We start from the raw sequence: 288,358 nt of genomic DNA, 5'->3' as shown, positions 1-288,358 counted from the left end.
TGATGGTAAGTGTATTCAGTCTTTGCATCTGAAAAATAGACTTTTTTTTGATAATGACTGAGTTTCAGTTTGAGACTTTGAACCTTGCTGAATGGAGCATTCAGTATCCACAACAGTGGCTCCAAAGAGATTCTCAAAACTGGTGTTTTTGTATGCACAGTAAGTAAACAAGTGTTGCTTTTTTCCTCTATACATTTTCACTTAGTTTTTTTGTATAGATAGCTGAAATGGAAGTGCGGGGGATAAAACTTAGAGAAGAGACACAGTGTTTCTCAGCTACAATATCTCCATCGACATCATGCAACCACCTTAAGTTGTGATGTGATGGTGAAGGTACATGGCAGTATTTTTAATACAGAACTGTAACAGGCGAGTTGTAGGTAGAATGCAAGTACATGAGTTTAACATCTACTTTAATGAGGGGAGAGACCATTACTGTCATCATAAATGGTGTTCAAAACAAAGGCATGTAGCAACATCGAGGGCATGTATTCAAATCACAAACTTCCAAATCCAGGTTAGAGAAAAAACACATAGCGTGACTGGGATTAGCTGATAAAGTATAGAAATACAAAGGCAAACTGAAAACTTCACATCTAAATGACACACATCAGAATGTTGACACATTTAAGATTATATAACAGCATGTTATTGCATTGTTGGCATGTGTTATATTAACAGGGAGTTTAACATGACAACATTAACATGACAACATGAGTGTATGGCAGCTGATATAAACGTCTGTGTTTTCCAGAGTCTGGGGACAGGAGGTTTGGTACTTTATAAAACATATTCTTCTCTATAGGAATACTGGCTGTAGATTTTGGGCTTTTATAATATGTTCTATCTTGAGGTAACACATATCAACTGGGTACAGTGTGAATCCTGCAAAGAATGGCTACACACAGACGGTGCTGGCGTGAGTGGCCAGGCTACCTGGGGTCCTTTTATGTGTGGCTACAGAAAAAGTGCCACTGAATGTTGACGGGTATGTGGTTACTTTGGTTTGGGTTTCTCATGTTTCCAGTTAAAATGCCACTGAATGTTGACAGGTATGTGGTTACTTTGGTTTGGGTTTCTCATGTTTCCAGTTAAAATGCCACTGAATGTTGACGGGTATGTGGTTACTTTGGTTTGGGTTTCTCTTGTTTCCAGTTAAAATGCCTCTGCCTCCCATTTGAGGCTTTTATGAATGTATGACTCTTATTCTTGGTAGGACTCTTATGATTCTGCATAAAGATGGAATGGAGGGTCTCACTAACACTGAGGAAATAAAGGCAAGTCCAGCTCACTAAGCAAATATGGAAAATACAAAACAGTTTTGATGGTGTGTATGTCTAATACTCTGCATACAACCTCTCGGCAGAAAGTCCATCGAGCACTCCATTCTGATGAGCTAAAGTCAAGTCGGATGTATCTTTGGAAACATCCTGCAACATCTTTACGACTCAAGCAGCTTTTAAAGCCAAAGTTCTGTCAAGTTCAGTGAAGAGAATCTAAGTATGTTTACATACATTTAATTAAGATATACTGCCCACAAGCACCCTGAACGATTTCTGCTTATGTTCATTGCATTTCTGCATACAAAACATACATGCATGTCTATTTAATGTGCATCTTGTCAAAGATATGGCCAAATAATGAATGTGGGAAAACAGAATTGGTAATGTTATTTACTTTGGTGTGTCACACATGCAAATATGTGTGCAAAATAATTACTCTGCAAGATTCCCTGTATATGCACCATTAGACCATCAAACTGACTGAAAGAAACAAGGCTGTTGTGAATTTGGAAAATGAGTTTTCTTTAGCTGTCACATACACTTACAAACTCATATTAAAAAGAATGCGTAAAATTATGAAAATTTGTATCACTGTGGATCATTATGTACAGTTGCAAAGGCTTATGATAAGCCTTATAAGGCTTTATAAATGTGTCACAGAGCTTTATAAATGCAATTATAGAGCATTATAAATACAGGATTCATAGAAAGTGTCACCAAATTATCATTATAGACATCATTTTGAAGAATATAGCATATGATAAGAAAAGAAAGTGCAATTAGTGCTTCCCGAGTTTACTTATCTTATATATCTACCCAATACCCTCTGCAGGACCTTTGAATAAACCTATTACAAAGGCTACATGTACCCCAGGTTTTTAGTAGTATACTGAAGTTGTGGAGAACATGGAACATTCTTATGGAATTGTCGGTTACAGCTGTGTTTGACTCTTCTGTATGACTGACAGGATGGTTTTATTTTTGCACTATATTGTAGCGAATTATGGCATTGGATGCAAATGAGACTGCTCACATCTTCGTTTTTGTGGATGAAGCTGGCTTCAACCTCACCAAGGAACGTAGACATGGCCGTAATGTTATTGGCCAACGGCCCACAGTGGATGTCCCAGGCCAGCGAGGGGGCAATCTGACTATGTGCACTGCCATTTCTGAGAATGGTGTGGCTACCCACATCCCCAGTCTTGGCCCATACAATACAGAGAAGCTCCTCTTTTTCCTGGATCGCCTTTATATTGATTTGATCCCTGAAAATGAGAAAGGTCTCATAGGGCCTCACCTACCACACCACGTCATTGTATGGGACAATGTGAATTTCCACCATAGCCCACTCATCAGGGCTTGGTTTGCTACCCATCCAAGAACGCTGATGGTGTTCCTACCCCCTTACTCTGCTTTCCTCAATCCCATTGAATAAATGTAACAGTAGAGTAACAGAGTTTTTTTCCACTTGGAGATGGAGAGTGTATGACCATCATGCTCAAGACCACAGATCCCTGCTCCATGTAATGGATGCTGCATGTGAATCATTACAGTGAATCAGTGTAGGGGTGGATACCACATGCACGCTGTTTTTACCCTCACTGCATTGCAAAGGAGATTATACGTTGTGAGGTAGATGAAAATGTGTGTGTGTGTGTGTGTGTGTGTGTGTGTGTCCTCCAGATCCTGGTAAGCATCGAGCAGGTGCAGGACTTGCTCCCCAATATCTAGCGGAGTGCGTCGGAGCCGTCCCTGCATCGTGCCGTCCACGCAGAGGACCTCAACCCCCTGCTTCTCCACACCACGCGGACCTCATAGCCCTGGAATTCTCCAGGACATCTCATCACCTGGACGGACCCGTCAGCGGTGCCGGCCTTCCCTCATAGTAAAGGCAGAACTGTGAACTGTGTGTGTGGTTCATCCTCACAATGATCATTTTGCTAGCGCACTCAACGACTGCGGAATGCAAGAACATACTTTGTTCTTCAGTGATACAATCACACCATTTTCATGGTTACGCGTAAACCTTAAAGCTCGGCAGACGTCATCGGCTTCTCCTTCCACATCGCACCGTTGATCACACGCACACATGAGCAACCTCGGGCGCCTCCTGCGAACACTACAGAATTTTGGTCCGGCCCGCACCACATCGGGAACGGGCATATTAGGGCCGTCTGGCTTTGCAGCGTCCTGTCTGAACTTTCTTTTCTACCTGCCCCAAAAACAGATTGATCCCTCGTTTCCTTTATTATAATTCCTTGGAAATAGGCGAAAAAAATGTTCATGGTAATTCCTTGCTGTATCTTGATCAAACCTGGCCCTCCCTAGTGCCCCAGAACCATGGAGGTGTGGGTGATTTGGAGCATCCCTGTGGGTTGGCTGTCCTGTGCAGCGGTTTTTGTATGTTGGTGTCATCTTGTCCTGTACATCGCAACTGAGCACCGCTCCTTAGTGAAGCATGTAGCATTGTTTCTTGTCCATTGTTTTCCCCCCATTCTGGGGGTTTTCCGTTTAGATGTTGCGTTTCTTCAGGGGTAAACGTGGTGGAGAAGCACGTTGGCTTCATTCCTCGTAGATTGATTGTTGCCTTTGCTGTGAGACGTCTGTTCTTCCAGTGAAGGATAACGCCCTGTTCAGGACTGCTACCAGCTTTCGTAGCATAGCCGGCTGTCTGGGGTGGGGGCGGTGGATCAGGAGCCCAGACGGTTGTGCTGAATAATGCTTGGAGGCTGCTGTTTCTACGGTCTGGACTCTGCGGGTCTGTTGGTTGACTGTGATCTCTCTGGATACCGTAGATTACTGAGTCTGTTCTAGATCTGTAAATCTAAATTTTAGCACTGAGGTTCCTGATCTCTCAAAGGAGGCTTGCGAGGCTAGACTGTGGGTGTGTGTTTTGCTATTGCTTCAGAAACCAGAGTTCCCAAATAGGATCCACTGTGCCTGCTACAGCATGTCTGCAACATGCACATAGTCCGCGCGGCAGGAAAAAGCCCTGTGATTGGTCAGACCTGAGACACACAATCAAAACGCAGAGCCCATGGTCCGCGTGGCAGGAAAGAGCCCTGTGATTGGTCAGACCTGAGACACACAAGTGAGAGGCGCTGTGTCACTCTATAATAAATCCCCCTGTAGAACAGTCGCACTTTTGGCTGATTTTTCATTCCACCACAAGGTGGCGCCATATAAGCAGCAGGAGAAAGAACGCCAGAAAACTGCACGAGCTGTGTTGCGGGACGAGCACGTGTAGGTGTGTGTCGTCAGAGCTGTGTGAAGAATATCACGGAGCACAGATCTACAGACGCAGGGCAGCACAAGACCGTCGGAGTAAAGGAACGCTTCAGACTCCTGCAGCCCTCTGTGTCCTCCTGCAATATCACCCACTTTAGCATCAATAATTAAGGCCTTCAGACCTACAGATTCACTTTCCATTTAATGGATGTGTGTGTATATATTATATAAAATTATAAAGTACTTATAGCAACTGACAGCTTTTTCGAGCTAAACTTTGGTTGTCACTTAGCAGAGTCTTTTGTATTTCAAAGGGGCTGGTTACCCTTTACTCTGTAGTACTCCTTCCTGATTGAGTTGTCGTTTGAGTGGGTGGAATATGCTTAGCTTCAGAGTTATACGTGTTTAAATACTAGTTTCATTTTTCATCATCTGTAAAAAAAAAGCCGTTTCCTTCATTCTATAGTTGTGAATGTGAGTTATTGGGGCATGCATACAGGATGGAAATCAAAGGTGTCATGGTGCATCTGCTTCATATACAAGGTTGTTTCTACGTCCGATTGGAGGAGGTTTTTTTTTTTTCTCTTGTATAGTCAGTATGTTGAAATTGCATCACAATCCACATTTCTTTGCTTGCTCAGATGCTCAGTTGAGGGCACATGAACCTTCATGAATTTCCTGGAAGGGGCATCGTAAAAGCAACGGTTCAGTGACCCTAGAGTTCCTGCTGAAGGGCCCTGCTGGAGGGGGGGCTCCTTAGGTCCACTTTCTTTCTGGGGCAGAACACACGACGAATGATCACTTATGTTAAATTAGTTTTGCATATTTTAGGTGAACTGCAGTAAGTTTGTGTGTATAGTTGAGGTTTGAGGGGAGTTTGTTTGCAATAAAGGTATTCTGCTGTGTACAGTTCTTTTTTTTAAGATTTACTTTTAATTGTTCTTGTTTCTATTTTTGTGTGATGGCTTCAAAAAGAACAAAATTATTTTTTAAAATGTAAAAGAAATCTTAGTATTTTTTTAGGGTTTTTATTTTTATTTGGTCTTAAAATATGGAGGAGACAGGTCTTTTATTCTTAAAATAAAACAGTGGAATTATGACGAGTGTGAGGTTTTGTTGGTGTCAGACTGGTGTGTGGTTGACTGCAGACACGTGGCTCTCTGGGTTCGGTAATTGGGAGGACATGGTCTAGAATCTCCACTGCTGTATACATGCAGTTGTTGACAAGCTGCCAGGTGGAGCATAACGTGATCCAATAATGACTCGTCCCTTCTGGATCCTGTTACAATTACAAACCAAATAGTTTCAGGTGTCATTTTTCTTTTCATATTTACCAGACATTGTCTGAACACAGCTTTACTTGAAGCAATATGATATATAGTATATAATATACTGTATAAAATATATACACTATCTCATACAATGTATTTCTGCTAAAGAGTGCAGTGATTGTACCTGGACTTGCGTGGCATAAAGGAGACAGACTGAAGAGGCACAGGGCTTGACACATCCAGAGGGATGAGCTTCACGCTGTGTCCTCCTTCAAGTCTTTTAGGCACGCATTTGTCTCCTGGTCCCTTCAAGCCTGCCTTGCCAAACTGGCCTTTGCCCTGCCTGTGGGTGTTGGCATCAGCCTGGCAGTCCAGAGACGCACGGTCCTGGCTGAGCTGAGGCACCTGGGACGGACGAGGCGGAGACGAGCAGGCGGCTCTGCTCTCTGCCTTGTGTAACACCGCTCTCCTGGTGAGCAGCGACTTCTGACAGCCCAGATCACGGCAACGCTGGGATGCCTCCAGCTTTGTGCTGCGCAGGGACGCTGAGGCGAGGCCCTCCAGCCCTTTGTAGCAGACCTCACTCTTTTCAGGTGTGGAGTACAGTGAGGAGCTGGGGCATATCTCCTCATTCCACACCTCGCTGGCCTTATCCTCCACCTTTACAGGGACCTTCCTGACATGCTGGTGGGTTGTACCAGGATTGGGGCTGGAGGACACCTTAGTGTGGATGGCGGCTGGCCCTGAGATGGCTGGAGCTCCTAGAGTGTGAGCAATCTTCACACTCCTGTTACTGCTCTTGCAGCCTGGCTCTCCAACCAGGGAAGGGAACCTAGTCTGACTGCAACGCTGGCCTGCATCAAGGCATATGCCTGTCGACTTGCCACCACGTTGTCCAGCTATGGTAAAGAGTTTAGCACACCTGCTAAACTTTCTCAAGTTTTGAGAGACTTCAGGTTCCCTTTTCTTCCCCTGTGAGACTTCAGCAATAACAGGGAAGTGGTGGCTGTTTCCACCTCCCTGTTGAGGATGTGCCTTTTCTCCCAGATGGATGCTGGGTAGTGTTGTGGCATTCCTCACTTCACTGAAGTTCTTTGTAGTTTTGCCATTTCTCATTATGCTGATGGATGACATACTGGGAAATAGAACACAAATCTACAATAGTTTCAATAGTTTTCAAGAGTTTCAATAGTTTATAAATGCACACCAGTTTATCTCTCTAAACATGTCTTACCATTCTCTTAATCTTAACAACAAAGATGCAAGATAGACAGATTTTAAATATCACAAAAGTACATAATGTAATTTATAAGAATCAATATTCCACTAAATATCTTAATCTAAAAATTATATGTTAATCTAGGCTAGTAAAATAAATATATTTAAAAACATTTATTAATCTATTATGGATCCTTTCTTTAAATGAATAAACCAGCATAACGTATCAATTCCCTTGCTTTTTTTAACGTATATTTTTATTGAACTGAGCAGATACTTGAAAGACAAGTATCAGACAGCGTTTTTGCATTACAATTTTTCAAAACAAAAACAATAACACAAAAAACCAACAACCTCGTTGGTTCTCTGGTGCTCGGGGGTGGGGGGGGGGCACTTTGAAGGGCACTTTTTAGCGCAAATTAAAAAAAACAAGCACATGTTGAATGAAATTTGACTTTTATTTGTAACATTCTCTAAACGTGAGTTTTCAATGGAAAAAAGTCACGCAGCCAACTGATATAATTCATATCCAATATTAACTATATACAATCATGTCCTTCAGTTAACTTCTGTTTACCCTCCACTGTCTGCAGGCCTTGTTGCATATATTTTACAATTTAAATCAATATAGGCCTACAATTAAGACAGTAAAAAGACAAAAAAGTAGGAGAAGGAGTTTTAGGCTACTGAGTGTTTTCATTACATGAATGCAGATGGGCATTTTTCACAGGTAATGGGGAACTTCCCGTTTCTTCTTTCACAAATGAATGTGTTAATTTATGTTGCCTAACAAAACCTATACAACAGTACGTTCAGCTTAACACATAGATTTTCAAACTCTACCTTAATTATTTGTATGTGGTCGTCCTCACGTTATCTATCATTGATTTGGGCTAAAGCGACTAGTTTATCAGGTGACCAGTCGGCTAAAAATGCTTAGTAGTTTGGTGCTGTATGAGACATTTTACTGCACAAGAAAATGATTTCACGTTGGGCTTAGAGGGCAAACGGTACGATTTGACTTGATGTGTATGTAACCTGGCTGGTGGGGCACGGGAGAAGAAGTCTATCTGTTACCGTGCGTGCTGTGCTGAAAACGCTTCCATCCACTCGCTGAACTAAACTGCGCATCTGGTGTTAAAGGAAGAGAGAGGTCGGGCGTGTGCGAGGTGGTGGCTCATTTCAGGGCTTTGTTTTTAATGGTTCAGGTTTTCAAAAGATCATTTCAAACCGACCTCAGTAAAATGATAAAAAAAAAATAAATAAATAAAAACCCGGGCACTTTCGAGTTGATAAAGGGCAGTTTCGTTGATAAAGGGCAGAGTTGGTGGTGCTTTAGCACCACCTGGTGTCTATGTGTGCACGCCACTGATTCCTGGTATAAAATTTTAGGCTTACCTTTGATATCGGAGAACTGTAATTATCCAATGAAGAAATGAGAATTATCCCTTAGAGGTATGCAGTCTGTATTTGGAAGTGTACAGATTGTGTTGTTTGTCCGTAGTCTTTTTTATCCAATTTGCACAGGCACCGTTAACTGACTAGATCAATCACTGATTTTATCAATCAATGATAACGGCATAGGCAGCTGGGGCTTTTCATACGTGCGGTTCGGTGACTTCATATACACATACTGTGACGTAACATAGTCGACTATGGCATTTTAAAATATGCTTCAGGACTGTGTGGAACTCTGTTACTGTTAGAAGTATATTGCTTTCTCTCAAGGGCAGGGGTTAAATAATGTCGACATAAAACTCGTGTTCTGTCGAGTCCTTTTCCCTCTAAGGAGCAGGGATTCACCATTAGGTCGTGTTTTGCGTGTGCCGGCTGTACAGCTGGTAGTGCCGCGCGACGCTCGACCACTGTCTCGAGCTGCTGCCGCGCGCTGCTCGCCAAGTGCCACGCTACTGTCACGCGACATTCACAAACTGAATCCAGACACTTGCACATCGTCCTACAACATTCACAAAGTGTTATTCCTAATATTCGTAGCGGCTCAATTCCACTACGTAGAGACGCAGAACAAAACGCCGACACAACAGTGAATTTACATACACTGTGGCCATGGGATAACCTGTTACACGATCAGGCTGAACATACTTTAAACCTAAATTCTCTGCATAACGACAAAATATACATATTTTTGTCCTAGATAAAATGTGTTTATTTTTTATCAAATGAGGTCACCACCCTAGTCCGACACCAGAGGTCGCAATCACCCGAATACTAATCAGCTGTTTTCCATTAAAGTTGCTTTGGATATGGGACAAAAATATTCAATTACATGAGAAGTTCTAAAACAGCAAGAGTGATGTAATGTTTTTATTTGTGGTACAATATATTTTGCTATTCTCTGAATGTTCATAATAAATTGTCATGTAATTAATGGTACGTCATCTTGCAGCTCTTTGAAGATGAGAGTGAGGATGAAATCCTGGTTAGTCATCGACCAAAGACAGCCAGACTAGAAATTGATGATGAAGCCATAATTACATCTCTTCGTGGTAGGTTCTCATTGTGAATGGAAGTTGAAAAAATTGCTTAAATGTGGGAATGTTTAAAGGTTGTAGTAATCTATTCATGACAATGTTACTATAACCTTTCCCTCCTTAATATTAATAAAGAATTCCATATATTTTCAAATTCCCTCCATAATTGAGTGTTTGACATGTAAATATTCAGAATAGTTTGGTGTGAAATGGTTCATTGTAAAGACTCAGATATCTTTAGAGTGATGGTGATAGGAACCAGATGTCATAATGTCTACAACACAAATATACCCACCTAGATACATCTTGTGATATTTAAACATGTTGATGGTGGAGAAATACTGGGAAATATGCAAAAATAAGTGTTCACAACAGAAAAATAGCATTTTAAGAGGCCAGACCTTTGTACTGCAATGTCTTAGACATCAGGCTGTGTATTCATAGATTTCATGTAATAACATTCAGTGAGCTTTGAGAGGTGGACGTCTGAATACTGTCACCAACTCTGAACAGTTCTGACTCTTAAGTTCTTCTAGAGCAGAGGATTTCATACCAAACTACTCTGAATTACTTTGTTTACATTTTAACCATTAAAGCAGTTTTTGAACACTTGGTTGCATTTAATTGCATCTAGAACTGCCTGACTTGGTCAAGTCACTAAAGGAGAGCATTTATTAATGTTTTTTATTGTTCTATGTATTATTGTTCTGCTAACTGTCTTAATGTTAAAAGTCTTGATTGCATTAATACCACACATCTGAATAATGTAAAACAATCAGCCCTTCAGAATGTTCACAGTATTGTGATGACAGTCCATGGTACATCATATTATTGTTACTGATGAAGATTCTTATTTTGTCTGATCATTCTGCAGTCCTTGGCCAACACTAATGTCATGGTTCCAAAGAGGGCCTACCAGAGACTTAGCAGAACTAGGATGAGCATCTTTGCATAGGAGCTGTCTGTCTTGGTCTTTACCAAAGAAACTTTGCGAGAATCCACTTTTACAGGAAAATCTTCAAAGGGAGCATCACTAAAAAGACAGCTTGATGTGGAAAAGGTGCATGCCATTACAGGTAACCCCACATGTTTTTCTTCACAATGAAGGAGTGATATTTACCCTACTCAAAAAGTATGCTTGTAAATCCAGCATGGTTATAGGCATCAACAATTGTCTCAATGTTGGTACTGTTTAAGCTATTGCAATAACAAACTGTCAGTTAATTATGTTTGCATAATACTCATACTGTAACCTATTGACCAGGCGGAGAGGGATCCAACTGCAGAAATATACCGCTTTTATTTAAATGAATCACGTGTACAGAAAACAGCAGGTGAATCACTAGCATTAAGATCATTAGCAATAGCGTTCTCTTGGGGTGGTCGTGACGGTCCAGGGTCGTAACGGGAGAGCAGAATCCAGGAGGTACAGAAGGGCTAGGGAGGAGACGAGGTCTATGGAGCGAGCAAGGGTCAGAAAACGGGGAATCAAACAGGAAATAGAAACGCTCGGTACACGGCACAAGTCGGCAATACTTCACAGTTAGGAATTGGTAGGACTGAAAAGGGGGTGTGATGATGAGTGGCAGGTGAGGCTGGTTAGGGAAGATGAGGTGGCATTCCTACTTGAAAGAGTATATAGTATGTACAAAATAATACAATGTAAGTTCAATTACCAAATTAAGCTAAGCTTATTAAATGTTCTAAATGTTATCAGTTTGAGATGGAAAATGCTAAAAGACCAGCAGAGGTTTTCATGTGCAGTAGAAAACACAAAAGTGTTATATTAGTATGCTATATAAGCAGAAATATGTATTAATTTGTCTTCTTTGATAGATGCAGTTATGGCAGAGTTTCCAAATACATCTGCCTCAGATGTGCGGACTGCAATAAGGAGAAAATGCAACAATGAGCAGTTCACCAACAAAAAAAAATGCAAGACTGATTTACTTTTTCTTTTGTGCTAAGCACTTGCAAGCTCACTTTTATTTGATTGTTGTAACCAAAGAGGGATTACTTGTGTTAATTAGTATTATTATTGATTATTGGTGATTATTACTAAACATTGTTTCAACATTTACACATTGTTTTTGTAGCTTGGTTACTATGCAGTTTGAAACGGAACATTTCTTTTTCCAAATGCAATTTCTTTGTTAATATGCTTCACCAGTATCTTGATGTTGGTGTAACAGTTGATATTGCTGTAATAGGATGTTTCTACCTGTTATTAATTTTTCCTAGAACTGCCTGATGTTGTCACCTGTAATTGAGTGCAGAGAGTCACAAAAGAGCACAAAGTTGTGCATTCATCAACATATTTGCAATGTTTAAAGCATGGTAGTGCTCATTTAATACATATTAAAAATGTGGTATGCAGTATGCATGTTTGCTTTTTACATTCAGCAATAAGTTAAAGCATTTGAAAACAAAATGTATTATACTGTAATATAACAAAGTAAACTTAAAATATATGTATCTGTAATTGAACGCATAGTAAATTGAAAGTAGGAATACATTAGTGATGGCATTATGCTAATGGATATGAAGATACTAAGGATACTGTGCGTATATATAATATCAAAAAAGTTAAGTTGGGGGTTTATTTTTCTGTAAATTTAATATAACAAAAGTTTGGCTTGATGTAATATTTAATAATACTTTAGTTTATGTAAAACATTTAAATTGTCTACTAGGAACATACTAAAAGTAGTATACTATAATCAAACATTATAAGCACTACAAAGTATCCTTGCAAGTACTATACAGGAACTAGAAGTACATTTCTATTCCAAAGGGAATATATTTGGAGCTTATTTTGAGTGCACTGCTAATATAACCAGTGTTATTAAATATATTTTAAATTCACTGGAAGTATATGTGAAACATGGATTTAAATACATATGTATAAGTATGTTTAAAGTCCACCAAAGCACACTTAAAATAGTTCCATTGTCACGGTGAGGGGGCCGGGTCGCCACCAGAGGGCGCGCAACCCGGCCAGCAGCCGATCCCAGCACACACCCCCGCGCACGCAGCCACTCCCACAGTCGCAATCACCATCATACTGAGCACCTGTTTCTTGTTTACTTTGCACTTCTTAAGCCCGCAGGTCGTCTGGTCCAGTGCTGCACATTGCCGCTACACGAGCGTCTCTGGTAGACAGCACGTCCCTACCGTGTGTGTGTACGAGCGTCACCTTGCATCCACTGTGTATGCGCTACGAGCTTTACCTTGCATCTCCAGTGTATGCGTTACGAGCTTTACCTTGCGTCTACAGTGTATACGCTACGAGCTTTACCTTGCATCTACAGTGTATGCGCTACGAGCTTTACCTTGCATCTGCAGTGTATGCGCTACGAGCTTTACCGTGCATTACGTACTACGAGTGTTACTGGTTGCCATGGATAATAAACCACCTTCTGTCCAACCCACGTCTCCGGCTGCCTCTGTCCCGACGCCCCCGGCGTCACAACCATTTTAGTATGGTCAAGTACAATTAACACAATTAAAGTAATGCTTATGTATTACTTTTGTACAATTAAAGTATATTTAGCACAAAAATAGTTGTTCCAATTTAACACTCTTTAAGTGCATTGATCATTAGTGTGAATACAAGTACACTTTAGTACACCTTGGCATACTAAAGTTAAGTATTCTTGAGTATAGCCTACTTTATTTTGACCTGGGATGAGACTCTCATGTCTGTGTCTGTCATTGCCCTATTTATATATTTTTATATTTTTGTAATAAATTAATCATTTAACCACGTCTGAGTCCTCATCCATTTCCAGAAAATTTCCACGACAGAGAACAGGTACACTGTTGAGGTAGACGAAGCGGAAACAGTAGAACTAAATCACAGAAGAAAAGAAAATTAATGGCAACAAAATAAATCAGAGCTGAAAAAACAGATGGCAAACACATTCCACAACTATTTAAAATTATTTAAAACCTTCATGCTTTATCTGGTGTGACCCATCATTCTGAAGTTAGGGTTAGGGTTGATAGAATCCCTCAAACATGGCTTCTGGGTTATGAAGGATGTGCTGATGTATCATGTACATGAACTGTCTTGGCAAACAATCTCTGCACCTCACAACAGATGTGTTTTGCAAGCAGATGTCACAGATATAGCTGTCTGTGTGCTCTGCGATAAATATGTTTTTAACCATGCCTGATCTAGAAGCTGTAACGTTCTGCGCGTTGCAGAGCTAGGAGGTGGACACAAACGCTGAGGATAGCGAGATTTATTAAGGGAAATTCCAAACTTGGAGTCGAACAGAATAGTGCGGGTCAGATCATTCAAGGAGTGCGAACATTGAACACTAACGAACACTAGTACTCACAAAACCAGGCAGGGAAAACAGAGCAGAGCCAGAGAACTTGAACAAAGGTACATGAATTGCACAAAATACAATGGCCTAGTGTCATGGCCTAGTGGTTAGGGAACTGATCTTGTGACCGGAGGGTCGTGGGTTCGATTCCCAGACCTGAGGCCATGACTGAGGTGCCCCTGAGCAAGGCCCTTAACCCTCAACTGCTCACTTGTATAAAAAATGAGATAAAAATATAAGTCGCTCTGGATAAGGGCGTCTGCCAAATGCCATAAATGTAAATGTAAATGTAAAATACACGATACCGGACAGGGAAACACTGGGACTATAAATACACAGGACTAAACTAAACACAGGTGAAGACAATGACACGGGCGTGGCAGACGAGGGGAAACCATGAAGACAGACAACAAGGCGGGATCAACAGGCTGGGAACAACACAGACACGAGAAACAGGGAAACCGGAGTGACAGCTAGGAGAGGGGGGCGTAGCCCTACGTGACAGCTAGGAGAGGGGGGCGTGGCCCTACGTGACAGCTAGGAGAGGGGGGCGTAGCCCTACGTGACAGAAGCATTCCACTTCTCTGAGCTTTGAGCTTGCCGTTTAGCCCAGCTGAGTGGCACAGTGCCCTTCCCTTGTGGAGGAACGTCCCTGAGAAGGTCTTGCAGTGCATTAAGTTATTGAGCACTATCTGACAAAAAAATTACTAAATTATTAAATGTGTGACTAACAGTTATGTATGTATAATCTGTGTAACAGATTTCTACTGACCATAATGTGTTGACTCAGGCTGCTGAAATACTGGTTCAGCCACTTCAGAACTGCTCCTTTTACCTGAGTTTGGAACAAAAAGCAATGTGAGACCAATGTACATTTTCATTATTCAACTATCAGAAGACCTGTACCATTCAAATTTGGAGACCAAAAAGAACATTTATTACGTGTAGTCGAGTTATGAGTCTTTGGGGGAAATTTTGGAATAATTTGTCCTGAATTATCCCTCTGTCTCCACCAAACACAACCAGATACGGGTTTTGCTGACTTTCTTTTCTTTGCCTATGATTGTAAAATAAAAATTAGTACACATACCAGACAGATAGATAGATGGATGAATGGATAGATGGATAGATATACAGAGAGACAACAGATACACACAGACAATGAAGACAAACAGACAGATAAACAGCAAGACAGGCAGACAGATAGATGATGGATGGGTGGATGGATAGATAGACAGACAGACGAGTGGCTCTTAAAAGTGCCATTGAGTCGCTATAAAGGATAGTGAGATAGATGGATGTGAGGAGGGATCTGAAAGGTCTGTGAAAAGAAAAAAAAGATGTCAAAACATTTAATGTTAACATATAACTTTTTGGAGCATATTGCAGATACTGTTAGTAATAAAACACTTCCCAACTGCACCTTTGCTTAAAAAGAGAGTATAATTAGGCCACTCCAACTAGATTTGGTAGTGCACAGTGTGTGAAATGTTAAAAAAATATCATTGTGCTTTTATACTCTGATAATATTTATTAAATACTGCCACGTATCATGAAAAAATTCTTACTCATGTTTTCACAATTCCCATATCGATCAGCTCTACCTGAAATGTAATTTCTATATCATTCATTAATAGACATGCAGTTTGAGTAATGTTAGTCTAGACCTGTGTATTATTTAGGTATACATAATTAGAGGCACATAATTAGGCCAGCTCTAACGCAAGCTAGCAAAGAACATTTTCACCTGTTAAACACCGACACGCATTCTTAGCATGTCAAAAGTAAACTTCTACATGGTGCACTTATTTTGAGGGCAACATAACTTTATAGAAATTGTGATACTAATCAAATCTCAAGTTGATTAAAGGCATGCTAGCTAATCTAAGCTAGTTTACTAAGCAAGTTTAAGCACCGGACTGCTTAGACACTCACCGTGTGGAGGGAAAAGTGCGCTGTGATTCTGTGTCCAATGGCTTGGGCGGAAGTGCACAAAGTTCACTTTGGCTATATGAAATGTAGTGCCCTAACTTAGTTCCCTTAAACAATCTTTGCTTCAAAACCTTGATATCGATGGTCGCAATCGCGCTCAAATTGAACAGCAACCTTACCAATGTGTGCATAACTTCACAGTAAGAGTATTTGTCTGACCACATAAATACATACATATGTTGGGGTGTTTCCATTAGGGCTGTGAATCTTTGGGAATCCCACGATTCAATTCAGAATCGATTCTTGGGGTCACGATTCGATTTTTTCCCGATTCTTTCAGATCCCAACGATTCGATTAAAAAACGATTATCTTCCGATTCAAAAACGATTCTCAATTCAAAACGAGCTACTTCGATCTGCTGGCATGAAATCAGAGTACATTTATAAAGATATTATAATTGTAAAGGTTTTATCAACATATTGCAATAATGTAAACACACAAAGGTAAATCCAAGACAACATGTCTGTTTGAGGCTGACACTCAAAACACTACATTAAACTAATAAAACTGTAGTAAAGTAAATAAAATTGGTAGGCTTAGGCTAGCTGCCAGAACTGGCCACTACTCAAAAATTTTATTATACAAAAATACTGCTCTTTCTGTAAAAACAACAAATTGCTTCGTACAAGAATTAGGCTTGTAATAATTCCTTAACAAATCACAAAAATAAAAAATATATGAAAGTGCTTCCAAAAATAAAAGTGCTGTTACATTAATAAAATGGGTAGGCTTACGTTAGCTGCCAGAACTTTCACTTCACAGATGAAAAAAATATGTGATTCAATGTGATGCTTTATGAAACATCTTTCTGCTGAGATACGTTTGTAAAACAGACCTTGTTATTGAGTTAGTCATCAGGTGCAGAATTTAGGCACATGTTCAAGTTCTAATGCTGTTTTAAGCAGCAGAAACAACGTGGTTAACCGACAAAAGTTGACCAAAAAGTATTTTGATCTCAATGATCACACAGTATTGTGTGACTTGAGTGGAGTGTATCACATAATTAGCATTCATTTGCATTTAAATAATTCAAGGGGGCGGGTGCGCTGCTCCGTGCTGTGTGACGCAGCGCAGTGCTGCTCTTACAGACAGACAGAGAGGAGACTTTGATGAATCCGAGTACGCAGCAAGCAGTCGGTGCGTGAGGGAGAGAAAAAAAGCTTGAAAGCTTGATCTTTTTACACAAGTATTGCTCAATATTAATAGCAGCGTTAGTATAGATATTTGGATCGATCCGCCCATCTCTACCTACCATCACCATCGGGCATTGCAGACCACAGGTTTCCTTATTCTCAATATCAGCATCAGGTGTTCCCTTAGATCAGGGGTGGCCAACCCGTCATAGACCAAGAGCCAGCAAAGAGCTGGTTACAGCAAAGAGCCACATCATACATGGGCGAGTGTAGATTGTTGAGTGGGGGAGGTTGTCGAGTGTAAATTATTAGCTGTGATGACAGTCAAATGCGTGTTTTCCACTACGCCGGTTTTTAAATTATTAGCAGCTCGCTAGGCTTGTAAACAAACCGCGCACCATGAAAATGTAGCAGTGTGTCGCCCCGTTTGTGCAGGTGAGCCCGCGGACCGGCTGGGGAGCCGCATGAAACCAGGCAAAGAGCCACATTGGCCAGTCCTGCCTTAGATAATCCAGACTTGAAGCTGTTTGTGGACGGACCGGCATCGCGAGACACTGCAACAGGGAAAAATTGTGTAGGATGTGCAGTTGTGTTACAACACAACACAATCAAATCAGGAACATTGCCAGAGCATTATTCAGCACAGGCAGCTGAACTGGTTGCTCCAACTGGAGCATGAAAAATGGCACAAGGTAAGATGATCACACATCACAAGTTAATAGCTGAACTTCTCGATGCTCCTCCTCCTGAAACAAACATCAGTGTGTAAATGTGAAGTACAAACTAACAACAAGGATTCTGTCTCTCTAGGAAATGAGTGTGCAGACGAGGCAGCCAAAAAAACATCATGTGTATTAAATGTACTGACAATGATTCTCCCACAGCAGACCGGAAAGGGTTCCCTGCAGGAAATATTGACACATGGATGTGTCAAAGAAGGGATGATGAGTATTAATGTGTATGATGTGTCCAGACATTGACAAGGTAGAAATAAATGTTTTTTTTTTTTTTTTTTTTATAATTTTCTTCTTTAAACGTTGCTTTCGTCAAAGAATGCTCCCTTAGCAGCAATTACAGCATTGCAGACCTTTGGCATTCTAGCTGTTAATTTGCTGAGGTAATCTGAAGAAATTTCACCCTATGCTTCCAGAAGCTGCTCCCACAAGTTTGATTGGGTTGTACCATACTTTTTTTGTACCATACGGTCAAGCTGCTCCAACAACAGCTCAATGGGGTTGAGATCTGGTGACTGCGCTGGCCACTCCATTAGCCTACCGATAAAACACCAGCTGCCTGCTTCTTTTCTAAATAGTTTGTGCATAATTTGGAGGTGTGCTTTGGGTCATTGTCCTGTTGCAGGATGAAATTGACTCCAATCAAGCGCTGTCCACAGGGTATGGCATGGTGTTGCAAAATGGAGTGATAGCCTTCCTTATTCAAAATCCCTTTTACCTTGTACAAATCTTCCAATTTACCAGCACCAAAGCAACCCCAGACCATCACATTACCTCCACCATGTTTGACAGATGGTTTGTGTAGGCACTCGTCCAGCATCTTTTCAGTTGTTCTGCGTCTCACAAATGTTCTTCTGTGTGATCCAAACACTTCAGACTTTGATTCGTCTGTCCATAACACTTTTTTCCAATCTTCCTCTGTCCAATGTCTGTGTTCTTTTGCCCATATTAATCTTTTATTAGCTAGTCTCAGATATGGCTTTTTCTTTGCCACTCTGCCCTGAAGGCCAGCATCCCGGAGTCACCTCTTCACTGTAGACATTGACACTGGCGTTTTGCGGGTACTATTTAATGAAGCTGCCAGTTGAGGACCTGTGAGGCGTCGATTTCTCAAACTTGAGACTCTAATGTACTTGTCTTCTTGCTCAGGTGCAGCGGGGCCTTCCACTTCTCCTTCTACTCTGGTTAGAGCCTGTCTGTGCTCTCCTCTGAAGGGAGTAGTACACACCATTGTAGGAAATCTTCAGTTTCTTGGCAATGTCTCGCATGGAATAGCCTTCATTTCTCAGAACAAGAATAAATACGCACAGACTGTCGAGTTTCAATTGAAAGTTGTCTTTTTCTGGCCATTTTGTGAGTTTAATCGAACCAACAATTGTAATGCTCCAGATTCTCAACTACCTTAAAGGAAGGTTAGTTTTATAGCTTCTCTAATCAGCAAAACTGTTTTCAGCTGTGTTAACCTACTTGCACAAGGGTTTTCAAGGGTTTTCTAAATATCCAATAGCCTCCTTACACAGTTAGCAAACACAATGTACCATTAGAACACTGGAGTGATGGTTGTTGGAAATGGGTCTCCATACATCTATGTAGATATTGCATTAAAAACCAGACGTTTACAGCTAGAATAGTCATTTACCACATTAATAATGTATAGAGTGTATTTTTGATGCATTTAATGTTAGCTAAATTGAAAAAAAAAAACAGCTTTTCTTTCAAAAATAAGAACATTTCTAAGTGACCCCAAACTTTTGAACGGTAGTGTGTATATATATATATATATATATATATATATATATATATATATATATATATATATATATATATATATGATGACGTCAGTATGGCGGTCCCGCCCCCGATGACGTCGGCTTGGCGGCTCCGCCCCCCGAGGACGTTTCCTTGCCTCAGCGACCTGTTCCCGCTGCCAGTCGGCAGACCACGCCGGTTCCTGTTCCCGCGACCCAGGAGGGGTCGTCCACGCCGGTTCCTGTCCCCACGACCCAGGAGGGGTCGTCCACGCCGGTTCCTGTTCCCACGGCCCGCCAGCCGGCCACGCCTGTTCCCGCTGCCCGTCTGCCGGCCCTGCCTGTTTCCCCAGAGACTGTGCTGCCCTCTATTGGGCCTGGACTTAATGTGCTCCCTGCTCTGTCCTGTGCCCCTGTCTCATTGCCCATGTTCCCCTTGCTCCCATGTTCCGTCCCTGGTTTTGTGTTGGTCCCAGTTCCTGTGTGTGTGCCTGTTGGTGTCCTTGTGCTCGTCCCTGTGTCTGTGTCTGGTCGGTTCCTCCAGGTCCCTGTCCCCATGTCTGTTCCCCAAGTCATTACCCACTTTGTGCCCGTGCCTGTCTCTGTTGTCCATGGTGTCTTTGCCTCGGTGTTTGCCTCTGCCCTGTTCCCTGGCCCCACTCCTGTGTCTACTCCCGGTCCTGTCCCGTCCAGTCCTGCTCCCGTACCTCACCCCAGCCCTGCCTGTACTGCCATGCCCCGGCCCAGCTGCTGGCCAGTCTCTGGTTCCCCTGTCCCTGCCCCAGGTTCCATGTCCTGTCTTCCCCGGTCCTGTGCCTCTGGTCTGTCCTGTGGTGTCCTGTCCCGCGTCCTCTAGCTGTCACTCCAGTCTCCCTGTTCCTCATGTCTGAGTAGTTTCCTTGCCCGTTAGTCCTGCCCCTGTCATCATTGTTATCACCTGCTCCCAGTTAGTTCTGTGTATATTAGTCCCTGTGTCTCCCAGGTCTAGTTATTGGTTGTTTTGTTCATGCTGTTAATTTGTGCATTCTCTCGTGCTTTCATGTTCATCGTATTCCTGCTACAAGCTTCGTTGTTTCCCCGTGACTACTGTGTGTTGCTGCCTTGTCCATGAGTCCTCCTGGTTTTGTTTAAGTCATGTCTGTGCGTATTTCATGTCCGGATTGCCTGCCCGTTATGACCCCTGCCTGCTATCTCGACTCTTGGAATTTCTCTTGGACCTTTGGAATTTCCTTGAATAAATCTCGCTCTCCTCAACGTTTGTGTCCGCCTCCTTGTTCTGCCCCGCGCAGAATATTACAAACACCTCCATATTAGACAGAGAAGGAAGATATATTATAATCAACATAAACATCAGCAATACCCCCTTAACAATAGCTTCTTTCACGAATATTTCAACCATATAAACAATATCTCAGGCTCTACAGTTATTATTGGAGGTGACTTTAACTTAACCCTCGACCCACATATAGACAGATTAACCAGTTCATACAATGCACGTAACTGGCAGTCCACAGACATCATAAAACAATACATGACAGACTTAGGGCTCAGTGATGGTTGGCGCCTCAAAAACCTGAACGCTAAAGAATTTTCTTTTTATTCATCAGTATACTACTCGCCCTCTCACATTGACTATCTCTTAGCAATTCTATTATATCCAGTCTATCTGAAATAAAATATCACCCGATAACAATTAGCGACCATACTCCAGTATCACTTACATGGAACATAAATCCAATATATAAAACTTTCAACTGGCGACTAAATACCTCCTTACTCAGAGATCCAGAGTTTGACAGCTATATTAAAAAAGAGTGGGCATCTTTCCTAGAAACCAATGATTCTCCAGAAACACCACCAACACTACTTTGGGAAACTGGGAAACTGGAAAGGCAGTGTTAAGAGGCAAAATAATCTCTTACTCTTCTTATAAGAAGAAGAAAGATTTAGAAAATAAGACTAATCTACAACAAAAAATTGGGGAGCTATCGAATGAAATGATAAAAAATCCAACAGAAAAAATTTAAAAAGAGTTAAAAGAATGCAAATCACAATATAATGAATTAATAAATAAGAAGACTCAATTCTTAATACAATGACTAAGACAGGAACAATTCGAATACAATAATAAATCAGGTAAATTCCTAGCTAACCAATTAAAGTATAACAAAGAAAAAACTACAATTGCATTAATCAAAGATGAAAATGGACTAATCAGGCAAACACCAAATAAAATTAATGAAGTATTTTGGAAGGATTATAAAAATCTATACTCACTAGAACACGATCCAGACCCAATGGATATACATACTTTCCTCAATAATATAAACCTTCCAAAACTAACGGAAGAACAAAAAGCCACACTAGAAAAAACAATAACTGCAGAAGAACTCCATAAAGCCCTCAGAAAGATGCCTAATAACAATGCGCCAGGACCAGATTGACAAGCACTTCTGGACAATATTTACTCCAACATTTATTAGATTAACAGCCGAAATTAAACACAACAAGAGATTACCCACATAAATGAATACAGCTACAATATCTCTCCATCTTAAACCCAACAAAGATCCTACCTTACCAAACAATTACCGTCCACTGTCACTAATTAATGCAGACACAAAGATAATAAGTAAGACTTTAGCTGCCAGATTGGAAACGGTTATCCCATTCCTCATTCATCCGGACCAGACTGGCTTCATCAAAGGCAGACACTCCAACACCAACATGCGCAGACTACTCAACTTGATACATTACACGACAGTACATAAGTCCGAAACCGCAATTGTCACTCTAGATACTGAGAAGGCTTTCGATAAGGTCAACTGGAAATTCCTTTTCAGTACACTACATAAGCTAGGTTTTGGAGAATCATTTATTGACTGGATCAAAACGTTGTATACTGCACCCAAAGCCACAGTAAATACTAACGGTCTAATATCACAGAATTTCACACTACATAGAGGGACCAGGCAAGGATGCCCACTCTCTCCTTTATTGTTTTCAATTTTTATAGAACCATTAGCAGCAGCCATACGTCAATGCCCAAATATCAAAGGTATCCACACCCACGCCACAGAACATAAAATCAGCCTCTATGCAGATGATATTCTACTGTTTTTACAAAACCCACTTACCTCAATTCCTCAGACTACACAAATAATTGAAAAATTCTCTATAATTTCAGACTACTCCATTAACTGGTCCAAATCTATCGCCCTACCATTTAACATGAAGCTATCAGACACAGCAGTTCAATCTCTTCCAATTCCTATGTGCACTCAACACACATACTTGGGCATTAAAGTCTCCACCCAGCTGTCGGAGCTGCACACACTTAACTTTAACCCACTACTCACATCCATCAACAATGACACTCAACGATGGATGAACCTACCCCTATCCCTCATTGGCAGAATACCCACAATCAGAATGAAAATACTACCTAAATTAAACTCTTTTTTTCTCAATGATCCCGATCCAACCCCCACCTAACTGGTTCACAGCCTTAGATGCAATCATCTCCAAATTCTATTGGAAAAACAAACCACCTAGAATTAAATTAGCTACATTACAAAAACAAAAAACCCAGGGAGGCCTAGAAGCTCCAAATTTTCAGCAATATTATTCGGCAAATCAATTACAGTACATAATTAAATGGATCAAACCACATCAAGCAGATGAAATATGGAGAGACATAGAACACTTATTAATGACCAATTTCAGACTTACTAGTATAGATTTACTAGTTTAGCACTCAAACGTCACCCATGTTTCAAAAACCCAATGATACCATCAACTCTGACAGCCTGGTGGGAACTTCACAATAACACAAATACTATAACTGCGCCCACAAAAAACCAAAAACTACAAAAATGGAAAGAAAAAGGTATCACACATTTACACCATATCATACACAATAATAACCTGGCAACTATCTCACATCTATGCCTGAATTATAGCATAGAAAGAAGCCAATTTTTGGAATACCTCCAACTAAGATCCATGTTAAACTCAAAAATCAAAGATAAAGCAATACTCGAACCGAGTCCAGTAATATCAGAATTCCTTAACATCTCAGATTCCTTTCCAAAATAGATCAAACAGTCATCATCCCTAGTAAAAAAAATGGGAAGAAGATCTCTCAATTACCGCCAATGAGAATTTCTGGATAAACATTATGAAAAACATATTCACCATGACTAACAATACTAACCTCCACTTGATACAATATAAAGTAATTCATAGGGTACACTACACTTAGCAGAGATTACATAAAATGGGACTAGTAGATTCAGAAATCTGCACACATTGCTTACTAAACACCCCTGACAATTACATACACGCTTTATGGGACTGCCCACCGATCAAACACTTCTGGCAGCTTATCATAACTCGTCTAACTACAACCCTCAAATAGCACATCTTGCAATCACCATCACTCTGTCTTCTTGGCGACACTTCAACCACAAACCTTAACCAAGAGAAATGCAGAGCACTTTTAGTGGCGCTAAACATCACAGAAAAAACTATTCTCACTAACTGGAAATCAAGGAAAAAAATCACTATCAGTCAATGGGAAAACTCACTCATAGAACACATAGAAATGGAAAAAAATATCAGCATCTCTCAAAAACAGAACATATGAACACATTAAAACATGGTCAGCAATTAATAAACTTTTACAACAGTAACTCCACTAGTCTCTAGCAGATTATTCGCACACATTATACATCCATAACCATATTACTTTACTATTACTTTAATGTGCCATATTTTTGTCAATTGTGATTTTTTACACCGCAATCGAAATTTGTCCTTCGCTTTTAGTAAAAACCCAGCTGCACTCCCACAGGTAGAAATAATGGATGAAAAACGCAAACTTAAATTTTTGGTAGACAGTGGAGCAACACATTCTGTTATAATGGCTGACTAGATAAATTGTGGAATGAAGCATGATAAAACTGTCAGAATAATGGGTGTGGGAGGGGTAACTGTCTTAGAGAGAATGTCCGTGCCTCTCCAGTGTAGTGTAGATAATGATTTTGAACAAAGCTTACTGATCTCCGCTACGTGCCCAGCTAATGTAATGTTTTGAAATTTGATGTGTACATTGCAATGCACACTCCAACGTGGCCAGAATGGGCTATTTTTGTTTTTGGAAGAGCCCCAATTAATTCAATTGGCATCAGGACAACCAGGTTATGCCTATAAATGGCAGTACAGGGGCATCGAAGGGGGAATCAGAAAGCATTTCATGGCAGAGGTGACTTCTGTGTTACCAGCAGATTTTTACATTAAACCAAGTGACACACTCCATTGCACATACATATCTGACGGACCAGATACAGAGTATGAGACCAGGTTCTATGCAGAGCTGCATGACTTAATGACCATGACTGACTTGATCTGGAACGACACCTGGGCAGCAAGTCTAGTGAGATTGAATGAAGGACAAATTGATCTCTATTGTGTCCCATGGGCCACACCCCACATATCACTACCTAACACTGGAATTATTTGGCCAAAATGACAAAACACAAACAAGGGCCATACGCATGACTCTCCTCCCAGCGAAAGGCTAAGCCCTGTGGGCTAAGGGAAAGAACGATGTGGGCCTAATGAAAGGATGCGAGCCAGTGCGCATCGTTCCCAAATCTGATTACAGACCAAAACACCACCAATACCCGTTGAAACCTGAAGCCGTGGAAGGCATCAGGTCGGTTTTACAATCACTACGAGAGGCTGGCGTGATCGTGCCATGCAAAACCTCACCAGTAAGAACTCCAAATGTTCCCAGTTAAGAAGCCAGGGCGAGATGAATTGAGGATTGTTCAGGATTTGCAGGCTGTCAAGTGGCAGTACACCCTAGAGCCCCAGAAGTCCCAAATCCTTACACCATTCTCTCTCAGGTTCCCCCAGACAGCCAGTGGTTCAGTGTAGTGAATCTTGCCAATGCATTTTTTAGCATTCCAGTTAATCCAGATAGCCAATTTTGGTTTGCCTTTTCCTTCGAAGGAAAAACATACACATTCAGTAGATGATGTCAAGGTTACTGTGAATCACCCACCATTTACAATGCTGCACTACGTGCGAGTCTAAAAACATTAAAACTTCCAGAGGGAACAGCTTTACTCCAATATACAGATGATCTTTTGGTTTGTGCTCCAAACAGAGACCTTTGCAGACAGGCCACAGTGGCACTGCTAAACCATTTAGCAGAGGAAGTCCACAAGGCTTCCAAATCAAAGTTGCAATACTGCAGAGAGAAAGTAAACTTCTTAGGACATGCTATCTCACAACAGTCGCACTATCTGAGGAAAGAGTGAAGGCGATTGCAAAGCGTCCCAAACCGCGAACTAAGAAACAATTGTTATAATTTCTTGGCATGTGCTTATATTGTCACACCTTTATTCTCTCCTATGCAGAGATCGAGGCACCCCTCAGATAACTGATTCACCAAAGGATCCAGCACTTCAACATTTGAGTTGACTCCCAAGGGGGAGGCAGCTATTCAGCTCCGGCAGCTGAGCTAGTTAGTAGCCTTCACGAAGGTCAAATTGGCCAAAGGAAAAACAGTGAATATCTGGACAGACTCCAGATATGCTTGGGGAGTAGTGCATGATGTTGGTGCCATATGGAAAGACCGAGATTTCCTAACTAAGCAAAATTAAGAACAGCAAAAATTAAGAACCACAAACTAGTAGCGCAACTACTAGATGCTGTCCAGCTACCAGCGCAAGTAGCAATCATTAAATGTGCAGCGCACACCTCATCCCAAGATGAGGTAGCGAGAGGTAATGCTTTTACAGATGCCACTGCAAAAGCCACAGCGCATGCGACACCTGATTAACAAGCCACCCAACAAGAACATACATCCACCCCAATAACTACAATTGATATCCAACAAATGGCCTCCTCGGAGAAGACCCAGTGGAAACGGGCGGGCTGTGTTAAAACCAGAGTTGTATAGTAATGAAGTAGAACTACTTCACTACTGTACTTAAGTACTAAAATGCTGTATCTGTACTTTACTGGAGTATTATTTTTTTCTCCTACTTCCACTTCCACTCCTACTTCCACCAGATTCTAACCGATGGGCATAGTTTTAAAAGGGCATAGTTATTTGAACTGTACACTTAAAGTTTTAGATAAAACATTTTCAGTGTTGTGTTCAACACTTTGTTTAGATAATCTTCAAGATTTGTACATACAAAGTTCTCCACCTCGCATGTGATTTCTCCATGTCTTTATCCGCTGTTAATAACGGACAGTCTTCGCTAGGCTCAGACACGCCATTTAAAATTTTAGTTATTAAGCCAGTGCCATTACCCTTTGTTCTGAACACGTTGGAATAAACCAGCTGAGTACATTAACATACAGTCGCGCTGCTCTACTGTTTAAAGTCGGCGCCATTTTCGTTGCTTTGTTCTCCATAGGAGAGCTGAGATTACAACTCCGCCTCCTCAAACACACACACGCACATTTGCTCTCCTCCCCCTTCTACACATTCACACACTAGATGCAGAATCCTCACTGTAAATATACTGATCCTTGTTGATGCTGTTTGTTTTAGAATTTTTTTTTACAAGAAAATCATGTGTGATTCATGTTAATCATGTCCATGCAGACACTATAACAGTCTGTGTGAAAAGTACTGCTTGCACTGAATAGTAATCAACTGTAACCATATTGAAGATGTTTTTCTGTAAGACTGAAGTGTTCTGTGGAGCCGCAGAGTTAGAGATAATATTGATTATCCGTTTCTATGCACCCAAGGTTGAATCCCAGAGAAACTGCTCCTGGGAAGCAGCTTTCTTAGTTTTTTCCAAACACACACTTTGACTAGAAAGAATCTGGACTGAGGGAGACAGTTCAGAGTTACTGCATGAAGCGTAAGTTTCACATCTTACTTTTATATTTTGTAACTCTCTTGCTATCAAATAAATACTGCTTAATATAATTATAAGACCTCGACGTCTGTGCCATCAATTCCACCACAGCTTTCACTGCCTCTCTGGTGTAAACACACTGTTTCAGCAACATAGTGACACACATCTGGGTTTGTCAGATAAACATTTGGAAACAGTGGTGAAAATTTTTTAATTCTTCATGTCTGAGACTCAGTTGTGTTTTCTTTCATCTCTGTGATCTCCCATTACATTCTGTCTTCATATGGGACACCCAGCAAGACCCTGGAAGAGAGTGGACGTCCCTGTTCCTCTTTCCCCAACTGACTGATATTTGTGGAGGAAGTGTGAGTGTGTCAGATCTATTTGGTTATCTCAGTATTTTTTCCATCAGGTTTGCAGCATTATTCTCACTCAGAAAAGCAATACACCACATTCCAAATTATTATGCAAATTGAATAGAAGTATCATAAAAATAATTTTTTGTTTCTCAATTAAACTCATGGATGGTATTGTGTCTCAGGGCTATTTGGATCACTGAAATCAATCTCAGACACCTGTGATAACTAGGTTGCCAGGTGAGCCCAATTAAAGGAAAACCACTTAAGAACGATCTTCTTCTTCTTCTTTTGGCAATTCCCCTTTAGGGGTCGCCACAGCAGATCAAACTCCTCCATCTGGCCCTGTCCTGAGTGTCCTCCACTGACACACCAGCCACTCTGATATCTTCTACCACTGCATCCATAAACCTCCTCTTAGGTCTACCTCTCCTCCTCTTGCCTGAAAGTTCCATCCTCAAGACCCTCCTACCAATATACCTCTCATCCCTCCTCTGTACATTAGGGTGTTTCTTATTTTTGAAGATTCGATTTTTGCATGGGCCACCCTGCCGTTTGGTTCATTATCATAAAAAAGTAATACCCCCTTTTTTTTTTTTTTTTATAGAATGATTTTTAGGGGTCGCTGCCGACCCTACAGTATTGCGCAAATGTACCCTAAAAATGCTCATGTCGCATATGATGTTATGCAACAAAAGTGGTTGGTGCTTAGCGTACAAATCTCTTTTATTTAGTAATTCTTTTACTTTTAGTGTGCAGAATTGTGTCTATAATGCTTAATTGATCCTTTTGCAGGTTAAACTAGTGTAACTACTGTACAATGATGGCTTCATCAACCAGTGCAACGATAGCTACCAGAAAGAAAACGGAGATATGGCTTATTGGACAGATGTCCTCTTCTTTAGATAGTGTTATGCTTCCTTCAAAAAGGGAAGTGTTGGCCCTTTTCTTCCATTATAAGAAGATTGCCAAGCAAAGCATTAGGGAAGCATTACATTCCACAGCAAATGATGTTTTTGAAGTTTGGTCAAAGGCCCGAATACCAGTGCAATTAAAGAAGCACGTTGTCCCTAAAATCGAAAACATTTACAAGAAATGGGAAAAGTTGAAGAAAAATAAAGAGAATAAAGCTAAGCATTCAGATTATTTGAAACAAAAGGAAGACCAATGGAATGAAGGGTTAGAAGAACTATTCGATATTGCCCATGCCAACGCAACGTCTTTTAATAAATAAGTAGAAATGCAATGACAGAAAATGGATGTTTTTAATGCATGTAATAAGTAAATAAATGTGTACCAAGTAAATGAGTCATTATCACCAGTCTCCATCAGTTTTATGATTTTTTCCTATGTTAATGACTAAGAGCGCATAGTAAAATATGCCTTAAATTTCAATGACTGGTAGCGCCCAGTAAAAATGTTTTTTTCCCCTTGAAATTTTTACACATTTATTTTCTTACCAAAATGAATCATTTCAGTGGGTGGCCCACTGAAAAACAAAAAAAAAATTTTTTTACCCCAAAAAAGAAACACCCTACTGTACATGTCCAAACCATCTCAATCTCGCTTCTCTAACTTTATCTCCAAAACATGCTACATGTGCTGATCCTCTAAAAAACTAATTTCTGATCCTATCCTTCCTCATCACTCCAAATGAGAATCTCAACATCTTCATCTCAGTCACCTCCATCTCCCTCACCTGTCTCTTTGTCAGTGCCACTGTCTCCAGTCCATACAACATAGCAGGTCTCACTACTGTCCTATAGATCTTTCCTTTCATTCTTTCATTCTAGCCAACACCCTTCTATCACAGATCACCCCAGACATCACATCCACACCACCCTGCCTGCACTCTCTTCTTTACCTCTCTTTCACTTTCTCCATTACTCTGTACCCTCGACCCTAAGATCTCTCTGCTGCTTTCTGCCGACGCTGCCTTCTGGAGTGTTTTTGCCTTCTTTTTCCCTATCATTTTGCTTACATTTGATATATCTACAAATATATATAAAAATTGTGGATATATTTTTAACTCCGGCTACAACAACCTCCACAAGCCATTGAAAGACATTTTCGACTGAAAACATCTTCGACATTTCGACATCTTAACCGAAGCTAAGTATCTTCGTATTTCATCATGTCTGAGTCGCTTGTTGCTTGTGTTGAGTGTGGCATGTATAACTCCTCTTCTTCCATCAGTAGTGATAATAATTTTATTTGTGTGAAGTGTAGATTAATTATTAGTATGACGGAGAAGATTTCGCTTTTAGAGGAGCGCATCCGGGCTTTAGAAAGTCCTAGAGTTTGTAGCAGCTAGCGCAGCTAGCGCAGCTAGCGTAGGAGGCCCGGGTTGCACAGCCGTAGCTAGCGAGCCCTCAGCTCCGGCATTAGAGCCCTCGCAGCGAGGCGAATGGGTGACATCTTGGTGGCATAACCGTAGGGCTGAGCACCGTTCGTCTCAGGTTCCCATGTCAAACAGGTTTGCCCCACTCAGTAATACACCGACTGAGCGACCTGTTAAAAGAGCTCTGGTGATAGGAGATTCACAGCTCCAGGGTTGCCAACTCTCACGCATTGAGCGTGAGACACACGCATTTGACCGTTTTCACACGTTCTCACGCCACACTTCCGATATCTCACGCCGAAAAAAAATATCCAGTTTATTTACCTCAGATCCACATATATGATTCAATACGTTACTAGTTCGCTAGCTCTGGCGCCATCCACCGGCGATATAACACTGAATCTGTGTCCATTTTACGTTCGCCACCCCCCCCCGCTCAACAAAATACACTCGCCACCGGCTCCAGGTTAAAATCTCACTCCAAGCGAACGTCAAAAGTTGGTAACCCTGCAGCTCCGACACGTGAATGTAGCGACCAGTTTAGAGACACCAGCGGCCATAGTCAAATGTATCCCGGGGGCTAGAGCGCCTGACATCAGGGCTAATCTAAAGGTGCTGGCTAAACATAAATATTCAAAGATAGTTATACACATCGGCACCAATGATGTGGGATTGAGACAGTCTGAGATCACCAAGGATAATGTTAAAGAGGTGTGTGAGTTAGCGTGGACAATGTCAGACGCCGTAATATGCTCTGGTCCCACCAGCGAGACGGCATTCACCCCTCTTGGGAGAGTGCTGCTCTCATTTCCCGTAGCATATCTGCTAGGCCTAATAGTGGTAGTGTAGGAATAGTTAATGGGGATTGACAAACCAGAGCTGAGGCCAGGCAGCAGACACACAGGCTAAACCGACTGTCTGCCAGCTGCAAAGAGATGTCACCTAGGTCACACAAGATTGTGAAACTGTGTCTGTTCCTCGAGTACCAAAAAATAATTCTCGCAAAGTTAGTAGACAAAATTTTATCAATGTTAAATTCAACTATGCTCTCTCAGAGAGCGGTTTAAATCTGAAACTAGAACTACTAAATATTAGATCCCTGTCATCTAAAGCATTGCTTGTTAATGAAATGATTACCAATCATAATCTATGCATGCTTTGCTTGACGGAAACTTGGTCCCGACCAGATGACTATATGGCCCTAAATGAAGCTTCTCCCTCTGGCTATAGATATGTCCATAACCCCCATCCAAATGGTCAAGGAGGTGGGGTCGCCACAATATGTGACTGATATAGGCATTTCTCAAAAATTTGGCTAATTCTTTTGAACATCTCATCCTCACTGTATCAAATGTTTCAAATTTAACAACCAACAAAGCATTGCAGTCGTTTATGTTAATTACTATTTACTGCCCCCCTGGTTCATACTCTGAGTTCTTGCAGGAGTTTTCAGACTTCCTGTCTCATGTAGTGCTATCAGCCGATAAGGTGATTATAGTGGGTGATTTTAATATCCATTTTGAAAATCTGTGTGACTCTTAGCATACATTTTCAAGCAATTCTTGATTCAATGGGTATCACTCAGAATGTGGTGGGTCCTACGCATAACTGTAGTCATACTTTAGACTTGGTCTTGTCATTTGGTATTGACATATCCAGTTTAGCAATTCTTCCTCAGAATAAGGCCGTTTCTGACCACAGCCTCATAACGTACGAGCTGTGTTTAACTGACTGTATTCATCGGCCACCCCGCTACCAAATTAAACGAACTATAACACCCAGCACCATAGCCGCGCTCACTGATATTTTACCAGGTCTGTCAAACACTACTGATCCACCTGTAGCTCCTGAAGGACTAGAGTGTTTCACTGAGCACGTCGAGACTTCCCTTCGTACAGCTTTAGACAAGGTTGCGCCATTACAATACAAGAGAGCCACTGAGAGAAGAATAGCGCCATGGTACAATGAGCACACGCGTAGTCTCAAACGAGCCACGCAGATCATGGAGCGTAAATGGCGAAATTCTAAGTTAGAAGTGTATAGACTATCATGGAAAAGCAGCCTTATTGAATATAAGCATGCCCTCCATACGGCAAAGTCCTCATACTTATCGGCCTTAATAGAAAAACATAAAAACAATTCAGGACTCCTTTTTAAAACTGTTTCCAGCCTTATGAGGAGTCACGAACAAATCAATTCTCTAATTCCACTAGAGTGTAGCAGTAACAATTTTATGAAGTTCTTTAATGATAAGATTGATAAAATTAGGGAAAAAATTAGTAGTGCTATCTCAGAGCCTGTCAACATGCCAATGCACCTTGACAGCTGTCTGGTCAGCTCTGATGCCCTGTTATAGAGTCCTTCTCCCCAATTGGTCGTGAGGAGCTTATTTCACTGGTGAAATCTGCTAAACCCTCCACATGCATACTAGATGCCATACCAACCCATCTACTTAAAGAATTACTGCATAGCAATGTAGAACCGTTGCTTACCATAATAAACTATTCTCTGAGCCTGGGCTACGTGCCCAGTTCATTTAAACTTGCAGTCATCAAGCCGCTAATTTAAAAACCTGGTCTTAACCCCCAGGAACTGTCCAACGATAGGCCAATTTCTAATCTGTCATTCATATCCAAAATTTTAGAGAAAGTAGTTTCTTCTCAACTCTCTTCCTTCTTACAGACAGAACATGTCAGAGTTATTTCAGTCTGGATTTAGAGCTCATCACAGCAATGAAACGGCACTGACTAAAGTATTGAACGATCTCTTAATATCCTCTGATAAAGGACACATTTCTTTTCTCATACTGCTAGACCTCAGTGATGCTTTTGACACCATTGACCATAATATTCTACTTAATAGGCTGGAGACACTCATTGGCATAAGAGGTCAAGCACTCTGCTGGTTCAGGTCCTACCTGACAGATCGTTACCAATTTGTACTAGTAAATAACGAATGCTCAGAGCATTCTACAATAAAGTATGGTGTCCCACAAGGATCTGTACTGGGCCCCATATTATTCTCATTATATATGCTACCACTGGGCACCATCATTCGTAGGCATGGTATTAGCTTCCATTGCTACACAGATGATACTCAGTTGTATATATCTTCTAATCCAGATGATATCACTACAGCTCTCAAGATTGAGAACTGCATCCAGGACATTAAAAACTGGATGGCATCTAATTTTCTTCAACTAAATTCTGACAAGACTGAGGTGCCGATTCTTGGGCCTAAAGCTGCTAGAAGCAATTGGGCTGATATTCCCCTTACCCTAGATGGTTTTTCAGTAACACAAAAATCTACTGCAAAAAGTTTAGGTGTCACTATTGATTCTGATCTTTCATTTGACGGACATGTATGCAATGTCACTAAGGCTGCCTTTTTCCATTTACATAATATCGCCAAGCTGAGACACTTACTTTCATTAGCTGATGCAGAGAAACTGGTCCATGCTTTTGTCTTGTCGAGACTGGACTACTGTAATAGTCTTCTAATTGGATGCTCTAAACAGTCCATAAAGAAGCTACAATTTGTACAAAATGCTGCAGCTAGAGTCCTAGCTAAGGCTAGGAAATTCGATCATATTAGTCCCACTCTCGCCGCATTACACTGGCTTCTGATTAAATATCGCATTGAATTTAAAGTGTATAAAGCGTTAAATGGTCTTGCCCCACAATATCTGAGTGAACTCATTGCTTACTACAACCCATCTCGGCCTTTGCGCTCCCAAAATGCTGGATTTCTCCTAGTTCCAAAAATTTGTAAGACTACAGCCGGAGGCAGAGCTTTCTCCTTTAAAGCCCCCCTATTATGGAATAGCCTTCCAGCTCCAATCCGAGATTCTGACACAGTTCCAATCTTTAAATCTAGACTCAAGACTCACCTATTTGATCAAGCCTTCAGCTAATATTCCCCTTGTAAGGTGTAGGGGCTTGGGGGCCCCCAGACGTTGAGATCTCTGGTGATCTGAGATGTTGATGCTGTCATCCAGCTGTGTCATGGCATCACTCTATTTGTGACAATGACTTGACTGGAAAGCAATGTCTCAGTGAGCCCTCATGCCTGTGGTCACCTCTGAACCCCTCCCTTTAGTTATGCTGCTATAGATTAGTCTGCCGGAGCCACATGCTCATCACTGGCACGTGAGCTATGTACATTTAAATCAATGGTGGTTTAAATTCATGTCCACTCAGTCTGTATTGTCTATCTTCTTGCATGCCTCCACCCAAGACAATTGGATACAGGCACCTGCAGGCACCTGGGGGATGGTCTGGCTTGCCGGTGGATGTGCTGATACCGGGCTTGAATGAGCCGTTGCCATGAGGGGTTGTGCTGATGCTGGCCCGCCTGAGGCCCACCGCCTGCACCGAGGGGACTGAGGCTGCTTGGCCGGGGAACAGGAGCCTTGACTGTTGCTGTGGAACTTTGAAACCACCCTGCGACCACGGACTTGTGTTAACGGGCAGCCCAATGGAGGATGGGTTCCCTTTTCAGTCTTGGTCCTCCAGAGGTTTTTTCCTAATCCCCACCCTATAGGGAGTTTTTCCTCGCCACTGTTGCCTTTGGCTTGCTCATTAGGGATCTGGACCCAGACGATTGTAAAGCTGCTTTGTAACAACGTGTGTTGTGAAAAGCGCTATATAAATAAATTTGACTTTGCTGCCGAAAAGCGTCAAATAGTGCAATGCAAGGTATGAAAACATTAGATGTTTTATGAAAACTTAAGCGTGATCACTGCACTGTGATGAGATTTGTGGCTGATTCACAGATGGGTTTGTGCAGATAAAGGCAGAATGAGGAAGGTTTCTGTCAGGCAAGTTAATCGGATTAAGAGAGCAGCTGCTGAAATGCCATTACAAACCAGCACACAGGTATTTGAAGCTGCTGGTGCCTCTGGAGTCCTGTGAAACTCAAGGTGTAGGATCCTTCAAAGGCTTGTGGTGCGTAAACCTACTATTGGGCGTCCTAACAAGTGCTTACAAGCAGAAATGGTTGCAGTGGGCCAAGACATACATGAAGACTAATTTCTAAACAGTTTTGTTTACTGATGAGTGTCATGCAACCCTGGATGGTCCAGATGGATGGAGTAGTGGATGGTTGGTGGATGGCCACTGTGATGCCATGGGGAATATATTTAGAAAAGGGGGCTTTTATTTTGACACAGCAATTTCTCAGATTGTGGTATAATGTCACCAGATGAATGGAGTAGTGGATGGTTGGTGGATGGCCACCAGGTCCCAACAAGGCTGCAACATCAGCAAGGAGGTGATGGAGTCATATTTTGGGCCAGAATGATGGGAAGAGAGCTGGTAGGCTCCTTTAGGGTCCCTGAAAGTGTGAAATTGACCTCGGCAAAGTATATAGAGTTTCTGACTGACCACTTTCTTCCATGGTACAAAAAGTAGAACCATGCCTTCCAGAGCAAAATCATCTTCATGCATGACAATGCACCATCTCATGCTGCAAAGAATACCTCTGTGTCATTGGCTGCTATGGGCATAAAAGGAGAGAAACTCATGAGGTTTTTTTTTTAAAGAATATACTGTTATAATTGGGAAGTTTGTTCAATAAAATTTAATTTAAAGTGGTATTTATTGTGGTATTTACAAGTGCAAAGTGGTATTTATTTTCAGTGTATTAGTTGCTACCAAGTAATGTTTCGATTGTTATATGTTCAAGACATTCAAGCGTGACGCGAGTGCAACAAACTAAAGAAAAAACAAAACACTAAAAGGTCTGTTTGTGTAGTATTGCTTTTAATCTGTCTCTAGAGCATTTATAGACTTTCAGAAGAGTCAAAAACACCACCATGGTTTCCATGGAGTCCCAGTTAAAACATTTATGCACATTTCACATCAGCTTTAGGTCACATTAAAAACTAATAAAATTATTGAAACACATTGAAATTTAAGGCTTAATATTTTTACAGGAATCCAAAACACACAGTAACTTGTATGTTCACTTTACAAGTAAATATAGTCCATACTTTCTGTAGGTCACAGAATAGAGGTGATGCTGAGATTTTAAGGAGGTGTCATGTCTAGCCCCGCCTCCCTGTCAATCATGTATCACTTTTTAGTCTATTCAGTCACGCCCCATGTTACTTCCCCTTCAGCTGTGTCTCATTTCTAATTTAGTTTTGGTATTTAATAGTTGGTGTTCAGTCTTTGTGGGTTATTGTAATGTGATGGTGCATATTATAGTGAAACTTATTGTGAAAGTAAAAATTATGGTGATCATTTGTGGCCTTGTGCAGTCTGTTGTGTTTTGGAAGTCAGATTTGGGTTAATCTGTTGTGGGACTAATATGATCGAATTTCTGTTATATGTCAGGTTGCTGGTTGAGTCTGTTGTCTTGTCTTTATGTCTAATGATTAGTTGGTCATATCTGTGTTAGCATGTTAGTGTTATCATGCCTCATTGTGCTCGTGCTGTTCGTGTCTACTTTCAATTTGTGTGCAACCCCGTAGGTTGTGAAACCCATTTTTTTTTTATCCAATCCCCTCTGCGGACTGTGTCCGCTTCCTGAATGCGCAACACCCACCACATCACAGAATAATCCACCATTAAAGGACAGTGAGGGAGTCGTATGAGGTGAGGCATGATTAGGAACAGGATTACGGTTATCTTCCAATGTGCATCTTGTCTGAGGACTTGATTGAACAGGTTAAGGATGGTGAACCGTTTGAGCTACCCTCCTCGATTTGTCCCTCCCACGAGTTCAATGAGGAGGATAATTTGGAGGGGTTCATTCTCCAGAGCAGATCTTTTTTTTTTTTGGCCTTGTCTCAACCGAGAGAAGAAATTAACACCCTCGATGGGTTGTTTGAACTTCTTAGAGCACTATTTGGCAAGAGTGGATCCACGGTTGATTTTGAACTTGGTGCATTCTCTGCTCCCGAGGTAGTTCATTTTCCACCTAGAGCACACAGAGAGGAAGTCTCAGCACAGGCACCAGTATCCAAGAAGAGTACCACAGCCCTACTACTACCAAGAGACCTGCTACAAGGACAGAGCAGCAGTACGTTAATATGGCTGTTCAATACGAGCCTACATTTCACTGCTCCAAATCTGTAGCACTACAGTGTACATCAAAGACCAGAGGATGAGTATCTGTGTCTGTACAATGCAGCCCCGAGCTGGGGGTACGGGGCATATTTGTATATGTGGTCTTTCATATATTCACCTCTGTGTTGTTATCCAGTAATGTTTGTCATGTTCCAATTACCAACTACGATCTCATATGTGCCGACCCATATTAACACTAACAAACTGACATCATTCTTAACCAAGCAGGGACACTGATGCATGTGAATACTCCAGTTAGCCTGCTGGCCATGAAGAGTGAAAACATAAATAAACTAAAATCATTCATGACTGATGAGGAAACGTTCAAACGTCTGTGCTCAGAGTCTCCCACTACTGTTTACTGCAGATCACATGTAGTCTGTCCAACATGTTTCATTCTGTACTAATACAGTGCAGTATTGGTGCAAAGCAGAAAATGTACAGTAAGCTAGAACTGTAGCTAGAAGTTTCTGACTTACCACACTGAGCAGTGTTATGGCTTCATTCCTGTGTGAATGTGCTGGTGTTGCTGGAGATTACACTGTGTAGTAAAACTCTTCCCACACTCTGAGCAGTGATATGGCTTCTCTCCTGTGTGAATGCGCTGGTGTACTTTGAGATTACTCTGTTGAGTAAAACTCTTTCCACACTCTGAGCAGTGATATGGCTTCTCTCCTGTGTGAATGCGCTGGTGTACTTTGAGATTACTCTGTGTAGTAAAACTCTTCCCACATTCTGAGCAGTGATATGGCTTCTCTCCTGTGTGAATGTGCTGGTGTTCGTTGAGACTACTCTGTGTAGTAAAACTCTTCCAACACTCTGAGCAATGATAAGGCTTCTCTCCTGTGTGAATGCGCTGGTGACATTGAAGACTATTCTGTTCAGTAAAACTCTTCCCACACTCTGAGCAGTGATATGGCTTCTCTCCTGTGTGAATGCGCTGGTGTCTGTTGAGACTACTCTGTTGAGTAAAACTCTTCCCACACGCTGAGCAGTGATATGGCCTCTCTCCTGTGTGAATGCGCTGGTGACTTTGAAGACTACTCTGTTCAGAAAAACTCTTCCCACACTCTGAGCAGTGATATGGCTTCTCTTCTGTGTGAATGCGCTGGTGTTTCTGGAGATGACTGTGTTTAGTAAAACTCTTTCCACACTTTAAGCAGTTGTAGCTTTTCTCCTTTTCCATGTTTACTGATTTCAGCAGTCTGACACACTCCTCACAGATAAATGTGTTTATGTGTTTAGGAAAGTGGACAGCATTAATTCCTAGAGGAAAAGGACATTGCAAATTCATTGTGAGATGAAGATGAAAATCATGACAAAGAACCATTTGGGCTTTGCGTAATGCTAAAGACATTCATGCTAAAGACCATCAGGAGACATTGCTAGGCTTCATTACTTTACTAAATTGAAAAAATTTGTCTATGTTGTGATGTCTCTCTCTGTTTGGTTCAGTGTCACTATATGCCAGTCTCATCAACTTTATTTTCAAAGTTGTTATTTTCCTTCCTTTCTCTCTCATGGTGCTGCAGAGCTGCTTTGGTCTGTTGAAGCTCCTTATGACACTATTCCAGCAGTGTGATTTGATCATTTAAATTATTGTGCAGATAATGAATCTATGGGCAGCACCAACATGTCACAAATTCACCTGTGCACACGATTACTCAATGTGTCATGTTTCCAGGTTGATTAAAGGTAAAAATGATGTTGGCCTCTTTAGAAAGCGCTCCCGCTAAAAGTGTGCAAAGTCACATGATCCACAAAGGACATTTTTTGTACGTATGTATTTGTACATGTAGTGTGATGTATTAGAAAGTTGCTGTCCATTTGCTTTAAAGTGACATATGATTTTAGAAGTATTGCATCTTGTATTTGTAAGTCATGGTTTTCATTTGAAAATCACGTGATGTTTGCTTGCAAATAGTATATTTGCGGAATATGTTCTGTTTGTTTACAATGATTTGGCAGCATTATACTCCACAGCAGAGTTACTGTCCTGTTCAGAAGGGTCTATAACTCTGTCTATGTGAGTATAATGAGATTGGGAGATACTGTGTTAATACTGTGTTAAAGGATGTATAACCCAGCCTGTATGTATTGAGATTGGGAGTCTGTTCAAAGACCCAAAAACAACAAAGGCTGCATTATGTATCCAAATCCAAAAGGTACAATTGGGCCTACAGGCTACCTGTAGGCTGTGTGCGTGTGCTTTAAACGGTTGCTTTTTTATCTGGATTATACTGAGAAATATATCAGTCGCAGGTGTAAAATATAACTCACCTCCTCCGAAGATTTCAAATGTCTCACTGTTAAGACAACTTCTTCAGCATTTATGTTGGACTGAAAATGATTAGAATAAAATAATTTTAAATTACCACATTTGAAATTTCTTAAAAATTATTTAAAACGTTAAACATGCATACGTTTGCAAACTGTTCTTCAACATAGATCTCCGTGCCATTTCTTAAATACCATGTCATTTTTACAGTGTATCTGTAAAAAGTGTTTGAGATCTGCAGTATAGGCGAGATATACTGCCATCTTCTGGTGCAAGCTTATCCCAAATGTTATTGTGCTTAGGAAAAGTACACCCGTATATACTATATCTATCTATATGATTTCACCTAAACATAAAAATACTTCAATGTATAACCAAATTAAATCAAATGTATTTAATATTACAATACATCCACTATAACAGCATACAGTCAAAAGCTACTGTAATAAAACCGTACAATATAACTAGCATATATGCTTTTATCTTTGTAACAGGAACCACTGAGCTACTAAACAAAAGAACCAAACAGAATTATATTCGTATAGTAGCAAATAAGTAGCTACGTTATCTGGCTGGGTTAGTTAGCGCTAGAACATCCATTATAAAAACAGTTTAACACGTTGAATTTTCCATTAACTTAGTCAAGACACGAGATTCAACCGTGAGGTAAAGGGACGAACAAAATAGTCTGGTTAAGATTTGGTTAAAAGGTGTTAGTGGTACGTATTACTAAGTTAAGTACTTACAGGTCAACCAGTAGTCCAACACTTCCAAACAGGAGACAATAGGCGCAACTCCACTAAATGCCCGATGCTGATATTGAGAATAAGGAAACCTGTGGTCTGTAATGTCCCATGTTGATGGTAGGTAGAGGTGGGCGGATCGATCCAAATATCGATACCAACGCTGGTACTGATTTTGAGCAATACTCGTGTAAAAAGATTAATACTCAATCTTTTTAACTCTCCCGCACGCACCGACTGCTGCGTACGTGGATTCATCAAAGTCTCTTCTCTGTAAGAGCAGCGTTGCCGGCTCCTCAGTAAGGAAAGTCGCTATTGGCTGTCCTAAATGTCACAAAATGGCGTCATTGCCTAATTTGCATAATACCTGTTTTTGAATCAGTAAAAGAATAACGAATAACAGAATAACTGACTGCTGCGTACCTGGATTCATCAAAGTCTCTTCTCTGTCCAAGTATGTCTCGCTGCAGCCTGCAGGAAGGCGGAGTTGGACATCCAACCCCGCCCACATCCAACTCCACCCTCTAATGCGCTGTCGTGCGCCAACCCACTACTTCTTCATTCGAGAACAAGTGGTACTTGAAAATACGCATAACTCACAAGTGTTCAAGAGACACGTCGTTGCGCTTAATTTACACATACCTCGTTTACTTTGTGTATCGTTCCACGTATGTTATTCATTATTTTTATTTATTGGGTGGCGAACGTAAAATGTTGACGGGGGGATGTAAAATGGACACAAATAAAGTATTATATCGCGATAGATCGATCGCCGGTGGTTGGCGCCAGAGCGAACTAGTAACTCATTGAATCATAGATGTAGATCAGAGGTAAATAAACTAGATTTTTTTCGGCGTGAGAAATCGGATGTGTGGCGTGAGAGCGTGTGAAGACGGTCAAATGCGTGTGTCTCACGCTCAATGCGTGAGAGTTGGCAACTCTGCTACTATAAGTACACAATTAAAATGGTAATGTTTACTGTTTACTGATAATGTTGGTGATAGAGAAGGGGTATGTTGGTAATGTTGGTAATGGAGAAGGGGTGTAATCAGGACTTAATTTGAGCCGGATCCTGTTGGAACTCTTTCATTTTGAAGGGTACGTTCCGGGAACTGGCTGCCTCGATCCGGAAACTTTCAAGCCTACTAATTATAAGTTATGAAGAAATCTGTCTGCGTTGAACCAATTAATTGAACAAATAATTCTATAAAAGACATTTTTAAACACAAGATCCACATTCCTAAATCACATAAGAGCTCTCCTTTTTAGCGATGCCTTTCCGTGTCTCCCCTATAAAGCTAGTTATACTTTCGTGAGTGACCGTAGTGCGCGACTCCGCGCGACTCCGCACAACTCGCGCGCGTCACATTCTTTGCAGTGTCCTCCTGAAACGATATGTGGTAGTATAAAGAAACACCCCTCAAACACAGGGGAAGGAACATTTACCTGACCAATTTTAATGTTGTATTGTGTTTCAGATTTGAAAAGTGCTGGAATTTAGGCTAAAGTACTTGAAAATGCACTTAAAATGCACTTCTGCACTTAAAACACTTATAAAACACACGTAAATAGTTCTGGCAGTTCTGTTTACTGGGAGCAAAAACAGTCCGAGTTTCGAACGTAACATGGGCGTGGCTTCGGACTTGAGAAGAGGGTGGAGTTGGATGTGGGCGGGGTTGGATGTCCAACTCCGCCTTCCTGCAGGCTGCAGCGAGAGGCTTCTCTCTCTGTCTGCAGTGATGTGTCGGTCGCGAATGAACCGGTTCAAAGAGCCGGCTCTTTTAAGTGAACGACAAGAGCTGGTTCCCCTCTAAGACCGAGCCGGTTCCCCTCTAACTGTGCGTTCACAAAGAAAGCGACGAGAGCGACACGGCGACCGGAAGTCATTCATTTTCAATGAGAGTGACCGACACCCAGCGACGGGAACAAGTTGAGCTCGGCTCAACTTTATGCAAATGAGCAGTAACGCGCGGCAGGGCCACTACCAATCAGTGGCTGTGTTCGAAATAACCTACTACATACTACTGGCATACTGATCGAGCCCCAAATCAGTATGTCGTATGCAGTATGTGACCAAAATGAAAATTTCCAGTACGCGAAACATACCCCGATGACCTACTACTTCCGCAAAATATTCCAGTACGCGAACAGAGCTATCTTCGTAGTGTACTGCATCCCATCATGCAACGCTACGTTCACGTGACCCCGTAGTGTGCTTTGCTTTTGTCGCATACTGGAAACTGTACTGCATACTACTACGAGGACCAGTATGCAGTATCCAGTATATACTGAGTCCAGTATGCAGTATCCAGTAGGCTATGTAGTAGTCTATTTCGAACACAGCCAGTATGTTTGCACCCTCCTCCGAAACCGCACCTCTGACTTTGGTTCCTACTGATTATTTGTTCCGATTGCAAAATGGAGGAGAGATTGATAGTGGCTGTCTCTGGATGTCCCGCACTTTACGATGTGTACCTGTTATTGGTTATGATTTTTTAAATTCCTGTTTGATCTTCGAGTCTGGGGTAAAAAGTTTAAAATTTACATAAAACATTTTAGGTTGATATACTATATGTGTTTTATACACACACTATGTTTTATACACGCACTCCTTTATAATTGTGTGTCCTGTCATCAATATATTAAAATAAATAAATACTACGTCCTGCTTTAAAAAACGTGATTTGCATATCGCGACGCGATGCTGGCGACTCGGCGACGGAGAGCGATTTTATCGCTTTTGGTGTTCGTCACCCCCCTCCCCCGTCAACAAATTACGTTCACCACCTGGTTTATTCTTTCGCGAGTGACTGTAGCGTGTGACTCCGCTCACCTCGAACGGTGGAGGTGTTTATACTTTCGCGAGCGTCACTGCAGTGTTCTCCGAAACGATAGGTGTTTTGTCCGAAATGATATGTGGTAGAAACACCCCTCAGAACATTAGAATGAACATTTACCTCACCAATTTTAATGTTGTTTTGTGTTTCAGGTTTGAAAAGTGCTGGAATTTAGGCAAAAGTACTTTAAAATGCTTGAAATTGTAACTACTTCGTTTCACAAAAAATAGCTGTCTGACTGAATAGTTCTCTTACGTGAACAAATACGAGCCTCTTGTAATTCCAGGACAAAACATGAGAGAACGTGAAGACGTGAAGATTGGGCGTTTTTAAAATAAACAACCATTAAATAATTTGATAAAAAGCTAATTATTTCGAATCATTTCGAGTATTGTTGGAAAAAAGAAATTTAAAGGTAAACAACTTAATGTTTAAACTTAATGTTTTTCCTGAAAGACTATGGAAGAGCAGAAGTGAGAAGGCCTCAGTGGCCTTGAGGAGAATAGAATAGGCCTATTCAGTGTAAGCTGCAAAACAAGCAGTTTGAGATAAGGAGATGGAAGGCTAGAGAGGAGCGGGGGGGGGGGGGGTCTAAGGAAGAGTAGCAAAAGTGGGGGCAGATAGCGAACCTTAGAGAAGAATTGAAACTTAGAGATGAGGTATGAAAGGGAGGAAATTGCCCAGCACGAGGACTTTTTCTCGGACGCTGCTGAGATCCACTTGGGTTAGGTAGACTTCTAGGCAACTAGCACCAGTGCACTGGAGAGTTTGTACCACGTATACTTTGGCTATTTTGTACTCATTTATATTTCATATAAATTGATCTAAAATAACTTTTGGTGTTAAGACTTTGCTTGGGTAACTCTATCTGGGTCAAGAAAAAATATCCCAACAGTATAGGTATAAATATTTAACCTAATTAAGTTTAACATTCTGGGAAATATTGAAATGGACCTTGAAAGTGACATACAAGTGCTTGAATTCCACCTTATAAAGGTGTATGAACCCTGAAAACGTGACTTTGTTCATTGCTCTGTCGCGCGAAGTTACAAAATTCAAGAGGTGCACGACCTTGCAAACCGACAGCGCGCGAGGCTCTCGCACACAGGCGAAACCACAGCGATTACGTCATTTTCGCCGCGCGGACCCTCACTCCGCTCGCGTGTCAAGTATTCATGCTATTTTCCATGACAACGCTGGGCAGGGACATCTTGGTTGACTTTAGCCCCGTCCGAAATCGCGTACTACACTACTATATAGTTCGCGAGAAGCAGTACGCGAGCAACCTAGTACGTCCGAATACACAGTATGCATTAAACCAGTATGAAAACACAAAATAAAATATTAAAAAAATATGATGATGTGCAAACCAAGTGTAAATGAAGCAAATCAAATGTAAATCGCGAACAGACCATAAAGTAGAAAACTGTCAAATGGGGCTTTTAATTAACTTTTTATTTTTTTTTATTGCGGCCTTTTATTGTAGTAGCGTAACGTCATAGGTCATGTGACATAGGTAAGATGGCGGACGTAGTAGGTCCGAGGTTGGATGCATACTGACCAATCACGTACTTAAATAACGTACTGCTTTGACGGTTGGGAAGAACGTATTGCATCGAAATCTAGTATGTACTGCTTAAGTACGCGATTTCAGACGCAACTTTTGTGTTAGAACTTCCGGTGCTACGGATACGCTGATACTGATTACAAGCAAAACAACAACAAACACAAAATGACTAGCATAAAATGTTCAGTTAGAGCAGAGGTGGCCAACCCGTCAGACCAAGAGGGGTGGCGAGTGTAAATTATTACCGGGGAGGATGTAAAATGGACACAAATTAAGTATTGAGTAAAAAAAACAAGCACAAACTTCGATATAAACATATGGCGTGATATGCTTCAGGACTTTGTCACGTTTGGAGCACACTATGAGCTCTGTTATGTACACAACTATTGTTTTCTAGATAAAAAGTGGATAAACTCCGTTATCAACACTCTTACAACGCCACTGACCTGCGCTCACCTTTAGGAAGAAGAGAACAGACAGTGTCAGTAGTTTTGAAGCTCCCTCAGTCGTGTGCGGTGCCTTTGCTGCACCTCGTATGTGGTTTATTCCAAACGTGTGACAGAAGACCGTTTCTCACCAAAGAGACTCAAAGCACAATCACAATATCACAGTCACTTCATGCTGCTAGTCTCCCGTTTTCCACTACGCCAGTTTTAAAAGTATTAGCGGCTCACTAGGCTTGTAAACAAACCGCGCACCACGAAGATGTAGCAGTGTGTCGCCCTCAGAGCTGATGAGGTAACCGGGCCACGACACAGACCACTAGTGGAGGTGAGTGCGGACCGGCTGGGGAGCCACATGAAACCAGGCAAAGAGCCGCAGGCCACTCCTGAGTTAGAGGGTGTCACAATAATTGGAAGAAGAGGAAAACTTGGCTTGACCAACAGTGTTATGATCACAGCTCGAAAAGATCTGAGTGTTGTGGGGCACCTTATAACTTATATCCATTGCCTTCCAAAGAAGAGGACCTGCGTCTAAGGCTGAAGGCACTAAATTTAAAATATCCACGCAAATGTACATACGTCTGCTCTTATCATTTTGTGGAGGGGAAACCAACACCAGATCATCCTTATCCCGAGAAATGGCTCGGTTATGAAGCTCCGATTAAGCAAACATGTCGGGTGCTTGTGAGGCTATCAGATGACAAACTCAGTTTAGGAAAAATTGAGGCCTGTGTAAGAGATATTAAATGCTGGATGTCTCTAAACTTCCTCCAACTAAATGAGGACAAAACGGAAGTTCTCCTTGTGGGCCCTAAGGCCGCAAGACAAAAAATTCAAAATTTAATGCTTAATCTTGCAGACTATCCCATTACACCTGGCACAGTAGCCAAAAACCTAGGCGTCATACTCGACTCCGACCTATCATTTGATAAATACATAGATAATACTACTAGGATAGCATTTCTACATCTCCGCAACATTGCCAAATTAAGAAATGCATTATCACAGGATGATGCAGAAAAATTGGGGCACGCCTTTGTTAGCTCTAGATTAGACTACTGCAACTCACTACTGTCAGGATGTTCAAATAGGAATCTAAATAAACTTCAAATAGTTCAAAATGCCGCAGCCAGAGTTCTGACCAGAACTAGAAAATTTCAGCATATTAGACCAGTCCTATCAGCCCTGCATTGGCTCCCAGTCAAATTCCGTATTGATTTTAAAATTCTATTATTAACATATAAAGCACTACACGGGCTTGCTCCTGAATACCTCCAGGAACTTATTTCCTACTATGAACCCCCACGTCAACTAAGATCACAGGGTGCTGGTCTTTTATTAGTTCCACAAATTAATAAGGTAACAGCAGGGGGAAGAGCCTTTTCTTATAAGGCCCCCCAGCTTTGGAACAACCTCCCAAAATGCGTACGGGACTCTGACACAGTCACAATCTTTACGTCTAGGTTGAAAACCCACCTATTTGGTTTAGGGTTTGATAATTAACATCCCCCTTAGATAAAGGTACAGATCCAGGGGTTCATAGATGAAGGGTTTTATGGTAGACTGGGGCGCTGGTGCTGTCGTCCTGTCACTGCTCGTGGTCACTCAAGTTTGTTGACAGTGCAGTGGATGGATGCCATTGTCTCAGAATGCCCCCAAGCCTATGTTACCTTCTGGTTCTGCCTTTTTAGCTAGGCTAAAATAGTTTAACTTAATGCCGGAGTTGCTGCCACACTCCAGAAATGTGTTAAATTTAATCTGTCCTGTATATGTCCTCATACAGAGCTAATTTTCCCTGTTTTATTTTCTCCACATGGCTGCCCACCTGCTCGAGGAAAAATGAGATGAGGAGAGGCAAGCGAGTTATCCAGTGCCAGCCACCTACTGCCTGACCGGATAAGCCTACACCATGATGGACAATACTACATCTTTTCCTTTTCTTTATTTCTTTCTGTCTAAATTGTTGTTGTTGTCATGGTGACCGGTGTCGGCCAGAGGAGGATGGGTTCCCCCCCTGAGTCTTGGTTCCTCTCAAGGTTTCTTCCTCATGCAAAAAAGTAGGGAGTTTTTCCTTGCCACTGTCGCCCTTGGCTTGCTCACTAGGGGCTAGGACTCGGCACTTGTAAAGCTGCTTTGTGACAACAACTGTTGTAAAAAGCGCTATATAAATAAAATTTGATTGATTGATTGATTGATTGATAAGCAACATTTTATAATATTTTATAATCAGTAGCCACATCTTTTCCTTGCATTCATTTTGTAATTTTAAGTAATTAAGTAAAGAAGTAAACAGACAAGAATGCCTATTTTATGAAAAAAATTATTAAAATGTAGTAGTGTACACTAATGCAAAAATAGCTGACCGGAAGTTCTAACACAAAGGCGGAAAAAACACATACTTGAAAGTGGGCATGGCGAAATACGGTGAATAAACCAGGCTTAAGTTGTCGACGAGGGGGGGGGGGCAGTGTAAAATTGTAAAATGGAGAAAAAATAAGTATTATATCGCTATCGATACTTTGTGTTGCCTTGGAACTCCCGCGGTGGCCCAACTCAAAAGTAGCCCAAAAAAACGCACCCAGCGACCCCAGAATTTTTAGCAATGGCTGGATTTTCAAACAAGCCCAATTTGGCATGAAAACCGAGAACCTGGCAACTATGTCTGTCTGTAAGAGCAGCGTTGCCAACTCCTCAGTAAGGAAAGTCGCTATTGGCTGTCCTAAAAGTCGCTGAATGGCGTCATCGCCTAATTTGCATAATATAAGCTGTAAAAGAATAACGTTGTGGGAGAGAAAAATGAGTAAAAATACCATAAATTATAAAATTTATTTTATAATTTATTTATTTATTACCCGGCCTGTTTTGTAAGTACTCTCAGTGTCAGTATGTCGTTGCTTGTTCAGTGTTCGGACTCCCTCAATGATCTGACCCACGCTATCCTTTTCTACCCTGATTTTGGAATTTCCCTTAATAAATCTCACTCTCCTCAGTGTTTGTGTCTGCCTCCATGCTCTGCGTTACAGTTTTTTTAATGGACAAAGTTATGACTCATACGCCCAAGACTGTTGAGGAGATGGTGCTTCTCCAGGCTGGGCTGGGCCGAAAGACCATTGATGTTCCTGAAGATGCTGACCATTCTGAAGCAAGTATAAAATTTTAATTTTGGAGATTATTCATGTTATTCTGGATATGCTTGTCATCTCTTATTCCAACAATTGACACAATTTTTATTTCCCTAATTAAGTAATTTCTACTAAGATATTTGTTCCACTCCCAAATAGTGTGGATGTATGTTGGAATATTTAGATTATTGTTAGCAGAAGTATGGGAGGCATCGTGGTGTGGTGGTTAGCATTGTCGCCTCACAGCAAGGCAGTCTGGGTCTTGGCCGTTCTGTGTGGAGTTTGTATGTTCTCCCTGTGCCTGTGTGGGTTTTCTCTTCGTACTCCGGTTTCCTCCCACAGTCCAAAGATGTGTGTTAGGTTTATCAGTCATTAAATTGCCCATAGATGTAAGTGCGTGTGGGTGTGTTGGCCATGTGGTGGACTGGCATCCTGTCCATGGTGTACCTGCCTTCGCCCGTTGATGCTGGGATTGGCTCCAGCCCCTGCGTGACCCTGATTAGCGGGATTAAACGATAAAGATAATGGATAACAGAAGTACAAAATTCACTCTTTATATGAAACTTTTCACATTCAATCTCAGATTTCAGCACTCCTCACAGAATCCTTCCCCAAAATGGTTGCTTTTGGGGCATGGTTGCTGTACAAAGCAGCTGGTAAGAAATTTTATTTGTTTGAAAGTTCAGTGACTATCTTGACTTAGCAGGTTGCTTTACAAGCAATTTATTTGGTGCTTCTTATCCATAGTGACTTTTATTTCAATTAAACAGGAGGCTCAGGGAAAGCTTAACGTTGTGTCACCTGAGGCAGAGGGCTATTCTGGTGCCCAACTGGCAACTGGCTATACGGGAAAGAGCTGCTATTATATTATGCCCATCCAGGGCAGCTTGGACACCAGCCCTTTGCCCTTCACAGCTGAAGAGTTCTCCAGGATGCCTAAGGCAAAGTGCAAAAACTGTCAGATCCCTGTACCTGTGCAGCTGCTGTCACTTCATGTTAAAGACTGTCAGCAAACTGTCAACGTATGTACTACATGCAGTAGCTTTGCTCCTGTCAATATGCACCTATTCCTTTCTGATGGTTTTATAGGCATTAGTAATTGTGGCATTGACTTTTTATCTTGCCAGGTCTGTGACTCGGATTGTGAAGTTGCCAATGATCAAACTGAGGTAACATAAAGTAGTTTTAATATTAAAAACACAGTTCCAGTCTGGGATTTCACCTTACTGGAAAGGCCATTACAATTTATCTATACCGTTTCTGTGTTTTGCAGCTTTGCCCATCTGTGAGGTGCCATACCCTGTGAATAGCCTGCGTTTACATGCAAGCTCATGTGGTGAAGGGTAAGAGTGGTAGATATCGATCTATTGACATGAACCAGTTCATGTAGAGCAGGGGGGCCCAATACGTCGATTGCGATCTACTGGTTGATCGCGAAGGAAGTGTGGGTAGATCGCATGACATTAAAAAGTAGTGAATGAATGACAGGCTATCGTCCATCTGCACTGACAGTTGTATTTTGATTGACATACATCGTAGCCAATCTGACGTCTGAACTTCTGACAACCTACGCATGCGCGTTAAACCGTGCTAACTTGTTCAGTTACCTTGCAGCGTAGCTAGCCTTTAATTTATTTAAACTAAATACAACAAAGGGTATAAAAATGAGTGCTGTAGCTTGTCCGAGTAAGAAACCTAAAACCTACCACTTCATAGAGAATGGGAGGAGGATTTGTTTCACTGTGTCATATTCACTACTCCTGCACTAGACACAGAACTATGGGTTTAGAACAGAACTCTAATGGGTTTAGAAATGTAAAGATGTCTTGGGGATAATTTCAGAGAACTTTGACAATGAAACTAATGTGTTAAAGCTGCTGAAGGAAGAGTGGACTGAGGAAGAATCCTCAAGAATAACCAGCCTCTGCTTGGACTGGTATTGCACAGTCCCTACAAAGCACACCAACAAGCTGCTAATATTTCAACAGCTCCTCTCCCATGCTGTACGTATAATTATTTAGTATTTTGAGGTACATTTGTCATGCCATAATGTAATTTACTCCTAATATACATAATGCATAACAGTGCTTGGCAGTTCATTATATCAACATTAATTGCTGTGACCTAAACAGCCATAAACAGTAATTGAGCAAGAAATATGTAGTTGGATCTGTCACCACCTGACATTTACGGCATTTGGCAGACGCCCTTATCCAGAGCGACTTACATTTTTCTACAAGTGAGCAATTGAGGGTTAAGGGCCTTGCTCAGGGGCACCTCAGTCATGGCCTCAGGTCTGGGAATCGAAACCACGACCCTCCAGTCACAAGACCAGTTCCCTAACCACCAGGCCATGACTGCCCCACTGACTGCTACTTACGTTTGCTGTTGTCCTAAATAAGCATTAATCTAAAACGTGTGCACCAAAACGCATTTGAAACTACCTTGTCTATGCTCTGCATTTCATTTTTACAGGTGCTTGGTAGAGTGACTGCTCAGATTAAACAGCTCAGGAAAGGGATAAAAGACACGGGCATCTGGCCAATTATCAAATAAAGACCTGATGTTGTACCCCTGCTGTTCCCTACAGACAAAGATGTTCAGTTAACCCCACAGGTAGCCATTTTTTAAAATATGTTTTAAGAACAGTTTGATGGCATGGGGTATGGTTTTACATGATAAATGTGAACTTTTCTATTAAATCATTCAATACACAACACTGAAGCTTGTCCTGCAGGCCATTATGTGGCCCCAGCCAGGATCCGATAGCGAAGATGATGACATGCCTCAAGAGACGCTTACTTTTGTCTCTGAATTTTTCAGAATATTTGTTCAACGGGGTACTCATTCTTTTTTTAAATTAATGTTACATATCAGTATGTGAAATGTGAGCAAATTACTTACTATGTTGTTTGGCTTAGCATCCCCTAAAAGCTTAAAGATGCTTATGAGGTTCTGGACTGGCTGGGAAGTGCCACCTCGATGCCTGAAGCTGGAAGTTGTTCAGTCCAGAGGACCCAGACACATTCCAACCTCAGCAACATGTTCAGAACGTCTACGGATACCAAACCACTACAGGGGATTTAAGGAGCTTGAGGATCTTGCTGTCTGTCTTCAATCTGTGGAGACTGGCTTTGGCCTCATTAAAGAGTCAAGTTTTCTAACAACCACATTTGTCTGTAATCATCATTTCTAGTATTACTAAAAAACTCATATTAATACAGTTGACTTCATTGCTTTTGTTGGTCCTTTTTGTTTAAGTCTATTAAAGTGGATAAAACTATTACTTTCAATAAGGTTGAGTTGGTGTGAATGTACACATTCCATATGCATTTATGAATAACCATATTTTACTTGTTTGTCTTACTGTAGATCACTGCTGAGGAACTGTCAAGTTGTTGAACTAATTCGCCTGTCCCCAGTTCACAATAAACAAACTCATACATTTACAGTTGTCTTTATTTAAGAGACTTTAAAACAAACCATCAGCCAGTGGCAAAAATATATTCATGACATGTTAAATACAGGTCTCTTGTTGACATGTCTGGGTCACTCTGTTCAATGAGCGACTGAACTCCTTGTCTTTGTTGTTCACTCAAAGGAGGCTCAATCTGAGGAACCACGATCTCACCATCCATCTCACCACTGTGGGTTGTTGCAATGTCCCAGTCAATGTCTGGCTCCTCTATATCCTAGTGCAGAAAAACAGAACAGAGGACTGAGCCTAAACTTTAGTCTTTCTTGAACACACTACATTGGACAATAAATGTAACAATAAATGTTACAACGGTCCAACACAACAGAATGAACAATTTTAAATGTATGATACTACTGCAGAATTAGGAACTGTCACTGTCTATATTGGTTGCTGGAGCAAGTTTATAACTGCTGTTCTTTTATCGTCCAAGTTTGACAAATTAAAATCACTAATTGTGTCTACCCAAGTTTACGGGAAATATTCCACCAAACTGCAAAAACTAAATATACTATAGTCACAGACTATTGCTAGTACCAAACAATTATAGAAGCTTAAACAGCAGCAGCAGGATTCTTAAAAGGGGGGGATAACTCAGCATCCTCTGGCTGGTTAATATTGGTATTTCTCATCCCCATGATCCATAATTGCTCATGAGTCATGTTGTTTTCTGTCTGGATTGGATGATTGTTCCAACCTTCTACAAAACCCTCAAGGTATTTCTTCAGTTTTGGCAGGAACACAGTGTGGACAGTGAAAAGGTCTTCTGTTAAGTGTAAGGTAGGAGTTAAACATAAGTAATGCTTACCAATAAATGGTGTTTTAGAGCAAATTAAGTTACTGCTCAAATTTTAGCCATTGTTGGTAGTCAAAATATTTAACAAATTTCCAATTAAAGCAAAAAAACAAAGTTTTTGATACTCGTGCAAAAATGGAATGAGGGGAACAATGAAAATTTGGTAATGCTTAAGCTCCAATTACCTTTTATGCATGTTCAAGTTTATTAAAAGGCTACTGTAACTATCCAATTATCCATGTTTTTCTGATACATTAAGAGTGACTGTGGTTCCCAATCTGTGGAGCAAACATCAAGAAGCTGAACCTTCTCCAAACTCTGAAGCATGTTGTAGTACTTTGAGGTGACACAGGTCCTGACATCACGCCACAGACGTTCAATCCTAGGAACGTAAACATTTTAATCAGTTTAATGCAGACACAAGAAAGAAATTTGGTTCCAGCTAGCAAATGAACAAGCAAGAGAGACTTGTTGGCTGAAACCTTTTGAATTGTAGCCTCTCAATCACTCTGACCTTCATTAATGAATTCTAATGACAATTTACACATTGCTGTCAAATATTTATATGCGATGATTCAACTTTTTAAAAACAACACAAATGGAAGAAAAATGTGTAATGTTACAATATAGTTTAGATTAAATTAGATTTGTACTTTACTGATTCCTTAATTAAGGATAATCCTGTCAAGGAAATGAAGGACCTCAGGGAAATATATGCCTCAAATGTGTGGTGAAACATGATGAACCTTTGATTATGAACACTTTTGCCAGACATAAAGCTTCCCCTGTCTGTCCCGTGAACACTGAACATAAATCTGGCAATTTCAACATTTTCGACCCCTCTGACCCTGTAACACACACAGTTGACCAGTCACACATCAAAAGACATCAAAATATATATCCTGGTACTACGATGAACTACTAACTATGAATTGTCCAGTTTGTTCAGCATGGTATTTCACAACATTTAGTTAGAAAAACATTGAAAGACTGTAGCTAATTTGAACTATCTGAGCTTGTAATAATGCAACAAAAATCCTCTTGTGTATGTAGCAATGTTTCAAATCTATTTAAACTGCAAAAATTTTAACTTGATGGTATGCAATGTCTTTCTGTCGCCTCCTTGAAAGCGCCAAATGCAGTGGATGCAAAGTTGTTGGTAGAAGCAGTCAGACACATCAGCTGTATTATTAAATGAAGACAACTGGTCTTTTTAACAAAACAATTATTCTGATGTTTGTAGTACATAAATTATGGCATGAAGCCGTTTCTGTGAGAAGTACATTAGCAAACCAAGTGAAATTAATTAACACTAGAAGCGCCGCGCCTCATTTACATACTTATACCTAGAAGCGCGGAGGGCCGGTCATCTGACCGCTTTCACCACCTCCTACTAGCGCCGTGTTGTTTTCACCTACGGGCGGTCAAAAGACCGCTGAGTCTTTACACAGGGGAGCTGGTACTGACACATAATTAACGCTAGATGGCGTTTTGCACAAAAGGAAGAATGAGCCGCCCAAACAAAATATTCGTAATGGTGACATTTGCACGTAACGTCAATATGTTAACAAATTAATGTGACTAAACCTTTTAGAATCAGTGCCTTGTGACCTTGTTCTCAGTAGCTTTCCCATTGTCAGTTTTGTTTAGTTTCATATTGCATTTCCTGGTTTGTGCGAAAACGTAAATGCAAAATATAGTTTCAGTTTTGTTTCTTGGTTAGTGTAATAGTTTGCTTGGTTAGTGTAATAGTTTGCTTATTTGTCTGTGTGTTATTCTGTTGGCATATATGTCACTATATTATCATGTACGTTCGCCACACCACTAACCCACTGGCCCGCACCCCCACTGTGAAGCGTTCACGTCTTTTGTCTTGCTAATGAAACAGACTGCGCTGCAGCCTTCCACCCCCACATCCACAAAAAGCTTGTTCGATACTCAGAGTAGCAAAGTGAAGCCCGTAGACCGAGCTAAAGCAAGTTTGTTTGTATACTCAATGTTACGCCATTTCAAGTTTTAATGTCTAAAAGTTGTGTATGTTAGTGAATTGTAGGCTATGGTGAACATAACAAATCTACAAATAAATGTCTATAATGTTTTGTGTTAGACAAAGAACAAAAAGCATAAATAGGCAAAATAATTACAAAAATATCATTATAAAAGGTAGGCTATGTACCTTTGCGTAACAAAACGCAAAATTATTAAAATGATACGGATGGCTTCACGAATAGCTATAGTTGCCTCTGTCCTCTCTAATGTTCACTTTTTTATCTCGCCGTATTGTGTTGCCGTTTCAAATGAGGTGTTTGATCGGTGAATAGCCGATGTGTGATCCCACGTCCTAACGACCGTGTTATCACCAAGCGTTATCACCATTCGGTGATTTACATGTAGCGTATATTGCATAAGTTTCGTTCCCCACCTCAAATTAAGTTCCATTTATGTAGTGAATTGTGAACTTGAGAATAAACCTCCGCCGCTGTGGTTAATGTTCATGCACTGTTTGAACAATATTTATTAATTACAGCCAGGTTTTGGAGGTTGTAGAACACAGCTACAGGCCAACAACGGGTGCATCCCGTCTCTCTTTAGCGTATATTGCATAAGTTTCGTTCACCACCTCAAATTAAGTTACATTTATGTAGTGAATTGTGAACTTGAGAATAAACCTCCACCGCTGTGGTTAATGTTCATGCACTGTTTGAACAATATTTATTAATTACAGCCAAGTTTTGGAGGTTGTAGAACACAGCTACAGGCCAACAACGGGTGCATCCCATCTCTCTTTAGCGTATATTGAATAAGTTTCGTTCCCCACCTCAAATTAAGTTACATTTATGTAGTGAATTGTGAACTTGAGAATAAACCTCCACCGCTGTGGTTAATGTTCATGCACTGTTTGAACAATATTTATTAATTACAGCCAGGTTTTGGAGGTTGTAGAACACAGCTACAGGCCAACAACGGGTGCATCCCGTCTCTCTTTAGCGTATATTGCATAAGTTTCGTTCACCACCTCAAATTAAGTTCCCTTTGTTTTGATTTGTGTCAGCTTCACACAACTCAACATTCAAAACACAGCTTAGGTGCAGTCTTTGCACATTTGCCACAGACCAGTCGCTTACATGTCTGGCAGATGTCATACGTTTTGTTCCCTGAACATCTGCCGACTTGGCATTGTTTTCTTTTTGAGGGCGGGCAAGGAGCTTCAGGTAAAATTCGCTTTTGTGCCACTGCCCTAGCCGCTTTCGCCATTTTCTGCTGTGCACACAGCTCCTTTACCAACTCGAGAATAAACCTTCGTCTGCTCAGGTTAACATTCATGCACTGTTTGAACAATATATGTGCATTTATTGCAGCCAGGTCTAGGAGGTTGTAGAAAACCGCGACAGGCCAATGACGGGTGCCTCCCTTCACCGAATACAGTCGTGCCATTTGATCCATAACATCAACGCCACATTTAGTCGTGTTGTAATATGAAACAGTTTCAGGCAGTTTCTTTGCGCCATTATCAATTGAAACTGTCTGATGCATTGAGCTCAGGATGCATACATTTTTTTTAAGTTTTGCCTGGTAAATCGTTAGAGTTCTTTTTCCAGCCCGCAACACCTTGGTGGAAAATCTTTCAGACTGTGCCTGTGTACACGGGGGCATCTCACGTCTGATTTTATTCATCGTACCAACAATAGTGGTTTTGTTCGCCAAAAGGGTGTTTGCAAGTGCCAATGAAGTGAAGAAATTGTCAGTCGTTACATTTCTTCCTTTACCCGTGAAAGGCTCCATCAAACGCAACACAATATTTTCAGACAACCGTTGACCAGCCGGCCTGCTTTCATCTTTTCCTAGATAGGGAATGGCGTTCAACATATATTTTGTTTCAACATCAGCGGCCACCCAGAACTTAATCCCAAATTTATCGGGTTTATTGGCCATGTACTGAGTGAAACGACAGCGAGCTTTAGTTGGGAACAGTTGCTCATCAACAGTTATGTTCTCACCGGGCGTGTAAGAAGCAATACTGTTTTTCACAAATTTATCAAATATCTCCGAGATCATAGCAAATTTATCAGTCGCAAGGCGGGCAGCCCTTGTGCTCTTGTCATCAAAGCGCAGATAGCGCATGATATCTCTGAATGTCTGTCTAGACATTGTCTCTTTGAAAATGGGATTTCCTAAGTCAGCAGACCAGTATTCATCAAGTTTCATGCTTTTACCGGCTGTTATACCTCTCAAATAAACGAGACCCACAAATGCTTTCAATTCGTCAGCTGTTAGTTTGAACTGAGCATTATTTCGTTCAGCCTCTGCCTCTGTGTATTTCAGAATTGCGCCCCACATTTCTGTGTCAATCAAACACAGTAAGCTGGTCAGTGGACTTTTAATTTTGTCTTTGGCATAACACGTAGGCCCTGGGGTTTCTCTCACAATATTGCACTCTTGTGCTCTACCCCGAGGTTTGCCAGCAGTTTCAAACCACACCGTACCGTCTTTGGCCTGAAATGAGTCACCACCACACTCAGTTTCAGAGTCCGATTCTGAATCAGATTCAAGATTCAGATCCATTTCACTTTCGCCCTCTCCATCCGACACCTCACATTGTTCGCCCTCCGATTCCATCTCATCAATATTGCACAGCATGTCCAGCACTTGCTTTGGGGTGTACATGATTCTCTGTGCCATTTTTATAATGCACTATGCAACCTTTCAAACGCCCAAACCGAGGAGTCACGCAAACTGTATTGCTGTTCGATCACACAAACCGAGCTTTCAAGCAAACTGTGTTGCTGTTCGATCACCCAAACCGAGCTTTCAAGCAAACTGTGTTGCTGTTCGATCACCCAAACCGAGCTTTCAAGCAAACTGTGTTGCTGTTCAAACGCCCAAACCGAGGAGTCACGCAAACTATGTTGCTGTTCAAACGCCAAAACCGAGCTTTCAAGCAAACTGTGTTGCTGTTCGATCGCCCAAGCAGTTTTCACTCAAACTGTGTAGCCGCGTCCCGACGAATGTATAGCTCACGTTGCCTCATGAATGCTGTGAATAAAGTGTTCATAACAGCACCGCCCATGCCATCATCTCAGTTTCGCTCGCAAAGGTATGCATTTACATACGTAACTTGCATTCTGCTTAATTCTTTTGTAATGCCAGTGTGTCAAAAGCAGCCATACATAATGTATGTATCTAACAGCTAGCCCTGGCGAAGAGGGATTATACCCGAGAGATCATTTCTTTGAGATATTGACTTGATAGGTAGGCTAATTACCATTCGCAGAATTCCTGCAAACTACTAAAGCATTTATTAGGCAAAGCAAGACGCTCTCACGGTTTGAAAACCATTGATGTAAACTTATATATAGTATATATTAAATAATATATACCGTCACCTGCTGACGCTGCTTCCTACTGACGCTATTGCGGAGCGAATTTTGATTGTTTCTCTAAAGGGTGATAATCTGTTTACGTACTAATCTTTACTTTTTTCCTCCCTAGACAACTATTACAGGTAGTGCTTCCACTATCAAGACAGTTGACTACTCTCTTCGACTGGAAACATCTTCGACATTTCGACATCTTAACCGAAGCTAAGTATTTCATCATGTCTGAGTCTCTTGTTGCTTGTGTTGAGTGTGGCATGTATAGCTACTCTTCTTCCGTCAGTAGTGATAATAATAATTATATTTGTGTGAAGTGTAGGTTAGTTATTAGTATGACGGAGAAGATTTCGCTTTTAGAGGAACGCATCCGGGCTTTAGAAAGTCCTAGAAAGTTTGTAGCAGCTAGCGCAGCTAGCGTAGCGGCTAGCGCAGCTAGCGTAGCAGGCCCGGGTTGCACAGCTGTAGCTAGCGAGCCCTCAGCTCCGGCATTAGAGCCCTCGCAGCGGGGCGAATGGGTGACGTCTCGGCGGCATAACCGTAGGGCTGAGCACCGTCCTTCTCAGGTTCCCGTGTCAAACAGGTTTGCCCCACTCAGTAATACACCGACTGAGCGACCTGTTAAAAGAGCTCTGGTGATAGGAGATTCACATTCACAGACACGTGAACGTAGCGACTAGTTTAGAGACACCAGCGGCCATAGTCAAGTGTATCCCGGGGGCTAGAGCGCCTGACATCAGGGCTAATTTAAAGGTGCTGGCTAAACGTAAATATTCTAAGATAGTTATACACGTCGGCACCAATGATGTGGGATTGAGACAGTCTGAGATCACCAAGGATAATGTTAAAGAGGTGTGCGAGTTAGCGGGGACGATGTCAGATGCCGTTATATGCTCTGGTCCCATTCCAGTTCGGCGTGGCGCTGAAACCTACAGCAGGTTATGGGCATTACACCGCTGGATGTCTAAATGGTGCTCAGATAACAAAGTGGGCTATATAGATAATTGGACACGTTTTGAGGGCAGGCCTGGCCTTTTGAAGCGAGACGGCATTCACCCCTCTTGGGAGGGTGCTGCTCTCATTTCTCATAGCATATCTGCTAGGCTTAATAGTGGTAGTGTAGGTGTAGTTAATGGGGATTGACAAACCAGAGCCGAGGCCAGGCAGCAGACAAACAGGCTAATCCGACTGTCTGCGAGCTGCAAAGAGACGTCACCTAGGTCACACCAGATTGAAACTGTGTCTGTTCCTCGAGTACCAAAAAATAATTCTCGTAAAGTTAGTAGACAAAATTTAATCAATGTTAAATTCAACTATGCTCCCTCAGAGAGCAGTTTAAATCTGAAACTAGGACTACTAAATATTAGATCCCTGTCATCTAAAGCATTGCTTGTTAATGAAATGATTACCGATCATGATCTATGCATGCTTTGCTTGACGGAAACCTGGACCCGACCAGACGACTATATGGCCCTAAATGAAGCTTCTCCCTCTGGCTATAGATATGTCCATAACCCCCGTCCAAATGGTCGAGGAGGTGGGGTCGCTACAATATATGACTCTGATATAGGCATTTCTCAAAAATTTGGCTTCAAGTTTAATTCTTTTGAACACCTCATCCTCACTGTATCAAATGTTTCAAATTTAACAAGCAACAAAGTGTCACAGTCGTTTATGTTAATTACTATTTACCGCCCCCCTGGTTCATACTCTGAGTTCTTGCAGGAGTTTTCAGTCTTCCTGTCTCATGTAGTGCTATCAGCCGATAAGGTGATTATAGTGGGTGATTTTAATATCCATTTTGAAAATCGGTGTGACTCTTTTAGCATTCATTTTCAAGCAATTCTTGATTCAATGGGTATCACTCAGAATGTGGTGGGTCCTACGCATAACTGTAGTCATACTTTAGACTTGGTCTTGTCATTTGGTATTGACATATCCAGTTTAGCAATTCTTCCTCAGAGTGAGGCTGTTTCTGACCACAGCCTCATAACATACGAGTTGTGTTTAACTGACTGTGTTCATCGGCCACCCCGCTATTAAATTAAACGAGCTATAACACCCAGCACCATAGCCGCGCTCACTGATATTTTACCGGGTCTGACAAACACTGATCCACTTGTAGCTCCGGAAGGACTAGAGCGTTTCACCGAGCACGTCGAGACTTCCCTTCGTACAGCTTTAGACAAAGTTGCACCACTACGATATAAGAGAGCCACGGAGAGAAGAATAGCGCCATGGTACAATGAGCACACGCGTAGCCTCAAACGAGCCGCGCGGATCCTGGAACGTAAATGGCGAAATATGAAGTTAGAAGTGTATAGACTATCATGGAAAAGCAGCCTTATTGAATATAAGTATGCCCTCCATATGGCAAAGTCCTTATACTTATCGGCCTTAATAGAAAAACATAAAAACAATTCAGGACTCCTTTTTAAAACTGTTTCCAGCCTTACGAGGAGTCATGAACAAAACAATTCTCTTATTCCACTAGAGTGTAGCAGTAACAATTTTATGAAATTCTTTAATGATAAGATTGATAAAATTAGGGAAAACATTAGTAGTGCTATCTCAGAGCCTGTCAACATGCCAATGCACCTTGACAGCTGTCTGGTCAGCTCTGATGCCCTGTTAGAGTCCTTCTCCCCAATTGGTCGTGAGGAGCTTATTTCACTGGTGAAATCTGCTAAACCCTCCACATGCATACTAGATGCTGTACCAACCCATCTACTTAAAGAATTACTGCACAGCAATGTAGAACCGTTGCTTACTATAATAAATTATTCTCTGAGCCTGGGCTACGTTCCCAGTTCATTTAAACTTGCAGTCATCAAGCCGCCAATTAAAAAACCTGGTCTTAACCCCCAAGAACTGTCCAACTATAGGCCAATATCTAATCTGTCATTCATATCCAAAATTTTAGAGAAAGTAGTTTCTTCACAACTCTCTTCCTTCTTACAGACAGAACATGTCTTAGAGTTATTTCAGTCTGGATTTAGAGCTCATCACAGCACTGAAACAGCACTAACTAAAGTACTGAATGATCTCTTAATATCCTCTGATAAAGGACACATTTCGTTTCTCATACTGCTAGACCTCAGTGCTGCTTTTGACACCATTGATCATAATATTCTACTTAATAGACTGGAGACACTCATTGGCATAAGAGGTCAAGCACTCTCCTGGTTCAGGTCCTACCTGACAGATCGTTACCAATTTGTGCTAGTAAATAACGAATGCTCTGAGCATTCTAAAGTAAAGTATGGTGTCCCACAAGGATCTGTACTGGGCCCCATATTATTCTCATTATATATGCTACCACTGGGCACTATCACTCGTAGGCATGGTATTAGCTTCCATTGCTACGCAGATGATACTCAGTTGTATATATCTTCTAATCCAGATGATACCACCACAACTCTCAAGATTGAGAACTGCGTCCAGGATATTAAAAACTGGATGGCGTCTAATTTTCTTAAACTAAATTCTGACAAGACTGAGGTACTGATTATTGGGCCTAAAGCTGTTAGAAGCAATTGGGCTGATATTCCCCTTACCCTAGATGGTTTTTCAGTAACACCAAAATCTACTGCAAAAAGTTTAGGTGTCACTATTGATTCTGATCTTTCATTTGACACACATGTATGCAATGTCACTAAGGCTGCCTTTTTCCATTTACGTAATATTGCCAAGCTGAGACACTTACTTTCTTTAGCTGATGCAGAGAAGCTAGTTCATGCTTTTGTCTCGTCGAGATTGGACTACTGTAATAGTCTTCTAATTGGATGCTCTAAACAGTCCATAAAGAAGCTACAACTTGTACAAAATGCCGCAGCTAGAGTCCTAACCAAGGCTAGGAAATTCGATCATATTAGTCCCACTCTCGCTGCACTACACTGGCTGCCGATTAAATATCGCATTGAATTTAAAGTTCTCCTGTTAACCTATAAGGCGTTAAATGGTCTTGCCCCACAATATCTGAGTGAACTCATTGATTACTACAACCCATCTCGCCCTTTGCGCTCCCAAAATGCTGGATTTCTCGTAGTTCCAAAAATTAGTAAAACTACAGCCGGAGGCAGAGCTTTCTCTTTTAAAGCCCCTCAATTATGGAATAGCCTTCCAGCTCCAATCCGAGACTCTGACACAGTTCCAATCTTTAAATCTAGACTTAAGACTCACCTGTTTAGTCAAGCCTTCAGCTAAAATTCCCCTTGTAAGGTGTAGGGGCTTGGGGGCCCCCAGACGTTGAGATTTCTGGTGATCTGAGATGTTGATGCTGTCATCCAGCTGTGTCTTGGCATCACTCTATTTGTGACTATGACTTGACTGGAAAGCAATGTCTCAGTGAGCCCTCATGCCTGTGGTCACCTCTGAACCTCTCCCTTTAGTTATGCTGCTATAGATTAGTCTGCCGGAGCCACATGCTGATCACTGGCACGTGAGCTATGTACATTTATTATCTATCTTCTTGCATGGCTCTACCCAAGACGATTGGATACAGGCACCTGCAGGCACCTGGGGGATGGTCTGGCTGCCGGTGGATGTGCTGATACCGGGGTTCACCTGGGGAGTAACACTGCAGTCGGAGCCTACAATACCAGCATCACTGCTCCGACACGGAATGAAAGCCTGGCATTCATCAACAGACATTTACAGTGACAATATCAAAACCCAGAACTTTCAATTCTACCTTTTACCTAGTCTGATTGTGTGAATTATGTGTGACTTGTGTATTTGTGTGTTAACGGGCCGCCCAATGGAGGATGGGTTCCCTTTTGAGTCTTGGTTCTCCCGAGGTTTCTTCCTATTCCTCACCATCATAGGGAGTTTTTCCTCGCCACTGTCGCCTTTGGCTTGCTCATTAGGGTTCTGGACCCATAGTATTGTTAACCTTGTAAACCCTGTAAAGCTGCTTTGCGACAACTTGAGTTGTTAAAAGCGCTATACAAATAAACTTTGATTGATTGATTGATAATATTAATAAATAAAGTATATATTTTAAGACTTTGGAAAGTGAAACACTTTCACTTTCGTTCAACGGACGAATTCCGTTTTGTCTTTACACAATAATCAGTTTGAACTTTGTGAATAATTTAGTTTTGAAAACTATTTATCTTTATTTAGTTATACAAAATATTAAATGACATACGAATCTTTGCGACACCCGCTGGCAGAAAAGAGAATCACAGTCTTGAAGTGTAGGCGACGACGACAATATTACAGAGATACGAGCGAAATCGATTGAAACTAGCATGTGCAGGGTTTCTTTTAACAATGTAAAAATACTAGTTTATTAAAAGGACAATTCTGGGAAAAGTCATGAAAGGAGGGTTCTGAAATTGGATCCAGTGCAAAGATATTTTTTTTTTTTTGTGCTGCTGCGGTCAAGTGACCGGTGCTCGGCGCTTCTAGGTATAATTAGGTCGACCAGAGGCGGCGCTTCTAGTAGACGTCACAGCGGTCAAATGACCGGAGCTTTGGCGCTTCTAGTGTTAAGAAATGACCTTCCTCGAATATCCATCCACTGCACCAAACAATACAATGTTGTACCTAGAAAACATTTTTGGAACCCAATGAACAAATCTAATTACTTACTATATAAGTAAAATGACAGTCTACTTACATTTAGCCTTTTACTAACAATTAAAAGCACCAACCTGATAAATTTGTGGTTTGTATCCACATGCCAAAGTGAAAGAGGTCCATTCACAAAATATGTCCTACGCATGACGCATCCTAAGCCAGTGAGTCTTGTCAGGATGCCCAACGAGTCCACACGGTGCATGGATGCAGCCACCCTCCTCCACTGGACATGGATACCCATGGACAGCAGCCTCCCCTTCACCATGCGGTAGCCAGCAGTTGACATTTCTTTTTTAATGTTCTGCATAACACTGTCAAGCTCCTCATCACTCGTGCTGCTGTGCCTTTTCCGACAAAGACCAAACTCCTGCATTCATCTAAATACTGTTCTTTTTGACACTCCCAGCATCTTAGAGATGCAGGGAAAGGCAGGTCAGTTTCCAAGAGCTCCTGCAAACTCTCTCTCTCAATGTCTAACCTAGGACGCCCTGTCTCTCTAGGTACTGTCAATTGGCATATTTCTTCCACTATTCCATTCTATCTGGTCTTTCACAAGCATCAATAGTTCCTGCAAGGCATGTAATATGTCTGCAGGCACATCAATGTGTCTGGAAAGGGCATTACAAAGATACAATTCCTGCCTACATGTAAACTCCATATAATCTAAATCCATAGGTTCTCTTGTAAATGCCCGTTCCAATTTACACTGTAAAAAATGTCTGTTGATTTTACGGTAATAAACTATAAAATAGCAACAGTAAAAGATCGTAAAGTAGAAAACAGTATATTACTGTAACAGATGCAATAGTTTACTTTAAAAAAATAAACAGTATAAAAATTAATTTTTACAGTCATAATATGTAGAAAACACACATTTTAAATGTTAATTTCAATATTTTAGGTAAAATATATTGGAAAATTCCGTAATGTAGTAAACAAGGAATTACCCTAAAAATAAAAAAAAAATTCAGTCTAAATTACAGATTTTGCTGATGAGTAATTTTACAGTGAAAACCATTCATCAATCAGCAAAATCGCACGTTGATTTCTACAGAAAGAAAATGCTAAAAACATGGCCAGTGCTGAAAGGTAAAGCATGTTGAAATATAGGACAATGTACTGCCATTTTAGAAATTGTCTTTGTAAATATGGGTCAAATATTTATACATATAAGGAATACCGTATTTTCTGGACCATAAGCTGCACTTAAAAGTTTTCGATATTCAAGTCTTGCGCTATCATTGCTGCCTTCAGTCGAATGGTGACTGTAGAGACGTTTCTCCCGCTGTTCTTTACTCAATTATGTTTTACGTAATGTTCTCTGGTTAGTTTATCGCTGCCAGCGTACACATTACGTATCTGTGTCAGGGACAGATTTTTAAATTCAGTGCACATACAAGGCGCACTGCTGATTTTTGAGAAAATGTAAGGCTTTTCTGCTTAAAGTCTGGAAAAGTGTGTAGCGTCGGTCCACTGGGGGCGGCGCTACTTCCCATGAGCCCCCGCGGCTCCGTTATTGATACGCGTTATGTGTAAGTGTTATGACATGCTGTTGTTGATTATGTATTTGATTATATGTTTTGTTAGTTTAAGTCTCCCTGTATTAGTTTATGTAGTTGTACAGTGTCTGAGTCTACCTACCGTGTTTGTGTAATGTTACAGTGCTAATGACCTGCCCTCATGTTTCACGTATTGTTTTTAATACGTGTGATCACGGCTTCATGCATGATTACGCTGCCAAGGCAAAATAAAAGTTCCTTGTTGTCTTAAAATGTGGCAACAACTGGGCAGCCCGAGTGATGGCGGCCTGCCAGTAATTTACTGTGAAGTTGGACTTCACAATCAAATACTGTAAAATAATAATGGTTGTAATGTGTTCATCATAGAGATAGACATTTTTTACGGTAAAGTTCTGGCAACCACAGCTGCCAGTCTTTTACCGTAAATTTAACAGATTTTTTTTTTACAATGTAGGTTGTTTTCATGTTAATTTTAGGGAAAAACATTGTTTTTTTATTCAGTTAAAACATTATCTTTTACAGTAAAATATTGACTCCAGCACCAGTTTTAACCGTAAAAACAACAATGACTTTGCCTTCCAACCGTTAAAGAAAAAAATGTTATACCCGTAATTTTATGGTGGTGTTCTGGCAACCTCAGCTGCCAGCGTTTTACCGTAAAATCTACGTTTTTTTTTTACAGTGTAGAGAGCAACCTAGTGAGAACTTGCCTGCTTAAAATGTCCTGCAAAGACAGAGGAAAACTACATTAGGAAAATTTATACTCAATTAGCATAATAAAAAGCTTAAAAACATACTAAGCCACTACCAACTGTTAGTTTAAAGATTACTATTGTTAGAGCAGATTAGCTGTAGCTATGGTATGATTAAGTTAGTGGAATTCAATGAATGCCGATTCAAAAAGCACACAAAGGCCTACCAAAACTGTTTGCAATAAGACCACTGGTTAAAAATGTCAATGTTCTTTAAGCACTTTCAACAGCTGCTGTGTATGAAACATACTAAACAAACAGCCTTGGCTCGCCTTGCAACAGTAACAGGTATTTGGTTTCTAATCCACTTAATATGTGCTCTCTAGCGCAATCGATCAAAAAGTTAATGTTAATGTTACCAACATGACATTAAGGTTGTATCTTGAACTCCATGTTATAGCTAACTAACCAAGCTCGCTTTTTCAAACAACGACTTATGGTAACGCTTCAGTACAAAAATCTACTTTTAGTAAAAATTATCATAGGTACTACATACATCAGTGAATGCAAGCATTAGAAAATTTTAAGATTGTCTATTAAATTGTATTTATAAGTTTAATCAACCCCGTCGTTCTCCGCCATCTTCTGAAAAGACTTTATGTACTGTGCTGTCACTCACAAAAACAGGAGCCATCAGCCAATAGCATTGACTAAAAGAAACTCCCATGAGCACGCCCTCAAAGTGCTAAAACCACCCATGACTCCGCCCCCAAAGTCCCAAAAACACCCCTTGTCAAAACTCACGCAAAAAACATCCAAAGTGAATGTGCTTGTTGTGCAAGCACCGCTGTAAAATCGAGAAGGAAAAAAACACTTGAGCGTGAAAAACGACAGGGTGAGCACGCGCACTAACACAAACACGCACACAATTCGACTTTTTGTGCTCGCGACTGTCACATTTACGCTCGCAAGTTGAATATTTACGCTCCCAAAATGTGTTTTTGCACACCCTAGTTTTGGCACGGAAATGACGTCATATGATAGAGACACACTAAGGCCATATGACATAACTCTGTACTCATAATGCCCCCTAGTGGTGACAAAGGCGGTTTTCCATTCGTCTCCTTCCTTAATGCGAATTAAATTAAAAGCGCTACAGAGGTCAAGCTTAGTGAAGTACCTGGCCTCTTTAAGCTGTTTGAGTGCTGAGGGGATGAATGGAAGAGGGTAAGGATATTTCTTAGATATCTGATTGAGATTCCTATAGTCGATACATGGACGAAGACCTCCATCCTTTTTTTTCACAAAAAAGAAGCCAGAGGCGAGGTGGAGGGCTCAATAAATCCTTGCTTGAGCGACTCCTCTATATATTGCTCCATAGCTGATTCCTCCTCTTGTGTGAGCAGGTAAACCCGTGCATTAGGAAATGTTGCCCCTTCATTCAAGTCGATGGCGCAGTCATATGGACAATGAGGAGGTAACTGTGTGGCTTTCTCTTTACTAAACACAGCAGAGAGATTGCGATATTCCTCTGGAATATTAATGTCAGGATAATCGCTAGGGCTTTCAATACTAGTGGAATATGCACATATAGACGAAAGGCTTAGGCAGTGTGAAAAACAGTAAGGCGACCAACTGGTGATATCTCGCGTTCTCACGATATATTAGGATTATGTTTTTCTAGCCAGGGTAAACCAAGAATGATTGGATAAGATACCGATTCAAGCACGAGAAATGACACCGTTTCAGAATGCAGACTACTAGTGTGGAGTTTATTAGGTTGCGTACAAAGCGAAACAACTCCCTGACCAACCAGATCCCCATCCAAGGCAGCTACTTTGAGGAGTCGTGACAGGGGTCGGGTAGGGATTCCCATCTCCATGACCAGCCTCACCTGTACGAAATTTCCCTCCGCACCGGAATCTATAAGGGCTGTAAGATAATGAGGGGACTCAGTGTGAATAACGACAGTTATAGTCAAAGACTTGGACACTAGCTGACTTTCAGTAGAACTCACCACCGTCATACGCAACAAGGATCTGGTCTCGTCACTAGGAGCATGGTAACGCAGAGGGCGTACAGGGCATGTACATATGGCGTGCCCCCCTTGACCGCAATACAAGCACAAACCCTCTCTTAAGTGCCTTCCTCTCTCCTCGGCTGTGAGACGAGCAGAATCGCACTGCATGGGCTCTGGTGAATTCTCCAGACACAGAATGGATTTGACATCAGTAATGGAATGTGCAGTTTGAACATAAGGACGTAGACCAGCTCTTTTGACTCAACGTTCTCTGATGAATTGGTCTAGACCAGGGGTCTCCAACCTTTTTGGAACTGGGAGCTACTTCTTGGATACCAGTTATTGCGGAGGGCTACCAGATTAGTACGCATCAATCGAACGAAAAGTTGTTGGGGGGGGGGGGGGGTGATTGGCGTCGAACGGAAGTTGTTGAGCTTGGCGAACGAAAGTTGCGTGTGCGAGTGTCAATTGCTAAGCGGGAAGACCGCTAGCAACCGCGGACAATCTATAATAGTAGCAAAAACATAAACGATGCAGCGCTTTGGTGCATGGCACTATAGTGAGCTATTTTTAAAACAAGCCCGCGGGCGACTCATAACGTGGGTGACCCCTGGTTTATTCAATATTGACGGCAGCCTAACTTTTTGATTGGCAGCTAATTGAGCAATAGAACACGAGAGGGAGTGTGTTATCGTGAATATATGTACATGCCGTTACTTGACAACGCGTCCGCGGAGTGATACAGAGAATGAGAATACCGTGCTGTTATCACACATATCTGCAGGGTTAGAACACTTCTCAACCAGTCGGGTTGTGAACTAACTGTTGTATAATTGGCGAATAATCATTTAGTGTTAGAAGGGGAGGGACAACTGTGAATTTTGATTGGACATAAATTTAAGCAGATTTCTCGATGGGACCAATTAGGTTTACAAATTTATATGTAATTCATTGGCCCTTTGGCGAGCTACTCGGAAAGGGGTGGTGAGCTACTGGTAGCTCGCGAGCGACGTGTTGGAGACCCCTGGTCTAGACAAATGGCTAGCGCAATGAGTCCATCCAACGTAAGGTCATCATCTCGGCAGGCTAGTTCATGTAAAAGCTCTGTGTTAAGATCATTATGAAACGGCACGATAAGAGCAGGGTTGTTCCAGCCACTACCTGCCGCAATAGTGCGGAATTCCCTGGCATATTCAGCTACAGAGCGATTAGCCTGTCTCAATTTATGGAGCCTCTCTCCACATGCTCTACCCTCGTAGAGATGATCAAATACAGCCTTAAATTGTGACAAAAATTCACTATATGCCATTAGCTGAACTGTAACCCAAACAGCTGTAGCCCAATCCAGAGCCTTACCGGTAAGCCGAGAGATGAAGAACTTGATTCGTTCCTGGTCAGAGCTGGAGTTGCCGGAGAAATACAGAGAGCACTGCAGTAAAAAACTTCAACATTGCTCAGGGACGGTTCAGATGACGCCTCTCTCTGCACAAAGAGCGACAGGGATTGGAGCCGAGACGTGATCTCTTGCATGGTCCGTCCTAAATTAGCCATTTGAGCCCGGTGCTCGGTCTGTTGTTCCACCACCACATTCATGGACTGACTGACTTCCTCGAGCAGTTGTTGGTGCTGTCCAAGCATACGTCCCTGCAAGGAGACGACCAGTTTCAGGGCCTCTTGATCTGCCATCTGCTTGGAGGCGAAGTATTCTGTAACGATACAAAGTCGGAGAGACGCGTGCAGATCAAAGGTCTTTAATTGGAACACAGAAATGTAGAGAAGGGCTGATCTCCAGGAACAGGCAGGAGTAAAGGCAGTGGTAATCAGGCAACCAAATCCGTGGGAGCAGGCTAGGAACGAAAAACCAGGACAGAAGCAGAAGTCGGAACCAGAACTGTAGCCGTGGAAACGCTTGGTACGCACACATAATAATGAGGCAATACTTCGCAACTAATGAAAAGGGAAATGAGCTTAAATAAAAGAGGGACAGAAATGCAGGTGAAATCAATAATCTGGTGATGATGATCTTATTATGGCTGTTCAGGCTGGGGAGAGTGAGGAATTCTGGGTATTGGAGTCAGGTTGGTTGTGTGATGTTCCTCATGAAGAACTGAATACACAGCTGAGGTGCTGAATTTGATGTTGCAGCACATGGTCACCACTAGATGGCGGATCAAGGCAAAAAAAATTGTGTATTTCTGCATTAAAGCTTTGTTTGCTATGTACAAGATGCACATACTAGATACAGGGGGTCAGGTTGTAGTTAATAGTAACAGCTCTGACACCAGCTGTAGAGGGTCGTAATAACAGCTCTAACCCCAGCTGTAGAGAGTCAAGTTGTAGTTATAGTAACCAGCCCCGTCGACAGGGGGGGACAACCGGGTCTGTTGTCCCGGGGCCCAGGGCCAGGGGGGCCCATCAAAGAGCCCAGCAATTTATTTTTTATTTAAAGTCTATCATTTTTAAATAATCTTAAAATCTTTCATTAATATAAAATTCTGTACTCAAAATAAGCGCAATGGCTAAAATATATATATTTTTTACCTATGTGCTTAGTTTCCATTAAGTGCATACACCCCCACCTCCCACTGGAAAATGGTTTGATCCAGCACCGACCGTAACCGGCTGGTACCCGCCCAACAGCGGGAAATACAGTGGTGGATAGTTAAAGTAAACAGAAATCTGGAGCGCAGAAAAGAAAGGAAAAACATTTACCTGACGAATTTTAAAGTTGCATTGTGTTCCAGGTTTGAAAAGTGCTAGAATTTAGGCTAAATCCCCCCGCTCAACAAGTTACGTTCGCCGCCACCCCCCCTCTCAACACATTAAATTACGTTCGCCAAGTCGGAGCTATCTGCCATATTTGGCGCGCGGAGAAATATAGTTGATTACCCCTGATCTACAAGCATAAACGTATATACTGTACAGCTTGGTCCCCCTCACTTCAGAATTTCCATCTGCGCCCCTGACTCTGTGCATCGCGCTGAAGCGGCGCGCGCGAAGTTACAAAATTCGAGAGGTGCACGACCTCGCGAATCGACAGCGCGTGAGGCCCTCGCGCACGGGCGGTGCCACTGCGATTACGTCATTTTCGCCGCGCGAACCCTCGCGCCGCTCGCGACACGTCAAGTATAAACCAGTCAGCTGTCAGAAACAGCTTTGATGTGTGGCTGTATTATATACTATATGACCTAACACAAGGATTATCTGCTACAGAGGAAATTCAAATGACGTAAGCCGGGGGGGGGGGGGGGGGGGGGGGGGGGTGGGGGCACATGAAACTTTCTTGTCCCGGGCCCCAGCAAGACTGTCAACGGGCCTGATAGTAACAGTTCTATCCCCAGCTGTAGAGGGCCAGGTTGTAGTTATAGTAACACCTCTAACCCTAGCTGTAGAGTGTCAGGTTGTAGTTATAGTAGCAGCTCTAACCCCAGCTGTAGAGGGTCAGGTTGTAGTTACAGGGGGTCAGGTTGTAGTTAATAGTAACAGCTCTGACACCAGCTGTAGAGGGTCGTAATAACAGCTCTAACCCCAGCTGTAGAGGGTCAGGTTGTAGTTATAGTAGCAGCTCTAACCCAAGCTGTAGAGTGTCAGGTTGTAAATGTCACAGAGACAAACCTGAAGGAAGAGGAAGTGTGTTGAACCCTGAAAGTGGAGTATGGTGCTGAATGGTGACCAGATTAATGGTGTGAAGTTAAGATTAAATGTTTTATCTATGTACTCCTTTTAATTCTTTGTGTTCCTTTAAGTTTGTTTCTGCTGTTTCTTTCAGCCAATCATCGTTTAAGATGATCATCCTGATGTCTTTGTGAATAAAGACTCTCTCCAGCTCCTTGGATGTGTGAGCACGTTAATAATTATGACACTCATGGATGATGGTCATACTTGCACCATCTAGCTGATGTAGATGAAGGCCAATTTACTGTAAATACATCTGCAGTCCTAAATGAAACAATCAAACAGATTATTGTGTTCATACTTAAGCAAAAATGTATTAAAAACAACTTTTACTCTTTTTCCAAAACTTGTCCAGTTGTTTGTAACTAGCATATATTTTGTATACAATATTTCAAGTAAATACACTGTCATGGATAAAATAGAACCATTCTTTCACATCTATCTAATTAAATTCAATGATTGTTTCACGTTTATCTGAATAAAGACCCACAAGGGTCTTAGTAGAAGCACAGTGACTGTGTGTGATCTTTGGAATATATGAGATTTTTTTTTAAATCACAAAGCTGTTTAATCTTTAAAACAAACACACTATGCTGGACAAATGTTTATTTAATTTTACATTAGCTTTACTACTTCTACAGTTGTACCTCTAAAGTTTTTATTACTATTGCTACTATTAGTGTTTCACTCATTCCCCTCGTTGTTTCCAGGTCTTCTCTTCTTGCTGGGACTCTCCATTTCGGGGGTGGGTGAGGGGCTCGTGGAGGTGCTCTCTCTTCTCCTCTTCCTGGAGCTGCTCTGTTCAGCATCACTGCTCTGTCTCATAGCAGAAGCAGAGCTAGAACTGTGAGCTTGGCCTTCTTCATGAGTCTGCTTCTAGGCCTGGTGCTGCGCTGAGCCCCCCTGATCTGCCACGTTGCAGAACCATGCCAGGAGGCATCTGTAGATGGTGGTGTATCATAAATCGGATACCATCCAGGCGTGCACGTGTCTCCTGCTATCCCAAAGCTGACACCCCACCTGTAGGTCTTCCAAGTGGTCATGCCAATCAGAGGGTGGTCCCTGCCATGTTCTGGCACCATGGAGTCAAGGGGCTGGGGAGACCTTGGCCGTCGCATGGGATGTGTAGCCTGGGCGTTGTGAATGTCAGCTAAGAGTGTCACTTGTTCCTCCTCATCAGGAGAGTTTGTGATACTGGAGCTGCTGTCTGGGTAGGTGGTGTTGGCTGGTTGCCGCTCTTCTGGGACTCCAGCAGCAGATGGACTGACCTGCGTCTTAGTTCTTGTGTTTTGCCTTCGTAGATGCAAGTACACGGGGTCAGTGAGTTTGCTCAGGCTTTCCTGAGCTGAATTTGTGACAAATTGTAATTGTCCCACAGTAGAAGTTGCTGGAAGGTGAATTGAAAAATTGCTCCCTTGGGCAAAGTGTTGCAATATTGTGCCCTGAGGAATCCAGTCACTCTCATCCTCGGAGTCTTCACTCTATTCCTCCACATCTTCACTCCACTCAACTGGAAACATTTCAAAGCTGCTCGTTTACTCCTAGTATTTAACTGAACTAATATGAACTGTCTAACTTCACATTAGTAGTAACAGTAATATTGCTTATGACACATCAGAAAATTCCATTAGGATTTAGGGACCCACAGTGTTCTAGAATGTGAACAAATGAAATCATTTTAAAAAAGGGGCTTTATGACATCATACTGTACTTCTGTACTTGATTTCCAGCTATGAAAAAAATTGAAGCAAAATTCATAAATATAAATTCATTACTATTTAAAAGTAAAGCACAAACAACAATCTTTGGTGGGGTTAAACATTATGTCTACTGTGAAAAATATAAATCCCATTAATCATATCTATCATATCATTGCAGGGGCGGACTGGGGAGAAAAAGTGGCCCGGGAGTTCCTGACAGACTGGCCCACTATATTATATATGTGACGTTCGGTGTGGCTAGAAGGACGAGGCACGAGTCCACTCCGGCTTGCACTGACGATACTTTATTTTATACAGAAAAGTGCAGATAGCGCACAGAGAAACACATAAACCTATATAACGTGCAGACTCAAACAACAACGACCACAGGACACTGCGCGAACTCACATTAAATAAACAAACCACATAAGTCCCGAGTGATGACAAGACAAGCCACAGGTGAGACGGATTAACACAAGACGTAACCGCACCCACGGAGATCCGCAGACGACTAGACGTAGACAACGTAAACACACGCCCAAAAAGGGAGGGATCGGGGCCCGTAACGTGACATATATATATACACACACAAATGGGTCAAGTTAAAAAATCAAAATCAAGTTCTGCTCCAAATCCGTTTATTTATTTTGTTATTTTTGTTTGGATTATCAAATAAAAACAGAAAAATACAAGCCTGATTTGTTTTTTGTTTTTATATTCAAAACGAAAAACAAAATAATCAATTGTTTTTTTGATTTTCCGATTTTAATTTTCAGTTGAACATCAACAGTCCCAGACAAATTCTCCCTGAGTGTGTGTCTGTGTCTCTCTCTGTTCAATAAAAACAAGTTGTTGTCTGAGTGTGTGTGCATGAATGTGTGTGTGCTTGTGTGCCCAGTGGTGGATGGTGCTCTGCTACTAGGGTCTGTCCTCTCTCCCTTTCCTGCACCCCATTCAGTCCCCCAGGGGGCTGTGGACCCCGGTAGAGAGTACGCTGTGCGCAATTGGCTGCCGCTTTTCGCCGGTGTGATTGGTTGTCTGTAACGTAGCTGTGTTAACAATTGTAAAGCGCCTTGGTATCTAGATAAGGCGCTATATAAATTGAAACATTCATTCACTGCTACTCTGAAAGGGTTTGCTAATGAGCAGATTAGTTGAATCAGGTGTGCTGGGAGCAGGGTGCACATTAAAATGTGCAGGGCAGGTTTCAAGACAATAACAGAATCCAATGGTAGTAAATGTTTCCACATTTTATTTTATCTTTAGAGTGTCTGACTTTTACTCAGACATCAGTAATGCAGACCTTGACCACACTGTACACTGTAAAAGATAACACCATTGCTTAATCAAAAAACATTAGTAACCTTTACTTAATTCATAATAACCTAGTGATTTAACTCATATAATTTTAGTAAAGTCCCATTTTTTTATGAAACACCTCAGAAACGAAATACAGGTGAGTATACTCAACGCAAACCTTCAAGTTGCAGGATCCACGCATGCGCAGTGACGTCAGCAAGTCAAACGTTTTTCAGCGGAGCGCAGCGGAGATTTAACATACCGTTTAACGTGCATGTTTCACTTTTTAAGTAAACGTTATGTTAAAATGTGAGATGAGACTGCTATGTTAATGAACCAACCGATTAGCTTAACTGAGGCAATAATTTCCAGTTCTGGTTATTAACCTGCCTGGCAGAAGTATTAGCAAAGTAACTTATGCTAACTGGGATTAGCAATTTACGTTCAGAAATACGGATGGTCACCATTAAAATAGTGTAGATATAATAATTTGAATGCACTTTAGATTCAAGTGTGTTTTTGGAAAGGCTTCGCCGTGTTAACATCTTAGTTATGTAGTTTAGCTGCTGAAGTTATTGTTGTTTAGTAGGGGGCGGGGCATTCATTTACCCAGAATGCCACTTGAGTTAATCTAAGGCACCATTACCGTGTCTAGTAGCTAGAATTTAGAGGTGAGTGAGGTTGTGCCTTATATAGGTGTTCGTAAGAGTTAATAGTTTTTATCTCGTGTGATACTGATGCACTGCTTGTTTGAGCTGGTGTTATTATTGCTGCAAAAAAAGAAGCAATTTTTCTTGCTTCTTCACAAAATCTTGCACAATGCTTTGATAAAACCAGTATGTAACATTTTAATGCTGGTTTTATATCAGAAATTAATAAAAGAAATACTGTGGTCTAACAGTTCTTAATTGTGCTTACTTTATTTTTCTAAAGCAATCGGTTTCCTAAATTTCCTAAACAGGACTTTTTTTTATAAAGTTACATAAACTTTGGTAATATAAGTAGCACCACTTATAAATGACAAGTTAGCGTTACTATGCTATTTAGTCTGTACAACTCAACTAAACTGAGTAAATACAACTGCTTGGTACATTTAAGTAGTAGTAGACATTAAGTAAACATAACTTGAAGAGTTATATTTACTTAACTTTTTAAGTGCAACCGGTTTCCTCAATTTTTTTTAAGTAAGATCAACTTATCACATTTTACAGTGTAGAAGAAATCCAGAGATTGCACCCTAACTCAGGATACAGAATGCTTCATGGCCATCTAAAGTCAAGAGGGCTTCGAGTCCAGAGTAAATATTAAAAGAACAGCTCAAACATAATTGTACATAAGATGCATATGTAATTAAATCATTTAAATTGAGCACTGTGCATTGTATACATGGTAGTTTTACTCCTGACTTGGAAAAAACTAATCCATTGATCAATCAAAATGTATTTGTATATCTCTTTTTACAACTGTTGTAGTTGCAAAGCAGCTTCACAGAAATCCAATAAAACAAAAATGTCAAAAAACACAATAAATAATAGAATATTCATTACAACCTAACCTAATTAAGAGCATATGCATCAACTACTCTTGTGTTTCAGCCTCAAGAGTACGATGCTCTCTTCGAAGAGTGGACCCTGAAGGGGTCCCTGAAATTCCCACATCACAGGGAGAAGTGTACACAATCAGAGGTATGTTTACAACTTATAACTAGTGTACACTTAAATACCCCTATGTCTAATCACATCTTATCTGTTTAACATAAAACAGCACATGAATATTGTTAGTATTCAGTAGCAGGTGTTGAGCAGTAAGAAAAAAAATTATTGAGCATTGGGTCCCCTAAGGAGATCTTAAGCGTAATGTGGAAAACCTCTAAGTTCTTGTCCAAATGTATAGGCTTGGCTTTAACCATAAAGCCCCTGGGAACAGATTTTGAAATATTGACTTTGTACAATAATTCTTGGGTGTGGTTCTGGGAAGTTTAAACAGAAAGCTCAATGCAAAATATGAAGGACACTCCTCAAATCTCTCTGTAAGAATGGTGTGGTCTAATATTCTAATGAGTGTGTGACTGACCCAGGGGCTTTAAGTTATCCGGCTAAGAAGAGAAACCCTGCTTTGTGAAATTCCCTCAGGACTGGCACTGTGAACCATTGGTCCAGGATGTCAAACTAAGTTTTGAGTGGGATGCACACAGCCCTGCAGATTTATTTGCCCTCTTATAACATTTTTGTTAAACACTAAGACCATGCAAATTGGCTTTCTAGTTTTATGTTGCGTGATAAATTAGGTAAACTGTTAAAACTATGCATGGATGTGTCCTCCAGTTTGTCAGCTGGTTATTTAAGAGGCATTACTTGTTTTTGTTTCAGAATTGAAAGGCTCTGGAGAGAAGTACACTGCTCAAAAAAAATAAAGGGAACACTTAAACAACACAATATAACTCCAAGTCAACCACACTTCTGTAAAACCAACCTGTTCAGTTAGGAAGCAACACTGATTGTGAATCAATTTCACCTGCTGTTGTGCAAATGGAATAGACAACAGGTAGAAACGAGAGGCAATTAGCAAGACCCCCCCTATAAAGGAGTGGTTCTGCAGGTGGGGACCACAGACCGCTTCTCAGTACCTATGCTTTCTGGCTGATGTTTTGGTCACTTTTGAATGTTTGTGGTCCTTTCACACTCATGGTAGCATGAGACGGACTCTACAACCCACACAAGTGGCTCAGGTAGTGCAGCTCATCCAGGATGGCACATCAATACGAGCTGTGGCAAGAAGGTTTGCTGTGTCTGTCAGCGTAGTGTCCAGAGGCTGGAGGCGCTACCAGGAGAGAGACCAGTACACCAGGAGACGTGGAGGAGGCCGTAGGAGGGCAACAACCCAGCAGCAGGACCGCTACCTCCGCCTTTGTGCAAGAAGGAACAGGAGGAGCAGTGCCAGAGTCCTGCAAAATGACCTCCAGCAGGCCACAAATGTGCATGTGTCTACACAAACAGTTAGAAACCGACTCCATGAGGATGGTATGAGGGCCGACGTCCACAGATGGGGGTTGTGCTCACAGCCCAACACCGTGCAGGACGCTTGGCATTTGCCAGAGAACACCAGGATTGGCAAATTCGCCACTGGCACCTTGTGCTCTTCACAGATGAAAGCAGGTTCACACTGAGCACATGTGACAGACGTGACAGAGTCTGGAGACGCCGTGGAGAGCGATCTGCTGCCTGCAACATCCTTCAGCATGACCTGTTTGGCAGTGGGTCAGTAATGGTGTGGGGTGGCATTTCTTTGGAGGGCCGCACAGCCCTCCATGTGCTCACCAGAGGTAGCCTGACTGCCATTAGGGACCGAGATGAGCTCCTCAGACCCCTTGTGAGACAATATGCTGATGCGGTTGGCCCTGGGTTCCTCCTAATGCAGGACAATGCTAGACCTCATGTGGCTGGAGTGTGTCAGCAGTTCCTGCAAGATGAAGGCATTGAAGCTATGGACTTGCCCGCCCGTTCCCCGGACCTGAATCCGATTGAGCACATCTGGGACATCATGTCTCGCTCCATCCACCAACGTCATGTTGCACCACAGACTGTCCAGGAGTTGGCGGATGCTTTAGTCCAGGTCTGGGAGGAGATCCCTCAGGAGACCATCCGCCACCTCATCAGGAGCATGCCCAGGCGTTGTAGGGAGGTCATACAGGCACGTAGAGGCCACACACAATACTGAGCCTCATTTTGACTTGTTTTAAGGACATTAAATCAAAGTTGGATCAGGCTGTAGTGTGTTTTTCCACTTTAATTTTGTGTGTGGCTCCAAATCCAGGCCTCCATTGGTTAATAAATTTGATTTTCATTGATGATTTTTGTGTGATTTTGTTGTCAGCACATTCAGCTTTGTACAGAACAAAGTATTCAATGAGAATATTTCATTCATTCAGATCTAGGATGTGTTATTTGAGTGTTCCCTTTATTTTTTTGAGCAGTGTATATGATCACATCTTTACAATCCAGAGGGAGAGGAACAATTCAAGCCTGACTCTGACATCCACATCTTTGCCCTCCACTGGATTTTCCTTCCTCACCTGCAAAGGCACCTAGCCTTCTTCAAGAATGCGTGGAACCACCACAGGCTCAGAACAGAAGGCAATCAGTCTCCTATGCAGCTTTGTATGGGACACAAAACACAAACTAATGAACATATTGATGCAAATGAGAAATCTTTCAATCAGGGGTGGGGAACCAACACAGTTTGGTGAATTCCACGCTGTAACACACTAAACCTGCGCAAATCCAGCACCGAGTTCCCCACTGCTACTTTAAATATGAGTACAAAAAATAGGCAATGGACTAGTGATACAAGCCCAGCTTGGTAGGATGTGAACAGACTTGTATAGTAACGAAGTAGAACTACTTCACTACTCTACTTAAGTACTAAAATGCTGTATCTGTACTTTACTGGAGTATTATTTTTTCTCCTACTTCCACTTTTACTTCACTACATATTTTCCATCAGTTTAATACTTTTACTCCAATACATTTTTTACGTGCTGTATAGTTATTCGTTACAATTATAAACATGTTAGCTGGCGCTGTCACCGGGTCAAGCGATCAGGCTGTCTATGAGAAAACTGCGCATGCTCCGGTCGCGTCTCGTTTACTCTGCTGCTGCCTTCACTGAACACTTGAACTTCGTAATCTAGGTTCACTTGACACATCGTGACTGACGCCATCGCGGAGGCTCCGCCATACCTGTTGGCCACGCGCGCGGTCGCGAGGTCGTGCACCTCTCGATTTTTGTGCGTGCGAAGTTACAAGGTGGAATTCATGCACTTGTTCGGCACTTTGAAGGTCCATTTTCAATATTTTCCAGCACCTTCAGCTTAATTTACTTATTTATACAAATACACATACACTCAAAATTATTCCAAATAATTCGCTTCTTATCTAATTAAAAGAGATGGCCCCGTGTTTGGTAACAGCAGAAGAGCAGCATAATAAGCTTATTGGCTTTTTAATGTACATATATCGACACCTTCCACACCTTCAACATCGAGTGATCGTGGCGGTGAGGGTGAGGAAGGAGACCACCCTGGCCCTACCTAGATACAGTGTTTGCGTTTGCTGGAGTGAAAGTAAAGTCCTATAGGATGATGTGCCATCTCTGCCTTCCTAAAGAGGGTGAAATATTGGCCTTCAAAAATTCACCTTCGAACTTGAAGAAACACATCAATGTAAGTTATAAATATAACGCACAGAAGACACACCAGCTTTAGCTGTCAGCAAGCGCTAGTTAGGTTAGATATCTTAGCTAACTAACCTAATTATGTTTATGACGTGCTGCAGTATTCACTTAACATTAGCAGGCAATCATAAAGGCGATGTCACGCTGAGTTGTGTTTTTAGCAACAGTAAGCTGTGTCTCTTTTCATGCTCACTAATCATGTGCCCATGTTTATAGTGTAGTGTTTTTATAGGGCAGTAGGCTCACCCTTAGAATCCGACGGATGGATTTTACGTCCAAAATACACCTCGTTTTCTCAGCTAAATTAAGGCGAACTTGTACGTCTGCATCAAACCTATGACGTAGCGGGACATAGGTTATCTGTTTTTTGTGTATGAAGTGATAAGCCCAGTTATTTAAGTTGCTACTTGTTTGTACATACAGAACACTTGTGTTTTTGGTCTTTGACATCTTTGATTTGTAAGTGATATATAAAAACAATTGATAATCAAACTTTGACTGCTTTCTTTAATTAATTCAAAATGCAATACTTGTACTTTTTACTTTCAGTACTTGAATAATACATTTTAGAATAAACTACTTGCAATACTTAAGTACAAAAATGCTGAATACTTCTGTACTTCTACTTAAGTAAAGTTTTAAAAGAACACTTCAACTTCTACTCAAGTCAATTTTTTGATGGAGTACTTGTACTTTTACTCAAGTATGGGTCTCTAATACTTTATACAACACTGGATGTGAATAATAGTGAATAATATATTTTTATAAGTGAATAATATAATCAATAACATGGTGAGCAATTAGAGTTATAAATGTAGAAGTGTCTCCTGTGTGCCTTATCAAGATACATTCTGAGGGTGTTATATGTTAATTCAAAATATATTACAGTGTAATGTCTTTTAATATATTACATTAAATTATCCAGACATCAAAGTATCCTGCCATTTGTTTCATCAGTTGTTTTTTATTTAAACCTCAAATGTCATGTTAATGTACTGGAACAGTTTTAAGAGCTGTAATTCTTTTTTTATAAAGCCCCTCGTCCACTAAATACACAAAGCACGTTCAGGTTTTGGCCACCAGATTCCGCTAATGTCCACTGTGTTATGAAGCTCAGAGTAAGGAATCTTTTTTCGATACAGTTAGGAAAAAGGCTTCAGTGCTTCAGAAAGCCTCGGTTTGCCATCACTACCATCAGATTTGCAGCATTATTCTCACTCAGAAAAACAATACACCATGTTCCAATGCACCATGTTTTTGTTTCTCAATTAAACTCACGGATGGTATTGTGTCTCAGGGCTATTTGGATCACTGAAATCAATCTCTGTGATAATTAGTTTGCCAGGTGAGCCCAATTAAAGGAAAACCACTTAAGAATGATGTTTCACATTATTAAGCAGGCCACAGGTTTCAAGCAGCACGGGAAAGAAAAAGGATCTCTCTGCTGCCGAAAAGCGTTAAATAGGGCAATGCAAGGTATGAAAACATTAGATATTTCACTTAAGATTGATCACCGCACTGTAAAGAGATTTGTGGCTGATTCAGAGTACAGACGGGTTTGTGCAGATAAAGGCAAAATGAGGAAGGTTTCTGCCAAAACAGTTAATCGGATTAGGAGAGCAGCTGCTGAAATGCAATTACAAACCAGCAAACAGGTATTTGAAGCTGCTGATGCCTCTGGAGTGCGGCGAACCTCAAGGGTTAGGATCCTTCAAAGGCTTGTGGTGTGTAAACCTACTATTTTCTATATATTTTCTATATAATTTTCTGATGACACAGTTTTACTTAGTTTAGGGTTGTCCCGATCCGATATTTGGATCGGATCGCCCGCCGATATTAGCAAAAAATGCGTATCGGTATCGGATCGGCAGGCATGAGAAAATGCCGATCCAGACTCCCGATCCAGTTTTTTTTAAGTCCGATCTGGGTTTTCCAGCGCACCCATTTAGATAATCCATTCCAGTTTTTGCTGTGGTTTTGCCAGTGAGAGTAAAACCCGGTCCGCATTTTCCAGCACACCTTCAGCACACGAGCATAGCGTCTGCCCCAATTTAGCTCTGTGGCATCTCGGACCACCGTGTAAATTTGAAGTTATCGGTAAAAATGTCAGTTGTGTGGGATTATTTTACCTTAAAGGATGACAAAGACGAAGAGGTAGAGTGCAACATATGCCACAGTAAAGTCAAGCGTGGTGGTAAAGCTGTAAGAACTTTTAATACCACCAATCTAATCAAGCATTTAGCGAAATACCACCATAAACAACATGACGAGTTTCTAAAGAAAACCGAAGACAAAAAGAAAGGTCCTACACAACTAACACTGGCAGAAACGTTTGAATTGAAGGGAGTGTATAGATGGGGATGGAGCAACAAAGTGTGGAGTAGAAGGCATTTTGCTTTTAATTAGATTACGATATGTGCACGGATTTTTTTTTAAGCTTTGGTTTACACTTGTTCAAGAGCACTGATGGATGTTAATGTTAATGGACTATTTGTTAATAGACTATTTTCCACTCAGGTTGTGTGTTTTGCTTTTTTAATATAATTTACAATATTATTTGCACTTGTGGCTTTTTAAACCTTGGTTTACTGATGCTATTTCTGTTTGTTATTTAATATTTTGTCTATTTTGAGTTTATTAATTGCTAAATAAACAGGTCAGTTTCTCCTTACCAACCATTGTGTATTATTCAAACACACCTAATTCAGCTGGCTACTTGTTATCAAGAGTAAAACGCTTTTCAACATGAGTTTGACAACAAAGTAAGTTGGCTAAATAACTTTAAACTTTAATACATGCTCGGATAGGCCGGTATCGGTATCGCCCGATATCGGTATCGGATCGGAAGTGCAAATAAATATCGGTATCGGATCGGAAGTTCAAAAAGCTGGATCGGGACATCCCTAACTTAGTTTGTTAACAAAAACCTCTAATCCAAACACTTATCGTATAGCGGTAGAAAATCTGGTGGCCTGGCGTGAGGTACATAAACTCAAGATTAACACGAACAAGACTGTGGAAATGCTGGTGGACCCTCGAACAGTTGGAAATTCTGACCCGGTGTCTATTCATGGTCAAACCATTGAGCAAGTGAGCTCATTTAAATATCTTGGAGTTTATGTAGACTGTGATCTGAGTTGGAAGACACAGGTGACTAAGGTGTGCTCTAGGATCCATCAGCGCCTTCGTGTTTGTAAAAACATTATGTTAATATTCTACAGAGCTGCTATTGAATCAATTTTAAGATATGGTATTACAAGTTGGTTTGGCAATTTAACAGTTAAATCGAAGTCACAATTAAATAGCCTAGTTAAGACAGCAGGGAAAATAATGGGCATTCCTGCCCCTCTTGGCCCTCAGGAGCTGTGGCAGCAGTCTATAGTTAGGCAGGCTAGGAATATTGTATCTGATAGTACACATGCGCTCTATTAGGAGTTCCAGCTCATGAAGTCAGGCAGGAGATACAGGGTTCCTTTGTGCAGGTACAATAGGTTTAAACATTCTTTTGTACCAATGTCAATTAAAATCTTAAATAATAATAATAATGACATCTGACTGTTTGTGGTTGTATAGGGGCTGTGGGGTTGGGTAGAAGTATAAAATGTAATGCACTTTAAATCTTTAATGTATTGTAATGACATGGTTTTTGGTTATATGACATGTGTATGTCTGTCTGATCTTTGTTGTAGTGCAGTATGTCCTCATTCCAAGAAAAATTTCTCCTTTGGGAGACAAATAAAGGAACTATGACTATGACTATTGCCCCCCTAACCAGTGAACCTCAAGGTGTAGGATCCTTCAAAGGCTTGTGGTGCGTAAACCTACTAATCAGGGCCCCCTAATCAGTGCTCACAAGCAGAAATGATTGCAGTGTGTCCAGACATACATGAAGACTAATTTCCAAACAGTTTTGTTTACTGATGAGTGTCATGCAACCCTGGATGGTCCAGATGGATGGAGTAGTGGATGGTTGGTGGCCACCAGGTCCAAACAAGGCTGCGATGTCAGCAAGGAGGTGGTGGAGTCATGTTTTGGGCCGGAATGATGGGGAGAGAGCTGGTAGGCTCCTTTAGGGTCCCTGAAGGTGTGAAAATGACCTCGGCAAAGTACATAGTTTCTGACTGACCACTTTCTACCATGGTACAAAAAGAAGAACCATGCCTTCTGGAGCAAAATCATCTTCATGCATGACAATGCACCATCTCATGCTGCAAAGAATACCTCTGTGTCATTGGCTGCTATGGGCATAAAAGGAGAGAAACTCATGAGGTGTGACCACCATCTTCCCCTTTTGAGCTTTTTTAAATTTTGAATAATATACTGTTATACTTGGGAGATTTGTTCAATAAAATTCAACTTGTACTCTAATGGGTGATGACTTATTATACTGGCTCATTTGCATCGACCATTTAGAAAAATCAGGGGAAATATAATTTGCATAATAATTTGGAAGGTGGTGTGAAGTACATCGTCCTGGTGTGCTGATCTGTACTCCAACATTTGACCAGTTCCTTTGAATGGATCAAAGTCAATGTAGGCTATTGGAGATATAGCCAGGGGAAGTATCATGATGCAATCACAATACAGTGTAATTCATACTGTATAAATGCAAAGTGGTATTTATTTTCAGTGAATTAGTTGCTACCAAGTAATGTTTCGGTTGTTATATGTTCAAGACATTCAAGCGTGATGTGAGTGTAACAAACTAAAGACAATAAACACTAAAAAGTCTGTTTGTGTAGTATTGTTTTTAATCTGTCTCTAGAGCATTTACAGACTTTCAGAAGAGTCAAAAACACCACCATGGTTTCCATGGAGTCCAGTTAAAACATTTATGCACATTTCACATCAGCTTTAGTCACATATTAAAAACTAATAAAATGGTTGAAACACAATGAAATTTCAGGCTTTTTAATATTTTTACAGGAATCCAAAACACACAGTAACATTTATGTTCACCTCACGGAATAGAGGTGATGCTGAGATTTTAAGGAGGGTGTCATGTCTAGACCCGCCTCCGTCCATCATGTATCACTTTTTAGTCTGTTCAGTCATGCCCCATGTTACTTCCCCTTCAGTTGTGTCTCATTTGTAATGTAATTATGATATTTAATCTTTGGTGTTCAGTCTTTGTGGGTTATTGTAAGGTGATGGTGCATATTATAGTGAAACTTATTGTGAAAGTTAAAATTATGGTGATCGTTTGTGGTCTTGTGCAGTCTGTTGTGCTTTGGAAGTCAGATTTGGTTAATCTTTCTATATTTCTGTTTTGTTCATGGCTTCTCGTTTCTGTAGATGTCCGTTTGTGTTGTTTGCTATCTAAGTTTTAGTGTTGTGTTATGTGTCAGGTTGCTGGTCGAGTCTGTTGTCTTTATGTCTAATGATTAGTTGGTCATATCTGTGATAGCCTGTTAGTTCCGTTAGTGTTATCATGCCTCATTGTGTTCGTGCTGTTCGTGTGTCTACTGTCAATTTGTGTGCAACCCCGTAGGTTCAAAGTAAAACCCATTTGTTAAAAATCCAATCCCCTCAGAGAATGTGTCCGCTTCCTGATTTCGCAACACCCGCCACGTCACAGAATAATCCACCATTAAAGGACAGCAAGGGAGCCTTACGAGGTGATGCATTATCAGGAAGAGGGTTACGGTTATCTTCCAATGCTTATCTTGTCTGAGGACTTGATTAAACAGGTTAAGGATGGTGAACCGTTTGAGCTACCCTCCTCTGTGTCAGTCCTGAATCAGTGACCAATGAAGATTGCACAGGAACGCCTTCATCTAAGACCCTCCCACACGTGAAATGTGCTTCAAAACTCAGAAGCAAAAAACAAAGCAGAAGCAAAGAGAGATTCCAGAAGCAAAAGACCTTACTGTTAAAATCCAAAAAAACTAAAACTATGGAACCAAAAACTGTCAAAATGCAAACAAAAATAAGTTTCAAGTAACCAATTATATTTTTAAAATATACATTTGATATATATTTTTCTGTTTTGCATTCACAACATATACTTTCTGCTCTTGATGCTAAGAATTTTGCCTGCAGATTTACTTTTGCTTCAGTCCCAAAAGTATACAGCTCTTGCTATGCTAGTAGGGAAGAGAGTACAAGATCTGTGTGAGGAGTAAAAGGAAGTATAGCAGTTAGGAGGTAACGCCGGGTACACTCCCCTTAGTAAAGAACCTACTGCATTGAAAATGCAGAAATGTGGGCAGAGGTGATGCCAGGAACATCTCCCTTTTAAAAGGTCAGAGGTCTGGAAAAATAGCTACATGCTTACAGGCTGAAGGGTTACATGTAACTTCATATAATGTCAGTTCTGCCTTCCCCCTGGCTCTTATCTATGGCTGTCCCCCCTTCCACTGGTTCTGCCTCTTTCCACCTCTTGGCTCTGTCCCTGTGAAGAGAGTAGTGATAGGTACCTGCAGAAAGAACAGTGTCTGAATTTACAGGGAAAGCATAGGGAGGATCTTGGAGCTCTTTGGAGTCTCCTTCAAGCATACTGAACTGCACAACAGTCTCCCAAACTGTCTGTGTGGTCTTTCAGATCACACGCAGACAGGTCACCTTGGCGTGCTAAAAGTGTGACATGGATTCTCACACAAGGGTGGAGATTGTGCAAAAATAGGGATTTGAAGGTCCTGTCTTCTGTGAGACCTGGTCCATTTATTCCCTGGAAAAACATTTGTTTCAAGCGGTTAATCAGTGGATTACCCAGGTGGATCAGTGGAATGATGCTCAGCATTCATACAAGGCTTCCTATCTGCTGTACCTAATGAGAGGTCCCTGGTCTGGACATCACACAGAGGATAATGGTCACCAGCATGCTTTCTACCTTCCTGGTCTCTGTCCATAGGGGGCAACAGTGAGCCTTTGCACATCTCAAGTTGAGAAAAATCTGCATTTCTGCTTGAGGAAAAAGCTGGAGCATGTACATCACTCTCCTAGCCTGTGCATGGGTCAGTGGAATGATGCTCAGCATTTAAGTAAGGCTTCCTAGCTGCTGTACCTGACGCGTTGTCCCTGGTCTGGACATCATGCAGAGAATAAGGAGGGCCGGAAATTGCAGGATTAGTTTTACTCTGTTTGTTACTCAAGAGTAAGGGGGCAGAAGCTAGGGATGAGAAAGAGGGCTCTGCTGACATGTAGCAAATTGATAGACGGGGCATCTGCTCTAGGAAGGTGATCCTCCACAGAAGCTTCACTTTGAGCTTCACAAGTGGAACAGTCAGTAGTATCACATGGATACTCTGAGAAAGAGCTAGTTACATCTAACCTAAGATTATTCATGGAGATTGGAGCCGGGGCCTTAGGATGTACAACAGGTGTATCAACACAGTAACTAATGTAGAAGGTCTAGAGGTCTAGTTGCAAGAAAATCTTGCGCTCTTGCACGGGCAAGCTCACTCTTTCTTTGGAGGCGGGCAGTTTCTGATAAGCCCGTGTGACGTTCACTTTCAGTGAGCACATCATTCAGCGCATGAGTGGTCAGTTGAAGGTAGTGGCAAAAGCAGTCAACCTCAGAACTGAGCTTAGCAGTGTCCTGATTAAGAAGTCTATTTTTCCTTACGCACTTCTAGGCTAGCCTGGTGCTGACATAGAAGGAACATTTTAAAAACTAGACCTGGAACGGTAAGGGTCTCTTCAAAGGAGTCCTTTAGAGGTTTGTCAACATTCTTTCAACCTGGTTGAAGCATCTGAAGGAGCTGAACAACCAAAGATGGACAAGTATTCTGCTTTAGGAAAGCCATGGTTAGTCTAAGCGTACCTATACACTAGTTCAAAAAGGGAAAAAAACAAGTCAGCTTCAGTACAATCTGGCTTAGGTAATGTGCCAGGACATTGTGTCTGGCAAGTGTGGGCAGGTAAAATGGTAATAACTAGGTATACAAGTCAAATTGAAACTTGGGGTAAAAAGAGTTGTGCAAAAGGTGATTATGGTACCTGGAACTAAACACTAGCACACTGGATAAAAGACTGCAACAGTGAAGTCTGATAACTGTGCTAAATAAGTATCTCAATACTTCTGCAGTACAGGGGAAATCAGTGGGATGCCACACAAGTTAAAGCAACCGAGTTACTGTTGAAGTAATCAGAGATTAAAAGTTGGTTTAGCATGGTACCTATAGCAGGATAATTTGGAGGGGTTCATTCTCCAGAGCACACTCCTGTGTGAATGGGCTGGTGCCGTTGAAGATGACTCTGTTGAGTAAAACTCTTTCTACACTCTGAGCAGTGATATGGCTTCTCCCCGTGTGAATGTGCTGGTGCAGCTGAAGGTTACTCTGATTAGTAAAACTCTTCCCACACTCTGAGCAGTGATATGGCTTCTCTCCTGTGTGAATGCGCTGGTGTTTTTTGAGACTACTGTGTTGATTAAAACTCTTCCCACACTCTGAGCAGTGATATGGCTTCTCTCCAGTGTGAATGCGCTGGTGCAGTTGAAGATTACTCTGTTGAGTAAAACTCTTCCCACACTCCAAGCAGTGATATGGCTTCTCTCCTGTGTGAATGCGCTGGTGATTTTTGAGACTACTCTGTTGATTAAAACTCTTCCCACACTCTGAGCAGTGATATGGCTTCTCTCCTGTGTGAATGCGCTGGTGCAGTTGAAGATTACTCTGTTGAATAAAACTCTTCCCACACTCTGAGCAGTGATATGGCTTCTCTCCTGTGTGTATGTGCTGGTGTTCGTTGAGATGACTCTGTTGAGTAAAATTCTTCCCACACTCCGAGCAGTGATATGGCTTCTCTCCTGTGTGAATGCGCTGGTGCAGTTGAAGATTACTCTGTTGAGTAAAACTCTTCCCACACTCTGAGCAGTGATATGGCTTCTCTCCTGTGTGAATGCGCTGGTGATTTTTGAGACTACTCTGTTGATTAAAACTCTTCCCACACTCCGAGCAGTGATATGGCTTCTCTCCTGTGTGAATGCGCTGGTGTTTTTTGAGACTACTCTGTTGATGAAAACTCTTCCCACACTCTGAGCAGTGATATGGCTTCTCTCCTGTGTGAATGCGCTGGTGCAGTTGAAGAATACTCTGTTGATTAAAACTCTTCCCACACTCTGAGCAGTGATATGGCTTCTCTCCTGTGTGAATGCGCTGGTGCAGTTGAAGAATACTCTGTTGAGTAAAACTCTTCCCACACTCCGAGCAGTGATATGGCTTTTCTCCAGTGTGAATGCGCTGGTGTTTTTTGAGACTACTCTGTTCAGTAAAACTCTTCCCACACTCTGAGCAGTGATATGGCTTCTGTTCTGTGTGAATGCGATGGTGTTTTTTGAGATTACTCTGTTCAGTAAAACTCTTCCCACACTCTGAGCAGCGATATGGCTTCTCTCCTGTGTGAATGCGATGGTGTTTTTTGAGATTACTGTGTTTAGTAAAACTCTTTCCACAATCTAAGCAGTGGTACCTTTTCTCCTTTTCCATGTTTACTGCTTTCAGCAGTCTGACATACTCCTCATAGATCAACGTGTATATGTAGTTTATGTGTTTAGGAAAGTGGACAGCATTAATTCCTAGAGGAAAAAGACATTGCAAATTCATTGTGAGATGAAGATGAAACAATCATGACAAAGAACAGTTTGGGCTCTGCATAATGCTAAAGACATTCATTCTAAAGCATGGGTTAAAGCAAGAAATGTTCATTTGACTGAAAGTTTTTCCTGGCAAAAGACAATGCCAGCAATTACTGAAAATGTGGTGTAGTTGGGAAACAGCCTCTTTTGCCTAGTTCTACACAATACACACATTTATAAAGTATATTAATTTAAACAGCCTGTGTAAGGATCGAAGAGAGAATCTATGAAGTGACAAAATGCAACACCTGAGCAATAAATGTACATAAATATTTATATAATGGAGTTATCTGGGGGTCATCCTCCAGAAAATTATTTAAAGATCAAGTCAAATTTTGGTATGAAAAGGTATGAAGCTCTCTTGGTTTTATCAGATTCACTATTGCAAAAACATAAGCAGTTAGATTACCTGCTTTAAGTAGGTATGTTACAAAAAAATTTAAAGTCCAAAAATGGCAATTTAAATCACACCACTGGATAGAGCCTTTAAATACAAACAGAACACCACCATCCATGTTAAAATTGGTTATAAATAAGAAAGTTAAGACATTTTAAATGGAAGAAAAATGCGCCTTTTTTCTCCAACTGTATTAAAGCTAAATGAAGAAAAGTCTGTGATCGGTGGAGAGATTCTTCAATATAAATAACCATAACTTCTATATTTCACTACAAATTCAAATAAAATTCGAAATGTAGTCAATTTATAGTATGGACATGACATTTTAATATTCAAAATGAATGAATGAATATTTAATGATTCATCTTTACATTAATTATTGTAATCATGTAATCACAGGGGTGATAGTGGGAAAATTCCTGAGCCTGGAGGGGGGGGTGGGTTGGGGTGGAAGTGTACCATATTTTGAATATTTAATAATTAATCTTTAAATAAGTTAATTAATAATAAGTATCATTATGGTTAAATAAAAAAAACTAATTTTTATTAATATTCTGAGAAAATGCTGTAACCTAAAGATTCTCTTAACACAATATGTTAAAAACAGGCATGATTAATTATTTATTCATTACTGTTAGTAAATTATAGGATACCAGACAACTCAAATAAATTATGCAAATAAAGTTTAAAAGAATTACAAGTATTATGATTATAGTTAGTTTTAATATACAAAATATTTAATAAATATTTTGTGTTGGATTATTAGGACATACATTTTGTGCTTTTCTTCATGTATTACACCTTACGCCGTAAGGCGGCCATGATGAACCAGATCGTCTGACCACTTGTACCGGCTCAAAAAAAAAAAAACACTTTCTTCTATTTTTGATAAAAAATAAACTTAATCAGAATAAAGATAAAATACTGAATTTATCTTGTATCTACCTCTGAAGCTCTTCCGATGTCTGAAATACAGTCAATCCCCGGGTTACGACATCGATACGTCGTAAATCGATTTTCGGTGTAAATCGGAACATACACACATACTGTACATAAATAACGTACTATACACAGTTATCCTATCCTAAAGCTAGCCTTTTGGCAAATACCTTTATCCATAGCTGCGTTTAACTAAGGCTAAAGGCCTATCCTGATGCCACGCACACTAAACACCAAATTCCGTTTACGACGCAGAACCACTTAGGTCCAAACAAGGCTTAATACAGTAAATGGGAGATGTGTTGAACCACGAAAAATCGTAACTCGGGAACATCGTAACCCGGGGACCGCCTGTATGATGTTTATGTCAATTGAATCAGAGTATTAATGTCTTCGGCACGACCAATCAAGTTGAAAACATTAACTGACCAAAACAAACTGGACTTAAGGCAGGAGGGAGGTAGCTTTTTTACGTAATGTCTGAAACCGCAAGTCAATCAAGTGACACCGCCGTCATCCATCCAGCGCTGATGATCCAGTGAGAGGATCATATTTAAGCCTCAAAACAGATAGCACGCGTGGTGTGGTTTATTATAATGCTTTGACGGATTTTTCCCCCAAAAAATTCAAATGACGGAAATCCGTCGTGCTGACAGAGAACTTTAAACTTTAACCCATGCATTAGGCGAACTTTTTTTTCCCCTCACAGACATGGCGCCTGAAAACTATCAGGCCTGTAATCATTATGGTGAAAATAAAAAAAAACTAAATTTCGCTGTAACCTAAAGATTTTGTTAACAAAGACACAAAATGTTAAAAACAGGCATTTGGGCATGATTCATTCAATAATTATTTATTAATTACTGTTATTAAAATTAATGGATACAGGACCACTCCAAGATTATTAATTATGCAAATAAAGTTTAAAAGAATTACAAGTAATATGATTATAGTTAGTTTTAATATATAAAACATGATGAATATTTCATGGTGATTTATTAGGACATAAATTATGTGCTTTTGTTCCTGGGGAACCGCCTGTATGATGTTTATGTTGATTGAATCGGAGCAATGTCTTCGGCACGACAAGACAAGTTGAAAACATAAACTGGACTTAAGGCAGGAGGAAGGTAACTTTTCTACGTAATGTCAGAAAATCAGAAGGCGGGATGACCCGCAAGTCAATCAAATGACACCGCCGTCATCCATCTAGCGCTGATGAGCGCCAGTGAGAGGATCATATTTCGGCCTCAAAACAGATAGCAATCTAGTGTGTGGATAGTGTGTGGTTTATTATGATTTGATGGATTTTTCACCCAAAAAATTTAAATGATGGAAATTCGTCGTGGTGTCGGAGAATTTTAACCCATGTTCTAAAGACAGTCATGCTAATGACCATCAGGAGACAGTGCTAGGCTTCATTACTTCACTAAAATGAAAACACTTGTCTATGTTGTGATTACGTGTCTCTCTCTGGTTCAGTGCCACTCTATGTGCCAGTCTATAGGGACTTTTATTTTGTAGGGCTCATCAACTTTATTTTCAAAGTTGTTTTTTTCCTTCCTTTCTCTCTCATGGTGCTGCAGAGCTGCTTTGGTCTGTTGAAGCTCCTTATGAGTTCCAGCAGTGTGATTTGATCTTTTAAATTATTGTGCATCAGAGAATTAATCTATGGGCAGCACCAACATGTCACAGAAAATTCACCTGTGCACACGATTACTCAATGTGCCATGCTTCCAGGTAGATTGAAGCCTCTTTAGAAAGCGCTCCTGCTAAAAGTATGCAAAAAGTCACATGATCCACAAAGGACATTTATTGTACGTACGTATTTGTACGCAGTGGCGTGCACAGACATTTTGGGGGGTAAGGGCACTTTTTAGTGCAAATAAAAAAATACTACAAGCACATGTTGAATGAGATTTGACTTTTATTTGTAACATTCTCTAAACGTGAGTTTTCAATGGAAAAAAGTCACGCAGCCAACTGATATAATTCATATCCAATATTAACTATATACAGTCATGTCCTTCAGTTAACTTCTGTTTACCCTCCACTGTCTGCAGGCCTTGTTGCATATATTTTGCAATTTAAATCAATATAGGCCTACAATTAAGACAGTAAAAAGACCAAAAAGTAGGAGGAGGAGTTATAGGCTACTGAGTGTTGTCATTAGGGCTGCACCTAACGATTATTTTCTTGCCGATTAATCTAACGATTATTTTTTCGATGAATCGATTAATTGAATAGTTGTGATTTACCTACAATTATAAAAAAGAGAAATCCTCAAGACGAAACCGTGTCTGCATTGACAGGCTATAATGTTAGTTTAATCTATTCTCTTACCGCTACCCGGCCATTAAAGTAGACCGAATAACAATCTTGCATAACTATAGTATGTTACCATAACAGCAACAGTGCAGAAATTACGTTTTAACACGTGCCGATATAGAGAGTTAGCAAAACAACTTGTAGTGAATACTACAATGTATGAATGTGAATGTGCTAATTTACGATTACCTAAAAACAGAACGTACGGTGGTGTTTCGCTGCTATCTTGATGAAGTGCTCCGGGATGCTTGCGCTTCAGGTGTTCGTGCATAGCAGTCGTGCTGCTGTGATAAGCCATCTCAATTTTGCAAAGCTTACATAGCACCACGTTGTTCGGTCTCTGTCCAAAATAGTCCCAAACTTTAGATGCTCGTGTGCGAGTTTTTGTAGCCGCTGCATGCTCCCCAGAGAAAGCCATGGTTTTAGTGGGCGTGGCCATCTTTGTGGCGTCGACGCACGTTTTTGCAAATCGACATGTTTTTGTAGTTGATTACGTCGATAACGTCGACGCGTCACCCCACCACTAGTTGTCATTACATGAATGCAGATGGGCATTTTTCACAGGTAATGGGGAACTTCCCGTTTCTTCTTTCACAAATGAATGTGTTAATTAATGTTGCCTAACAAATCCTATACAACAGAAGATGTTCAGCTTAACACATAGATTTGCAAACTCTAACTTAATTATTTGTATGTGGTCATCCTCACGTTATCTATCATTCATTTGGGCTAAAGCAACTAGTTTATCAGGTGACCAGTTGGCTAAAAATGTTTACTAGTTTGGTGCTGTATGAGACATTTTACTGCACAAGAAAATGATTTCACGTTGGGCTTAGAGGGCAAACGGTAGATTTTACTTGATGTATATGTGACCTGGCTGGTGGGGCACGGGAGAAGAAGTCTATCTGTGACCGTGCGTGCTGTGCTGAAGACGCTTCCTTCCACTCGCTGAACTGAACTGCTGCGCATCTGGTGTGACAAAGGGAGAGAGTGGTCGAGTGTTTGCAAGGTGGTGGCGCATTTTAGGGCATTGTTTTTAATCGCTCAGGTTTTCAAAAGATCATTTTAAACCGACCTCAGTAAAATGATTAATAAAAAAATTTAAAAACCGAAGTCTCAAAAGGGCAATTTCGTTGATAAAGGGCAGAGTTGGTGGTGCTTTAGCACCACCTGATGTCTATTGGCGCATTTTCACACGGGCCTGCTTGGTGCGGTACGGTTCGATACAGATCGATTCGCAAAAGAGCGGTACGGTCGCGTTGTATTTCCATTACAATGGTGGACCACCACAATGTGGGTGGAGTCGCTGTTGGCGCGTGGGTTGTAGTGTCGTGACATCATTTGTATGCGACCAAAAATGGCAGAGGAGTCGATAGCGGTGGAGTCGCTCTCCTGTGACGCATCCTGTGACGACACTTCCTGGCCAATCAGTGTCATGCCGTTCTTCCACGTCACAGAAGTTTTCCACTTTGGAACGGTTAGAACCTCGAGTGAGTAGGTACGAAAAAAGTACCTGAAGGTATCGGCAAACTTGTACCTGGTACCAATGGAAACACTCACAAACCGTCATGAATCGAACTGTACCGCGCCAAGCAGGCTCGTGTGGAAATGCGCCATATGTGTGCACGCCACTGTTTGTTCGTGTAGTGTGATGTATTAGAAAGTCGCTGTCCATTTGCTTGAAAGTCACATATGAATTTACAACTATCGCATTTTGTATTTTTAAGTCGTGGTTTTCATTTGATAATTACGTTGTGTTTGTATGCAACTAAAGCGTTTTGAATTTGTAAGTTGCGTTTTTCATTCGAAAATTACGTAGTGTTTGCTGGCAACTAGTATATTTTTGCGGAATATGTTCTGTTTGTTTACAATGTTTTGGCAGCATTATAACTCCATAGCAGAGTTACTGTCCTGTTCAGAAGGGTCTGTAACCCAGCCGGTGTGCGTAATGAGATTAGGAGTCTGTTCAAAAACCCAAAAACAAACAAGGCTGCATTATGTATTCAAATCCAAAAGGTACAATTGGGCCTACTGGCTACCTGTAGGTTGTGTGTGTGCTTTAAACTGTTGCTTATTTATATGGATTTTATTGAGAAATTCATCAGTCGCATGTCTAAAATATAACTCACCACTTCAGAAGATCTCAAATGTCTCACTGTTAAGACAACTTCTTCAACATTTCTGTTGGACTGAAAATGATTAGAATAAAATAATTTTTAAATTCACACACTTCACAATCATTCAAATTGACATAAAAAGTAAAATATGCACATAAAAACAGGTAAAGAAAAACACGCACATGTGGTGTAAATCTAACACATCTACTTTATTCAAACTGTTCCTCAACATAGATCTCCGTGCCATTTCTTATTAAATGCCATGTCAGTTTTAACAGCGTATCTGTTGTTCCACAGAATGAGTCAACACCTGTGCAAGTTCAAAGAATATGTTTTAAGTTGAAAACAGGTCGTCAGCATCTGTGAGACGAAGGCAGAGTACAAGTGCAAAACAGTAGAAAGGTCAGATCAAGTTCACGGGGGCAGAGTGACTGACATGTAATCTATTTTGAGAAACACGCAGACAAGTTTTCAGACATTGGGAGATTCAATCACACATCAGAAAGGGTGGGGGCGATACTCCCCCTTCTACTATAAAGAAGAGGTGAAAACAGTCTGTTTTCAGACCTACACACAAAACCATACGAATACCACAGAGTAGAGTAGTTTAGGCATTTGTAGTGTACTCTCCAGAGATCTCTGTATTTTAACGTGGTTGTAATAAAAGGTTAAAAGACTGGTGATTTTTACTTTTGCATCAACGAACATGCTGCGCTAGGGAGGAGACCAAAGCGCAACATAAGCTTTTATATTTGTAACAAAAACCACTGAGTTACTAAACAAAATAACCAAATATAATTATATTCGTAGAGTATCAAATAAGTAGCTACGTTATCTGGCTGGGTTAGTTAGCGCTACAACATCCATTATAAAAACAGTTTAACACATTGAATTTTCCACCAACTTAGTCAAGACACGAGATTCAACCGTGAGGTAACGGAACGAACAAAATAGTGTGGTTAAGATGTGGTTAAAAGGTGTTAGTGGTACGTATTACTAAGTTAAGTACTTACAGGTCAACCAGTAGTCCAACACTTCCAAACAGGAGACAATAGGCGCAACTCCACTAAACGCCCGATGTTGATATTGAGAATAAGGAAACTGTGGTCTGTAATGTCCGATGGTGGGTAGAGGTGGGCGGATTGATCCAAATATCGATACCAACGCTGGTATTGATTTTGAGCAATGCTCGTGTAAAATAATTAATACTCAATCTTTTTAACTATCCCGCACGCACCGACTGCTGCGTACGTGGATTCATCAAAGTCTATTCTCTCTGTCTGTAAGAGCAGCGTTGCCAACTCCTCAGTAAGGAAAGTCGCTATTGGCTGTCCTAAAAGTCACAAAATGGCGTCATCGCCTAATTTGCATAATATAAGATGTAAAAGAATAACGTTGTGGGAGAGAAAAATGAGTAAAATACCCTAAATATGTTTGAGTGACTGACTGAGACTGTGTGAGTTAAATTCAGTGATTTATTTTGTATTACACTGAAGACGCATTTATATTTACATCCGGCTCTGTAAATACGGGGCGGGGTCAATCAGTGGCGACTTTGGGCATGCGCAGTTCATTTGCAGCGTGGACGTGGAGCGGTGCGGGTCTGCTCTGACTGTCAGACTGCATTGTGAGTGTTGTGGGACGGGGCTCACGGCAGGACCGGCTGCTCGCTGAGGACAGTAACTGAAGACCACGTGTGTTCATCTCAGAGTCTACAAAAGTCTCCAATAACACCACAAAAAGTCGGTAGATTTGTCGCTAATCTACTGTGGCCCTGAAAGCCCATCGCGTTGCAAAAGCAAAACTCACTGCAAGTACGAAAAGTAAATGCATCAAAATGACGACGCGTGCGCTACATTTCGGAAACGCGCTGCAAATTCTGAATTGCTTCAAAACCAGCCACAACAACACAACGGAAATGTTTCTGGGGGAACTATTAAAAAGCAGCGACGTGAAAAGTAAGTGTTAACTCCGATATCATCACGGGTAATCTATAGCTATATGACACAGAATGAATAACTAGTTTATTCGTGCTCTCCATTCTTACTTGTGTATTTTTGCTTTGCTGTACGTAGCGCAACATTTAAAAGCCTGATAAAAATCCTATTTTTTTTTATTTTTGTCTACCTAGGTCATGTTTTGTCCATTTTGTGGAATCCTTTTGAGATGTATTGCCTCATTTTGTGCTTCTTGTGGTGGAAATATTCAGATTTTAAGAACCTTTCAAGAAACTGGTAGGTTTTCTCCTGAATACTACTTATTAATATTGCATGTTTTGTTTTGACATTTTAAAAAAATATCATAGCAGTCTTATCTGAAAATTATATTAGAATTTACATTTTTGGTGATAGAATATTCAACCTATTTCCAAGATTATAATTAAAAAGTACAAATAAGAACTAACAACAGGTCATGCTTATACCAAATTAGAACATGTTCTTTGTCCATTTGACATGTAAAATAGTACAAAGTGTAGCATTACATTTTGCAATGTTATGCTGCTGTGATAACTGCCTGGTGTATTAATTGAATCCAATGATGTATAAAATTTACAATAGTTAGATTCAATTAATGACTAATTAATAATGTTGATATTGTATCAACGTATACTGTATCAATGGTATTTCAAGGAAAGTTATGTGGCTCAAGTGTGGAAGCTCTAACAATGATCATTGCTCAAAATTCTATGTAGTTTGGAGTACTTCCAATGCGCCTCCACACAGATTGTGGAACAGAGAATGGAGTCATGGCTGCCATTCACTGTACATTAAGATCCAGCCATGTGGATGAATTTGCAGGAGCTCAAAGTCATATGTATGGATCCTCAGTTTCAAATCAACGTTGGTGGTCACACGTAAGAAAACACAGGTAAGCTAAAATGGTATAATATTCAGTTCAACAGACTGTACTTGACATTGTTGACGTTTGCTGCTAATTGTGTGCACCTGAACTTTGCATTATTATAACTAAAAACTATGCAAATTAATCATGTTATTTGTAAGTGCTCTTTTATGGCATTTTATTCACTCGATTACTTAAATATTTTTGCTAGACATGGATTAAAAACATATGGGTCCAATCTTTTTCATAAAATATTCACCTCAATGTGCCCATGTCATGATGAGTTATAAATGTCTTGCTTAAGATGTTATCTGAACACATTTCCAATTCTATTGTACAAAATCTAATGGAATTTCATCATTTTTATCTCTAGGACTCAATTTTGGATGGATCTTTTCAGTGATTTAAAAGAGAGTCATCTATTCAATGGCAGCTATGAACACATGTGTTCGCTACGATACACTTTTTTGGATTTCCTGCAAAAAGAACTCAATGAATACAAACAGTTCTGGAACACACAATCGATTAGACCTGTTCATGAGTCCCACTGCCCGTCTGGTAAACCAGAAGCCATGTACCACCTGCCTAAGCTGTGAGTGTTGCATTACCTCATTGATATTGAAAATGAGCTTTTTCATTTGAATTGTATATTTATTTATAAAGACACTACCTTATTTTTTTTACTGACTCAGGTTCAATGGGCGGAATTATGAATTTCCCCTGTCTGTGCCATCCATAAATCAGTTCAACACCCTTGTGATGGTTCCTTGCAGTTCTTGTAGAGATGATGAACTTCAACATCATTTTGAGGATTTACAGAGACAGAGTGGAATAGCTCTACCTGTCAACTGGACTATGGCAGTAAAGAATTACATTACACTCAAAAGTCTGTCTGGCCTTTAATGTAAATAGGAACTAACAAGGTTTAGATTTAAAAATATGTCTTAGCTTTGCAGTTTTCTCCAACACAAATCAACATATTTACAAGTGCATTTAGCAATTCCATAAAAAAGATTAACGAATATGATCAAAAATGAAAATAAATAAAAGTTTATATACTATATGCACCTATACATTTCTCAATTTTTATCTTTATAAAGAAAAAAAACAGACGCTTTAATATTAATTGTATATACAATTTTCAAAAATGAAAAGCATCCTAGTGTCGAACACAGTCAAAACAAATGGAGGCATGTATTCACGTATAGATACTGAGAACAATAAGATATATTTTTAAAATGTGAACAATTAAAGCTTAAAGTGATCCTTGGTTTTCCTTAGAGTTTGCCTTTACGGAAGGCAAAATCCAGGGGACTTCTGTATTCCATTGTCCATGGCTTCTTGAAAATCCTCATAGCTTTGTGAGATTGGGATTTTGATGGTATTTGCACAGGTACTTGCCAAAGGAAAATGTGAGCACCAATCAAATGTTAGCTGTGGCTGTATTGCTGCAGGTGGAATTTCCTTTAACCCTGTTCCAAACATCAGCACATCCTGAAGGGAAAGGCCCACCCTGTTTTCTGAAAGTAAATGAAAAAAGCTCGGTATGAAACTAACATAGATGCACACAGTTCTTAATCATTATTCTGTGCTTTTAATTCAGATACGCCACTTCAACCTTCAAAATCACTCATTTATGGTGGGTGTCTTGCTGAGTGTTCTCTGGCAGATATTTCCACCTTAGACCATGTCACTTATTCACTCCAAGCAAGGAACAAAACTGCCAGACAGTTCCTCAAAGTTCCTCAAAATTGGCTGCTGCTTCTCGCCGGTGTATGTGTGATTGATTGTCTGTGACTTGTACTTGTGTTAAATTGTAAAGCGCCTTGGAAATTCGGAAAAGGCGCTATATAAATCGAACATTCATTCATTCATTCAAAGAATAAAATTATGGATCTCTGTCCATTTCTTTATTTCTTTCTGTCTAAATTGTTGTTGTTGTCATGGTGACCGGTGTCGGCCAGAGGAGGATGGGTTCCCCCCCTGAGTCTTGGTTCCTCTCAAGGTTTCTTCCTCATGCAAAAAACTAGGGAGTTTTTCCTTGCCACTGTCGCCCTTGGCTTGCTCACTGGGGGCTAGGACTCGGCACTTGTAAAGCTCCTTTGTGACAACAACTGTTGTAAAAAGCACTATATAAATAAAATTTGATTGATTAATTGATTCTTTGGAGACCTTTCATATGCAACAGTCTAATATTCAATACCTTCTGCATATAGCAGGTAATCTCTCCAGTAGCCAAGGACTCTTGTCTCCTCTAGTCACTTGGTGCTTCCAGGAACACTGAGCTTCACCAGTGAGTTTTCTACAGCATCTGCAGTCAGCTTGGTCCCAGAATAACACATGAAAGGCTTGAAGAGTGATGGATGCTGTTCTAGGGCATTGATTACATCAAGTGTTGCTAGTCCCTCCTTAAATCTAGAAAAAAAGATTACTTATGTTAGTATAATTTGGTTTATAGATAGACAATTGACACTATGGTTTTTATATTTACTAATTTCATCAGCATTCTTTTGACAACCGGACCTGAATGTTGGATAAATGTTTTGAAGTGTCTTTTGAAAGTGTTTTTTAAGTTTTTTAGTGCTTTGAAGTTACTGTACAATAAACACCTCTTACTTATACACAGGTGTGTACTTGGCATATACAGAATTTAGAGAAAATAAAACACTTCCAGCTTCACTGTAAAGCTGTACATACCACAAGGAAAACTCAGCTACGCACATCAAAGTTGTACTTATCATACCTATGTCACACATTGTATATACACATAACTCAAAATACACATACCTCTGAATGGAGAAATGGTTGTGGTAGATGAAACACCACTGAATGTAATCATGGATGACTTTCTCCTTGTGTTCCAGTGTCTTCATGAAGTGGAAGCATCCTGCTGTCTGTAGCAGGCTGGAGTGTTTATCTATGCATCACTGTAGCTCACTCACAGATGAAGCACTGGATATCTAATTCATGAAGATCATGCACAGAAATGATATTTGCTATAAATTTTTAAAATTTCATTGTCAAAACAGAACTTTTAAAATATACTTTCATTAACCCATATGTGTAGTGAGAACACACACACACACTCACTAGTGAACACTAGGGGGCTGTGAGCACACACTAGCCCAGAGCAGTGGGCAGCCCTAGTCCTGTCAGCTGGGGAGCTGTTGGGGTTAAGTACCTTGCACAACAGCACTTCAGTCATGGCCTAGCTGGGAATCGAACTTAAAAAAAAGTCAACCAATTACTTAATTCATTTTTTAAATTCATGGTAATATGAAAACATGCATGAACTCATGCCTTGACTGTATGTCTGATTAATTTACAGCAAGCCTCTGATGTGGTGTAAAATCTATCACTAAACATAGATACAACATCATGCAGCAGATTCAACATTAACAGAACAAATGTGTGGGAGGGAGCCATTCAAGGGTTTAAGAGATCCACATATAATCCATCTCATGACATGACGGTAAAATTCTCTGATGACACTGGGCAGACAGAAGAGGGTATGGGCACAGGGGGACCTAAACATGAATTTCTGACACTTAATGGATTCCATAAGGACACGTAGAGTCTTTGAAGACAGAGGCTCTACAAAATATCTTGAATTCAATAGTCAAGGTAAAATGTAGCCAATTACATACACATAGTAGTCATGTTAAAAAATATAAATGTATCATATTGCTGAAATATTGTCATCTTTAGCAGCAGAAGAAGATGAATACTTCCATGTAGGAGTAATGATTGCAGTGTCCATAGTCCATGGTGGTCCAGGATGTTGACTTCTTATATAGGCTACTGGCGAAGATAAATGAATCACAGCACATGGATTAAATGTTGAATGAAGAATGTCTCTCTCTCTCCTTCCTTTTATTTGCACACAAAAACTTATCTGCATACATAGCAACGGCTCTCCCTCTAACAAAAACGAACAAACTTAACTAACAATAGAGCATGCGCAACTCTGATAGTCACATGACTAATACCAGCTAATCCATGGGTTAAAGTTCTCCGTCACTATGACGGATTTCCGTCATTTGATTTTTTTGGGGAAAAAATCCGTCAAATCATAATAAACAACACACGCACGTGCTATCTGTTTTGTGGCCGAAATATGATTCTCACTGGCGCTCATCAGCTCTGGATAGATGACGGCGGTGTCATTTGATTGACTTGCGGTTCATTCCGCCTTCAGATTTGCGGATGTTACGTAGAAAAGTTTTTACCCCCCTCCTGCCTGGTGTGACCGTAGCGCGCGACTCTGTACACCTGCGCGAACGGCGGAGGCTACTTGCTGCGTCACATTCTTTTTGCAGTGTGGTCCTCTCAAAAACAGGGGAATGAACATTTACCTGACCAATTGTAATGTTGCATTAGTGCTGGAATTTAGGCTAAAGTACTTTAAAATGCTTGAAAATGTAACTACTTCGTTTCACAACAAATATCTGTCTGACTGAACAGTTATTACGCTAACAAATACGAGCCTCTTGTAATTCCAGGATGAAACATGAGAGAACGTGAAGTCGTTAAGATTGGGCATTTTGAAAATAAACCACCATTAAATAATGTGATAAAAAGAGAATAATTTCGAATCATTTCGAGTATATGTATAAATATTTAACTTAATTAAATTTAACGTTGAGAACGCGTTGAAATGGACCTTGAAAGTGACGTACAGGTGCTTTAATTCCACCTTATAAAGGTGTATGAACCCGGCAAACATGACTTGGTTCACTGCGCTGAAGCGCTGTGCGCGCGAAGTTACAAAATTCGAGAGGTGCACGACTGCGAGGCTCTCGCGCACGGGTGGAGCCACCGCGATTACGTCATTTTCGGCGTGCGGACCCTCGCGCTGCTCACGCCACTCGTGCTGCGTCAAGTGTAAAGGCTTAAACCAGGCTTAACATGGATGGTGTTGTATGGAAGTTTTTCTGTCTCAATATTAAAATGAAAATGTAATGCGCATTTGCATTTACATGTTCTACTCATACAAGCAACTTTGAGCTCAAAATTCAAATTCAAATGCAATAACTCCATTTTCATTTGCAATTGTTCCACTCATACAAGCAACTTTGAGCTCAAAATTCTAATTCAAATGCAATAACTCCATTTACATTTGCAATGTGATGGACATCCATTCACATTTCATTTACACATACATTTTGATGCTTTATATGTGTCTTTATTGAAATGAAAATGTATTTCCCGATTTGAATTATCAAGTTCATGTGATCATGCAAAGGTTGTATCAAAATTATAATTAAAATGCTATTCGCTTAATATGCTTTGCATTTCGTGATAACACGTTTGAAACGTAATTTTCAACCTCACCACCACGCTAAAAAGATGTCAATATTCAAACCTTAATGGAGAAATAGCGCCACCCCCTGTTTGCAATAACATTACGATACCAACAGCGCTAAAACTGTGTCAAAATGCATCTTGAAAATGCAATCCGAGCAGATTGCATTTTCATTTCCATGGTCTTCCACTATAGTCAAATTATAGTCAAATTAGATCCCATCAGCCTTCCAATCAGATTCCACCTCCCTCCACTTTATTCAGCCAATCGGGTTCCCCTTTCCACCTCAGGGAGCCAATCAGGACGGGACTAAAGCACGCTCAGCACAGAGCCATATAGTTTCTGGCTCTGCAGTACAGGCGAGTTTTTGGTCTTGATTTATGATCCCTAATGCCTGGTTCACACTGCACGACTTTTCAGTCGTCAGGTTTTTGTGCCGTTCGCACTACACTGGTTGTGCTGTAATCGCGAGTCTTTCAGTTGTTGTGGCTTTCACACTACATGACTGATCGGTGACGCGGGCTCACGAATTACACGACTGGGGAATCGCCGACTCATCTGGCTGCCGTCCAAAAACACGAGAACACGAAAACGAAACTCTCGTGAAAACCAGCAACACCACATAAAGAATAAAACAATGTACATGTACTCCACATTTTCGTTATTATTATTATTTTAGTCCCATAGTCCCAAGTTGCCAGAATTATTTCATCTCTCCGTTGCAGTGAAAATAGTTATAATCAATCGCACTATTTCTCCAGTGCTGTCACAATAACTTAAACAGTGTTGTAGTAAAGTTGTAAGAAAGGTGAGGATTTTGTGTGTTTGCTGGGTTACTGTTTTGAAAGCATTCTTGAAAGTTTTTTACATTCTCAGAGATATCTTCAGCGGTGCCGCGGTTCTCTCTCCGCGTTCACATTGGCTGTAGTTAGACGCTGCTGCCGACTCTCAGTCGCCGACTGGGCTAGATATTAAACACGCTAGATATTAAACATGCTAGATATCTGCCGGTCGTCTGCGATGAGTCGGCGACCACTCGGCGAGCGTCTTTCAGCAGTTCACACTACACTGAGCGAGCGACGAGTGATCGCCGATTTGCCTCCGACCACAGTTTCTGTCGGCGATCTACAAAAAACAGTCGGCGACTGAAAAACCAGCCTAAAATCGTGTAGTGTGAACCGGGCATAAGGTGCAAACTATAACGTAGAGGAAAAGAACTCGTACGAAAGACAGACCAAAGAATAAAAACGTACACTGAACACTCGATTAAACAAACACAATCTATGAACCCCAAAGGTATAGTCTGAGACTAGGGAAAGGCATGAAACGTAGACAACGGAAGCTTATACTAAGGACTTACCAAGGCATGAAAACATAAGGACCACTCGACTCAAACAAGGGCAATCTATGAACCCACAATGTGTAGTATGGTGTGAGATTGCGGTCTTTAATATGAGAGCGCAAAGATAAGATTCAATCAAGCAAGTCAGACACACTGAGCACGCAAAATCAAGAAAACCGAGCGCTGTTAGGTGCGCTCACTTCCCTGTTTTCAGTGCGCGTTTCAGTTTTTTGCTCGCTTCTAAAATTTCTGCTCGCGTCATGATTACAAGTACGTTAAAGATCAAAGCTTGGTAGAGGATTACCTGCGGGTTCAGGTAATTATGCCGCGTCTGTGGCATTAACCACACTAAACAGGGACGCTGGGGGATTCTAGATAACATCACTCATCGAGGCATTACCGCTTTATAACTTTAAAAATACGACAGCACAAATGTTTATTTAAATAAACCAGCATTAACGAGCAGAAATGGTTTTCTGTTTCTGATCACACGAGACGCTTCACGGAGGTCGGCCGTTGTACCGCCGTAGTTTGAGGCACACAGTTGCTCTGCCACAGCGCTCAATTTGGCAATAACAGTCACATCAGCGCCAGATAAGGCTGATATGTCTGCCACTTGATCGATTAAACTTTCACACTAATGTAGTGTAAATTCACCATAAGGACTCGTCTGCTACCCTTTGAATTAATCTAATGAGCGCTTCTGTGACCATGTCTAAAAAAACTCGCCTGTACTGCTGCGCTGTAGTCCCGTCCTGATTGGCTGCCCGCTGTGGAAAGCTGTGGAACCTGATTGGCTGAATAAAGTGAAACCGTGGAATCTAATTTGACTATAATTTGACTATAGTGGAAGACCATGGAAATGAAAATGCAATCTGCTCGGATTGCATTTTCAAGATGCATTTTGACACAGTTTTAGCGCTGTTGGTATCGTAATGTTATTGCAAACAGGGGGTGGCGCTATTTCTCCATTAAGGTTTGAATATTGACATCTTTTTAGCGTGGTGGTGAGGTTGAAAATTACGTTTCAAACGTGTTATCACGAAATGCAAAGCATATTAAGCGAATAGCATTTTAATTATAATTTTGATACAACCTTTGCATGATCACATGAACTTGATAATTCAAATCGGGAAATACATTTTCATTTCAATAAAGACACATATAAAGCATCAAAATGTATGTGTAAATGAAATGTGAATGGATGTCCATCACATTGCAAATGTAAATGGAATTATTGCATTTGAATTTGAATTTTGAGCTCAAAGTTGCTTGTATGAGTGGAACATGTAAATGCAAATACGTATTACATTTTCATTTGAATATTGACACAGAATAACTTCCATAGTGTTGTTCTGTTTGTATTTAAAAGCTCTATCCAGTGGTGTTAATTTTTTTGTAACATACCTACTTAAAGCAGGTAATCTTACGGCTTATGTTTTTGCGATGGTGAATCTGATAAAAACAAGAGAGCTTCATACCTTTTAAACCAGGATTCACTAAATTTGACTTGATCTTTAAATAATTTTCTGGAAGAGGACCCCCAGATAACTCCCATTAAATACACATTTATGTACATTTACTGCTCAGGTGTTCATTCTCTCTTCTCTCCTTACACAGGCTGTTTAGATAAATATACTTTATAAATGTGTTTATTGTGTAGAATTAGACAAAAGAGGCCGTGTCCCAACTACACCACATTTTCAGTAATTGCTGGCATTGTCTTTTGCCAAGAAAAAAATTTCAGTCAAATGAAAATTTCTTGCTTTAACCCATGAGCTAATCATATAATGGAGAGCACACTATATACATTCATGTTAACACCCCCACTTGCTCTCACATTGTAAACATCCCTTAAATTTTTTAATTTTTTGCAGCTTCATTTTTGGTGCAGGTTTTGTCATCATGTCAGCCACCATTTCTTCGGTTGAACAAAACGTCAAAGAAATACTCCCATCCCTCAACATATTTCTGATAAAATTATACTTTATATCAATGTGTTTGCACCTCTGTCTACTTACAGGATCTTTCGCTAGAGCTAGATGAAATAGGGTGTTTGATCGATGCGGTTACAGTAACACCTATTTCTGATCATCGCTGCTGTTTGCACTGCATATACCCATAACTCTTTAGGTAAGTGGCTCTCAATTAACATGCACCTAGCCATGTCAAATAGGGTTCTCCACTGTCGTTCTGCCGTGCCATTCTGGTGTGGAGAGTATGGTGCTGATGTTTCATGTCTGATCCCACTTCTGTTAAGCAGTGACTCAAAATCCTTACACGTAAACTCGGTGCCATTATCTGACCTCAGACACCTGATCTTTCCATAGGGAGCTGTATCAGCCATAAACCTCTCTAAGGCTGTTACAGTGTCACTCTTATTTCTCAGAAAATATACAAATATTGCACCTGAGAAATCATCAGTGAATATCATCGCGTATCTATGCCCCTCTTTCTAAGCTGGATCAATTGGGCCTGCTAGGTCTGTATGTACTAGTTCCAGTACCTCCCTAGCTCTCCTATCTGGGTTTCGGTTTCTGCTTTGGGTGAATTTTCCTTCTATGCATATCTCAACAATACCTGTCACCCTCATCAATTATAGTGTTCAAGAAATATAGTCTGTTATATTCCTTGATGATGAACTTGTTACCGTCCTTGAGTTGTATTTCGTCTCCACCCTGCTGGAAGACCACCTTGGCTCCGTTGGTCGTTGCCGCCTTTACAGAGAAGATGTCCTGCGGATATGAAGGAATGTACAGTGCATCTCTGAGAATCGCTGTACACCTTCGTCCCTCGCCGTCAGTCAGCTGGACTTCCGCATCTCCTCTCCGTTGCGCAACTCCTGTAGTTCTTGTCCCATCAGCTAACTCCATGGTGTGATTTTTTGGTTGGAACTTGGAGTCGAACACTTTAAATTTTCCAATGTCGGTTATGAGACGTCGCCCCTGTATCGACCATTAAACCATTCAGTTTTATCTTCGTTCGGTTCAAGTCATCTCTAGCCTTAAAAGCGTATGTATGTTCTATTTCGTCCGCAACTGTCTGCCTAGCGTCGTCCCTCTCGCGCTGCCTTCTTCGACATGTCGCCTCTCTATGTGTTCTGCTTCTGCAGTATCCGCACCACTGGTTCTGTTCCGGATACTTGTCAGGACATGCTCTGGCCTTATGCCCTTTCTTGCCACAACTATAGCATATAAAGTTTGCCTGTGTGTGAACTGTGGTGTTTAACCTTTCTTGCGCCTCCGTTTTCATGACGTTGTCATCAGTCGTGCATATGGCATACCTTTCTGTATCCTCATAATTTTGTAGCTTTGTCTTGAATTCAGCAAAACTTACGGTTCTATCACTTTGTGTTATATACGTGGAGAATGGCTTAAACGTCTCTGGAAATCCCTTCAGGATCATCACTACCAAAAGTCCATCACTTAAAGTTTCCTCTGCACCTCTCAAGAGCTGTAATGGCGGTCTCTGCCCTAATCATATGGTCAGTCACACTTTCTTCATGAGCCTTCACCAACGAGGTTAACTCGGTATACAGGCTAATTATGCGGGGTTTCCCTTTACCTGCTTAGTGATCTCTGAGGATTTTTAGGGCCTTCCTGCCATTGTCTGCAGCTTCTCGCATAACGAGAGAAAGACTTGTATCATCTAGAAACTGTATTAGCTCTGCGTAGGCTTCGCCATTTTTCTCAGAGTCTTCTTCGTCCTCGTCGCTAGCTGGCGTGTGTAGTATCATCTCTTTTAGTCCTTGTAAGCGTAGATGACCTAAGAATTTAGTTTCCCACAATTCGTAATTCTTCTCATCTCCGTCGAACACTAACCTGCTCCATCGTGTGCTTTGTTCTTTCGTTTTGCGTCTTGCAACTTCTATGCCCGCCATGTTGTCCGCGTCGTCTCTTCAACTTTTGCACCGGTATTAACTAATTAGTCAGCACAAACGTATCCTGGGCCCATAACCTGTTGACTTCTTATATACTGGCGAAGATAAATGAATCACAGCACACGGATTAAATGTTGAATGAAGAATGTCTCTCTCTCTCCTTCCTTTTATTCGCACACAAAAACTTATCTGCATACATAGCAACAGCTCTCTCTCTAACATCAACGAACGAACTTAACTAACAATAGAGCATGCGCAACTCTGATAGTCACATGACTAATACCAGCTAATCATATAATGGAGAACACAATATATACATTCATGTTAACACAGGACCTCAGTGTCTTTCCCCAGATCTTTTCCAATACCTCATTGGTAAAGTGAAGTGCATTGAAGCTCCTATAGAAGACATACCAGATGAAGAAGTTAGAAGTTCTCTTCTTGAGGTAATGTATTGTAATTTTAAGTATTATTATAATGAAGCAGTTTTCAAGTACTCCAAAGCTGTTTAAAGCTTTATTCTTAAAGCTTCTCAGAAACTGAAGTTTATATTAGTCTTATTTACAAAAATGATAGTAACAATTCCTACTGAGCTGAGTATGCACCTTGATTAAATAATCCATTAGAAATTGTAAGTCTTCTTGTAATATTATTAAATGCGGAGGACAAATTCCACTTTGTGAAAATCACAAATGGTTAATTGGCTCACTTTCACTAAAATAAGAAAGGGCAAAAAAATGGCTGATCATGGATAGCAATTGCCACAGACTAATTGTCACGAATATAACACGGTTTGGTCCTGAACCATAATCATAAACTAATGGTGAAAGCAGCAAAGAAAAACTCCCTGGGTGGAATAAGGAAGTAACCTTTCAAGGACCAAGACTCAAGAGGGAGCCCAACTTTTTGGATGGTCCAACTTATAACCTGTCCAAGCTTCATCAAATTATATAGTATTTTGCATAATAGTAATATGCCAAACTTTGAAATTATGGTTAAATTATCACACATTTCATGTACATTTTGAATCATTTTAAAATCAATGAATGCAATCTGACATAGTAAAAAATTAAGCCAGTAGTGCACATACGTTAGTTCCTTGTTAGTACATGTACTGTATATATGTTAAGTATTTTTCTTCAAAGATATAATTAAAATGCATAGTCATTAAAAGTGTTCAACACCAGTTACCTGTCTTCTGATTCCACAACTGCCTCAGACTCCGAACTGCTATCAATGTTGTATTACAACAAACTATATAAATTAAAAAGGCTGAGAAGTTATCTGTGATGGGGCATCTATGAAAGAATATTACATACTTCTTGGCCTGAAGACTGAGACGTTGTAGCTGACCTGAAAATAAAAAGTTTATTTTGGAAAAAAAAGTATCAAGACGTTATGGTACAAAATAATGAACAAATCATTTGGACATTCACGACCCATGAATATGCCAAATACTTCACTAAAGTGATATTGTTTGTTGTTTACTGTACCCATCTCCACTCTTTGGGGTACTACCTTCAGGATCTGTCCAAAGCTGTAAAGTAAAAACCACCAGAATACAGAAAAATGTGTATATGTTCATTATACTGGTGTAGGGGTTTCACCTACTAATCCATAATGTGTTTTACCTTAATTATTAATCAGTCTCATTAATTTAGAATCAGTCTAATATTCTAATTATACCAGAACCACAACTTTAGTTATCAACTAAAGGTAATTAATGGTTTGGTATCTGAAGGATTTAACTGTTTTGGCAACAACCACTTTTGAATGAGATCAACACAAACAATTTGGTGAAATTAAATGATACATTTATTTAAAACCAACTATTCTAAAACACAAACAGCATCAACAAGGATCAGTATATTTACAGTGAAGACCGGGTATCTAGATTAGCACAATTTGAAGACAAAGGGGAATTCCCTATTCCTAAATAAATTTACTTACATACTCTGCCTAAATAAGTATTAATTTGGTTCTATTAGTCTACACATTGAGCCATTCTTAATTTCCACTTTTGGACAATAAATGACACATAGTGCACAGACAGGCATGAATGTGAGGTCACATACGTACACATGAGGATGATTACATTTGAGGAGTAACATACAAACTAATACATAGATATGCATATGCCTAATATAGCACATTACATGTTGATACTTGGTTATCTATGAATCTAAATTAATATTACATCGGAATACAAGTGTATTGATATGTCTAAAATAAGACAGCATAGGAATATGTGAGTACACAAGCCTCTATGACTAACACATAGAATTAATGAGCATGCATATCTAAACAGCAGAACACACAGTAATTATATATATATATATCCGTTAACACGAAGTCGCCAAGTTTGCTTCATGGAAAATTCATTTTAGGAACGTAAAATGTTACCGGAGTGGAGCACCGGAGCGGAGCACCGGAGTTAACGTTTTCTGCATGGTCCTAGCGCTAGATTCGTCGCTATTTAAATATTTATTTTTAACCGTTAAAACTGCAGAAGACCAAAACCGGCTTTTGAAAACAAAAGGCATATGAGCCATTTTAATATAGTTTAATATAGATTAATTTCAAGATTTCAGTGAGATTAATCTAGATAGAGTCCAAGAAGTATTTGATCCCTTGCTGATTTTCTTCGTTGGCCCACTAATAAAGACATGATCATTCTATACTTTTAATGGTAGATGTAGTCTTACATGGAGAGACAGAATATCAAGACAAAAATCCAGAATATAATTTTAAAGAATATATTTTAATTAATTTGTATTTCAATGAGGAAAATAAGTATTTGATCCCTCTTGCCAAACACACTCAATACTTAGTGGCAAAGCCTTTGTTTGCAAGCACAGCGGTGAGACGTTTGTTGTAGTTAACCACAAGTTTAGCACACACACCAGGGGGAATTTTGGCCCACTCTTCTTTGCAGATCCTCTCTAAATCATGAAGGTTGGTGGGCTGTCGCTTGGCAACTCTGACCTTCAGCTCCCTCCATAGATTTTCGATCGGATTGAGGTCTGGTGACTGGCTGGGCCACTCCATGACCTTAATGTGATGTTTCTTGAGCCTATCCTTTGTTGCCTTTGCTGTATGTTTAGGGTCGTTATCATGTTGGAAGACACAACCACGGCCCATTTTCAGATCCCTGGCAGAGGGGAGGAGGTTGTCCCTCAGGATTGTGCGGTACATGGCTCCATCCATCTTCCCAGTGATGCGGTGTAGTAGCCCTGTACCCTTGGCAGAGAAACACCCCCAAAACATTATGCTTCCACCTCCATGCTTGACGGTGGGCACAGTGTTCTTGGGGTCATAGGCAGCATTTTTCTTCCTCCACACATGGCGGGTGGAGTTGAGGCCAAAAAGTTCAATTTTGGTCTCGTCTGACCACAAAACCTTCTCCCAATAACTTGGTTCATCTTTCAAATGATCATTGGCATACTTGAGGCGCGCCTCCACATGTGCTCTCTTCAGCAGGGGTACCTTTCGGGCACTGCAGGATGTGAATCCATTGTTGCGCAAAGTGTTGCCAATTGTTTCATTGCAAACTGTGGTCCCAGCTGCCTTCAGGTCATTTGCTAACTCCTGCCGAGTGGTTGCAGGACGATTTCTGACCGTTCTCAGCATCATTGCCACCCCACGAGGCGAAATCTTCTTTGAAGCACCGGGCCGAGGTCTGTTGATTGTCATGTTATACTCTTTAAACTTTCTGATAATTGCACCAATAGTTGTTACTTTCACATCCAACACCTTACTAATCTTTTTGTAGCCCATTCCAGCTTTGTGAGGGTCAACAATTCTGACTCTGAGGTCCTGTGACAGCTCTTTGGTTTTACCCATGTTGGAGACTTGAAATCTGTGTGATCTGTCTGATTCTGTGGACAGGTGTTTTTCACACAAGTGATTAGTGAGAACAGGTGGCTTCAGGTCAGGTAACAAGTTGATTGGGAGTGTCTAACTGGTCTTTAAAAGCCAGAACTGCTAATGAATACTAAGGGATCAAATACTTATTTCACTCCATGAAATACAAATCAATTAATATATATTCCTTAGATTTATTTTCTGGATTTTCTTTTTAATATTCTGTCTCTCCATGTAAGAATACATCTACCATTAAAAGTATAGAATGATCATGTCTTTATTAGTGGGCCAACGAAGAAAATCAGCAAGGGGATCAAATATTTCTTGGACTCACTGTATATATATGTATATATATATATATATATATATATATATATATATATATATATATATATATATATATATATACACACACATACATGATAATACATGGTTATGCATCAATGTGGTGTGTTTACACAGTAACACGTATTCTAATAAGATGAATACATGAAAGATCATAAGTTGTGTCTTTATATCAACCACATATCACAGTGTTCACATTTAGAGGCACATGGCCCTTAGGGCTGGACCCGAATATTTGGATATTTGGACATTCGGTCATTGAGTAGGTATTCGGTTTTTAATTTTGGTATTCGGATATTCCTGTTTTTTTTTTTTCTTAGCTCCGCCTCACTCTAACATTACAGTTCCGTTCAGGTTAATGGCGGTATATGAGAGGCAAAATGCCAAGAAGCTCAGCTGTTTGGAAGCATTTTAAATTGAATGCAGACAAGACAAAGGCAGTGTGCCAAATATGTGATATTCAGATGGCATATCATGGTGGCACATCAAGCTTGAGGAATCATCTAAATGCGATAAGTATTATTTCTTGACGGTGTAAAAAAAACAAGATTATTCCTGCTAACAAACTTAGCTTAAATAGTGTCTGCCATGTTTTGCCATGACAAAGCTGCTTATGTCTGACATTAACAGTAATGTTATACATGCAGGCACTTCGAAACTGATTTATATAATAAAATGTAAGGGGTAATGTGGCAACACTAGGTGCTAAATCACAAAAAAAAATGCCCAGCCTATTAACAGCTCCCATCTGTATAGGTGCATACCGTCCGTATGGCTTCATGCATGCTGTCCGTATGGCTTCGTCCCTATGGCTTTTAATAGTAAAATAAAATTACTATTCTTTGTTTCTACATAAGGTCATGCTTTTCTTTTTCTTTAAATTTTGTCAATACCTTTTATTCTCAACATTTTTTCGTACTTTAATCCGTTTTTAATTAAAAAATTTTTTTATCCGTCTTATTTAAAAATGAAGCTTTGAATATTCGCTTCGAATCAGTGCGAATCAGTGAATACCCGGAGCTCAAAAAACGCTATTCGGGCCAGCCCTAATGGTCCTGTGGTCCTTTGTCCTTAAAGGCTGGAAAGGTGAATACTGGTTTCAAGAATAATTAATCTTTCCTTGTATGGAAGGTAGTCAAGTTCGGTGTCTCTAGACTGCATTCGCTGAGCTGATTCCTGTAGGCTGAATCCCAATTCCGTGTACAGTACAGAGATCTCTGAAATATCTGTATCTTCAGCTCTGGATTTTAACACAGGACTTATAATGGGTTTAAACTGTGGGCAATCAGATAAGGTTGGAATTTAGAGTTTTATGGTCCTTCCTGACTGCGCTCTAAGTGTCCTCTGAAGAAGGTTGATTTTGACCAGCCTCTCTCCGAGCCCAGGAGGTCAGATAAAGTCAGAGTTCTAAGCTAGGGGAGATAAGCACCATTGTGAATGGGGGTCCTTGGGAACCTGTTGCTGGGTAAAGAATCAGTGTTTATCTTTACATGCAATCAGAGAGATGCGAGTCTGTTTCTCAGTTCAGTGGGGAAGGAATCCCTTCGGGTGTCATAGAAAATACAAAAAAGTTGGGGTGTCTCCACTACATCTGTTTCCTGCAATGCGCACACACTAATGTTAATTTTGCTGTTAAATACAATAGCTAAACCTCCACCACAACCACTCTGTCTGGGGGCAGAGAGATGTTTGAAGACAGGTGGAGTAGCTGCATTTAGCTGGTAGTAATCATCAGGTGTTTGCCAGGTTTCAGTTAGAAGAAAAATGTCCAGTTGATGTTGTCCGATCAGATCATTAATAAATGCAGCTTTATCAGTCATGGAATGGCAGTTGAACACAGCCAGGTTTAGGGAACGAGGTTGAACAAATGAACAGTGGACAGCAGTAACCAGAGGTTTGGACCGGGTGATTTCTTTTAGAGTGCCGAGATCCACGCTGTATTGGGACCCTGATGAACTGATTTTGGAACGCCGGACCGAACTGAAGATAACCGGAATACTGGATGCAGATGATTGTTGGTGGTGATGTCTGGGACCACGATGGATATACCGGGATTGACGAGCAATACCAGCAGAGAAACATTTGCTGTAGGTGGTGGAGTCCAGCCGAGATGGAGAGCGCAGGTTATAAAGGTCTACCTTAGAATAAACTCACTGGAAGGACTCAATAATACTGGTGACCAACATAGCAACCACTATATCATTAGCCGGTAAGCCAATGCTACACCACAATAGCCCAATGCACCGCATTAGCCTGATGCACCGACCAGAATCACAGACTAACAAGCAGCAATGGACTTTACCGATTGCAGTCTGATCGTAGACAACCGACCAAGAGAGAGGAAACTCACTCACCCAGTTAAGTCGCGAGGAACTGGCCAGCGCAGACAGAGCCCACAGGTAAACACAGAGCTTGTGTTTAAGTGGAAAATGAGTTGAGCTACACAGCGGAGATCAACATCAACAAAGCCCGCTATATCCAGTTGGTAAACATATGCGGTAAACAGAACAAACAAAAAATAACAAAATAAAATAAACAAATTGCAAATGAACAAATGCCGGTACAGGAGCGGCAAACACAGGCACTGCGTACCCTACACCGGAAACTGCAGTTTAGTGTGTGTGTGTGTGTGTTTAATGCGGATCACATGTAGTCTGTCCAGCCTGCTTCATTCTGTACTAACACAGTGCAGTATTAGTGCAATGCAGAGCAGCAGTATGGTTTCATACCAGCTAAGTGCACCACAGATGCTATGTTTGCTTTGAGAGTGTTAATGGAGAAGTATAGGGAAGGACAGGAGTTACATTGTGTATTTGTTGACTTAGAGAAAGCTTACAATAGAGTACCAAGACAGGAGCTGTGGTATTGTATGAGGAAGTCAGGAGTAGCAGAAAAAAATGTGAGGGTAGTGCAGGATATGTATGAGAACAGTGTGACAGCAGTGAGATGTGCGGTAGGAATGACAGATGGGTTTAAAGTGGGGGTAGGACTACATCAGGGATCAGCCCTGAGTCCCTTCCTGTTCGCAATTGTCATGGACAGACTGACGGACAAGGTTAGGCAGGAGTCCCTTTGGACTATGATGTTTGCTGATGACATTGTGATCTGTAGTGAGAGTAGGGAGCAGGTGGAGGTAAGCTTGGAAAGATGGAGATATGCTTTGGAGAGCAGGGGAATGAAAGTGAGCAGGAGTAAAACAGAGTACATGTGTGTGAATGAGAGGGCAGACGGTGGACAGGTCCAGTTACAACAGTGGTTCCCAAACTTTTTCTGCCGTGTCCCCCTTTAGTGGATGAGAATATTTTTGCGCCCCCCCCTACACCCCCCCCCCCCTATTGACTATAAACATGAAAAAAATAAACTGCAAGAAACCTTTTAAATGGTTCAAGAATTCTAAATATAATTTAAAATAAATAAAGAGATGAAATAAGAGAAACAGCAATACATATGCGACTAGTTTGCAAGCGCAGACATCACGCAGAGCACAAAGCATGTAACAGCCAGAAATATGTGTACTGTCTCTTTAAGGGAGCGAGTTGAGCGCGCGTATGGAATATTGTTTTTTTTTAGCTTTCTGCCGTAGACCGACTCAGACCACTGCTCTTTATTTTATTTCTGTAAGTAACGCATTAAATGAGCTTTGGACAACTCACCAGTTCATGTATGAACAGTGAAGTAATGCTGGAGCCCAGGTTTATTTTGGTCAACCAGCAACTAAACGGACTAAGTGGAATACCACCAGCGCGAGTATTAAGGTTGAACTAATTCCGAATAGCAAGCAATACAAGCATAAAATTAGACTGAATAGATCTGTTTTTATGGATCGTTCACATTGTCCCATATACCCGATCTAGAATTTTTTCAGATATTAATATTGGAATCGGTGCATCCCTAATATTGACACATGTGCACGTTTTACTTTCAAGCTCCGCACCCCACCTAGGGGGCGCGCCCCCCACTTTGGGAACCACTGAGTTACAAGGAGTTGATTTGGTTGATTTGGTTGAAGGTTGACGAGTTTACCTACTTAGGGTTGAGGGTACAGAGTAATGGAGGAAGTGAAAGAGAGGTAAAGAAGAGAGTGCAGGCAGGGTGGTGTGGATGGCATAAAGTGTCTGGGGTGATCTGTGATAGAAGGGTGTCGGCTAGAATGAAAGAAAAGATCTATAGGACAGTAGTGAGACCTGCTATGTTGTATAGACTGGAGACAGTGGCACTGACAAAGAGACAGGTGAGGGAGATGGAGGTGTCTGAGATGAAGATGTTGAGATACTCATTTGGAGTGACGAGGTTAGGATCAGAACTGAGTTTATTAGAGGATCAGCACATGTAGCATGTTTTGGAGATAAAGTTAGAGAAGCGAGATTGAGATGGTTTGGACATGTACAGAGGAGGGAGGAGAGGTATATTGGTAGGAGGGTCTTGAGGATAGAACTTCCAGGCAAGAGGAGGAGAGGTAGAACTATGAGGAGGTTTATGCATGCAGTGTTAGAGGATATGAGAGTGGCTGGTGTGTCAGTGGAGGACACTCAGGACAGGGCCAGATGGAGGAGTTTGATCCGCTGTGGCGACCCCTAAACGGGAATTGCCGAAAGAAGAAGATTAGTGCAATGCAGAAAATGTACAGTAAGCTAGAACTGAAGAAAGAAGTTTCTGACTTACCACACTGAGCAGTGTTATGGCTTCTTTCCTGTGTGAATGAGCTTGTGCCGTTGAAGATGACTCTGTGTAGTAAAACTCTTCCCACACTCTGAGCAGTGATATGGCTTCTCTCCTGTGTGAACGCGCTGGTGTTCGTTGAGACTATTCTGTCGAGTAAAACTCTTCCCACACTCTGAGCAGTGATATGGCTTCTCTCCTGTGTGAATGCGCTGGTGTTCGTTGAGACTTCTCTGTCGAGTAAAACTCTTCCCACACTCTGAGCAGTGATATGGTTTCTCTCCTGTGTGAATGCACTGGTGCAGTTGAAGACTTCTCCGTTCAGAAAAACTCTTCCCACACTCTGAGCAGTGATGTGGCTTCTCTCCTGTGTGAATGCGCTGGTGTTGCTGGAGATTTCTCTGTGTAGTAAAACTCTTCCCACACTCTGAGCAGTGATGTGGCTTCTCTCCTGTGTGAATGCGCTGGTGTTGTTGAAGACTACTCTGTGTAGTAAAACTCTTCCCACACTCTGAGCAGTGATATGGCTTCTCTCCTGTGTGACTGCGCTGGTGTTGCTGAAGATTTCTCTGTGTAGTAAAACTCTTCCCACACTCTGAGCAGTGATATGGCTTCTCTCCTGTGTGAATGCGCTGGTGCCGATGAAAAGTACTCTGTTCAGTAAAACTCTTCCCACACTCTGAGCAGTGATATGGCTTCTCTCCTGTGTGAATGCGCTGGTGCAATTGAAGATTACTCTGTGCAGTAAAAAGCTTCCCACACTCGGAGCAATGATATAGCTTCTCTCCTGTGTGAATGCGCTGGTGCCGATGAAGACTACTCTGTTGAGTAAAACTCTTCCCACACTCTGAGCAGTGATATGGCTTCTCTCCTGTGTGAATGCGCTGGTGTTTCTGGAGATTACTGTGTTTAGTAAAACTTTTTCCACACTCTAAGCAGTTGTAGCTTTTCTCCTTTTCCATGTTTACTGATTTCAGCAGTCTGACATACTCCTCACAGATAAATGTGTTTATGTAGGTAAAGTTTACGTGTTTAGGAAAGTGGACAGCATTAATTCCTAGAGGAAAAAGACATTGCAAATTCATTGAGAGATGAGGATGAATCAATCATGACAAAGAACCATTTGGGCTATGCATAATGCTAAAGAAATTAATTAAATTAATTCTAAAGACATTCATGCTAAAGACCATCAGGAGACAGTGCTAGGCTTCATTACTTCACTAAAAAGAAAACATTTGTCTATGTTGTGATACGTGTCTCTTTCTGTTTGGTTCAGTGCCACTCTATGTGCCAGTCTATAGGAACTTTTATTTTGTAGGGCTTTATTTTCAAAGTTGTTCTTTTCCTTCCTTTCTTTCTCATGGTGTTGCAGACCCAAAAACAAACAAGGCTGCATCATGTATGCAAATCCAAAAGGTACAGGGCTACCTGTAGGCTGTGTGTGTGCTTTAAACTGTTGCTTATTTATCTGGATTATACTGAGAAATGTATCAGTCGCAGATTTAAAATATAACTCGCCTCTTCAGAAGATCTCAAATCTCTCACTATTAAGACAACTTCATCAACATTTTTGTTGGACTGAAGATAAAATGAAATAATTTTAAATTTCCACACTTCACATTTCTTAAAAATGACATAAACAGTAAAACATGCACGTGATGTAGATCTAACACATCTACTTAATTCGAACTGTTTCTCAACATAGATCTCCGTGCCATTTCTTGCCGTCAGTTTTACAGCATATCTGTAAAAGCTGTATAAAGTGTTTGAGATCTACAGTACAGGCGAGATATACTGCCATCTTCTGGTGAAATATAAAATAGCTATATAAAAATCTAAAAATGTTATACTGTGCTGGCAGTAGTGTTGTCACGATACTAAGAATTACAACTTCGATACGATACTTTAAAAAGTATTGAAATTCGATACGATTTTCGATACCAAAGTCAGATACTGTGCTTCCGTTTTAAAGGCTTTTTATTTATTTTTTATAAACAAACAAATGAATATTGTATTTTGTTTCACAAATGTCAAATAAATAAAAGGTGTAGTCCCTACCACATTAAAACAGAAAAATAAATAATTGCACATTAATATAAATTAACATAAATAATAGTAGTGCACTCTGGAATTCACATTTAGAAGTTAAAAAAGGCTAGTGCAAAAAGTGTATTTTAAGTACACTTTAAACAACTTTAACTCTTTAAGTAACTAAAACTTCAGTATTAGAGTTCAGTATTCAGATGATTGATCCATTGTAGTACGATCACTCTTTTTTTCTCCCTGTATGCTGTCGCACTTACGGCTCTTAAACCAAGAATATGACATTTGCTAGGATACCATAATCGGACACATAATTTTGTATGCTATAATACTAGAAATGGGAATAATCACCAACCTCTTGGAATGTTTTGTACAAATATGCGTGCCTTCAGGTGTTTGGCCAGATTCGTTGTGTTAAGCTAGGTTTAAACTTTCGCGAGTGACCGTAGCGCGCGAGTCCGCACACCTTGTCCGCGTGCTTGAAAATGCTTGAAACAAATAGCTGTCTGAGTGAACCGTTCTCTTGTATTACGTTAACAAATACGAACCTCTTGTAATTCCAGGACGAAACATGAGAGAACGTGAAGACGTTAAAATTGGGCGTTTTGAAAATAAACAACCATTAAATAATGTGATAAAAAAGCGAATAATTTCGAGTATATGTATAAATATTTAACTAAAGTTTAACGTGCTGACAAATATTGAAATGGACCTTGAAAGTGAAGTACAAGTGCTTTAATTCCACCTTGTTGGTGTATGAACCCTACAAACATGACTGTTCATTGCGCTGCGGCGCACGACCTCGCGAATTGACAGCGCGCGAGGCTACCGCGATTACATCATTTTCACCGCGCGGACCCTCGCGCTGCTCGTGGCGCGTCAAGTATAAACCAGGCTTTAGCGCCCTTCGTTAAAATATTCCGAAAGCACCGCCTGCAAACTGGCTTGTTCATGTCCTTCGGTTTTCCATCTGTATCTGCTTCGAATCCAAAGTATTTCCACACAGCACTTCTGCTGCTTTCCTTGTTTAATTAAGATGAGCTGCGAACACACTGCGTTTGTTTTAGCTGCCATTTCAGCATTACCAACTGTTCTGTGCATTACGGCACCTTGGGTGGGTCAAACGAAAGCGCATTTTATGTAAAAAGAATCGATTAGCTCCTTTGGTTGGTACAGCTTTAAAGCACCGTTTGTAGACCGGTTTTGATGTGTCCACGGGGTTGCCATGACTGTCTGAAATGTATGCAAATAATTCCATATTTTGCTTCGTGCGTGTAGTTTTTCAACAAGCTGAGGACGGCCTGCAATATTGCTTGTATTATCAGCCATTGTACACGGTTTCTTCTTATTCTGCAGAGAGGAGGCAAGCGCTGCACTGCTGTACGCGCACACTGCCCCCGTGTGGCACTCTTTGGAAATACTGCTCTTAAAAAAAAAACGCACTTAGTCCTATAGCACAGATACTAAGCAAACTGGGTATAGTACCGTTTTTAATGACGAAGTATCGCGATACTACTCTAGTATCGGTATACCGTGCAACACTAGCTGGCAGACCGCATATTGTCCCCCGGTCCGGATTTTGAACATGCCTGCACTAAAGCATAGCTTCCTATAAACACCAACATAATGTTTTTGTAAAATGTATATTTGATCTCATATTGGCTATCACTGATAACTAACAATGTATAAACAACTGGAGAAAATGACAGATGGGTTGAAAGCGTCAAAGCTGCTCCCAAATGTTGTTAATGTGCTTAGGAAAAGTACACCCGTATATATCTATCTATATGATTTCACCTAAACGTAAAAATACTTCAATGAATAACCAAACTAAATCAAATGTATGTAACATTACAATACATCCACTATAACAGCATAAAAGCTATTAAATCATACATAAAGCTACTGTAATAAAACCGGACAATATAACCAGCATATATGCTTTTAGTTTTGTAACAGGAACCACTGAGCTACTAAACAAAAAAACCCAAATATAATTATATTCGTATAGTATCAAATAAGTAGCTACGTTATCTGGCTGGGTTAGTTAGCGCTAGAACATCCATTATAAAAACAGTTTAACACGTTGAATTTTCCATTAACTTAGTCAAGACACGAGATTCAACCGTGCGGTAACGGAACGAACAAAATAGTCTGGTTAAGATTTGGTTAAAATGTGTTAGTGGTACGTATTACTAAGTTAAGTACTTACAGGTCAACCAGTAGTCCAACACTTCCAAACAGGAGACAATAGGCGCAAGTCCACTAAACGCCCAATGCTGATATTGAGAATAAGGAAACCTGTGGTCTGTAATGTCCGATGGTGATGTTAGGTAGAGGTGGGCGGATTGATCCAAATATCAATACCAAAGCTGGTATTGATTTTGAGCAACACTCGTGTAAAAAGATTAATACTTAAACTTTTTAACTCTCTCGCACGCACCGACTGCTGAGTACGTGGATTCATCAAAGTCTCCTCTCTGCAGGGTTGTCAGGTCCTACAAAACTATCCCGCACAAAGTCAGTTTAAAACCCGCCCCTCAGAAGTCTAAACTAGCCCAAAGCGCAAAGTTGTCGACGGGGGGTGGGTGGGGCTGGCGAGTGTAAAATTGAGACAAATTAAGTATTATATCGCGATCGAGTATTATATCGCTTAGTGTAGACTTGTAAACTCCCGCGGTAGACCAACTCAAAAGTAGCCCAAAAAAACGCACCCCGCGCCCCCTGAATTGACTTTCAAAACAAGCCCAATTTGGCGTGAAAACCGCGAACCTGGCAACTATGTCTGTCTGTAAGAGCAGCGTTGCCAACTCCTCAGTAAGGAAAGTCGCTATTGGCTGTCCTAAAAGTCACAAAATGGCATCATTGCCTAATTTGCATAATATAAAAGTAAAAAGAATACCGTTGTGGGAGAGAAAAATGAGTAAAATACCCTAAATATGTTTGAGTGACTGACTGAGACGGTGTGAGTTAAATTAAGTGATTTATTTTGTGTAGGACCCTTAAAAATGTCCTGTGTATTTGTATTATCTTCTTTGTTTTTATTGTAAGTATAAAATAACTGCTTTTCCCAAAGGCCTTTTCTGTTTTCGCGGCATTTTTTCTCTCTCCCGGGGTTCTGGGACGGATTGGAGAGGTTAGAGAAGGACTACGAGCTGGTGTCACTGCGTTTCCTCGTGTCTGTCTGGAGCGGCAAGGCCGGGCATCGTGTGCGAGTTAAACGTGGACGGTGCTTTGAACTTACTGTCACGCACGGACTACGTTGTCGGCCGGCATGAGTGCTGAGGACTGCTGCGTTACGCCTGGGATCTCCGTGAACTGTGATCTCGAGGTGAACTGTGAGTAACGAGCCAACTGACTGGGTTGACCCATTCAATTCACTTTCATTTCCGCCGTTCGAAGTGGAGTAATAAGTGCACCAACATACTGGGCCCCAACGAAAAGCGCTTGAACTGTGTTATGGGTGTTTTTTTAATCTCTCATTCGTTTTCCTGTTTACTAAGCTCAGGGTTTAATACGTACGGTTTAAATCTACAGTGGTTCTGTTTGTGCATTCTATTTTATGTCATGTTCCCACGTTTGGGGAACACATAAGCCCTATATATATATGTAATATATATATTGAAGTGGGAGTGTTTTATTTAAAACTTGATTTTGGATTTGAATTTATTCTTTTGTTTTATTCATATATCAGAAAATAAAAAGACAGGAAATCGCTCCATCTTTTATTTTCTACAAACCCCTTTGTGTGGGCTATTTCTTATAAATGTCGGCATTTACACTGTAGGGTTTAATGAAGTGTTGAAACGGTTATGGAGGCACCCTTGTGTCATCTGTGAAACGTTAAGTTATTTATCTAAAGGGTATTTAAAACTTCAATTCATTGTATTTTAAGATGTACGCCCCCTAAATTTATATTGGGCGCCTTTAGGGAGGGGTTACATTTGTATTACACTGAAGACGCATTTATATTTACATCCGGCTCTGTAAATACGGGGCGGGGTCAGCGGCGACTTTGGGCATGCGCAGTTCATTTGCAGCGTGGACGTGGAGCGGTGCGGGTCTGCTCTGACTGTCAGACTGCATTGTGAGTGTTGTGGGACGGGGCTCAAGGCAGCACCCGCTGCTCGCTGAGGACAGTAACTGAAGACCACGTGTGTTCGTCTCAGAGTCTACAAAAGTCTCCAATAACACCACAAAAAGTCGGTAGATTTGTTGCTAATCGCTTAAAAAAGTCACACAGCACGTAGCAGCGCACCTGGAGTATTGAAATGTCTGAGAGGAAGAGATGCGCCGTTTGGCTTTATTTTACTGCAGAAAATGAAACTACAGCAAGCTGTATAGTTTGCAACAGAGCTGTTAAATACAGTGGAAAACACAACAACTGTGTTAGTTGTAATTAATAGGGAAAATTATGGAGTTAATATGAGATAAATCAGTTTCACCAGAACCTCTACCCGAAACTATGATTTCTTGAAAAAATCGGTGACATCCAAAAAATTCAGGTTGAAATTCAGGTCGGGAAAATATCCGGGGTACTTAGAAAGAGCAAACAGACTTAGAACTAATTGAACTCGCATCTGGTCAATCATAAAACATATCTGAGGTCACTGGGAAGTGTGTCTTTCCATATATGTAATGCTGCAGACCGGAGCCCTGGGTGGGTAAAGGGCGGAGCATGTGTCAATCATTGTCGACTGCAGCCAATCAGATACTAGACTTTCGTTGTCAATCAATTTTTATTAAGCCAATTATCAGCCAGAGTTAGCTGTCAATCATTTTTTACTGCAGCCAATCATCTTAACAGATCTGCCAAAAGAAGGCGGAAACTGCACGGAGAAGCTCTTTAAACAGAAGTATATGCCGCTCTTGCACAAAAGTAGCTGAATAAAAACATTAGAAGAGCCATGACTTTAGACATTTTTAAATCAAAGTTTAAAATACTTCTCACTTGTTATTCTGGAATGGCACTTTAATGTTTTTTTTCCCCTTTATTGCACGTATTGCATCATATCTATATATGTGGCGAGTGTAAATTGTTAGTGGAGGGGGGTTGTAAATGGACACAAATTAAGTATTATATCGTGATCAATCGCCAAGTATAAACTCTTTTTGAAATATGTCATTTTTATTTTTACTTGAGTACATTTTGACCCAAGTAGTTTTACTTCACTACAATTGAACGCCCTCACATAAAAAATATTGATGGTGAAAAATTAAATGCGGGCAGAAATTTAAACTTCGAGCCCCAGAACTGAAGGCCAATACTTCTGTTTAAAGAGCTTCTCCATGCAGTTTCCGCCTTCTTTTGGCAGATCTGTTAAGATGATTGGCTGCAGTAAAAAATGATTGACAGCTAACTCTGGCTGATAATTGATTGACAACGAAAGTCTAGTATCTGATTGGCTGCAGTCGAAAATGATTTACACATGCTCCGCCCACCAGGGCTCCGGCCTGCAGCATTACATATATGGATTCAGTGGGCTACGTCATCGTTTCATTTTGAGTGTCACAACCACATAAAGGGGGGTTGAGTCTTGCGGCCCTTTGTGGGTTTTGAGTTGGTGTTGTGAGAGGTGTGCATTGGTTAGTTAGAGTTAGTGGTTAAAGTTCTGTTATAAAATAGATTAGATCAGCTATTATTTATTATTCGTATTATTATAGACCCTAAGCTAGTTGTAAGCTAGGTAGGCTTCTAAGGTGTCTAAGAAAAGGAATCGACTCAACCCCAACACTGTTAAAAAGCTTCATTTAAAAAAATAAAAATCAGTAATTTATATTTGTTCCATCTGTTGCAGTTTCCTGTCTTTCAGTTCCATAAGCACTCTTGTACTCCCAGTTCCACAAGCATTTATTTGAAGTATTTATTTTACGTGTTCAACATCACATCACTCAAATAATAATATTTCCATGTAAAACACACTTTTATATTCATTGGGATGTGGCAAAAATGTTTTATTTTATACACAGACATTCCAGTTTTCTCTGACTCAGAATGAATTGAGTCTGTCATATATCCTTTTGCACAGCAGGTGTCACTAGTGAGAACGAGTCAACGAAGCTTCGGGTAATAAACCTTTTGGTGAACCTTTGAGCTGGAAAGCCCCATTGGTTCATGAAGCCTCGTTTTGCCATCACTAGATAGGGTGCAGAAATGTGCAAGGAAAGTCTCAAAACCCAAAATACGCGAGAGGAAATGAACAAAAAAACAACGTGATCCACAAATGCAGATGCACCATTTAAGCTTTTAAAAAATATGCAAGTAAATATAAATGAAACATATTCAGTTTCACATACAAATTATGATGTATTTATAAAATTTGAACAGTGTTTGTACAAATTTCTGGTTGTGAGACACAAAATGAAATGTATTTATTTGTGAACAGTGAAATGTATTTGCAGTGGTGGACGAAGTACACCAATTATGTACTTGAGTAAAAGTACAGTTACCTTGCATTGAATATTACTCAAGTAAAAGTAAAAGTATTCACCTCAATTTTTTACTTGAGTAGAAGTACAAAAGTATCTGCCTTCAAAAATACTTAAGTATTAAAAGTAAAAGTAAAAACCTTTTTTTTCTTAGCGTCACATCAAAACCCCTAGGCCTACTCGATCAAAAGGTGAACAGGAAACAGTGCCTTACATTTGCCTAGCAAACACAAAATACACAAAACTAGCCTATATTATCCTCACAACATTCATCTCCAAACTTTATCCATATTAATAATTCACACTAGAAAGGTAGACAAGTGGACAAACAGTTTTATATAAAAACATAATTCACCACCAAACAGAACAATAATTTCGAACTGGCCACTTCAGTCCTAGCTTGGGGGACTTTTTCTGAGGTTCTATGTTGTCCACCACATGGCGGGACAGGGAAGCTAGAAGCTCTAGCACCTAGAACTAGAACTGTGTGCAGCCCTACCAACTGAACTCATAATATTAAACTTGGCCGAATAATTAATATAATAATAATCAGAGTTGCCAACTCTCACGCAATGAGCGTGAGACACACGCATTGACTGTCTTTACCAGAGACCGTTTTCACTCGCACTACACTTCACATACATCCGATTTCTCACACTGAAAAAAAATCTAGTTTATTTACCTCTGATCTACATCTATGATTCAATGAGTTACTAGTTCGCTGTGGCGCCAACCACTGGCGATCGATCGCGACATAATACTTAATTTGTGTCCAACAATTTACACTCGCCGCCACCCCGCCAACATTTTACACACATGCCGCCGCCCCGCCCCCCAAACCTGATAATAATAATTTTAATAATAATTTTAATAATTTTGCTTCGCTCATATTTACTTGCCTTCGCCTCCCTCATATGAATAAATTGCGAAGTTCGCTTCGCTTGGCCAAATTCGCGTGTATGTGTCCCCGGCTTTAACGTTTGATGTGGGAGTCTCCTGTGTTAAACTGGCGCTTAGCATATCCACAGATTGCAATTCGGGTACTAGCACATTGCTTTGGATAAAAGCATCTGTTAAATGTAGTGTACTTCAATGTGATATAATTAACCGGGGTATATAAACCTACTAATCTAATGGTGAACTTACTTCGATGTGTTTTTTCAAGTTTGACAGCGAGTTCATAAATGATGACAGCGATGTGTTCTTCGGAATGCAGAGGAGGAATACGAATAATTCTTCTTTTCGAGGAATACAAACACTTCGGCTAAATAAGGCCAGGGGTGTTGGCGGAAGACATCTGTTGCAGCCATGTCAGATCCTCAGCCATTTTGCGTACAAATCTTAATCTCTTACTGAGCGCTGATTGGTTATAGTCTGTGACATGGTACACTTTTACCTTTCGGTATTTTATTAAACGTTGATTTAAAAATGAAAAAGGAACGAGATGTTTCTGTAAATGTAACGAAGTGAAAAGTACAAATTTTCGCTTTGAAATGTAGTGAAGTAAAAGTATAAAGTCTTACCAAATAAAAGTACTTGAGTAAAGTACAGATACATGGAAATGTTACTTAAGTACAGTAACGAATTACATTTACTTAGTTACTGTCCACCACTGTGTATTTGTGATATATGTGTAATTTGTGGATTATCATTAACACATTTGTAAGGAGTTTTGAGACTAATTTCTTTCCATAGATTTTTGTCTTTTCAAACAATTATATAATCTTAAGAGACTCCATACTGGCTTAGGTAGGTTGTTTACTTTAAAAGGTTATTTCATGAAGGGTCTCCCTAATCTAGCATATTTAGAGTTGTTTCACAGCAAACTAAATTTAATCCACGAAGGTGATTTTAAGTGTTTGCATTCCCTTCAATGTTTACTTTTACAAGACAACCAAATAAAAAATCTAGAGCCAGGAGTTTTAGCCAGGGCAATGAAGTTTGTGGATTAGAAGAAATTCAATAAGTGTTATTAACGAGACTGTGATTGAATCCCTTCCAAAGTTATCCTATTTGGATATACAAGTAAATGATTTTTCGTGTGAATGTGACAATACCTGATTCATTATCTGGACAATCACCAACAATGATACGCAAGTTGTAAATGTTGATCAGTTCACATGCAGCTACCCATCCAATCTCAGAGGTAGTCGACTCATAGATCTTGATATAAACTCCTGTAGCCTACTGTTGATGTGGAGATTTATCTTGGTTCTTCTGACCCTGATCCTCTATCACTTCCTGAGATGGCAGGTTGTTTAGGGAGAGCAGGGCTGGAGGTTATGTCTGCACCACAGGGACTTCCAGCCAGGAAAACCCATCATAGACAACATCGTGGACGGCATCTACGGCAGCCGCAAGACCATCTGTGTGATCAGTGGCCACTACCTGGAGAGCGAGTGATGTTCCAGAGAGATCCCGGTGGCAAGTTTCCGCCTGTTTGATGAGAAAAATGACATCCTCATCCTGGTGTTCCTGGAGGATATTCCACCACATCAGTTATCTCCACACTACAGGATGAGAAGTCTAGTTAAGAAACACACATACCTCAGTTGGCCCAGATCACAGCAGGAAACCCAGGACTTCTGGCAGAAACTGAGCGCAGCTCTGGAACCCAATCTGGAAAACACTACGTAATTTAGTGAAGAGATGTGAGTAGTGAAGACATCTAAGGTTTTCACTAAAGTTTTAACTTTCATAAAACTTCAAAAATCTAATTCTGAATTATTTGTATGGTGCTTTTAACAACATGATTCATCATAAATCTTCACAGAAATTTTATGAATCCGAGTGAGCTGCTAATGACCAACACACAAGCCAAGGTGACCATGTCAACTGATTCTTTATTGAGATCAAGAGAAAGAAACCTTGATAATGTAAGCGGGCGCAGGGCGAAGGACGAGGCACGAGTCCAGCAATTATGCACAAACGTCACTTTAATTGTAACACAGATGGCGCAGACAGCACACGTAAAACACGTAAACATTAAGTGTTGGAGACTCAAACAAAGACGAGCACGGGACACTGCGCGAATGCACATTAAATAGACAGACCACATAATCCCCGAGTGATGACGAGACGAGCCACAGGTGAGACTGATGAACACACTTGGACACAACCACACCCAGCTACACAGATGCAGACGTCTAGACGTAGATGACATAAACACACGCCCAAATGGGAGGGGTCAGGGGCTGTACCGTGACAGATAATAACTCAGGAAGGAAACCAATCCTCCTTTGTTCAGCGCTGAATGACAAACGAACACATAACGAATAAAGTTACGTTTTACTTTTAATTAAGGTGTTAAATTAGCAATTGTAGTTTGTAAGACTTATGAAATGACTAACCTAACATTTAGCAGAGGTGCTCAGATTATTCAGTGAGATCCATTTGGTAGTTCTAGTAAACAGAGGAAACATCTAAATACAGTTGTGCAGGAGAGATTAATGAGGTGCTGATGCACTCTTCACTAAAGTCTCTATGGCAACCAGGAATCTTATCTGGAGAGTAGGTGGCACATGCAGATGAGTGATCGTGTCAGCTGAAGAGTCCATGATGTTCATGTTCATAATACCATAGATGTCACAGCTCAGGTGAGATCTGTGCTCTGTTCATAGTACCATAGACGTTACAGCTCACTGTTTAAGAGCTCACTGTGTGGCTCAGTGTTTCCTCCACACCGTGGATTAATGTTCAGTCAATTAGAGGGAAATGCCCACTGTTGACCCAATGACCCTTTACTCTTGAACCCCACTGAACCACAAATGTCCACTTTTTAGTTTTATTTTGTTTTGAGGGAAAGATGTTTATTTTTTAAAGTATAATTAAAAAATATATTTTTAAATGTTTTAAATATGCTAATGTGATGGGCGAGGAATGCAAATAAAAAAGTGAGAAATTATACCAGTCTCAGGGAAAATAGATAATTTAATTAATAAATTGCACAAATTCAAAACCCATGAACTAATAAGTTAGGGATACAATAACAAGCAGTCAACAGTTACATAGAGAGACAAACAACCCTAAGATTCTATCATGGGCCATGCAAACCTGAGGGATGAACACAATGCTACAACGACAGGACAACATGAAATAATTCCACTGCTGACGGAGGAACAATGCTGTTAATCAATCAATCAATCAAATTTTATTTATATAGCGCTTTTTACAACAGTTGTTGTCACAAAGCAGCTTTACAAGTGCCGAGTCCTAGCCCCCAGTGAGCAAGCCAAGGGCGACAGTGGCAAGGAAAAACTCCCTAGTTTTTGCATGAGGAAGAAACCTTGAGAGGAACCAAGACTCAGGGGGGGAACCCATCCTCCTCTGGCCGACACCGGTCACCATGACAACAACAACAACAATTTAGACAGAAAGAAGAGAAAGAAAATGAAAAATATGTAATAATGTCCATCATGATGTATGCATCCGGTTAGGCAGGAGGTGGCTGGCTCAGGATGGATCGCTGGTCTCCTCATCTCATTATTCCTCAAACAGGCGGGCAGCCATGTGGAGAAATGAAACAGGGAAAATTAGCTCTGTATGAGGACATATACAGGACAGGTAAAATTATAAACATTTCCGGAGTGTGGCAGCAACTCCGGCATTTAGTTAAATTATTACAGCCTAGCTAAAAAGGCAGAACCAGAAGGTAACATAGGCTTGGGGGCATTCTGAGACAATGGCATCCGTCCACTGCACTGTCAACAAACTTGAGTGACCACGAGCAGTGACAGGACGACAGCACCAGCGCCCCAGTCTACCATAAAACCCTTTGTCTATGAACCCCTGGATCTGTACTTTTATCTAAGGGGGATATTAATTATCAAACGCTAAACTAAATAAGTGGGTTTTCAACCTAGACTTAAAGATTGTGACTGTGTCGGAGTCCCGGACGCATTTAGGAAGATTATTCCAAAGCTGGGGGGCCTTACAAGAAAAGGCTCTTCCCCCTGCTGTTACCTTATTAATTTTTGGAACTAATAAAAGACCAGCACCCTGTGATCTTAGTGGGCGTGGGGGTTCGTAATAGGAAATAAGTTCCTGAAGGTACTCAGGAGCAAGCCCGTGCAATGCTTTATAAGTTAATAAAAGAATTTTAAAGTCAATACGGAATTTAACTGGGAGCCAATGCAGGGCTGATAGGACTGGACTGATATGCTGAAATTTTCTAGTTCTGGTCAGAACCCTGGCTGCGGCATTTTGAACTATTTGAAGTTTATTTAGATTCCTATTTGAACATCCTGACAGTAGTGCATTGCAGTAGTCTAATCTAGAGCTAACAAAGGCGTGCACCAATTTTTCCGCATCATCCTGTGATAATGCATTTCTTAATTTAGCAATGTTACGGAGATGTAGAAAAGCTATCCTAGTAGTATTATCTATGTATTTATCAAATGATAGGTCAGAGTCGAGTATGACGCCTAGGTTTTTGGCTACTGTGCCAGGTGTAATGGGGTAGCCTGCGAGATTAAGCATTAGATCTGGAATTTTCTGTTTTGAGGCCTTAGGGCCCAGAAGAAGAACTTCTGTTTTGTCCTCATTAAGTTGGAGGAAGTTTAGAGACATCCAGCATTTAATATCTTTTACACAGGCCTCAATTTTTCTTAAACTGAGTTTGTCATCAGGTTTGGCTGATATGTAAAGTTGAGTGTCATCTGCATAGCAGTGAAAATTGACACCATGTTTGTTTATAACTGTGCCCAATGGTAGCATATATAGTGTAAATAATAGTGGTCCTAGAATGGAGCCTTGCGGGATCCCATATTTAACTGTTGTACGTTTGGATGGAATATTATTGAGCTCTACAAACTGATAGCGATTTGTTAAGTAAGAATGAAACCATGAAAGGGCTGTGACAGAGACTCCAACCCAGCGTTCTAACCTTTCTAGCAAGATCCTATGATCAATTGTGTCGAAAGCTGCACTAAGATCAAGAAGCACTAACAGCGATACATAACCTTGATCTGAAGCAAGGAGGAGGTCATTTGTTACTTTAACTAATGCTGTTTCAGTACTGTGATGGGGCCTAAAACCAGATTGGAACTTTTCAAATATGTGATGCCTATGCAGATATAGGCATAATTGCTGGGCAACAGCTTTTTCTATTTAATCAATATTACCTTTACATGACCGTTTCAAGCTTCTGCCTTCACTTCACATGTCTGGATCTCTTTCTAGAGCTGTTTAAAGCTCACAACACCTACATTCATATTTTTTCATTTCCTAAGGCTGTCATGGTCTGGTGGTTATGGAACTGGTGAATGGAGTGTGGTGTGTTCGGTTCCCAGGCCTGAGACCATGACTGAAGTGCCCTTGAGGAAGGCACCTAACCTCTCTTTGTGTCATAAACAAGAAAAAAAACATATATTGTGCATTTCAATCAGACATCTAATATGGTGGCATGCACAGGAATTATAAAAACGCGTCACACAATCTGCATTGCACATGCTATGAATTTGATTGTAAAGAAAGGCATGGATAAAACGCCTGTATTGGAGGAAATCACATCAAAGGCCAGAAAGATCGCTAGATATTTCAGATCCAGCACAACTGCCAAAGAAACACAAATACAAATACAAGGGCAAATGGGTAGGCCTACACTTAAGATTATTCAGGAAGTAGAGACCTGCTGGAAAAGCACTTTTGCCATGCTGCAGAGATTGTACCAGCAAAGAGAACCAGTTGGTGCTGCTTATAGTCACACTGAAGACACATGTGACACCTTTGACTTAAGAAGAATACCACACCATTAATGAGTGTCTGGGTGTGTTATCTACCTTCAAAGAAGCAACCACAGAGTTATCAGAGGAACGGAGAGTGTCAGGATTCAAAGTCATTCCCCTCATTCGAATGCTGAGACATGCCTTAAATACAAAGCAGTTACAAGCACAGAATGATAAGGCAGTAAAATTGTTCAGCAACCTGTTGAGACTGCTAAATGAAACAATGAGCATCATGACATAAATCCATTAAAAAATCCAGTAAATCCATTTTCGCTCGCCGCTGTCTTTACGTGGATCTCCGTGAAAACGCGCGCCCAACGTGTAACTACGGTGCGTGGCAGTGGACATATAGCTGTTTTATATGGTGTGATTTTTGTTTCAATAGTTCCACAAAAGCAAAAGTAAATCCAAGAGCAGAAAGTATATGTTATGAATGCAAAACAGAAAAAATATATCAAAAGTATATATTTTTTATATAATTGGTTATTTGAAACTTATTTTCGTTTGCATTTTGACAAGTTTTTGGTTCCATCGTTTTTGTTTTTTTGGATTTTCCCAGTAAGGTCTTTTGCTTCTGGAATCTCTCTTTGCTTCTGCTTCGTTTTTTGCTTCTGACTTTTGGAACACATTTCACGTGTGGGAGGGTCTTAGATGAAGGCGTTCCTCTGCAATCTCCATTGGTCACTGATTCCGGACTGACACAGAGCTCTGAGACCGCCTCTGGGACCAAGCCACGCCCACCCCACCAGCCTCACCGCGTTTAGCGGTGGTTCTGTTTCACAGCAGCATGTAAACTGAGTTTTACCATTAAAGTTTATACGAAGTTTATAATTAATTGCTAAATGGTCTGTAGATATTGCAAATGTACACTGTATAATAACTACATTAAGCATGCTCACCAGCACGAGCTTTTTAAAATTTTAGTGAACTGGATGGAGAGAACATTGATGTGTGGAAGAAATATGAGTATTTGCAATATCTGGTATGGCGACGGACGGGGGGTGGGGGGCAGCTGGTGTACGAGAGGTGATGCCAAATATAGTAAAATTCATAATAGTAAAAAATACCAAAATTAAAGCCAAATACCAAAATTAAAGCAATACTGAAAAGTGGCCACCCTATATACAACCAGCTTTGTTCACTCACAGTTTTTCAGTGTTCTGCAGGTACCACACACAAACACACATCACATGCATCTTGTGCTGTCCATATTTTATTAAGAAGTGAACAATATTCATTGAACCATTGAACATAGAGATACTAAACATAAAACATGTCAGACATGACATTCAGACACTGTCCGACTCAGAGATAAAAACAAAAATATTTTAACTTGGAGGGGTGGGAGTAAGAACAGTAGTCCATTGAAACGCAGAGTGCGGATTAGTTTCCTTCTCACTTTAGACCCGCGGGGACGCTAGCGAATGATCCAGGAGGAGCGAGTAAGTCGCTACTATTGTGAATGTAGCAAAACGGTGACAGAAGCTACAGCAGCGATTAAATTAAAAATAATTTAAAGGCTAGCTTTAAACACGCTCTTCCCTGTTGACTTCTCTCACGGTAATGTCGCGCTGAAAAATATTGACCTGTCTTGTCAATATATGGAGCCAGATCCGTAAACGCGAGCCGCTTTCGCCATTCCAGATGGCTCAGTCAAAACCATTACATCTTAATGAACCAATAAATACATCAGCAGCGAAAATGAGTGTAAAAAATACCAGGGTTCATCATTTAGAACTACAAAAAAATTTTGTTTCTTATTTTACTATCTACCTATTTTTCATAAGAGTTTGTTTTACCGCAAAATATGAAAACTTCAAAACGGCGAATTTCGCCGCAAGGTGACAGATTTTCATGCCTGCATCCAGTTCACTAAAATTTTTAAAAGCTCGCGCTGGTGAAGTGTGCTAAATATTAACTGCCATGCTTAATGTAGTTATTATACAGTGTACATTTGCAATATCTACAGACCATTTACCAATTAATTATAACCTTTGTATAAACTTTTATGGTAAAACTTAGTTTACATGCTACTGTGAAACAGAACCACCGCGTTCCGCCATGTTTGAAAACGCTGGGAAGCTGGTGGGGTGGGCGTGGCTTGGTCCCAGAGCTCTGTGTCAGTCCGGAATCAGTGACCAATGGAGATTGCAGAGGAACGCCTTCATCTAAGACCCTCCCACACGTGAAATGTGTTCCAAAAGTCAGAAGCAAAAAACGAAGCAGAAGCAAAGAGAGATTCCAGAAGCAAAAGACCTTACTGGGAAAATCCAAAAAAACAAAAACAATGGAACCAAAAACTTGTCAAAATGCAAACGAAAATAAGTTTCAAATAACCAATTATATAAAAAATATATACTTTTTTTTTTTTTGCATTCATAACATATATTTTCTGCTCTTGGATTTACTTTTGCTTTTGTGGAACTATTGAAACAAAAATCACTCCATAGTTTTATTAAACGCGAGGTGATGTCTGCATGTATAAACTCAGACATGTGGATCCGGACGGGACCAAAATCACAGAGGACCCCCCGTAAAAGAGAAAATTACCCCAGGACCCCCTGAGAAACTAATCCCTCTGTGATTTTAATCCCGTCCGGAACGAGCATGTCCGTGTTTTTCTCAGACGTCCTCAGAGAAAATTACAGGCGGAATTACCTACTGTTTTTCGCTGTACTCCGTGGTCGTCTGGTAATTTTAGTCCCGTCCGGATCCACATGTCTGAGTTTATACATGCAGACATCACCTCGCGTTTAATAAAACAGCTATATGTCCACTGCCACGCACCGTAGTTACACGTTGGGCGCGCGTTTTCACGGAGATCCACGTAAAGACAGCGGCGAGCGAAAATGGATTTACTGGATTTTTTAATGGATTTATTTTATTTTATTTAACGGATTTATTTTGCTATTTACATTCATTAGCGATTTTTTATAATGTGTTTTCTGTATTGGTTTAACAAAATAGCTTAACTTAAACGGAGATCTTAAATGCTGAACTGAACAGTAGTAAAGTTAAAAGTTAAAAAGGAATCATCAGAGTTGGCAGTGTGACATTATTAAACATGCTATCACGTGACAAGGCGATGTCATGTGACCGAGAAAGCCAAAAACTCACGGGTCCTCCTGTTTTTTCAATTGCTGTCCGGATGCAAGAGTTTTATCACTGAGTACAAGGGTGAAATATTTTTCACAGACGTCCCCCTGAAAAACTAATCCCGTCCGGATAGGGCTTAAGATGGGCACAGTTAACGTGCAGGTGTGGTGTGATGGAGAGATGGAGGCACTTGTCTCATGTGGTGAAGTGAATGGAGGTTCTTAAAGGTTTCTCCTTTAATGTGAATGTAGCTTAGCATAAGGTACTGTTCTGTTATATTGTTCTGTAATATTGTTTCTGTTCTGTAAGATGGTTTTTTTTTTTACATTGTTTTGTGATTTTGTTTTGTATTCTGTAATATTGTTTGTTTTTCTCATTGAAGGCCTGTTATTACAATCTGGGATTAAAGTCTCCATGATTGTATTTTTACTTGTATGTTTGGAGATTTTTAATAGTAGTATTACCAATAAGATCTAGAGGAGTACTGCTCCCTCACCCAGTGCAACACACCTCATTCTGCTCATAAAGAACTGAATACACAGCTGAGGTGCTGAATTTGATGTTGCAGCACATGGTCACCACTAGATGGCGGAACGAGGCAAAAAAAAAGTGTGTATTTCTGCATTAAAGCTTTGTTTGCTATGTACAAGATGCTCATACTAGGTACAGGGGGTCAGGTTGTAGTTATAGTAACAGCTCTAACCCCAGCTGTAGAGGGTCAGGTTGTAGTTATAGTAAAAGCTCTAACCCCAGCTGTAGAGGGTCAGGTTGTAGTTATAGTAACAGCTCTAACCCCAGCTGTAGAGGGTCAGGTTGTAGTTATAGTAACACCTCTAACCCCAGCTATAGAGGGTCAGGTTGTAGTTATAGTAGCAGCTCTAACCCAAGCTGTAGAGTGTCAGGTTGTAAATGTCACAGAGACAAACCTGAAGGAAGAGGAAGTGTGTTGAACCCTGAAAGTGGAGTATGGTGGTGAATGGTGACCAGATTAATGGTGTGAAGTTAAGATTAAACGTTTTATCTCTGTACTGCTGTTAATTCTTAGTGTTCCTTTAAGTCAAGTCAAGAGGTTTTTATTGTCATTTCAACTACATTCAGAGTACAGAGTGAAATGAAACAATGTTCCTCCAGGACCATGGTGCAACATAAAACACAGTGCAGACAGGACATAAGTGGAACAGACAGACAGTACAACACAATACAGACAGTACAATATACAGTGTGCAAAAAATAAAAGAGACACTTCACTAGAGAGAGAAGTGTAAGAGGTAGGTTTGGTTAGTGCAAATTGTGCCGTGTGCAATACGCAGTATATATACAAGGGAGTCCCTGTCGCAGTGAAGTAGTGTGTGTAGTGCAAGTGCCTTCACATTGTCAGGGAAAAGTGGTTGGGTGTGTGTGGGTGAGAGTGTGTGTATGTATGGAGGAGAAGTCCAGTTTAGTGTCTGGCGTGGAGGAGTCTGATGGTTCGTGGGAGGAAGCTGTTGCAGAGTCTGGCCGTGTTGGACCGGATGCTGTGGTACCTTCTTCCCGATGGGAGGAGGGAGAACAGTTTGTGGGAGGGGTGGGTGGGGTCATCCACAATGCTGGTTGTTTTGCAGATGCAGCGGGTGGTGTAAATGTCCGTGACAGAGGGGAGAGAGACACCAATAATCCTCTCAGCTGTCCTCACTATACACTTGTGTCGGAGACATTGCAGTTCCCAAACCAGGCAGTGATGCAGCTGCCCAGGATGCTCTCTATGGTGCCTCTGTAGAAGATGGTGAGGGTGGGTGGAGGGAGGCGGACCTTTCTCAGCTTCAGGAGGAAGTAGAGACGCTGCTGGGCTTTCTTGGCTGTAGAACTGGTGTTCAGGGTCCTGGTGAGGTTCTCCACTAAGTGGACACCAAGGAACTTGGTGCTCTTAACGATCTCCACAGAGAACCCATTGATGTTGAGTGGAGAGTGAGTGTGACGCGCTCTCCTGAAGTCAACAACCATTTCCTTGGTCTTGTCCACGTTCAGGTGAAGGTTGTCGTCTTTACACCAGTCTGTCAGCCGCTGCACCTCCTCTCTGTACGCCGACTCGTCGCCTTTGCTGATGAGACCCAGCACTGTTGTATCATCTGCGAACTTAATGATGTGGTTTGAACTGTGTTTTGCTACACAGTCATGAGTCAGCAGGGTAAACAGCAGAGGACTCAGAACACTGCCCTGGGGGACCCCAGTGTTCAGTGTGATGGTGCTGGAGGTGCTGTTCCCAATCCGGACTGACTGGGGCCTCCCAGTCAGGAAGTCCAGGATACAGTTACAGAGGGATGTGTTTAAGCCCAGCAGGCTTAGTTTCCCAAAGAATTTCTGTGGGACGATGGTGTTGAATGCTGAACTGAAGTCTATGAACAGCATTCTGGCGTAGGTGTCCTTCTTCTCCAGGTGGGTGAGGGAGAGATGAAGGGTGGTGGTGATGGAGCGGTTGGGACGAATTGCAGGGGGTCTAGTGAAGGGGCAGCTGGGTCTTGATGTTCCTCATGACTAGCCTCTCGAAGCACTTCATGATGATGGGGGTGCGTGCAACGGGATGGTAGTCATTGAGGCAGGATGATGGTGGTGGTCTTGAGCATACCTGTCAAGTGTCCCGTTTTGGCCGGGACAGTCCCGTATTTTACCGCTCTGTCCCGGCGTCGTCCCGTATTTTTATTTTCCCGTATTTGTCCCGTATTTTCAGTTTTCAATTTTTATTTTTTTAAAGCATTCATGTGCCGCTCCAAACAGAATTCTGTCACTAGCCTCGCGAGAACTGCCACCCAGACTACTGCAGATGACAGTTCTCGCGAGGCTAGTGACAGAATTCTGTTTGGAGCGACACATGAATGCTTTAAAAAAAAAAAAATTTAAACTCGTGGGTTTAGTGTCGACAGTGGGAGCAAACCTGGAACAACAAATCAGAGATGGATTTAACGAGAGAAGGCAGTCCTGCCTAAAAAGCTAAGCGTACGTGTGAGTACCTTGACGAATGGGACAGGGAATTTACTTTCCTAAAGTGGAGCATGAAGGGGCATAGCTACTCATTCTGTAAGATATGTAGCTGTGATTTTAGTGTCTCTCATGGGGGAAGGAACGATGTCCGTCAGCACGAACAATCTGCCAAGCACAAACGCGAGATGTCCCCATTTGTAGCTAGAAATACAACTAGAAAATTTATTTTTTTATTCATTTGTAGTTCAAAACGTATTTGGGGTGTTTTTTCTTCACTTTTTGCCACTCCAAAGATGTTTTCGTTTCTCCTACAGCCACGATTGCAGCTATATGCAAATAACTGATTATGCAAATTAGGCGATGACGTCATATACGAGAAATGTCCCGTATTTTTAAATACAAAACTTGACAGGTATGGTCTTGAGACACGTTGGGACAGTGGAGCTGCTCTGGGACATGTTGAAGATGTCCGTGAGAACATCCGTCAGTTGTTCTGCACATTCCCCGGGCACTCTGCCGAGGATGGGGTCTGGTCTTGCAGCTTTGCGTGGGTTAACTCTGCGCAGAGTTCTCCTCACATCCACAACACCTGCTCGTCTGGCTTGGGCGTGGTCTTCCTTGCCCACGTGTCGTTTTGTGCCTCGAACCGTGCATAGAAGTCATTCAGGGCATCAGGGAGGGAGGCATTGTTCTGCTGGATGTGTTCACTGACTCAGATAGAGAAGAAAAAAGCTCTGGCCTCCCCTTGGGGAGATTGTCTGTGTGGGTACATATATGAGTAAATTTATGTTGGGATGAAGGTTTGTGGGTGTATGTGTGTGAGTGTGTATATGTGTGTGTGTGGGTGTATATGTGTTTGGGTGAATATAGATGTCCAATGTAGCAGCAGTTGGTAAACCATTGCAGTGGTCATTTGAGCTGTGTTTTCTGCCCTTCCCTTTTTATAATAAATAATAATAGTCTTTATTTGTATAGCACCTTTCATACATACATGCTAAAAACTACTGAAAATAAGGTTTAAAAATTACTTTTCTCTCCCCCTCATTTCTATCCTGTCCTGTATGGTAGAGACTAGGGACACGCAGAAAAAAAAGCCAAACACAATCACCGACGGGGGTTGGCTGAACAGGCTACTCTCTGCAGTGGGGGTTGTGGGGCACCACATTTTAGGCTGTTATAGTCGGTGATTGTGTAAGGCACCTATTCTTGTACTCTTTACTGTATTTTAGACATTGAGGGCTTTTGAGGGGACGGTGTGGATGAACACTGACCAGTGGCTGACCATGAACACTGAACACTGACCCTCTTTTCTCTCCTCCTTTTTTCTCTGTATGGCCCACCTAACCCCAATTATTTTTATTACTATTGTACTGTATTTTACAGAATTGTTTTCTTTTGATAAAGTTGTCCTCCAAAGATGGGGGGAGTAGTGACTCTGAAATCTCTTCTGGTAAGTTTGTTGTTGTGTTTTTGGAAGAGACACACTGTAAAAAGTACCATCTTGATAAGTTAAAACTGCCCAAGATTATTATTCTATTTCAAGTAGCTGAGGGTTTTTTGTATAAATTTATGTAAAAATATATTTACCTATTGGCAGTTTTTCAAAAGACAAAAACTACTGAAAGTAAGGTAAAAAAAATCTGTGCCATTTTGAATAATCAATATGCCACTTATATGTCACTATAATTCAAATATTATGTTTGTGACGTCTGACTTCTTCTGACTTTGTGACTTCTTGCAAGAGAGTTTGCAGTCTCTTGTGGCAGGCAACCAAAGGTGTGTATTGAAGCAGCAACCACCCAAACCTGAGACACACCTCATTGACATAACACTGGAGGTAAGAAGGGCTTATCACACCTGCCAACCTCTACCTTTTGGAAGTCCTGTGGTACATGGCAGGGATGACTGCCTTTTGGCAAAGGTTGGGCCACTCTAGTGTTAATTGATTAATTAAGTAAATTTTAAACGCTACAACCGTCCCTGGCATGTGTTACAACCATCCCTGTACACTGGGACGGTTGTAACATTGGAGTGACTGTATTTAAATAAATTTTGCAACCTGTACATATTTCATAAACCCACTTATATACATTGTTTCAGTAGTTGAAACATTGAAGTTCATAATACAGCAAATTGGCTATTCCACTGTAAATGGTTTTTGATTTATTGGAAAAATCACAAAAAGTGTTACAACTGTCCCTGGTCTCCACCACTAATTGTACAAAATACACACATGTAACATATCCCTATATTTTTTTCAGGGCCAATACAATAAATGATTGACAGTGCATTGGTGAATATGACTGTTAAGGTTTCACAGCCCTTCACAATAGTGGATGATGTTGGATTGGAGTAGTGGATGGTTGGTGGCTACCAGGTCCCAACAAGGCTGTGACGTCAGCAAGGAGGTGGCGGAGTCATGTTTTGGGCCGAAATGATGGGGAGAGAGCTGGTAGGCTCCTTTAGGGTCCCTGAAAGTGTGAAAATGACTTCGGCAAAGTATATGTATAGTTTCTGACTGACCACTTTCTACCATGGTACAAAAAGAACCATGCCTTCCAGAGCAAAATCATCTTCATGCATGACAATGCACCATCTCATGCTGCAAAGAATACCTCTGTGTCATTGGCTGTTATGGGCATAAAAGGAGAGAAACTCATGAGGTGTGACCACCATCTTCCCCTTTTGAGCTTTTTTTATTTTTGAAGAATATACTGTTATAATTGGGAGATTTGTTCAATAAAATTCAATTTATACTCTTACGGGTGATGACTTATTATACTGGCTCATTTGCATCGACCATTTAGAAAAATCAGGGAAAATATTATTTGCATAATAATTTGGAATGCAGTGTAAAGTACATCGTCCCGGTGTGCTGATCTGTACTCCAACATTTGACCACTTTCTTTGAATGGATTAAAGTCAATGTACGCTATTGGAGATATAGCCAGGGGAATAATGCAATCACAATACAGTGTAATTCATACTGTATAAATGCAAAGTGGTATTTATTTTAAGTGTATTAGTTGCTACCAAGTAATGTTTCGATTGTTATATGTTCAAGACATTCAAGCGTGATGTGAGTGTAACAAACTAAAGACAAAAAACACTAAAAGGTCTGTTTGTGTAGTATTGCTTTTAATCTGTCTCTAGAGCAGATTTATAGACTTTCAGAAGAGTAAAAAACACCACCATGGTTTCCATAGAGTCCCAGTTAAAACATTTATGCACATTTCACATCAGCTTTAGGTCACATATTAAAAACTAATAAAATTATTGAAACATATTGAAATTTCAGGCTTAATATTTTTACAGGAATCCAAAACACAAAGTAACTTGTATATTCACTTTGCAAGCAAGTCTAGTCCATGCTTTCTGTAGGTCACGGAATAGAGGTGATGCTGAGATTTTAAGGAGGTGTCATGTCTAGCCCCGCCTCCCTGTCAATCATGTATCACTTTTTAGTCTGTTCAGTCACACCCCGTGTTACTTCCCCTTCAGCTGTGTCTCATTTGTAATTTAGTTCTGGTATTTAATAGTTGGTGTTCAGTCTTTGTGGGTTATTGTAATGTGATGGTGCATATTATAGCAAACTTATTGTGAAAGTAAAAATTATGGTGATAGTTTGTGGTCTTATGCAGTCTGTTGTGTTTTGGAAGTCAGATTTGGGTTAATCTTTCTATATTTCTGTTTTATTCATGGCTTCTCGTGTCTGTAGATGTCCGTTTGTGTAGTTTGTTATCTAAGTTTTAGTGTTCTGTTATATGTCAGGTTGCTGGTTGAGTCTGTTGTCTTGTCTTTATGTCTAATGATTAGTTGGTCATATGTGTGTTAGCCTGTTAGTTCCGTTAGTGTTATCATGCCTCATTGTGCTTGTGCTGTTCGTGTGTCTACTGTCAATTTGTGTGCAACCCTGTAGGTTCAAAGTAAAACCCGTTTGTTAAAAAACCAATCACCTCAGAGACCGTGTCTGCTCTCTGATTGCGTAACACCCACCACGTCACAGAATAATCCACTATTACAGGACAGTGAGGGAGCCTTACGAGGTGAGGGATTATCAGGAAGAGGGTTACAGTTATCTTCCAATGCATATCTTGTCTGAGGACTTGATTAATCAGGTTAAGGGTGGTGAACCATTTGAGCTACCCTCCTCGATTTGTCCCTCCCACGACTTCAATGAGGAGGATAATTTGGAGGGGTTCATTCTCCAGAGCAGACAATTTTTTTGAATTTGTCCTTGTCTCAGCCGAGAGAGGAAATGAACACCCTTGATGGGTTGTTTGAACTTCTTAGAGCACGATTTGGCAAGAGTGGATCCACTGTTGATTTTGAATTTGGTGCATTCTCTGCTCCCGAGGTAGTTCATTTTCCACCTAGAGCACACAGAGAGGAAGTCTCAGCACAGACACCAGTACCCAAGAAGGTTACCACAGCCCTACTACTACCAAGAGACCTGCTACAAGGACAGAGCAGCGGTACGTTAATATGGCTGTTCAGTACGAGCCTACAGTTCACTGCTCCAAATCTGTAGTGGTACAGTGTACATCAGAGGCCAGCGGACGAGTGTCTGTGTCTGTACAATGCAGCCCTGAGCCTGCTAACAAGTGTCTACATCAATACTGTGATAGGACCTTTTCTGGCTCATGTGCCCCTGGTGGCACCCCTAGAATCCCCCAAGGTACCAAAACATTTTTTGGGGGTACGGGGCACATTTGTATATGTGGTTTTTCATATATTCACCTCTGTGTTGCTATCCGGTAAAGTTTGTCATGTTCCAATTATCAACTACGATCTCTTATGTGCCAATACATATTTACACTAACAAACTGACATCATTCTTAGCCAAGCAGGGACACTGATGCATGTCAATACTCCACTTAGCCTGCTGGCCATGAAGAGTGAAAACATAAATAAAATAAAATCATTCATGACTGATGAGGAAACGTTCAAACATCTGTGCTCATAGTCTCCCACTACTGTTTACTGCAGATCACATATAGTCTGTCCAACATGTTTCATTCTGTACTAACACAATGCAGTGTTAGTGCAAAGCAGAAAATGTACAGTAAGCTAGAACTGTAGATAGAAGTTTCTGACTTACCACACTGAGCAGTGTTATGGCTTCATTCCTGTGTGAATGTGCTGGTGTTGCTGGAGATTACTCTGTGTAGTAAAACTCTTCCCACACTCTGAGCAGTGATATGGCTTCTCTCCTGTGTGAATGCGCTGGTGTGTTTTGAGACTACTCTGTCTAGTAAAACTCTTCCCACACTCTGAGCAGTGATATGGCTTCTCTCCTGTGTGAATGCGCTGGTGCTGATGAAGAGTACTCTGTTGAGTAAAACTCTTCCCACACTCTGAACAGTGATATAGCTTATCTCCTGTGTGAATGCGCTGGTGACGTTGAAGAGGACTCTGTTCAGAAAAACTTTTCCCACACTCTGAGCAGTGATATGGCTTCACTACTGTGTGAATGTGCTGGTCTACTTTGAGATTACTCTGATGAATAAAACTCTTCCCACACTCTGAGCAGTGATACGGCTTCTCTCCTGTGTGGATGCGCTGGTGCAGTTGAAGACTACTCTGTCTAGTAAAACTCTTCCCACACTCTGAGCAGTGATATGGCTTCTCTCCTGTGTGAATGCGCTGGTGCTGATGAAGAGTACTCTGTTGAGTAAAACTCTTCCCACACTCTGAGCAGTGATATGGCTTCTCTCCTGTGTGAATGCGCTGGTGTTCGTTGAGACTACTCTGTTGAGTAAAAGTCTTCCCACACTCTGAGCAGTGATATAGCTTATGTCCTGTGTGAATGCGCTGGTGACGTAGAAGAGGACTCCGTTCAGTAAAACTCTTTCCACACTCTGAGCAGTGATAAGGCTTCACTCCTGTGTGAATGCGCTGGTGTACGTTGAGATTACTCTTATGAATAAAATTCTTCCCACACTCTGAACAGTGATATGGCTTCTCTCCTGTGTGGATGCGCTGGTGCAGTTGAAGATGATTCTGTCTAGTAAAACTCTTCCCACACTCTGAGCAGTGATATGGTTTCTCTCCTGTGTGAATGCGCTGGTGTGCGTTGAGATTACTCAGTTGAGTAAAACTCTTCCCACACTCTGAGCAGTGATATGGCTTCTCTCCTGTGTGAATGCGCTGGTGCTGATGAAGAGTACTCTGTTGAGTAAAACTCTTCCCACACTCTGAGCAGTGATATGGCTTCTCTCCTGTGTGAATGCGCTGGTGTTCGTTGAGACTACTCTGTTCATTAAAACTCTTCCCACACTCTGAGCAGTGATATGGCTTCTCTCCTGTGTGAATGCGCTGGTGCTTATGAAGAGTACTCTGTTGAGTAAAACTCTTCCCACACTCTGAGCAGTGATATGGCTTCTCTCCTGTGTGAATGTAGTGGTGTTGCTGGAGATGACTGTGTTTAGTAAAACTCTTTCCACACTTTAAGCAGTTGTAGCTTTTCTCCTTTTCCATGTTTACTGATTTCAGCAGTCTGTCATACTCCTCACAGATAAATATGTTTATGTGTTTAGGAAAGTGGACAGCATTAATTCCTAGAGGAAAAGGACATTGCAAAGTCATTGTGAGATGAAGATGAAACAGTCATGACAAGGAACCATTTGGGCTCTGCGTAATGCTAAAGACATTCATGCTGAAGACCATCAGGAGACATTGCTAGGCTTCATCACTTCACAAATGAAAACATTTGTCTATGTTGTGATTATGTGTCTCTCTCTGTTTGGTTCAGTGCCACTCTATGTGCCAGTCTATAGGGACTTTTATTTTGTAGGGCTCATTAACTTTATTTTCAAAGTTGATCTTTTACTTCCTTTCTCTCTCATGGGGCTGCAGAGCTACTTTGTTCTGTTGAAGCTCTTTATGAGTTCCAGCAGTGTGATTTGACCTTCTAAATTATTGTGCATCAGAGAATTTATCTATGGGCAGCACCAACATGTCACAGAAAATTTACCTGTGCACACCATTACTCAATGTGCCATGTTTCCAGGTAGATTGAAGGTAAAAATATTGTTGGCCTCTTTAGAAAGCACTCCTGCTAAAAGTGTGCAAAGTCACCTTTTTTGTACGTACGTATATGTATTTGAAAGTTGCTGTGCATTTGCTTGAAAGTAACATATGAATTTAGAAGTATTGCATTTTGTATTTGTAAGTCGTGGTTTTCATTTGAAAATCACGTGATGTTTGCTTGCAAATAGTATATTTGTGGAATATGTTCTGTTTGTTTACAATGATTTGGCAGCATTATACTCCATAGCAGAGTTAATGTCCTGTTCAGAAGGGTCTATAACTCTGTCTATGTGGGTATAATGAGATTGGAAGATACTGTGTTAATACTGTGTTAAAGGATGTATAACCCAGCTTGTGTGTATATTGAGATTGGGAGTCTGTTCAAAGACCAAAAAACAACAAATGCTGCATTATGTATCCAAATCCAAAAAGTAGAATTGGGCCTACAGGCTACCTGTAGGCTGGGTGTGTGCTTTAAACTGTTGCTTATTTATCTGGATTATACTGAGAAATTTATCAGTAGCAGGTTTAAAATATAACTCACCTCTTCAGAAGATCTCAAATGTCTCGCTGTTAAGACAGCTTCATCAACATTTATGTTGAACTGAAAATGATTAGAATAAAATAATTTTAAATTTCCACACTCAACATTTCTTTAAAATGACATAAAAAGTAAAATGTGTACATGTTGTGTAGATCTAACACATCTACTTTATTCAAACTGTTCCTCAACATAGATCTCTGTGCTATTTCTTAAATGCCATGTCATTTTTACAGTGTATCTGTAAATGCTGTAAAAAGTGTTTGAAATCTGCAGTATAGGCGAGATATACTGCCATCTTCTGGTGAAATATAAAATAGCTTTTTTTTGGACAAGGGCATTTTATACTGTGCTGGCAGGCCGCATTTTGTCCCTCAGTCCGAATTTTGGACATGTCAGCACTAAAGCTTAGTTTCCTATAAACACCAACATAACGCTTTAGTAAAATGTATATTTGATCTCATATTGGCTATCACTGATAAATAACTATGTATAAACAACTGGAGAAAATGACAGATGGGTTGAAAACTCAAATGCCGATCTCACATATCACTACGACCTTTACCAAGACTACATGCACTCAGGGTGACAACATTAACATGCTTAACATGCAAGCTTCAAATAATACATGTTATTCCTGTCATTTATTTTGTTTGCTCTGAAATATAGATACTGATTTGAAAAAGACAAAGGATCTTGCAGGGTGTCTATTACAAGACTAGATTCCTTTAGACATCATTTTCTATCGTGCAATTGATATTTACAAAAACAGAAACCAATTAACAATAGGAAAATAATCAGAAATCAAGGGCGTAAATTACATTTCAATACGGGGGTGGGGAGACAATACACAGTAAACATTTTCTAAAGGAGTTCTTGAGGGGGCGTCAAAGCTTCTCCCAAATGTTGTTATTGTGCTTAGGAAAAGTACACCCGTATATATCTATCTATATGATTTCACCTAAACATAAAAATACTTCAATGTATAACCAAATTAAATAAAATGTATTTAATATTACAATACATCCACTATAACAGCATACAACTTAAAAGCTACTGTAATAAAACCGTACAATATAACTAGCATATATGCTTTTATCTTTGTAACAGGAACCACTGAGCTACTAAACAAAAGAACCAAATATAATTATATTCGTATAGTATCAAATAAGTAGCTACGTTATCTGGCTGGGTTAGTTAGCGCTACAACATCCATTATAAAAACACTTTAACACGTTGAATTTTCCACCAACTTGGTCAAGACACGAGATTCAACCGTGAGGTAGCGGAACGAACAAAATAGTGTGGTTAAGATTTGGTTAAAATGTGTTAGTAGTACGTATTACTAAGTTAAGTACTTACAGGTCAACCAGTAGCCCAACACTTCCAAACAGGAGACAATAGGCGCAACTCCACTAAACGCCCGATGTTGATATTGAGAATAAGGAAACCTGTGGTCTGTAATGTCCGACGGTGATGGTAGGTAGAGGTGGGCGGATCGATCCAAATATCGATACCAACGCTGGTATTAATTTGGAGCAACACTCGTGTAAAAAGATTGATACTCAATCTTTTTAACTCTCCCGCACGCACCGACTGCTGCGTACGTGGATTCATCAAAGTCTCTTCTGTCTGTAAGAGCAGCGTTGCCAACGCCTCAGTAAGGAAAGTCGCTATTGGCTGTCCTAAAAGTCACAAAATGGCGTCATCGCCTAATTTGCATAATATAAAAGTAAAAAGAATAACGTTGTGGGAGAGAAAAAACCCTAAATATGTTTGAGTGACTGACTGTGTGAGTTAAATTCAGTGATTTCTTTTGTATTACACTGAAGAAGCATTTATATTTACATCCGGTTCTGTAAATACGAGGCGGGGTCAGCGGCGGCTTTGGGCATGCGCAGTTCATTTGCAGCGTGGACGTGGAGCGGTGCGGGTCTGCTCTGACTGTCAGACTGCATAGGCCTTTCTCTCGCTTCCGGGGTCTACGTTTCCGGTCTAGACAGTTCTGTGTAAAATCATTTCCGTTTGGAGCGTTCGTACTTCTGCCATGGCGCAAGTGACTAGCAAGTGTTTTTGCAGCGTACCGTTGTGCTCTAATTCCAAAAACAGCCTTATTTGAGTTTCCACTCGTTCCCAGCTGACGAGGAACTCAGAAAGAAGTGGTTGATAGCCATTAGAAGGAGTGAGGGGCCGAATTTCCAGGTTATTAGGAACAGCACGCACGTGTGTAGCGCACATTTTGAGCCGCAAGACATCTACGTTACGGCAAAGGGCAAAACGTGGCTGAAGAAAGGTGCTATACCGCGTCGTTTCAGCTGGACTCGGCCAGTGAGGCAGTCTGTGTACAGCAGAGTGAAATCCCGCCTAGAGGCTTTCCGTGCACATCCTAAGTACAAGTCTGTCTGGGCTTTGGTTCTAGAGCACACACACACACTATGCTAGGATACCATAATCGGACACAATTTTGTATGCTATAATACTAGAAATGGGAATAATCACCAACCTCTTGGAATGTTTTGTACAAATATGCGTGCCTTCAGGTGTTTGGTCAGATTCGTTGTGTTAAGCTAGGTTTATACTTTCCCGAGTGACCGTAGCGCACGCGTCTGCACACCTCGCGCGACCCTGCTCGAACCGCTTGTCCGTAACGATATGTGGTAGTTATAAAGAAACACCCCTCAACAACAGGGGAAGAAACAATTACCTGACCAGTTTTAATGTTGCTTTGTTTCAGGTTTGAAAAGTGCTGGAATTTAGATTAAAGTGCTTGATAATGCTTGAAACAAATAAAAAACCGTGAGCTTTGACCTCTAGCTTGTGTGGTGCCTCGCTTTTTTCTAAGGACCAGTAGCACCGAGCCCTTACACGGATCTCCTTATCTACAACATTGGACACTGAACACACAAAATCATAAGACACAATAATGCAGGCACTTATAATAGTACAATAAAACACATGCTTTATTTAAAAATAAGATAAACAGTTTGATGAAGGCATAAATGATAGAATGTTGAGTGAGCACGGAGCTAAGACGCTAGCTAGGCATGCTAGCTAGTTAACTTGGCTAAACTAAACTACAGAACTGGATCCATTTACCTTCATAATCAAAAATAAACTGCTCGAAAAAAAACTTGTATCCTTTATCGAGTTTCGCTCGTTTGGTCCTCGATAGCTCCTCGACGGTTCTGGCAACATCGTCCTGCCTAAAGCGCGGAAGGTCAGCCAAAGATGCAGAGTAATAAAACGCATCCATTCTCGTAGCGGTGCTGCTAACCGGAAATAGGTTTACACATCACCTCGCCCGGAACTTGACCCCTCCTCCTTGCGTGAAAAAGGCTTATTGTGAGTGTTGTGGGTGGGGCTTACGGCAGGACCCGCTGCTCGCTGAGGACAGTAACTGAAGACCATGTGTGTTCATCTCAAGAGTCTACAAAAGTCTCCAATAACACCACAAAAAGTCGGTAGATTTGTTGCTAATCTACTGTGGCCCTGAAAGCCCATCGCGTTGCAAAAGCAAAACTCGCTGCAAGTACGAAAAGCAAATGCATCAAAATGACGACGCGTGCACTACATTTTGGAAACGCGATGCAGAATTCAGAAATGCTTCAAAACCAGCCACAACAACACAACGGAAATGTTTCTGGGGGAACTATTAAAACGCAGCGACGTGAAAAGTAAGTGATTACTCTGATATCATCACGGGTAATCTAGCTATATGCAGGCCCGTTGACAGTCTTGCTGGGGCCCGGGACAAGAAAGTTTCATGTACGTCATTTGAATTTTCTCTGTAGCAGACAATCCTTGAGTTAGGTCATATAGTATATAATATAGCCACACATCAAAGCTGTTTCTGACAGCTGACAGGTTTATACTTGTCACGTATGGCTACGCCCCCTCTCCTAGCTGTCACTCCGGGTTCCCTTGTGTCTGTGTCCCGTGCCTGTTTATCCCGCCCTGCTCGTTGTCTCCGTGTTTCCTCGGTTGCTACCACGCCCCGTGTCATTGTTATCACCTGTTCCTTGTTTCAGTTCTATGTATTTAAGTCCCGTCATTCCCCCAGTCGAGTCATCCGTGGTTTTGTTCTATCAGTCGGTTTGTGCTTTCACGTTCGTTGTTTTTCTAGCCCTGTATTTCCCGTCATCTGTTTGTTCCTGCCTGGTCCGTGAGTCTTCCCTGTTCTCGTCTCGTCATGCCTGTTTCTTGTTCTTGTTCGGACTGCTTGCACGTTATGACCCCTGCCTGTTCTATCGACTCTGGTTTTGGTATTCCCTGTATTAAATCTCGCTCATCTCAGCGTTTGTGTCCGTCTCCTCGCTCCGTGGCGCGAGCCTCGTTACATAACCACGGATCTATCCAGGACACAGCGAGGACGTCGGCTTGGCGTACACGCCCCCCGAGGACGTCGGCTTGGCGTACACGCCCCCCGAGGACGTCGGCTTGGCGTACACGCCCCCCGAGGACGTCAGTATGGCGGCTCCGCCCCCCGAGTGCATCTCCTCACCGCCGGTTCCTGTCCCCGCTGCCTGTAGGCAGTCCGCGCCGGTTCCTGTCCCCGCTGCCCGTAGGCAGTCCGCGCCGGTTCCTGTCCCTGCGACCCAGGAGAGGTCGTCCACGCCGGTTCCTGTCCCTGCTGCCCGTCGGCAGTCCGTGCCTGTTCCTGTCCCCACTGCCCGTAGGCAGTCCGTGCCGGTTCCTGTCCCCGCGACCCAGGAGAGGTCGTTCACGCCGGTTCCTGTCCCCGCGACCCAGGAGGGGTCGTCCACGCCGGTTCCTGTCCCCGCGACCCAGGAGGGGTCGTCCACGCCGGTTCCTGTCCCCGCGACCCAGGAGGGGTCGTCCACGCCGGTTCCTGTCCCCGCTGCCCGCCAGCGGACCCTGCCTGTTCCCGCTGCCCGCCAGCGGACCCTGCCTGTTCCCGCTGCCCGCCAGCGGACCCTGCCTGTTCCCGCTGCCCGCCAGCGGACCCTGCCTGTTCCCGCTGCCCGCCGCCCGGCTCCGCCTGTGCCCGCTGCCCGCCGCCCGGCTCCGCCTGTGCCCGCTGCCCGCCGCCCGGCTCCGCCTGTGCCCGCTGCCCGCCGCCCGGCCGCGCCTGTGCCCGTTGCCCGCCGCCCGGCTCCGCCTGTGCCCGCTGCCCGCCGCCCGGCCGCGCCTGTGCCTGTTGCCCGCCGCCCGGCTCCGCCTGTGCCCGCTGCCCGCCGCCCGGCTCCGCCTGTGCCCGCTGCCCGCCGCCCGGCCGCGCCTGTGCCCGTTGCCCGCCGCCCAGCCGCGCCTGTGCCCGCTGCCCGCCGCCCGGCCGCGCCTGTGTCCCCAGAGACTGTGCTGCCCTCTATTGGGCCCGGACATTATGTGCCCTCTGCTCTGCCCTGTACACCTGCCTCTGTACCCGTGTTCCCCTTGCTCCCGTGTTCTGTCCCTGGATTTGTGTTGGTCCCAGTTCCTGTGTGTGTGCCTGTTCGTGTCCTTGTACCCGTCCCTGTGTTTGCGTCTGGTCAGTTCCTCCAGGTCCCTGTCCCCGTGTCTGTTCCCCAAGTCACGACCCGCTTTGTGCCCGTGCCTGTCTCTGTGGTCCATGCTGTCTTCTCCTCAGTGTTTACCTCTGCCCTGTCCCCTGGCCCCGCTCCAGTGTCTGTCCCCGGTCCTGTCCTGTCCAGCCCTGCTCCTGTGCCTCGCCCTGGCCCTGTCCAGTCTCCCTGTATCCCATGTCATGCCGTGTCCCTGTCCGACTCTAGGCCAGTCTCCGCGTCTCCTGTCTTTGTCCCTGCCATGCCCCAGGTCCCGTGTCCTGTCCCTCTGGTCCGTCCCGTGTCTGCTGTCCCTGTCCCTTGCCATGGACCGTGGTTCCCTGTCCGGTCCTAGTCTGTTTCCCTGTCCTGTCTGCCCTTGCGTGCCCCGGTGTGGCACGCTTTGAGGGGGGGTACTGTCACGTATGGCTACGCCCCCTCTCCTAGCTGTCACTCCGGGTTCCCTTGTGTCTGTGTCCCGTGCCTGTTTATCCCGCCCTGCTCGTTGTCTCCGTGTTTCCTCGGTTGCTACCACGCCCCGTGTCATTGTTATCACCTGTTCCTTGTTTCAGTTCTATGTATTTAAGTCCCGTCATTCCCCCAGTCGAGTCATCCGTGGTTTTGTTCTATCAGTCGGTTTGTGCTTTCACGTTCGTTGTTTTTCTAGCCCTGTATTTCCCGTCATCTGTTTGTTCCTGCCTGGTCCGTGAGTCTTCCCTGTTCTCGTCTCGTCATGCCTGTTTCTTGTTCTTGTTCGGACTGCTTGCACGTTATGACCCCTGCCTGTTCTATCGACTCTGGTTTTGGTATTCCCTGTATTAAATCTCGCTCATCTCAGCGTTTGTGTCCGTCTCCTCGCTCCGTGGCGCGAGCCTCGTTACAATACTTGACGCGTCGAGAAGGGTAATGCTGCAGGCTGGAGCCTCGGTGGGCGTGGGTAAAGGGGCGGAGCATGTGTCAATCATTTTCGACTGCAGCCAATCAGATACTAGACTTTCGTTGTCAATCAATTTTTATTAAGCCAATTATCAGCCAGAGTTAGCTGTCAATCATTAGCTGTCAAAGCATTATTGTGCCATTCAACGTAATGAGATACTGTATAACAACTTCTGGCTAAAAACCTACAATTAGTGATATTCCCTTTGTCTCTTACCAGGTCATGTTTTGTCTATTTTGTGGAATCCTTTTGAGTTGTATTGCCTCATTTTGTGCTTCTTGTGGTGGAAATATTCAGGTTTTAAGAACCTTTCAAGAAACTGGTAGGTTTTCTCCCGAATACTACTTATTATTATTCCATGTTTTGTTTTGACATTAAAAAAATATCATAGCAGTCTTATCTGAAAATTATATTAGAATTTACATTTTTGGTGATAGAATATTCAACCTATTTTCAAGATTATAATTAAAAAGTACAAATAAGAACTAACAACAGGTCATGCTTATACCAAATTAGAACATGTTCTTTGTCCATTTGACATGTAAAATAGTACAAAGTGTAGCATTACATTTTGCAATGTTATGCTGCTGTGATAACTGCCTGGTGTATTAATTGAATCCAATGATGTATAAAATTTACAATAGTTAGATTCAATTAATGACTAATTAATAATGTTATTGTTCTCACCAATTGTTCCATATGGTGTGGCTAGCAGTGGTTGTATCAATGGTATTTTAAGGAAAGTTATGTGGCTCAAGTGTGGAAGCTCTAACAATGATCATTGCTCAAAATTCTATGTAGTGTTTATCAGAGTTTGGAGTACTTCCAATGCGCCTCCACACAGATTGTGGAACAGAGAATGGAGTCTTGGCTGCCATTCACTGTACATTAAGATCCAGCCATGTGGATGAATTTGCAGGAGCTCAAAGTCATATGTATGGATCCTCAGTTTCAAATCAACGCATTGAAAGCTGGTGGTCACACGTAAGAAAACACAGGTAAGCTAAAATGGTATAATATTCAGTTCAACAGACTGTACTTGATATTGTTGACGTTTGCTGCTAATCGTGTGCACCTGAACTTTGCATTATTATAACTAAAAACTATGCAAATTAATCATGTTATTTGTAAGTGCTCTTTTATGGCATTTTATTCACTCGATTACTTAAATATTTTTGCTAGACATGGATTAAAAACATATGGGTCCAATCTTTTTCATAAAATATTCACCTCAATGTGCCCATGTCATGATGAGTTATAAATGTCTTGCTTAAGATGTTAACTGAACACATTTCCAATTCTATTGTACAAAATCTAATGGAATTTCATCATTTTTATCTCTAGGACTCAATTTTGGATGGAACTTTTCAGTGATTTAAAAGAGAGTCATCTATTCAATGGCAGCTATGAACACGTGTTTGCTACAATACACTTTTTTGGATGTCCTGCAAAAAGAACTCAATGCATACAAACAGTTCTGGAACACTCAATCGATTAGACCTGTTCATGAGTCCCACTGCCCGTCTGGTAAACCAGAAGCCGTGTACCACCTGCCTAAGCTGTGAGTGTTGCATTACCTCATTGATATTGAGAATGAACTTTTTCATTTGAATTGTATATTTATTTATAAATACGCTACCTTATTTTTTTTTTACTGACTCAGGTTCAATGGGCGGAATTATGGATTTCCCCTGTCTGTGCCATCCATAAATCAGTTCAATACCCTTGTGATGGCTCCTTGCAGTCCTTGTAGAGATGATGAACTTCAACATCATTTTGAGGATTTACAGAGACAGAGTGGAATAGCTCTACCTGTCAACTGGACTATGGCAGTAAAGAATTACATCACACTCAAAAGTTTGTCTGGCCTTTAATGTAAATAGGAACTAACAAGGTTCAGTTTACACTAGACATTTCTAAAAGTTGAACACTGCTCTTAAATCTTGTATTTTCTAGATTTAAAAATATGTAGCTTTAAACGGTCTTTGCTTTGCAGTTTTCTCCAACACAAATCAACATATTTACAAGTGCATTTAGCAATTCCATAAAAAAGATTAACGAATACACCTCTACATTTCTAAATTTTTATCTTTATAAAGATAAAAAACCAGACGCTTTAATATTAATTGTATACACAATTTTCAAAAATGAAAAGCATCCTAGTGTCGAACACAGTCAAAACAAATGGAGGCATGTATTCACGTATAGATACTGAGAACAATAAAATATATTTTTAAAATGTGAACAATTAAAGCTTAAAGTGAACCTTGGTTTTCCTTAGAGTTTGCCTTTATGGAAGGCAAAATCCAGGGGACTTCTGTATTCCATTGTCCATGGCTTCTTGAAAATCCTCATAGCTTTGTGAGATTGGGATTTTGATGGTATTTGCACAGGTACTTGCCAAAGGAAAATGTGAGCTCCAATCAAATGTTAGCTGTGGCTTTATTCCTGCAGGTGGAATTTCCTTTAACCCTGTTCCAAACATCAGCACATCCTGAAGGGAAAGGCCCACCCTGTTTTCTGAAAGTAAATGAGAAAAGCTCGGTATGAAACTAACATGCTTGTATAACATAGATGCACACAGTTCTTAATCATTATTCTGTGCTTTTAATTCAGATACGCCACTTCAACCTTCAAAATCACTCATTTATGGTGGGTGTCTTGCTGAGTGTTCTTTGGCAGATATTTCCACCTTAGACAATGTCACTTATTCACTCCAAGCAAGGAACAAAACTGCCAGACAGTTCCTCAAAGTTCCTCAAAATTGGCTGCCGCTTCTCGCCGGTGTGTGTGTGATTGGTTGTCTGTGACTTGTACTTGTGTTAAATTGTAAAGCGCCTTGGGAATTCGGAAAAGGCGCTATATAAATCGAACATTCATTCTTTCATTCATTCAAAGAATAAAATTATAGATCTCTGTCCATTTCTTTGGAGACCTTTCATATGCAACAGTCTAATATTCAATACCTTCTGCATATAGCAGGTAATCTCTCCAGTAGCCAAGGACTCGTCTCCTCTAGTCACTTGGTGCTTCCAGGAACACTGAGCTTCACCAGTGAGTTTTCTACAGCATCTGCAGTCAGCTTGGTCCCAGAATAACACATGAAAGGCTTGAATAGTGATGTGATATGTGATATGGTAGTATCATTTGGTTTATAGATAGACAATTGGCACTATGGTTTTTATATTTACTAATTTCATCAGCATTCTTTTGACAACCGGGCCTGAATGTTGAATAAATGTTTTGAAGTGTCTTTTGAAAGTGTTTTTTAAGTTTTTTAGTGCTTTGAATTTACTGTACAATAAACACCTCTTATACACAGGTGTGTACTTGGCATATACAGAATTTAGAGAAAATAAAATACTTCCAGCTTGACTGTAATGCTGTACATACTGTGCTGTCCTGTCTCGACGCCTTGTCAAAGTAGACAGCCAGATATCTCCTCTCCCAAATAAAACACAAACACAATTCTCAGTTGACCTCTTATGAAATTGGGAATAGGGTAAAACGAGGGTGACTTCAAAGGAAACCTTGAATCTCAGGAAAGAAATCCACACCACGCTATGCTTTTTTCTTAGTCTAGCTCCCGTCTCTCACTTTTCACGTCATCCGCTAACCCCCACACAGAGAACATCAACATCTGCCGGTAGATGGCAACACATTAAACAGAACACTCCCCGTCTGATACCCAGAGGGTTTCACTAACCATTTTCTTTCTCCTTAATTTCCTATACCTATAATATATATATATATATATATATATATATATATATATATATATATATATATATATATATATATATATATATATATATATATATTGCCTTCTCTGAGTGGTAAGATAACTCAGCTATGCAATCAACCCAACTTAAACTTCTTAACAAGCATCACATACTTATTAATCTGGGGGTAAGAGCAAAATCAGTTCGTTCACTGGTCTTAGAAAGGATGCAGTTCCACTCTTCCTAGCGACTCTCAACTGGACCTTGCGTACTCATCCATCTTTGCTGGGATACACTTCGGTGACAATACCAAGGGGCCAGTCGTTCCTTTTGCATTGCATGTCCTTGAGAAGCACCACAGTGCCGACCTTGAGATTTGGTTGGTTAAGTGGCCACTTCCTGCGGGGTTGCAGTGTAACCAAGTACTGCTTGCGCCACCTGTCCCAGAATGTGTTTGACAGACTTTGAACTCTGCGCCACTGTTGCTTGTACAGGTCCTTGTGGTCGAATTCTCCAGCCGGAGGAGGGCAAGGGACGTGCGACACCAATCATTCTCTCCCATGTGAGAGGAGTGTGGGACGTTGAAAGACCATGTGCATCCCTGCTCAGAGAGGAATCTCTCTACTGTCTTCTCAATGACATTGGAAGGGATTCCTAGCTCTCTAGAAGCTCCGACAAAATTTGTGCCCCTGTTAGAGCGCAGGAGCTTCACTGGTCCTCGAATCGCCAGGAACCTTCTGAGTGCGTTGATAAAGCTGGAAGAGTCCATAGATTCCATGACCTCGATATGAATAGCTCTGACAGATAGGCAAGTAAAAAGAACTGCCCACCTCTTGCTCTCGGCATGTTCACCCCTTGTGCGTCGTGCAGCAACGGCCCAGGGTCCGAACACATCCAATCCAACATTGGTAAAGGGTGGCTCGGTGCTGAGTCTGTCCGGTGGCAGGTCAGCCATTTTTTGCACTTCACCTTTTCCTCTGAGTTTGCGGCAGACAACGCATTCAAAAAATCAACCTATTGACACATCTCTTTCCACCCAGTATCCAGCAGCCGGCAGATCAGATGGCACCCTCTGTGAAGTGCCGCCCTTGGTGTTGTGTCTGTTCATGAAAGTGTTGCGCGATGAGTGTGGCTACATGGTGTCGTCCAGGCAAGATAAGTGGCCTCTTTTCGTTGGGTCCCACGTCAGCGGCCGTGAGACGTCCCCCCACTCTCAGCAGACCTGCTTGATCGAGAAAAGGATCTAAGGCCCAGAGAGGACTGCTCTTTGGGATGTGTACGTTGGATGACAGGCACTCTAATTCCTTCTCAAAGGCTTCACGCTGGACCGTGCTAATGATGGCTGTTGTGCTCTGGGTAAGAACATCTACCTTTAGCAGCTCATGATGGGACTGCAATTTTTGACGCTGTTCCCCATCATTGCTCCTTTTGAAGCGTTGAATAGTGTGAATCAGCACACCGATGGCCCTCGAAAGAGAACTCCAACGTGAGAAGCGATTGAAGCGCTGCGCACCAAGATGTTTAAGCACTGTCGTGGACAGAGTGGTCACTTGTGGCCGGATTTCAGGATCTTGGTCTGGCTGCAGGAGTTCAAAGGTCTGCTCGTCAGGCAGCATGTCGATAGGCTGAGTTAAAAAGGCTGGTCCAGTAAACCATATCGTGTCTTTCAAGCGGTTTGCTGGGATTCCTCGGGTCACAATGTCTGCAGGGTTGTGCTGCGTGTGTACGTATTTCCACTGTTGAGGCAGTGTGCTTCGTTGGACCCGGTTGCTCACATATGTGTGGAACCTTCTTTTCTCATTGAAAATGTACCCTAGTACAATTCTGCTGTCTGTGTAAAATGTGACCTTGTCAAGACGAATGTCAATTTCAGACATAATGGTCTCAGCTAAGTTCACTGCCATGACTGCTCCACACAGCTCCAAACGGGGTATGGTGTGTTCTGGCCATGGCGCAAGTCTGGCTTTGCTTGAAATAAGTCCTGTATGGCAATGTCCATCTGTGTCTATGGCTCTTAGATAGAGCCGGCAGCAACTGCCATTTCCGATGCATCTGAAAAACGCAAAAGTTCCGTTCGCTTAGCAGGCATGGACCTGTGGGTGTAGGGTCTGGGGATCTTTAGTTTTTCCAAAATCTCTCCAGCGGTCCCATGATTTGCCATTTTCTGCAGGCAGTGGAGCATCCCAGTCAGAAGAGTCAGTGACGAGTTCCCGAAGGATTGCTTTTCCTTGCACTGTCACTGGAGTTACAAACCCGAGGGGGTCATACAGGCTGTTCACTGTGGAGAGGACTCCTCGTCGGGTAAAAGGCTTCCTCTCGTTCTCCATGCGGTAAGTGAAGCAATCTGACTCCAGGTCCCAGTGCAGTCCGAGGCTCCTTTGCATTAGTAGACTGCCAGCGGCCAGGTCCAAGTCGAGGTCCTTTAGTTCTGTGGCGCGATCTTCACTGGGAAAGGCTTCCATTACCTCTTTATTGTTCGAGGCCAGCTTGTGTAGCCTGAGGTTGGAGCGGGCCAGCATAGCTTGGGTCCTTTTAAGCAGACTTATTGCCTGTTCGGGTGTAGAAAGTGATTTCAGCCCATCATCCACATAAAAATCTCTGTCCACAAACTTCCGCACATCATCTCCATACTCACTCTGCCCTTCCAAAGCTGCACGTCTGAGACAGTAGATGGCCACAGCAGGAGAGGAGCTATTTCCGAAAGCGTGGACGTTCATGCGGTAATCTATGACTCTTTTTTCTAAATCATTACCTTTAAACCAAAGGAACCTGAGGAAGTTGCGGTCCTCAGGTTTGACCTTGAAGCAGTGAAACATTTGCTGTATGTCCACTGAGAAGGCGACTTGTTCCTTTCTGAAACGGAGGAGGACGCCGACAAGGCTGTTATTGAGATCTGGTCCAGTTAAGAGCACTTGATTCAGTGACAGACCTCTGTGCTGTGCGCTGGAGTCAAACACGAATCTTATCTGGGAGGGCTTTTTGGGATGATAAACCCTGAAGCATGGTAGGTACTAGTGATCGACCGATATGGGTTTTTCGATGGCCGATGCCGATGCCGATATTTGGATAGCAGTAATGGCCGATGGCCGATATGTAAAGCCGATATTTGCATTTTTTAAATTTGAAAACTAATAAAATACTATAATAAAAAAAAACAAAGCTAGGGCATTTCAGCCCTCCTGGACGGAAGACTAGGTGTTGTGTATGTCAAAGATCATGCTGTGTGTACACTGTGCTATCACGAGGCAGTTTTTGAGACAAAACACGACAAGACGTATTAAGATCCTGCCGAAAGAGCCGAAGCCATTAAACGTGCCATGGCTAGGTATGGTTATTCTGATTACATAACAATAAAATGACAATAATAATAATACTAATTTTATTTGTAAACAGTGTTCTTGTTATGTCTGACTCGGCCCTCCTCCTGTGTCTGCTGTCATTTACTTTTTGTGTAATCGTTCATTGTCACGCCCTGTTTTATTCCCTGCCCAGTATTAGTCTCAGCAGATGTTTTGGATTTGTTCGTATAATGAGTTGGGGTTTTATTCCTTCGTTGGAGGTCTTTGTTTGTGTAACTGTCAGGTTCTCTCCTGTTAGGTTGACACTCTCTGCTCCAAATTTAGTATCTGTTTTCTCACAGTCCTGTTATCCGAGAGTCTTCATGGTCGAGGTTCAGTCATTTAAGTCTAGACGTTTGCTGTATCGTTTGTTCATGTCCCGTTTTCTGATTGTTTAAAACTCCTTGGTATTTGTGTCGGAACAGTTAGCTGTTCCTCGGTTAGTGTTATTGTGTCTTTCCAGTCTTAGTTTCTCGTTTGTTTAATTCTTTCCTACTCTTGTTATTTCTTTAGTCGATTGTTTCTCCAGTATTGGTTGTCTGTGTTTTTTACGTTTAGTTAATATTCCGTGTCAAGGTGTTTGAAGTTTCTAGTTCGTGTTTCTCGTGTTATTGTTTTCATTTGGTTATTTATGTTATCGTTGTGTGCAAACGATGTGAGTTATGTCTCGCCGGTCTAGCACCGTCCGCGTTGACGCAGTTAGACTGTGAGCTGTTACCAATAATAAATCGATTGCTGTATGATTTATGTTATCGTTGTGTGTTCAAACGATGTGAGTTGTTATGCCTCGCCGGTCTCGCACCGTCCGCGTTAGCGCAGTTAGGCTGCGAGCTGTTACCAACAATAAATCAACCTCTCTCCAGCAGTTGTGTCCGTGTCCTAATCCAAAAATGTTAGTTCTCAAGTCTCACGCTTTGAGCAAGTTAGACAAAATCTCCCGGTTTTGTAGAATGTGTGGATATATGTCGCATATTTGTTTTTATGCCAGTCGTATCATATTTCGTCGTAGTTGAAATATGCACAGCGGCTGCTGCGGTACGCACAGATTTATCTCCTTATTTGCGCTGCTGTTTCACTGAACGATGGCGAATAAAAGGGAGCGTTCACAAAAAAAGTAACGTTTGTTTCCTAACTTGTTGGCAAGTTAATCATTTTACGCTAGCTTTTGGACCTGCAATGTAAGCTATGCTAACTAATTAGCCTTAGCAAGCGCAGCCGACTGAAAATACTAAATAACTCTTGGTATCTGGGCTATAACTATCAGCTCAGTCATTTATGATCACAGATTACTGGGTGTATCTTACCAAGAGCAGCCATTAACAATAGTGAGTGCTGAAGGAGAGAAAATAATTCTTACAATTTTCTCTGATGAGACGGCATTCAGATGCAGGTTGAAGGCTTGTACTCCTGTACCTGTGCTTTCACAGATGTATTCTTGTAAGTGGCAAAATGGACGCGAGGGGGCGCTCTACCAGTCAGAATGACAGAGCTGCCCACAGCATTGCCTGTGTGCATTGTGTAAATATCGGCCTGTTGGTCTCATATATCGGCCGATGCCGATAATCTAAAAATGCCAAAAATCGGCCCGATATATCGGCCGGCCGATATATCGGTCGATCACTAGTAGGTACCAGCATTCCTCTCCATGTTTCAGTGGGGGAGCTTCTTCAGCATGCCCCTTTTGAAATATCCTTTCCATGAAGGCGACGAACTGTTCCTTCATTTCAGGCTTTCTCTTGAAGGAGCGCTGCAGCGAGTTGAAGCGTTCTAGTGCTTGTGTGCGATTGTCAGGCAGCTGTGCCCGGTGGGCTCGGAAAGGCAGAGGAGCCACCCAACTGTTCCCTTCATCTTTGTAGACGCCATGGTCCATGATACTCAGAAACCGCAGATCCTCTATGGATGGAGCTTCTGTGTTGTCATCCTTGGTCGTTTCAAACACGTCGTTGTCTGGAATGTTTGGCATTTCCTTTGTGTGACTTTTCCTGTGCGGATGAGGGTAGGAGAGGTCTTTAGTGTTACAATACATTTCTTTCACTAAATAACTGTTTGGGCACGCCTGAAAGAGGGAGGGGCGACCATTTCTCAGCACATTGGTGTAGTATGAATGGACAAGGGGTGGTTTGTGCGTGTCTCCGATGCACACGTCTCCCACGATCACCCACCCAAGGTCCAGCCTTTGGGCATAGGGTGCATTGTGTGGGCCGTTCACCTGGCGTCGCACTTTGTGAGCTATGATTATGTCTCGGCCTAACAGGAGTAAGATGGGGGCTTGTGCGTCGAGCTCTGGGATGTGTTTTGCCAGATGTTTCAAGTGGGCATGACTGGAAGCGACCTCCGGTGTAGGAATTTCTGATCGATTGTTCGGTATTTCGTTACATTCGATCAGTGGTGGCAGTGGGAGCGCGATGCCGCCGTCAACAGGTTCTACCATGAAGTCACGTGCTTGTCTGCCTTGAGCTTCTATCGTTCCTGCACATGTCTTTAGAGAGTATGGTGAGGGGCATCCTGAAATGTTGAAAATGCTGAAGAACTCGGACCGTGCGAGTGATCGGTTACTTTGGTCGTCTAATATAGCATACATGCAAAGTGCAGCATTGGACTTGGTGGCTGGGTACACTCTTACAAGGCATATTTTCGAACAGGAGCGCCCCGACATGCCCTTTCCACAAACCTCAGTGCATGAGGCTGATACAGCAGTCTCCCCGCCATTCTCTGAGATGGAGTCTTCTGAGCTGTTGGCTTTTGTCATTGAGTCGGGGTGTAGTGCTGCGACATGTCTGTTGCTTCCACACTCTGTGCAGCTTACCTCATCGTTACAGTAGCACACTCCATGTTTCTTTAAGAGTGCCTTTCTCTCCTCTATAGGCTTATCTCTAAACCCACGGCACTTGTGTAAGGGGTGGGGCTTGTTATGCAGGAGACAATGTTTTGCCGGGTCCTCTCTACTGGTGTACTTACTTGTGGAAGCGTGAGTGGCGCAAGGCGTGGGCGGAGCATCAAAGGACACCCCAGTCTTGAGAACAGCTACTGCTCTCTGACTCTCTAACTTTGACACCGGCTTGATATGACCAGGCTGCTCGGTATTGAGTGCTGCCTGCGTAAAGCCTGGGTCATTGCGCATCCTAGCTTGTTGGCACACAAAATTCACAAAGAAGTTAAATGGAGGATAGGGAGCCCTGTATTGCTCCTTGTAGTTGAAACCTTGCGTGAGCCACTTTTCCTGCAGGTAGAACGGCAGTTTCTGTACGATGGGGTTAACCCCGCGGGGTGTGTCTAAGTAGCTAAGTCCAGTCAGGTCCCCATCCATTTTAGCAGCTTGAATTTCTAGTAATAAGTCCCCCAGTTCTCTTAGTTTGCGGCCGTCCTTGTTCTGCACTCTAGGGAAACTGTCAAGCCCAAATAAAACACGAACACAATTCTCAGTTGACCTTTTATGAAATTGGGAATAGGGTAAAACGAGGGTGACTTCAAAGGAAACCTTGAAACTCAGGAAAGAAATCCACACCACGCTATGCTTTTTTCTTAGTCTAGCTCCCGTCTCTCACTTTTTACGTCATCCGCTAACCCCCACACAGAGAACATCAACATCTGCCGGTAGATGGCAACACATTAAACAGAACACATACCACAAGGAAAACTCAGCTATGCACATCAAAGTTGTACTTATCATACCTATGTCACACATTGTATATACACATAACTCAAAATACACATACCTCTGAATGGAGAAATGGTTGTGGTAGATGAAACACCACTGAATGTAATCATGGATGACTCTCTCCTTGTGTTCCAGTGTCTTCATGAAGTGGAAGCGTCCTGCTGTCTGTAGCAGGCTGGAGTGTTTATCTATGCATCTCTTTAGCTCACTCACAGATGAAGCACTGGATATCTAATGAAGATCATGCACAGAAATGATAGTTGCTATACATTTTTAAAATTTCATTGTCAAACAGAACTTTTAAAATATACTTTCATTAACCCATCTGTGTAGTGAGAACACACACACACACACACTCACTAGTGAACACTAGGGGGCTGTGAGCACACACTAGCCCAGAGCAGTGGGCAGCCCTAGTCCTGTCAGCTGGGGAGCTGTTGGGGTTAAGTACCTTGCACAACAGCACTTCAGTCATGGCCTAGCTGGGAATCTAACTTAAAAAAAGTGAACCAATTACTTAATTCATTTTTTAAATTCATGGTAATATGAAAACATGCATGAACTCATGCCTTGACTGTATGTCTGATTAATTTACAGCAAGCCTCTGATGTGGTGTAAAATCTATCACTAAACATAGATACAACATCATGCAGCAGATTCAACATTAACAGAACAAATGTGTGGGATGGAGCCATTCAAGGGTTTAAGAGATCCACATATAATCCATCTCATGACATGATGGTAAAATTCTCTGATGACACTGGGCAGACAGAAGAGGGTATGGGCACAGGGGGACCTAAACGTGAATTTCTGACACTGTTAATGGATTCCATAAGGACACGTAGAGTCTTTGAAGACAGAGGCTCTACAAAATATCTTAAATTCAATAGTCAAGGTAAAATGTAGCCAATTACATACACATAGTAGTCATATTAAAAATTATAAATGTATCATATTGCTGAAATATTGTCATCTTTAGCTGCAGAAAAAGATGAATACTTCCATGTAGGAGTAATGATTGCAGTGTCCATAGTGGTCCAGAACCTCAGTGTCTTTCCCCAGACCTTTTCCAATACTTCATTGGTAAAGTGAAGTGCATTGAAGCTCCTATTGAAGACATACCAGATGAAGAATTTAGAAATTCTCTTCTTGAAGTAATGTATTGTCATTTCAAGTATTATTATAATGAGGGAGTTTTCAAGTACTCCAAAGCTGTTTAAAGCTTTATTTTTAAAGCTTCTCAGAAACTGAAGTTTATATTAGTCTTATTTATAGGGGTGGACATAGATTAATTTTTAAAATTTAGATTAATCTCACTGAAATCTTGAAATTAATCTAGATTAATCTATATTAAAATGGCTCATATGTGTGCTACCCAAGTAATGACTAAAAGTCAAAGTTTGAGATGGGGTTTCTTAATACAGAGGGTGCATTAGACCAGGGGCTCATCTCCTGTTTCCAAAATGCATCAATGACTACTTGAGAAAGCTGTTCTACTCATGGACGTAATTTTGTAATAAAAAGTGGGGGGGACATGGATCGTCGCTATTTAAATATTTGGTTTTAACCGTAAAAACTGGGGGGGACTTTTGAAAAAGTGGGGGGGGGGGGGGGGGCATGTCCCCCCCCCGTCCCCCCCAATTACGTCTGTGGTTCTACTTGAAGAAAAAAAACATGCTCAATAAAATGTAGGCTACTTGTGTTCAACAGTTTATTCAGTTAAACATGAATTTGTAAGCCTACATACTGTACATTAAAAGGGGTTGATAACATGTTTATTCAGCTAAACATGATATTTGAAATTGTGGCGAGCAGGACTAACAAAAACCCAAAAAAAGGAAAAATGCACGACTACGCCACCTAGGGGAATTTCACCCCAAGGAATTACACTGGGGCAAATGAAAGCCTCAGCACAAAATAAGACCATTAAAGAAAAAGGACACACAAGTTCAAGACCACTGGACCAGAGAAGTAGGTCCAATTATTTCTTTAATATAAAAATATAATTTGATCAACTCTTTATAAAAAAACATATAATTTCCACAGACTCACAATGACAAGTAAAACAAGAAGGAACAGGGCTGCTGCCTTGGTAATTAAGAGGGGAGCTAGGGTATCACCTCTATACAGGGGCGGACTGGCATACATTGCTATCGGGGATTTCCCCGGTGGGCCGATGGGTTAGTGGGCCGGTGGGCCGCCGGTGGTTTAACTCAGCCTGTGAAGGAGCCACTGCCGCGCACTGCGGCCCCGGCCCATAGTCACGCTGCTGTTTAACGGTGTCTATTACCTCCCCCGCTCCACTCAGGCAAACCTGCTCAGCTCTGCTCAAACCTGCCACGGACTGAGCCTGTAAACACATGAGCGGACTGGGCCAGCTGATGCAGGCTGACGGTATGCAGCGGAGATCAGAATAAAACCAACTTGTCCCAGAAAATCTGGGCCGGACTACAAAAACATACAGCAGTTAAAATTGTAGATAACGTGTTATTTTAAATGTACTGCTGTCGCCTCTGCAACGTCTAAGGCAAATTACCTTAACACGGTTAACACGGACGCAAGTGGTGGTCTTAAAGGTTTCAGAGCACTGTGCACTGTTTTTTTTAAAGCTATTGAAATTCTTAGATTAAAACTAACCACCACAAATAGGTAAGAGGAAGAAATACCCACATTAGAGTTGTAGGTTGGTCTTTAGGATGCACTTTGCGTAAAACAACTTGTTTGGTGGTCTTATGGTGGACTATTTAACAACTTGTTTGGTGGTCTTATGGTGGACTATTTAAAAGCCACTATGTGGCTTTGTAATCATATTATTGCTGGAATTAATATTGTCCATATGACAATAAACGCCATGTATAGATTCATATACAGTATACACACACACACACACACGCACACACATATATATATATATATATATTAGGGGTGGGACGCGATCAAAAAAATTAATCGAATTAATTACAAGCGTTGTAATTAATTAATCGAAATTAATCGCATTTTAATCGCATTTCAATATTTAACATGAGAAATATTAATTTAAGTTTGAATGATGAATGAATCAATGAACATAAGCATAAACTTCAACATCTTGTTTATTTTTCCACCAGTCTACTACACAGACCAATAGATGAGTGCAGAAAACAAAGCAAACAGTTTTCAGAACACTGGAAATTCTGACCAAAAATGTTTAATTTTGGGAGCTTTGCTCATGATATTGGAAGAATAAGAAGAAGTGAAGTAAATCAGATGAGACTTTCTTTAATTTCCCAGGCCTCTTACACAGGCATCTCCATAGTGCCTAGTGATCTTCTGCATGCTCAAAGCAAATGACTGGATCTTTCATTCATCATCTATAATATGAGCTGTCACACCAAGATAATTCTTGTTGCTAACAGAGGTCCAATGATCCCCAGTCAGAGCCACATTTAGGGCACTCTTCACAATAACCAAATAATGTGATGCATAAAGTATTGTAATGATCCTTAGGGGATTATTGGGTTACTGTTTCTTTAAGTTAAGTTGTGCGTGCGAGTGGAAAAGTGCGCGAGGAGCGAGAGTGAGAGAGAGAGAGGATTCGGTTATTTTTCTTGAGTGAGTTCGCTTGTATTAATGTTTAAATAAAAGAGACGAGTTGTCAACAGTAAACTGTCCTGGTATTTAACCAACGTTACAGTATAAACGCCTCCGCCGCTCGTGCGAGGTGTGCGGAGTCGCGCGCGTCACTAGCGAAAGTTTAATCCAGTCTTGATTAGGTTTAATCAGTCTTAATGGTCCAATGAAGGTAATTTAAAAACCAGGACATTTCCTCACTTAAAAAAACCCCGGGACAGGATGTGAAATACGGACGTTTGTTCACCCTATCGTACTAGGAATACATTTATCAGCTAAGTGATCATTACTGACCTGCGCATTAATACCAACATGTTTTGCGTTGAGGCGGTAACGAAGGGTGGAAGTGCTCGTGTGATAAGCGAACTCCTTCCTACATAAAATGCAAATAACACTATATTTATTTTTACTTCCATCTGGACGTTTCTTATATTTAAATTTCCCATCCACCAGCGTAGCGTCTTCACTCATCTCCATCATGATCTTATCGTGCGTCCATATAATCTGTATGTCTGGAACTCGTGCACTGAGAAACATTCACGGTGCAAAAGTGTCTCATGCGTTAAATGCGTTAATTTTTTTAGTGCGTTAATTTTCCTGTAATTAATTAATCGAAATTAACGCGTTAAAGTCCCACCACTAATATATATATATATATATATTACATATACATATATATACATATAGGAACTAGTTATGTATGATGCATTTGAGTTTTGCCTGGCCCAAGACCTTACAGGCATACAGCAGGCCTCTGAAATTGCCCCTCTGAACCATTTTATTTCAGGCTAAAATCAGGTTCCTCTCTTAGGGAGTGACCTGTTCTTCATGATGCATTTGTTATTTCTCTGGCCCATTAAGGTTCAAATTTCCACGACAGCATCCTGCAATGAAATGTTCAATTGTTCCATGTGATGGCAGTATCTGTATGAAAGAGAAGATCAGTGGCATTGGGAATGGTGCTGTTAATAATATCGGATCAATTGTTGATTCTTTGGACAAACATGTTGAGCCTCTGCATTCAGAAATGACAAATGCAAAAAGCAGTTCTAATATTCAGCTAAGAACAGCTCAGTCTGCAGCAAGCATCTCAGTACTCAGGTCTCCTACTTCAGCCGAGGACATCCAGACCTTTACATCTGATGATCTTAAGCCTGTGGATGTGAAAAGGCATGTTAGGTTCCGTTTTCTTACTCAGATGAAAGCTCCTACAATCTGTCTTCACTGGAAGGTAGAGATAATATTTTACACAAATCATTTGATGCCGTGCCCTGTTCTGTAAATCAGTGAAACAGTTGATTATTCTATAGAGTTTTTCTTTCTACTTTTGTGAATCCTCATTTGTCAGTTTGCTTTGTTTAATGTTTATTCTTTAAGAAATCAAATAACAGGAACCCTTCTGGTCTGGTACCTGATGACCAGAATCCTAAGGACACAGTTATTCCAGTATTCTAAAAGCATTTAATTAGCATGTTTACAGTAATTCTAATTAAACTTATCTTTTACACCTTCAGACGTTGAAACAAATTCTTCTACATCCTCAAGAAAAAAATGTTGCAAACGTTTGTCCTGGATGTGCTCAGCCGTTTCCAAAGCCCTGCCTTTGCCTTTCAAATGCATGCGTAGAGCATCCTAAGAACTGCTTCATTATTGACCAAAAAGGCATTTTGCAGCTCAGTGTGTTTATTTATTTTTATTAATTACCTGGAGTCTGACTAGTGTAGGTACCATGCTAAACCAGCAGGTGGCAGTACCACTGGCAACACTTTGAACAAGCTTGCTTTGACGGAAGAAAGGGTGTGTCTAAAGTACGTGGTATCCAGGTATTTAAATACCCTGATCAGCCATCCATCTCTCTCTCTGGTTTGACCTGCACCTAGGTTAGACCTATTTAAGAGAGGCTCTACTATCTCCCTCTCTCTGGTTTTCTTTATTAAGAACATGCGAACTTTGGTACGACTAACAGCAAACAGCTGAAGGTTGTATTACTTCTTTATCAAGCCCGAATTACAGTGCAATCTACCAACCGATCAACATTACTGCACGGCAACAGATTCACCGAATTACTTCCATCACGCTTGCTAACGTGACCTCAAGGACTGAAACAAAGGCGATCAATTCCCTGTCGTTAAATCGTGAACGAGATTCACATTCCTGGACTTCATAAACAGAATGACAGAAGGACAACAAAACCACCCAAAACCCTCAACACGTGAGAGTCTAACTGCTGGGCATAGTTTAAAAAAGGGCAGTTATTTGAACTGTAGACTTACCTAAGTTTTAGATAAAACTTTCAGTGTTGTGTTCAACTTTGTTTAGATAATCTTCAGGATTTGTACATACAAAGTTCTCCACCTCGCATGCAATTTCTCCATGTCTTTGTCCTGTTAATAACTGACATAGTCTTCGCTAGGCTCACCCTTAGCAAAAAGAAGTTTATTCAAGTGTACTATGAGTATACTTATTTTTACTAAATCTGAGGAAGTATATTGAAGGTGACTTTTTATAAACTATATTTTAAATACTTAAGAATAGTATAGTGAAGTATACTTGGCTTATACTGAAAAGTATAAACAGAAGACTAAGACTAAGTACATTAATACTTATACTTTAGTATACTTTTTACATCTTTCTGCCACAAAGTACTAATACTTACTATATCTTGCTCCAAGTGCATAATAAGGTCGTCATTGACTCATACTTAACTTTTAATTTATTTATTAATAGTAATAAATAAATTATAAATAATAAATTAAATAAATAACATTTTAAACTCCAATGCTGGAGTTTAAAATGTTACGTTTATGTTAACATTTTTACAAGCATATGCACAAGTTTTGCTTTACCTGTCACGCTACAACCCCTTACCTCTCCCCTTTGGACATGTGTTTATGTTGTCTACGTCTAGTCATCTGTGGATCTTCGTGGATGTGGTTGTGTCTGAGTGTGTTAATTGGTCTCACCTGTGACTCGTCTCATCATCACTCGGGGCTTATGTGGTTTGTCTACTTATGCAGTGTGTCCTCTTTGTCAGAGTCGATCATGTTTACATGTATAAGTGTTTAACGTGTGCTGTCTGCGCTTTTCATTTGTTAAATAAACTGTCTTTTGTACCGCAAGATAGGACTCCGTGCCTCGTCCTTATCTCACACCCCAGCGTCACTTTACCACGTTTTACAAACAAGGACTTGATCTTGGAGAGACCATTATGTTTATATTTTTTACATGCAAATGTGCACTTTTTCCTTTCATTTTCTCTAGTAAGGAAGGACTTTATTTCATATGTATTTGTTTTTTAAATGTGTGAAATATTTTCAACATTCTGTCTTGTGATTTTGTAAATGCATCACACTCTTTTGTATATACAGTAAACTAAGAATACTTTAAAGAGTATATTTCAAGTACATAAATAGTAAGCTACAAGTAATATGCCAAGCAAACTTAAAGTAAACTAGTGAAATAACAGTATACTTAAATATACAATAAAATAGACTCGAAGTATAACTAGTACAATGGCAGTATATTGATAAGTGTACTTGTGGTATACTTTAAGCAAACAAGAAGGATATACCAAGTACATTGATAGCATATAGATGAGTATACTATTTTTATACTATAGAGCAGGCGTACTCAACTAAATTTGTCCGCGGTCCAATTTTGGCAGATAGCTGTGACCTGAGGTCCGGGGGGGGGGGGGGGGGGGGGGGGGTGTTTTGTCCGAAACGATATGTGGTAGAAACACCCCTCAAAACAGGGGAATAAACATTTACCTGACCAATTTTAATGTTGCTATGTGTTTCAGGTTTGAAAAGTGCTGGAATTTAGGTTAAAGTACTTTAAAATGCTTGAAATTGTAACTACTTGGTTTCACAACAAATCTGTCTGACTGAATAGTTCTCTTGTATTAGGTTAACAAATACGAGCCTCTTGTAATTCCAGGACGAAACATGAGAACGTGAAGACGTGAAGATTGGGCGTTTTTAAAATAAACAACCATTAAATAATGTGATAAAAAGCGAATTATTTCGAGTATATGTATAAATATTTAACTTAATTATGTTTAACATGCTGGGAAATATTGAAATGGACCTTGAAAGTGACGTACAAGTGCTTGAACTCCACCTTATAAAGGTGTAGGATTATGTAGTGATTACGTTATTTTCGCCGCGCTGACCCTCGCACCGCTCGCGAAGCGTCAACCAGGCTTGTAGCCCGGGGGGGGGGGGGTGGCGAACGTAAGTTGTTGAGCGGGGTGGCAAACGTACACTCGTGACGGAGTGTTTTTTCAATAGCCCTGAAATAAATGTTACGGTTTTGTTTTGGTCCGTATCCAGTTAATCAGGAATGAGATTGGGTCCGGACAGGACTGCATTCGGGTCCGGATCCGGACCGCGGTCCGCCAGTTGAGTAGAGTACCCCTGCTATAGAGTGTACTTTTGAAAACTTTGAAAATGAAAAGTATACTTTTATAAACTAGAAATGTTCCAATTTAGTCCGAAAAAGTATTAAATTGGTATACTTTCTAGTACACTTAAAGTATATGGTCTGTAGTATACTTGCTATACTTATACTTAAGTATACTTAATAAAATAACTTTAAATATACCACTTTTTGCTAAGGGCAGACACGCCATTTTAATTTTTAGTTATTAAGCCAGCGCCATTTCCCTTTGTTCTGACCATGTTGGAATAAGCCAGCTGAGTACATTAACATACAGTCGCGCTGCTCTACTGTTTAAAGTCGGCGCCATTTTCGTTGCTTTGTTCTCCATAGGAGAGCTGAGATTACAACTCCGCCTCCTCAAACACGCACGCCCGCACATTTACTCTCCTCCCCCTCCCTTCTACACATTCACACACTAGATGCAGAGTCCTCACTGTAAATATACAGATCCTTGTTGATGCTGTTTGTTTTAGAATAGTTGGTTGTAAATAAATGTATCATTTTCACCAAATTGTCGGTGTTGATATTCAAAAGTGGTTGTTGCCAAAACCTGCAAAGAATTCAGTTAAATCCTTCAGATACCTAACCATTGATTACCCTTAGTTGATGACTAAATGTTTTGGTTCTGGTCTAATTAGGATACGAGACTGATTCTAAATTTGCTGGTTGCTCAAGCACTCCTAAAAATGAGGGTGAAGTTTTTTTAATGGACATTTGTCTCTAGTAAGCTGAATAAATGTTTAAACCATAGAAAATATATGATTAAATATAGAGTTTAATCAAACACCCCCACACTCCTTACTAAGAAACATGTGCAGTATGTTTTAGAAATAGTGACGTGTTTGGCAGGTTGCTCCAACTTCACCATATACAATTCTGATGCCCTCTGCACTATAGGAATAAATATTCCCAAATTTTCCACAGAGAAAGTAATTATATGCATCCCTATTGCAGTAAGCTTTCACTGGCTCTCTGGTGTAAACACACTGTTTCAGCAACATAGTGATACACATCTGGGTTTGTCACTTCAGATAAACATTTGGAAACAGTGGGGAAAATGCCTTAAATTCTTCATGTATGAGACTGAGTTTTGTTTTCTTTCATCTCTGTGATCTCCCATCACATTCTAGATAGATAGATAGATATGTAGTCTTTATTGTCCACAGGGAAAATTTGTTTTCACCATCAGTACAAAGCCTCATCAACATAGATACATAGGTATACTTAACACAATACCATCCCCTCCCCTCTCCCCACCAACCTCCACACCAAACATAAATACATAAACACATACACGTCAAACAGAGCAGATCACATAGGCAGTCCAACAGATGTCTCAGAGGACAAGGGGAAGCATTCCATAGACTGTCAATTGGACAATCCCCGCCGTGTGCTTACATTCTGGGCAGCTATCGCGGAGGGCATGAAACTTTTCCCAATCCATGTCCGTTTCCAAAGCCCTGTATCTATGCCCTGATGGGAGCAGATGGGAGCAGAATGAAGTGGCGGTTGAGGGGATGGCTGGGGTCATGTGCAATTATATGTGCTCTGTTTCTGGGGGATTTAGGGTGGATGGGGTAGGCCTATTATCTTGGATGCATTGTGAATGATGCATATAACTTTGTTCCTATTGGTAACAGTTAACATTTTGAAAAAGCAGGGCAGACTGTATAAGAGGATGGGCTGGACTATGCTCTTGACAAGGGGCAACATAGAGCTTTAAGCTCGCGAATAGCTGTAAGTCTTTGTTGGCTGCGTTTATGGATCTCCGTGGTATGTTGTTCAAAACTGAGTTTATTGTCCAGGGTGAGTCCAAGGTATTTTAAACAGTCTACCATTTCTACAGTTTCACCGTCTATACAGATGGGATTATGAATTGTGTGTGCATGTGATCTAGGGTTGGAAATTACCAATCCTTTGGTTTTACTGAAGTTGAGCGGGAGATAGTTGTTTGTGCACCAGTGTGTGAGATGAGAAATGGAGTCTTGGTATGCTGAGATAGAGTTATTGTCATTGTCATATTGTCAAGTAAAGAATTCGAGACAGAGTTTTCGTGGTAACAATGCGAGGTGGCCACAGTTAGAAGACAAACTTGAGTAATGGATCTGTGAACAAAGAGCGGCTGGGAGAAGCGTCTCGACAGTCACTATTCGACTAAAGGCAACAACGATAGCCCAAGACATGAAGCTAGACGATTTTCAAAGAGGGCCTTCTTGGTGTTTTCGTTTTATGAAACGGCATCATCTTTCTATCCGCGCAAGGACTACTGTGGCACAGCGACTGCCAGCAGATTACGAAGAACAGCTGGCCATTTTCCGTACATACTGTCGTAAAAGGATTACGGAGAAAAAGATCGAACCCAGCCACATCACCAACATGGACAAGGTCCCCCTCACTTTCGACATCCCCGTGAACCATACTGTGGAGAAAAAGGGGACTAGCACGGTATCGATACACACCACGGGGCATGAGAAGTCGGCGTTCACCATTGTTCTTGGCTGTCAAGGTAATGGACAGAAACTACCGCCTATGGTAATTTTCAAAAGGAAGACGCTGCCGAAAGAAAAGTTTCCAGCCGGAATAATAGTTAAGGCTAACCAAAAGGGCTGGATGGACAAAGAGAAAATGGGAGAGTGGCTGAGAGAGGTGTATATAAAGAGACAGGGTGGTTTTTTCCACACATCACCATCCCTGCTGATCTGTGACTCCATGCACGCTCATCTCACAGACAACGTTAAAAGCCATGTAAAAAAAATTAATTTGGAGCTTGCCGTCATTCCGGGAGGATTAACTAAAGAACTCCAACCGCTGGACATTGGCGTTAACAGGGCGTCTAAAGTGAAGTTGCGAGCGGCCTGGGAGCAATGGATGATAGACGGCGAACACACATTTACTAAAACTGGGAGGCAGCGGCGGGCGAGTTACGCCACCGTTTGTGAATGGATTGTGGATGCCTGGGCTAAGATTTCTGATGTGACTGTTGTCCGAGCTTTCGCGAAAGCCGGCATCATTGCTGAACAGTCGCTTGGCGATGAGACTGACTCGGACATTGATGAGCGGGAACCCGGACTGCTCGTTAGAGAAATTGCGCAGCTTTTTATTTCAGGACTTTGATGGATTTGTGGGAGAAGAGTGAGTAAATGAGGACGAGGATGAGGACGTGGATGAGGACTTTGATGGATTTGTGGGAGAAGAGTGAGTAAAATAATGTGTTTGTGTGTTTTGTCAAGTAGTAAAGTAAACTTCAATTAAAAATCACCGTTTCGCGTCCTTTACTTTTCTTGTAGACTGTGTTTTAGCATGTGCCTTATAATACCGCACCGTACAGAATAATACGGTGCCGTACAGAAATAGAGACCGTAATTGAGCCTGCGCCTTATAGTATGGTGCGCCTTATACGTGTATCAAATACAGAAATAGAGCCCGTAATTCAGACTGCGCCTTATAATACAGTGCGCCGTATAGTCCGCAAAATACGGTATTCTGACGGATTGCGGTTGGTCACTGAGGAAATTGTGAATCCAGTGAATGAGGGATGGAGATATGTGCAGCTGGTGGAGTTTGTTAATAATCAGGTGACGATGAATGGTATTAAAGGCAGAACTGAAATCAATGACGAGAAGTCTGGTATAGTTCTTTCATTAGCTGATGCAGAGAAGTTGGTCCATGCTTTTGTCTCGTCGAGATTGGATTACTGTAATAGTCTTCTAATTGGATGCACTAAACAGTCCATAAAGAAGCTACAACTTGTACAAAATGCTGCAGCTAGAGTCCTAACTAAGGCTAGGAAATTCGATCATATTAGTCCAGCATTACACTGGCTTCCGATTAAATATCGCATTGAATTTAAAGTTCTTCTGTTAACCTATAAGGCGTTAAATGGTCTTGCCCCACAATATCTGAGTGAACTCATTGCTTACTACAACCCATCTCACCCTTTGCGCTCCCAAAATGCTGGATTTCTCGCCGGAGGCAGAGCTTTCTCTTTTAAAGCCCCTCAATTATGGAATAGCCTTCCAGCTTCAATCCAAGGTTCTGACACAGTTCCAATCTTTAAATCTAGACTTAAGACTCACCTATTTAATCAAGCCTTCAGCTAATATTTCACTTGTAAGGTGTAGGGGCTCGGGAGCCCCCAGACATTGAGATTTCTAGTGATCTGAGATGTTGATGCTGTCATCCAGCTGTGTCATGGCATCACTCTAGTTGTGACAATGATTTGACTGGAAAGCAATGTCTCAGTGAGCCCTCATGCCTGTGGTCACCTCTGAACCCCTCCCTTTAGTTATGCTGCTATAGATTAGCCTGCCGGAGCCACATGCTCATCACTGGCACGTGAGCTATGTACATTTAAATCAATGGTGGTTTAAATTCATGTCCACTCAGTCTGTATTGTCTATCTTTTTGCATGCCTCTACCCAAGACGATTGGATACAGGCACCTGCAGGCACCTGGGGGATGGTATGTCTTGCCGGTGGATGTGCTGATGCCAGGGTTGGATGAGCCGTTGCCATGAGGGGTCGTGCTGATGCTGGCCCGCCTGAGGCCCACCACCTGCACCGCGGGGACTGAGGCTGCTTGGCCGGGGAACAGGAGCCTTGACTGTTGCTGTGGAACTTTGGAACCACCCTGCGACCATGGACTTGTGTTAACAGGCCGCCCAATGGAGGATGGGTTCCCTTTTGAGTCTTGGTCCTCCCGAGGTTTCTTCCTAATCCCCACCCTATAGGGCAGGGGTGGCCAACCCGTCCAAGACCAAGAGCCACTTTTTTTATTGTGTAGATTGTTGAGCTGGGGGGCGAGTGTAATCTGTTGAGCGGGGGGGTGTTGGCGAGTGTAAATTATTAGCTGTGAAGACAGTCAAATGCGTGTTTTCCACTATGCCAGTTTTAAAAGTATTAGTGGCTCGCTAGGCTTGTAGACAAACCGCGCACCACGAAAATGTAGCAGTGTGTCGCCCCGTTTGTGCATGTGAGCCCGCGGACCGGCTGGGGAGCCACATGAAACCAGGCAAAAGCCGCGGGTTGGCCACCCCTGCTATAGGGAGTTTTTTCTCGCCACTGTCGCCTTTGGCTTGCTTATTAGGGATCTGGACCCATACGATTGTAAAGCTGTTTTGTGACAATGTGTGTTGTGAAAAGCGCTATATAGATAAATTTGACTTTGACTATAGTTGCCGGGTGTTTCTAGGTGTTGCAGGAGGGAGTGGAGGAGACATGCCACAACATCCTCCGTCCCCCTCTTAACCTTGTAGGCAAACTGATATTGGTCCAGATGTGGGCTGACAACTGGAAGAAGAGTTCTAAGAATCAGTTTTTCCAAACATTTTATGATTATTGAGGTAAGTGCGACTGGCCGGTAATGATTGAATTCGGAAGGGCGGGGTTTCTTGGGTATTGGGATGATGGTAAATGTTTTCCACAGAACCGGTACCGTAGCAGTGCTGTATGATTCGGAGAAGAGTGAGTGGATGATGGGGGAAAGCTCAGCTGCACAGTCTTTAAGCACCTGGGCACTGATGCCATCTGGCCCCAGAGCCTTACCAGGCTTACATCTCCTCAGCTGCTGGCACACATCCTCAGCTGTGAAAGGCACCTGCTCGGCTGGCTCCTGGGTAGGAATAGCCTCCAGTAGATTTGTGCATGTGTCTGAGTGGTCTACTGTGTCGAACCTGGAGTAATAATAATAATAATAATACATTTTATTTATATAGCGCTTTCCACAATGCTCAAAGACGCTTTACAAAACACATTAAAACAGAAAGCATAAAGATAATGTAAGGAACAGGCAGCAAGTGTACCCTATCCCAAAAAACACTCAATATATAAAATACGCAAAAGATAAAAAATAAAATACATATATAGAGCATATATATATCTACATATACACACAAGCATGTACATATACATACATACACACACACACATACATATACACACACCATACACACACACACACACACTTGCATATGTAGATTATAAATTAAAAGCCAATTTAAAAAGGTGGGTTTTAAGCAATTTTTTTTGAAGGCAGATAATTCAGAGCAGCTCCGTATTGGATTGGGTAGAGAATTCCACAAGGAGGGCACAGCTACCGAGAAGGCTCTGTCACCCCAAGTCCGGTGCTTAGTCCTAGTGGGTACAGCCAATAGGTTGGCATAAGAGGAATGAAGGCAACAAGAAGGAGTGTACTGATGAAGCAAATCAGAGATGTAGGATGGTGCCTGGTTATGGAGAGCTTTGTAGGTGAGTAGAAGAATTTTAAACTGAATACGCTGTGCAACAGGAAGCCAATGGAGTTTCTGAAGGACAGGTGTAATGTGATCACGTGATGAAGTTTGGGTGAGGAGATGTGCAGCTGAGTTCTGTATATACTGAAGTTTATTTAGAATTTTGTTGGATGTACCATCAAGAACACTATTGCAATAATCGATTCTGGATGTAACAAAAGCATGGATCAATATTTCGGCAGCAGAAAAAGACAGTGACGAGCGTAATCGCGCGATGTTCTTTAGATGAAAGAAAGCAGTTTTAGTGAGCTGATTCACATGGTTATTAAAGGTGAGATTATTGTCAAAAATCACTCCCAGATTACGAATAACCGAAGATGAATGCAAACTGTCGTTGCCAATGGCGAGATGAAGGTTTCCTGTTGTTTTTGTCAGAGCTCTGGGACCAATGACGATCATGTCAGATTTCTCAGTTTAGTTTGAGAAAATTCGTTTCCATCCATGATTTCAACTCAATTACACAGTTTGTAATAGTAGAGTGAAGAGCAGGGCTAGTAGATTTGGAAGAAATATAAAGCTGCATATCATCAGCACAACAGTGAAAATTGAGGCCATTCCTACGTATGATGTCACCTAGAGGAAGCATGTAGAGAATGAACAGAAGCTGACCAAGTACTGAACCCTGGGGGACGCCATGAGACAGTGGGGCGATGCTAGAGCTGTAATTGTTAATATGCACAAACTGCTCTCGGTTTGTAAGATAAGATCTTAACCATGCTAGAGCAGTGCCAGTAATGTTAAAGGAGGTTTCAAGGCGAGAAAGTAGAATGGAGTGGTTGATGGTATCGAGTAGAAGGTGTTAAGGTCCCTGGCAAATGCCTTGGGGTCTGAAATTGCGTCCAATTTGTGCTTGTTCTTCTGTCCTGTGAGTATCTTCATTTTTTCAAAGGCCTGTTTTGTATTCAAGATGCTGAATTCCTGTTCCAATTTATCTTCATATTTACGTTTAGCCTTAGTAATGTCATTTTTTATTTCCTGGCTAATGTCTTTGAGTGTGGTCCAGTCTTGCCTCAGAAAAGCCATCCGTTTTTCTCTCATTCTAAGTTTGATGTGTTTGGTGATCCAGGATTTGGAGTTTGGAAATCTCCTGATGGTCTTTGTTGGTATAATCATATCAACACAGAATTTTATATAATCCGTGATGACAGAGACCTTTTCCTCCAGATCACCCTTAAAGATGCAAAGCTAAGCATCATTGCAGTTCTGCAATGGCGTCCTCTGGCCACTGTTTGGCGTTGTGGATCTCAAGCTTTTCCCGTTTCAGAGTCTGTCAGTATAGCGGTAGTAGAGTGATACCGTTATGATCACCTAGACCGGGGGTCGGCAACCCGCGGCTCTAGAGCCGCATGCGGCTCTTTGGCGCTGCCCTAGCGGCTCCCTGGAACTTTTTCAAAAATGTTTGAAAATGTAAAAAGATGGGGGAGAGAAATATATTTTTTGTTTTAATATAGTTTTTGTGGGAGACAAACATGACACCAACATTCTTAACGTTTTCCAATGCTGTAAGAATGTGTAGAATAACAAATTAAATTTCAACATTTATGTCAATGAAGATTTGCGTCATAGCCTGCGACACACGTTTCTATTAGCATGGCGAGATGAGGCAGGTGGCTGTTGTAAACAAACCGGCGCGTGACTTCGCGCACGCCACGCTTCAGCGCAATGAACCAAGTCATGTTTGCTGGGCTCATACACCTTTACAAGGTGGAATTAAAGCACTTGTACGTCCACTTTCAAGGTCCATTTCAATAATTCCCAGCACGTTAAACTTAATTAAGTTAAATAATTATTAGTGGTGGGCCGTTATCGGCGTTAGCGGCGTTCGTTAATTTGATACTCTTATCGGGCGATATAAAAATTATCGCCGTTAATCTATTCTTAAAATTGGGTTGGGAACTGAGTTAAAATATGTAAGCAAACTATGATGACTTTCACCTTGATAGTTTAGCTCGGGTGTATTCCTAACCAAATTGCACAGTAGGGGCGAGAACGTGTTTTCAAACCTGTGAATTACAAATCACACATGTGCTTACATGGACGCAGCCACGAAGTCGCCAGGTTTGCTTAATGGAAAATTCATTTTTAGGAAGCTTCCTAATGGAGACATTGACAAGAGTAAAGTTGTTTGCATCTTATGCAATGCGAAATTAGTTTATTGTAGGAGTTCTACCAGTCTGAAGTACCATTTAAACGCAAAGCACCCGTTTGCTAATGCTGCTGACGCTGGGTCAAGCACTGATGCAGCCCAGGGCAGGGCCGGCGCCAGAACATATACAGTGAGGGGGCGTCAGAAAATTTAGGGGTGGCGAACGTAAGTTGTTGAGCGGGGGGTGGCGTGTAACGATTCTTGAGCGGCCGAGGGGGCGCCATGTAGCGATTGTTGTAAAATAAATGGGTCTTATTATTTACATTGAGGGGGCGGGACACCTCGCCTGAGGGGGCGACGCCCCCTTTCGCCCCCCCCGTGGCCCAGGGGAAGAGTCGCCGCTGCCGAAAACAGGTTAAATGTACTAAATGTGGGCTTACATTTCAAATCTCATTATCAACCCCTTTTAATGTACAGTATGTAGGCTTACAAATTCATGTTTAACTGAAGTTTAAATGCCTCTGCCTTTCGCGCAGGTTCACGCGAGGTGTGCGGAGTTGTGCGCTATGGTCACTTGCGAAAGTATCTTAATCTTAAAACTAAAATGTTGCCCTCCATGTATGAAGACACTAAAGAAATAGTTTTTAAAGAAATTTTATAGGATAGAGTTTAGTTTGTTAAGACTCCATTTGTTCTATTATTTTGTAAATTTAGAGAATCGTGACACCTACTACAGAATACACTGCAGGGAGAATAAACATTTAATCATGAACAGAGGTGGGTAGAGTATTCAATAATTTTACTCAAGTAAAAGTATTGTTACTTGAACCAAATGTTACTCAAGTAAAAGTAAAAGTATGCATCCAAAAATTTACTTGAGTAAAAGTAAAAAAGTACTTTGATAAAAAGCTACTCAAGTAGTGAGTAAATGCATGAGTACTGTCTTGTGTCAAATTACATCATGGGAAATTGAATTACTGGAAACAATGACTTTAAATGATAACAAAAATACTTTATTATAAATAAATATAATATATCAAATTTATTTATTATAAATAATTTGTATTTTTGTTTGTTCCTAATTATTAGGCCTGTGTAACTTTAATGTGTTCCACAAAGGCACTAACTGATGAGACTGTCAGCCAATACATGTAGCTACAACTTGACGCTAACTGAATCAATTTGTAGCAAACTTTGGTTCAACTAAAGCATCATATATTCATTGCTAATGTGTACACTCAGAGTGTGAATTGGTTTTTAGTATTGCACTGCGTTACATTTAATAATACGGCATACTTATCGCATCGTTTTGCCTCAAATTTGATGTTGAGTTCTTGTAGGCTGAAATGTCCACACGTTTTGGTCCTTTTTTGGTCCTTTAACTGTCCTTTTTACACGTTTGTAATGTAAACATTGGCTGTATGAGGTCAGGGGTGCTCGATAGGTTTTTCTGTCACTTTCTTGCTACCTACCGGTGGAGAAAGTTTGCTTATGTGATCACGTGACTGACCGGCTTCATTTGATTGGTCACTCATACTCGGGTGACGAGACGTTGGTCAGTGTTCTCTCACTGAAAAGACGAATTATTAACAAAACGAAAGTAACGGTAGCGTGTGGCGCAAATCTGATTGTAACAGAGTAAAAGTCGCGTTTTTCTCAGCACATATTTACTCAAGTCGATCATATTAAAACTACTCTTACAAGTACATTTTTGTCCAAAAAGCTACTTGAGTAAATGTAACGGAGTAAATGTAACGCGTTCCTACCCACCTCTGATCATGAATGCTCATTATGTATTTGTAGCTAACTTAGTCATTTTGATAGTAGGCTAATATAGATACATACAGCATGTGTTGCCTTCATTATAAGGCTTATATAAGGATTTAAATTTTTTGCGGCTCCAGACATATTCGTTTTTTTGGTCCAATATGGCTCTTTCAACATTTTGGGTTGCCGACCCCTGGCCTAGACCAAGTGGCGGGTAAGCTCGGGAGACATATGCGTTGTTCATATTCCCATAACACAGGTCCAGTGTGTTCCTCCTCCTTGTTGGAATATTTACATATTGTTGGAAGGAAGTTAGTAAACTGTTGAGCCTGCAGCTGTTGAAGTCACCCATGAAAAACACTGGCGCATCTGGCTATTTCTCCTGCATATTGCTAGCGGTGTGAAGGACTGTAGTGGGGCAGATATTACCAACATTACGGTAAGGATTAGGTGAAGGACTGTAGTGGGGCAGATATTACCACCATTACGGTAAGGGTTAGGTGAAGGACTTCATATGGGACACTCAGCAAGACCCTGGAAGAGAGTGGACGTCCCTGTTCCTCTTTCCCCAACTGACTGATATTTTTGGAGGAAGTGTGATTGTGTCAGATCTGTTTGGTTATCTCAGCATTTTTTCCATCAGGTTTGCAGCATTATTCTCACTCAGAAAAACAATTCACCACGTTCCAAATTATTATGTAAATTGGATAGAAGTGTCAAAGATATATTTTTTGTTTCTCAATTTAAATCATGTATCTCAGGGCTATTTGGATCACTGAAATCAATCACCTGTGACACCTGTGATAATTAGTTTGCCAGGTGAGCCCAATTACAGGAAAACCACTTAATGATGTTCCACATTATTAAGCAGGCCACAGGTTTCAAGCAGCATGGGAAAGAACATGGGAAAGATCTCTCTGCTGCCAAAAAGCGTCAAATAGTGCAATGCAAAGTATGAAAACATTAGATGTTTCATGAAAACTTGAGCATGATCACTGCACTGTGAAAAGATTTGTGGCTGATTCAGAGCACAGATGGGTTGGTGCAGATAAAGGCAGAATGAGGAAGGTTTCTGCCAGGCAAGTTCATCGGATTAAGAGAGCAGTTGCTGAAATGCCATTACAAACCAGCAAACAGGTATTTGAAGCTGCTGGTGCCTCTGGAGTCCTGTGAAACTCAAGGTGTAGGATCCTTCAAAGGCTTGTGGAGCGTGTTGTGATTTTGGGTTTTTTGCTTAGCAATTAACATGCTTTGTTTATTCTTTTAACATAATACATAAGCGAAATGTAACCACTGTTTAAAAGAAGTGAAGTATAATCATTGTTTAATGTAGAAGTAAAATGTAACCACTGTCTAAGATGTGTCCGAGCTGTGAACCCCAGGGAGAGGATGTGAGCACACCACACTGTAGAGTGAGATCTAAAAAGCAGAAGGCGTAGGCCTGATTGTGCCGACCATAGACAGGAACCATATGTCCATGTTGGGATTGCAGAGAAGAAAGAGAAGTATTGTATGCTTGAAGAACAACACCATGTAAGGTATAGAAGATCTAAGCGTTTGGGGGCGGAGAAATCATATATAAAGACGGCATGCTCAAACACTTGTTGGGTCTCTGACGTAAATGTTAGAATGTGAGATTCCCAGAGATATCTCTGTTTTAATAAAGGCCTTTTTGTTATTGCTATAATTTTGGTATGGTGGTTCCTGCTATCTCCTTCCCATCAAACGAACACGCTGGGCTAAGGTGGTAGGTAGAAGTTTAAAGCCCTCAACAAGCGTAAGCCTACTATTGTGCCCCCTAACCAGTAAACCTCAAGGTGTAGGATCTTTCAAAGGCTTATGATGCGTAATCCTACTATTGGGCCCCCTAACTAGTGCTTACAAGCAGAAACGATTGCAAAGGCCCAGACATACATGAAGACTAATTTCCAAACAGTCTTGTTTACTAATGAGTGTCGTGCAACCCTGGATGGTGTAGTGCAGGGGTCACCAACATGAGTCGCCCGCAGGCATGTTCTAAAAATAGCTCACTACAGTGTTATTTTTTTTGCTACTATTAGAGATTGTCCGCGGTTGCTAGCGGTCTTCCTGCTTAGCAATCGACACTTGCCGACTTTTGTTCGCACGCACCCCCCACAATACAGTGTAATTCATACTGTATAAATGCAAAGTGGTATTTATTTTCAGTGAATTAGTTGCTACCAAGTAATGTTTTGATTGTTATATGTTCAAGACATTCAAGTCTGATGTGAGTGTAACAAACTAAAGAAAAAACAAAACACAAAGGTCTGTTTGTGTAGTATTGCTTTTAATCTGTCTCTATAGCATTTACAGACTTTCAGAAGAGTAAAAAACACCACCATGGTTTGCATGGAGTCCCAGTTAAAACATTTATGCACATTTCACATCAGCATTAGTCACATATTAAAAACTAATAAAATTATTGAAACACGTTGAAATTTCAGGCTTAATATTTTTACAGGAATCCAAAAAACACAGTAACTTGTATGTTCACTTTGCAAGCAAGTATAGTCCATGCTTTCTGTAGGTGACAGAATAGAGGTGATGCTGAAATTTTAAGGAGGCGTAATATCTAGCCCCGCCTCCCTGTCAATTATGTATCGCTTTTTAGTCTGTTCAGTCACGCCCCATGTTACTTCCCCTTCAGCCGTGTCTCATTTGTAATTTAGTTCTGGTATTTAATAGTTGGTGTTCAGTCTGTGGGTAATTGTAAGGTGATGATGCATATTATAGTGAAACTTATTGTGAAAGTAAAAATTATGTTGATTGTGGTCTTGTGCAGTCTGTTGTGTATTGGAAGTCAGATTAGGTTAATCTTTCAATATTTCTGTTTTGTTCATGGCTTCTCGTGTCTGTAGATGTCCATTTGTGTAGTTTGTTATCTAAGTCTTAGTGTTCTGTTATATGTCAGGTTGCTGGTCGAGTCTGTTGTGTTTATGTCTAATGATTAGTTGGTCATATCTGTGTTAGCCTGTTAGTTCCGTTAGTGTTATCATGCCTCATTGTGTTTGTGCTGTTCGTGCGTCTACTGTCAATTTGTGTGCAATCCCGTAGGTTCAAAGTGAAACCCATTTTTTAAAGCCAATCCCCTCAGAGATTGTGTTTGCTTCATGATTGCTTAATACCTACCACGTCACAGAATAATCCACCATTAAAGGACACAGCGAGTGAGCCTTACGAGGTGAGGCATTATCAGGAACAGGATTACGGTTATCTTCCAATGCGCATCTTGTCTGAGGACTTGATTAAACAGGTTAAGGATGGTGAACCGTTTGAGCTACCCTCCTCGATTTGTCCCTCCCACGAGTTCAATGAGGAGGATCATTTGGGGGTTCGTTCTCCAGAGCAGACAATTTTTTTGAATTTGTCCTTGTCTCAGCCGAGAGAGGAAATGAACACCCTTGATGGGTTTTTTGAACTTCTTGGAGCACGATTTGGCAAGAGTGGATCCACTGTTGATTTTGAATTTGGTGTATTCTCTGCTCCCGAGGTAGTTCATTTTCCACCTAGAGCACACAGAGAGGAAGTCTCAGCACAGGCACCAGTACCCAAGAAAGTTACCACAGCCCTACTACTACATATGGTGCATTTCCACACGGGCCTGCTTGGCGCGGTACGGTTCGATTCGCAATGGTTTGTGAGTGTTTCCATTAGTACCAGGTACAAGTTTGCCGATACCTTCAGGTACTTTTTTCGTACCTACTCGCTCGAGGTTCTAACCGTTCCAAAGCGGAAAACTTCTGTGACATGGAAGAACAGCATGACACTGATTGGCCAGGGACTGTCGTCACAGGTTGCCTCACAGGATGCGTCACAGGAGAGCAACTCCTCCGCTATACTGCTGTATGGTCTCAAGGAGTCTCCGCTCCTTTTCTTGTGTCATGCGTCTCGCAAACTGCAACCTTCTCTTGCTCTCTTCATTTGCACGTTTCTGGAAAAAAAGCCAAGATTCGAGCACAAGGTACATGAGTCCTTCCATCGGCATCTCGTCCATTGTTGTATGGTGTTGTGGTCGCATACAAATGATGTCACGACACTACAACCCGCGCGCCAACAGCGACTCCACCCACATTGTGGTGGTCCACCATTGTAATGGAAATACAACATGACCGTACTGCTCTGTTGCGAATCGATCCGTATCGAACGGTACCGCGCCAAGCAGGCCTGTGTGGAAATGCGCCATAAGAGACCTGCTTCAAGGACAGATGAGCAGTACATTAATATGGCTGTTCAGTATGAACCAACAGTTCACTGCTCCAAATCTTTAGCGGTACAATGTACATGAAAGGCCAGGCGACAAGTGTCTGTGGCTGTACAATGCAGCCTCTAGCCTGCTAACAAGAGTCTACAGCAATACAGTGGTAGGACCTGTTCTGGCTCATGTGCCCCTGGTGGCACCCCTAGAATCCCCAAAGGTACCAAAACATTTTTTGGGGGTATGGTCATATTTGTATATTTGAGTTTTTCATATATTCACCTTTGTGTTATCCAGTAACATTTCTCATGCTCCAATTACCAACTACTATCTCTTATGTGCCGATCCATATTTACACTAACAAACTGACATCATTCTTAACCAAGCAGGGACACCGATGCATGTGAATACTCCTGCTGGCAATGAAGAGTGAAAACATAAATAACCTAAAATCATTCATGACTGAGCACAGACGTTTGAACGTTTCCTCATCAGAGTCTCCCACTACTGTTTACTGCAGATCACATATAGTCTGTCCAACATGATTCATTCGGTACTAATACAGTGCAGTATTAGTGCAAAGCAGAAAATTTACAGTAAGCTAGAACTGTAGCTAGAAGTTTCTGACTTACCACACTGAGCAGTGTTATGGCTTCATTCCTGTGTGAATGTGCTGGTGTTGCTGGAGACTTCTCTGTTTAGAAAAACTGTTCCCACACTCTGAGCAGTGATATGGCTTCTCTCCTGTGTGAATGCGCTGGTGTCTTTTGAGACTACTCTGCAGAGAAAAACTCTTCCCACATTCTGAGCAGTAATATGGCTTCTCTCCTGTGTGAACGCGCTGGTGTTTTTTGAGACTACTCTGCAGAGAAAAACTCTTCCCACACTCTGAGCAGTGATATGGCTTCTCTCCTGTGTGAATGCGCTGGTGCAGTTGAAGACTTCTCTGTTCAGAAAAACTCTTCCCACACTCTGAGCAGTGATATGGCTTCTCTCCTGTGTGAATGCGCTGGTGCCGTTGAAGATTACTCCGTTCAGTAAAACTGTTCCCACACTCTGAGCAGTGATATGGCTTCTCTCCTGTGTGAATGCGCTGGTGTTTTTTGAGACTACTTCTCAGAGAAAAACTCTTCCCACACTCTGAGCAGTGATATGGCTTCACTCCTGTGTGAATTCGCTGGTGCAGTTGAAGACTACTCTGTTGAGTAAAACTCCTCCCACACTCTGAGCAGTGATATGGCTTCTCTCCTGTGTGAATGCGCTGGTGTATGTTGAGATGAGTCTGTGTAGTAAAACTCTTCCCACACTCTGAGCAATGATATGGCTTCTCTCCTGTGTGAATGCGATGGTGTTTTTTGAGATGACTGTGTTTAGTAAAATTCTTTCCACAATCTAAGCAGTGGTACCTTTTCTCCTTTTCCATGTTTACTGCTTTCAGCAGTCTGACATACTCCTCATAGATCAATGTGTTTATGTAGTTTATGTGTTTAGGAAAGTGGACAGCATTAATTCCTAGAGGAAAAAGACATTGCAAATTCATTGTGAGATGAATATGAAACAATCATGACAAAGAACCGTTTGGGCTCTGCATAATGCTAAAGACATTCATTCTAAAGCATGGGTTAAAGCAAGAAATTTTCATTTGACTGAATTTCTCCTGACAAAAGACAATGCCAGCAATTACTGAAAATGTGGTGTAGTTGGGACACAGCCTCTTTTGCCTAATTCTATACAATGAACACATTTATAAAGTATATTAATCTAAACAGCCTGTGTAAAGAAGAAAAGCGACAAAATGTAACACCTGAGCAATAAATGTACATAAATATTTATATAATGGGAGTTATCTGGGGGTCCTGCTCCAGAAAATTATTTAAAGATCAAGTCAAATTTAGTGAATCCTGGTGAGTTTTAAAAGGTATGAAGCTCCCTTGTTTTTATCAGATTCAGTACCGCAAAAACATAAGCAGTTAGATTACCTGTTTCAAGTAGGTATGTTACAAAAAAGTCCAAAAATGGCAATTTAAATCACACCACTGGATAGAGTGTTTAAATACAAACAGAACAACACCATCCATGTTAAAATAGGTTAGAAATAAAAGTTATGACATTTTAACAGGAAGAAAAATGCGCCTTTGTGATCGGTGGAGAGATTCTTCATTATAAATAACCTCTATATTTCACTACAAATGCAAATAAAATTCGATATGCAGTCAATTTATAGTATGGACATGACATTATAATATTCAAAATGAATGAACGAATGAATAATGATTAATCTTTATATTAATTAATAAATAAGTTTTAATTAAAAAAAAAAACTAAATTTCTATTAATGTTATGAGAAAATGTTGTAACCTAAAGATTCTGTTAAAACAATTAGACACAGTATGTTTAAAACAGGCATGTATACATGATTATTTATTTATTTATTACTGTTATTAAATGATCAGATACAAGACAACTCAAAGAAATTATGCAAATAAAGTTTAAAAGAATTAAGTTTAGTTTTAATATATAAAATATTTAATGAATATTACGTATTGGTTTATAAGGACATAAAATTATGTGCTTTTGTTCATGAATTATGCCTTACGCAGTGATGAACCAGATTGTCTGACTACCTGTACCGGCTCAAAAAAAAAAAAAAGAAAACCACTTTGTGATGTTGATGCTACCTCTTTTGTTGAGGTTTTCGGTTTTACGCGTGTCTGAGCGGTTGGCCTAAGAGTGTGGGTTGGCGAACCTCAGGAAGGACTCCAATGTATATATTCCCAGAAGGTGATTTATTGTGCGACGTGAAAAAGGTAAACAAAACACTGTACAACACAAAATTAAACGAAGGTATAAATGTGTACACTATTCACATTTGTTGGTTTTCACTATACTCAAAACCGAAGAATGAAGTCAGCCGCAAGGCTATAACTTCTACGACCCAGTCTGCTAGTCGTTATATCCCGCCCGTCCGGGCCCTGAATCTACTCTCCCATGACTTATACCCTAGGCCCCGCCCAGGCCAAACCATTGTACCGTCCTAGGGGTGTACATCCCCAGCAACACTTTAATACATCCATTTCTTACAGGACCTGCAACACACAAAGCATGAACCCCCCTTCCCTCTCGAACCAGTGGATCCTCCTGGCCCAGAGAAAAGGGACCCCTGCTCCAGCCGGCACTCTTCCACTACCCGTCGACCCCACCAGATCTCCGGTCCGTATATTCATTTGTACATTTTAAATTGCACATTAATGTCTCTCTATAGTCCCTTAGGACCACCTTACAAGTTGGTGATGGGGTACGCTGGTCACCACATCACACACTTTCTTATATTTCTGATAAAAATGTAACCATCAGAAGAAAGATATAATACTGAATTTATCTTACATCTACCTCTGATGCTCTGCTGATGTCTGAAATACACAGGTGCTCCTCGGGTTACGACGTCGATCCGTTGCTACGGATAAACCGATTTTCGGTGTAAGTTGGAACATACGTACATACTGTATGCAAATAACGTACTGTACGCAGTTATCCTATCCTAACCTATCCTGACGTCATCCTCCTTGGTCCCGAGATGCATAACCGTGTATTCTTCCACCGTGCACACCAAACACCAAGTTCCGTAGCGACGCAAAACCACGTAAGTCCAAACAAGGCTTTATACAGTAAATGGGAGATGTGTCGTAACCACAAAAAATTGTAACTCCGGAACCTCATAACCCGGGAACCAGCTGTATGATGTTTGTGTTGATTGAATTGGAGCAATGTCTTTGGCACAACCAAACAAGTTGAAAACATAAACTGACCAAAACAAACTGGACTTAAGGCAGGAGGGAGGTAACTTTTCTACGTGATGTCCAAAAATCAGAAGGCGGGATGACTCGCAAGTCAATCAACTGACACCGCCATCATCCACACTGAAAAAATGGGAAAAAGGGGGTTGTTCATTTTGTAAAACAAATTTAAGTTAAAATATAATGTTTTTATTGTGTTCCCCTAAACATGATTCAATCATGAAACATCCTCATAAATAGTCTTGTTGTTAGATGGACACGTTTCAATCATGACCACATTACATGAAATAGTTGCAATGTATGGAAAAGCTCCTCCTACTTTTTAAATTACCCCACCACACGTTTAGTCGTTAGTATTAGCATGTAAGCTAGGCTATGGCTAGACTCTATATTAGCTTTACTTGGCGCCTCACAATTAATTTCAAGAATGCCTAATTCACTTTTATCATTCTGCCCTGCTTTGACCCACCTTGTGTGTTAATCGGTTGTATTTGAATTTAAGCAGTGCTTTAAGTTGGTTGGTAATCACCATTACCCAATAACAGCACTTTAAATATGCTATACTGGGACTTTTTTTCCCACCGTAGTGCGCTGAAAAAACGGGAAATATCAGGGCCCGTATTTATCAAACTTCTTAGAATTACTCCTAAGAATGCTGCTAAGAATTGACTTATGTCTAAAATAATTCTTAGTTAAAAGAACTAAAAGTTAGTTATCAAGCCTCTCAGTCTCACTTTAAGCGAAGTGTAGGAGCAATTCGTAAATGTCAGTCTCAGAGCTGATTTACGACACCTGGCTGTACCACAAAGCTGATCCTGGATGACGTCGTTTCAAAACTCCCTGCAAGAACCAATCACTGGATCGGATTTCATGTTCAAGAATATTTCCTGAGAAATGTCAAGATAAAATTCAGAAAATGTTGAAATACCTTCACATTTAACTTAATAATGTTGCAGTCATGATTTTTGTAACATAACACAGCGTATTTACATAGTTAATAAATAATCTTTATAAAAAATTTGTTTCCTTCTTTCTTTTGTTATTCATATGTTTTCTCTGATTTATTTTGGATACTGCATACATTCTAACTGAATCACATTCAGGCGGAGGACCACCGGGCAAGCCTCTTAGCGCAGTTTGTGAGGTGGTGCAGCGTATCATGGGGGAAGACACTGTGGTGATATGTGGAATGGATCCTGCATTAATGAAATTCTAAAGTATATCTCAAAGACAATGTTTTTAAAATTTATTTAGATTTGCACACAAACACTGTGATGCTAATAAAATAATTGCATCTGTCAGTATTAAAGCTCGTGCTCCCGACCCTGCTGGCTTGAGCGCAGATTCTCCATCTGCCCCTCCCTCTCTGACAGCGCTTCCAAACACCACCAGTCATGAATGGCCGGAGGAAAAGTGAGCGTCTGAAGGAAGTCTGGCAGAGGACTCACTCCCAAATGACATACAATAACTGACAAGGCAGAAGTCAAAGCTTAAAATTAAAGTATGAAAATCGCAGCATGAATATTACACTCTTGCACGAAAAAAAGAAAAAAAATTTAACCCATGCTTATCTTAATGCCTAATTATTGTGCATATTTGTGCATTGTGCATATTATTTGTGTGCATATTTATATATCTATAAAATTGAAATGTGTACCTAAAATGAAGGTTTGCACGCGTCTCTGTCTTCTCAGTGCCATCTCAGCCCCCTAGTGGCAACTCTTAACGACTTATGAGTCCTCTGGAGCAGTCTTAACTTTTCGGGAGAGTAAGAGTGATTCTTATACTTGAGAGTTTTGATAACTGGCACTTACACTTAACTCTGTGAGTAGGAGCAAATCTAAGAATTTTTCAGCACTTAAGTCCAAAATTCCACTCTAAGAAGTTTGATAAATACGGGCCCAGGTCTTTGGATTTACCCATATAAAATAAATAGATCCAAAACAATTAAATAACATTCCTTGAGTAAACGTGATTTAATCAAATAAGGATAATTTGATCATGAGGGTGGTTGAATGTGCACGTTTCCAACGCCTTGAAGGAACATGATTAATTTGTGTTTGCGGTGGTCTCCAGTCCTGAAGTGGCGCTACTGCTCAACTCAGGTTAAAAAGAGAAGAAGAAGCCGTAGCTAGTCGCTTGCGTCAGATCCATTCCAGCCAATCAGCGTTTCTCTCCTCTCCACTCAGTCGATCGCCTGAAATACCCGTAATCTCGCATTGTGAGAAGACTAACAACATCGGGTAAGTCATTCAAGTACTTTATTTATTGTAGCATTATCGCACTGTTCGTCAGTCTTTTATGTGTGGAAGCTGTTCCAAAGATGGAAGTTAAGCACTTTACTGTTATATTTAATCGCGCACTGTATTTAGCCATGCATTGACGTTATGCTAGCAAATTTCAGGCGCGTGTTATCGCATGGCCCATAGGTAGGGCGAGGTTAGCCTTGTTCATTTCGATAAGACAGAAAACGATGTACATGTAAGGTAGATAAAGGATGACTACATTAAAAACAACAATAGCTAGCCATCTAGCAACACCTGACATCTAGTTAGCCATGGAACAACACCAGCATTTATTGATTTGGTGCGATTATTCTCTCAGTCGTGTAAGTAAGTATTCTCTTGTGCTCTGGGCGAATTCCATGCTAACTGTTATACATTGTTCAATATATTATTATATATCATCATACATGTATATTAATATTAAGAAGCTACTTGTATACATGACGAATGTTTCGAGCAGTTAGTTCTATTTTTTTGCACTGGGAAAGTGGATTGAGGTAGCAGGCTACTAGCATAGCCGCTAAGGCGTTAGCAAGATTTGTCTCTTGGTTTTCTTTGTTCTTAACATACTAAAATTTGTTGTGATTTTGGGTTTTTGCTTAGCACTAGCATTAGCAACAATATATTTTGCTTACCATTAACATAATATAGTAATTAAATATAACTACTGCATTAGATGTGTTTAAGCTGTGAACCCTAAGAAGGGCCTTGGGAAATAATGATGTGTAAGGAGTTTCAAAGGGAAGATGACCCGGTCAACGGGAAGTTGAGGACCGCAGTGTTAGACTGATAAAGGAGAAGTACAACATACCGGTGTAGGACAGCATCCCTTTGATCAGATATTCTAATATGTTGAAACAAATGGAAAAGTCATGTCTGCTTGAACAGCAAAATCATGTTTACTCGAACAACAACACCATGTAAGGTATAGAAGAAGATCTGAGCGTTTTAGGGGTGGGGAAATAGTATATAAAGACTGCTTGCACACACACTTGTTGGGTCTCTCTGATGTTAGAATGTGAGATCCCCAGAGATATCTCTGTTTTAATAAAGGTGTTTTTGCTATTGCTATAATTTTGGTATGTGGTTCCTGCTATATCTTTCCCATCAAACGAACGCGCTGGGCTAAATTGGTTGGTAGAAGTTTAAAGCCCACAACAAAGTATTTTATAATTTTTTTCTTTGTCAGGGTTTTTTAAATAGTATTCTTGTTCTGCTATCTTTAATTTGAAAAAGGAAGGTGGGTTTTATGGTTATGTTGTAATTTTTTCTTGGTTCTGTTGCGTTTGATGACTGTTATATTGAGATGGGGAGCTATGCTGATGAGTGGGGGAGGGGCGGCTGTAGCAGCCATAAGTGTCCCAATATTTCGGCGGGAATTGGCAAAAGGCTTATATTATATAATATATATATGTATTGTATATTGTATTATAGTAATTACATGCCTGAATTGTATTACCTATGTGCTAATTAATTTTAAAAAATTCAGCTTAATCGAGCACAACCCAATTATATTTGTCTGAATATGTGTTCAGTGTTTTCAGAAGCTGGGAATGTCTGTCTGCATATCAGGCATGAAAATGGGTCAGGGGTTTAAAAGGTGAGAAGACCGGGGGGCAGGGCATGTGACGTCATGGGGATACGGCGACGGGGGTGTGGCTGCTGGTGTACGGGGATACAGCGACAAGTGATGCCAAATATTTTTTTAATGGATTTTACTATATTTTACGGAGCCCGTAAGGTGGAAGAGCCTTTTCTTTTAAAGCTCCACAACTGTGGAATAATTTTCCTGCCTTTATTCGGGACTCAGACACAGTTTCAATGTTTAAAACTCAACTAAAGACTTATCTGTTTAGTATGGCCTTTGAATAATCTGTTACATATTTACCACATCACATATCTTTCTTCTCCGAGGTTCACTTGGGGAGTAACACTGCAGTTGGAGCCTACAATACCAGTATCATCGCTCTGACACGGAATGAAAACCTGGCGTTCATCATGAGACATTTACATTGACAATATCAACCCAGAACTTTCATTCTAGTTACCTTATACTTAGCCTGATTGTGTGATTTGTTTGTAACTTGTGTATTCGTCTGTATAATTTGTTTTTGTGTAATTTGTGTGTTAACGGGCCGCCCAATGGAGTATGGGTTCCCTTTTGAGTCTTGGTCCTCCCAAGGTTTATTCCTATTCCCCACCATCTAGGGAGTTTTTCCTTGCCACTGTCGCCTTTGGCTTGCTCATTAGGGATTTGGACCCATGTATACCCATAGGACCCATTGTTAACCTTGTAAATCCTGTAAAGCGCTTTGTGACAACATATGTTGTGAAAAGCGCTATACAAATATATTTGATTTGATTTGATATGCAAGTGTTGTTACTGCAGCATTTTGGAATAAAAGGCTGGCAAAAACCTGATACATGACAATTTGGTTGCTTTTATTCACTATTTGGGACTATAAAATACACAATTCACATTGTTACCAAATTACTCCACTATATTCTTGAAGAACACTTCCTAATGTATCACTGCTGTGATTTGCAAGTGTTTTTACTGTAGCATTTTGAAATAACATGATGGCAAAATCATGTTAAATGGCGATTTGGTTGCTTAATTTCACTATTTAGAGCTCTATAAAATACACAAATCAAATTGTTACAAAACGAGTCCATCATATTCTTGAAGTACACTTGTTTATGTATCATTCCTGCCATTTGCAAGAGTTTTTACTTTGTGTTTTTATGATTTGGTTGCTTTTTTTACTATTTGGAGCTCTATAAAATTCCTTTTGTATGACTTGCAAGTGTTTTGACTGTAGCATTTAAGAATAGCAGCTGGCAAAATCATTATAAATGGAGAGTTCCAAACTGTTAAAAAACATCTTTAGTTTTGGAGATTTAGTATATGTTTCTACTATCTTACAATTTAAAGATTCAGATGCTTTTCACTAAATAAAACATTTATATATTGCATGTGCTGTCTGTGGGTATTTTGTGAACAGTAGAAGCTTGTTGTTTGTAGTTTAACATTTTAGCTTTACTCAACCCAAGTGTTCTACAGGTCAGCAGTGTTCCTGTCAGGTCATATAGGTCAGGCTGCTAGGGCAACCATGGTCGTTACCACCTCTTTGTGTGTTCAAGGAGATGGTCTCTATCTCAACCCTGTCCCATACCTGTATTATTTTTGTAAACCTGCATGCTCCAACCCCAACTCGTGTGCTAAGAGTATCATCCGCATGTTCACTTCAAATGCCACATCTTCCCTAGCTACACCTTGAAGATGCATAGATGTATATACAGTTTTGCGGTATCCATCTCTTTCACACAGACTGCAGTCTAAATTCAAACTGCTGCAAAATCCATGGTTTGATATTAATTTTAAGCCCTGTACCTACACAATTAGGACAAATTGATCCACTAATTAGTTCAAATGCGCTTCACTGTGCGGCGCATCGGTCCGCCCTGCTGTCTAAAGTCTACTTATTTCTGAAGAACAGCTTACGCACCGATGCACTGCGTGAAAGCATTTCATTATCTAATAGATTTTTGCAAGTTTCACCTTGCATCTTCTCGCAAGTGACAGTTGTTGTCTTTTCTGAGATGCTGTTAAAAGTACTACTTTCGGCATTTTTATATTATAAAGATGTTGAAAAGCTAAACCAGGAAGTGTAAGCGCATGTGACCACGTGACTCATCTGAACGAATCACGTTCTCAGAAATCGACACCAGCCAATGAGATATCAAGCTTGCCTTTAGATCACCCTCTTTTCTTTCACGATTGGTTGCTGATAGAAAGGAAATGACCATATTTGGATCAGATACGCTTGTTCTGGAGAAAGAGAGCTTTACAACGATACCCATGATGACAGGGTACTGATAACGGGAGCGGCGATTCATGCTCCGTAAGAATGCTAACTTTTCATGAATTTAGGAAAAATCTACAGGTGCATCCAGACAAAGTGTAGATAAATAAACACCTAAATGTTTAATTTGGACAGAATCAAAATAGCCTAAATCCTCAAAATTGACCAGTGCATGATAAAACGATGTTTTTGCCTGTCGTGTCTCGCCTTAATTAATTACAAAGCTTCTAATTAATTCGAATATATATATATATATATTAGGGGTGGGCATAGATACATTTTTTAAATCTAGATTATTCTCACTGAAATCTTGAAATTAATCTAGATTAATCTATATCAGGGGTGGGCAATTAATTTTTTAAGGGGCCACATGAGAAACCTGAATTGTGTCAGAGGGCCACACAAACAATAATGACGTAATCACAGTGGCTCCGCCCACCTCACGCAAACTTCCGCGAACGGAGGAGGCACTTATACTTGCCGCGTCACATTCTGTGCAGTGTTCTCCGAAACGATGTGTGTTGGTATAAAGAAACACCCCTCAAAAACAGGGGAAGGAACATTTACCTGACCAATTTTATTGTTGCTTTTTGTTTCAGATTTGAAAAGTCATCTGAATGAACAGTAATTCTAGGACGAAACATGAGAGAACGTGAAGACGTTAGGATTGGGCGTTTTGAAAATAAACAATTAAATAATGTGATAAAAAAGCGAATTATTTCGAATATATGTATAAATATTTAACTTAATTAAGTTTAACGTGCTGGGAAATATTGAAATGGACCTTGAAAGTGACGTATATAATAAAAATAATAATAGAATTTTATTTATAAGCACCTTTCAAGACACACAAGGACACTTTACAAGGGAATAAGCAACAAGAGTTTATAAAAAACTAAAAATGATTAGAATAAATCACCAACAATTTAAAATAAATTATTAAATAACTAAAAACATTAGAAAGAAGCAGCAGATGAGAAAAGAGACACACACATATACATAAACACATACACATGTATAAATGCTTTAATTCCACCTTGTAAAGGTGTATGAACCCTGCAAACATGACTTTGTTCATTGCGCTGAAGTTACAAAATTCGAGAGGTGCACGACCTTGCGAATCAACAGCGCGTGAGACCCTCCGCCACCGCGCTTACATAATTTTCGCTGCGCGGACCGTCGCGCCGTGTCAAGTATAAACCTGGCTTAAACCTAGCTTTAAAGCACATCTACGGCACTTTCAAGGTCCATTTCAATATTTCACAGCTGACTCAGGTTCTCTCTAAGCTCGGTTTCTGGAACAGAAAACCTGAGCTTTCGTTAACTCTGAGTTTACTTACCCGCTTTCTGGAATACCCCCCTGTTCAGTCAGCTATTTGTTGTGAATCGAAATACAGTTACAATTTCAAGCATTTTCACTTTAGTACTTTAGCCTAAATTCCAGCACTTTTCAAACCTGGAACACAATGCACAATAAAAATTCGTCACGTAAATTTTCCGCCGTTTGCAGAGGTTCGCGCGAGGTACAACGTACACTCCCAAAAGCCTTAACTTGTCGCTGATCACCTACAGTGTTTCTCGCACAGCTCACACACACACGCAGGTACGTCCACACGGAATTAATACAAACATAGCACTTTCAAAATAAAAGCGTCACAGTTGTATTGCACGCACGACATAGATATTTGTTTCATTTATGATTGGCCTCTCGCAGGCCGGACAGGGACGCGCAACGGGCCGGATGTGGCCCGCGGGCCGTAGTTTGCCCAGGTCTGATCTATATTAAAATGGCTCATATGCGTGCTACCCAATTAATGACTAAAAGTCAGTTTTTGAGATAGGATTTCTTAATACAGAGGGTGCATTAGACCAGGGGCTCATCTCCTGTTTCCAAAATGCATCAATGACTGATTGAGGAAGCTGTTCTACTTTGATACTTGAAGAAAAAAAAAACATGCTCAATAAAATGTAGGCTACTCGTGTTCAACGGTTTATTCAGTTAAACATGAATTTGTAAGCGTACATACTGTACATTAAATAACATGTTTATTCAGCTAAACATGATATTTGAAATGTAAGCCAACATTTAGTACATTTAACCTCAAGGACGTAATTTTCAAAAGTCAGTTTTGGTCCTCTGTAGTTTTAACGGTTAAAAAGAAATATTTAAAAAGCGACGAATCTAGCGCTAGGACCATGCAGAAAACGACCGCTCCGAGCTCTGCTGCGGTAACACTTTACGTTCCTAAAAATGAATTTTCCATGAAGCAAACTTGGCGACTTCGTGGCCGCATCCATGTAAAAACACTTACGATTTGTAATTCACAGGTTTAAAAACTCGTTCTCGCCCCTACTGTGCAATTTGGTTAGGAATACAGCCGAGCTAAACTATCAAGTTGAAAGTCATCCTAGTTTGCTTATCCATTTTGACCCAGTTCCCAACCCAACTTTAAGAATAGATTAACGGCGATAATTTTTATATCGCCCAATAAGAGTATCAAATTAACGACCGCCGTTAACGGCCCACCACTAATATTATATATATATTATACACACACACACACACGGCATATAACCTTTTTGTGTCACATTTTGTCTCACAGAAAAGAACAGGAATGAAAATAGGAGGAAAAACAGAAAACCTTGGGCCAATCTGAGGAGTTCATTCCCCAAAAGAAATAATTCCACCAGCCAGATTCTCACGTCCAGTATCCATTCACCATGATCAGCTGATTAGCATTCTGGATCCCCGCACATGGCTAAGCAGTGATGAGATGGATTTAGTTTGCTTCTACATGATGCAGCAGTACTGTGATACTGATGGTTTTCAGTCATGTCTGCTGTTTTCAGCACTTCTTCATGGAGGGATTGTTGGGACGACAGAAAAGCCATTTGTACAAGTACTGAACATTAATGACAATCACTGGATTACAGCAAGCAACATTTTCTGTGAGCCAAACGAGGTGTGCATTTATGACAGTTTGAATGCATCAATTAATAAGACCACCCATCAAATGCTGTCTTTGATGCTTCATACAGAAGCACCCTATTTCCTCCTCAAGAGACCTGCTGTGCAAATTCAACAGTCGGGTAGCAATTGTGGACTTTTTGCACTGGCCTTTGCTACAGTTTTATGTGAAGGAGTGAGACCAGACAAGTGCCATTTTGAGGAGAAAAAAACTAAGGCAAAGACTCTACAGAGCAATGATGGAGAAAAGAGCTCCTGTCATTCCCTTCATAAAAACACATCCAGAACCTCCCATAATAAAGAGGTCATGGTCCAGTCCAGCAGATGTACCTCCTGGTACCACCCAAACTGTGTGCCTGTGCCAAGCAGTGCCTTATGGCGCATTTCCACTAGGGCCTGCTTGGCGCGGTACGGTTCGATTCGCGATGGTTTGTGAGTGTTTCCATTAGTACCAGGCCCCAGTGAGCCGGCCCCTTCGGGTACTATTTTCGTACCGACTCGCTCGAGGTTCTAACCATTCCGAAGCGGTACAGTTCTGTGACGTGGAGGAACAGCATGACACTGATTGGCCAGGGAGTGTCGTCACAGGTTGTGTCAGGAGAGCGACTCCTCCGCTATGCTATGGACTCCTCAGCCATTTTTAAAACCCAAGGAACGAAGTCTGTTCCCTGGTCAAACGCCGAGGTACAAACCTTTCTGTTAATAATCAGCGATCAAAAAATCCAGGGCGAACTGGACAGGGCCACTAGAAATGTAAAGGTTTTTAGCGAGGTTTCCGCGCTAATGGCCACTCATGGCTACCAGTGGTCTCTTCAGCAGTGCCGGTCGGTCCAAGCTAAAAAAATCTTAACGCGATTACCGAGCGGTGAAGGACCATAACAGACGCAGCGGAGCAAACCGCAAAGACTGGAAATGGTTCCAGCAAATGGATGTCATATACGGTCACCGGCCAGCCAGTAACGGAAGAGAAAACGTGCTGGACACGACGATGTCGGTGCTGGAGGCTACGGAGAATGGTGAGTGTATTGTGATTTCAGTTTTACTACTAGGCTCGTAAAAGATGTAACATGAACGTAATATGAACGCATCTATTGTAAACGTGGGAATTTAGAGCTGTGTTTGTAGTTAATGTTACCACCACAGTCACTACTGTACAATAGCTAACTCTTAGCCTTGCTAGTTGCTAGTTAGCTGTAGCCATAAACACAGCATGAGCATGAAAATACGGACGTTTGGTACGTACGAGTGCCACATATCGCTTGTGTTTTTCAGATTTCATACAGAATCCAGCGCTTTACAGCCCATTGTACCAAGTTTGAATGTTTTTCGGCAAGTTCATATCGCGCCTCATACAAATTACTGGAAGGTTTCAGCCAGCCACAATATTTTACATCCTCCAGCCACTTCACTGAATGGACATTTACCCATGTCTGCATCGGAGCCTTGTATTGTTGTTCCCGCCGCAGCCCTCAAATAAGAAAAGCAGCGTGTTAGGCAGTTAAAGCATCGTCTGCTGTTCCCACCTGTTAGGTGACGTACTACTGCCATCTAACATGTGGAGTATACGGCCATTGCGGAAATGATAATTATTGTGTATACATCGGTAAAATAATACAGAAAAACTGAGCAACACACTTATTTAATGCCTCCCCTCCTAAAATTCCAGACATTTTAAGACATTTTTAGACCTTGAATATGTAAAACTAAATTTAAGACATTTTAAGACTTTTTAAGGACCCGCTGAATAAGCAACCAAATCGTCATGTATCAGGTTTTTGCCATCATGTTATTTCAAAATGCTACAGTAAAATTACTTGCAAATCACAGGAATGATACAATAGGAAGTGTACTTCAAGAATATGGTGGAGTAAATTGATAACAATTTGATATGTGTATTTAATAGAGCCCCAAACATTGAAAATCAGCAACCAAATCATCATGTATCAGGAATTTGCCATCTTTTTATTTGAGTACCATGACTTTAAATGCCCAACAGTTAAAATAACTGAAAAGCAAATTATGAGCATTTTTAGATATATTTAATTAAGGTTCAGAACAGGGGTGCACAATATGACGATATAAAATCGTGAATGGCGATAACGAGTGGAGAATCGCAGGCGATCTACCAAATTAGAGAAATCGTATAGATCGCCTTTGCCAATCAGCGCAATGACTTTTTTATGCTGGTTCCCACCGATGCGGCAGACGTAGGGCGTATGACTGACCAATCACAGCGAACTGTGCATCTTCCACGCCTCCATGTTGTGTTTGTAAAAACTAAAAACTGCGTGGACAACGACGGCTGAAGGCCAAACCGAGGAGCTGGTAAAGAAGAGGAAATCCACCTCTATAATCTGAAATTGATTCGGATTTTCTTCCACTGACCAAGACCGAACTACAGTGATATGTAAAGTGTGCAAAGAACACGTGAAAACGTACGATGCCAGTACAACACAACTGATTTATTCAATTAGTTGAGACGTAGACATCCCAAGTAATATGCCGAAAGTGAAACAATGCGGGCAGCCGCCTCACAAGTGACCCCGTGACTCCGCCACACCTCGTGCGAACGATATGTGGTAGTACAAAGAAACACCCCTCAAAAATGGGGGAAGGAACAATTACTTGAAGTTTAAAGTTGCTTTGTGTTTCAGGTTTGAAAAGTGCTGGAATTTAGGCTAAGTAGCCTACTTGAAAATGCTTGAAATTGTAACTACTTCGTTTCACAACCAATATCTGTCTGACTGAACTGTAATTCCAGGACGAAACATGAGAGAACGTGAAGATGTTAAGATTGGGCGTTTTGAAAATAAACCACCATTAAATAATGTGATAAAAAAGCGAATTATATCGAATCATTTCGACTATATGTATAAACATTTAACTTTAAGTTTAAAGTGCTGGGAAATATTTAGTGCAATAGTGCACTTTAACAGTGTAAGGAACTGCGTGACGGCAGGGAGGCGGACACAAACGCTGAGGAGAGTGAGATTTATTGAATGGACAGAGTCGTAATACCGGGCAGGGGTCATAACAGGTAGGCAGTCCGAACATGAAATATAAACGGGCATGGTGGCACAAAGAACAAAACAAGGCAGGGGAAACAAAGACTAGGCTGAACGGCACTTACAATGAAAACGAAACAGAAACAGTTAAATCCACTAGAGCAGGGGTGGCCAACCCGCAGCTCGCGAGCCGCATGCGGCTCTTTGCCTGGTTTCATGCAGCTCCCCAGCCGGTCCGCGGGCTCACCTGCACAAACGGGGCGACACACTGCTACATTTTCGTGGTGCGCGGTTAGTTTACAAGCCTAGCGAGCCGCTAATACTTTACAAACCGGCGTAGTGGAAAACACGCATTTGACGTTCTTCACAGCTAATAATTTACACTCGCCACCCCCACCCCCCCCGCTCAACAGATTACACTCGCCCATGTACGATGTGGCTCTTTGCCGTAACACAGTAAGAAAAGTGGCTCTTGGTCTATGACGGGTTGGCCACCCCTGCACTAGAGCATGAACGAGGCAATAGAATAAACAGGTAAGTAGCACAAAATAACATACCGATATGGGAGACACAGGGACTATAAATACATTGAACTAGACCTGAAACAGGCAGGGTTGCCAGGTCCTACAAAAATATCCTGCATAAAGTCAGTGTAAAACCCGCCCTTCAGCAGCCTAAACTAGCCCAAAGCAGTTGACGGGGGGGGCGAGTGTTTAAAATGGAGACAAATTAAGTATTATAACACGATCGATTCTTTGTGTTGACTTGTAACCACCGTGGTGGCCCAACTCAAAGAACCGCACCCCGCGACCCCAGAATTTTTACCCGCGGCTGGATTTTCAAACAAGCCCAATTTGGCATGAAAACCGCAAACCTGGCAACTATGTAAACAGGTGAAGACAATAACGACATGGGCGTGGCAGACGTGGGGAAACCATAGAAACACACAACAAGGCGGGCTCAAGGAGCAGGGAACAACAGACACGAGGAACAGGGAAACCGGAGTGACAGCTAGGAGGGGGGGGTGTAGCCCTACGTGACACAGTGTCACGTGTGTTGTTTACATTTTTTGTTTACAATGTTTGCACATGGAAAATTGCAATATCATTCATTTAAATCTGCTTAAAAAGAAAGCTTTGTAGCCCCAATTTTTTTTGTTTTTTTTTGGATGGAAGATCGTGATAAAAAATCGAAATCGTGATTTTATGAAAAAAATCGTGATACTATTTTTTTCCCATATCGTCCACCCCTAGTTCAGAACATTAATTCATGGGTTTTCAATATCTGCACTTAGATTTCCTCCTGCATCGTTTCCCAAAGCGCTACCATGTAGATAGCGCGACCGAGCTTTTGCAAAGTGCAGATACCGTGACCGCAGTCTCTGCTAGAATAATGAAATTAATGGCAAGCTTGCCTGTTTCAAAGGCTCTGTAGTATATGGTAGATATGAGTAGTTGGTTTTAAAAAAGTCAAACAATCATTTTCTTTAATGAATAGGAAAACAAATGGATTTATACTGGTTTGTGACTCAATTAACTACCATTAACACATTTTAACCAGTTTTGTTCTGTTTATTAAACAAGAAAGGGTAAACACCACCTTAGATTAAACTTTAGTTTAGACGCTTTTTGAGAACAACGTTAATTTGTAACAACAAATGTGCTTTTAGCCACAAGGCAAAGGCTCTGCTTTTGCCATTAAAAAGCCAAGGCGCTCTGAAGTGAACTATTCCCCTCCCCATCCCACAGGAGAGACTGAGGAAACTTTAGAAACACTTCGAGTGGAACTTAAAAGAAAAATGGACAAGACGTTCTCATACAGAAGATTAAAGGTAGTTCGTGAAACACCCATGGTACAAGATTTCCAGGAACGGTGGCCTGCGCTCTTTGATGTGTTTGTAAAATGGTGATGAAAAATGTACTGAATTGAATTGAGTTGGTTCAGCCAAAAAAATGTTGTTGTCTATTTTTTCAGATAAATGCTGAATTCAAGAGAATCACCACTCTACCACTGCAGTCCTGGTTCCTCTCGCAGCTAGACATTCTGTCTTCCAAACTTATTGCTCTCTATAAGAAAGAGGTGGACTAATAGGCAAACGACTGAAGTAAGATGAAAAAAAAAATCATTCATTTTTGATTAGGAAATGTAGTAATTTCAAATCTGTTCACACATCCTCTAGGAAGATGATGACCATGGGCGTGAAAGTGTTCTGAAGGGCTTTTTTGTGTACCTCAATGAAGACCCCGAACATCTGATACGGCAGCATGTAGTGAGTATTTTGAAACTGCTAGAATTTTTAACATTTCTAATAGTTGCATGACCTTTTTAATTATTTATTATACATATGATAATCATATCTGGCAACACTGATTACTGCTTCCTATAGACTGCATATATTGCCGAAAGTAAGTTTATCTGATGTCAAAACGTAAATCTGTCAATATGTGTTTGATACCTGTGACGGTCGTGGAAGGACCGCACATTTCCTCCATCTTTTCCCTTTTTATTTCACACACACACACACACACACGTATACGCACATGCTCATACGTTTGCTCACATGCTGACGTTGGCGTTCAGTTCCCCAAAGGCGCTGGATGGAAGTGCTGCTCAGAAACGCTATGAGCTAATCGGCAACCGAGAGACTTTTGTCCCGCTATGGACTGCGGCGGAACGAACGAAATATTTAAAATGAAAAGAGGACGCTAGACAAATTGTTTCCAATGCTTGTCTTTTATTGTGCTTACAAAGTTATTGGTGTTTCTTTTAAGTACAGAAAGAGAAAATAAACGAGAGTTCATACCACTGTTTGTTCTTCAGGGGCGACGGACTTGCGGGCGGCAAAAAGGGGTCGGCGAGGAACAAAGGCCTGTTTATTTGTTCCGGCCGGAAACGGTCCAGTTCAGCTTGCTGAAATGTCAGGGGGTTGACTGAGATGGGTTGTGGCTGAATGGTCGTTTCTTAAATGTTGGCTGCAATGTTAGATTTGGATTTTCATTCATGTAAATTGTGTTGTAAATTGTGTGTAATGTTTTACTGATGCATCAGAGTATGTCTAATGTATGTTTGGTCAGGTGAATGTTAAGTGTTCCCCTATTGTGTAGGAATGGTGCTGGCCACCTTCTTTATATGTGTAGTCTGAGTCCTATGTAGAAGGAAAGCATTTGATCTTGTATAGGGAGCGCCCCTCTTTTTGAATTCTGCTGCCATAGTGGTTTCTGACTCTTGGAGAGAGACTCAGCAAGTTGAGATTTTTGAATAGTGTGTTTCTTTTGAGATGTTGATGCTTGATTATTGTTATTGTTATTTTTGAGTAATTATTTGCACAAATATTCACTTTCTAAAGAAAAATAATAAAAAGAAGAGAAAAGAGAATTTTTGCTTGGACTTTGTGCTCCCTCTGCTATCTTGGCCTGATCCACTTTGCATTTTTTGCAAGTGCTCGTCCAATCCTTCACAGCTGGTGTCAGAAGTGGGATCAAGGCTATAGAGGGTAGCAGTTTTTTTTTTTGTTAGTTCATTTTGTCTTTTTCACTACCCTGGATTGCTGTGGCTTCTCAAAGTGCATGAGATGGGTCCCAAGAAATGCAGCGCTAATCAATCTAGCCGAGCCAACCAATTAGAAGGTGCCACCGGTGGGGAGGATGATAGTGGTGCTGACCCAGAATTAGCTGCGGTGGCTGAAGACTTGTCAATGCAGGAGCTTCGTGATATGTTTCGAGCACTGATGGCAAGGCAGGAGGCACGTGAGGACCAGCTTGAGCAAGAAGCGGTACGACAGGAGGGTCGATGGAAGTCCATACAACACCAGTTCAATATGCTGCAAAGAGAGGTCCATACCCGAACAACTCCTGAGCCAGACCCTGTCATCACTATACCCATAAGTGGCGCTAGTGCCGATCCGGCGGCTCCCTCACTGTCTGCGGTGCCATCTCGTCCAGCTTCAGTTGCGCCACCCCGTCCGAACAACCAGGGGCGGACAGTTTTAGAGAGAGAACCTAAGTTGCAGTGCTTAGGTGAGCATGATGACATCGAACATTTTTTAGTTACCTTTGAAAGAGTAGCGGTGGCGTGTCAGTGGCCGACCGTGGACTGGGCAGTCAGGTTAGCGCCCCTCCTGACGGGCAAAGCTAGGGCAGCGTACGTTGCCATGGACAGCGCTGAAGCCCTGGATTATGAGAAAATGAAGGACGCCATAATGGCCAAGTTCAACATTAATAGAGAGACTTATCGGCTTAGCTTCAGGAACACCGAGGTAAAAGGAGAAGAATCACCTAGGGAGTTGTATGTCCGCCTGCGGGACCTTTATCAGAGGTGGGTCCAGCCGCAGAAGAGAACCAAGGAGGAGATCGGGGAAATGATCGTCATGGAACAGTTCTTTCGCTTGCTGTCACCAGACCTCCAGGTGTGGATTAAGGAACGCGACCCCAAGTCAGCGTTAGAGGCTGCGTCCTTGGCAGATGTCTTTGTAGCAGCCCGACGAAAGAATGAGCCATGGACCTATGCCCAATGGAGAGTAAGCAAAGACCCTGGCAGACCCCGCCATCAGTTCCCGCCACCAAAGAACAGCGCGCTGCTAAAAGCCGGCATTAGCAACAGCACGTCGGTAGGTGGTAAGAATGGCCCCCCTAAGTTTACCTCTGCTTTTAGGGCTAGCCCTACACCTAGACCTAGTAGCCCTAGAGTACCAGTGTGCTTTCATTGTGGGGAGGAAGGGCATATTAAACCTAAATGTCCCAATAATCCTGCCAATCAGTCCAATATATGTACAGTATCAAGGGATAGCGCTCCTTTAAAATCAGAAGCTCTTAGTTTGCATACTGTAATATTAAATGGGCGGGAGGTTGAGGCATTGGCAGACACGGGCAGTATGCAGTCTTTAGTCAGGGCAGATGTTGTTCCGGTACATCTCTATGATTATTCGGTAATGACAAATCTTAAGTGTGTGCATGGAGATGAGAAGGCGTACCCCACTGCCAGTGTGCATGTGAAGGTGTCAGGTCAGGTTTTTTCGCTGGAGGTTGGGATAGTGGATAACTTACCATACCCCATGATTTTGGGTCAAGATTTTCCGCTTTTGTGCCAGCTTGTTGCTGGTGTTAACGAGTGTAACGTGGCTGTCACTCGAGCTATGGCTAAGAGTAGAGAGGAAGAAGCTCCACTTTCGGCCTTGCCGTTTTTCAATGCAGACATTGAGGCTCGGCCGGGTAAGTCCAGAAAGTCAAAGAAACAGAGGAGGCGAGAGAAGTTGCAATTTGGAGGTGTTGGGGAGCAGGAGGATTCTTGTCTTGCTTTGGAAGGTGTACCGGTAGACATTCCCCAAGGTATGGTGTTAATGCAGCAGCAAGACCTTGATATCGGCCTTTTGTATCGGCAGGCCCAGGGCAACGTTGATGCGGGTGAGGTGTCAGGGCAGGATTTTGTTATTAAGGATGGAGTATTGTACAAAAGTGAAGGAGCTAGTTCTAGGATGGTGGTCCCCTTAAAGGCTCGAAAGATAGTTCTTGAGTTGGGCCATTCCATACCTTGGGCAGGCCATTTGGGCAAACATAAGACTGTGGGCAGGATCATACGGTACTTTTACTGGCCAAACATGGCAAAAGACATCGCTGAGTTTTGTAAGACGTGCCCAGAATGTCAGAAGACTGCTAACAGGTCCCCTCCTAAGGTCCCCTTAGAACCGCTTCCGGTTGTGGGTACTCCCTTTGAGCAGTTGGGTATGGATGTTGTAGGCCCCCTTGAGCGTAGCAAGTCTGGAAATAGGTTTATGCTTGTGATTACGGATTATGCTACAAGATATCCTGAGGTGTTTGCTCTTAAAGCCGTCAAGGCTAGGACTGTTGCCATGTGTTTGATCCAGTTGTTCTCGCGCGTCGGGTTCCCCAAAGCTATAATAACGGATCAGGGGTCAAATTTTATGTCAAAACTCCTCAAGCAGGTGTATGGGTTGTTAGGTATTAAGAGGTTACGCACCACGCCTTATCATCCGCAGACGGATGGCCTGACTGAACGTTTCAATCAAACTCTCAAGCAGATGCTGCGCAAGTTTGTGGATGAGTCAGGCGCGGATTGGGACAGTTGGCTTCCTTACCTCCTCTTTGCCTATCGCGAGGTGCCACAGGCCTCAACGGGATTTTCACCGTTCGAGCTGCTTTATGGACGTGAGGTGCGGGGCCCTCTGGCACTGTTGAAGGAGACTTGGATGAGTGAGGAGGACCCACCTGTGCAGAACACCCTCACGTATGTGTTACAGATGCGCGAGCGGCTGAAGAACATGGCCGAATTGGCGCGGCAGAATCTGGAGCAAGCCCAGCAGCGACAGAAGTTCTACTACGACCACAAGGCTCATGCTCGCAGTTTCAAGGTCGGGGACAAAGTGCTGGTGATGTTGCCAAGTGACACCAGTAAGCTGTTAGCCAAATGGCAAGGCCCTTTTGAGGTGACCCGGAAACTGGGGTCGACTACTTATGAAGTCAGTGGGCCGGGTTCGAAGCGCTCCAGACGAGTGCTGCACATCAATCATCTGAAGGAGTGGAGGGAACGGCCAGGTACGAGTGTGGAGGCGCTGCTGATCCGGCGGGTGCAGGAAGAGGATGAGGTTGAGGAGCAGTACCTACCTTCACCAACAGAGGGCACCCTTGACCTTAACCATCTCTTCCCTGAACAGCAGGCGGCCATCAGGCACCTATGTACACCCACCCTGTTCAAGGAGCAGCCCGGACACACTCAGCTCGTCAGTCATCACGTTACCCTGTGTGAGGGGGCGGCTCCTCGCCGCATGAGTTACAGGATACCGGAACGACTTCTGGTCGGGCTGCGGAAGGAAACTGACCAGATGCTGGCCCTGGGGATCATAGAACCATCACATAGTGAGTGGTGTAGTCCGATAGTCCTAGTTCCGAAGAAGGATGGTAGTCTTCGGTTCTGTGTTGATTTTAGATATTTAAATTCAGTGTCAAAGTTTGATTCCTATCCTACTCCTAGAATTGATGATATCATTGATTCCCTTGGTTCAGCAAGTTGGGTGACAACATTGGATTTGGCAAAGGGATACTGGCAAGTCCCATTGAGTGACTCGACCAGAGAACTCACTGCGTTCCGTACCCCTTGGGGCTTGTTCCAGTTTTCAGTTATGCCGTTTGGGCTCCATGGCGCCGCTGCAACCTTTCAAAGACTGATGAATCAGGTGCTGGAGGGTACGCAGGGGTACGCGGCCGCTTATCTTGATGATGTAATCGTGTACAGTACGTCTTGGGCGGACCATCTGCAACACTTGAGTGAAGTCTTCAAGAGGATTGAGAGGGCAGGCCTTACTATCAACCCGGCTAAGTGTACCATCGCTGAGAAGGAGGCGGAGTACCTGGGGTATGTTATTGGGGGTGGAGTGGTCAGGCCGCAGGTTCAGAAGTTGGAGGCTATCCAGCAGTGTCCTTTACCCCAGACTAAGACCCAGGTACGGTCTTTTCTAGGCATGGCTGGCTGGTACAGGAGGTTTGTGCCAAACTTCGCTGATAGGGCAGCCACCCTTATAGACTTGACCCGGAAAAGTTCCCCAGTGCATGTTCAGTGGACTGAGCCAGCTAAGAAGGCTTTTGAGGACATTCGGAGCGCCCTTTGTAATGAACCTGTTTTGTATTGTCCTAACTTTGGAAAGACATTTGTTTTGCAGACAGATGCTTCCGATACAGGTTTGGGGGCGGTGCTCCTGCAAGGTGACCCAGGCGAGAGACATCCAGTGGCATACATCAGCCGGAAGCTCTACCCGAGGGAGGTGCGGTACTCAACCATCGAAAAGGAGTGCCTGGCGGTGAAGTGGGCCCTCGACGCCTTCAGGTACTACCTCCTCGGCCGTGAGTTCCGGTTGGAGACGGACCACCGGCCCTTGCAGTGGATGGACCGCATGCGTGACTCCAATGCGAGAATTACCAGGTGGTACTTGGCCATGCAGCCGTTCCGATTCACCGTCCACCATATTCCTGGGAGGGATAACGCCATTGCTGATTTCCTCTCCCGCCTGCCGACGTGAGACAAGAGGTGGGGGGGTGTGTGACGGTCGTGGAAGGACCGCACATTTCCTCCATCTTTTCCCTTTTTATTTCACACACACACACACACACGTATACGCACATGCTCATACGTTTGCTCACATGCTGACGTTGGCGTTCAGTTCCCCAAAGGCGCTGGATGGAAGTGCTGCTCAGAAACGCTATGAGCTAATCGGCAACCGAGAGACTTTTGTCCCGCTATGGACTGCGGCGGAACGAACGAAATATTTAAAATGAAAAGAGGACGCTAGACAAATTGTTTCCAATGCTTGTCTTTTATTGTGCTTACAAAGTTATTGGTGTTTCTTTTAAGTACAGAAAGAGAAAATAAACGAGAGTTCATACCACTGTTTGTTCTTCAGGGGCGACGGACTTGCGGGCGGCAAAAAGGGGTCGGCGAGGAACAAAGGCCTGTTTATTTGTTCCGGCCGGAAACGGTCCAGTTCAGCTTGCTGAAATGTCAGGGGGTTGACTGAGATGGGTTGTGGCTGAATGGTCGTTTCTTAAATGTTGGCTGCAATGTTAGATTTGGATTTTCATTCATGTAAATTGTGTTGTAAATTGTGTGTAATGTTTTACTGATGCATCAGAGTATGTCTAATGTATGTTTGGTCAGGTGAATGTTAAGTGTTCCCCTATTGTGTAGGAATGGTGCTGGCCACCTTCTTTATATGTGTAGTCTGAGTCCTATGTAGAAGGAAAGCATTTGATCTTGTATAGGGAGCGCCCCTCTTTTTGAATTCTGCTGCCATAGTGGTTTCTGACTCTTGGAGAGAGACTCAGCAAGTTGAGATTTTTGAATAGTGTGTTTCTTTTGAGATGTTGATGCTTGATTATTGTTATTGTTATTTTTGAGTAATTATTTGCACAAATATTCACTTTCTAAAGAAAAATAATAAAAAGAAGAGAAAAGAGAATTTTTGCTTGGACTTTGTGCTCCCTCTGCTATCTTGGCCTGATCCACTTTGCATTTTTTGCAAGTGCTCGTCCAATCCTTCACAATACCTCTGGCTTTCTCAAGAACCCAGATGTGTGGCACAAAAATCTCAATTTTATTGAACTGAAAGTGATCCATTAAATTGTTAAATTCGGTTTCAAACCAATGCATTCAATTTCAAATTATGCACATGCAGATTTAATCTGAGGAATTCAAATTCAGTTTCTGCCAACACAAGTTTTTGTGATTCATCATCTAGATCAATTTTAAGCAGTTTACATACTTTTAGCTTTTCTTAAAATGTGACTAATTATTGGATAAAATAATTTATCAATGCCAACTAAATCTGAAAAAGTTAAATATTGCCTTCTAAGCTACCAATGTTTATGTTAATGAGTGAATTTTGCATTTAGCTCATATGGTCTGGTTGCTTTAGATTTATTTAAATCTTTTTTTTTGTCAGGGAGTAAGTGATACAACCTTTGAAGAATCAGTTAAGGAAACTACAGTGGGGATCTTCATGGTGAAATAACAGGAGGTGCAGCCTACTCCAGACCATGTAGGAATTCTCCTGGAAGACCAAACTGTTATCCAGGATTTAGACAACGTTCCTCTGACTGTTGCACTACTGTTTGGCCTCCTGTATGCTCTGAATATGGATTATCCTCGTCAACTCGGGTATACCTTTGAAGTGATCCAGAAACTGATCATGGAGCTAGATGGTGACACTATCAAAACAAGTCCGGGTCCTGAAGAATAGACTCAATGAGTAATGCTGGCCAGTGAACATGACCAGCTTATTTGAGGACTTGTCCATTTAAGTTGCTTTTCATTGTTCTAATGATGTTGTAAACAAACTTAAATATGCTTAGTTACTTAAAAAAGGCATTCTATAGAAAGAGGGATTTTCATTGTTTAAGATGTGTTTAGCTACACTCTATATAATTTTCACATTTTACCAACTGAAAACATTTGTAAGAAATTGTGCAGTAAGGGGTATGGTGTTCCATAGAACACCCCAGAAAGTTGGCCCTTTATAAAAGATAGACATAACTTTGACTTGCGGGTCAATCGGTTGTGGAAGTCCATTTGAAATTTTTATTTATTTATTTTTGTCAGACTTTTTCAGCCTCAAAACAGATAGCAGTGGATTTTTCCCCAAAAAAATTCAAATGACAGAAATCCGTTGTGCTGATGGAGAAATTTAACCCATGTTCTAAAGACATTCATGCTAAAGACATTCATGCTAAAGACCATGAGGAGACATTGCTAGGCTTCATTACTTAACTAAAATGTGATAAACACTTTTCTATTTTGTGATACGTGTCTCTCCCTGTTTGGTTCAGTGCCACTCTATGTGCCTATATATGGACTTTTATTTTGTAGGGCTCATCAACTTTATTTTCAAAGTTGTTCTTTTCCTTCCTTTCTGTCTCATGGTGCTACAGTGCTGCTTTGGTCTGTTGAAGCTCCTTATGAGTTCCAGCAGTGTGATTTGATCTTTTAAATTATTGTGCATCAGAGAATTAATCTATGGGCAGCAACAACATATAACAGAAAATTCACCTGTGCACGCGATTACTCAATGTGCCATGTTTCCAGGTAGATTGAAGGTAAAAATGATGTTGGCCTCTTTAGAAAGCACTCCTGCTAAAAGTGTCCAAAAAGTCTTATGATCCACAAAGGACATTTTTTGTACGTATGTATTTGTACGTGTAGTGTGATGTATTAGAAAGTTGCTGTCCATTTGCTTGAAAGTGACATATGAATTTAGAAGCATTGCATTTTGTATTTGTAAGTCATGGTTTTAATTTGAAAATCACGTGATGTTTGCTTGCAAATAGTATATTTGCGGAATATGTTCTGATTGTTTACAATGATTTGGCAGCATTATACTCCATAGCAGAGTTACTGTCCTGTTCAGAAGGGTCTATAACTCTGTCTATGTGGGTATAATGAGATTGGGAGATACTGTGTTAATACTGTGTTAAAGGATGCATAACCCAGTCTGTGTGTGTAATGAGATTGGGAGTCGGTTCAAAGACCCAAATACAAACAAGGCTGCATTATGTATCCAAATCCAAAAGGTACAATTGGGCCTACAGGCTACCTGTAGGCTGTGTGTGTGCTTTAAACTGTTGCTTATGTATCTGGATTATACTGAGAAATTTATCAGTCGCAGGTTTAAAATATAATTCACCTCTTCAGAAGATCTCAAATGTCTCACTGTTAAGACAGCTTCAACATTTATGTTGAACTGAAAATGATTGTTTAGAAATTCATCAGAAATACCTAGATATCTCAAATTCATTTGAGATGCAGTCTATTAATGTAATTAGTCCATCCGTAAATAAAAGTGCATTTTCCCTAACAAATGTGTAGGACCTACACATTATCGAAATCATACACTAGATTAAATTTTAATGCTGGGTATCGACACAGATAACATAAATATACTTCTGCAAACCGTAGCAATCTCTGATCACTATTTAGTCCAATTCGAGATTCAACTTAACATAAATACCCGCTCGTCTCCTCGGCAGTGTATAAAGCGCTCGATAAATTCATCAACAGCAACACAGTTTATTGAAACCCTCCCTTATTTAACTGCTTTAGCTCATTCACCATCCAATCCAGGAGAGTTAGATAGTGTAACCGACTGCTTAGAGAATACCTGCAGATTAGCTCTAGATATAGTAGCTCCACTGAAATACAAAAAGGCTAGATCCAAAAAGATCGCCCCGTGGTACACTGACCAAACTAGAAACTTAAAACAAATAGCACATAAATTAGAGCGAAAATTTCAATCTACTAAGTTGGAAGTATTCCACTGTGCCTGGAAGGATAGCATTATTGAATACAAACGGGCACTCACTAAAGCACGCTCAGCATACTTAGCCTCACTGATAGAGAAAAATTAAAAACAATCCTAGATTTCTTTTTAATACTATTTCTAAACTTACAAAAAATCAAGCAGGCGCAGAACCTCAGATTCCAGTAAACCTCACTAGTAATGTATTTATAGATTTCTTTGATAAAATAGAAAATATTAGACAAAATATAAAACCTTTTATTAGCAATACAACTGGTATGTCATCTGGTTTGGTTGATATTGATTTAAATTAGATACCGGGAGAAAAACTTGATGCTTTTCATCCACTCCCACAATTAGAATTAGAGAAAATAATTTCTTCCTTAAATTGTACTACCTGCAGACTAGACTCAGTTCCCTCAAAGTTACTAAGAGGTATTACCAGCTGTAACTGAACCTCTTCTAACTATAGTTAACTCATCCATTACAATAGGTCACATGCCCAAATCATGTAAATTAGCAGTTATTAAACCTCTGATCAAGAAACCAAATCTTGATCCGACTGTGCTATCTAATTATAGACCCATTTCGAACACATCATTTATATCCAAGATCATAGAAAAAGTGGTTGCCCAGCAATTATGCCTATAACCTCATAGGAATCACATATTTGAAAAGTTCCAATCTGGCTTTAGGCCCCATCACAGTACTGAAACAGCATTAGTCAAAGTAACAAATGATCTCCTCCTTGCTTCAGATCAAGGCTATGTATCACTGTTAGTGCTTCTTGATCTTAGTGCAGCTTTTGACACAATAGATCATAGGATCTTGCTAAAGCAGTTAGAACGCTGGGTTGGAGTCTCAGGCACAGCCCTTTCATGGTTTAACTCTTACTTAACAAATCGCCATCAGTTTGTAGAGCTCAATAATATTCCATCCAAACTAGGGCTGACTGCAAATAATCGATTAATCGTTGGTCGACCAAAAAAATTACTAGTCGACCAAATTCCATTGGTCGATTGGTTGAAGGGAAAAAAGCTGCGTCTCATCAAAGGGCTTCTGGGACTTTTAAGTTCAACGGCGTGACAAAGGAAGACGTGACACGAATTTACCGTTGGTGATTTGTTTGACAAGGACAGCGCTGGACATGTGACCTGTGAATATCGGCAGTGGTGAGGGATTTAAAAATCTAATTGAATGCCTCGAGCCCGGATATAGCCTGGTTAGACGTGAAACAGTGATGCACGCGGTTAAGAGCAAATACAGCAAAACAAAACAAACACTTCAGGGCAAGATCGAAAACTGTAAAGCACTCAGTTTCACAACGGATATATGGACTAAGCAGATGGAAAGTTACATGACGGTCACAGCGCATTTTATTTCTGATAACTGCCGAATGCATTCATTCATGCTGGGAGCTAGAGTTGGGAGTGAGCCACACAGCTGCTAACATAGGAGAGCGACTCAGCGAAGTAATGGCAGAGTTTAGAATCCCCGCGGAAAAAAGGGTCGCTCTTGTACACGACAATGCCGCGAACTCTTCAACTGGGAGAAGAACTGAGCAGATAACCGAACTAGTGTTTAGATGAACCAGGAATCATTGTTAGTCACACAAGGTTACTCCTGGCGTTAGTGGTAAATGCGCATAGATGCGGCAGCCCGGCATTACAGATAAAACTTCACAAATGTGTATCCCGGTCAAAATGGGATTTTTTTAGGGGGGGAGGGGGTCGATTGGTCGATTAGTCGGAGTAAATGACGACCATTGGTCGACCAAAAAAATCCTTGGTCGTGGACAGCCCTAATCCAAACATACAAAAGTTAAATATGGGGTCCCGCAAGGCTCCATTTTAGGACCACTATTATTTACATTATATATGCTACCATTGGGCACAGTTATAAACAAATATGGTGTCAATTTTCACTGCTATGCAGATGACACCCAACTTCACATATCAGCCAAACCTGATGACAAACTCAGTTTAGGAAAAATTGAGGCCTGTGTAAGAGATATTAAATGCTGGATGTCTCTAAACTTCTTGCAACTTAATGAGGACAAAACAGAAGTTCTCCTCCTGGGCCCTAAGGCCTCAAGACAGAAAATTTCAGATCTACTGCTTAATCTCGCAGACTACCCCATTACACCTGGCACAGTAGCCAAAAACCTAGGCGTCATACTAGACTCCGACCTATCATTTGATAAATACATAGATAATACTACTAGGATAGCTTTTCTACATCTCCGCAACATTGCCAAGTTACGAAATGCATTATCACAGGATGATGCAGAAAAATTGGTGCACGCCTTTGTTAGCTCTAGATTAGACTACTGCACTTCACTACTGTCAGGATGTTCAAATAGGAATCTAAATAAACTTCAAATAGTTCAAAATGCCGCAGCCAGAGTTCTGACCAGAACTAGAAAATTTCAGCATATCAGACCAGTTCTATCAGCCCTGCATTGGCTCCCAGTTAAATTCCGTATTGATTTTAAAATTCTATTATTAACATATAAAGCACTGCACGGACTTGCTCCTGAATACCTCCAGGAACTTATTTATTTCCTATTATGAACCCCCACGTCCACTAAGATCACAGGGTGCTGGCCATTTATTAGTTCCTCAAATTAATAAGGTAACAGCAGGGGGAAGAGCCTTTTCTTATAAGACCCCCCAGCTTTGGAACAACCTTCCAAAATGCATACGGGACTCTGACACAGTCACAATCTTTAAGTCCAAGTTGAAAACCCACTTATTTAGTTTAGCGTTTGATAATTAATATCCCCCCTTAGATAAAGGTACAGATCCAGGGGTTCATAGACAAAGGGTTTTATGGTAGACTGGGGCATTGGTGCTGTCGTCCTGTCACTGCTCGTGGTCACTCAAGTTTGTTGACAGTGCAGTGGATGGATGCCACTGTCTCAGAATGCCCCCAAGTCTACGTTACCTTCTGGTTCTGCCTTTTTAGCTAAGCTGTAATAGTTTAACTTAATGCCGGAGTTGCTGCCACACTCCAGAAATGTGTTTAATTTCATCTGTCCTGTATATGTCCTCATTCTGAGCTAATTTTCCCCATTTTATTTTCTCCACATGGCTGCCCGCCTGCTCGAGGAAAAATGAGATGAGGAGAGACAAGCGATCCATCCAGTGCCAGCCACCTACTGCCTGACCGGATGAGTCTACACCATGATGGACATTATAACATCTTTTCCTTTTCTTTATTTCTTTCTGTCTAAATTGTTGTTGTTGTTGTTGTCGTCATGGTGACCGGTGTCGGCCAGAGGAGGATGGGTTTCCCCCCTGAGTCTTGGTTCCTCTCAAGGTTTCTTCCTCATGCAAAAAACTAGGGAGTTTTTCCTTGCCACTGTCGCCCTTGGCTTGCTCACTGGGGGCCAGGACTCGGCACTTGTAAAGCTGCTGTTGTAAAAAGCGCTATATAAATAAAATTTGATTGACTGATTGATTGATTAGAATAAAATAATTTTAAATTTCCACACTTAACATTTCTTAAAAATGACATAAAAAGTAAAACATGCACATGTGGTGTAGATCCAACACATCTAATTTATTCAAACTGTTGCTCAACATGGATCTCTGTGCCATTTCTTATTAAATGTCATGTCATTTTTACAGCGTATCTGTAAATGCTGTAAAAAGTGTTTGAGATCTGCAGTATAGGCGACATATACTACATCTTCTGGTGAAATATAAAATAGCTTTTTTTGTACAAAGACATTTTATACTGTGCTGGCAGGCCGCATAGAATTTCGGACATGTCTGCACTAAAGCATAACTTCGTATAAACACCAACATAACGTTTTAGTAAAATGTATATTTGATCTCATATTGGCTGTCACTGATAAATAACAATGTATAAACAACTGGGGAAGATGACAGATGGGTTGAAAACTCAAATGCCAATCTCACAGATCACTACGACTTTTACCAAGACTACATGAACTCAGGGTGACAATATTGACATGCAAGCTTCAAATAATACTTGTTATTCCTGTCATTTATTTTGTTTGCTCTGAAACATAGATACTGATTTGAAAAAGACAAAGGATCTTGCAGGGTGTCTATTTACAAGACTAGATTCCTTTAGAGATAATTTTCTATCGTGCAATGGATATTTACAAAAAGAGATATTGATCATTATATATAATGGGAAAATAATCAGAAATCAAGGGTGTAAATTACATTTCAATGTAATTGGTGGGGGTGGGGAGACAATACACAGTAAACATTTTCTAAAGGAGTTCCTGAGGTGGCATCAAAGCTTCTCCCAAATGTTGCTGTGCTTAGGAAAAGTACACCTGTATATATCTATCTATATGATTTCACCTAAAAAAGGGTTCCAACACCTTGGTTAACATCAAATCCAAGGACCTTTAAATGACTTTCCAGGACCAACATCCTCAAATTCAAGGACTGCACCTGGCAGCATTTACCTACTGTTACCCCTGAATATGTTATCAAAAAACGATGTTAATACAATGCAAATTCAAAAGACAAAGTCATTTCAAACCATGCATTCTGAAATTTTATGTGCATGACATTAAGCACTGATTCAACGAAAAACTTCACTCACCCTCAACATGACTGGCAATTTAGCAATCCACCTGTGAGGAGGTGACATTCACGTAAAGCGACTACACATACATTAACTACATGCAGGAAACACTAGCTTTCGGTGCTAAACAAACAAACGAATTTCTCTACAGGAGAATGACCAAACTTTTGCAAAGTAAAATCAGTGTAATCTTAAATTAACTTGTGCTGGCAAAACAATGACATATTGACAAATAATAATAATACACATATGAAAACACATACAGTAGGTATGCTGACGAACCAACGTTCGATGCGAAAAATTCTGACTCAGGAATGTGTTCCAAACTACGTTGTACTTTTGTAAGGGTGTCCTATACCATCACTCCTCACCGCCTAGCAGGTGTATGTTTTTTTCCTGAATACTACTGTGACTTCGTCAAACATAACCCAGCCAGTCATCAGGCACGGCTAATAGTCATCTCTGAGGCGATTTCAGGTCGGGAGACCCACGAGAAGATTGTTGTTGTTTTCAAGCGGTCTGTACGCTTCATCAACGCTCCGGACACCATCGAAATATATGTGGACCTAAAAATACAGCTTTTATCTCAATACTGACCAAATTTAATCAAAATCCGTGCAGGCGAAAGTATTTTACTAGACCGCGGAAAATAGGCAGTCATGATTGACATTGGTGTATCGAACGTCACGGTAGCTAGCAACTTTAGGCTAAAAGCGGCGTCTCGGTTTAACTCATTTCCCCAGTGTTTTCTTGAAATTGGTACTGATACCAGTGTTGTGTAGTTTAATCACATTGTTTTCTGATATAACTTGTTGTTAAATGGTAATATAGTTAACATCACTTCGAATTAGATTATGATTATGATTAATTATTAATTATGATTAATTAGAATTGGATTATGTGAATTTCAGTCACACGACTTCTATTGTAATTAATGTATTATATTTTAATGTGATACATGATATTATAAATATCATAACTATCAATTCTTAACCAATTTTCAAAATCCAGGTATCATTTTAAAGGTATATTTCAGCTGTCTAGATATGTGATTCTTTTTAAGCTTGGAGCTGTTTGAAAATTTTGTCATCATACCTACATACAGTACATACATAAAACAGAGGAGCAAAGCCATATAACGAGATTAGAACTAAAAATTTCTAGAGAAATCTGGTGTGAGATGATTCTTGCATTTTCCAAGTTTTTTTATCTACTTAATGAAAAGTAATATGAATTTACTTCATTCAAAAAGAGAAAAAAAGAATTTTAACCACTCCACTTACTGTGACGGGCAGGGTGAGCAACTAAAACGGAAGCAATCATGCCAAGTCTCAGGGAAAAAGGATGGTTTAATAGAAAGAGTGCAAACCAAAAACCTGTGCAATAGATCCAAATTAAGTATCCTGGTACAAAATTGGTACAAAGACAAGACATATATAGGCAAACAAACGACCCTCAGGTGAGACGATCACGGGCTCCGCCCACCTGAGGGACGCACACGACGTAACAAAACAACAACAACAGCCGCTGTGGACGGAGGCGACCGGTAGGGGGCCGCCTCACCGTGACACTTACTGTAGTGAATGTGGTATTTTGCTAAAAGTATGACTACATTTATGGCATCAGAGAAATCTGAACTTAAAATTTCTTCATAAAATAAAATGGTATCAAAAGAAAGAAATGGGCCATTTGACAAGCCATTGTGGTTTTATGATTTGTATTAGGATGTTTCTTGAAAGAATCTCTATTATATATTTTGTCTCATACCATCAGTGATAATCTTGTTATTACACTTGAAAGTCAACATTCACTTTTAACATGGGCATCGAAACAGTCAACTCTGAATATGAAATGACATTTTGATCTGAATCAATGCTAAAGTTGTCACTTTGCAGATTTTCTTAAAATCTTTATAACTACCATCATATCAGATCATATTTTTCAACAAAAGGATGAGAAATTTAAAACATCATGACAATGTTTTTCATAGCAATATTTTCTAAATATTGACTTCCTACCAACTGTGCCCTATTATTCCTTGACTGCGGTCTTCATACGTGAAATTTTAGGGACTTGGATATCCCCGCATGATAATGATTGAGCCGCGGCCATTTTTCTCCGGTCGCACTGTCTAAGCGAAATCAGTGAACCCAAGCGCGCTGTAATAAAATCGCTGTTTTCATCGGTTTGTAGGAGGTTCTTCCCAGAGTAATATGACATAACTGAATGTCCGCTTTCTCGCATCCCGTTAGAAGAATTCACATTTCGCGCTTCTGTTTCTTTTTGAGCCTGCTTGAAAATTAACTTCGCGTTTGGACCGTTCAAAAACATCGTGGGACTGTTCAAAATATATGAATAGAGAAGTGGACCGTTACATTATATTCTTGTTTATTGTTTATTTAAGCTTTATCCCAGTCTGTACAGTTTAAGGTAGTTTTTAGGGTCCCAAGACAACGTGTTGGTCCGATGAACAATGATAACGGCGGGCACGGACTAGCCACGTGCTAAAACTAGCGCACATTTCTTGATCACAAGATTTCCTTTCGTTTTAGGTTAATTGCATAAAAAAAAATAGGGCCGATTTAAATGTGACTGGCTTGACAAATTTGACAATTAAGGCATCTTTATTTTAGTTATATTGTGCTGCATCTAATAAAATTATTTTTAATGTGATTAAGTAATGTTGAAAAAAATGTCCAAGACACTAGAAATTTCAAACCCCCTAAAATATTAAAGGACCTTCGGCTGTCTTTTATGCCTGTTTTCAAAAACTTTCCTGGGCCAAGGACCCGTGGGAACCCTGCTAAACGTAAAAATACTACAATGAATAACCAAACTAAATCAAATGTATGTAACATTACAATACCTCCACTATAACAGCATAAAATCAATTAAACCGTACTTTAAAGCTACTGTAATAAAACCGTACAATATAACTAACATATACGCTTTTATCTTTGTAACAGGAATTACTGAGCTACTAAACAAAAGAACCAAATACAATTATATTCGTACAGTATCAAATCTGGCTGGGTTAGTTAGCGCTACAACATCCATTATAAAAACAGTTTAACACATTGAATTTTTCACCAACTTAGCCAAGACACGAGATTCAACCGTGAGGTAAAGAAACGAACAAAATAGTCTGGTTAAGATTTGGTTAAAAGGTGTTAGTGGTACGTATTACTAATTTAAGTACTTACAGGTCAACCAGTAGTCCAACACTTCCAAACAGGAGACAATAGGCGCAACTCCACTAAACGCCCGATGTTGATATTGAGAATAAGGAAACCTGTGGTCTGTAATGTCCGATGGTGATGGTAGGTAGAGGTGGGCGGATCGATCCAAATATCGATACCAACGCTGGTATTGATTTGGAGCAATACTCGTGTGTGTAAAAAGGTTGATAAATCTTTTTAACTCTCCCGCACGCACCGACTGCTGCGTACGTGGATTCGTCAAAGTCTCTTCACTGCAGGGTTGCCAGGTCCTACAAAATATTCCGCACAAAGTCGGTGTAAAACCCGCCCTTCAGCAGCCTAAACTAGCCCAAAGTTGTCGACGGGGGGGTGGCGAGTGTTTAAAATGGAGACAAATTAAGTATTATATCGCGATCGATTCTTTGTGTTGACTTACCCCAATTTGGCGTGAAAATCGCGAACCTGGCAACTACGTCTGTCTGTAAGAGCAGCGTTGCCAACTCCTCAGTAAGGAAAGTCGCTATTGGCTGTCCTAAAAGTCACAAAATGGCGTCATCGCCTAATTTGCATCACGCGTGCTTTTGAAGCTGTAAAAGAATAACGTTGTGGGAGATATATATCTAAATATGTTAGAGTGACTGACTGAGACTGTGTGAGTTAAATTCAGTGATTTTTTTTGTATTACACTGAAGACGCATTTATATTTACATCCGTAAATATGGGGCGGGGTCAATCAGCGGCGACTTTGGGCATGCGCAGTTCATTTGCAGCGTGGACGTGGAGCGGTGAGGGTCTGCTCTGACTGTCAGACTGCATTGTGAGTGTTGTGGGCGGGGCTCACGGCAGCACCCGGGGGCAGTCATGGCCTGGCGGTTAGGGAACTGGTCTTGTGACTGGAGGGTCGTGGGTTCGATTCCCAGACCTAAGGCCATGACTGAGGTGCCCTTGAGCAAGGCACCTAACCCCAACTGCTCCCCGGGCGCCGGGCGCCGGGCTGCACACCGCTCTGGGCACGTGTGATCCACAGCCCCCTAGTAATCACTAGTGTGTGTGTGTGTGTGTGTGTGTGTGTGTTCTGACTGCACAGATGGGTTAAAAGCAGAGGACAAATTTCGATTGGGGTGTAAAAATCACAATTGACAAAGTATGGCACATTTACACCCGCTGCTCGCTGAGGACAGTAACTGAAGACCGTGTGTGTTCATCTCAGAGTCTACAAAAGTCTCCAATAACACCACAAAAAGTTGCTAGATTTGCCCAGGGGCCCAGATGGAAATTCTGAAGTGAGGGGGACCAAGCTGTACTCTCTATATATATATATATACAGTGGCGTGCACAGACATTTTGGGGGGCAAGTGCTCGGAGGGGGGGTGAAGGGCACTTTTTAGCTCACGTGGAACACTTCGTTATAAAAAAAATTACAAGCACATGTTGAATGAAATTTGACTTTTATTTGTCACATTCTCTAAACGTGAGTTTTCAATGGAGAAAAAGTCACGCATCCAACTGATATAATTCTTATCCAATATACAGTCATGTCCTTCAGGTAACTTCTGTTTACCCTCCACTGTCTGCAGGCCTTGTTGCATATATTTTGCAATTAGTAAATCAATATAGGCCTACAATTAAGACAGTAAAAGACCGTAAAGTAGGAGAAGGAGTTATAGGCTACTGAGTGTTGTCATTACATGAATGCAGATGGGCATTTTTCACAGGTAATGGGGAACTTCCCGTTTCTTCTTTCACAAATGAATGTAATTTATGTTGCCTAACAAAACCTATACAACAGAAGACGTTCAGCTTAACACATAGATTTGCAAACTCTACCTTAATTATTTGTATGTGGTCGTCCTCACGTTATCTATCATTGATTTGGGCTAGTGCGACTAGTTTATCAGGTGACCAGTCGGCTAAAAATGCTTAGTAGTTTAGTGCTGTGAGACATTTTACAACACAAGAAAATGATTTCACGTTGGGCTTAGAGGGCAAACGGTACGATTTGACTTGATGTGTATGTGACCTGGCTGGTGGGGACGGGAGAAGAAGTCTATCTGTGAGCGTGTGTGCTGTGCTGAAGACGCTTCCTTCCACTCGCTGAACTGAACTGCTGCAGCGCATCTGGTGTTAAAGGGCGTACTCACACTAGGCACGGTTTGCTTGTTCCGTGCTGGGGCCCGGTTATCCCCCCTCCCCACTCCCCCGCTGGCCTGCACTCACACTCGCTTCAGCAACCCGGCCCGAGCACGCTTACGTCATCACAACGCCGCTTTATTTGGAAAAAAGCGCGCTCGCACAACACTATAGAGTTCACGATTCTCTTTTTATTGTATTTTTGGAGTCATTTTGGGAGTGCAGAAACACAGTGCAAGCACAGATTTATCGATAATTTAACACAACGATTGTCTGCTAATCGCTTTGCCGCTATGACTGTTTAACGTGAGCGTCGCATCACTGATGTCATGTTTGAGTTCCAGCGAAATGAACCAATCAGACGAGGCACCAAGCGGGCCCGGGCACGGATAGCGCTCACACTAGAAGCGAACCGTGCCCGAGTCCACATGAATCGTGCCCTGGCCCACCTCTTCAAAGCGGGCCCGAGCACGGTTAACTGATCCGGGCCCGGGCACGGTTGGAGCGCTCACACTAGCCAAACGAACCGTGCTTCGGCAGGCAACCGTGCCCGGGCCCGGATCACAGAGCCTAGTGTGAGTACGCCCAAAGGAAGAGAGAGGTCGGGTGTGTGTGAGGTGGTGGCTCATTTCAGGGCATTGTTTTTAATCGCTCAGGTTTTCAAAAAGATCATTTCAAACCGACCTCAGTAAAATGATAATGATAAAAAAAAAAACAAAAAAAAAAAACGAAGTTTCAAAAGGGCACTTTCGTTGATAAAGGGCAGAGTTGGTGGTGCTTTAGCACCACCTGATGTCTATGTGTGCACGCCACTGTGTATATATATATATTGTATATAGTTGTTACCTGGATGAGAGACACCTGTCCAAAATTGTCACCTGTATAAAAGGCCACCTGCCAACAGTCTCAGTGACACTCCCAACATCTCCACCATGGGCAAGACTAAAGAGCTGTCTAAAGATGTCAGGGACAAAATTGTTGACCTACACAAGGCTGGAATGGGCTACAAAGCCATAAGTAAGAAGCTGGATGAGAAGGTGACAACTGTTGGTGCAATTATTCGGAAGTGGAAGAAGTACAACATTATTGTCAATCGACCCAGGCCTGGAGCTCCATGCAAGATATCACCTCGTGGAGTCTCATTGATCATGAGAAAGGCTAAAAATCAGCCAAGAACTACACGGGAGGAGCTGAGTAATGATCTCAAGGCAGCTGGGACCACAGTCTCCAAAAAAACCATTGGTAATACACTGAGACGTCATGGTTTAAAATCCTGCAGTGCACGCAAGGTTCCTCTGCTCAAGAAGGCTCACGTCTAGGCCCGCCTCAAGTTTGCCAATTAACATATTAATGACTGAGAGAGACTGGGAGAAGGTGCTGTGGTCAGATGAGACCAAAATTGAGCTCTTTCGCTTCAACTCAACTTGACGTGTTTGGAGGAAGAAAAATACAGACTATGACCCTAAGAATACCATCCCCACCGTCAAGCATGGTGGTGGAAGTATTATGTTTTGGGGGTGTTTTTCTTCTAAGGGCACAGGCCAACTTCACCGCATTGACGGGAAGATGAACGGGGCCATGTATCGCAAAATCCTGGGTGACAACCTCCTTGCCTCTGCCAGGGCACTGAAAATGGGTCGTGGATGGGTCTTTCAGCACGACAATGACCCAAAACATACAGCCAAGGAAACAAAGGAGTGGCTCCATAAGAACCATATCAAGGTCATGGAATGGCCTAGCCAATCTCCTGACCTCAATCCCATAGAAAATCTATAGAGAGAGTTGAAGCTTCGCATTTCCAAATGCATGCCTAAAAACCTTAAAGATTTGGAGATGATTTGCATAGAGGAGTGGGCCAAAATTACTCCTGAAGTGTGTGCAAACCTTATAAAAAACTATAAGAAACGTCTGACTGCTGTGCTTGCCAACAAGGGTTTTGCCACCAAGTATTAAATGATGTTTTACTAGGGGATCAAATACTTATTTCCCTCAATGAAATGCAAATTTTTTAATTTCTCGTTTCATGTAATTTTCTCAGTTTTTTTTTGATATTCTATGTGGCACTGTTAAAATAAAGCTGGCATAAAATTATGAGACGTTTCATTTATTGTTTTATATTAAAACTTTTAAAATCAGTGGGGGATATATATATATATATATATATATATATATATATATATATATATATATATATATATATATATATATTAGGGGTGGGCATATATTAATTTTTTTAATCTAGATTAATCTCTCTGAAATCTTGAAATTAATCTAGATTAATCTATATTAAAATGGCTCATATGCGTGCTACCCAAGTAATGAATAAAAGTCTTTGAGATTTCTTAATACAGAGGGTGCATTAGACCAGGGGCTCATCTCCTGTTTCCAAAATGCATCAATGACTGCTTGAGAAAGCTGTTCTACTTTGATACTTGAAGAAAAAAACATGCTCAATAAAATGTAGGCTACTCGTGTTCAACGGTTTATTGAGTTAAACATGAATTTGTAAGCCTACATACTATACATTAAAAGGGGTTGATAACATGTTTATTCAGCTAAACATGATACTTGAAATGTAAGCCAACATTTAGTACATTTAACCTCACGGATGTAATTTTCAAAAGCCGGTTTTGGTCCTCTGCACTTTTAACGGTTAAAAAGAAATATTTAAATAGCGACGAATCTAGCGCTAGGACCATGCAGAAAACGACCGCTCCGAGCTCCGCTCCGATAACGCTTTACGTTCCTAAAAATGAATTTTCCATGAAGCAAACCTGGCGACTTCGTGGCTGCATCCATGTAAACACACGTACGATTTGTAATTCACAGGTTTAAAACTCGTTCTCGCCCCTACTGTGCAATTTGGTTAAGAATACAGCCGAGCTAAACTATCAAGGTGAAAGTCATTATAGTTTGCTTACCCATTTTGACCCAGTTCCCAACCCAACATATAATCATTATAATTCACTTTTCTGATCAACATTCAAACTGTTATTGGTCTGGTATGTCAATATGTCCCCAGTGCCAACTGCGTGCGTGATTTATTCTTACACCATGATGCTAAATCACTATTCTTAGACCATGATGCCAAATCATGGAATGTCACACACCAAAACCAAATTGCCTTCTGCAATTTTTTTATTTTAACATTTGCTGATGTCAGCAAGACATTTCATTCTCAGCACAAAAACTTATTAAAAAAAAACAGAAAAATAACAAGAAATAACAAAATAAAATCGAAATGATTTGTTTCTTTTCTTAAAGGAAATACAGCTAAACTGACTAGCCTGTAATTATTCATAAACACTGGCAAATATTAAATATGACGAATTCTGGCCCACCGGCAGGCCAAATTAAACTATGAAATGCTCAGTTCGGTTACCTTGTTCGGAGCTTCGCGTTCCAGTTCCAAATCCAATGTAAATTTAACGCTGTCTACAGGCACAGACACGGGCAGTTATGAGCTCCTTAGGACCCCGGACTTGAGAAGGTGCGTTAAATTTACATTGGAACTGGAACACGGAGCTCCGAACAAGGTAACATCCGAACTGAGCGCTTCCTAGTTTAAAAACGAGGACATTGTGGAGCACGGAATTCAACAAACGTACAGTTAATTAAATTAAAACCCCAACGTTTGTGCTTGTAGATGCTAGATTTCGGATGGGGTCAATATAAATCTGGAGAGGACATGTCCCCCCGTCCCCAGTCCCATCTGCGCCCCTGAATTGTGGCACTTAGCGTGGCCAGTGCTGTGGCATCTGCTGTCCAGAAACGCCCCAGGCCTCCAATGACGGGCATCTAAAGACTCAAATGTTTTTCTTACTGCCGTGAATTACTGTCTAGCATCCTTTACATTACACACGTGTACATGTACGTCTTCAATGTAATGCTTTATGAAACATATCTTAACACTGAAGTATGTAAAATTCTTCTTTTATTTAGCAATTGGTAGAATGTCTAAAACATGTAATAAAAAAAATTATTGTTGACTGCACCAACTTATATTTTCAGCTTGTTATGTCTTTGTTGTAGTTTTACAATGTTGGGTAATGAAGGTAGACAAAATTGCATATGCAACTTGCACAATACACAGGACACAGCATTTCTGAAATGTTCACATATTGGAGAATAGTTACTTGTTACTACTAGAAATATATATTTGATTATTTGCAATTTCAAATTTTTCCTCTGTTTTGCAGCTATTTTTCTGGGTTTTGTTTGCTAAAATATCTAAAGCCAGACACTGTTTTTTTAGGATGGTTAATGAATGGGTGTGGGAGCAGGTGTGAATATTCTTGACTGTGTGGATGCAAGTGGTCTGTGGGGTTGTAAGTACGGTGAATTGTTCTGTTGATCTGTGGTCTGGGTGTTCCTTTTAGTATGTTGATCTCAATGATCACACAGTATTGTGTGACTCAAGTGGAGTGTATCTCATAATTAGCATTCATTAGCATTTAAATAATTCAATTAGTATAATTATTTATCTATATAAATATGATTTTGTTTAGTAGCTCAGTTGTTCCTGTTAGAAGTATAAAAGCTTATATGCTAGTTGTATATTGTACAGTTTTATTACAGCTTTAATGCACAATTTAATTGATTTTATGCTGTTGATAAATTGTAATGATTTGTACATATACATTCTCTTTCATTTGGTGGAATAAGTGTCCATAGCTTGTTTTTTTTAAACCCATCTGTGCAGTTAGAACACACACCAGAGGTGGGACCAAGTCAGTGTTTTGCAAGTCTCAAGTAAGTCCAAGTCTTTATACCTCAAGTACCGAGTCAAGTCTCAAGCAAAGACACTCAAGTCAAGTCAAGTCTCGAGTCAAGACAGGCAATAATCAAGTCAAGTCCCAAGTCTGAAACTTGGAATTTCAAGTCCTTTCGAGTCTTTTTTTTTTTTTTTTTACCAATGTTGCAGGTATATTTTAAATGTAAATAATAGACATGCGTTCTTTTTTAAATCTGTATTCTCCTCAAATCTTGATAAAACATGTGCAACTGAAAACACGAAGTATAAAAAAAAATTAAAATTACACCTCTTTATTGCACAGTTCAATTTGTTAAACTTAGCTGCAAAAATATTCATACTTTAAACTACAATTTTCCAGAAATAAATATTCTGTGAAAAAGTCATAAGTAGAACTCCATGTTCAAATAAAAAGTGCTGATATTTTCACAGTACAATACAAAGAACCATAACAGCATTTTCCCTCTCTTCTCTTATCTGGTTTCTTGGAGAACATGTGTGAGTGACACAAGACAAACAAATATAAGAACTGAACAATTAACAGGAATCTGCAACTTTAGACATTTCAGTAAACTATTCTGCATTGCATTTGCTGGCCAAAAGTCTGTATGTCATTTGTGCACGATGAATGATGTCCCCATAGCTGAAAACTCGCTCCACTTTTGTCAATATATTTTTTTCTCGACGTAGATGTCTTCAAATACACAATCCATGCTGAGATAGAACTGGATATTATGATGGTGACAGAGAGAGGCTCTCTTCCCCGAGTTCAGATACAGAACCCAGGGTTGCCAACTCTCACGCATTGAGCGTGAGACACACGCATTTGACCGTCTTCACACGCTCTCACGCCACACATCCGAATATCTCACGCCGGAAAAAAATCTAGTTTATTTACCTCTGATCCATATCTATGATTCAATGAGTTACTAGTTCGCTCTGGCACCAACCACTGGCGATCGATCGATCGCGATATAATACTTAATTTGTGTCCATTTTACACCCCGCCCGGTAAAAATTTACGTTCGCCAACCCCCCATTTGATTGGTTGTGCTGCAGCCCATGCACACACACACGTACAGAGTGTGGAAAAGCAGAGGACTGGTCTGCGTCAGAAGGACGGAAATGAAATTAATGGGGCGCACTTTATAAATATTAATATGCGTTTTAAAATTTAGATTTGGGGTAAAAAAAAAATCAAGTCTTTGCAAGTAAACAGGTTCAAGTCCAATTCAAGTCCCAAGTTATTGGTGTAAAAGTCCAAGTCAAGTCTAAGTCTCTGAATATTTTTTCAAGTCAAGTCAAAAGTCTTAATATTAATGACTCGAGTCTGACTCGAGTCCAAGTCATGTGACTCGAGTCCCCACCTCTGACACACACACTAGTGATTTCTAGGGGGCTGTGGATCACACATGCCCAGAGCGGTGGGCAGCCCTAGCCCGGCACCCGGGGAGCAGTTGGGGTTAGGTGCCTTGCTCAAGGGCACCTCAGTCATGGCCTCATGTCTGGGAATCAAACTCACGACCCTCCGGTCACAAGACCAGTTCCCTACCACCAGGCCATGACTGCCCCACTCAGAGGTTTTCATAAATAACAGTGATATTGTAGGTAGGATGATTTTACCTGTTGTGTAACCTTATCAGAACGTGCTTACAGTGATAGTACTGTGGGTAGGGTATTGAATTGAACATATAATTAATTGAATGTATTTATTTTAAATAACATTTCAAATAAAAACATTCATTTTAGTGAACATTTTTTGCAGAGGGAGCTGGTGTCTTTCTTCACAATACTGAGCACATTAAAAATGGGCCCAGCGACTGCACCCATCACACTGCACCTAAAAATAAGTTTATAATGTTTAATTGGAAAACAAACTCAATGCACAGTAAAAAGGAAATGATTTATGCAATTTTTGTTATAATCCTTGAAATATGAAGCACCACCTGACTAACATTTACCATTTCAATCATGCTCTCCAGCACCCACTACTAACATACAGCAAACTGTGCAGTAGTTCTCTGCATTGCCTAAAAAAAACAAATATCCATTAGAAGCTTATATTCAAACCAATTTCCAAAACAAGGTGGGATGCAAAGTTAGTTTACAACTCACCTTTATTCTCAAGTAATAAACAGGCTCTCTCTTCGTGCACTGCATACAGCTTGAGGCGTCGTCATCATGTTGTCAATCTCTCCCGTCAAAAGAAAATGTTCTGCAAACTACAATAAACTGCATTAACAAACCATGAAATTGTTTTTTCACTGGCATGAAGACATTTGTGAAAAATAATTACCTTCTTTTCTAAAAGTCCACAGCTGGTGGAATCTCGCTGTGTGTTGTGCTGCATTGATGCTGTGGCCTTTGTGGCCTTGCCACTAGACTTAATGACGGGAGTATTGTTTTAGGGTGTTATTTAGTTTTTATAATGGCAATTTGCATATACTCCAGAATGTTATAAAGAGTAATCAGCTTAACAGCAATTAATTGCAAAGTGAATATGAACTTTATCCCCCAAAACACATTTCAACTTCATTGCAGCCTTGCCTTAAAAGGACCAGCTAACATCGTTTCAGTGATCGCTCCATTAACACAGGTGTGGGTGTTGATGAGCACAGGGCTGGAGATCAATATGTCATGATTAAGTAAGAATGACACCACTGGACACTCTAAAAGGAGGCTGGTGCTTGGCATCATTGTTTCTCTTCTGTTAACCATGGTTAAGAAACACGTGCAGTCATCATTGCACTGCACAAAAATGGCCTAACAGGGAAGAGTATCGCACCTAGAAGGATTGCACCTCAGTCAACAATCTATCGCATCACCATGAACTTCAAGGAAAGAGGTTCCATTGTTGCCAAAAAAGCTCCAGGGCGCCCAAGAAAGACCAGCAAGCGCTAGGATCGTCAATTAAAAGTGTTTCAGCTGCGGGATCGTGCTACCAGCAGTGCAGAGCTAGCTCAGTAATGGCAGCAGGCAGGTGTGAGTGCATCTGCATGCACTGTGAGGCGGAGACTCTTGGAGCAAGGCCTGGTCTTAAGGAGGGCAGCAAAGAAGCCACTTCTCTTCAGAAAAAACATTGGGGACAGACTGATATTCTGCAAAAGGTACAAGGAGTGGACTGCTGAGGACTGGGGTAAAGTCATTTTCTCTGATGAATCCCCATTCCGATTGTTTGGGACATCTGGAAAACAGCTTGTTCGGAGAAGATGAGGTGAGCGCTACCACCAGTCTTGTCTCATGCCAACAGTAAAGCATCCTGAAACCATTCATGTGTGGGGTTGCTTCTCAGCCAAGGGAATTGGCTCTCTCACAGTCTTGCCTAAAAACACAGCCATGAATAAAGAATGGTATAGAATGTCCTCCGAGAGCAACTTCTCCGAACCATCCAAGGGAAGTTTGGTGATCAACAATGCCTTTTCCAGCATGATGGAGCACCTTGCCATAAAGCAAAGGTGATAACTAAATGGCTCAGGGAACAAAACATAGAGATTTTGGGTCCATGGCCTAGAAACTCCCCAGATCTTAATCCCATTGATAACTTGTGGTCAATCATCAAGAGACAGGTGGACAGTCATGGCCTGGCGGTTAGGGAACTGGTCTTGTGACCGGAAGGTCGTGGGTTTGATTCCCAGACCTAAGGCCATGACTGAGGTGCCCTTGAGCAAGGCACCTAACCCCAACTGCTCCCCGGGCACTGGGCTAGGGCTGCCCACCGCTCTGGGCACGTGTGATCCACTGCCCCCTTGTAATCACTAGTGTGTGTGTTCGGACTGCACAGATGGGTTAAAAGTGGAGGACAAATTTTGATTGGGGTGTAAAAATCACAATTGACAAAATATGGAACATTTAATTTTTTTACAAACAAAAACCTACACATTCTGACAAAATGCAAGCATTGATTGTGCAAAAATGGACTGCTATCAGTCAGGATTTGGTCCAGAAGTTGATTGAGAGCATGCCACGGTAAATTGCAGAGGTCCTGAAGAAGGGTCAACACTGCAAATATTGACTTGCTGCATTAACTCATTCTAACTGTCAATAAAAGCTTTTGTTACTCATATGATTGCAATTATATTTCTGTATGTGATAAAAACATCTGACAAACACATAACAGAGGACATAACCAGAGGGCAGCAGACCATGTGAAAATATAATATTTGTGTCATTCTCAAAACTTTTGGCCATGACTGTACATAGTGTATTGGTAGTGGTAAGTGCAGGGTTTGAAGGTCCATTTAAAAATGGTTAATGATATATTAACATATATGATATATATGATATATTAATGAAATAACACATCATAGTACATGTGTGTGAAATGTAAAAAAGTGAGATATTGACAGAGATTTAAACACACTAAGCCTTGATCTGAAATTTAGAGGCATATTTCTGAAGAGTTTGCCACTGTGACTTGTCATAATCCAGAGAATATGACCCTGTAGTGAGAAACGTGTGCACGTTCTTCCAATTATCCATTGCTGAAAATATAAAAACAGGTATATAAATTAATAAAATATGAAAAAATACTTTATTAGAACACACACAAATTATGACGTTTGGGCGCAGCCAAGGACGAAACACTGAATCCTTGGGTTGCGGAGCAAACGTAACTTTTAATTGAAACACGTATTGCGCAATAGCGCACGAGGAACATCAAACACATACGTAGAACGTGTAGACTTAGACAACGACGAGCACAGGACACTGCGCGAGCGCACATTAAATAGACAAACCACATTAGCCCCACGTGATTACGAGACGATTCACAGGTGAGACACATTATTCACACGACATAGCCATCACCACGGAGTTCCACTGACGCAGACAAAGCACGTGGACTACGTATACACACGCACAAAGGGGAGGGGCCGGGGTCCTCAACGTGACAGACGCCCCCTCCAAGGGCACTACCCGTCCCGGGGTGCCAACAGGACCGAGTGCCCCGAACCCACGACGATGGGCGGATCCGACGCGCTCAGTCCTGCGTCTGGGAGGTGACTGCCCTTGGCGAAGCGTCCATCACGAATCGCCTAGCACACGCTCCCTGGGAAGACCGTGGAAAAAACGTTAGACAAGTTAAACGGGACGTTTACGAACACACACACAGGAACACTTACACACAGAGGAATAAATGGGAAAAAGGGATTGGGTAGACATACGGGTAGACTTACGAACACTGGCACACACACACACGAAACAGGCGCCAGGCTACGCGCCAGGAGTAGGGCGACAAGGGGAGAGAGATCGGGAGCTGCAGCAAACGGTCCTCCTCCGACCTGTGCTGGGAAGCCACCGCCCGGTGCAGCGCGGCTGGCGGACGCGTCGGGTGCAGCGCGGCTGTCGTACGCCTCGGGTGCAGCGTGAGGGAGCTCCTCCGCTGTGTCCATTCCTTCCTCGGACCCCTGGCTCCACTCCACTCATACTTTCGCCAGAGCGATCGGAGGGTGGACTCCTCCTCGTCTTCCCAGCTGCTCCTTCTACGGAGAGTGGACTCTCCTCCTCCTCCGTATAGGAGCCTTCAGACGGAGGATAATCCCCCTTGTTGTGATTTTGGGTTTTTTGCTTAGCAATTAACACATGCTTTGTTTATTCTTTTAACATAATACAGTATTCTTATAACATAATACAGTATTCTTTTAACATAATACAGAAGTAAAATGTAACCACTGTTTAATATAGAAGTGAAATGTAACCACTGTCTAAGATGTGTCCGAGCTGTGAACCCCAGGGAGAGGATGTGAGCAGACCACACTGTAGAGTGAGACCTAAAAAGCAGAAGGCGTAGGCCTGATTGTGCCGACGTTGAGGAAATATGAATTTACAGCATCTTCATGGATGGTGGCCTCTTTCCGGCCTATCAGTCCATCGGCAGGGACCATAAGTCTATTAGGGAAAAGTGTTGGGGGTGCAGAAAGAAGAAGTGTGGTACGTGTGGATGACATTACCATGTAAGGTATAGAAGAGTAAACGGAGGGGTGGAGAAAACAGTATATAACGACTGCGTCTAATCATACTCTTTGAGAATTCTCTGATGCACAGGTAGTGTTGGTGTCTCTGAGATTCTCCCGAGATATATCTCTGTTTCAATAAAGGCCTTTTTGTTATTGCTATAATTTTGGTATGGTGGTTCCTGCTATCTCCTTCCCATCAAACGAACACGCTGGGCTAAGGTGGTAGGTAGAAGTTTAAAGCCCTCAACACCCTCATCATACTCCTCCCCGCCTTTCTCCATGGTGGTAGAGGGACCCACGGGCGAAGGGAGGTAGTCCTCTTCTTCTGACTCCTCCTCCTCCTCTTCCCCGTAGTCGACGGTGGAAGCGTCGTCTGATGACAGGGGGTAGCCCTCTCCGTCTCCACCGTAGTCCACGGTGGATGTGTCGTTCAGCGACGGGGGGTAGTCCTCCTCCTCTCCACCGTAGTCCACCGTGGATGCGTTGTCTGGCGACGGGGGGTAGCCCTCTCCGTCTCCACAGTAGTCCACAGTAGACGTGTCGTTCAGCGACGGGGGGTAGTCTCCCTCCTCCTCCTGCTCCTCCTCGGAGTCCTCCTCTCCGAACTCGCTCTCTGGGGTGGACTCGGTAGCACCCATGACGCACAAGCCCACCCTCAGAGGTGAGAGAGCGCGGGCTGGAGGAGCGTGTCTCTCCCTCCAGATCCTTACCGCGCCCTGCCGGAAGATCTCTGCCAGCTCGGGGTCCCTGTTCTCCAGCCCTCGGGCGGTGGCCAGCTGGTGAGCACACACCGGGTCCTCCTCGAGCTGAGCCAGAGTGGGCGAAACTTCGCGGCGTGGAGGAGAAGAGGAAGAGCGGTGATGCCGCTTACTGGGCTTCTTGCCCTTCTTCGGCTTCCCCTTGTAGCCTGCCAAGGACGAGACACAGAATCCTCGGGTTGTGGAGCAAACGTAACTTTTAATTGAAAAAATGTATTGCGCAATACCGCACGAGGAACATCAAACACATACGTAGAACGTGTAGACTTAGACAACGACGAGCACAGGACACTGCGCGAGCGCACATTAAATAGACAAACCACATTAGCCCCACGTGATTATGAGACGATTCACAGGTGAGACACATTATTCACACAACATAGCCATCACCACGGAGTTCCACTGACGCAGACAAAGCACGTGGACTACGTATACACATGCCCAAAGGGGAGAGGCCGGGGTCCTCAACGTGACACAAATAATCATCTTACAAGAACAAAAATCTGCTTTTTATTATATAATGGCTTATGTTCTTCACCTGTCATGTATTTTTTTACATAACATTTTTTATACAAAGTACTGTATTCAGACTTACTGTGCAAGTGTTTGGAAAACTTAAAGAAATGTTTCTATAGGTACAACGAATGATGAAGGAAAACTAGCCTCTAAATGTGTGTAGTACCAAATTAGCCAAGTTTCAAATTGCCCCAAGACGTGACTGTGCTTACAGGTTGATAAAAGTATGCTGAGATGATGAACAAGTTATATATTTTACTATTAAATACTCAAATGCACACTTATGAAACCATAAAGCGATCAGCAACATGTAGATGGCTATCTAAAACATATTTAACACAAGTAAGTATCGTTAAAAGCAGAATAAACTCCAAATTACCTGTCTACGATGAGAAAAACTCAAGGTAGGATGAATTTTCGGTGAATGTCGTCAAATGCCAGAGTGGTCATATAACTGTGAGCCGCACACGCACAGTACACACTGGTAGGTCGGTTTGACCGGTAGGATAGATTTTCAGAACACCTGTTCACTTTTTCTCCCCAGTCTGCCCCTGGTCATGGCATGTGGTGGGCATGTGTAATGATCTGCACGTTGCAGAACATGGAGGCGGACACAAACGCTGAGGAGAGCGAGATTTATCGAGGGAAATTTCAAATTCAGAGTAGAATAGCGTGGGTCAGATCATTCAAGGAGTGCGAACATTGAACAAGTAACGACATACCAAAGAGTACTCACAAAATCAGGCAGGGAAAACGGAACAGGCTGGAACAAACGGGGAAAACACGAATCACAGACACAAGAGCTAGATAACTATAACAAAACCTCACGACTTTCACAAGGGTAAATGAACTGCACAACATACGCGATACGGGACAAGGAAAACACCGGGACTATAAATACACAGGACTAAACTAAACACAGGTGAAGACAATGACGACACGGGCGTGGCAGACGAGGGGAAACCCTGGAGACAGACAACAAGGTGGGATCAAGGAGCAAGGAACAACACAGACACAAGGAACCAGAGACCGTGTGTGTGTATATATGTGTGTGTGTGTGTATATATATATATATATATATATATATATATATATATATATATATATATATATATATATATATATATATATATATATATTAGGGGTGGGCATAGATTAATTTTTTTAATCTAGATTAATCTCACTGAAATCTTGTAATTAATCTAGATTAATCTATATTAAAATGGCTCATATGCGTGCTACCTAAGTAATGACTAAAAGTCAGTTTTTGAGATAGGGTTTCTTAATACAGAGGGTGCATTAGGCCAGGGGCTCATCTCCTGTTTCCAAAATGCATCAATGACTGCTTGAGGAAGCTGTTCTACTTTGATACTTGAAGAAAAAAAAAACATGCTCAATAAAATGTAGGCTACTCGTGTTCAACTGTTTATTTATTATCAGTTAAACATGAATTTCAAATCAAATCAAATCAAAGTTTATTTGTATAGCGCTTTTCACAACACATGTTGTCACAAAGCGCTTTACAGGATTTAAAAGGTTAACAATACTATGGGTCCAGAACCCTAATGAGCAAGCCAAAGGCGACAGTGGCGAGGAAAAACTCCCTATGATGGTGGGGATTAGGAAGAAACCTCGGGAGAACCAAGACTCAAAAGGGAACCCATCCTCCATTGGGCGGCCCGTTAACACACAAATTACACAAAATACAGACAAATACACAAATCACACAATCAGACTAAGTAAAGGTAAAAATGAAAGTTCTGGGTTTTGATATTGTCACTGTAAATGTCTGTTGATAAACGCCAGGCTTTCATTCCATGTCGGAGCAGCGATGCTGGTATTGTAGGCTCCGACTGCAATGTTACTCTCCAGGTGAACCTCGGAGAAAAGATACGAGATGTAGTAACTATGTAACAGATTAATCAAAGGCCAAACTAAACAGATGAGTCTTTAATCGAGTTTTAAACAATGAGACTGTGTCTGAGTCCCGAATAGAGGCAGGGAGATTATTCCACAATTGTGGAGCTTTAAAAGAAAAGGCTCTTCCACCTGCTGTGATCTTTTTGATCCTAGGAACAGTTAATAACCCTGCGTCCTGAGAGCGAAGTGAACGCGCTGGGTTATATTGTTCAATAAGTTCACTAAGATAGTCTGGAGCTAAGCCATGCAGCGTGTTATATGTTAATAAAAGTATTTTATAGTCAATACGGAATCTAATTGGCAGCCAGTGTAATGACGATAGTACAGGACTAATGTGATCAAACTTTTTAGTTTTTGTTAAAACTCGTGCTGCTGCGTTCTGAACCAGCTGGAGTTTGTTTATCGATTTACCAGAACATCCAGCTAGGAGACTGTTGCAATAATCTAAACGAGAGGATATGAATGCATGGATTAGTTTTTCTGCATCACTAATATTTAGTATGTTTCTAATTTTGGCAATGTTGCGCAAGTGAAAGAACGCTACCCTAGTTATATTATTAATATGTGTATTGAACGAGAGATCTGGGTCTATTGTGATGCCCAAGTTCTTTACCTATGCGCTGGGGGTTATTTGTAAGCCTACATACTGTACATTAAATAACATGTTTATTTAGCTAAACATGATATTTGAAATGTAAGCCAACATTTAGTACATTAACCTCACGGACGTAATTTTCAAAAGTCAGTTTTGGTCCTCTGCAGTTTTAAGGCCCATTCACACCCTACGGTAATTACGGATACGGACCCTTTCGTCCGGTTCCGGAGGTCGTTTCATCCGTCAGTGGGTCCGTTGCCAGAGCGCTTAAGCCTGCTTTATACCTCCGGACACGGACGAATTTCGTCCGTCCGTACCAAACGTAGCCTCCGTAGGGGGCCACTATACCTCTTTCCGTTTCCAACGTTGTTATGATTTTTTTAAATACATCCTCTAGAGGGCAGTATAGTCAAATTTCCGGCACCAGCGCACCAGCAATCTCCTCCCAGCTGTTTTTGCATCGCTGTTTATCGCGATGACCTGGCACCGTAGCAGAATGTAGCCTCTAACCAACTCGCAAAGTTTCTCTTCTAACTCGAGCGTCATTTTTTAAAGTCCAGTACTCTTCTTCATTGATTTTCCCGAATTGGTGTACGTCCGATGCTTCTGACTCTCTACTGCCCCCTGATTTGCGGTTTATATTGCTCCGTTACTACGGATTCGTAAGCGCTCTGGCAACGGACCCACTGACGGATGAAACGACCTCCGGAACCGGACGAAAGGGTCCGTATCCGTAATTACCGTAGGGTGTGAATGGGCCTTTACGAATCCGTAGCAACGGAGCAATATAAACCGGAAATCAGGGGGCAGTAGAGAGTCAGAAGCATCGGGAGTACACCAATTCGGGAAAATCAATGAAGAAGAGTACTGGACTTTTAAAAATGACGCTCGAGTTAGAAGATAAACTTTGCGAGTTGGTTAGAGGCTACATTCTGCTACGGTGCCAGGTCATCGCGATAAACAGCGATGCAAAAACAGCTGGGAGGGGATTGCTGGTGCGCCAGTGCCGGAAATTTGACTATACTGCCCTCTAGAGGATGTATTTTTAAAAATCATAACAACGTTGGAACCGGAAAGAGGTATAGTGGCCCCCTACGGAGGCTACGTTTGGTACGGACGGACGAAATTCGTCCGTGTCCGGAGGTATAAAGCAGGCTTTAACGGTTAAAAGAAATATTTAAACTAGCGCTAGGACCATGCAGAAAACGACCGCTCCGAGCTCCGCTCCGGTAACACTTTACGTTCCTAAAAATGAATTTTCCATGAAGCAAACCTGGCGACTTCGTGGCCGCATACATGTAAAAAACATGTACGATTTGTAATTCACAGGTTTAAAAACTCGTTCTCGCCCCTACTGTGCAATTTGGTTAGGAATACAGCCGAGCTAAACTATCAAGTTGAAAGTCATCATAGTTTGCTTACCCATTTTGACCCAGTTTCCAACCCAACTTTAAGAATAGATTAACGGCGATAATTTTTATATCGCCCGATAAGAGTATCAAATTAATGGACTACGAAAACATACAGCAGTTTAAATTGTAGATAACATGTTATTTTAAATGTACTGCTGTCGCCTCTGCAACGTCTAAGACGTCTATGTCTATGTGGCTTTGTAATCATATTATTACTGGAATTAATATTGTCCATATGACAATAAATGCCGTCATACTACGTGCCTTGTATAGATTCATATACAGCAGGGGTGCCCATTATGTCGATCGCGATCGAGGAAGTGTCGGTCGATCGTGAAGGAATGCGGATAGATCGCATGACATTAAAAAGTAGTGGATAAATGACAGGATATCGTCCATCTGCGAGATAAGTTCGCTAGTTAGATGAATCATATATGCGCTATAACGTATCTAACAATATAATTCACTCAAAACAAACAAGGTAACCAATATTAATATGTACACATGTATATCTGTATTATCTACACATTTTGATAGTAACTTGTCAGTTTAGCTGTCGTTAAATTAGGTAACTAGTAGTTTCTTAGCGATCAGGATATCCAGCTTCATTACTGGAAAACTTACCAATCAAGCCGAACGATTTATTTTGTAATTTTTTCGCACTGACATTTTCGGGCTCTACGAAATATTTGAAATGTATCGTTAGTTGTTTTTACGGTGTAGCAATTGTTAGTAGTGAAAGTGTATTTTATCGTTTCTTTTCAGACTAGCTAGCTATGGCTGCAGTTGTGGTACACAGTCCCACTTCATATTTGGCGTTCGTACAAATAATCTGATGATCAAACAGTCATATTCCCGTGTGGAAACAACTGCGTCCACTACAATATTGACCAGAGATGGCACAAGTTCATTCCTGGTAAGACTGTTTAAACACGTATGGGCCTGTTTATCTAAATCCGATGTGAATTCAATTACAATTGAATTAGAAGTTTATTTCGGTTATATGACATAAACAAAAAGAATAAATATATAAACAGAAAAACACAACAACAGTTTGCTGTTAATAAAAATGTCAGCAAAATAAATTTAAACAGATAAGGTATAGACTGAAGTTTTGCCTACCTTTTTATATTATCTCACATTCTATATGCCAAAGCAAAGTCAAGAAATAAATACAAATAAAAGAAATACAACAAACAAAACACACACATTCCATATATAATCACTGTTCAGGTTTATAGGAGTTCACTACCTTACTCTAGTACATTTTTAAAAATTTGCTTAGTGAACTACACATTTTCAATTTCTTGCTGCACTATTCCACATAGTTAACCCCCTGACTGATACACACCTATTTTTATATTAGTCCTTGCTCTTATTTTTTTATATTTATATTTATTTTTACTCATATTTACTCAAATACTCATATTAATTGTCTGTCATTTCAAATAGCCTCTGAATACAGTTAGGAAGTGAATTGTTTTGTACCATATACATTATCTGTGCAATGTGCAAGTCGACTAAATCATAAAATTTCAGACCATGTACTGTACTTTAAGAAACAGTTTGTTGGTTGATTCATAAAATTCTGCTTGGTTGATAATTCATATTACTTTTTCTGTAGCATGAAAATTGGATGTGTGTTAGTTTTATATCTGTTTCCCCATACCTCCACACAATAGGTAATGTATGGAACTATGAAAGAACAGTACAGTATAAATAGTGAATTTTGATTAAAAATATGTTTGGTTTTATACAGTATTGCAATAGTTCTGGACATTTTAGTTTTTACATTACTTATGTGTGGTTTCCAACATAATTAATGATCAATTATCTCACCCAAAAATGTATTTTCATACACTCTTTCAATTTCATCATCTATCCATCCTAAGTTTTGCTTCATTGCTTCCTTATTTGCCGGTTACCAAATATCATAAACTTTGTTTTAATTAGATTCAACGATAACTTATTGATATCAAACCATCTCTTTAAAGTACAGCTAAGCATCTTGTGTCCCAATAGCACACGAGGTAGTGAGCAGGTCCAGCGCTGAGCAGCCAATCAGGGTAATGTGCAGCACTGGACAGAGCGACCTGCGGGTTTAAAAAGGTACACAACATAACAAGGAAGAGGTGCTAATACTGCGGTGATTGGGACCGAGGGAGTGGTTTGGTGCACGGGGGCGTGTGCTGTGAGAGAGTTTGAGCTGAGGCCCGCGCCCTCTGGTGGTGACCCGGCCTCCCCACCATGACAGAGCCCCTCCCACCCCATGGGCCTCTCCCACCGACTACCACAGGGTCTCCCTGGCCTTCTCGGAGCAGGACGATCCGGGTGTTTCCCGTGGAAGGCGGCAATAAGGGAGGGGTCCAGCACCTGGGAGGCCGGAACCCATCCTCGCTCCTCCTGCGGTCCGCCTTGCATTTAAAATGTCTGATGGCCTCCCGCAGGCACCGATGGGTGTTCTCCCACACTCTCTCGCTCCTCTTGCACCACTCCTCTATGATGGGTTGATCTGAGGAGGAGATGTTCCAGGGGTACAGAGGAGGCTAGTGTTTCAACACGTCGCGGTGCAGTCCTGGCCACCAATATCTGGCTCCTAGCAGCTGAACTGTTTTGGAGGCTCCGGGATGTCCAGTTCCCACAGACGTGTGTGCTCAATTTATAAGGGCAGAGCGCTGTGCGGGGGGCACGTACCTGCGGTGCGGGGGACAGCTCAGATGAGGATTCGCTGCTGCAATCACTCTGTTAATCTCCCATTCTACAACTCAGGAGGGTCACTGGTGGATTCTGTGCTGCCAGGAAAAGACCAGCACAGAAGGTTCTTCTCGCCCGGCTGGTACGTCACCTGAAACTGGATGGATGGATGGATGGATGGATAGATAGATAGATGTGAGTGAGTGAGTGAGTGAGACATCACAAAACATGTGGTGATGTCACCGAACTGGCTCTTTATAAAAGCCCAGCTGCATAAGTTTCTGCCTTTATCTTCCTATCTACTTGATGCAAACATCAAGCAATACATGCATGTGGTCTCCATCCAGGTCACGGAAAACCTCACGACAGCACACCTGGTTTGGCCAATGCCTCAGGCTTCTGACTCTTTGGCATGTCCTCGTTCGTTATAAGCCACATCTGGACAGGAGGTAAGCAGATAAATAAGTGGTAGGTAGGTTTGTTGGCAGATATATAGGGGGTAGGTAGGAAGTTAGGTTGGTAGTTTGGAAGATCAAATCAAATCAAATCAAAGTTTATTTGTATAGCGCTTTTCACAACACATGTTGTCACAAAGCGCTTTACAGGATTTAAAAGGTTAACAATACTATGGGTCCAGAACCCTAATGAGCAAGCCAAAGGCGACAGTGGCGAGGAAAAACTCCCTATGATGGTGGGGATTAGGAAGAAACCTCGGGAGAACCAAGACTCAAAAGGGAACCCATCCTCCATTGGGCGGCCCGTTAACACACAAATTACACAAAATACAGACAAATACACAAGTCACACACAAATCACACAATCAGACTAAGTAAAGGTAAAAATGAAAGTTCTGGGTTTTGATATTGTCACTGTAAATGTCTGTTGATGAACGCCAGGCTTTCATTCCATGTCAGAGCAGCGATGCTGGTATTGTAGGCTCCGACTGCAATGTTACTCTCCAGGTGAACCTCGGAGAAAAGATACGAGATGTAGTAACTATGTAACAGATTAATCAAAGGCCAAACTAAACAGATGAGTCTTTAATCAAGTTTTAAACAATGAGACTGTGTCTGAGTCCCGAATAGAGGCAGGAAGATTATTCCACAATTGTGGAGCTTTAAAAGAAAAGGCTCTTCCACCTGCTGTGATCTTTTTGATCCTAGGAACAGTTAATAACCTTGCGTCCTGAGAGCGAAGTGAACGCGCTGGGTTATATTGTTCAATAAGTTCACTAAGATAGTCTGGAGCTAAGCCATGCAGCGTTTTATATGTTAATAAAAGTATTTTATAGTCAATACGGAATCTAATTGTCAGCCAGTGTAATGACGATAGTACGGGACTAATGTGATCAAACTTTTTAGTTTTTGTTAAAACTCGTGCTGCTGCGTTCTGAACCAGCTGGAGTTTGTTTATCGATTTACCAGAACATCCAGCTAGGAGACTGTTGCAATAATCTAAACGAGAGGATATGAATGCATGGATTAGTTTTTCTGCATCACTAATATTTAATATGTTTCTAATTTTGGCAATGTTGCGCAAGTGAAAGAACGCTACCCTAGTTATATTATTAATATGTGTATTGAACGAGAGATCTGGGTCTATTGTGATGCCCAAGTTCTTTACCTCTGCGCTGGGGGTTATAGTAAAAGTATGTAGATTCAATGCTACATTATGTAGCTTGTCTCTCGCAGCCCTAGACCCAACTATTATTAATTCTGTTTTATAAGATAGATAGATGGATGGATGGATGGATGGATGGATGGATGGATGGATAGATAGATAGATGTGAGTGAGTGAGTGAGTGAGTGAGTGAGTGAGTGAGACATCACAAAGCATGTGGTGATGTCACCAAACTGGCTCTTTATAAAAGCCCAGCTGCACAAGTTTCTGCCTTTATCTTCCTATGTACTTGATGCAAACATCAAGCAATACATGCATGTGGTCTCCATCCAGGTCACGGAAAACCTCACGACAGAATACCTGGTTTGGCCAATGCCTCAGGCTTCTGACTCTTTGGCATGTCCTCGTTCGTTATAAGCCACATCTGGACAGGAGGTAAGCAGATAAATAAGTGGTAGGTAGGTTTGTTGGCAGATATATAGGGGGTAGGTAGGAAGTTAGGTTGGTAGTTTGGAAGATAGATAGTTCCAGGAAGTTCAGATAGTTCCAGGAAGTTCAATTTGAGCGCATAAACACAGAGACAGAACTGTGATTTGAGGATTATTGTGAACATATAGCGACCAACTTTAGGCTAATTTTTGAGCACATTGCTGTTTAATGCTTTGATTGTTTTATAACTATTATATATTACGTTCATTTATATATTTAGAGGGACAGGAAGGGGTGAGAAATTCAGATTAGATAAATTTTCTAAGATTACCATATATTTAAATCATCATGATTTCTGTAATCCCATGGTATTGGGGATCTAAGTAATCTAAATGACTAATGTACATTTTCTGACAGAAGGAAATTTTTCTTTGACTTCATTGTGCAGAAATAGGCTTTAAAAGGGTACATTAAAACATTACATTTACATCCAGACAGTATATGATTTGTCTTTTTAATACACACTTATTTACAGCAATTAATTCATTAAATAAATCTCGAATAATCTCAAATATAAATATCACGCCAAGCAGTTTTTCTGTGTCCTTTCCTCTGTGTTGTTAGTGTAGTGTCCACCATGGTTTGCTGTGCTGCATGGGGATGCTCCAATCGATCAGAGAAAGGAGCAAAAATGTATGGTTTCTCCACTGATACTGAGAGGAGAAAAAAATGGTTGTCTCAACTAAGCAGGACCAATCTTACCCTCACTAAAGATTACAACAGCAAAAAAATATGTGAGGTAATCATCAAACACTGCATTTGCACTTTTCACAATAAACACACTATTGGAAAGCTTAATGCCTGATTTATTAAAATACAGAATAGTGAACAAAAAAATCAGACTCCAGACAGACTCGGGTGCAGGGTGAGGGTGCTATCTAGTTGCAGGCTCCATTACATCCCCTATGGTTCTTTGGCTTAAAGAGAGAGAAGAGAAAAAGACAGGAGAAAATTATTATTATGAGTATTGATGTGATATGAATTTGAATTTGTTGTACATCCTTGGTTGTTTTTTATATGTGTAATGAGTGTATACGTATCCAGTAAGTGTTCTCTAATACTGTGTATTCACCCACTATGGGATACAGTGGGGAAAATAAGTATTTAGTCAGTCACCAATTGTGCAAGTTCTCCCACTTAAAAAGATGAGAGAGGCCGGTAATTGACATCATAGGTAGACCTCAACTATGAGAGACAAAATGTGAAAAAAAATTTTGAAAATCATTTTGTTTGACTTTTAAAGAATTTATTTGCAAATAATGGTGGAAAATAAGTATTTGGTCACCTACAAACAAGCAAGATTTCTGGCTGTCACAGACCTGTAACTTATTTTTTAAGAAGCTCCTCTTTCTCCCACTCATTACCTGTATTAATGGCACCTATTTGAAGTCGTTAACAGTATAAAAGACACCTGCCCACAACCTCAAACAGTCACACTCCAAACTCCACTATGGTGAAGACGAAAGAGCTGTCGGAGGACACCAGAAACCGAATTGTAGGCTGGGAAGACTGAATCTGCAATAGGCAAGCAGCTTGGTGTGAAGAAATCTACTGTGGGAGCAATAATCAGAAAATGGAAGACCTACAAGACCACTACTAATCTCCCTCGATCTGGGGCTCCACGCAAGATCTCAGCCCATGGGGTCAAAATGATCACAAGAACGGTGAGGAAAAATCCCAGAACTACAAGGGGGGATCTAGAGAATGACCTGCAGAAAGCTGGGACCAACGTTACAAAGGCTACCATCAGCAACACACTACGACGCCAGGGACTCAGATCTTGCAGTGCCAGACGTGTCCCCCTGCTTAAGCCAGGCACGTCTGAAGTTTGCTAGAGAGCATTTGGATGTTCCAGAAGAGTATTGGGAGAATGTCATATGGTCAGATGAAACCAAAGTAGAACTATTTGGTAAAAACACAACTCGTCATGTTTGGAGGACAGTCAATGCTGAGTTGCATCCAAAGAACACCATACCAACTGGCAAGCATGCGGGTGGCAACATCATGCTTTGGGGCTCTTTCTCTGCAAAGGGACCAGGACGACTGGTCCGTGTACATGAAAGAATGAATGGGGCCATGTATTGTGAGATTTTGGGTGCAAACCTCCTTCCATCAGCAAGGGCAATGAAGATGAAACGTGAGGAGATCTGCATGGAGGAATGGGCCAACATATCAGCAACAGTGTGTGCCAACCTTGTGAAGACTTGCAGAAAACGTTTGACCTCTGTCATTGCCAACAGAGGATATACAACAAAGTATTGAGATGAACTTTTGTTATTGACCAAATACTTATTTTCCACCATTATTTGCAAATAAATTCTTTAAAAGTCAGACAAAATGATTTTCTCAATTTTTTCACATTTTGTCTCTCATAGTTGAGGTCTACCTATGATGTCAATTACCAGCCTCATCTTTTTAAGTGGGAGAACTTGCACAATTGGTGACTGACTAAATACTTATTTTCCCCACTGTATATATCAAAATTTTCAGTAGATACTGTGTAATCAGAGACAGCAAAAAAAAGTACAGACTTTGGTCCAAGGTGGCTGAAATAAATCAAAACGTTACTGCACCCCCTTTCGTTTTAAATAATGAATACAATAATAAAAACACTACAATAAATGCAATATACAGCTACAAATATGTTTATACACAGTATAGAATGGTCTCTTAAGGTCACAGCATGGTTCATTCTAGCATTGAATACATTACTGTCCCTCAATCCCAAATCCAACACTTTTAACCACCCAAAAAAAGTCCAAAGTTCTTTTCTTACTCATTACTATTATTCATCCATTTCACTGTCATCAGAGTCATCATTCCATGGAGCAAAGTGCTCTGTTTCTTTTAAAGTATTTCCACAATTTTGGCATCTACATAAATCTGTACAACACAGGCTTGCAGACATACAGGAACATCTCCCTGTCTCACATTTGCCCTGCTTACAACTGCAGTGAACTACCTGCAACACAATTTCAGGGGCAGGGGTTTTAGTCATCCAGGTCACCGTTAACTCTCCATTTTCAAGGTGCCATCCATTGCCAATGGGTGAAGTGGCACACATATTACTTTTCAGAGAGTGTCTCATTATTGCTGCTTGGTAGTTTGCCCTTTTGCAGTGCTGATACAGGGCATCACTTGTTGGTGGCATGGATAGTTCTGGCTAAGCTGAGGTTGACATGCAGAATGCTTTGTATCTGGCTTCATTCAGATTCTTGGCAGATGTCTGACCATACAGTTGGCACACATTTGCAAAGCAGATCAAAGGTCGACTGATCCAGGTTAAAACTACTGCCCCAATCTGTAAATGCAGTCAGGTATTCCTTTTTCTCTGAGGCAAGAGAAAATGTCTTTCTTTTGCCCTTGCCCTGAAAGGCACTTGTAGAGTCACATCCTGAGAATGTATGGATCCCAATAAGCGCTGAACACACACTGGGACCAAGAGCTGATGACACCTTGGCTATGTCAATGATTCTTGTTCTGTTGGTAAATCCAGTGAAAAAATACAACCTACAAGGTAAAGCTCTCTGCAAACCTACAGCAATTATTGCCACATCATTATCAGGGCTCTTGATGACTACAGTGCTGCACTATAAAGTGTCCTTGTGTCCTCTGTAGTATTCACTGAGGCACCTAAACTTTTAGGTGAAAAAAAAAAACCGTCAACTCAGCTAGATCAGCATCCCGCTTTCTCACATACTCTGGTTTATGATTTTGCTCACTTACTGCGTTTGCTACATGGACTTGGTTAATTGGCCCTTTCACTCTCGGCTGAGAGAGGCATTTTCTTGATTCCCTGGCTAGGAGGCGCAGTTCAGACTGGAGTTCCCGAAAACTCATGAGTCTGGGTTTCATTGGGGAAATACACATGTACACTTCCTCATCATGTAATCCTCTCAGGAATTGATGAGTTAACTTTCCATCCCTGTCAGCAAAGGGGTAACCACCATTTTGTGTTTCTTCCACCGTGCAAAGAATGGACTCTAGGGCAATGGCATACGAGCATGCAGTCTCACCTGGCTTCTGCGATCTTTCGTAGAAGTCCGCAAGTGGGTCAAGAGACGACTGAATATCACCATATTCTGCCCTCAGTTCCTCAAATGCTCTCCTCGGAGATCGCTCATCTGCGGGCAAGTTCAAAACCAGCTTCCTGGCTTCGCCACTTAAATGTCGAACCACTGTAGCAAAGTCAATGTCTGGCGTAAGGCCTCCAGCATTCAGCAGATACTGCATGTCTCTTATCCAGTCATCCACCAAAATCTTGCACTCCACATTTCCACTGAACACCTGGACATTCTTTATTTGGTGTGTCTGGGTGAACCCACATGCTAGGGTTGGCCTACCAGGGTTTTGTGCTGGGAACCTCAACCCAGGTACTGTGGTTGGGGTTGGTAGATAATTAGCTGGGGTGGCGTGTAGTGCTTGAGCCTGGTTGGAGTAATGAGGAGATGCGAAGTAGGCCTGCTGCTGACTAGGAGCTGTTACCAGATGAGCAGCATGGGGCACAGCCAGAGGAGAGTAGTAGGTCTGGTGGGCAGCTGGATGCCCTGGGTACTCATCTGGGGTGGGCCCATGTTGATGGCTATACTGGAACGTTTGGACTGGTGGACTGTAATGAGGCAATGGGGCAGTAGCAGGAATGTGGGCATCAAATGAGTTTTGAACGGCTGAGCTCGCTGGTGGGTTAGGGCTGGTGTGAGGCGTGTGAGGCTGGCTGGGCCGGTTAACCACGAGCTCGGGTGCTACACCCTCTACGATGCACACTGCTTCGTCATACTTGGGGCTACCTGAGTGCGACTGGGCCGCGTCATGTCTGACAGAAAGCCATGGGGTTTCAGAGACAAGCCGCTGTCTTACTGAGGTTGGCCGGTGAGGGGTGCCACAACTAGCCGTTTGTTTTGCTGATTAAGTTTGGGGGAGTTAACTCTGTGCAGCAGGGTGCTTATATATATATATTATATATATGCGTGTATAAACAGTGTGTGTGCTTTGCGACAAAAAAAATAAATCAATTGAAGAAAAAAAATAAATAAATTTTGCAGACCAGTAGCCTATACGAACTTCAGCATACAAGTGCTACTACAACTGCCACCATCTAGCATAATACACCCAAATATTTATGGGCTTACCAGTTAAATCACAAGCACATAATCTATTTCTAGATACAGGATCACAACCACTGTACTAAAAATGAATATTATTAGTATTATATATATATATATATATATATATATATATATATATATATATATATATATATATATATATATACAATGGGTTGCAAAAGTATTCATACCCCTTGAACTTTTCCATATTTTGTCACATTACAACCACAAACATAAATATATTTCACTGGAATTTAATGTGAAAGAGCAACACAAAGTGGTATACAATTGTGAAGTGGAAGGAAAATTGAATCAACATTTTTTTTTACAAATAAAAAACTGAAAAGTGCGATGTGCAAAATTATTCAGCCCCCCTGAGTCAATACTTTGTGGAGCCACCTTTTGCTGCAATTACAGCTGCAAGTCTTTTAGGGTATGTCTCCACCAGCTTTGCACATCTAGTGACTGAAATTCTTGCCCATTCCTCCTTGCAAAACAGCTCAAGCTCAGTCAGATTGGATGGAGAGCGTTTGTGAACAGCAGTTTTGAGATCTTGCCACAAATTCTCAATTGGGTTTAGGTCTGGACTTTGACTGGGCCATTCTAACACATGAATATTCTTTTTTTTAAACCACTCCATTGTAGCTCTGGCTTTATGTTTAGGGTCGTTGTCCTGCTGGAAGGTGAACCTCCGCCCCAGTCTCAAATCTTTTGCTGACTCCAACAGGTTTTCTTCCAAGATTGCCCTGTATTTGGCTCCATCCATCTTCCCATCAACTTTGACCAACTTCCCGGTCCCTGCTGAAGAAATGCACCCCCAGAGCATGATGCTGCCACCACCATATTTGACAGTGGGGCTGGTGTTTGCAGAGTGATGTGCAGTGTTATTTCTCCGCCACACATAGCGTTTTGCATTGTGGCCAAAAAGTTCAATTTTGGTCTCGTCTGACCAAAGCACCTTCTTCCACATGTTTGCTGTATCCTCAACATGGCTTCTGGCAAACTGCAAACGGGACTTCTTATGGTTTTCTTTTAACAATGGCTTTCTCCTTGCCACTCTTCCATAAAGACCACATTTGTGTAGTGCACGACTAATTGTTGTCCTGTGGACAGTTTCCCCCACCTGAGCTGTGGCTCTCTGCATTTCATCCAGAGTCACCATGGGCCTCTTGTTCGGCCTGTAAGTTTAGGTGGACGGCCTTGTCTTGGCAGGTTTACTGTGGTGCCATACTCTTTCCATTTCCGGATGATGGATTGAACAGTGCTCTGTGAGATGTTCAAAGCTTGGGAAATCTTTTTATAACCTAAGCCTGCTTTAAACTTCACCAAAACCATATTCCTTACCTGTCTGGTGTGTTCTTTGGACTTCATGATGCTGTTTGCTCCCCAATATTCTCTTAACCAACATCTGAGGCCGTCACGGAGCAGCTGTATTTGTACTGAGATTAGATTACACACAGGTGGACCCTTTTGAGTCATTAGCAGTCATCAGGCAACTTCTGAATGCAATTGGTTGCACTCAGGGAAAATGGGGCTGAATACTTTTGCACGTCGCACTTATTAGTTTTTTATTTGTAAAAAATGTTTTGATTCATGTATAATTTTCCTTCCACTTCACAATTGTATACCACTTTGTGTTGGTCTTTCACATTAAATTCCAGTGAAATATATTTATGTTTGTGGTTGTAATGTGACAAAATATGGAAAAGTTCAAGGGGTATGAATACTTTTGCAACCCACTGTATATATGGCAAGCCGTTCAGGAAAAAACGATATATATAGAATGACTGCTAAGTCTGAATATATGGAATGAAAGTCTGAATATATGGAATGAAACCTGAGAATATGGAATGAAGTCTGAATATATGGAATGAAACCTGAGAATATTGAATGAAAGTCTGAATATATGGAATAAAACCTGAGAATATGGAACGAAAGTCTGAATATATGGAATGAAGTCTGAGAATATGGAATGAAAGTCTGAATATATGGAATGAAACCTGAGATTATGGAATGAAAGTCTGAATATATGGAACGAAAGTCTGAATATATGGAATGAAACCTGACATCACTTGCACCATTTTGTGCTTTCAGTTTGTGGTACCAGGTATGGCGGCAGGCTCGTTTGTTTGGCAGCATTTTGGGTACCCGGCGGAAATGATAAATGGGAAGAGAGTGACTGATAAGACACGGACCATATACAAACATTGTATAAAAATAATGCCGTACACCGCAACTAATACGAGCACGATACAGAGACATTTACACCACAGCTCAGTACTCAGATCAACATATCTCACTTGGTAGCAGGGACAGAACGGCGCTTTGGCAAGTTGAGACAGCAGGATATCGGGAGCAGTGTGGCGATGTTAATATTCTTAAAAATGAACATGGCAGTGTAGTTCAGCAAATTCAGTGACATACTTGGTCAGGCTCTATTTGCACTCTGTATTGACAGAGAAAAACTTTTTGTTTTGCACATAATAAAGTGAGTCCCCGCTTAACGACGGGTCTGGTTAACGACGGACCGGAATTATGACCGACTTTTTATTTTATTTTGTGCGGTGCGCGGAGGAGCAGTGGCAGCACAGAGGAGTGTTGTGCACGAGAACATTGTTCGTTTTTTTCTATACTGTATTTACGATCAAAGCGTATCTAAATCTGGGGTCGCGCTTAACGACGAAAAATGCTTAATGACCGACTTTTCAGTCTAACACCGTCGTTAAGCGGGGACTCACTGTATTGTTTGCGCTTGAAAAAAGGAGAAATATTTTTATTTATTTTATTTTAACTTTCATGAAATTTTATTTTAATTTCAATTTGTAGGACAAGTTTATTAAGTTCATGCTTGCATCATGCATGTTAAGAGTTCTAATAAAACATTTCAAAATGTATGTGTAACTCAGTTAAATAAAAGTATGTTGTCCAGTCATATAATTTGTCATTTGTTTTCTTAAAATCTCGTCACGTCTCGTTCTCGTGAACCCAATATCGTGTATCGTCACACCCCTAGCAGCAATCCTCAGTATGGAGGAGATGATAAACACCCTGACCAGTGCACGAGCTATAGTGGCGTACTGCTTACAAGCAGAATAAACAGAACATTTCTCCATAGTACTGCTGGCTAGCATGCTATCAGCGGTGATTAGCTTGATTCGGAGCTGCGGTGTTTGTGTAAATTTACTCATGTTCAAAGGGCTTCCATATGGGAAGATACAACTCTCAGAGTCCTCCTCAAACCAAACCAGTGTGCATGTCCGCGCAGCACGGACAGTTACTTGTGCAATACGACTGGACCTACAGAACAGACATTCATACAGTGCCATTCATTCAATAGTATTGTAATAGTGCATATATATCTGTGTGAATGGCTGAAACACAGTCACTGATGTAAACTATGGACCCGCTCTGCACGGCCCACTGATCAGCTGATGTGCGCCGTGTTGTCAGTCAGTATGTATGTCCAGACACAGTGTACTGCGCAGGTAACCAGTCTGTGCTGCGCGGATCTGCACACTCTTCAGTTTGAGGAGGACTGAGAGGTTTATCTTCCCGTATGGAAGCCCTTTGTGCCGCATCACGCGATGTGGTTACCGCTTCTGGTGTAATGTTCTGACGATTTCAGTGTGAATCTGAACATGAAGTATGATTACACATACAAACTGCACCTCCGAATCAGGCCAGTCACAGCTGATAGCACGCTAGCCAATAGTACTATGGAGAAATTTTCCCTGAATTACGAGATGCCTCACTCATAATGAGCAGCCTGCCGCCATACCCAGTTCACAAACTGAAAGCACAAAATGGCGCGAGTGCATCGATGACGTCAGATTTCATTCCATATATTCAGACTTTCACCACTTGAAAGTCTGAATATATGGAATGAAAGTCTGAATATATTGAATGAAAACCTGAATATATGGAATGAAAGTCTGAATATATGGAATATATGGAATGAAAGTCTGAATATATGGAATGAAAGTCTGAATATATTGAATGAAAGTCTGAATATATGGAATGAAAACCTGAATATATGGAATGAAAGTCTGAATATATGGAATGAAAACCTGAATATATGGAATGAAAGTCTGAATATATGGAATGAAAACCTGAATATATGGAATGAAACCTGACGTCTTCGACGCACTCGCGCTGTTTTGTGCTTTCAGTTTGTGGTACCAGGTATTATAGGAAATTGTAACTACTTTGTTTCACAACATATATCTGTCTGACTGAACAGTTCTCTTGTATTACATTAACAAATATGAGCCTCTTGTAATTCCAGGACGAAACATGAGAGAACGTGAAGACGTTAAGATTGGGCGTTTTGAAAATAAACAACCATTAAATAATGTGATTAAAAGCGAATTATTTTGAATCATTTCGAGTATATGTATAAATATTTAACTTACAGTTGTGATCAAATTTATTCAACCCCCACTGAAATAAAGTGTTTTGGCCAGTTTGACATTGATTTTGATCATTTCAGTCATCTTATTTACAATTATATCAAAGAGGCACTTATAAATTAGACAAACATAACATAATATTTATGATGGAATAACCACAAATGTCTTTACTGTGCTCACATCATTATCAGTTTTATTCAACCCCCTAGTGACATTATTTTTTAGTACTTAGTACAACATCCTTTTCCAGTTATGACAGCTTTCAAGCGTGAAGCATAGCTTGACACAAGTGTCTTGCAGCGACCTATGGGTATCTTAGCCCATTCTTCATGGGCAAAAGCCTCCAGTTCAGTCACATTCTTAGGCTTGCGCACTGCAACTGCCTTCTTTAGGTCCCACCAGAGGTTCTCAATTGGATTTAAGTCTGGTGATTGCGATGGCCACTCTAGAATGTTCCAGCCTTTCATGTTCAACCATGCTCTAGTGGACTTGGATGTGTGCTTCGGATCATTGTCCTGTTGGAAGGTCCAACGTCTCCCAAGCCGCAGGTTTGTGACTGACTCCATCACATTTTCCTCCAAGATCTCCTGGTACTGAAGGGAATTCATGGTACCCTGCACACGTTGAAGCTTTCCTGTACCATTAGAAGCAAAACAGCCCTAAAGCATAATTGACCCCCCGCCATGCTTCACAGTAGGCAAGGTGTTCTTTTGTTCATAAGCCTGGTTCTTCCTTCTCCAAACATAGCGCTGGTCCATTGTCCCAAACAGTTCTAATTTAGTTTCATCTGACCACAGTACACTGTTCCAAAACCTTTGTGGCTTGTCCACATGACTTTTGGCATACTGCAGTTGACTTTTCTTGTTCTTTGGAGTCAGCAAGGGGGTGCGTCTGGGCGTTCTGGCATGGAGGTCTTCGTTATGCAGTGCGCGCCTTATTGTCTGAGCTGAAACTTCAGTGCCCACATCTGACAGGTCTTTTTTCAGTTCCTTAGCAGTCACGCGGGGATTTTTCTCCACATTACGCTTCAGGTAGCGCACAGCAGTCGCGGTCAGGATCTTCTTTCTGCCACGACCAGGTAACGTTTCCACTGTGCCCTTTAACTTGAACTTGCGAATGATACTTCCGATAGTGTCTCTTGGAATATTTAACAACTTCGCAATCTTTTTATATCCATTGCCATTCTTGTGAAGAGCAATAACCTCTTCTCTTGTCTTCTGGGACCATTCTCTTGCCTTCACCATGCTTGGAAACACACCAGTAGATGTCTAGAAGGAGCTGAGTATCACAGTCCTTTTAAATCTGCCTAATTGGTGCTTATCATGCTTGATTGCTGCTCGTTGACATCCACAGATGTTTTCAATACCTGATGGAAAACACTGGAATGAACCTCTGTTCTTAGGAGTGGTAGTCGTAAAGGGGTTGAATAATTGTGTCAATGAAGAAATCACAAAAAGGCCATTTAATACTTTATGACAAAAAAAATTGATGCTATCTTAGTTGCATTTAGTTCTTTAACAAGTCCTTGTAAGATTTCATTATGAACACAATTACAAATGTGCACTGAATTCCATAAAACCCTTCGCAGCATTGGGGGTTGAATAAATTTGATCACAACTGTAATTAAGTTTAACGTGCTGGGAAATATTGAACTGGACCTTGAAAGTGACGTACAAGTGCTTTAATTCCACCTTATAAAGGTGTATGAACCCTGCAAACATGACTTTGTTCATTGCGCTGAGGCGCGGCACGCGCGAAGTTACAAAATTCGAGAGGTGTACGACTTCACGAATCGACAACGCGCGAGACCCTCGCGCATGGTTTCATTCCATATATTCAGACTTAGCAGTCATTCTATATATAGTTTTTTCCTGAACGGCTTGCCATAATATATATATATATATATATATATATATATATATCACTGGCGGATGCTGGTCTTTCAAGGAGGGGAAGCTCAATTTCGGCCAACATCATAAAATGTGTCGGTTTATTTATACGTAAATTCTACCCTCCGTTCCTTTTCAAGAAAATGATCTGTGACCCTGTCGTACCAACAAGAAACGTTTCTTTCTTCGTTTCTTTTAATAAAGAAAATGCCGCTAAGAGGATTAGGAAAATCTCCGGTTCAACTCAGAACAGAATGAAAATTTAAAAAATTAAAATTAAATGCTCCCGCGGAGGTTTACACCAAAAGATCGATGATTCGCTCATTTCGCTACCAATCAAAAAGGGATTCGGCCTCAGATAGATCATCCAATCATCATGCAGAAGCTGAGTGTCCGGGCCAGCCGAGGCCAGCCCACTGCCCCATAGACCCCCAGAGATGCTGAGCGTCCGATGGGCGGGACAAAGCCCAGCATTTATCCAATGACTCATCTCGTTTCGCTGCACTCTTCGCTTCGCTATTGAACTCTGTAGACGCTCAGCGTCCACACTGTTTAAAGCACTGTGAAGCTGCGGGACTGAGTGAGAGGAAATCCGCGTTGTTACCAGTGATAAGAAGCTGATCTGAACAAAAGTTGAACGCGTTGTAGCGCATATTTAGTCAATGACATGTACACACAACAGTATATGTTTGATCACTTATTTTTTGACATTTTAGGGGAAGCTGAGCTTCCCTTGCAGTCTTAGAGCAATCGCCACTATGAGAGACAAAATGTGAAAAAAAATTGAGAAAATCATTTTGTCTGACTTTTAAAGAATTTATTTGCAAATAATGGTGGAAAATAAGTATTAGAGGGAAATGCCCACTGTTGACTCAATGACACTTTACTCTGGAACCCCACAAAACCACAAATGTCCACTTTTTTTTGTTTTATTTCGTTTCGAGGGAAAGATGTTTATTTTTTTTTATTATAATTAAAAAAAAAATTTTTTGATGTTTTAATTATGCTAATGTTTTAATTGTGATGGACTAGGAATGCAAATAAAAAAGGGAGCAATCTAGCCAATCTCAGGGAAAATAGATAATTTAATGGATAAATCACACAAATTCAAAACCCATGAACTAATAAGTTATGGATACAATAACCAGCAGTCAACTGGTACATAGAGAGACAAACAACCCTAATGTTCCATCATGGGCCATGCTAACCTGAGGGATGAACACAATGCTACAACGACAGAACAACATGAAATACTTCCACTGCTGATGGAGGCGGCCAGCAGGGGCCTCTGTACCGTGACTAGGGATGTCCCGATCCAGCTTTTTGAACTTCCGATCCGATACCGATATTTATTTGCACTTCCGATCCGATACCGATATCGGCCGACACCGGCCTATCCGAGCATGTATTAAAGTTTAAAGTTATTTAGCCAACTTACTTTGTTGTCAAACTCATGTTGAAAAGTGTTTTACTCTTGATAACAAGTAGCCAGCTGAATTAGGTGTGTTTGAATAATACACAATGGTTGGTAAGGAGAAACTGACCTGTTTATTTAGCAATTAATAAACTCAAAATAGACAAAATATTAAATAACAAACAGAAATAGCATCAGTAAACCAAGGATTAAAAAGCCACAAGTGCAAATAATATTGTAAATTATATTAAAAAAGCAAAACACACAAAAAAGTGGAAAATAGTCTATTAACATCCATTAGTGCTCTTGAACAAGTGTAAACCAAAGCTTAAAAAAAAATCCGTGCACATATCGTAAACTAATTAAAAGCAAAATGCCTTCTACTCCACACTTTGCTGCTCCATCCCCATCTATACACTCCCTTCAATTCAAACGTTTCTGCCAGTGTTAGTTGTGTAGGACCTTTCTTTTTGTCTTCGGTTTTCTTTAGAAACTCGTCATGTTGTTTATGGTGGTATTTCGCTAAATGCTTGATTAGATTGGTTGTATTAAAAGTTCTTACAGCTTTACCACCACGCTTGATTTACTGTGGCATATGTTGCACTCTACCTCTTCGTCTTTGTCATCCTTTAAGGTAAAATTATCCCACACAACTGACATTTTTACCGATAACTTCAAATTTACACGGCGGTCCTAATGGTTAGGAGATGCCGCGGAGCTAAATTGGGGCAGACGCTATGCTCGTGTGCTGGAAAATGCGGACCGGATTTTACTCTCACCGGCAAAACCACAGCAAAAACTGGAATGGATTATCTAAATGGATGCGCTGGAAAACCCGGATCGGACTTTCAAAAAAACTGGATCGGGAGTCTAGATCGGCATTTTCTCGTGCCTGCCGATCCGATACGATACGCATTTTTTGCTAATATCGGCGGCCGATCCGATCCAAATATCGGATCGGGACAACCCTAACCGTGACTATAATAATCCATGTCTTTGGAACAATGCTGTTAATCAGTATTACCTTTACATGACCTTTTCACGCTTCTGCCTTCACTTCACATGTCTGGATCTCTTTCTAGAGCTGTTTAAAGCTCACAACACCTACATTCATATTTTTTCATTTCCTAAGGCTGACGTGGTCTGGTGGTTAGGGAACTGGTGACTGGAGTGTTGTGTGTTCAGTCATGGCCTCAGGCCAGGGAACTGAAGTACCCTTGAGGAAGGCACGTAACCCCAAATGCTCTCTGGGTGCCAGGCTAGGGCTGCCCACCGCTCTAGGCATGTGTGTACCACAACCTCCTAGTGATCACTAGTGTATGTGTGTTCTCACTGCACAGATGGGTAAATACTGAGGATATATTTCCATTGGGGTGAAAATCACAATTGACAAATATGGCACATTTACCTTCCCAGGTGAGCTTGTGTGAAGAATGTTACAAAACTGCTTCAATAACTTTTATTGCATAACTTGAGTGCCTATTTTTGCAAGAAAAAACATGTCTTGTGCATTTCAAACAGACATTGTCTAATAGTCTAAGAGGGTTACTGGGAACTTCACCCCATTTTCATATCATTATCTATTGTGACACGGCCCCCAAGTTCACTTCCTTATGAAGACATTTGCAGTGCAATTATAAAACATCTCCACTTCTTCAATCTGTTTTTGCAAATATATGCAACGTTTTTTTATTTTATTTTAACCTAGATGGTGTTATGTTACTATTTACACTAAGGTGACAAAAGGCAGAGTTTAATGAATAATATGCTTTTACATCTTCTGGAATGCTACATTTTGCTTTATTCACTCGAATTCATTTGAATTGTGGTAAGGGTTAGTTTCTTTAGTTTCCTTCTGATTATTTTTAAATGTTATGCTCAAGTTATTTTAGAAGTTTCATGACTGTTCCTGGTGATCCAGGGACATTGGTATTGTGTCCAGATTGTGTCCAGTAAAAATTTCTTCTAAGACGGGCACAGTTAACATGCAGGTGTGGTGTGATGGAGAGACGGAGGCACTTGTCTCATGTGGTGAAGTGAATGGAGGTTCTTAAAGGTTTCTCCTTTAATGTGAATGTAGCTTAGCATAAGGCACTGTTCTGTTATATTGTTCTGTAATATTTTTCTGTAATATTGTTTCTGTTCTGTATGATGGTTTTGTAATATTTTTTTGTGATTTTGTTTTGTAATATTATTTGTTTTTTTCTCATTGAAAGCCTATTAATACAATCTGGGAGTCTCCATGATTGTATTTTTACTTGTATATTTGGAGATTTTTTATAGTAGTATTGCCAATATGATCTAGAGGAGTACTGCTCCCTCACCCAGTGCAACACACCTCATTCTGCTCATGAAGGACTGAAGACACAGCTGAGGTGCTGAATTTGATGTTACAGCACATTGTCACCACTAGATGGTGGACCGAGGCAAAACTTGTGCGTATTCCTGGACAATTGTTTGCTATGTACAAGATGCACATACTAGATTCAGGGGGTCAGGTTGTAGATATAGTAACAGCTCTAACTGTGGTTGTAGAGTGTCAGGTTATAGTTACAGCTCTAACCCCAGCTGATGTTGTAGTTATAATAACAGCTTTAACCCCAGTTGTAGAGTGTCAGGTTGTAAATATAGTAACAGATCTAAACCCAGCTGTAGAGGGTCAGGTTGTAGTTATAGTAACAGCTTGAGAGAATTCCAAGAGTGTGCAAAGTAATCAGTAATCAGAGCAAAGGGTCTTCATAGTTTTAATGCCTTCAGTGAGGATCTACCATGTAAATAGTCATGGAAATAAAAAATAAAGAAAACACATCGAATGAGAAGGTGTGTCCAAACTTGTGGCTTGTACTGTGTATATATGTATACTGTGTATACATATGAGTATATATGTATATATTGCACTTTCTTCATAGTTCAATGTGTGTCATCATGTCTTACAACCAGTAAAAGCATTGTCTTATGACAAAACACATTTTGAAATAATTTAAATACACAGACGCTCACCATGTTTAAATGTTACAATTACTGTATTCATTCCATTCCAAACTTGGATATTTTGCTTCAGGTGTAGTGCCTTGTCTGCTCTCAGCAGTTAGCTTACAACAATAACACCTCAATGCGAAGACCTTTTCAAGCAAAACATGAAAACATCCCTTGCCAAAGCCGTACAAGTCAGTCAAGTACCCAAGGTATTGCCTACTCTTTTTTTAAATCAGTTTACATATTTATTATATATTATTATTGTGACGCTCGCAGAAAGGAGGCACGACGAGCGTCTCAAGGTGCAACACACAACGTTTATTAACGCACACACGAAAAGCCCAGCACATACGGTGCAAGCACGCTAACGCATATGCTTGCACAGGCATGAACTTTAGACAAAGACGAGCACACGACACTGCGCGAACGCACATTAAATAGGTGAGTTACACAGACCCACGTGACCTCGAGACAAGGCACAGGTGTAACAAACGAACACGCTCACAAACAACCCACACCCACGGAAGTACAAACATGGACATAACAGCACGCAGACGACGTCATGACACGCCCACAGGGAAGGGTCCGGAGCTGTCACCGTGACAGAACCCTCCGCCAGGGGCTCGCTACTCCCGGAGTGTCCCGCGCAGCTGGGAAGCCCCGAACCAACACCGACGGGGCAGGTCCGGAGCCGCCGGGATCACGAGCCTCCGAGAGCCGTCACCCCCGACGGCGGGAACCGCCGCGAACAGCTCTAGCACACCCTCCCTGGGAAGACAGGGGAGAAAACATTAAACAATGGCACGCTGACAAACACACACACTGGCACATGAAACACAAGAGGAACGAACGGGAAAAGGAAATTAGGGAGACACAGGGGAATAGACAAACATATAGGCACACACACATTCATCCCCGGAACCAGGCCTCCCGCCTTGTGCGACGCCTGTAGCGGCGAGAAAGCCCCGGGGGCTGGAGATGCCGCAGGCGGCGGTACTCCTCCCGCCTGTTCCGCCTGCTCACCGCCGAGAGCCGCGCGGCTGGTGGACGCGCTGGGTGTAGCGCGACCAGTAGCCTGCTTGGGAGCAGTCCCTCTGGTGGACGCGCGAGGTGTAGCGCGACCAGTAGCCCGCTTGGGAGCAGTCCCTCTGGCGGGCGCGCGAGGTACAACGCGATTGGTAGCCCGCTTGGAGGCAGCACTACCGGTGGGTCTCGCGGCAACCGTTCTCCCAGGTCCGCGGCTCCCTCCACCAGGTTTACAGTAATCGCTTGCCGACCCATAAGCCTGCCGGCGCCCATTCCCCCACTCCGGGTGACCCCCGTAGGAGGCCCCGCCGGTGCCAGGCTGGCTTCCCCTGGCTCCGGTATCGGGGGTGGTGTCCATCGCCGACTCTCCCTCCTCGGCTACGCTCCAGTCCATCGACGGGGCGGGGGTCTCGCACCGTGAGTGCTCCATGGGCTCCCCCTCATCGGAATCCCCACTCACTGATGCGGACGGACTGTCCGGTCCGCTCCCACCCCCTTTGTACACCGTCAGGAGCGAACTCGCCGACCGGAGACTCTCCTCCTCTTCTGACGGTGCTGCGCACCACGACGGAGGGGGGCTGGTGACCTCCTTCTCCTCTTCATCGGAGTGCTCGGTGTACTCCGACCACTCCGACGGCGGAGGGCTGGTGTCTGCCTTCTCTTCGCCATAGTACACGGTCGGCGCGGAGTAGACCGACGGCGTGGGACTGGTCTCCCTCTCCTCGTCCGACCTCGGGGAAGCCGCAGACGTGAGGGAAGGGCAGCTGATCTCATCCTCACTCTCCCCCTCTCCGGAGTCCTCACTCCCGAACTCATCTTCGGGGGGAGTGAGGGCAAAGGCGCCTACCCCCACCATAAACGGTTCAGTCTCCTCCAGGTCCGCGGGGGGAAGGTCCCTTCTGCAGGGTATGCCAGGGGCGGAGCTCCGTGCCTCTCGCTCCATACCCTGCTCGCGGCCAGTCGGAAGTACTCCGCTTCCTCCTCGTCCTCAGCCGCCTGAACTTGGCGCAGTAGGCACGCACAGACGGGGTCCTGCCGCATCTCCTGCTCCGGGTCTGGTACCTCGGAGCGACGTGCAGGGGAAGAAGCGTGACGTCGCTTAGCCTTCTTCTTACCCTTCTTGCGTGCCGACGTGTATCCTGGCATAGTGGCGGCTCGTCTTTCTGTGACGCTCGCAGAAAGGAGGCACGACGAGCGTCTCAAGGTGCAACACACAACGTTTATTAACGCACACACGAAAAGCCCAGCACATACGGTGCAAGCACGCTAACGCATATGCTTGCACAGGCATGAACTTTAGACAAAGACGAGCACACGACACTGCGCGAACGCACATTAAATAGGTGAGTTACACAGACCCACGTGACCTCGAGACAAGGCACAGGTGTAACAAACGAACACGCTCACAAACAACCCACACCCACGGAAGTACAAACATGGACATAACAGCACGCAGACGACGTCATGACACGCCCACAGGGAAGGGTCCGGAGCTGTCACCGTGACAATTATATTATATATATACAGTTTACTCTCATTCATGTAAAGCCATTCATTATTTCTTTCTTGTGAATCCTGTGCATTATTTTGTAAATGTCACCTTCCTTTCTAGATTGGTATACACACCGTAAGCCCAATTTTACTGAATCACAGTACTACCGGTAATTGTACAAAATACACGCATGTAACATATCCCTATATTTTTTTCAGGGACAAGACAACAAATGATTGACAGTGCATTGGTGAATATGATTGTTAAGGATTCACAGCCTTTCACAATAGTGGATGATGGTGGATTTAGGATGAACGAAAGTCACTGAGGCGAGGGTGGGGGTGGGGTTGGGCGGCTGATTAGTCTGACTAATCCGACTTAATATACTACTAATCAACTGCATCAATTGTGTTAAATATTGAAATTACATCTGGTGACTTGACTAGGACTTGAAGTTTAAGACTTGGGACTTGACTCGAGACTCGCTTGTATTGACTTGAGACTTACTTGTTACTTGCAACTTAGTGACTTGTTCACATGTCTGGTTTGTAGGTATCTTGGATCCTACTTATGTCATTCCATCAAGAAAAGCATTGAAAAGTATGGAGGAAGCTAAGTACACAAAGACAAAAGAAAAGCCCAAAGAAGAGGTGCAGAAAGCCACAGCTGTGAGTCTTACATCTGACATGTGGACATCTATACATATGGATGCATAGTTGGCCGTTGAGAATGATGAGCTATCAACATTTCTGCTGGGAGTGGGTAAATTCCCAAAGTCTCATTCTGCAGAGAACTTGGCTGAGGTGAAGACAGCTGTGATGGCAGAGTGGGGCATTGAGAAGAAGGTGAGATGTCTTGTGACAGATGCAGCCCCTAATATGGTGGCATGTGCAGGAATTTAAAAAATGCGTCACACAATCTACATTGCACATGTTATGAATTTGATTGTATAGAAAGGTATGGATAAAACGCCTGGATTGGAGGACATCAGATCAAAGGCCAGAAAGATCGCTAGATATTTCAGATCCAGCACAACTGCCAAAGAAACACTGTTCCAAATGCAAGGGAAAATGGGTAGGCCTACACTTAAGATTATTCAGGCCTGCTGGAACAGCACTTTTGCCATGCTGCAGAGATTGTACCAGCAAAGAGAACCAGTCGATGCTGCTTATAGTCACATTGAAGACACTCTTTTAGATCCATGATATAAAACTGGGATTCTGTAGCCAGTCTAATGCTCAAGCTGCTGTAAAACAGGAGAACGTGCACATGTAATAAGGATTCAAGAACCACAAAACACTCCATCTACTTCCACTGCCACCAGTCAGCCACAGGTAGAAGCAACAGTTGCCTCATCCAGTACTACACCTAGCACAGGTACTCCCTGTGACACTTTGTTGTTACTTATAACTTTGTCGTGAAAATGGCTATATGTAGTGCAAAATGTTTTAAGAAATATTTGACTATTATGCTTCTTAATTTTTTCAGGTGAAGGGCTGTGGGATTTATTGGACAGCCATGTGGTAGAAACCAGGAGAGTGAGAAATGCCACTGTTGAGGTTCAGAGGTACCTCAGTGATCCACTATTACCAAGGACTGAGGATCCCTTGAGATTCTGGGCATCACAGAAAAATGTTTATCCCCACCTTTATCATCTTGCACTGGAGTTTTTATGCACACTGGCCTCTTTTGTCCCATGTGAACGGAGATTTTCAAATGCTGGAGAAGTTGTGACTAAAAAAAGAAACCAACTGAACCCAGCACAGTGGAAAAAAATGTATTCCTAAATAAAAACTGAATTATACAAATGTGCATATCCACATCCATTAAATAATGTGACCATTGCCCCTACACAAGCACCTTCACTCCATAAAGTTCCTTCATACAATTCTTTCCTTCATATAACCCATGCAGCAAATCTACATGAGCCTTACCTATGGAAAAATAGGCAATGGACTAGTGATACAAGCCCAGCTTGGTAGGATGTGAATAATAGTGAATAATATAGTTTTATAAGTGAATAATATAATCTATAACATGGTGAAGGGAAACAAGCAACAATGTGCAATTAGTTATAAGTGTATAAGTTTCTCCAGTGTGCCTTATCAAGATACATTCTGAGTTATATAATAATTCAAAATATATTACAGTGTAATGTCTTTTAATATATTACATTAAATTATCCAGACTTCAAAGTATCCTGCCATTTGTTTCATCAGTTGTTTTTTATTTATTTAAACCTCAAATGTCATGTTAATGTACTGGTTTTAAGAGCTTTTGGTTTTAACAGTTTTAAGAGCTGTAATTCCCTTTTTTTTTAAAGCCCCTCGTCCACTAAATGCACAAGACACGTTCAGGTTTGGCCACCAGATGTCGCTAATGTCCACTGTGTTATGAAGCTCCGAGTAATGAATCTTTTTTCGATACAGATAAAGGCAGAGTGAGGAAGGTTTCTGCCAGGCAAGATTAGGAGAGCAGCTGCTGAAATGCCATTACAAACCAGCAAACAGGTATTTGAAGCTGCTGGTGCCTCTGGAGTCCTGCGAACCTCAAGGTGTAGGATCCTTCAAAGGCTTGTGGTGTGTAAACCTACTATTGGGCCCCCTAACCAGTGCTCAAAAGCAGAAACGGTTGCAGTGGGCACAGACATACATGAAGACTAATTTCCAAACAGTTTTGTTTACTGATGAGTGTCATGCAACCCTGGATGGTCCAGATGGATGGAGTAGTGGATGGTGGGTGGATGGACACCAGGTCCCAACAAGGCTGTGACGTCAGCAAGGAGGTGGTGGAGTCATGTTTTGGGCCGGAATGATGGGGAGAGAGCTGGTAGGCTCCTTTAGGGTCCCTGAAGGTGTGAAAATGACCTCGGCAAAGTATATAGTTTCTGACTGACCACTTTCTTCCATGGTACAAAAAGAAGAACCATGCCTTCCGGAGCAAAATCATCTTCATGCGTGACAATACACCATCTCATGCTGCAAAGAATACCTCTGTGTCATTGGCTGCTATGGGCATAAAAGGAGAGAAACTCATGAGGTGTGACCACCATCTTCCCCTTTTGAGCTTTTTTATTTTTGAAGAATATACTGTTATAATTGAGAGATTTGTTCAATAAAATTCAACTTTAATGGGTGATGACTTATTATACTGGCTCATTTGCATCGACCATTTAGAAAAATCAGGGGAAATATAATTTGCATAATAATTTGGAAGGCGGTGTGAAGTACATGGTCCTGGTGTGCTGATCTGTACTCGAACATTTGACCAGTTCCTTTGAATGGATCAAAGTCAATGTAGGCTACTGGAGATATAGCCAGGGGAAGTATCATAATGCAATGACAATACAGTGTAATTCATACTGTATAAATGCAAAGTGGTATTTATTATCAGTGTATTAGTTGCTACCAAGTAATGTTTCGATTGATATATGTTCAAGACATTCAAGTCTGATGTGAGTGTAACAAACTAAAGAAAAAACAAAACACAAAGGTGTTTGTGTAGTATTGTTTTTAATCTGTCTCTAGAGCATTTATAGACTTTCAGAAGAGTCAAAAACACCACCATGGTTTCCATGGAGTCACAGTTAAAACATTTATGCACATTTCACATCAGCTTTAGTCACATATTAAAAATTAATTAAATTATTGAAACATATTGAAATTTCAGGCCTAATATTTTACAGCAATCCAAAACACACATTAACTTGTATGTTCACTTTGCAAGCAAGTCTAGTCCATGCTTTCTGTAGGTCACAGAATAGAGGTGATGCTGAGATTTTAAGGAGGGTGTCATGTCTAGCCCCGCCTCCCTGTCAATCATGTATCACTTTTTAGTCTGTTCAGTCACACCCCGTGTTACTTCCCCTTCAGTTGAGTCTCATTTGTAATTTAGTTCTGGTATTTAATAGTTGGTGTTCAGTCTTTGTGGGTAATTGTAAGGTGATGGTGAATATTATAGTGAAACTTATTGTGAAAGTTAAAATTATGGTGATCGTTTGTGGTCTTGTGCAGACTATTGTGTTTTGGAAGTCAGATTTGGTTAATCTTTCTATATTTCTGTTTTGTTCATGGCTTCTCGTGTCTGTAGATGTCCGTTGGTGTAGTTTGTTATACAAGTTTTAGTGTTCTGTTATATGTCACGTTGCTGGTCGAGTCTGTTGTTTTTATGTCTAATGATTAGTTGGTCATATCTGTGTTAGCCTGTTAGTTACGTTAGTGTTATCATGCCTCATTGTGTCCGTGCTGTTCGTGTGTCTACTGTCAATTTGTGTGCAACCCCGTAGGTTCAAAGTAAAACCCGTTTGTTAAAAATCCAATCCCCTCAGAGACTGTGTCCGGTTCCTGATTTCGCAACACCCGCCACATCACAGAATAATCCACCATTAAAGGACAGCAAGGGAGCCTTACGAGGTGAGGGATTATCAGGAAGAGGGTTACAGTTATCTTCCAATGCGTATCTTGTCTGAGGACTTGATTAATCAGATTAAGGGTGGTGAACCATTTGAGCTACCCTCCTCAATTTGTCCCTCCCACGAGATCAATGAGGAGTGTAGGGGTTTCACCTACTAATTCTTTAAAGTAGATATAATTTGTTTTACCTTAATTATTAATCAGTTTCATTAATTTAGAATCAGTCTCATATTCTAATCATACCAGAACCACAACATTTAGTTATCAACTAAAGGTAATTAATGGTTTGGTATCTGAAGGATTTAACTGTGAATTCTTTGGAGGTTTTGGCAAAAAACAACCACTTTTGAATGAGATCAACACAGACAATCTGGTGAAAATAAATGATACATTTAAGCATACTACAGACCATTTAGCAATTAATTAGAACCTTTGTATAAACTTTAATGATAAAACTCAGTTTAACTGCTGCTGTGAAACAGAACCCCCGCTTTCTGCCATGTTTGAAAACGCTGGAAGCTGGTGGGGTGGGCATGGCTTGGTCCCAGAGGTGGTTTTTGAGCTCTGTGTCAGTCCCGAATCAGTGACCAATGGAGATTGCAGAGGAACGCCTTCATCTAAGACCCTCCCACACGTGAAATGTGTTTCAAAACTCAGAAGCAAAAAACAAAACAGAAGCAAAGAGAGATTCCAGAAGCAAAAGACCTTACTGTTAAAATAAAATAAAAAAACAAAAACTGTCAAAATGCAAACGAAAATAAGTTTCAAGTAACCAATTATATTTTTAAAATATACATTTGATATATTTTTTGTTTTGCATTCACAACATATACTTTCTGCTCTTGATGCTAAGAATTTTGCCTGCAGTTTTACTTTAAAGTTCCACAGAAGCAAGACACAAAAATCACCCCATACAGATGTGCTTACCTATATTCTGTGAACATTTGGGAAAACATGAAAATGGCAAACAGCGTCCCAAAAGTATATTGCTATGCTCTTGCTATGCTAGTAGGGAAGAAGAGAGTAGAATATCTGTGTGAGGAGTAAAAGGTAGTATAGCAGTTAGGAAGTAACGCCGGGTACACCCCCCTTAGTAAAGAACCTACTGCATTGAAAATGCAGAAATGTGGGCGGAGATGATGCCAGGAACATCTCCCTTTAAAAGATCAGAGATCTGGACAAATAGCTACATGCTTACATGTAACTTCATATAATGTCAGTTTTGCCTCCCCCCTGGCTCAGGCTGGAGGTCCACTACCTGATCCTTATCTATGGCTGTCCCCCCTTCCACTGGTTCTGCCTCTCTTTCCACCTCTTGGCTCTGTCCCTGTGAAGAAAGTAGTGATAGGTGCCTGCAGAAAGAACAGTGTCTGAATTTACAGGGAAAGCATAGGGAGGATCTTGGAGCTTATGATTTTCCAAGTCTCCTTCAGGCTTCCTACTGCCTCCTGTCTCTCTGTGCATAGGTGGCAGTAATGAGCCTTTATGCATCTCAAATTGAGAAAGATCTGCATTTCTCCTTGAGGAAAGAGCTGGAGCATTTAAGTCACTGTACCAGCATGTGCGTGGATCAGTGGAATGATACTCAGCATTTATACAAGGCTACCTAGCTGCTGTACCTGATGGGTTGTCCCTGGTCTGGATATCATGCAGAGAATAAACAGGGCTGGAAATAGCAGGATTAGTTTTACTCTCTTTGTTACTCAAGAGTAAGGGGGCAGAAGGAAGCTAGGGATGAGAAAGAGGGCTCTGCTGACACGTAGCAAATGGATACAGACGGGGCATCTGCTCTAGGAAGGTGATCCTCCACAGAAGCTTCACTTTGAGCTTCACAAGTGGAACAGTCAGTAGTATCATATGGATACTCTGAGAAAGAGCTAGTTACATCTAACCTAAGATTATTCATGGGGATTGGAGCCGGGGCCTTAGGATGTACAACAGGTGTATCAACACCTGTGGAGTGCTGACTATGTTGGCTTTCCACAGTAACTAATGTAGAAGGTCTAGAGGTGCCAGACATAGTCGCAAGAAAAACTTGCGCTCTTGCACGGGCAAAATGTGATTATGGTACCTGGAACTAAACACTAGCACACTGGATAAAAGACTGCAACAGTGAAGTCTGATAACTGTGCTAAATAATTATCTCAATACTTCTGCAGTACAGGGGAAACCAGTGGGATACCACACAAGTTAAAGCAACTGAGTTACTGTTGAAATAATCAGAGATTAAAAGTAGGTTTAGTATGGTACCTATAGCAGGATAATTTGGAGGGGTTCACTCTCCAGAGCACACTCCTGTGTGTATGCGCTGGTGCCGTTGAAGATGACTCTGTCTAGTAAAACTCTTCCCACATTCTGAGCAGTGATGTGGCTTCTCTCCTGTGTGAATGCGCTGGTGATTTTTGAGACTACTCTGATGATTAAAACTCTTCCCACACTCTGAGCAGTGATATGGCTTCTCTCCTGTGTGAATGCGCTGGTGTTTTTTGAGATTACCCTGTTGATTAAAACTCTTCCCACACTCTGAGCAATGATATGGCTTCTCTCCTGTGTGAATGCGCTGGTGATTTTTGAAACTACTCCGATGATTAAAACTCTTCCCACACTCCGAGCAGTGATATGGGTTCTCTCCTGTGTGAATGCGCTGGTGCAGTTGAAAATTACTCTGTTGAGTAAAACTCTTCCCACACTCACAGCAGTGATATGGAATCTCTCCTGTGTGAATGCGCTTGTGATGTTGAAGATTACTCTGTTGAGTAAAACTCTTCCCACACTCAGAGCAGTCATATGGCTTCTCTCCTGTGTGAATGCGCTGGTGCAGTTTAAGATTACTCTGTTGAGTAAAACTCTTCCCACACTCAGAGCAGTGATATGGCTTCTCTCCTGTGTGAATGCGCTGGTGCAGTTGAAGATTACTCTGTTGAGTAAAACTCTTCCCACACTCCGAGCAGTGATATGGCTTCTCTCCTGTGTGAATGCGCTGGTGTTTTTTGAGACCACTATGTTGAGTATAACTCTTCCCACACTCAGAGCAGTGATATGGCTTCTCTCCTGTGTGAATGCGATGGTGTTGTTTGAGACCACTCTGTTCAGTAAAACTCTTCCCACACTCTGAGCAGTGATATGGCTTCTCTCCTGTGTGAATGCGATGGTGTTTTTTGAGATGACTGTGTTTAATAAAACTCTTTCCACAATCTAAGCAGTGGTACCTTTTCTCCTTTTCCATGTTTACTGCTTTCAGCAGTCTGACGTACTCCTCATGGATCAATGTGTTTATGTAGTTTGTGTGTTTAGGAAAGTGGACAGCATTAATTCCTAGAGGAAAAAGAAATTGCAAATTCATTGTGAGATGAAGATGAAACAATCATAACAAAGATTTGTCTTTAGCATTTTGCAGAGCCCAATCATTCTAAAGCATGGGTTAAAGCAAGAAATGTTCATTTGACTGAAAGTTTTTCCTGGCAAAAGACAATGCCAGCAATTACTGAAAATGTGATGTAGTTGGGACACAGCCTCTTTTGCCTAATTCTACACAATACACACATTTATAAAGTATATTAATCTAAATAGCCTGTGTAAGGAGAGAAGAGAATCTATGAAGGGACAAAATGCAACACCTGAGCAATAAATGTACATAAATATTTATATAATGGAGTTATCTGGGGGTCCTCCTCCAGAAAATTATTTAAAGATCAAGTCAAATTTAGTGAATCCTGGTGAGTTTTTAAAAGGTATGAAGCTCTCTTGGTTTTATCAGATTCACTATCGCAAAAACATAAGCAGTTGGATTACCTGCTTTAAATAGGTATGTTAACATAACAGAACAACACCATCCATGTTAAAATTGGTTATAAATAAAGACATTTTAAATGGAAGAAAAATTTGCCTTTTTTCTCCGACTGTATTAAAGCTAAAAGTGTGATCGGTGGAGAGATTCTTCAATATAAATAACCATAACTTCTTTATTTCACTACAAATTCAAATAAAATAAAAGAATGGACATGACATTATAAATGGCAGACATGGCCTGGTGGTAGGGAACTGGTCTTGTGACCGAAGGGTCATGGGTTCGATTCCCAGACCTGAGGCCATGACTGAGGTGCCCTTGAGCAAGGCACCTAACCCCAACTGCTCCCCGGGCTAGGGCTAGGGCTGCCCACCGCTCTGGGCACATGTGATCCACAGCTCCCTAGTAATCACTAGTGTGTGTGTGTGTGTGTGTGTGTGTGTGTGTGTGTGTGTGTGTGTGTGTGTGTGTGTGTTCTGACTGCACAGATGTGTTAAAAGCGGAGGACAAATTTCGATTGGGGTGTAAAAAATCACAATTGACAAAATACGGCACATTTGCATTTACATTATAATATTCAAAATGAATGAATGAATATTCATCTTTACATTAATTAATAAATAAGTCAGGTAATCATTATGGTGAAAATAAAAAAAACTAAATTTCTATTAATATTCTGTGAAAATGCTGTAACCTAAAGATTTTGTTAATACAGACACAAATGTTAAAAACAGGCATGTGGGCATGATGCATTCAATAATTATTTATTTATTAATTACTGTTAGATTATTAATTATGCAAATAAAGTTTAAAAGAATTACAAGTATTATGATTATAGTTGGTTTTAATATATAAAATATTTAATGAATATTTCGTGTTGGGTTATTAGGACATAAATTATGTGCTTTTGTTCCCGGGGAACCGCCTGTTTATGTTGATTGAATCGGAGCAATGTCTTCGGCACGATCAAACAAGTTGAAAACATAAACTGACCAAAACAAACTGGACTTAAGGCAGGAGGGAGGTAACTTTTCTACGTAATGTCTGAAAATCAGAATGCGGGATGACCCGCAAGTCAATGAAATGTCACCGGCGTCATCCATCTAGCGCTGATGAGCGCCAGTGAGAGGATCATATTTCGGCCTCAAAACAGATAGCAAGCGCGGGCGTGTGGTTTATTATTATGATTTGACAGATTTTTCACTCAAAAAATTCAAATGATGGAAATCCCTCGTGGTGACTGAGAACTTTAACCACTGTTCTAAAGACATTCATGGTAAATACCATCAGGAGACCGTGCTAGGCTTCATTACTTCACTAAAATGAAGACATTTGTCTATGTTGTGATTACGTGTCTTTCTCTGGTTCAGTGCCAGTCTATAGGGACTTTTATTTTGTAGGGCTCATCAACTTTATTTTCAAAGTTGTTCTTTTCCTTCCTTTCTCTCTCATGGTGCTGCAGAGCTGCTTTGGTCTGTTGAAGCTCCTTATGAGTTCCAGCAGTGTGATTTGATCTTTTAAATTATTGTTCATCAGAGAATTAATCTATGGGCAGCACCAACATATCACAGAAAATTCACCTGTGCACACGATTACTCATTGTGTCACGTTTCCAGGTAGATTGAAGGTGAGAATTATGTTGGCCTCTTTAGAAAGTGCTCCTGCTAAAAGTGTGCAAAAAGTCACATGATCCACAAAGGACATTTTTTTGTACATATGTATTTGTACGTGTAGTGTGATGTATTAGAAAGTTGCTGTGCATTTGCTTGAAAGTCACATATGAATTTACAACTATCGCATTTTGTATTTTTAAGTCGTGGTTTTCATTTGATAATTACATTGTGTTTGTATGCAACTAAAGCATTTTGAATTTGTAAGTTGCATTTTTCATTTGAAAATGAAATAAAAGTATAAATGTAAAAGGATGTATAACCCAGCCTGTGTGTGTAATGAGATTGGGAGCCTGTTCAAAGACCCAAAAACAAACAAGGCTGCATTATGTATTCAAATCCAAAAGGTACAATTGGGCCTACATGCTACCTGTAGGCTGTGTGTGTGCTTTAAACCAGAGGTGCCAATTCCAGGTTCAGAGATTAAAAGTCCTCACCAGGTTTTTGTTCAAGCTTGCTAGATTTTCTAATTAGCAATCCAGGTAAAATAAGTGGAATCAACACAATCCAGGAAGCCTGAGCAAAATCCTGGTGAGGACTTTTAATCTCTGAACCTGGAATTGACACCTTTACTTTAAACTGTTGCTTATTTATATGGATTTTAAATGATTAGAATAAAATAATTTTAAAATTCCACACTTCACAATCATTGAAATAAAAAGTAAAATATGTACATAAAAACAGGTAAAGAAAAACATGCACATGTGGTGTAAATCTAATGGCGCATTTCCACTAGGGCCTGCTTGGCGCGGTACGGTTCGATACGGATCGATTCGCAACGGAACGGTACGGTCGCGTTGTGTTTGTAATGGACCCTTTTCACATTTCCGGGTTTGGAATGCGGAAGTAAAAAATAGCAGGGTAAACATCGCGGGTAGAACGTAGAGAAAATATGGAGCAGCATAGCAAGTGCTACTGCAGCGTGCCTTTCTGCTCAAACAACAAACGGAAACAACCAAACCTGAGTTTCTACGACTTTCCAAATGACAAACATTTACGTAGTAAATGGATATCAGCTATTAGGAGAGAGGAAAGTGCCACATTTACGGTTGTGCGCGGCAGTACATACGTGTGTAGCAGCACTTCAGGTCGGAGGAGCTGTATGTGAAAGAGGGAGGAAGCAGAGCCAGGCTAAAGAAGGGATCAGTTCCATCACGATTCGCCTGGAATAATTTTGAAAGTCGACATGAAGATCGTCTGACACCTTACGAGAGGGCAAGTACTCGTCTCGGTTTGAACACTGAAGCTGCCACGGGAGAGAGAGACGAGCAGGGAAGCTATGCTAACCGAGCCGAATGCTAATGCTATGGAGCACGATTACTGTCGCCCACCATCTCCTGGTGAGTAACTTTACAACTCCTATATACACCAGGGGCGGACTGGCATACATTGCTACCGGGGATTTCCCCGGTGGGCCGATGGGTTAGTGGGCCGCTGGCCGCCGGAGGAGCCACTGCCGCGCACTGCTGTCGCCTCTGCAACGTCTAAAGGCTAAAGGCTAAGATATACTTGCTGTTAACTACGCGTTCGCGTACGCATCATGGCTGCTTCGCATATCCTGCGTCGGTTTGGCGCGTAGGTCTTGCACGTCCTCCAATAGTTAACGCGACGCGTACGCGAACGTTGTCTACGCGAACGCATGGGCAAACAGCAAGTATGTTTCCAGCCTAAGGCACCATCTACAAATTACCTTAACATGGTTAACACGGACGCAAGTGGCGGTCTTAAAGGTTTCAGAGCACTGTTTTTTTTTAAAAGCTATTGAAATTCTTAGATTAAAACTAACCACCACAAATAGGTACGAGGAAGAAATACCCACGTTAGAGTTGTAGGTTGTTCTTTAGGATGCACTTTGCGTAAAACAACTTGTTTGGTGGTCTTATGATGGACTATTTAAAAGCCACTATGTGGCTTTGTAATCGTATTATTGCTGGAATTAATATTGTCCATATGACAATAAATGCCGTCATATACACTACGTGCCATGTATAGATTCACATACAGTATACACACACACACACACACATAGTGGGCCAGTCTGTCAGGAACTCCCGGGCCACTTTTTCTCCCCAGTCCGCCCCTGATATACACTATTATACACAACACAGATCCGAATACACAAGACAGCTACCTAAATAACCATGTGAATAATTAATTAATAAAGTCTCTATTATAATTAATAAAGGCTCTACAGCAGGGGTCGGCAACCTATGGCACGCGGGCCACCGTTGGCACGCCAAGGCATAATCAGTGGCACGCGACACGCTAGACCAGCATCAGCAAAAAAAATTAATAATACAACATATAGCACGATCCTCCAATCGAAATCGCTCCTCAACGCTCTGCTCGGCGGAGGCGCTTATACTTGGCGATCGATCGCGATATAATACTTAATTTGTGTCCATTTACACCTCCCCTCTGCTAACAATTTACACTCGCCACATACATATTATATATATATACAGTTGTGATCAAATTTATTCAACCCCCAATGCTGCGAAGGGTTTTATGGAATTCAGTGCACATTTGTAATTGTGTTCATAATGAAATCTTACAAGGACTTGTTAAAGAACTAAATGCAACTAAGATAGCATCAATTTTTTTTGTCATAAAGTATTAAATGGCCTTTTTGTGATTTCTTCATTGACACAATTATTCAACCCCTTTACGACTACCACTCCTAAGAACAGAGGTTCATTCCAGTGTTTTCCATCAGGTATTGAAAACATCTGTGGATGTCAACGAGCAGCAATCAAGCATGATAAGCACCAATTAGGCAGATTTAAAAGGACTGTGATACTCAGCTCCTTCTAGACATCTACTGGTGTGTTTCCAAGCATGGTGAAGGCAAGAGAATGGTCCCAGAAGACAAGAGAAGAGGTTATTGCTCTTCACAAGAATGGCAATGGATATAAAAAGATTGCGAAGTTGTTAAATATTCCAAGAGACACTATCGGAAGTATCATTCGCAAGTTCAAGTTAAAGGGCACAGTGGAAACGTTACCTGGTCGTGGCAGAAAGAAGATCCTGACCGCGACTGCTGTGCGCTACCTGAAGCGTAATGTGGAGAAAAATCCCCGCGTGACTGCTAAGGAACTGAAAAAAGACCTGTCAGATGTGGGCACTGAAGTTTCAGCTCAGACAATAAGGCGCGCACTGCATAATGAAGACCTCCATGCCAGAACGCCCAGACGCACCCCCTTGCTGACTCCAAAGAACAAGAAAAGTCGACTGCAGTATGCCAAAAGTCATGTGGACAAGCCACAAAGGTTTTGGAACAGTGTACTGTGGTCAGATGAAACTAAATTAGAACTGTTTGGGACAATGGACCAGCGCTATGTTTGGAGAAGGAAGAACCAGGCTTATGAACAAAAGAACACCTTGCCTACTGTGAAGCATGGCGGGGGGTCAATTATGCTTTGGGGCTGTTTTGCTTCTAATGGTACAGGAAAGCTTCAACGTGTGCAGGGTACCATGAATTCCCTTCAGTACCAGGAGATCTTGGAGGAAAATGTGATGGAGTCAGTCACAAACCTGCGGCTTGGGAGACGTTGGACCTTCCAACAGGACGAAGCACACATCCAAGTCCACTAGAGCATGGTTGAACATGAAAGGCTGGAACATTCTAGAGTGGCCATCGCAATCACCAGACTTAAATCCAATTGAGAACCTCTGGTGGGACCTAAAGAAGGCAGTTGCAGTGCGCAAGCCTAAGAATGTGACTGAACTGGAGGCTTTTGCCCATGAAGAATGGGCTAAGATACCCATAGGTCGCTGCAAGACACTTGTGTCAAGCTATGCTTCACGCTTGAAAGCTGTCATAACTGGAAAAGGATGTTGTACTAAGTACTAAAAAATAATGTCACTAGGGGGTTGAATAAAACTGATAATGATGTGAGCACAGTAAAGACATTTGTGGTTATTCCATCATAAATATTATGTTATGTTTGTCTAATTTATAAGTGCCTCTTTGATATAATTGTAAATAAGATGACTGAAATGATCAAAATCAATGTCAAACTGGCCAAAACACTTTATTTCAGTGGGGGTTGAATAAATTTGATCACAACTGTATATACACACATATATATATATACACACACACATATATATATATATATATATATATATATATATATATATATACACACACATTATATATATACACACATACACATACACATACACACATATCTATATATATATATATCTATATATATATATATATCTATATATATATATATATCTATATATATATATATATCTATATATATATATATATATATATATATATATATAATGTACAAATTATGCAATACGTGCAATAAAGGGGAAAAAAACATTAAAGTGCCGTTCCAGAATAACAAGTGAGAAGTATGAAGTATTTTAAACTTTGATTTAAAAATGTCTAAAGTCATGGCTCTTCTAATGTTTCTATTCAGCTACTTTTGTGCAAGAATGGCATATACTTCTGTTTAAAGAGCTTCTCCGTGCAGTTTCCGCCTTCTTTTGGCAGATCTGTTAAGATGATTGGCTGCAGTAAAAAATGATTGACAGCTAACTCTGGCTGATAATTGGCTTAATAAAAATTGATTGACAACGAAAGTCTAGTATCTGATTGGCTGCATTCGAAAATGATTGACACATGCTCCGCCCTTTACCCACGCCCACCGGGGCTCTGGGCTGCAGCATTACATATATAGGCCCTTTTCACAACAAAACGGAAATACGTCACCGCCGGGTAAAACAAGTTCCGGTACTCGCAGAAGATAGTTGTTGTCAATTCACCTCAGCATGGAGCGTGTGTTTACTTCATCCCTGTCGTCGCTGCCGAGACTGAATTTTAAATACGTTTCCAGTATCGTTGGAGAACATTCAACAACGAACGGTTCCAAGTTAAATAGAGGCTACAAATTGTTTGTAGAATAATTTATTCACTTATACCAGGGTAAGCTAACACCAGCTAGCACTAGCTAGGTAACTAACTATTATTTAAGGTATAGCTGGTTCCATTAGTCATCCTACGGAGTGGTAAAACAGTCTATATTATTATGTTATATATTATAATATTACATATTATACTGACAGCTTTAGTTAACAATATCTAGCTAGGTTAAGCTGTGCGATTTTTGGCCCATTTTCAGCCGATTTTTCACTCGTGCGACTATTTTTGCGATCGGGCTGAGTTTCGGCTCAATCGCGTGTCGTGCATCGTATAGTTTACACAGGTAAACGAGGAACGATTCACACCTCACGACCAACTCCCGATCAGAAATCGCAGTGTCGCAAGAATATCAAACATGTTTGAAATTCAAATCGCTCCTCGTGAGAGTATCGCACTGTTGAAGCAGCTCCACGAGCCGACTCTCCCTGCGATTTAGTCGTAGTTTGAGCTGGAGCTGAGTACATGATTCAAAATATCGTACAGTGTACGCCCAGCTTTAGCAAGCCAAGGGACGTCAGCTATTGATTGTTTGGTTTACATCAGTATCAATAAAGTTCATGACACACACCAAGTTATTACGTGTTATTGTTTATTCAGTGTCCAATATAGTCGACAGCAAAGTGATGGTCAGAGCTGGATGCTACCGAGCAGAGCTGGATGCTAGCGGATCACAACTAGTTTCAGAGCCGTTTCAGTGGAACAGTTGCTGTCCGCATTTGAAAGAGCAAACTCTCGACTAGTAGATGTTCGTGGTGTACTGCCAACCGAGAGCTTGCTCTTTTCTAGCTAGATGCTATCGGATCACGGCTAGAAGCTAGCGAACCGGGGCTAGAAGCTATCGGATCACGGCTAGAAGCTATCGGATCGGGGCTAGAAGCTATCGAACCGGGGCTAGAAGCTATCGAACCGGGGCTAGAAGCTATCGGATCACGGCTAGAAGCTATCGGATCACGGCTAGAAGCTATCGGATCACGGCTAGAAGCTATCGGATCACGGCTAGAAGCTAGCGAACCGGGGCTAGAAGCTAGCGAACCGGGGCTAGAAGCTAGCGAACCGGGGCTAGAAGCTAGCGAACCAGGGCTAGAAGCTAGCGAACCAGGGCTAGAAGCTAGCGAACCGGGGCTAGAAGCTATCGGATGACGGCTAGAAGCTAGCGAACCGGGGCTAAAAGCTAGCGAACCGGAGCTAAAAGCTAGCGAACCGGAGCTAAAAGCTAGCGAACCGGAGCTAAAAGCTAGCGAACCGGAGCTAAAAGCTAGCGGACCGGAGCTAAAAGCTAGCGGACCGGGGCTAGATGCTATCGGACCGGGGCTAGATGCTATCGGACCGGGGCTAGATGCTATCGGACCGGGGCTAGATGCTATCGGACCGGGGCTAGATGCTATCGGACCGGGGCTAGATGCTATCGAACTGAAGGTAGAAGCTAGCGAACCGGAGCTAGAAGCTAGCGAACCGGAACTAAAAGCTAGCGGGTAACAGCTAGATGCTAGCGGACGTACGTGTACTCCCAGCCGAGAGCTTGATCTTTCAAACGCGGACAGCAACTGTTCCACTGAAACCGGCTGGGAACAGTAACAGTACTGGGAACAGTAACAGTACTGGGAACAGTAACAGTACCGGGAACAGTAACAGTACCGGGGACAGTAACAGGGAACAGCACCAACTTTTAGCCGCGAGCTTTAGCCGTCTGCAGCAGTGAAATGCTGGCTACACACAAAGATGCTCCGTATCACAAAGTTTTCCCCTTCATCCCTCCTAATTGCACAAACCCATTTTCTTTTCTGCTCGTCGTCAGCCGGAAAACCGTAGAAACTGAGATACGACTGTTTTTGTTTCGAGATCGAGCAGCCTGGTGCACTGCAAAAGCTCTTGTTATTGGACTCTGCCATTGTTTAATGTGTAACGGAAGTAACTTTACCCTGCAACGAGAGCTTCCGGAAGAAAAAATGCGGAAGTGTGAAAAGGGCCTATGGCCTGTGAACAAAAACTGTGAAATAGCGCCCCCTGTGGTCACAAAACTCGACGGTCACAGAATCTGGTGTAACACCGGCACTGCTGAACGGACCGCTGGTAGCCATTAGCGCGGAAACCTCGCTAAAAACCTTTACATTTCTAGTGGCCCTGTCCAGTTCGCCCTGGATTTTTTGATCGCTGATTATTAACAGAAAGGTTTGTATCTCGGCGTTTGACCAGGGAACGGACTTCGCTCCTTGGGTTTTAAAAATGGCTGAGGAGTCCATAGCATAGCGGAGGAGTCGCTCTCCTGACGCAACCTGTGACGACACTCCCTGGCCAATCAGTGTCATGCTGTTCCTCCACGTCACAGAACTGTACCGCTTTGGAACGGTTAGAACCTCGAGCTAGTAGGTACGAAAATAGTACCCGAAGGGACCGGCTAACTGGTACTAATGGAAACACTCACAAACCGTCGCGAATCGAACCGTACTGCGCCAAGCAGGCCCTAGTGGAAATGCGCCATAACACATCTACTTTATTCAAACTGTTCCTCAATAGATCTCCGTGCCATTTCTTATTAAATGCCCAGTCATTTTTACAGCGTATCTGTTGTTCCACAGAATGTGTCAACACCTGTGCAAGTTCAAAGAATATGTTTTAAGTTGAAAACAGGTCGTCAGCATCTGTGAGACGGAGGCAGAGTACAAGTGCAAAACAGTAGAAAGGTCAGATCAAGTTCACGGGGGCAGAGTGACTGACATGTAATCTATTTTGAGAAACACGCAGACAAGTTTTCAGACATTGGAAGATTCAATCACAGATCAGAAAGGGTGGGGGCGATACTCCCCCTTCTACTATAAAGAAGAGGTGAAAGTCTGTTTTCAGACCTACACACAAAACCATACGAATAACACAGAGTAGAGTAGTTTAGGCTTTTGTAGTGTACTCTCCAGAGATCTCTGTATTTTAACTTGGTTGTAATAAAAGGTTAAAACGAACATGCTGCGCTAGGGAGGAGACCAAAGCGCAACATAAGCTTTTATATTTGTAACAGGAACCACTGAGTTACTAAACAAAATAACCAAATATAATTATATTCGTACAGTATCAAATAAGTAGCTACGTTATCTGGCTGGGTTAGTTAGCGCTATAACATCCATTATAAAAACAGTTTAACACGTTGAATTTTCCTGGGCGTACACTGTACGATATTTTAAATCGTGTACTCAGCTCCATCTCAAACTGTACGACTAAATCGCAGGGAGAGCTCGTGGAGCTGCTTCAACAGTGCGATACTCTCACGAGGAGCGATTTGAATTTCAAACATGTTTAATATTCTTGCGACGCTGCGATTTCTGATCGGGAGTTCAAAAACTCGGCCCGATCGCAAAAATAGTCGCACGAGTGAAAAATCGGCTAAAAATGGGCCAAAAATCGCACAGTGTACGCCCAGCTGACACGAGATTCAACCGTGAGGTAACGGAACGAACAAAATAGTCTGGTTAAGATTTGGTTAAAAGGTGTTAGTGGTACGTATTACTAAGTTAAGTACTTACAGGTCAACCAGTAGTCCAACACTTCCAAACAGGAGACAATAGGCGCAACACCACTAAACGCCCGATGCCGATATTGAGAATAAGGAAACCTGTGGTCTGTAATGTCCGATGGCGATGGTAGGTAGAGGTGGGCGGATCGATCCAAACGCTGCTATTGATATTGAGCAATGCTCGTGTAAAAAGATTAATACTCAATCTTCTTAACTCTCCAGCACGCACCGACTGCTGCGTACGTGGATTCATCAAAGTCTCTTCTCTGTCTGTAAGAGCAGCGTTGCCAACTCCTCAGTAAGGAAAATTGCTATTGGCTGTCCTCAGGGTTGCCAGGTCCTACAGAAATATCCAGCACAAAGTCAGTGTAAAACCCGCCCTTCAGAAGCTTAAACTAGCCAAAAGCATCTGTCTGTCACAGATTTTAAACCAAATGGCAAAACTATGAGTCTATGACTTAGTATTTAGTTTATGAGGGATTTATTTTCAGTATTGCTATTTATATTAGTCATTAATAATATTGTAAGTTTTATTAGTTATTTTATATCAGTTTTACATCCCAGTCAAGAACATTTAATAGTAACATCATTAGCAAAAATAAAATAACTTTTAATCATTTCTTGCTTGCTGCTTTCTTTTCACATTGTGTGTCTGTGTTTGTTGCTTGCTTGCTTTCTCTCTCTCTCTCTCTCTCTCTCTCTCTCTCTCTCTCTCCATTTCACACTGTCCTTCCTTATGTCGTTATGTTCTCCTGGTTCTTAGTGTAGACTTAGTGTAACTCCCGCGGTAGACCAACTAAATAGTAGGCCGAAAAAACGCACCCGCCACCCCAGAATTTTTACCCGCGGCTGGATTTTCAAACAAGCCCAATTTGGCGTGAAAACTGCGAACCTGGCAACTCTGGCTGTCCTAAAAGTCTCAAAATGGCGTCATCGCCTAATTTGCATAATATAAGATGTAAAAGAATAACGTTGTGGGAGAGAAAAATGAGTAAAATACCCTAAATATGTTTGAGTGACTGACTGAGACTGTGTGAGTTAAATTCAGTGATTTATTTTGGATTACACTGAAGACGCATTTATATTTACCACAAAAAGTGAGATGCATCCAATTGCACAGCCGGAGAGCCAACTGCAGTTCTAGACCTGCAGTTTTAGACCTGCAGTTCTAGACGTGCTGTAGTTTTAGACATGCGCCACCTAGCGGCTCGGAATGTAGCTAACGACAGCCAACTGCAGTTCTAGACCAGTAGTTCCAATGCATGCGGTAGGCTCAGGGGCTTGTATATTGTAATAATCCATTGTATAAAGAGTTTATTTGTTAAATGTGCCCATTGATTCTCAATTGTTTTAGCCAAATCTCTAACATTTGACAAGTTTTAAACGATAATGTACACCACATTTTGTATTTAAATAGAAGTAGTACGCCTCATTTTCCCTGTTCTTTTAGAGAGTTTGGATTAATTTTGTCATTTACACACACAGCTTGTCTCCTGAAGATATTTTATTTTTAATTAAACTACTGGATTACTGGCATAGGCTATTTTGTATTAAAAATCAGCAAAAATTGCATAATGTCAGGATGCTTTCAGTGAGTAAGCATACGTTTCCAGAATGTTAGGAGTGATTTATTTTACTCGTATACCTTCATTGGCATGCAACTAGCAAATATTATGTGATACTTGGGGTTTTTCGCTCACACGCCACACATCCGATTTCTCACGCCGAAAAAAAAATATAGTTTATTTACCTCTGATCCATATCTATGATTCAATGAGTTACCAGTTCGCTCTGGCGCAAACACTGATCGATCGCAATATAATACTTAATTTGTGTCCATTTTACGTTCGCCACCCCCCCGGCAACAATTTATGTTCGCAGGACTAGCATTTCTCTCATAAAGGTAGCCAGAACTAACGAACTAAGACACACTAACGCTAGCCAGATTCATCCTTCATGACATAAACATTACGATAACACAAAAATGACCTTCAGACCGATTATATTTACATTTATGGCATTTAGCAGACTAAATATATGTCTATCATATATTAATATGCTCAATTGTATCAATATTCAGAACATAGTCTGGGTTCTTAGGGGTTAATAATGATGGGGAAATGCTACTTTAGCTTGCTTACTACTTTTAATATTAATAGTAGCGTAGTAAGTGCAAATTTCCTTCCTTTAAGTTGTTTCAAATTTAATCAAAGTAGCTACTAAGTAGCCATAAAGGTAGCCAGAACTAACGAACCAAGACACACTAACGCTTGCCAGATTCATCCTTCATGACATAAACATTACGATAACCCAAAAATGACCTTCAGACATTATCATATATATATCATATATTATTATTGCTTATAAATATCATTCTTCCATCTGCTCCCGCGACATACTAAAACACTATCTGGATATTACGTTACATACATCTAAAACTAAGGCACGTCTAGAACTGCAGGTCTAAAACTGCAGGTCTAAAACTGCGGTTGGCTCTCCGGGTGTGCAATTGGATGATGTAGGAGATATAGTCGGTAGATTTGTCGCTAATCTACGGTGGCTATGAAAGCCCATCGCGTTGCAAAAGCAAAACGCGCTGCAAGTACGAAAAGCAAATGCATCAAAATGACGACGCGTGCGCTACATTTCGGGGGGGGGCGAACGTAAAATGGACACAGATTCAGTGTTATATCGCCGGTGGATGGCGCCAGAGCTAGCGAACTAGTAACGTGTTGAATCATATATGTGGATCTGAGGTAAATAAACTGGATATTTTTTTTCGGCGTGAGATATCGGAAGTGTGGCGTGAGAGCGTGTGAAAACGGTCAAATGCGTGTGTCTCACGCTCAATGCGTGAGAGTTGGCAACCCTGTAAAAGCCTGATAAAAATCCTATTTTTTTTATTTTTATCTACCTAGGTCATGTTTTGTCCATTTTGTGGAATCCTTTTGAGTTGTATTGCCTCATTTTGTGCTTCTTGTGGTGGAAATATTCAGGTTTTAAGAACCTTTCAAGAAACTGGTAGGTTTTCTCCTGAATACTACTTTGCATGTTTTGTTTTGACATTAAAAAAAAAATATCATAGCAGTCTTATCTGAAATTTATATTAGAATTTACATTTTTGGTGATAGAATATTCAACCTATTTCCAAGATTATAATTAAAAAGTACAAATAAGAACTAACAACAGGTCATGCTTATACCAAATTAGAACATGTTCTTTATCCATTTGACAAGTGTAGCATTACATTTTGCAATGTTATGCTGCTGTGATAACTGCCTGGTGTATTAATTGAATCCAATGATGTATAAAATTTACAATAGTTAGATTCAATTAATGACTAATTAATAATGTTGATATTGTTCTCACAAATTGTTCCATATGGCGTGGCTATCAGTGGCTGTATCAATGGTTTTTTCAAGGAACGTTATGTGGCTCAAGTGTGGAAGCTCTAAATAATCATTGCTCAAAATTCTATGTAGTGTTTATCAGAGTTTGAAGTACTTCCATGACATGATGGTAAAATTCTCTGATCACACTGGGCAGACAGAAGAGGGTATGGACTAAGAGGGACCTAAACGTGAATTTCTGACACTGTTAATGGATTCCATAAGGACACGCAGAGTCTTTGAAGACAGAGGCTCTACAAAATATCCTGCATTCAATAGTCAAGGTAAAATGTAGCCAATTACATACACATTGTAGTCATATTAGTTTATATTAGTCTTATTTACAACAACGAGAGTAACAATTCCTACTGAGCTGAGTATGCACCTTGATAAAATAATCCATTAGAAATTGTAATTCATCTTGTAAGATTATTAAATGCGGAGGTCAAAGGTCAAATTCCACTTTGTGAAAATCACAAATGGTTAATTGGCTCACTTTCACTAAAACAAGAAATGGCAAAAAAATGGCTGATCATGGATAACAATTGCCATAGACTAATTGTCACGAATATCACACGGTTTTGTCCTAAACCATAAACATAAACTAATGGTGAAAGCAGCAAAGAAAAACTCCCTGGGTGGAATAAGGAAGTAACCTTGCAAGGACCAAGACTCAGGAGGGAGCCCAACTTTTTGGACGGTCCAACTTATAACCTGTCCAAGCTTCATCAAATTATATAGTATTTTGCATAATAGTAATATGCCAAACTTTAAAATTATGGTTAAATCACACATTTAATGTACATTTTGAATCATTTTAAAATCAATGAATGCAATCTGACATAGTAAAATTTAAGCCAGTAGTGCACATACGTTAGTTCCTTGTTAGTACATGTACTGTATATATGTTAAGTATTTTTCTTCAAAGATATAATTACAATGCATAGTCATTAAAAGTGTTCAACACCAGTTACCTGTCTTCTGATTCCACAACTGCCTCAGACTCTGAACTGCTATCAATGACAATTGGTGCATAGATACTGGTATACTCACTGTGAAGAGGAAAACAAATGTGCTTGATATTTGAGTACAATTAACTAGATTAAATGAATTAGCAATAACTACATTTGATTTAAAAATGAGCAAATATATTTAAACATACTTATGGAAGCTGTGTAGATTGAGCTGCTCTGGAGGGTCCATTTCTTGTGTTCTAGCAGTATTCTGTGGTACAGAAAGCAATTTGTATTACAACAAACTATAAATTATCTGTGATGGGGCATCTATGAAAGAATATTACATACTTCTTGGCCTGAAGATTGAGAGGTTGTAGCTGACCTGAAAATAAAAAGTTTATTTTGAAAAAAAAGTATCAAGACGTTGTTGTACAAAGAAGCATGGTACAAAATAACAAACAAATCATTTGGACATTCATGACCCATTAATATGCCAAATACTTCACTAAAGTGATATTGTTTGTTGTTTACTGTACCCATCTCCACTCTTTGGGGTACTACCTTCAGGATCTGTCCAAAGCTGTAAAGTAAAAACCACCAGAATACAGAAAAATGTGTATATGTTCATTATACTGGTGTAGGGGTTTCACCTACTAATCCATAATGTGTTTTACCTTAATTATTAATCAGTCTCATTAATTTTGAATCAGTCTCATATTCTAATTATACCAGAACCACAACTTTAGTTATCAACTAAAGGTAATTAATGGTTTGGTATCTGAAGGATTTAACTGTTTTGGCAACAACCACTTTTGAATGACATCAACACAAACAATTTGGTGAAATTAAATGATACATTTATTTAAAACCAATTATTCTAAAACACAAACAGCATCAACAAGGATCAGTATATTTACAGTGAAGACTGGGTATCTAGTGTGTGTGTTTGTGTGTGTGTGTGTGTGTGTGTGTGTGTGTGTGTGTGTGTGTGTGTGTCTGTCTGTCTAAAAAGGGGGGGGGAGTAAATGTGTGCGTGTTCTTGTGTGCGCATGCGTGTGTTTGTTTGAGGAGGCGGGAGTTGTAGTCTCAGTTCTCTTATGGAGAACAAAGCAACTAAAAAGGCGCTGACTTTAAACAGTAGAGCAGCACGAATGTTAATGAGCTCAGCTGGTTTATTCCAACGTAGTCAGAACAAAGGGTGATGGTGCTGGCTATCCATCCATTATCTGAACCGCTTAATCCCGCTAGTCGGGGTCACGGGGGGGCTGGAGCCAATCCCAACATCTCCGGACAAAGGCAGGGTACACCATGGGCAGGTTGCCAGTCCACCGCATGGCCAACACACACGCACGCACTCACACCTACGGGCAATTTAGCATGATCAATCAACCTAACACGCACGTCTTTGGACTGTGGGAGGAAACCCACGCAGGCACAGGGAGAACATGCAAACTCCACACAGAGCAGCTCAGACCGAGAATCGAACCCAGACCGCCTTGCTGTGAGGCGACAGTGCTAACCACCACACCGCCCTGGTGCTGGCTAAATAACTAATAATTAATGTGGTGTGTCTGAGCCTGGGGAAGACCATATCAGATTTCAATTTAATCAGATAAAGAAGAGAGGTTGTTGCATGCACAGCAAAGAGAACTTAGTCTTCATGAAGATTTGTATATACAATCTAAACAAAAGTTGAACACAAAACACAGAAGGTTTTAGCTAAAACTTAGTTAAGTCTGCAGTTCAAATAACTATGCCCTTTTATAAACTATGCCCAGTGGTTAGTAGTAATGGGACTAACGACACTGGTGCGTCAGCACTGTTCCGAGCGCACAAGAGTGAAACAAACTGTATCACCATGTCGCAGGTTTGTTGAATGGAGTTTTGTTGTCGCTTTTTGATTTTGTATTTTTGCCCTCACAGATCATGGATCAAACCAGGAAGTTTTCCACTGTCTGGAATGCATTTTCTTATTATTGTTTGTCTTTTATTTTATATTATTTAACAATTTCATTAATAAAAATCCATACATAAGTTCCACATTTTAGCTGAATTTTATTAGACGAATTTGCTAAATTTCACAGTTAGTTTAACATTTACACAAGGTTTTAAGCACATTTTGGACTCTTCTAAAGTGTCACGTTGCGGTCCCCAACCCCTCCCTTTTGGGCGTGTGTTTACGTTGTCCGCGTCTACTCGTCTGCGTCTGTGGATCTCCGTGGGTGCGGGTGCGTCTTGTGCTAATCAGTCTCACCTGTGGCTCGTCTCGTCGTCACGTGGGGTTTGTGTGGTTTGTCTATTTAATGTGCGTTCGCGCAGTATCCTGTGCTCATCGTTGTCAGAGTCTACATGTTACCGTCTGTTTCCATGTTATACGTGCGCTGTCTGCGTTCTCTTGTTTGTATAAATACACGTGACGTTAGTCCTGCAAAGGATTTCTGTCTCGTCCTTCGCTGCGCCCCGGACGTCACAGAACGACGAGCCGACCAGAGACACCATGCCAGGTTACGCCACCCGGGGCAAGAAGGGCAAGAGACCCAGCAAGCGCCACCATGCCTCATCCCATGCCCAGCACTGTGGAGTCCGAGTAAGCCCCGAGGAGATGGAGCAGGACCCGGTATGCCAGTTCATGCTGCTTCGGGCTCGGGAAGCCGAAACCCCAGAGAGGGCTGACTTTTTCCGCGAGGCCGCGGTGCGGATGTGGCAAGAGCGACACCTCTCTTCCTCCCGAGACCTCTCACCGCTGAGGGTAGGTCCCTTCGAGAAGACCCCAAAATGCGAGTTCGGGGAGGACTCGAAAGGCGAGGAGGAGGAGAAAGGTGAAGACCCTGCTCCCACTGTGTGCTCCGCCCCCACTGTGGATTACGGTGAGGGTGAAGAGGAGGAGGAAGACTCTCCTCCTTCTGTGTGTGTCTCCCCCGCCGTAGATTCCGATGAAGGTGAGGAGGAGGAGGAAGAGAAGGAGGACCGTCCTTCCTCCGTATACTCCGCACCCGCTGATTACTACAGCGAAGGCGAAGAGGAAGAGGACTACCCTCCCTATGTATGCTCCGCCCCCACCGTCCGCCAGCCGCGCCGCACCCGGTGGAGGGTTTGCGGCGAGGGCAGGAGGAGGACCGCCCACCGCAGCGCCTGCAGCTCCTGTGTTCTCCCCACTGGCAGCTCTCTTCCTGGCGCGAAGCCTGGCTCCGTTTACATGTTTGTCTGTGCCTGTGTTCGTGAGTATTCCCGTATGTCTGCCTAATCCCTTTTTCCCTCTCGTGGCTCTATGTGTGAACGTTCCTGTCTGTGTGTTCGTTAACGTGCCTGTATGTTTGTCTAACGTGTTTTCCCCCGTCTTCCCAGGGAGGGTGTTCTAAGCTGTTTGTGGCGGACTCTCCACCGAGGGCAGTCATCTCCCAGAAGCAGGACTGAGCGCTTCGGATCCGCCCATCGATGTGGGTTCAGGGCACTTGGTCCTGTTGGCACCCCGGGACGGGTAGTGCCCTTTGTGGGGGAGTCTGTCATGTTGCGGTCCCCGACCCCTCCCTTTTGGGCGTGTTTACGTTGTCTGCGTCTACTCGTCTGCGTCAGTGGATCTCTGTGGGTGTGGTTGCATCTTGTGCGTCTCACCTGTGGCTCGTC

At 41.4% G+C, this 288,358-nt stretch overlaps 5 protein-coding genes and 4 long non-coding RNA genes across 11 annotated transcripts; 3 read left to right on the top strand and 6 right to left on the bottom strand.

The window, feature by feature from the left end:
* Nucleotides 1-5,560: 5,560 nt before the first annotated feature.
* LOC143510078 (uncharacterized) lies at nucleotides 5,561-8,546 on the bottom strand. 2 transcript variants are annotated; one of them, XM_076999087.1, is made up of 3 exons: nucleotides 8,399-8,546; nucleotides 5,967-6,937; nucleotides 5,561-5,790 (listed from the first exon to the last, which is right to left on the bottom strand). In XM_076999087.1, the coding sequence occupies exons 2-3, from the start codon at nucleotides 6,914-6,916 to the stop codon at nucleotides 5,700-5,702; spliced, it is 1,041 nt and encodes a 346-aa protein (XP_076855202.1). In that variant the 5' UTR covers nucleotides 6,917-6,937; nucleotides 8,399-8,546; the 3' UTR covers nucleotides 5,561-5,699. The 2 variants fall into 2 exon arrangements, with proteins under 2 accessions (XP_076855202.1, XP_076855200.1); XM_076999085.1 differs by having other exon boundaries at nucleotides 5,967-6,917.
* Nucleotides 8,547-35,868: 27,322 nt separating this feature from the next.
* LOC143509607 (uncharacterized) lies at nucleotides 35,869-38,479 on the bottom strand. The gene is made up of 2 exons (XM_076998463.1): nucleotides 38,467-38,479; nucleotides 35,869-38,191 (listed from the first exon to the last, which is right to left on the bottom strand). Exons 1-2 carry the CDS (start codon nucleotides 38,477-38,479, stop codon nucleotides 37,590-37,592), a joined length of 615 nt encoding a protein of 204 aa, XP_076854578.1. The 3' UTR covers nucleotides 35,869-37,589.
* A 10,131-nt stretch (nucleotides 38,480-48,610) lies between these two features.
* On the top strand, nucleotides 48,611-49,483 carry LOC143509606 (uncharacterized). Its single transcript, XM_076998462.1, has 4 exons — nucleotides 48,611-48,742; nucleotides 48,857-49,108; nucleotides 49,214-49,255; nucleotides 49,360-49,483. Exons 1-4 carry the CDS (start codon nucleotides 48,611-48,613, stop codon nucleotides 49,390-49,392), a joined length of 459 nt encoding a protein of 152 aa, XP_076854577.1. The 3' UTR covers nucleotides 49,393-49,483.
* Nucleotides 49,484-67,220: 17,737 nt separating this feature from the next.
* On the bottom strand, nucleotides 67,221-69,370 carry LOC143510089 (uncharacterized). Its single transcript, XR_013129895.1, has 3 exons — nucleotides 68,904-69,370; nucleotides 67,545-67,730; nucleotides 67,221-67,459 (listed from the first exon to the last, which is right to left on the bottom strand). It is a non-coding gene; the product is annotated as an uncharacterized LOC143510089 (long non-coding RNA).
* Nucleotides 69,371-84,249: 14,879 nt separating this feature from the next.
* Nucleotides 84,250-186,932, bottom strand: LOC143510069 (uncharacterized). 2 transcript variants are annotated; one of them, XM_076999073.1, is made up of 5 exons: nucleotides 186,157-186,932; nucleotides 143,542-144,761; nucleotides 139,530-139,537; nucleotides 117,139-117,943; nucleotides 84,250-88,853 (listed from the first exon to the last, which is right to left on the bottom strand). In XM_076999073.1, the coding sequence occupies exons 1-5, from the start codon at nucleotides 186,858-186,860 to the stop codon at nucleotides 87,574-87,576; spliced, it is 4,017 nt and encodes a 1,338-aa protein (XP_076855188.1). In that variant the 5' UTR covers nucleotides 186,861-186,932; the 3' UTR covers nucleotides 84,250-87,573. The 2 variants fall into 2 exon arrangements, with proteins under 2 accessions (XP_076855188.1, XP_076855189.1); XM_076999074.1 differs by lacking the exons at nucleotides 117,139-117,943; nucleotides 139,530-139,537; nucleotides 143,542-144,761; nucleotides 186,157-186,932 and adding exons at nucleotides 94,827-94,886; nucleotides 95,828-96,074 and having other exon boundaries at nucleotides 84,250-88,973.
* LOC143510087 (uncharacterized) lies at nucleotides 96,468-98,496 on the top strand. The gene is made up of 5 exons (XR_013129892.1): nucleotides 96,468-96,772; nucleotides 96,946-97,048; nucleotides 97,507-97,682; nucleotides 98,029-98,247; nucleotides 98,348-98,496. It is a non-coding gene; the product is annotated as an uncharacterized LOC143510087 (long non-coding RNA).
* LOC143510091 (uncharacterized) lies at nucleotides 129,654-135,625 on the bottom strand. The gene is made up of 2 exons (XR_013129897.1): nucleotides 134,906-135,625; nucleotides 129,654-132,388 (listed from the first exon to the last, which is right to left on the bottom strand). It is a non-coding gene; the product is annotated as an uncharacterized LOC143510091 (long non-coding RNA).
* Nucleotides 149,527-284,057, top strand: LOC143510090 (uncharacterized). Its single transcript, XR_013129896.1, has 3 exons — nucleotides 149,527-149,545; nucleotides 283,308-283,410; nucleotides 283,936-284,057. It is a non-coding gene; the product is annotated as an uncharacterized LOC143510090 (long non-coding RNA).
* Nucleotides 265,573-280,697, bottom strand: LOC143510080 (uncharacterized). Its single transcript, XM_076999091.1, has 2 exons — nucleotides 280,400-280,697; nucleotides 265,573-269,800 (listed from the first exon to the last, which is right to left on the bottom strand). Exon 2 carries the CDS (start codon nucleotides 269,709-269,711, stop codon nucleotides 268,761-268,763), a length of 951 nt encoding a protein of 316 aa, XP_076855206.1. The 5' UTR covers nucleotides 269,712-269,800; nucleotides 280,400-280,697; the 3' UTR covers nucleotides 265,573-268,760.
* Nucleotides 284,058-288,358: the final 4,301 nt, after the last annotated feature.

This window comes from Brachyhypopomus gauderio, chromosome 3 (assembly GCF_052324685.1).
Source record: "Brachyhypopomus gauderio isolate BG-103 chromosome 3, BGAUD_0.2, whole genome shotgun sequence".
NCBI lineage: Eukaryota > Metazoa > Chordata > Actinopteri > Gymnotiformes > Hypopomidae > Brachyhypopomus > Brachyhypopomus gauderio.
This window is presented reverse-complemented; position numbering and strand designations above follow the sequence as displayed.

Excerpts from the sequence above, each read along its gene's own strand:
- LOC143510069 (XM_076999073.1), bottom strand. The coding sequence starts at position 186,860 with ATGGAAAAGGAGAAAAGGTACCACTGCTTAGATTGTGGAAAGAATTTT. Across the intron at positions 144,762-186,156 it reads AAGCCATATCACTGCTCAGA|CTACAACTGCTTAAAGTGTG; the intron begins GTGTGGGAACAG and ends AAAGGAGAAAAG. Across the intron at positions 88,854-117,138 it reads GCCATATCACTGCTCAGAGT|ATTGTGGAAAGAGTTTTACT; the intron begins GTGGGAAGAGTT and ends ACCACTGCTTAG.
- LOC143509606 (XM_076998462.1), top strand. The coding sequence starts at position 48,611 with ATGGATAACAGAAGTACAAAATTCACTCTTTATATGAAACTTTTCACA. Across the intron at positions 49,109-49,213 it reads ACTGTCAGCAAACTGTCAAC|GTCTGTGACTCGGATTGTGA; the intron begins GTATGTACTACA and ends TTATCTTGCCAG. Across the intron at positions 49,256-49,359 it reads TTGCCAATGATCAAACTGAG|CTTTGCCCATCTGTGAGGTG; the intron begins GTAACATAAAGT and ends TGTGTTTTGCAG.
- LOC143510078 (XM_076999087.1), bottom strand. The coding sequence starts at position 6,916 with ATGTCATCCATCAGCATAATGAGAAATGGCAAAACTACAAAGAACTTC. Across the intron at positions 5,791-5,966 it reads TTTATGCCACGCAAGTCCAG|GATCCAGAAGGGACGAGTCA; the intron begins GTACAATCACTG and ends TAATTGTAACAG.
- LOC143510080 (XM_076999091.1), bottom strand. The coding sequence starts at position 269,711 with ATGGAAAAGGAGAAAAGGTACCACTGCTTAGATTGTGGAAAGAGTTTT.